Here is a 288358-nt window from a genome sequence, read left to right as displayed (position 1 = left end):
ATCGGAGCAGGTGGACAGAGCTGTGACCCTGTGGGAAGCCCATGCTGGAGCAGGCTCCTAACAAGACCTGTGGCCCCATGGAGAGAGAAGCCCACATTGGAGCAAGGAAAGAATGTGAGGGAGGAGTCCTCCCACTGAGGAGGAAGGAGCAGCAGGGGTGTCTGATGAACTGACTGTAACCACTGTTCTCTGTCTACCTGTGCTGCTAGGAGGATAGAGGTGGAGAATTCAGGAGTGAAGCTGAGCCCAGGAAGAAGGGAGAAGTGGGCAAAGGATAGTTTATTTCTCATTACCCTGCTCTGATTTGATTGGTAATAAAATCAAATTTTTTCCCCGAGTTTGTTTTTTCCACGACAGTAATTGGTGAGTGATTTCTCCCTGTTCTTACCTCCATCCATGAGCCTTTTGTTGTATTTTCTCTCCCCTGCCCAGCAGAGGCAGGAAGGAATAGAGCCATTTTGGTAGGCACCTGGTGGTCAGACAGATTCAAACCACCACATACTGCTAGCTCTGTTGGCTGACTTCTGCATCTTGCTTTTCAGTAATTAGCACAATAATTTCATTCCAAAGGTGCCAGGGAGTTTTGATGTTTCTGAGACATATTTGAGACCTCCTGAACCTGTCTCAAATGTCAGATTGGCCTTGATTAGGCAGTTATTAGGTTGCATGGTCACCCCACCCTATTCACACTTCTCAGATCATCTGTCAGTGGGTGTATGCCTAGGAAATCCTCCTCTGACTACAGCCCAGGACTTTAGAGTTTGCCCAATTCCATCTTAATTCCCAATCTTAAGATTATCACTTTGCCAGTTAAAAAACAGAGGTGTCTGTATCTGTCTTCTTACAAACAAACCAATGGTATGAGAAAAATCAGGTATGTCTTGTTACAACATTAGTGATAGCACTTCTTAAATAAATTATACCTTTATGAAATTTATTTCTTATTACTAGCAAAAATTCAGATCTTTTTGCAGTGATGTAGTGGAGAAAAGTGAAAGCACAGATGTCAAGAATCAAGATCCAAGCAAAAAAAATTATATAAAACCTGAACTATTCTCTCACCCTTGTAGAAGATCCCTCTAAGAGAATGGCAAGGTTCATTAATGAGACTGTGGAAGAAATCTGTTATGACAAGTTATTTTGCCCACAGTTAACTTGCACTGGGAGCAGGCTTTGGCTGTGCTAATTCCCACAGAGGTTGTGAATTACCTATGCCTGGAGGTGTTCAAGACCAGGTTGACTGGGGCTCTGAGCAATCTGGTTTAGTGGAAGGTGTCCCTGCCTATAGAGCTAGACAATCTTTAAGGTCCCTTCCAACACTAACCATTCTATGATTCTATGATCCTATGAATTCACAGTTATCAATCTGATGCTCCCACCTAGTGTGCTTCTAGAAGGTCCTTTATTTTCACTACCATAACCACACTGGTGCTTCTGCATCTGTGAGATGTTTAAAAAAAGAGAAACATCTTTCTGGTAGGTACGCACTCTCTAGCTGAACACCTATGTGCCATCTTATGGCTCAAGTTTCCAGTGAAGGTAACAATCTTTCCATTCATCTCAGTGGTAGGCAGACCAGAATTTTAATTATCTTTCTATGGCAAAGAAAACACTTGAGGCTAGTGAGTAACAGGAATATCTCCTACTTCTCTGTGCCCTAGAACTTCCACTATAGTAAATCGCCACAATTTGTTTTGCCCCATGATAAAACTCTGCAGAGCAAAGTAGATTTCTTTGCTTGGTGTCACTGTGTGCCTTCAATGTCTGGACACAAAGCAGAGGTAAGCATATTATTAAAAAAATACTATGGTTAAAAAACAATAGGCCAGCAAATTATCCCATCAGAAGAGTGATGATACATTCTAGAAGCCCAGTTTTTAGTGATAAATGTGCTTATTTTAGTTGAATAACTATTTAGAACCCATCATTTCAGCAACAAGAGGGAATGGTTAATTAGTACAAAAGTTGCACTTCTCAGTCTGGGCAGGAAAAAATGAATAATTCATTTATTTAAAAGCACAATCAAACACAGAGGACAAATCAAACTTGGAGAAATAAATGGGCTGTGACAGTACATAATATTTATCATCTTTAAAAACAAGCATAAATTCTGAAAGTAGTAATACCTTTTTACTAGTATATATTTCTATTGTGCAGCATACATTAAAGACAAGGAGTCCTCAAGAATATATCCTTTCTCAGCAGACACTATATTGTGATAAAAATTTAGCAGTCCTGATGTAGGGAACAGCAGGCAAAGAGTAACTGTTTAATGGGGAATTATGTTCTGCAGACACTACTCGCGAAAGAAAAGCAGGACTTGACCCAACATTTCCTATTATGAACCTGCTGGTAAATCAGTGAGTTTCTAAAATTGACTTTCTTTTCACTGAATTCAGTCCCATAGGTCCAACAGCTTTCAGGGAAAATTCAATCCTAGACATGCAAAGGGCCAAACTTCCTCATGTAGGCTGGGAATAACCCCATGAAGTCAGTGGGCCCAATGAAAGTATACAGACACCATTAAGCCTCTCACATTAGTTCCTTAGACAGTATTATTTACTTTTCATCATATGCCTTGAGTTTTTTGGGCATTAGCCATGTAACTTTATATCAAAAGTAATTTCTGGTTATACACACAGTCACTTTGCTTGCAGTAGTCTTTTATCAGTGTTGTACAACTGTCCTTATAGACTGCTTTAATAAACTAGTATGTTGTCCATTACATTGGGAAAAGACTCATTAAAAGTGTCTGTAAGTATTATATCCAAGTCTGAAAAATAGAACTGAATTTACATTCCCTGTGTGTTGGTTTCTTGCATACCATCTAACAAATAGATCTAGCTCTACTCTTCATTACATCCTATCTTGGTGTAACTGAGCTAATTTAATTAGTTAATTAACATCTGATAGTATTTATATAGTGTTAAACATTAATTTTTCCTCAGACTACCCAGTGAGTCTGAACAAGAGACCAGACTCACTGAAACAGGAAGTCCCTAGGGACATATAGGACAATACCTGCAAAAACATACAGATTTCTAGTTCCTGCTAGGTCACTGAATCCCAATGGTTTCAGTTAAAGCTGGCAGTTCAAACACTGCTATGTTTGGTGCTACATCAGTTGCAAGAACATGCAAACTTTCACTACTGTCAACCAAGCTGGCTCAGCCCACTGCCTGTAAACCTATCCCAGTAATTGTATACATGCATGCTTGCATAACTTCTGTATGTGTATCTATCTATATATATATGTGTATGTGTGCATAAAGACATACACATGCAGAAGTGTTTAAATATGGATCGATGTGCCTGTCTGTTACTTTCATAATCTTGACCTATGATATGATGTATGCATGAGACACAGGACTGACATGGATACACAACAGTAAGGCTTAATTTTTAAAAAGTTCCATCTGTGAGTAATATTGTGCCCAAAATGACAAAAGTTTGCATGGTTAATTTATTTAGTGAAGGTATTGATAGGACCAATCACAGAGTAGTGTATTTTTAGAAAATAGTGCACTGAACTTCCAGTGAGCTGGCTCAAAACTTGTAAAGAAAGCCCTACTCCCAGAAGTCTACCATTCTTTCAGCCAGTTCACCATTTTTCACAGGATGCCTTGAGGTATTGCAGCTGCTTTGAATACATCCTACGTCATCCCCCCCCAAAAAAAAACACAAAAAAAACCCAAACAAACAAACAAACAAAAAAACCAAAACAAAATAAAGCCAAAAAAACCCACAAAAACAAAACGAAAAAAAAACCAAACCACCTGTCATTAACTTATGGTTGATCGAAATTTGAAGCAAAATGTTGAAATCATAAGGTGCTTCTGGATGTCCGTAGTATATGACAGAAGTTTGACAAGGAACCCCTGCAAGTGTCAGGCCCCCAAAGCAATGAAGCAGAAAATAAAAGTGCTCCCAAACATATTTAAAATTATTCATCTCGCTGTTTCACTTTGAAACAAAGAACAAAAATGGAAGCATTCCTATTCCCTATTGAAAGTAATCAGAGTTTTATATCCTGCAGTATTTACATAGAGAGAGTTGTTTATTTAGAATCCTTGGTGATAAGGACACGGCAAGCTCATAACTTATTATATATTCTCTTTTCATTTTGTCTTTTTTGGGGCAAGAATTATGTATATTTTATGATAACCCAAAATGACTTATACATAAAAAATACAGACTTTAAAGATAAAAAGGATTAGTAGCAGGTAATGCATTTTCCATGAGTGGCTATAGGGCTCTCAGTTCCAGAATGTACAGGCTGCATACAAATGAATTGATAAAAGTCTGAGGCTGTGGAGGGGTAGAAAGGCTCATGCTTTGGTGGAGATGATTCTTAAAGTTACAATAAATCAGACAGACAGTGTCGGCCTTTGAGGATAAACCTGTGATGGCTTGTTGTGCCTCTTTGAATCGCCTCAGAGGCCCAGGGACTAAAAAGTGCCTAGATGTCACATTAAATCTACTGGGAGGATGGAGCACTTCAAAGAGGAATGCAATCAGATCTGATAGAAAATACATTTTCTGAAAGCTACTGACAAAAAAGTAATCTTTGATGTGGATGTTGAATAACAATTGATATTGTCTTTCCTGACATTTTTCATTATTGCTGTCTTATACAGCCTACTTCATGTATTAAAGCAATATTAACTGTTTGACAGGGATAAATCCTCGAACTATCACATAAGCAATTGTTTCTGAATTGTCTTAGCCCACTGCCTGTAAAACCTGTCCCAATAACTGCTTTTAAATATGATGGCATACTCTTTTCCTTGACTACCTAGACAGTGTCTGAGCCTTGGCATAATACAATAGAGTCTAGGGGATATTAAAAATGGTTGGGTGGTTATGAGGTGTCATTTGATTATGAGCAAGGTGCAGCAGTGTTTTCTGAAGGTGACTTTTAATGAGAGAGGTTAATAAAAATTAGTCCTTATTACTCCAAAACTATAATACATATTTATACCAGGTATATCTACCCAGAAATTTTGAATCTCCTGCACTCCTGCAGCTTAAAAGAAGGAAAAAGAAATATACAGGAGATATTTGTTATTTATGCAAATAAATAAAGCAATCTGCAGCAGTACAAAATGCTATGAATATAATGCAGACAAATCACCCAGTTTTTACTGGAGAGAAATCCATGCAAATCTAAGAGCTACATGTCATTTCAAAGGGCTGGATCTCTCCCGAGGTTTGATATCTTAACCCCCTAATGTAACAATGTGCTGCTTTACCAAAGATCTTTATAAATCTAGAGCCCCTAATTCCTAGATGACCTTGAGCTACTAAGCAAGTAGGTGGGAAGGCAGCCATAGCTCTAATCGGGCTGGTATTAACAGCACTAGCACCACAGAAAGGCATATGCACAGAAACCCCAAACCTGAGAGTAAATTGCATCAGAGATGTAATCTACGGCTCTCAGGCTCTCCCACGCTACCAGTATTTTTGTTGCACCGTAAAACAGTGAAGCCATGGCTGTCCCATTTTACTTCCAATTTTCTTGACAGTCTTCAGTTTTTCACATACCTGGAAGGTGGTTTAACCAACTTTCTCTCCCTTATCATGACTACCAGTAACAGACCCACCAACAGAAGCCTTCCACAATCACTCAGTTGTTTCAGTGACCCTTTTTAAAGGGTCCCATGCTAAGGTTTTCTGTCGAGTCCCTCCACAGGAAAATGTTTAATGGTGTACACTTAACCTGTTGTACAGCATGAATTGAAAATAGAATAGCTTTTTTAAGAGGTTCCATAGGGAAATTGAAATAGTATCTCTAGCAGGAGAGAGCAAGCAGCATCGCTGTCCAACTGCACAGTGTACAGCTGCAATGCACTAGATATTTTAGTTAAGCAGGAGAGTTTGAAAGAGAGAGTTCAGTTACACCTCTCTCTGCTACACAGAAACATACCTCTGTTACTCTCCAACAGGGAGGAACAGCGGTCATTTTCCAGTCTTCTCCATCACTCTGCCTGGTCAGTGTGTACTCTGGAAGGCAGTCATCCTCAGGAGGATGAGGATAAGTCATGCTGCCACTAGCAGTTCTGCCAAACCCACCTCACATTGGGCTAGTGCCAGGTTGTCCAGTTCCCTATGGGATAAAATAGTCAGACATACTTTGTTTCTGCCCAGAAGACAGTTGCTGTCTTTTCATGAAGCAGAGACAACGAAATCTTCTTCTCTTGGATGGTTTGCAATAAATAGACAAATTACTCTACCAAACAAACAGACCGTCGACGGGTGCACTGTAAACTTAACCTCAATCTTAAATTGAAACCTAAAAGGGGCAGTATCCCAAGGAGGAGACTCCAAGTCAACAATCTCCAATCAGCCACAGTGAGAGACAGATTCCAGGCAAATCTTCAAACTAGGCTCGAAAATCATTCTATAGATTCTATAAATCCCTCTCCTGAAGCACTCTGGTACCACATAAAAACAGCATCCAGCAGTCCTCTGAAGAATTCCTAGGGTACTCCTTCAAGAAGAATAAGGACTGGTTTGATGAAAACAATCAAGAGATCTCCAGGAATTGTTGAGGAAGAAGAGAACTGCTCATCAAGCACACCTTGCACTGCCATCCTGTCATGCAAGAAAAACAGCCTTTTGTCTTGCATGCAGCAAGCTCCAACAGAAACTCCGTGACATCCAGAACAAGTGGTGGATCGATCTAGCTGAAAAAACTCAATTATGTGCAGATATGGGTGATCACAGAGGATTCTATGAGGCCCTGAAAACAGCATATGGGCCTACATACCAGGTCCAAAGCCCTCTACTCAGCGCTGATGGTCAAATGCTTCTCACAGATAAAACCTCCATTCTGAATCAATGGTCTGAACACTTTCAGACTCTTTTCAGTACTAGCCATGTAGTCCAAGACTCAGCAATTCAGTTCATCTCACAATAACCGGTGAAGAATGAATTGGATGTTGCCCCCACTTTGGGAGAAACTCTTAAGGCCATACAGCAGGCGAAAACTGGCAAGGCAGTTGGGGTTGATGGAATTCCACCTGAAATCTGGAAACATGGGGGCCTTGCACTCCAAGCTAAATGTCACAAGTTTGTGGTGCGCTGTTGGGAACTAGGTGAACTACCATTAGACCTTTGTGATGCAGTCATCATCACTTTGTATAAGAAGAAAGGTATTAAATCAGACTGTTCTAATTACCCTGGTATTACTCTGCTCTCCATTGCTGGCAAAATCCTGGCAAGAATACTCTTGAACAGACTAATACCCGCTATAGCAGAAGGAATTCTACCTGAAAGCCGATGTGGTTTCAGAGCCAACAGGAGTACCACAGACATGTATTTGTTCTCAGACAACTGCAAGAGAAGTGTAGGGAATAGAACAAAGGTCTCTACAAAACCTTTGTTGATCTCGCCAAGGCTTTCGATACTGTGAGCAGAAAAGGTCTCTGGCAGATTTTGGAACGTTTAGGATGTCCCCCCAAGTTCCTTAAAATGATCTTCTCACTACATGAGGATCAGCACAGCCAAGTCAGATATGGCAATGCACTTTCTGAGCCCTTTCTAATAATTAATGGGGTGAAACAAGGCTGTGTTCTTGCACCAACCCTATTCACAGTCTTTTTCAGCAGGATGGCTCCAAAGGGCCATGGCAGACCTCGATGATCAGAATGGTATCTACATTCAATATCGTACTGATGGAAGCCTATTCAACCTAAGGTGACTGAAGGCCCACAACAAGACCTTAAACCATATTGTCCGGGAGCTGCTTTATGCTGATGACGCCGCCCTTGTTGCCCACACAGAAGCAGCCCTGTAGCATTTAACATCCTGCTCTGCAGATGCTGCTGAGCTCTTTGGGCTAGAAATCAGCTTAAAGAAGACAGAAGTTCTCCATCAACCAGCACCTCAGGAAGTCTTCCATCATCCCCATAGCACCATTGGCCAATCAGAGCTCAAATCAGTCCAGCAGTTTAATTACCTAGGTAGCCTCATCTCCTCAGATGGTAAGATTGATGGAGAGATAGACAACAAGTTAGCAAAGGCATATATGCTTTTGGAAAACTCCATAAAAGAATATGGTGTAATAAACACTTGAAGAAAAGTACAAAGATCAGTTTTTACAGAGCCATAGTGCTGTCTACTCTCTTATATGGATCCGAATCATGGGTCATCTACCGTCACACCTGCGTCTCCTAGAACGCTTCCATCAACGCTGCCTCTGTACAATCCTAAACATCCACTGGTCAGATTATGTGACCAATATGTCTGTTGTAGAACAAGCAGCAATCACAAGTATTGAGGCCATGTTGATGAGAATACAACTGTGATGGGCAGGGTACGTCTCAAGGATGAAGGACCACCACCTCCCTAAGATCTTGCTTTATGGTGAACTTGTCACCGGCTGCCACAAGAGAGGAGCCCCGAAGAAAAGATACAAGGACTCCCTGAAACAACATCTCAGCCTTGGCCATATTGATCACCATAACTGGTCTACTCTGGCCTCCAGTCGGGAGGCCTGGAGACACACCATCTGTAACGCTGCTGCTTCCTTTGAGAACACACGCAGGATCACTCTTGAGGAGAAAAGGCAACGCAGAAAGAATCGTGCCTTGCAGAATATACCACCTAAGGAGTCTTTCTGCTGTGCCTTTTGCAATCAGACATGTCTATCTCGTATTGGCCTTATTAGCCACCAACGTGCTTGTAACAAATGTGGATAGAGCCTTCCCAAATCTTCATTCGTGAAGCCTAGCCATGATGATGATGATGACTCTACCGCAGCCCTCTAAATAAATAAATAAATAAATTGAGGAAAAAAAAGGAAAAAACACATCAGCAATATTCTCAGCAGCTTCAAAAGTTACTCTTTCTTACCTCCCAAGCCTGAGTGTTCCTTTATTATTTCAGATTTGGCTGAGGCCAAAAACATCCTGTATACACTTCAGTCTGAAGTTCTCATTGGCCCCTTTAGGACTCCAGCTCCTTGACACTTCAACTCCAGTTCCACCAGGAGGGATTTCTTTTCTTTCATGTTCTCCATTGCTCTATCCCTGGTGGAGACTCATCCACTCCCAGGTTTCTTAACACCTTTCTTCTGAGTTATTGAAACGAGGCTGCTTAGCCAGCTGAAACTTCTTTGAAGTCTGGGAATACTTCAGATGTCAAGTCATGAGATTCCCTCTCTCTTTACTTTAGGCGGTTGCCTGTTCTTGTAAAAATCTATTAACTACTAAGCATTAAAACCCCATACACAGTGAACTCCTGGCACTAATTTTGCAATCCTACAGTAAATGGGGGAAAGAAAACCACAGAAATTACTATAATGCATCCTCTGTGGAAATATTAGAAGGATTATTGTTGTTGGAGGATGTGGAAATAAAGATCCATTAGCTGGCAAAAGACGTGTAAAAAGCTTTTAGTTCTGCTTTTACGTTACTGACATCAAACTAACAATCGTCTCTCTGCACAGCTCATGGTTTGACAATAGAGGAGGTCTGGCTAGCGCTGTATCAGAAATATTGCAGCCATATGTTGCAAGGTAGGCACCCAGCACTCACTCATGCCACTGCTTAACATTTGTCCACAGTTTTCTGATGGGTCATTACTGAGCATGCAGGCTTTACAAGAGATACACCTTTGTCTATCTTCCTACAGCCAGCAGACACTTCATCCCATGTGCTTTGATACTGACAGAAGCACTGACACGTGCCCTCACATCACTTGTGCTGCTGCTCAGTCTGGCAGGGATCTGGCAGCACACAGTTCTGACACTAAACACGGGGCAACTGCCACTCCCTTGCTGGTCTGGGGCTTAATTATATAAAGCACAGTGACAGAGTGTGCAACTGCTAAATTCAATAAATGACAGTAAGGAGAAATCAGCAGATCAGTGTGTGAAAGAAATCCAGCCTTGCAGCCAAGTGCTTGTGAGACTGCTGATTTCCACAGCCAGAGTGGTTGTCCAGAGCTCCAGGCTCATGGAGACCCTTTCAAAGCTGAAGTTTGTCTACAGTGAAGGGGCATCACTTGGTACACGGAGAAAGGAGGAAAAGGAGAAGGGTCCAAGTTATGACTCCTTCCCACGGTTCCCACATGTACTGGCTTGCTGCAGAAGCAGAAAAGTTGCTCCTACTGGGTAGCCGAGGTCCAACTCAGCATCAATACAGCAAGTACTGTGATTCAGCCCAGTTCCATCTGGAAAACACAGTCTGCTACTACAGCTGATGATTTTCATACACAGAAATCATGGGAGTGCCATGTCATCTTAGCGGCTTTGAATCACTGCTGCCAGAGAGGAGGAGCCCAAATATAGCATTTCGTTTTGCTCATGACCTTGCACAGCCTCTGCACACACCTCTGCAATATCAAGCTGGGACTACAGATTCACAGCTTTCCCGAGCAGACCTGTGAAAAGATGCAAATTGCTCCATAATTACTTAGATGCCTTATAGAGGCCTATGCACTCAATATCCAATTTATAACCAATCAGCCCTGTACAACAAGTAGCTCCACATACAATAACAGCTGATTCTGCCTGGCTCTTGATTCTTAGAAGTTACAGCCTGCAGGATGTAACAAGACAGTTTCATAACACTGTGAAAGTAAAAAGAATTATCAAGGTCACCATCTTCAAAAGCACCTAGAGCTGAAATGAAATGCTAAGCATGGTGTGTGGCACAGAATTAAACCCCTCCTAACCACGGTCCTTTTTTCCCAGCTCCTCTGATGAAAGCTTGTGTGAGAGCTATCTACATAAAATCAGCTCTGATTTTCAATATTTTGCCTTGAGATCATGAACCAAATATCTATTATACGTTTTACATATGTTTTCAGCAACCACCTGATGAGCATATAAGTCTTTGTTCAACCTTTGAACTGGTAAGAGCTTATCGATAAGTAGATATTTGTATGGCAGGAAGTACTTCAAATCCTAGCATTCAAGATTCTGCATTTCTCATTTCTTTTTTAAATACACTGATTTACAGAGCAGAACTATTACAAGAACTCAGAGTATCTTCATGCTGGTTAGACTAGGATCAGTTCTGTTTCCTATTTCATCACTAACTTATGTTTTGTCATCTCTGTGTTTTTGCTTTTGTGGGTTTCATTCATGTGACAAATAAAAGGACTAGAGCAATTAACAGTTAATTAACTAAGATAATAAATCCTCCTAATTAACTGTGGGGTAATGAATGTTGGTTGACCCCAGCCAGCAGCTAAGCACTCCTCCAGTCACTCTGTCACTCCCCTCTCCTGCCAGCTGGGAACAAAATACAAAGAAGGAGAGAAGATTCATGAATGAAGGAACGGACAGTTTAACAGGTGAAGTGAAAGTTGTGCAGGCAGGTAGGCAAAGCAAAGCAAGGAAGTTTGTCCCCACGTCCCAGGGGCAGACAGATGTCCAGCCACTCCCTGGGAAGCAGGGCCTCAGCACACCTAACACTGACCTGGGAACAAGAATGCCAGAACCCAAACCTTCCCCACCTCCTGCTCCTCGCCTAGAACTGTTCTTGCTGAGCACCATGTCATATGGCATGGGATATCCCCTTGTCCAGTCGTGGTCAGCTGTGCCCTCTGTGTCCCCTCCCAGCCACTTGCCCACCCACAGCCTGCTCACTTGAAAGGCACAGAGAAGATATGCAATGGAGAAAGCCTTGGCACTGCACAAGCACCGTTCACCAGTAGCTGAAGCATTGGTGTGTTATCAGGACTGTTTCGAAATACAGCACTTTCTAGGCTGCTCTGAAGAAAATTAATTCCATCCCAGCCAGAACCAGTACAATGAGAAATGGAAATGAAAATGAACCTGGATTTTCATTGCTCAGGTTGCATGGAGCAGTCATATTCTAGGAGAGCTGCACTAGCCTTCAGGCAAAACTGGAGAACCTCTATGAAATTCTGGCATCCAGAACAGAGTGGCATTTTCTTTTGTACTCTCCCCAGAGACCAAGGCAAACTTTTCTCTGTTACCGATACATTTTGAAGGTTGTTTTACACATCAGATTTTCCTGATGACATTGTCTTCTCCATATGCCCTATCTCCTAACTGATAGCACAGCAGGGAATATTCTTCTTGCTTGAGAAGGTGTCCATGAAACTCCTATTTGAGGCCTCCAGTGCCAATTCAAGTGAGCTACAGAAGATGCTACCTAGCTGTACAAAGAGCTTTTTCTTTTCTCCTTGTGAGGCAGACAGGCTGAGACTTGTGCCCCAATAACATCCCGACATCTGTCAGCTGGGGGAATGTAAGACCCAGCTTTGATTTTTTATTTCAGATTCATGTAAATGGATCTTCTGCTCTGAAATTAATTTGCTGCTAATTACACAATTAGTCTCATTTATAGTATCATTTAAAAATGAATTGATGTTAGGCTAGTCTAATTTGCAAAATAAATTAAGCAAATTATTACTTGATTTTGAATCAAGTAAATCTACCCCTCCATTCAGTTTGCCTGCACGGTGCCATAGCCCGCTCTAATGCTGCCAGACATTGCCAGTGTTCATGTGACTGATGCAATTGTCAGAACCTCAATAATGCAGTAGGGGGGAAATGAGGGGCTGTCGCTGACTCTGATTGTTTTGCTTTTCCTGAACTCCCGTTTAAGCTGACCACTTTGATCTTTCTCATTATGAAGATTTATACCATCATCTAGTGGAACTACCCTTAAACTACAATCCATTAACTCCCCTAGTCTGCACTTTACATGCAGCCTGAGATGGGAAGAGCAAGCAATGAAGTTCTTGTATTCATGTTACTAAATACAGGAGGATTTTTGACATCTCCCAGAGCAGGAAAATTTGCCATAACCGCTGTAATTAAAATCTTGCTCAGTATTTGCCTAATGTCACATTAAAGCCATATATTGCTGCTGTTTGTCTCCTCCATCCCACCCATCCCTCAGCGTTATATTTCAGAATTTAGAGACGTGCCTGTAGTAGCAACAACAGCTGAATTTCATTATACAGGGAGGAAAAAAAATCCTAATTAGGAAAGGACATTATAAACCTAGATGATAAACCATGTCTGAATAAAAAAGGTATTTCATCCTAATTTCTCATCACAGTGGAATAGACAGCATTTCCTCTCGTCCTTTTGCAATCACTTTTGTGTAGTAATACACGTATGCTTTTATCAGGCAGAGAAATGAGTTCTCACAGTTAATATTTCTCAGCTCTGAAAAATAGCATCAAAGATCTTTCCTTGCTTAATTCAGGAGTCCCCCTAGAACTCTTCCAAATGAACTTGTTCTTCCTAATCCAAAAAAAGATAGGTAATCACCTGTAGTCCCACATTACATCAGGGCATCCAGAGGAGCTTCACAAAATTCTCTGAATCAGCAGAAGAAGCACACTAATTTCATATTATGAAACTGACTAAGAGGCTAAATCAGAGGCAGTGTGGCTTTACATGAACTTTACATCAGTTAGGAGGTGTATTTCCTGCTCAGGTCTCAGTCCTCACACACTGGCTCCCGGCTCTCTATCTGCCTCTACAGCTGCTAATGGAATGCAATGGACACCTCTCCCCAAATCTGTGCAAGCTGAGGAGAAAGCCATGTGCCCCACAAGTGTGCTCATGAACGCATGCAGTGAGGGGCACACAGTCTGCTTCCCACAGTACTGCTCATTTCTGATTTAGCTGTGGCTGTTGGACTATAAGGACCCAAGGAGTAATTACAATGCCTATCCCTATGCCAGTGGCCTGTGAGGTCAGGCTCAAGATCGTATCCTGGATGATCTCGGATGTCCTTTGCAACCTGGCTGATTCTCCTGCTGTTCCCATTTTGTGATAGTACCCAGTGTAGAGTTACACCAGTGCTAGTACCACAATCTCAGAGTCAGAACTGCACCTTCTATTTCTTTTTGACACTTACAGTTATTTTCCCACAAAATGTTTTTTCTCCCTTCTACCATTGCAGCAGTAGCCAGCTCATACTGCAGAGAGCATTTCTGAGAAAAAGTGCTGACCATGCATCCATGTTGTGGATTGGTTGGCTTGTACTCTGATTTAACACTAACATAATTTTCTGTGACCAAATGTCTTGCGCCTCCCTCTCCCCTAAGGCACGATTTTACCCCTTCAAATCCCAGCATACAAATTTCACAAGTCAAAAATAACTTAAAGGAGAATAGGAATCCAGTGTAACAGCACTTGTTTTATAATAAAGTGTACTAGAGAGCTACAGTACAGCTGTTTCATCTAATCTGAAGCATGTGCAGTTCATATTAATAGTTAACTTACTCTGCTTCTAAATCACAGCAACAAAAAGGCGTGACCTGTCTTTCCTGCTGGAGCCAAGTCACATTCTCCCTGACTTCTCCATGTAACAGAGCAGTGCTACAATTAAAGCACAATAATGTGCTTGTTATTCAAGTCAAGCATTCGTTCTAGTAATGGGGTGCTTGGTGGCGAGACGGATTTCCTTGTTAGGAGCTAAGCAGAGGATTAGCTGAATTCTCCATGGAGAAATCTTGATTTGTTCAAGGTCTTTCATCTTTTCTACAGAGAAGGGTTTATGTCTACTTAAAGAGGGGGCTTCCTTAAAAAGCTACAAAGTATAAGAAAAGGATTTAGGGCAGTCGGGCCTGTGGTTAAGTAGCTGAGGGGTAGAGGGAGTTTTAGAGTAGAGGATTATTTAAAGCTATAAAGTTCAAAAAATAATTGGTTTAGCACTAGTGGGTCAATGCAGAGTAACATGCTGGAAAGGCAGTTAAGCATAAGCTAATATTCATTTTACTTCAGCTAATTATTGCAATGATTCAGAGTAGAGGGTGAAAGAAGAAATGTTCTAGCTCTTTTCTCTGGGGTCCAACCATGCAGCACAGTTCTGTATTCCTTTCCTTTGCTGTAGGTATATATTGTGACATACATTACCAGCCCAGCACAAGAATTGCACAGGGCTCTTTCTGAAGCTCTAACGTTGTTTGCTTAATGAAGCCATGAAGCAGACCATTAAAAGCCTTTTGGAAGAGTTGCAGAAATCAGTCTTCCTGCAACCTCCTATCACGAAAGCAGCTCCGCTACTTCTCCCCCTCCTTCTTTCAAGCCACTGGCCATATCATTAGTCCACTTTGACTGCAATCACACTCTCATGATCATCAGTGCCTCGTCAGAGGCACTGATGATCATGTCCCCTCCATCCAGTCTGCTTAGGGGAGCTGCACAGCACATTGGGATCATGCCAAAAGCCTGCTGATGCAGGAGGCGTGAGGACTACCACGCTTCAGCACAGAGCATCCTCAGCATTGAGGGAAGAGGTGCAGCCTGCAGTTCACCCTGTACTTTCACCTCCGTCGTGCTGTGGGTTCACAGCAGAGATCTGAGGACAACAGAAGTAAATCCCACCGCAGTTGGAGAGACAGCCTCGTAAACTGAGCCTAGGTTTCTGCTAGACAGATAGTCCAAGCCTGATGGATTAAGAGGCTATGGGTATGTAGATAAGATACTTCCACAGACAAATAGCAGGATGAGTCATTACAATCTGAGCACAGCACACACAAACAAACAAAGTGCTGGATGGATGGTCTGAAGCAGCTGTTAAAAGCTGTTCAGGCTGGACAACAGCTCAGGAACCAGAAGGTGGTGAGAAAGAAGTTGACTTTAGTAATTTGTTGGGAACAGTTCAGTGAGTTTGGTAAACGCTAATGAAGAGAAATAAGCTTTCACTAGGATGGAAGGAAATACACTCTCCAGGCAGAAATGCTCTGAGTTTGTTGTGCAGAAGAGGTAGGAGGTGACAACGCAGAGTTCATACTGCTACAAAGCAGCAAAAAGAAGTAAGTGCTTGGATTTGGGTGTCACATGAGGAAACTGAAATGGATGTGTACTTGCCTTGTACTATTCTCATATAACCAAATTTGGTGTGCTGTATTTAGTCCACAGTCCAAAGTATACTGATAAACAGGTGGAGAGTTTACACTAGAACCCCCTAAAAACTAAGGATCCACAGGTGAATAATGAGGCATGATTATAGGAGCTAATTCTGTATGATAGCTTGGCTAAGGGACAACTCAGTGCATGGTGGGGAGACACAACAGGAGTTATCAAATATTTTGAAACCAGAAAAATATAGGCAATAAGTGGAGTTATTTGGAGCAATGCATCAGGTAGAAAGATATGAGTGGATATAGAGTCAAGAAGATGTGCAGATTGAGTATCAGAAAATTTACTGGAGTAGCAAATATTCTCCCCAGAGGAAACTGTAAACTTGATTATTCTGGAAAAGCAAAATTTGTATAATTGTAAGACTAAGAAATGTACATTAGAGAAATGTCACGGGTGGGAGAAAGGAGTAAATTTTATGTACAATATGAGCCAAGGTACATGGTGACCTGGACAAAGCAAGTAAGATACTCTAGCGAAACACATGCAGTGCTTACTTCTGCAGATTCAACTAAGCACCCAAAATCCATTAACATCCATATAGTCATCCCTGAAAGGGTTCTGTAAGGTAAGAGGACACATTTATTATCATTCTATGGGTCTCAAACTCACACAGAGACTAAGAGCTAAAACTCCAGTGAGACTGGGTATTGCCATACTCATAGTGACAAATCTGACCTAGCTCAAGCCACGAGTAGAGGAGCGTGCCTGCCAACAGAGTTAATATCTCTTTATTTTTATTTTACACTCAATGCAGAAACACCTGCAGTCAGGTGGTGATTTTTCATCCTCTACCATGACCAGTAGACTGGGTTCTTTATAGATTTGTCCTCTGTATGATTTCATTTCCCAAAACCAGTAAACAGGACTTTTGTTTTATGATAGTCCAGGTCCTATTCCTGGCTCTTAATACAGGTTACCTATGTCAAATTCCAAGAAACCATTGCTCCTCGTTTTGTCATGACCTACTCCTCCTTCAAACTGAAATACCAACATTTGCAAACACTGTACCATGAGGTTAAACTAATTTATTCTTTTTTTTTTTCAAAATACTTCGGATGAAAGGCAGGATAAAATTCAAAATATTGGTTTTTTCTTGCAAGATTCATGCTACTGAATAGGTGAAAAGGTTCCTTTGAACAAAAGTTGTTGATTTATCTACCTTTTAATGGCTTCCTTTGTACCTTGAAGCTTATTTAAACTTTACTAGACAGGAATTTATTACAGATACAGGAGGGTGGAGCAGTCGTTTCAAAACTCAGCTGCTCTTCTCAGACCAAAATTTTGGGATGAAGTAAAATTGAATGCTCTGTCTTTCTAGATAATTGCTTTTTCTGTTTCAATATATTTATGGATTTAAAAAATAAAAAATACAAACAAAAAAACCCAAATCCAAGTACAACTACAGTCATAGTTATTAAGACTGAGGTAAGAGTATCTAGTCCCCATTTATTACCTTTTCCCTATTGAGAGTAATTCATGACTATCTGACAGCACTCTGTAAATTCCCACTTCGATAGCCTAACACAAAGATTTGCCAACACTGCCTTCTACCATCACACATGGCATCTCTTCTGCATGAAGCTATACTATAGATGCCAGTGAGTCATCATTACTGGCATGACAAAGAAGCATTTGGCTGAGTCATAACTCCCAGTTCTCAAACCAAGCACAAATTTTTCAATCCTAATTCATCTTCAGAACTAGAAGTGACTCTGTGAGGGACTGCAAGTAGGCAAAAGCATTCATACTGGTAATGGCTGGACTGGTATGGCACAGTAAAGACATCCAGTGGTTTGCTAGATTATTAAACTCATGACTGTCACTGAAGATATAGTACAGAGCTATTTCCATTAGATAATGGTAATTTTAATTTAACTCCAGATGCAGATTTAAGATTTGATATTAATTCACAAACTTACAGTAATTTGGCATCAGATATTTAATTTAATTTGCCATATATAGCTAGTTTCTAGTGATTTATGTGAAATACAAGTTCCATTTATACTAAGGTATAAATCTTCAGTCACAGTAAGTTAGAGTACCATTGTTAAGTCAATGGAGTTTTGTCAAGGTACTGCCAGAGGACATGACCCTATCTGTTTTGGAGAATTGGAAAGGCATGCCTATTAGGAGTTTAAGATTCCTCAGCAGAAAAGACTAGTTTGGCTTGTATTTATCATGGTCTCCATTCGAGAATGCTGGGAGACAGAATGAGAGTATGAGTTCACCCATCTTTAGCAACTCATTAAACAACAGCAAACACATTATGGCACTTGAGGATGGAAAGAAGATTGCTGGGAGCAAAGAAATATCTGGCAGTTGAGAGGAGGAAGGCAGCCCAATAGACAGAGATTTAACTGCTAAGTGATGGGACCAGAGCTCTGGAAACACAGAAATAAGAGTGAAATGAAATTTTGAAAGCAGACCAGGGGAAGAGACAAGCTAGCATGACAGTGAACCTTGGATTGGAAAAAGACAACATCGGAGAATGAGTCAGTTCTGACTTGCAGTCTAAAACTCTACTTATGTTCAGTGGGGCTGTACAGAATATAAGTCAGGGTTCCTTGGGTAGATTAAAATCCTTAAAAAGACAAACAAAACTCTAAAGCTAGCAGGCCATAGAAAACCACAAAGGTATGCAGCCTGTCAAAGAGGTTGTGATTTATTAAAGTGCTACCATTGCTAAGAGGTTGATCTAAAACACATTTAACCCAGTGGGAGTTTTTCCATGGACTTTGTATCAGGCTCAAAACCAGCATTGCTCGACTGGCTAATAAAGTGAATAAGAGCACATATCTTTTTTATTGACAAAAGTCAGAAGGAGATTTTAAATTGCTTTTTTTCAGACAAGTTATTTACAAACAAGAAACAAAGCTGGTGCACACACAGTCCCTTGTTAGGAGGAGATTGAAGGAAGTTAACACTAATCAGTGTTAATTAGTAGTTGGCATGAATGCCACAGAAAAATTTAAATGAAATGCTGAATATATTTACTATTCTCAGTGGGTTTTCACCCTTTTACTAGGTACACATGAGAGAAATATCTCTAATTAAAATTTAGGAGACGGCCAAATAAAGTGAAATGAAGAACTTTATTAACAGCGCGCTGGGTGCACCAAACTTGTGGCCTCATTTGAGCACACCTGACTGGGAGGGGACAAGCCTTTTTAAGGTCTCTTGATTTACATAACCACTCTCTCGCACCTCTCACACCAGGCATCACTCTTTTCTTCCTTAAAACGCAATCTTTGCTTTCTGGTGCAGTCCATTCGTTGTCCTCATCCACCCATCAGGTTGTTTCCCTGACCCCGGCCACAAGGTCCCTTGGCAGCAAACCCAAATTGGTCTTATTGCCTTATATGCTTTCCGATTCACCTAAGATTGATCAGAACAACAAGAACAGCAAGCAAAGCAGTGGCCAGAACAATAAGAACAGTGAGCAAAGCAGTAAGAAGCAGTAAGTAACAGTGATCAGTACAACCAGAACAATAAGAACAGCAAACAAAGCAGTCAGTAACAGTGACCAGAGCAATATACAACCCACCAGGCTCCTGACCACAAAATAGTTCTTCAGTCTCTCCAAACAAAATGACCTCCAGGTATCTCAACATGAGGTAACCATGGAAATCCCTGCTTGTAATAAAACTCTCTTATTAATTTCTCACACACATGCATATAACAGAGAAGTGAACACTGGTTGAAATCAAGGTTCCATCTGGCCCAGTGTCCTGTTCCACGTGATGACTATACAGCTAGGGAGGAGTAAGGAAAGGATATGTCCCCAAGTTCCATTCTACTGCATGTTTCTTGGTCAGTACATACCTTTGCATGAAACAGTTTTCTAATCTGATGGCCAAATACAGTTGGGAATAAGTAGTACAGTTTAGGAAAGCATAAAGCAGTACATTCCCTTGTGCCAGGAGCATTTTCAGTCTGACCCTTTTCTTGCAGTTCATGTAGATCACTCAAGACCGTCTCACCCTGCAGATGAAGCAAAATTACAATATTTTTTATTGCAGATGCTTTGGAAAACTATATATCAAAGGGAAATGCAAAGCATCCCTGCAATGTAAGAATTTGGCTTTACTCTTGATTTGATATTCTACAATAAATTGCAAGAATGTGGTAGTTTGAAAAACCTTTTCTCTGAGGTAGTAATGGTTTGCCCTACTGATAATACTGGACCAATCAATAGTCCATGTGCGCCCTATGGAAATTACATACCCAGAGAAATGGAAGAGAAGGGGGTGAAGATAGTTTAGTAGGTAGCCATGATCTGAGCCAGGAGGAAGCAGGGGGCCAGTGAGTCCCTCTGGGGGCCAAGGGCCCCCAGCCCTCAGCTGAGGCTACGGGAGACCCGGTGTAGTGTCAAAGCTGGACCGGGTCCCGCAATCAAGAGTTGGAAGAGTTTCCTTACTGGCAGCAGTAGCAGAAGACATTGAAAGCAGCAGCAGAGCAGTCCTGAACAGAGACAGCGATGGCTGGAAGCCAAAAAGATAGCCAGTAGCAATGAGATAACGTGAAGCAGCTGAAAGACGCAGAGATGTTCCTGCAGGAGGGAGAGCTGGCAACAAAACAGAGGTAAACTCAACAGGGCTGTTTTGGGGTAAGGCTGTATTACTTTCCCAAAAACCAGAGACTTCCTGAAGAGGAGGGGTGGACTTCCAAACCCTTAGGGAGTCCCAAAATGCAGCAGCAGCTAGAGAGAGAGAGAGAAAGGAGCTGAAAAACCCAGAGATGTCCTGAGAGCTGAACCAGGACGGAATGCGGAGGAGGTGGCCTTGCCCTCTGCTGCTGCTGCTGCTGCTGCTTCTACCATGCTGGCAAGCTGAGACAGAGAAAAAGAGCTTTGGTAAGACTGAACTGAAAGCTGCCTTAAATGTTCTAACCCAAGAGGAGTGAAGATCTACAAGGAAATCCCCCAAAGGCTTGGGCTAGGGGTTGGAATTTCCACAAAGTAAGAACCAAAATCCTGACTGTCATACTTAAATGTGCTGTCTCAGGAAAATGAAGGACACTAACCAGTGCCACAGAAAACTGAAATGAAGGAACTATGGTCTGAGAAGTGACAGAAAGACTTTTCTCTTTTCTTCTTGGATTTTTATTGAAGAAAATGAGAAATTTAATTTAGTGTAAATATATATGTGGGTGTAAATAAACCTTTGTAAATATTTTCCCCTTCCCCCAATAAGGAATGGTTATGTTATGTCTGAAAACTCTCCACATGAGGTGAAAAAGATATCAAGTCCATACCATCACTAAACCCTCTCACAGGGTGGGAAGGGGGGCTTGAACTTAAAAATTAGATTCCTGGGAGTTTCAAACCACCACAAAGACCTTAATTTCTGCACTGGATTCCTTAACCCCAGCACTTTTTATTCAACCTTGCTAGCATAAGCCAAGAATTTTTTCACCCCCTATCAGAAGTGTGTTCACAGTCCTGATTTTGAGAGCAGGTAAATGGTGGGATATTCTCTTCAACTGAACAAAATAGCTCTGCCTGCACTAATGCTTCCTAATGTCTTCAAAGTGAGATCCTAGGCTGAACTTCAATAGTGGACAGAGTGTTGTGTTGACAGAGTTGAGAAGGCAGTGATTTAATTTTTTTATTGAACCATGTCTCAAAAATTCAGTAAGGGCACAAATGATAAGCTAACACTCACAGTGAAAAACAGATCACAAGGTTTCCAGGACAATTAGCACCTAACACATTCTTCTCAGGACACAACTGAAATATTACAGGTGACATTCAACACTAGCTTTTCTTTAGTGTCTAGTACTGCTGGTGAAAATTGGAGGCTTGACATAGGTCAAGAATCTATAGCATTTTTTTAACCTCTGCTCAGGCAAGAAACAAAGCCTTCCCCAGACCGCCTGCCAGCTCTCCTGATGGGGTAATTAGGGTCCCACTTCCCCTCAGCTTGGTAAAGTGAAACTAGCTCTAGGGACAAACTAGTATTCAGTCTCCATCCTTATTCACACATTGCCTGTCCTGTTGATCCCATGATCATGTGGCAAACTATTCTCTTTTCTGACACAGTCATTATTGTGGGGAGCAGAACTGCCTCATGTTTGCTGGCTCATTTCACATAGACATCAAATGAAATAGTATTCAGCTAGGTACTGCTGAAGAAATCATTTGCATCTTTATTAAAAGTTAACAGAAGCTGCCAGCACAGGAATGCACATATGTAGCTAGCTTTGTACATGGTCAGTAACAACACTTATTTGGACCCTTCACAGCTCTCAGAGTTTCATCACAACATGTGTTTGTATAAAGATGAAAGCTCCAAATTTTTTTCTTTTAAGATCTCTTCTCATAGGCTGTTGATCAGAACAGAGAAATCGAGTCACTGCACAGACTGGACCTTTAACCCACGCATGGATTTTCTTGGTTTCCTTTTCCATTCTCTTAGATTTCCACATATGCTACTCAAAAGAAACTCTGAATTCAATAACAAAAATGGGTATTAAATATTGAGTTAAATTTGAATATATTCAATTATTTTGATCTCTTGGGAACTGAAAATCTATTACTCATGACACAGATCAAAAGATTTAAGACAGAATTTTATTTCTGATGGGCTTTAATCCATGAAACTAAAGACAGAGAAACAGTGACTTGACCAGAGCAACTTCCACCTCAGGCTGAGCTGAGCAGCGCTTATCTTTGCCAAGTTTTCACAGCATCCCTTCTGTGTAACATTTCTAAGAGATTTCTGCTAAAATTTCTCAGAAAAAATTATTTTGGACATATTTTCTTTATTTTGATGGCTGAGCAAAAAGACAAACTCTATCACTATTGTTGTACTGCCAGGATTTATAAAGATTTTATTAACTTAGAGCCCTTTTAAAAGTAAAATGTCGTATTACAGAGAGAAGAAAATTTGCCGTAATCTGTGCATTTATCACAAAAACCTTGGAAGGGAAACATAATGCCTTTAAATAGGTGTCCTTTCATTATATGCCCACTGCAGAAGATGCTAACAAAAGAAAAACAACAGTTGAATACATACAAAATACCATTCCCTTCCTTCCCACATTGAGACTGCATGGCAGCCAAAGATACAGCTGAGACAGCAAGAGATTGCAAGTAGCCTCTCTTCTGAACTCATGGATAGCTTTCAAATATCCAGGGCTTTGAACCCAATTGTTCTATCTCTTGAAAGACTATCTTTAGCCACTTTTTTTATTTGTGACTGTCAGTCCCATCACAAAATATGATTCTCCAGATACTTATTTAGATCCTGTAAATTTTGTGTAGCACAGTGGGTGGTAGAGGAAAATTGTATTCCTTACATATTGTACCCCAAAAGTCACAAAGAAGGTTAAAGACTGCCACCATATATCTGACTGACTTTCATTGGCTCAGAAGCTGAGCACTCACTGTCATTGTGGTGCAGGACCCTTAAAGCAAAGAGAAATTCTTCGTCTTTTGCAAATTGAGAAACCTTGAGTAGAAGGGAGCAGTAAATTATTTCCCCAGGTCATGGGGAAGCATGACACTCTGCCAAGAACTCTCTCTAGGTATCCTTGGGTTTGGCTCAGGGCACTGAGGTCATTCCAGCTGTCATCCTAACAGCCACCTCTCTAGGACACATGCAGTTTTTTTGGGTTTTATTTCATATGTAGCTAGTTAAGAAAAAGGCTACGGGATTTTTCAGGGAAGTATATCTGCAACATATCCAGTTCTTTTAAAAAGTCTGCTTTGAATGGATTGGACAGCTACATTAGAAGAGAGATGCTATGATGAATTGAAAAATGCAGGGCTCAGATGAAGCCTTGATTAACTTGTCATCCTAATTGCCCCTGGAAACAGGAACTAAATTTTTATCTAGTAACAACTAGTGCAGCAGAAGAACATTTGCATTGTTTTCCACTACATGTGTGAGTGGGAGAACATGAATGTGAGACTTTTCATGCTTTTTGTGTGACAGAAAAAGACAGAATCAAAAAGTGTTTTTTGATTCTATATGTAGGAGATCAATCAGGATTTATGTTTTGAATTTGATTTAGAAGAGCAAGTGCTGACTGGAGCTTTCCCCTATAACCAAACCTAATTTGAGACTTGCAGGAAACCCATCTACTTCAGAAGGACAGAAAAGAAAGTAGATTTCCTTTTCCTTTCTGCTCCTGAATAGGTCTGTATTAGCAATTACTTTCCATTTTACCAGCTTTCACACAACTCTTAGACCCATGTTTAGGATCAAGAATTTCACATAGTTATGAGATTTATCTGAATTGGCTCAACGCTTAGAAACCAGATATTAGTAGGGGAACTTGATAGGTGTGACTGAGCACTGAAGAAAGAACTCTTAAAAGGAAAGTTTTAAAAATAAAAAGCTGAATACAGGAGATACCTGAAGCAATTAAAGTTATTCACTAAAAATACTCATCCTTACCTTTTCTCCGCCTACATATAACCAAGACCTAAGGGCTATGCTGACTACTTAGCTTGCTACTTATTGTACCATTAGGTAATGTCAAGTAATACAATTCGATTCAAATTCATACAGCATGACCAACAAAGCAATACCACTGACAGAAGAAGCAATTACAAAATAAACAGTTACCTGATGCTGGAATTATGATTTTATTGCTTAGCTAGATTGCTACATTTGTACTCTTCCTCAACAATACTGATTATAAAAAACTGACAGAAATACGTTTATATTGTTCACGAGTTATATCTGATTTTTGTGCCTCAGTGGACCCAAGCATCCCTCTGCCATTGTCTGAGTCCTTTCACAATTCATTTCAGCTCTTTATGCTTCCATATATATCCACTGCCATTTGAACCTTGTGCTTCTCGAAACTGCTGTCTTCAAAATCAATTTAAACCCATCCTGGACACAGAAGATCTATCACTTGAAGGGAGCTTTATGCCCTATTTCCCTGCTCACCAGTGTGAAGATATCTGGCCTCCTCTGACTGTTCTCATTCCCACCAGCTAGCTCCCCCTGCCAGAGAAAACCTGTCCACCTTGGGAACAGAAAGGGAAACCATTCTCCAGACAACTACTCTTTATCATTGTGTTAATAACTATGCCCCCATATGTCCTCCATATCCATCTGCTGTCTTCTGCCTTACATTGGGCTTTAAAGGTCCTTGGTGAATGTATAGCCCTTGGTGACAATACTTCTGTCATACTTTAAAAAAGCTGATTAGATCATGAAAATTAACTTTGATCCATGCATAATAGATAATTTAAGAGAAGAAGGAGGAATATAATTTTACAAAGACATCAGTCAACTGCACACTACAGTACTGTCCAGAAGACTCCACCAAATATCTGCTGCAGTTCTGTTTTGAGAAGTGAGCAGAAAATGGAGGATCTCACCTACCCTTTTCCACCTGAGGGCTGAGCTAAAGACCTGTAGCTGGCTGAAAGGCTGTAAATGAAATGGATTTCAGGGGCCCTGAAGTCAGCCAAGGGGTACAATAAAATAGCCAAAACACGACTGAATACAAAAAGAACCTTTTGAAGGAAAAAAGTATGGGGTCCATGGAGGATTTGCATATTTTCCCAGGGAAAAAAAAAATAGAGGTTGTGACTCATTATTTTTAAGGATTAGTGAATGTGGAAAAAGCAAGGAACTATGTTCCTCCTGTAGCAAACGTCCTTAGCATCAAGTAGCAGCATGCTGGAGTGTTTTGATCCAGGGGTATTTTTTGTGCCCACTTCAAGAATGATGTATAAGTCTTTACGTAAATAAACTTACAACACCATAGTACCACATTTTTAGCAACATTTTGTGTTGCAACTCCTTCAGCATAGTCATAGGACAGAAGGACTTTTGCAAGGCAGTGATTGTGAACCATCAGAAATTCTCCAGATGGCACCCTAATTGCCAAGATTCCAAACTAATTTCTGTAATTCAAAAAACATACACAAGAAAAAAAGGAAATACTTTTTTTCTCTATGAACCTATTCCAATTAAGTCATCCAGTTGTAATATGCTCTTACTATTTCTGAAATCTAAAAATATCTCAAAATACAAAAAGGCAATCACATGAAATACAAAATCCACAAATGTACATTTGTCTTGCTCTATCCATTGTAATCTATCACTAACAAAGGAATCAGAAAAAAAAAGTGGGGGTGGAGAACCCACTGTGTTGGAAGAACAAATGTTCATGCAGACACACAAACCAATAAAAGCAAGGAAGTTCTGAATCCAGGTCACTGTGGAGTCCTACACACAGGCCTATTGTGTTTTGATGCAGCAGCAGCCCATATGGCCTTCCATTAGAGGGTCTCAAAGCAATGAGAATGTTACCATACCATATGTGCTGATTGGAACAACTCTGATGTTATGTTAGCAAGCATAAGGATTTTTTTTCCCCTCTCATTTTTTTCTTATTCTTGTTCTGTTAGCAGAAGCCTAGGAATGGACAACCTTGTAATTATGAGTTTACAGCATTAATACTTAATATGCCTCTGAAAAAAAATGAGCAAAACTATTATAAGGCCAACAGTGCAGGATTACACGCTTAAAAGTGAGGTCTCTAACCTGGAACTACATGTTTCCACCAAATAGAAGATCCCAGTTTCTACTTTGGCTTCACACTGCTTCTAATCAATTTCCTGCTAGGAAGCTACAAAAATGCAATGGCCAAAAATGAACCTTATGGAAATTTACCTCTCAGAAACTGAGCCTCACAACGCACGTTTGTTTCTCAATTTCCTGTTTTAAAACAAAGCAACTGGAAAGAAAATCAAGCAAACATTGGCAAGTAAAAAAATCTTCCTTTCTGGAAGCAAGAAACAGTAATGTGGCTAAACCAAAAAAAGCCAGCATAATCTCTCAATTCCTCAGGAGTATAAACCATGACTTTGCTACTGTGGATCAGTTCTGTGTACAAAAATCACCACACAACACCCAACAAACACTCATCCAGTTCTGGTGAGTATTTCATACTTTGGTGTAAGATCATAAAAAGGACAAAACAATCCAGTAACAGAGGAACAGATTTCTTTTTCCATTTCATGCTATTACAGCTGTAACTACCCCAATGCACCAAAAGTCATTGTCAAGTGTAAGATACAAGTTGTCATCTATGGACTAAACCAGTTGAATAATTAATTCAGCTGATAATTTTTGCTTTTCCATATTTATAAAATGTCGAGAAAAAAATGGCTAAGAAGGAAATTTCAACAGCCAAAGATAGGACCTATTCAATATCTTATAAAATACTGGGCAACTGGCAGCCAGCCATAGCAATTGCTCTCCTTCCACTCAGTGTAATCCTCCGATTCAATTTTCCCTATGCTTTTTTATGAATCTCAGAGGAAAACTAGGTGCTCCAATGTCGTATGGTATTCTAAGCTGTTGATCTAAGAACATGGGGGAAAAAAATTTGAGGTAACTCACCCACTTGTGTGTCCATACCTTCTTGTGTGTACGGAGTGCGTATGGACCATGTGTACAAAAACATTGATGTAAGGTTCTGGTAGTTGTACAGATTCTTTCTCTATCATCAGCACATTTTGTACTTGTCCATACACAATAGAAATTGAATCAGAAATTAAAAAAGCCATTCAGATATTTTATAGAATCGGATAGCTAAAGCAAGACACATTCTGCCAAAAAGCCTGTTACAAGGTGAGTCCACACAGTGAACTGAAGGAAAACCATGCGGGTTAGAACCAGATGAACTGAGCTGGACAAAGCAGAACTGACAGCAATTAAAGAAAGAGCATAAAGCAGAAAATAACTGGTTGCCCAGGAACATATGCAAGAAGAAGTGCTTAGGGGCAAAGTGCTGGCTAGAAAGTCAGCTTGCTTACCACAAGTTAGGAAGTAGACTCAGCTCACCTCATAAATATGAATAATGTCATTCCACTTATTAAGACAAAACCTACAAATTACTTCTCTTAGCAGAATCATTAATCAGTTGTGTTTTGAAGTTGTTTGGATCTTATCTATATGGTCTTCAAAGTGCCAGAACTCAGGAAGCACAGAGGTCTGTTCTGGGAGAGTGAAGGACAGGGTCAGACAAAGGCAATGTACTCAAGAGAAACAGCAGAGCACCACTCCCACAGAGTGAAGTGCCTCCCACTGTAAGTAAAGATCAGGTCCATGACCACCTGAGAAACCTGAATGTGCATAAGTCTACAGGACCTGATGAGCTGCAACCCAGAGTCCTGAGGGAATTGGCTGAGGTAGTTGCCAAGTCACTCCCCATGATATCTGAAAAGTCATGGCAATCAGGGCAAGTCTCAGGCAAGATTGGAAAAAGGAAAACATTGTACCCATCTTCAAAGAAGAGTGGAAAGGAGGACCCAGAGGACTTCTGACCTGTCAGCCTTCCCTCTGTGCCTGGGAAGATCATGGAACAGATCCTCGTAGAAGCTATGCTGAGGTACTTGGGGTACTGGAAAGTGATTTGAGACAGCCAGCACAGCTTCACCAAGGTCCAGTCCTGACCAACTTAGTGACCTTATATGATGGAGTGACTATATCAGTGGACAAGGAAAAGCCCATATATGTGGGTTTCTGTAAAGCTTTTGACACAGTCCCCCACAAGATCCTAATTTAGAGATATGGATTCAATGGCTGGACTGTTAGGTGGATAAGGAATTGGTTGGACAATCACATCCAGAGGGTAGTAGTCAATGGCTCAGAGTCCTGATGGACATCAGTGACAAGTGGTGTCCCTCAGGGACCAGTATTATTTAATACCTTCATTAATGACATAGATGAAGGGATTGAATGCACCATGAGCTAATTTGCAGATGAGATCAAGCTGAGTGGTGCAGCTGACACACCTGAAGGACAGGATGTCATCCAGAGAGACGTGGACAAGCTCAAGAACTGGGCCCATGGGAATCTCATGAGGTTTAACAAGACCGAGTGCAAGGTGCTGCACCTGGTTTGGGGCAACCTCCAGTGTCAATACAGGCTGGGAGATGAACAGATCGAGAGCAGCCCTGCCAAGAAGGACTTGGGGGTGCTGGTGGATGAGAGGCTGGACATGAGCCAACAATTTGTGGTCCCAGCCCAGAAAGCCAGTTGTTGGGAGAAGTGATTCTGCCCCTCCACTCTGTTCTGGTGAGACCCTACCTGCAGTGCTGCATCCAGCTGTGGGGTCCCCAGAGGATATCAAGCTGTTGGAGCAAGTCCAGAGGATGCCACCAAAATAATTAGAGGAATTTGTAGGTCAAGATAAAGGTACTTTAATAAAGCAAAAGCAAAGGTTGTGCACGAAAGCAAAGAAAAAACAAAGATTTATTTTCCACTTCCCATCAGCAGACAATGCCCAGACACTTCCCAGGAAGCAGAGATTCAGGACACATAGTTGTTGCACCAAAAGACAAGTGTTGTGATAAAAAATGCCCATTCCCACTCCTCCCCCTTTCTCTTAGGTTGTATTGCTAAGCACATGCCATATGGTATGGAATATGCCTTTGCTTAGTTTGGGTCAGCTGTCCTGGCTATGTCCCTTCCCAACATCTTGCCCACCCCCACTGATGAGAGGGGGAATGTTGAAGAGACAGCACTGATGCTGTGGGAGCATTGCTCAGCAGCAGCCAAAACACTGCTGTGTTATCAACACCTTGCTAGTTACCAATACACAGCACAGCTCTACAATGGCTGCTGTGGGGAAAATTAGTTTCATCTCAGCCAGAGTCAATACAGTGTATCAGTCCAGCCACAGATTACTTCTTTTATTCATTTTTGTATTACAAGACAATGCCTCATAGGGAGGTCTAAATTACTCAATTTTCTCGGTTCTTCAAGTAGAGTCAAATATCATACAGAAGTTGATGAACTTGGAAAAGAACAATAATCAACCCACAAAAAAATCCTTTTTGGTTTTTTTTGTCCCTTTTTATTTTGCCCTAGTCACTCTGTGGTCAGTAGACACAAGATTGGAAAATAAATAAATGCACCCTGGTACTTGCCTCAGCTGCCACTGCAGTGCTTTCTGACACATAATTAGAAAACAAATAGCAGATTAGCTTAATAATATTCATTAGCATCTAGTGAAACTGAGAGTGTTTCATGTTCAAAGCATGTTGGGCTGTTAGTTGAATTTAAAATATTTCTGTATTTCTACCCTTCAGTTATGAGAAGACTGGGGGATGGGAGAGAGAGAGAAAGAGAGAGGGAGAGAGCTAGCAAACAGTTAACCCCTTTCTCTCTTGGCTATGAATTGATGTTTTTTTCCATAAGTCTTTCTCCTAATCCGCAGGGAAGGAATGGTTAACAGAAAAGCAGGGCCTCCTTTCAGGCATTGTTATTCTTCTGTGCCCCCCTTCTTTCTTCCTTTTTTTTTTTTTTCAAATTATCCTAAGTAAGGATTTTAATGATATTCAGAAATCACGGCTGTCTTGCTGAATCGCTGTAGGACTGACCTCCCTTGACAGTTCTTAAATTATTCAGCTATCAAGGGCCTGCTAAACATTAAATTAAGCATCCTCTCTCCCCTGTCCTAAACCATTAAGTTATGCAAATGCACAGATAATGGGGCATATGACAGCTGGAGGCATTAATCAGGCAGCTCTGTCTCTGGGCTGCTGTTATGTAGAAACCGCATCAGCCAACAGACAGAAGAGACACAATTAGATCTCACTTAATGGAATGAGAAGAAACTACAGAGCTCTCTACACTCCTGTTAGGTTGTAGACCTGGGAGGGAATAAGACACTTGGGAAATCTCACTCACTCTCTGTTTCTCTTGCTCTCCTTTTTTTTTTTTCACCTGTTCTTCCAATTGAAATGAAAAATTACCTATAATTGTTATCATTTGCAAACAAAGCCTGTCAGAAGACCCATCCGCTGTTTACAATGGTTGTTTTTTTCTCTTTCCTTGCTAAGGTTCTTTGGGGGATTTTCCTTCATTTGTTTTTTTTTAACTAATGCTCTGTCTTTTGGTGGGGAGGGTGGAAGGAAGCAAACAAACGGGTCTCCCTTTACACCATTTGAATTACTGACTTGAAAATCAAGTGGCATGCTCAATCACAGTGAAGAAGCATACTGCTGAGGCATGAATCAGTTTGGCATTTGTATATATGTGATGATTTCTTTCTCATTACTTGCTAATTATTGGAGACCAGTGTCTGTACACAGATTTTTCTGGCACTTCTAGCACATTTCTCCCCACATAATTTCTTCTCCCCTTTACTGAAGGGGGTGGGGGGGTTGTGGCCAGAAACTGTGGGGTATCCTAATAATTTCTTAATTTAGAAAATAGTCTGAGTAATTTAATGCAGCTTACTTTAAGAGTGGCTTTAAAAATCCTTTTTCAAAATCTGGGCTGGGAAAATGGAGAAAGAATACTGAGCTGGGCAAGTGCGCAAACATGAGGCACTCTGTTGGAAAGGAACCTTTCTCCTATACAGGCTGACCTCACATCCTCTACTGAAACTTCTGAAAGCCTTCATATTGATAAAGTATCTGTTAGAATTTTCTTATCACAAAGGTCTTCTTTCACTCATGCTAAGATCTCCCTTCCCCCTGAAAGAATACCTACTAAAACAACTTTATTAAACCCTTCAGACAAAATCTTCAATATATTAACTTGTTTAATAAAATCAAAGAATATCAACCTCTACTGATACCAAATTTAATTTTTGGAAAGCAGTGATTTTTTTTTCCTGGGCCTTATGTTAAGACGAAAATATTCTTAAAGTGGTGGAACAGATTAGTGGGCATACATCAGTTTGTATACTGCTACTGGAGTATACAGCCCAATATGGGCTGCAGGTAGTCAGTAATACAGATCTTTTTCAGCCCAGCTGCCCCAATGAGAACTTCTGCCAAAGGTTTTGCAATCCAAACTATTACCTAAATATATTGGTTGAACATTCAAAATTGATCTCTACTCCCACACACAACATAGTCATCACTGCTTTTGCTACTGAAAGCCTAGGGCCTGATGAGCTTAACTGTCACATACAGGTAAGCAAAATTAGAACCCCATCATTAGGTGGAGGGAGAACAAATCTCAGAATCCCAGTCTTCCTCAGCCATCTGCATTGGGAAAAAAGAAAGTACTAGGATAAACATCCTAGATGCTCACAGCTGCCAGATTTCCACATTTAGAAGAAGCAGGAATGATAGAAAATGCAAGCTGCTTCTATTATTTCTGTAACTGTGCCTGTGACAAGCAGCTGGAGATCTAAGACCTTAAGACTGTACATCATAAAGCAGTGTTAAAGTAATGATGTAGGTTTCTAATTACTTCTGTTCATTTTGGTTTTCTCTGTTCATATTATCTCAGGTGTACTGAGAATTTGGCCCCATGGGTGTACTTCATCTCTATCCCCACCTTTCAGAGGCAAAGCACAACTTTTTCTACTGGTCCAACAATCATCAAGGTAAGAAAAATGGAAGCCAGGTAGAACATAACACCACCAAATCTTACTCCTTTCATTTTAATTTTTGACAAACATGGCGTTTCAGATTTGACTTCAACTGCATGGATTTGGCAATGTGTTTGTTCCTCATGATTATATTGTCACAACTATCATTTCCCTTGTCTATAAGGTGCTTGTAGTGATCTGGATTATAAAGCTTTTCATGAAGTTCCCAATACCAAGAATGACAGGCAAGCTAAATACTGCTTACTTCATTATTAAGATATTGGATGGCTTCTGATTTGGGTTGAGAAATCTTCATTGGTATTTTTTAATTTAAAAACAAGTGATAGCCAACTAACACCTTAGCTTTAGCTTTGCTATAAGTCTTGTGGCAAATCAGCAATATGTGTATAAATTATTGTACACAAATTCTATGTGTATAAATGGCATAAATTTCTGAAACCTTCACTGGAGAGGATGGGACAGATGCAGATAATCAAAGCCACTGTTTGTCTCATATTGTATGCTTTGTGACATTTGACTGCTTTCTCATGCCAATTCTGAAATTAAGCTGACTTTGAAGCAGCCATCCATTAACAGTAAATGCAGTTATTTGTGAAATTCCTCCATGCCAATGCATACTATGGTTTTACAATGCTTCATCAGTTTCTCACTTGTAATTTTCAGAAATAGCTAAATAGAGGAATCTGACCTATGTGAGGGCTTGTTCTGGGCTAGAACAAAATAAAGATGGTATTGTAATTAAACACCTCTATAAAAATGCCTAAGTAAGGTGTATGTACAGAGCAGTAACAACTGTTTAGAAATTTGTCTAAAATGGTCTTGAGCTATGGTACTACTTACAGTTTAACATGACACTTAAACCGCAAATGGGGCCCCCTGGTGGTCTAGTGGTTAGGATGCGGCGCTTTCACCGCCGCGGCCCGGGTTCGATTCCCGGTCAGGGCACTCCCCCGGGCAGATGGAGCTCGTCAGCCCTGTAAGGCCATCCATCTAAGAGAAGGTCACTCTAAACAAACCTACGTCCTGAGGACCTCACTGCCACCGTCCAAGCTTGCTCGGCCCCAGCAGATGAACCTTAGGATTAAAGGGTGGGCTCAGCTCAGCGCACACTGTGTCTCACCTAAAAAAAATCCACTGCGCAGGCTCGAAGGGTAAAGACCCTTCCCAAATCTTCGTTCGCGAAGACTGGCCATACATAAACCGCAAATATAATAAAACATTCTCCTTTTCTGGTCACTGGTTATATTTTGACAAATATATGTGGGAATAATTTCCTGGGTGAGCTCCATGTAGAAGACAAACTGCACAAAGACTATGTATATTGAATTCTATTAGAGTATTGAGCAGATCAAGAGATAAAGTATTTCGTGAGGCAAATAATTTTTCATACATGATGGCACCATACAGAACCTAGAACACAGCATACATCTGTGTTTTAAATAAGAAAATGCATGAACATTCTTATTGTTGCTGTTCATATTAGTAATTATCAATTCAATATAATTTAATATAAAATATTAAAAAGGGGTTAAGGTTGCAGTAGCCAAAGACAGACATTCGTGTGATCACCTTGATGTTCATTCGTGCCTAATGGAGTTGCAACCATGCAGTGCTCTCAGGTTGCTTTAGAAAGGAGAGTGACAGTGCTATCTTCACAGTCTCTCTTAGGGAGGAGTGTGTGTTCAAGAAGACTTCCTTGAGTGAGACCAGACAGTGAAGAGAGCAGCACTGCAATTGTTGATTTTTGGAACAGCTACCCCACTTTTGTTCAAGAAAGCTTGCCCTCAAATATTATTTTAAATTGTTTTTTATTGACAAGCACCAGTATAATATTCTGCCAATATATGTGGACATTTGGTATTTTTAGTATTGAATATAAAAAAAAAAGCTGTAGTGCCATCATACATGTTTTATACTGGATATGGAGGCACATTTAGTTTGAGATGAGCTAAAAGCATAAAATACTTAAAATGTGCAAGTGCATATAGTTCTATGCTGAATTTCTAAATTTGAAAACAGAATTTGCAATATGTTCTTCATCTTGAATCTGCAAGTGCTTCTTCATATATGCTGAGTGGTGATATATATCAAGCTAGGATTGAATACGTAGATTACTTGTTGAATGTAACTTCATTACAAAGAATACAATTCATAAAGAACACAATTCCTATTATGCAGTACAGATGCAATCTTTGTGTATCCCTATTACAGTGTAATGACTGGACTGTTATCATATTTGCTTCTCCTTCAGATACAATTTTGTGCTTCTTTATTACCTGGGGCATAGTCCAGGTTGGGGCGGTTCTCTGAGATTTAGTACTTCCTTTCAGAAATTCAAAAGTATCTCTAAATAACCTTCTCTCGCAGCTTTGTCACTGATTTTCATGACAACAGGACTGGACCCAATATAGCAATTTATCATAACATTACATTGGTTTAGCCTACCAAGGCAGTAAACAACAACTTCCACTGCTGTATGGGGAAAAAGTGTCTTTCTAATTTAAGTCATATATAGCAGCAGAATTACTATTTTGATCTTCCACAATAACCTTATTTTAGCTGGTTTTTACTCACTGGCTCCAAAACATAACCTGATACTGCTTGCTCTGATGTTTTCCTTGATCACTTTGACTGCTTACCCTCTTTTCTGTTCAGTACAACTTTTTTTTCTCAAAATGTAAGAACTACCTCTGTGTCCCTACTCATTTCATACGCTTTCACGGAACATGATACCTGTCAAGCTACCCTCATTTTCTGTTGCAGAATATTTGATAAATGTCAACATTTCATGCAGATTCCTATCTCTATTTGCAATCACTCGTATGTTTGTTTTTGATTGTTCAGAAAGGAGATACATGATTTTGCCAGTTTTGCTCACATATCTATCTGTAGATGCTACTGGACCGTATTTAATGTTGTTCAGATATTGTATTTTCTTTCCAGGTCTGCTTTTAGCATGGTCTTACAAAATGTCAGTTGTTGAAATCCTAGTCTCTGATCACTTTTGTCTACATTTTGATGAAAGGTTTTCCCACTGTCACTTACCATTTTACCTGAATTTACCTTGCCACAGCTCCCCTTTGTCCTCACTTTTATACCTTCTGTCAAGGAGTGTATTTCCAAAGCTGTAGGGACTGGCCTTCTTTCTTCATTCTCTCTCCTTTGGTAGTCAGCTCTCACATGAGTACTCATGACCCACCAGCTTCCAAATGCATCCAAAGTCCAAGCATATCCACAGTTCATTGTCCAACAAAAGAAAATACTGGGCAGTCCCCAGTCCAGACAGGAAGAACAAAATTGTCACTTGTGCCCAGGTCTGTACACAGAGTCAAACATTGCCTGTAAGTTTGCCTAAAGACTTTCCACAGTGTGAGTACTTCTTGGACACTCAGTAGCAGAATTCCCACCACATCAACAGCTGCATCTTTCTCAAACCTTGTCAGGCTCTTTCTGACCCTTCTGCTTTCCCCAGTCATCAGTCAACAGAAATTCATGCCAATCCACTGGTCTTCCACAAATTGTCAATCCTCCATTGGTCATTTAGATCAAACTCAATATATCAAGCAAGACCAACCACTTTTTTGTATCTCTAATCAGGGAAGAAATTTGGCCCTGTAATTAAAAAAGCTTTGCCATACCTAATTTCCACAATGACAAGTGACTTCTTTCCATCTTCTACAGAATATCATGGCACTGTGTCTTTTTTACCATTCCTCATGCTGCACTGCAGTGAGAACTCTCACTCTGTACATCCAGGGCTGCAGGGGATTTTTAAAACAATCTGTCTGTGTACTCATTTCTAAGGATAACTTACATAAGTGTCATTTTCTCAGATATGATCTGTGTGTCTTTTTGCAGTTTGCATGTGAATTTACACAGAATCATTTTCAAGGTTTCTAGGTTTTCTATGAAACTTTTACAAATATGTTAAATCATCCAACGGTCATTCATTTTCTATTTTCACCTGTCTGATTGACTATTATAATGCTTCAGGCAACAGCAGATTTCCAGTAAAAGCAAACTGGGTCACATCATTTATTTCACTCACTTCTTCAAGATCGCTTACTGGTTTCTTTCCTCATAATGTTTTATTTCCATTCGTATTAGACATTGAGATTTCCCCCTGTGTTTTTAGCCTGTGTTCTATAATCATTGCAATCTATATATCTATATATTCTGTATATACAGAGAGATATAAGATATTCACATAGTAAGATATATTTGAGGTAAAATATACCTTTTTGTATTTTGTATAAGATGTGTAGGGTATATACTTACGTATATGTACTTATATATCTTATATTATATATAACATACATTTTATATCTTGAAAACCAAGTTCATTATAGATTATTAGCACTTTTTCTATGAAGAGAAGTTGAACTCTGAGCCCTCAGGCTTCCCAAAGTCCTGAGGAATACTGAAAATGATAATAACCCGTGGTTTGTTTTGCCATATTACTTAATTAATCCAGCTGCTCTTGAATTGCATTCTTCTTTCACTGGATATTAAACCAACTTGTCAATTGTAATTGCAGAGCTCCTTTTCCCCTTTCTATCTCATTCAGACCAGTCCTACTGAGTCTGTCTTTTCTTGCATGCTACCTCTTATTTCAGCCATTTTTAGTCTAAAGGAAATACATGATATAAAGAGTTGAAATAAAATAAAATGGCCAGCAAGTTTATGAAATAATAGTTGTAATTCATACAGAAAATTAATATTTCAAAATACTTTAATTATAAATATTGTAAAAGCTATATATGTAGAAGTGTAATAAAATCTTATGGATAGTTCTAATAATTAATAACTTCAAGTTTTTAGTAATTTTCCACTCTTTGTCTTAAAGATGTGTCAGTCTGTTAAAATGGGCTCACACTGCAACTCTACCACTTGTAGAGGAAAATTAGTATTTCTGAGGAATATCAGATAACATTCAGTACTTGCAAAATTGCTTCTTTCTCTGTGCACGAGCACACAAAGCTCCTTTTAAAAAGCAGGTGCAGAGCTTTCTTGTCTTCATTTAATTTTAGCCATGTTTCAAGAGACTTTAATTGTCCAGAATCGTAGTCCTTTATTTTATTTCCGTATCTTTCTTGTCACTATGAATTACTTCCATGTGTGGAAGTAAGACAGCTCTTTGAAGCAGTTTGGAAGTGTTGTTTACCTAGTTACAATTCATAACAACATGAAGAAGGCTGGGTGATTATGGATTTGAGAGAAGGATATAAAATCATACCGAACTGAATTGCTATCCAGAATACAAAGTACTAATACTACTACATTTTACTCAACTCATTGTCCCCTGAACTTAATTGTACCTTAAAGTATTAAATCCTTGGAAGTACTTTTACACATTTTTAGTATACCAAAATATAAGGATTAATGGTGTTTTCATTTTAAAATGTTGTAAGCAGACATAAAATACAAAATCAGTATTACAATGACAGGGTAATCAACTTGGTAAAACCCACATGGCCAACTACTCCTACTACTCAGGAGATTGTCCAATTATCACTTTCTTCCCTTATCATATCCATCTCTAAGTCAGTTGATAGGATTCATTTCTAGACAGTTTTATTTTCTTTACTATATGGTTTCAACACAAAGTCCATCCTCTGACTCTTTGATGGACACTAAGCAGCCTCAGGTCACCTCTCAGCAAGCAGGAAATCATATCAGCAATCAGAAAAACGAGCAGATTTTCAGCCTCAGCAGACGGACCTCAAGTGTATCAGGAAAATAAATTATAGAAAGGCTTCTTTAGAGATATGGTTAGCTTACACTGGCAAGACCAGGTATATTGTTGTACTTCTCCTGCAGAGAAAGAGGGCTTCAGTTTCCCAGTTATCAAACAGCCAGCAAGTTTTCTCAGCTCTGTTTTCACTGCAAACTACAGAAGACTGTAAAGATATTAGCAGTCATAGTTTGCTAATATTTTATGCCAAGAAATTTTGGAAGAAAACAGTTCTAAAAATCTTTCTCTATCTTGTCTGTTTGCTAAGAGTTCTCAAACAAAAGAAAACACTGCAAAACATTATGTGCACATGACAAATGGTGCTATATTTTAAAAACGAGAATTAGGGATAGGAGCATCTTACTTCAAGTATTAGCAGCACAAACTGTAGAGACAATATAACTTTTGTGTGATTGAATGTAATTTTTCCTTTGGCAAAAATACCTCAGTATCAGTTATAGGCAAAGGCAAGGGAAGACTGTCCATGACACCACTTCCAGAAATAGGATAACAAATTATTGCGTTAGCAGCAATTAGTAAAGGAAAAGGAAAAAGGGCCAACTATTTCTCACTGAATAACATTAGGGGGCAATTTAGAAAGCAATATGGCATATGATAAAAATATTATTTTTAATCAAACATAATACTTGCAAAGCACCGGCTGTCTTCATTCTACACATTTCTTTTCTAAAACTTAGTTTTTAAACAGTTCTCTCTGTCTGTCTTGTTAACCAAGTCTTTGCCTCCCTCCTGTGTTCACAGCCTGTAGTTAACATGAATTTGAGAGAAACGCAAATGACAATCTCTTTCAAATATTTACAGGCACTGCTTTAAACTCTTTTTTTTTTTTGAGTCGTATGCAAAGCAACATTAATATTTCTCAGATAAAGTGAATACTTCTAAGATAAAGGGTAGTTCACATCCGATAAAAGCAGGTCACAAAAAATTGCAAAATAGCCTGAACAAAATCAATGCAGTCCCTTTGTGATTTATGATTGATTTTTTTTTCTCCTGCTGAAATACTGCATCTGAGATTTCTTGGTAACCTGCAATATGCGACTTTGCAAAAACTTATCCAAGACCTCTAAACCTTTCTTTTAACTGCCAGACTGCTGAATTTACATGATCTCATCAAGCAATAACTTTCAAAAGCATGAACCTCAGAAGAGGCAGAAATGATTAATGCATAGATGAAACATACCATTAAATCTTAAACTAATCAATTATTAAATTCTGCAATATCTTAGTAAAGTTGCCTGTTTTTATTTCCAAAGGAAATAAGGTGGATATATCATACATTTTTTATGCACATACGCATCTATGCTTCAGTTCATTAAGTAGTGTGAGACTGCTTTGAAAGAAATATACAGTATATGGGAAAGGCCCTCAAACATGTCATATAAAACCTACTCTTTTATTTTTTCTTTATTTCCCTTTTTATTTCCTTTTTCTCTCATTTGCAACAGCCAAGTCAATTTGTGAAATTACTAGTATGTGGTTTGTTGCTATGTTTTTAAGTTTTGTAGTGCTGAATGTGTTCCTCCTTTTAAGGGAATCTGTAGAGCAGAGCCTTTCTCTTTTGCTGTAAGGGAACAAATTGCCAAATTGAGTCACATTCTTTGGAAGGTACAACATCAGACACATAAATATTTGAACCTCCAGGATAATTGAAAAAGTGTTTCCAAATAACAGATACCTTTTTGTATAAACTCTTAGAAATGTTCAAAATATTTCCAACAAAAAAATATGACAGCTACTGTCCATTTATGGGGGGGTAAAAAGATTAAAAAAAAAGCCATCATTTTAATCTAATGGAAGTCTGGAATAAACCCACAACATTTCACCTGCTGAGTTACGTGTCTCTTACCTGCTGTAAGCCTATTCCATCAGCAATGGCTTGTAGTCTTTCATTTCTCTTCGCTACTAGCTGTCTGTTCCTTTCCCAAAGGCGAATGAAAACCTTAGGCACAATCCTTTACTCATATATCCTTTAGCCACAGACACCTTGGAGTCCAGCCTGGTAGATTCCTTTCAATAAACTGAGGTAGATAATCCAATCCTAGCCTTATTTAAAGCATTAAAAAAATACCTCTTTAAAAGAAAATAGTGTCTTTTGCAGCCCCTTCGTAGAGCTTGGATATATTTGCTATCATTTCTTTTCCCAATTCCTGCTTGCCCAAAAGGTCACAAGAATCTTTCAGACAATTCTTGCTTTGGTTTGGTAAAATAAGTAGGAATTGAACAAAAAAATCTTTAGGCAAAGAATCTTTTATTTTAGCCACCAGACTGCAAATAATTTGATATAACATAGCCAGTAATATCTAAAACAATTAACATACTCTTACTATTATAGTGACTGACTTGGAGGACATTAAATAATTACAAAACTTTTCAGAATTTTAATCTAAAATGCTATCTGATGCTTACGTTTTTGGCCCAAAGGAGGGGGAAAAATTTTTCTTCTATTTCTAACTCTCAGTTGCTCTGAAAGAAAATATTAGCAGTTTTCAAACCCTCCCATGTTTTTAGTCAACGGAATTCTATCGTATTTGGCAGTTTTTGATCTGAATTTCCATAAACCTGTACCTGCATTGACTTCAGCAGAATGGCACACAACTCTCTGACTGAAGTTGAAACCCATCACTCTGGTATGTTATCACCATTTCTACTTCAAGGAGAAATGAAATAGTGTTGTTAGTTTTATGGCTTTGAAAATTCCTCCAATAGGGAGAACATTGAACTATTTCTCACTGTATTATTTTCCTACCTAGCTGAAGAGAAAGGCAGTATAGTAGAGCTAGAATAAAGCCTGTTCACATAGCTTTTTCAGCATTTCTCTTCTGTGGCATACCTGCATTTGAGTATTTTATGTCTTCCTAAATCTTTACTTTCCTCCTACTCCTTTTCCCTCTCCATCTTCAGACAGCAAATGGAACCATAACAATGTATAAGTAGGATTTGTAACCCTCCCTGAGCGGTTTGAACTCTACATGGGCCACAAGAAGACAGATACTGATGGGGTGATTTGCCTGTGGGATGAGGAAAAGCTCCACACTTCTGTAGCATACCTTTTCTAATGCAACGTGATAGCCCAAAACGTACAGTTAAGTCAATTTCTTGCTGGCCTTCAGTGAGGATTTTGCTTAAGTGTTGAAGTATTTAACCCATCACTCAGTAATTGTCTCCAGTAGGAACATTACTGAAAATTAGATTTGAAATGGCAGTAATATTGGTGCTTTGTTTGGCAATAGACGTTGCATGAATTCAGCTGCAGTTAGACAAGCCAAGCTTTCAATTACTACAGACACCATGGTGGAAAGAGGATCAGCATGTGGGCAATAATTTTCATCGTTTGCTTTACTCCTGTATCCTTTGGTAGCCAGCTGGTGACGGATGGGAAGCAGTGTAATGATGCAGCCTCTCTCTTCCAAAAGCTGTTTTGCACAGCAATCCAGATACTAATAAAACTCCATGAAATACTACATTTTTATGAACTGCTAAAGTGATATGTTGATAATGATGACGATAAACTGAAGGAGTAATTGGCAACAATTTATTATCCTTTTCCTTGAAAGAAAATTACTCATACAGCTACATGATACCACTATGTTATGAAAATAAAGTTATTCTCTTCCCAGACTATGCCTCTTATAGCTAGAAGCCATGTCTGCTATTTTTGCATATTTCACTGCTGTCCAATTCTGAACTCCATGCAAAAAGGACTGCTCTTTCTCTTCTTTTTGTGGTACACAGAATGCTATGACCCAGACAAGGATCACAGGGTTTAAATCTTCTAACAGAAATAATAGCACCAAAATATTTTTGTAACCTAAGGAGATTGAAAGAAAACATTTCTTTATACTGTGCATAATGATGCAGTCTAATTTCCTGAACAGGTCACTGGTTCAAGATAGTAATGCAATAAATATCCTACTGAGGAAAAAAAAAATCAAAATTAATTAAAGAGGTAGAAAGAGAGAATTATCTGAATAATTATAGCTATGGAAAGTAAGATTAGTATGCAAGAATAACTCTTTAGTCCTCATGTCTGAAAACATATCAAAGATTACCTCCTTCAGATGAGAAAGAAATTCATTACATCATTAGTCATCCAGTAGAATGATTCACCCCAACAAAATTTGTCTTCTGTCAAGTTTGTAATTGCAGAGATGTAATAAATACACAAATAGCATGGAATATCCTTCAAAGAGCCAAAGGAAAGTTTTTTATGGCCATGTTGACAGTGGTATGAGCTCTCCTGAGCATTTTTTTTAATAGGAAATGTTTAATTGCTCTTTATTGAGCAGAACCTTTCCTTCTGCTTGTAAAAGAAGTTATTGCTTTCTCCCTCTGGATAAGTCACAGGAAGTTAATAGTCCAAGTTTCCTCTGGCAACAGAGACAGTTAATGACTGGGAGACTACCATAAATGGGGTTTATTGACCAAATTACAATCCAGTTCCTAACCAGCCTTCTCAGTTCAGATTGTCCTCTTGGCATTTTTGTGGTTTTCTGTCTTATTATCTGGTTCACAAAGACAGTTCTCTGATATTTAAAAATTTAACATGCTGGGCTTTTTATAGTATGCTATAGGTCATAAAATCCAAGAAGGAATTTTTTCTTCCCCCTGCCCCCACTGTAAGAAAGACAGAGTTCAAACAGGAAGGGGGAAAGGGGGGCGATTAGCTTTACAAAGGACCTAGCTGGCTGAGCCGCATTCCTAACGGATGGCCCATCAGAGACTGGACTGAGGGGGGAGGAGTTTTGTGGAGTTGCTGGCCCTCCTCACAAAGGAGAGAACAGATTGCTGGGTTTTCTCTCTGGAACGGAGACGGGGTTTGTTTGCATGCATTTGGAGAAAAAGGCCGGTCTTCCTGGCTTTCGACCTGGTCAGGCCTGACCACTGGCCTCGGCTTGCTTGCATGCTGCCCATGACTCCAGCCTGAACCTGCTGTGTTTTCATCAGAGAGTTTTGTGCTTACTGGGAGAAAGGGAGGAGCCTTGAGATACTGTCAGCTGAGAACAACAGTGAGTCCCATGGGGGTGGACTGCTTTTCCTTTTCCTCTTCTTCCACTGGGGGAAGGGTCCCCATTTTTTTTCTTCGGCTTCTCCCGTGATCTGAGACCACCCCCAGCCCCCCTTCCCGCGCGGTGACCGCCAGAGCCCAACAGCGCCCCCTGTAGGTCAACACAGAGCACTGCAGGCTCTGCACCTCCAGCGATCCAACAGCGCCCCCTGCCGACCGTGATCAGAGCTGTGCTAAAGACAGAGAAGTATTCAGACTTCTTCTTTTGTTTGAAGGGGACTTTTGGGTACAGGACTATTGTCTAGTTGTTTTTGTGTTCTGTTACCGTCCTTGCCAACATACATATATCTTTTAATAAAGGATTGTTATTTCTTCGTTTTTTTCACACTTCCTCGATTAGAGTCCCCCTTAATTTTGAATTTACAATCGCTGAGAGAGAGGAGTTTGGTCTATCTCATAACTCATCCTCTTTAGCAAACATTCCAGTCTCTTCAAACTGAGACACAGTATTCACATGATATTGCTGGAAATTGTCAAGGTCAATGTGATAGCTACATTTATTGACTTCACAACACCAAAGTGCTTCTCAGCAAAGGTGATTCTCTGGCATGCAGCAACACCTACGTTCGCATATAAAAAATCTTTAATGTAAAAAAAATTATTACAGTTAATATTCATTCTTACTATGACATCATAAATGCACATAGAGATTTGCAGTAAAAAGACTAAAATCTCTGCTTTATAGTGCTAACAAAGAAAGCAAAGGTGTAGCATGTATTGTGGCTGGAACACATCATGGAATGAGGAGACTTGAAGTTTAAGACAGATTTTCTCTAATTATTTAGCAATTTAGAAATGAGAAGCGTTATACAAAACAAAACCTAAAAATCTAATTTCTTTGAAGGGGAGATTTCAGAAAGGAAGATTTTGGGAATTTCTTTTTGAGAATTTCTTTGCTATTACACCTCGTAATTAGATACTAGATTTTCTAAATAGATAGACAGAGAGATCTGAGGCAGATACTAACTCAGAGTGATATACAGCAGCAAGAAATGTAAAAGCCAAATTCCTACCACAACAAGGACATCAATACAAACAGCGTGTGAACTCAAGCTTGAAATGTGACCAAGTCTCACTATGAACTCCAAATACTATTATTGCATTTTTGTATCAAACAAGTCTCCAAAATTTTGCATAATTTAAAAAAAAAAAAAAAGAGGGTATGCAAAAAAAAATCTGAAATCCATTGGAAGTGGGAAAAGAACAGTGATTCCTTCTATATATACCACCCCATCCCTAAGCCTCTGAAGCATCTGAAGACTTCCAGCTCTATCAGGGCACATCCCTCATGCTGTTCTCAATAATTCAGACTGGTAGTCTTTTGAATTTAGAAGTGTTGTATTATCATGAGTATTGCAATTCTGAAAACATTTACCATCTCTACATCAGGATTTTTACATCTCATATTGTCATTTTTATACTCTAAATAACTAGGAATATATTATGTCTTTTAACTCTTCATTGAACATAATGAAGCTTCTATAAAGCATTTTGATGTTGATGCGAAAAAAACCCAGCTATTTAGTGTAGAGATAACATCTAGTCTGCTTATGGTTAAGGATTCATACAAGAGTGTATCCATATCTCTATAAGAGGAATCGGAACAGGCACAATAAAGACATTGTAAGTACTTTGAAAAATAAGTATGATTTATTGGAATGTTCAATTAATATTTATAGAGCATTTCAATATCACTGGCTACTACATACATGCTACAGGATTAAATTAGAAATCAGCAATAGCAACTTACAGACAACTGTGTAGCCAGGGGATAAGTGATGAGTCTTCCAAATATTGCTTACCGTTAGCTATAGTATAGTAGAGATGGTAAAAATAAATGTATTATTTCTGAAAAGTATAGACTACTTTGAAATGTAAAATTTCGTTTAAGTCCAGTTTCAGCCTTGCTTTATTCTTTCCTTACTGTGTCAGTATTCTCTTTGGCTCAGAAACTTATTTTGTGCAGAGTGAAATACAGAATAATAATGCAAAAGACTGCAGCTAATGACAAATCCCTTAACACTTTTATTTCATGTTAACTACTGTCATATACAACAGGTGATTTCCTGAGTCTGGTACCACACTCTTTGGGGACCACAGTACATGTACAGATGTTCCAAAATAGCTGCGCCACTCCCCAGTTTCTGCCTGGGAATTGCAAGCTCTTCCACAACCTTAGTAACAGCTGTCCCCCAAACACACTATAAGACTTACATCAATCTCAGAGAAAAAAACACTATAAATTAGCTCTGCTGAGCAGCACCACTTTTGAGGGAGCTCTCTTTCTAATAAAAGTCATCTGACATGAAATTTGTCACTGTGTGTCTTTCAACAATCAAGTGCCATCATTTCACATTGACAGGAGAGAAAGGAATTAGTAGCCTCTTTAAAAAATATCAAACAGACATGCCTTGAAAGTCAAGTTGAAGGCTAGGTTGTTGTCTGCACCAGGTACTTATTTCAACAATTCCAGCAGTGGGAGAGAAAAAGGATATCTGAAACCAGAGCCTCGTAACGGTGACAAAACAGCTGCTTCAGCATTTCTATTGCAGCGTGTCATCTTAAGACCTTCAGTCTATATTTCAGCCTGACTAAATTCTGAATGCCTTCTCCAAGTGCCAAATAGACAATAAGAGGACTTGGAAATCAGAGCCTAACATAGGAAGAAGAATGATACAAGAAGGGCACCTTGCAGAGCATCCCTTAGGACAAAAGTGCACCCCATTTTTTTCAGATTCCACTGTCTGAGCATAACACTCACTCAGCCCTATCTTATAGACATCTCCCCTACTCCCAAAAAAATGTACTGGCACTCCATGCACCTGCAATGCATGTATTTGATAACTGCCACATGGCACAAGTCTGTAAAAAAGAAGGATAACCAGAGGTTTTGGGGCTGGCCTCTGCTTAAGAGGAGATATTCCCTGGAGCAGCCCAGTGCCTTACTACCTCCTCTGGCACTTGAGCTCCCTAGTCTGGTCTGGGACAAAACAGACTGGCATTATAGTAAACTCAGTAGCCTGTAGCTCTGTTCTTAAGTTTCAGAAAGGCAGATCATATGCTATACGTATAAACTATATGTACAATAACACTGTACTGTTGCTTTACATGTACTGTTAATTTTTAAGTGAAACAAGATCAAAACAGACTAATCTGATCTCTCAACCTCATGAGTATCAGATGTTGGATAAGAAGATAACTGGTTTGGGGTTCAAAGAGCCATACCAATTAAATTTATAGCCACTTATTCCCAAACTAAAAGACTATGCACAGTTTAAAAATAAGATATTACAAAGTATGTTTTGTATGTTTGGTAGACAGTCTTTATTTTCTATCACTAAACTCTGTATTAATGACCAATTAAAGAATCCCCCCGAACTAGTCCATTTAGTTCTAGAGGTAGTTTTTAAACCATATTTTAGGAAATGAAGTTCTTAGCGTGCAGCATATTGGAAAATACTGAATAGTGTTTTTGTAATAGGATGATAAACCACCGCATATTTTGTCATAGGCAGCACAGCTGTAATTTATAGTGTGTTTCATACTTATTGTTTCTCAACTAATGGAAATTGTTTTTTCTTCTCCTTTACCCTCACACGAGACACATTGTGTGACCACCAAGTCTTGATTGTGTTGCTCTCCCTTCATTAATCGTTATGTATCCCACTCGATAGACAAAACATTGCCATCAGCAGTGTTAAGAACAGCTGCACGGTTTCTGGAAGCATTGTTATCTCTGTGGTGAACCACAGAGCATCCTACAATATACTGTAACCGATAGCACATCATCTTTAACCAGCTACCCTGGCTGATGGAAGGTTTGAATGGGGAAGGAGATTTAAGTGTCATGTCTCAGAATGTGCCAAAAGTAGTATATTCCAAGGCCCACTGCCAATGAGGTCTCCACTATAACTTTACATCTAAAACTGTTGCTAAAACTGACAATCTGGTATCAGTTCTCCTTAACACCAGTATAAAACAGAAGTAATCCCAACCACTTAAATGAGCATCACTAATGGAATGAGAGTCATAAAATCCTCTTTTAGCCTACACTAAGAGTAATTATATTCTTTTTAGAGAATAATCACTGCTTTCAAGAACTGAGCTTTTAATAGTATTGCAAGAATTTAATACAGAAACTGGAATTTTTGAGACTTCATTTTAGACTACATAATACCTCTTATAGATAAAAAAAAATCATAAGGTAAGCATCACTTCAAGAATAAACTCAAAGCAGCCTCCACACTCAGAAGTCTGGGACATTTCAACCCATGAGCTCTCTCAGATTTCAGGTTTTTGAGATGGGTTGTTAAATGTATATCATCTGTAAAACAGCCTGAAGATACCCTGAACATAGTCAGCTAGACAATCAATTCACTGCCCTTCAAATCCTTAAATGAAACCAATTTCTCTTTCACAGTTCCATGCTGCAGTACCAGGATGTCATGATTTCTCAGAGATACACTGCAACTTGTCCCCAATTACCTGTGGTGACTGGAAACTTCCCCATTTGAGAGACAGAGTGCTTAACTGAGGCAGGAGATTTAGGCCTTGCAAGTCACATCAGAGCTGTGGTGATCTGGTGATCTCTGGTGATGTCCTGATTCAAGTAAAATAGTGTTCTATTATTATTATTATTATTATTGTCCCTGTTTATTATTCTAGGACCTCTGGTCTACACAGAGCTGAATCATGCTAAGCTATGAATAGTCAACAAAATAGATTTCTTCCAGACCTGAACAACAATTTGCTCTGCAAAGTGTAAGTTTGTTAAGTCTTGTAATATGCTAATGTGTTTACTGACCTTTTGTGATCTTTTGCCCGTAGCTGAACTTTCCAGATTCACTCACGCCTAAACACTGATCATTTGCTTTATACTGAGTAGGGCTCCAGCCCGATGTCTTTTGCACACACAAGCACACAGAGTGCTTGCAAGCACTGAGACACTTCGACGGAGAGTGAGGAGAAGCGTGATACTGTGAATCACTGACCCCCTTCTGCCCTTGTGGACCTTTCCCATCAATATCTCCAGTGACAGAGAACTTCCCAGCCTTTCACATTTTCTAAATCATTAGCCTGTTTGTTTGGCTTAATCTGAAATAAAAGACATCAGATGAAATACAAGGTTATTCTTTGTGTGTGAAAGACATTACAAGGAGCCTTTCACATTCTCTGGAGGTTAACACAGAGGATAATGAGTATCAACACTCCAGACTGTTTATGCTGTCTTTCCAGCATCTTCCTCTGTGAATATAGTTTTATTATTCTACAGACATATAGTTCTTGTCTACTTCTGGCTCAGTCTTATTCCTGAAATAAAACTCTTAACAAGGTGCCTTTTTACAAAACGTACTCCCTTTCACAGAGATGGGGAGAGCCACACAAAGTTTGTGCTGCTTCATATTGCAACTGCAGATATCTGATCCTTTAAGTAAATTCCCCAATGCCTTTCACTCTGCATGAGTATCCTTAATATGATAAGCTCTGTATTTTCTACAATAAGGAATGAGAATCTTAAATTAAATGAATTGTCTAAATAAACACAATTTTATGAAAGAACTCAAAGTAAACATGCTGGGCCCAGCAGTCATCCAATGCTGTTCATTTTGCTCCAGCAAGGATTTAGCAATGCTCAGCAACATTTTGGCTCAATATTTGCAGGTGTTATTTCAATATTGCTGAGCCATGGCTATTCTGCTCAGTGAATTGCCCCTATTATTTGTTCATCCCATTCTAAGCATGGACTGTCATGCAAAACTTCTACCATATTTCAAGGTGTCAAACTGATTCACTAGTGGTAAAATCTTGAATTGAGATTTATACTAGCATTACTTCAAAATAAGAGATTTGTTTAATCATAGAGTGGTTTGAGTTGCAAGGGACTTTCAAAGATAAACTAGTCCAACTCCCCTGTTGAGGGCAGGGACACCTTCTTCAACAAACCCTGTTGCTCAAAGCCCCTGGCCTTGAACACTTCCCAGCTTCTCTGGGCTATCTGTTCTAGTGCCTCACCATCTTCACCATAAAAAATTTCTTCCTGATATCCTATCTAAATCTAAGCTTTCAGTTATCCCCTTGTCCTTTTACTACAGACCCTGATAAAAAGTCTTGCTCCATCTTTCTCATAAGATCCCTTTGTATACTGAAAGGCCATAACAAGGTCTCCTCAGAGCAATATCCATGGAAGAACGGTAGAACTATTTCCATACTGGATAAATAAGTCACATTTCAGGGTATATATAAAATCATGGGAATCAACATAATCAGAACACAAATTAAAACTTCATAAAAGCAAGGATATCTAATATTCGTCTATGCATGCTGTCTTTTAAAATTTGAAGGATCTGTGGCTGATTTTTGGGATGCATTTCCTTCATGTGTATCACAGAATTAGCATGGCTGGAAGGGATCACAGTGGGTCATCAGGTCCAATTTCCCTGCTCTAACAGGGTTACCCTAGAGCACATGGCAGAGGATTGTGTCCAGACAGTTCCTGAGTATCTCCAGTGAGGATACACTGCACAGTCACCTGCACAGTAACAAGTTCCTCCTCATATTCACATGGAATTTCCTCTGCATCAGTTTCTGTCCATTGCCTCTTATCCTATCGCTCGGCATCACCAAGAAGAGCATGGCTCCACCCTTCTGACACCTTCCCTTCAGATGCTTATAGACATTGATAAGGTTCCCCTCTCAGTCATCTCTTCTTAGGGCTGAACAGGCCTAACTCTCACAGCCTTTCCTCATAAGAGAGATACTCCAGTTCCTTAATTATGTTTGTTGCTCTCCACTGAACTTGCTCCAGGAGCTCCGTGTCTCTCTTGGACTGAGGAGTCCAGAAATGGACACATCACTCCAGATGTGGCCTCACCAGGGCTGAGTAAACGCGTAGGATCACCTCCATCAGTCTGCTGGCAATGTGCTTTCTAATGCACCCCAGGATACCACTGGTCTTCTTGGCCACAAGGGCAAAAGTTTGGGGTTGTTTCTTTTCCATTCAGTCGTAGTTCGGAGTATCTACCAACCAGCAGTGAGGTATCAAACAACCCAAAACTTAGCAGAGAGCTACTGTCAGAATCCCCGATGTGGTTGCCTACTCAGTGCCAAGTGTCATAGGAATAGAAATAGTATTCTAGCTTCCTTTACACATATAAATTTGTGTATTTTGCATGAAAAAAGAGAAAGATTTTCTGGTAATCTGTGGATTTTTCACTTACGGAAATGTACACTCCACTGTTAGTTAAAATTTCTGAATAGTGCTGTGAAACAAGGAATTTGCTTTCAAACTAATGCTGTAATTAAAACTATAGCTATAGCTAGAGGGCATCTGTAACACAATGGGACCACTTCTCTGATTATAACTGAGATGTAAAGAAGTAATTGAATCAAGAATTTTGTTCATCTGCAGCTATTGTTACAATATGGATCCAGTAAATTACACATTGGGGGTCATTACGTGGCTGTGCATGCAAAATGAGAGTGTAGTTCAACCCTGACATTTAATTGACATACATAGGTGTGTTCTGCCTACCTTTCCAGTCTTTGCTATGGCCCTTATGGTGATATTGGTAGTCATGGAGCAAAACAAGCAGTACCCCTCCTGGATGATAAGGGCAGGGAAGTTAGGCAGAGGACCACCTCTTAAAGTGATTCTAACTCGTACACCAACAGCTAACAAAATAACAACTTTAGGTTGTATTACATTCTTAACGTTTTTCTTCTGTTTCTATTCTTCTCCTTTAATTTTAAACAAAACCTTGCAATATATCCTCCTATTCACCAGCTGTCACCCAGCATTCACCTTGCCCCCACCTCATCACTAACTTGGTCCAATGCCTCTTCCAGAAGTCTCAGAGCACATAGCTCTGCTATCAAGGTCTTTTTCTTGCCACATCATAGGACCCCTCACAGCACCAGAGCAATGTCCTGTCTTATGTCAAATGACTTCACACCATCAGACAGATTTAGGTAATTGAAGACAAGCTTCCATGCCATACCAGGAAGGAGAAGGTACAGTTTAGGTGGCTGAGTCAAATACATCCATAGACAAAATCTTCAGTTTCAGTCCTGGTAGAGGGACCAGACCTGACAGACAACTTGGAGTACCAGGACATCAGGTGAAGCACAGTCACAACCAAGACAAGCATTAATACAGGCCTAACACTAAGGAAAGAGGTGTGTCCTCACAGTAAAAATGTGTCCAAAAGCAGCATGACTGGGGCTGTCCTGGTAGGGAAGAAAAGCCACCAAACAGTGTGACCCTACACCGGCAGGGCATTGCCAGCCCAGAACTAACTTTTCCAGCTTTTATAATTTTTTAGGTCTGGTTTGCCAAGCTACAAAACCTAGCACCAGACTGAAAGTTTCATACAGGTGTTTCAATTACAAAGACCATTGCACAGTATGGAAGAATATTTACTCAGTTTTACAGCAAAGAATGTTTGTTACTATCACCCTTAGTTTTAGCAATATGTCTCTCAAATTTCTTCAGTTTACATCATGGAACTAAAACAGAATCGTACTCAGATGTGTTAATTTTATTATAAATTCTAAGCAGCATAATGGTAATTTCTCTAAAAATAGTTTAGCAAATTTCAACCTCTCTCACATGATTTCTTCATATATCTCTTGCAATTATTCCGTTTATTAAAATATTCAATTTTTGCCTTTTATGCATAGCCTAAATGTAGGAGATAGTATTCAAATTTGCCAGGATTTCAGAATCCATGCAGCTTTAGTTTTCATCACTTCAAATACACATTTATTCTTTAGTTACTTAAGGAAAAAATATCTCCTTGCATCTCTTTGATGACACTCCTCTAACCATTCAGTAATCTGTCGGTAATTATAACTTCTTAGCTTCTTTTGCCTAAAAGAGTTGAATTGCCACAGATTGTCATGAATCCTGGTTTTAAAACTATCAAGAGTCCAATTGCTGACTGGGATGGGGAAACTTCTTTCCAATTAAAGTGACTGCTTGCATGTAAAATCATGTAACATTTCCCTTTTTAATTAGGTATATCCTTATCAAATATAAAGAGGTCCATCCTCATTTTATTTATACACATTTATTTATACAAAGAGAATGAAATACAGTGAAAATTAATCATACACCATAGTGCCAGACCTAATAACACTTTCAGCATACCCTGACTACTAATACATCAGTAAATGATGTCTTCTATTCCTGTTTTATTCCAAACATCTACTTGGAAGTCAAGAATAGGCTTAAACTTTTTACATCCAAACATCCCTAGGTACATCTAAAAATATTAAGCCAGTTACAAGTTAAAAAGAAAAAAATGGGATTAATTTAAACAGAAACAGGAAAATTCATGAAAATATAGAGCATCAGCTGACACCACAGCAGGACTGCCCACACTGCTGTCATATGAGTCATTCATCTCCACTAGAATTACTAGTTAAATAAGGATGTGGTAATCCAGACTTCTAATTCTCACGTAATTCTTGCCTGGCTAACAGATGGCAACTACCAAAGGAAGTCCATATCTCAGACAACTGACAGGACTCTCCCAGGACACAGTACCTTCCTGATGGACACTTCTCACCTGGGCTAAAGCCTCACTGCACAGAGCAGAAACAGAGGCAGCGTGCAACTTTCTCAGCAGTTTTCTCTTTTTAGGCCAGGCCTGGGAAAGACACTGGCTAGGGACTTTTATACTACAAACAAAGGAGAATGCTAGCAACTGGTTTTGTGAAATCAAACACAAGAGCCAGGAGACAGAGACAACTCACTAGAAGACGAACTGAAAGAATTGTTCATTGAAAAGAGCCTGTAGTGGTTTGGACTTTGTTTTCACCCAGAGGATAAGAAAAGTGGTAGACCCCAAGGGGTGGAAACCCCTGGAAGTTTTGAATTTCTGTCCAATGAGCGCTCCTGCAAAAAATGTAAACATATCACAACCAGACCGGAAGAGAAGAGTTGTAGTTTGAGGTTAGAAGAAGGTGGCCATGTTGTGAGCCACGAGGAAGGGGCTCTGAGCCCCACAGGGGGGGGCTTTGGCCCCCCAGCCCCAGCTGGAGCCTGTGGGGACCTGGAACAGCATAATGCTGGGCTAGGTGCCTATAGTTATACTGGGAGATGTTTTCTCCATCGTGGGCAGTGGCCGTGGCAGTGGCCGGAGAAAGCAGCAGCCAGAACTGAACCGAAGAAGCAACAAAGACATGCAGCACCAGAGAAGGGACTCCTGGAAGGAGACCTGAGGGAAGGAGAGTCAGCAGCTGAGTTCTACAGAGTTCTTGGGGGTAAGAACTGATACCAGACCCCCCAAAACTCCTTTGAGACCTCCTGGAAGGAGGAAGTTGATAGACTCTTACTTGAAAGAGCCTTGAAGTGCAACATGCTGAGAAGCTCGGACGTCCTGAGAGCTCAGCCAGGACGGAGTGTGGGAGGTTGGCCTTGAGGGCCCTCCCTTGCTGCAAGCTACAAAGAAGCTCGCAGCCTGAGACAGGGCACAGAGGCCCTGCAAGGAGCTTGAATCTCCTGAAGATACCAGACCGTCACGAAGACCCCCCGTGCTTCGTGATATGACGTGGTGATACGACCTTGTCTGGGGTGACGAAGCCCACGGAAGACCACTCGTTTAGAGAGACGAGTGGCCGAGGGGGATACCCCCCTCGTGTGTGCTGGCAGAGATCCAGCTATCAGCTGCTACAAGAAACAGAAGAGACAGAGAGAACCTGCTGCCTTAGAAGATGCTGCTGCTTAGTGACTGCTACTCTGAAGAAGCTGCTGCCCTGAGAGACTGGAAGGGATCTGTCCTTCTTTCCCTCCTGGACTTTTATTTGGAGGGGAGAAGAGATCTGATCCATTGTAAATACTTATGTCATAGTAGAGATAGTTGTAGTCGTGTGTATAATGTATTGTAGTATTTATTTGTATAGTCATTGTAATATATTCCCTTTCCCCATTCTGAGTCTGGTTGTGTTTTGTCTGGAAAAAACCCATCTCACATTGAGTTGAGATGTGGGAGGGGGGATGGAGCTAGGGAATTGGAATTTGGGCTATCTCAAACCATGACAGAGCCCATCTTAAAATTCCCATTCTACATGGGCAAACTCAGATGAGACCAGTATTATACTTCTTTAATGCCTTTTAATGCCTCAGAATTCATATCACACCAAGAAAAGATCTACCTCCAATTATTGACCCAACTGCAAGTGCTGACATAAAAGGAACAGACCAGGACTCTCAGCAACCTGTTGCTGAAGTTCCACCCATTAATCTGATGAGGGGAATCATGGTCTCAAAACCCCAAATACACCACTCAGAAGAACAGCTTGGAAGGGCCTAGAACTGCTGCATGAACAAGTCTGAAACAAACCTCAAGTAACTAACTCATTCAGCACATGCTCCAGTTCCCAGTATTCCTGTATTCTTCTCACAGTCAATCATTGTCTGCTTAATGTATTCTTCACTCTGTATTTTACTTCTACAAGATTTTTGCCTTATTGTGTTAAAAAAAATTGACAAGATGCTAGACACAATTCAGAAGTAGTAAGAGGTTCCTGTTGGGTTGATGAATCAGCTGCATAAATCAGTGCAAGCTTTTTTGTAAACACACACAAAAGCATGCCTGCTACGAGGAATGCAAGGCTATTATAAAACAGAAAGGTTGACTAGCTTTTGGAAAGAGGTAAGCCAGAGCTACTATTGAAAGCAAGTACACAAAGTTCAGAAGAATAATTTTATAAAGTTAAGAAGCTCAATATGGAATCCAAATTAAATATTAATTATTGGCAAAAAGGACTGACAAAATTATGGACAAAAAGGCTTCCTGAAGCCTTTTCATAATAACTTTTGTTTCCACACTTATTATAGGAAAGACTCTTCTTGAAAAGAAATAAAACATACATGAGGGAAGCTTGCTTTTTAGGGAAAAGGTGGATAACAGAATCCCCTATGAGGTTGCGAGCTATGCTGGTGATGGTACGTGCCGTCGGCAGGGTCTCCCATGCCAGACAGGTCAGAACTGAAGGGTCAGATATAATATGTCCATGGGTAGGATGGGCTCGCTAGCCTTCTGGCAACCACCCTAGGAGAAGGACAACTCTAATTCCAAACCTGGGCAGATGGAGCTCACTTAGCCCTGTAAGGCCATCTAAGAGAAGGTCACTCTAATTAAACCTGCGTCCTGAGGACCTCACTGCCACCGTCCAAGCTCGCTCGGCCCTGGCAGATGAACTTTAGGATTAAAGGGTGGGTTCAGTTCCACACATACTGCATCTCACCTAAAAAATCCATTGCGCAGGCTTGAAGGCTTTACCCACACTCACAAAGCCCTGTAGTGACGGGCGAGGGTCGAAACGGCAGGTGAAAGGTGCACTGGGAGCCGCAGACCCAACCCTGCATGCAGGTGGTTCAGGATATTGGTCATTTGAGACTGACCGGAGATGACAGTCTCTTGGGGCAGCACCCTGAACAACACAACAAGGACAGCACTGCTTGCTCCACTTGGAGAGGGGCCTAGAAAAGGTGGCCTAAACAAAGCTCATCTCCACCTTCACCCGGTTGGTCAACCACAGGCCAATGCGGTCACACAAAGATCAAAAGACAAAGGCTTACATCTGCCTCCAAAGGTGTACCTGAATTAACTCTAGCATGTTGGAACATCAGAACCATGCTCGATTCTGCGGATAGCGGACGTCCTGAGTGTCGTTCTGCCCTAACTGCCCATGAACTGGCACGTCTCAACATCGACATAGCTGCTCTCAGTGAAGTCCGTCTCCACGAGGACAGTCAGTGCCGGTTACACACATGGTGCCGGTTACACAGTCTTTTAGTCAAGTGTCATGGTTTGAGAGCTCCAAAATGCAGTTCCCTAGTCCAAAGGTCCTCCCACATCTCAACCCACTGTGAGATGGTTTTCCAGACAACCACACGAGACTCAAAATGGGGGAAAGGGAATATATATTACAATGACCGTACAAATAAATACTACAATACATTATATACAATCTTATGGTAGCTATCTCTACCATGACATAGAAGTATTTACAATGGATCAAATCTCTTCTCCCCTCCAAATAAAAGCCCAGAAGGGAAGAAGGAAATGATCTTCTTCTACTCTCAGGGCAGTAGTCTCTAAGGCAGCAAGCTTTCTTCCTCTCATGCATGCAGCAGCTGTGGCTGGATCTCTGCCAGTACTCACGAGGGGGTATCCAAGCCCCCTCTGCCACTCATTTCTAAGTGAGGGTCTTCTTCCGTAGGCTGTGTTCACCAGGACAAGGGTCACTTCACTACGTCATATCACGAAGCTCAGGGGTCTTCGTGGTGGTCCTTATCTTCAGGGGATTCAAGTTCCCCTTTGCAGAGCTCTGTGCTCTGTCTCAAGCAGCGGGGGGGGGGCAACGTCACCCTCTCTGCATTCTTTCTCAGAGCTTTCTTAGCTCCTTTCTGCAGTGCTGCTGCAGTTTTAGGACTTCCATTCAGTAGGAGTCCATCCTTTCCACTTAGGAAAGGTCACAAAAGGAGTTTGGGGTTTTAGTTTCAGTTCTTACCCCAACACTCTGTCTCTGTCTGCAGAGCTAGTCTGCTCTCTCTCTCAGCTGCTGGCTCTCATCTCTCAGACAACTCTGTGTCTTCCTTGGCTGCGTGCTGTCTGTTGCTTGGTCTTATCTCTCCTGGCTCTCTGCCACCGTTCCTTCGGTCACTGCAGTTCTACCACCGCTTCTCAGTATCTCTTGCTGCGGCTCACAGTGGAGAAACATTCCCTGGCTTATACCTACAGATACATAGTCCAGTTTAACACTGTTCCAAGTCTCTGCAGCCCCAGTTGGGGGCTGGTGGGCCAGAGCCCCCCCAGGGGGGTGACTCCTGCTCTCACTCCTTGTGGCTCTCACAACATGGCTACTTCTTCTACAACCAACTACAAGTACCTTCTCTTCTGTTCTGGTTGTGATATGTTTATATTTTGCAGAAGCGCTCATTGGGTAAAACTTCAAAACTTCAAGGGTCACCACCCCCTGGGGTTTTACCATTTCATAACTGCAGGGGGAAAACTGTTTCCCCCCACCACATGAGGTAAACCAAGAACCGAAAGGTATCTCTCAGGAGTCAACTTCATGATCAAAAACCCTATTTTCCTAAACTCAAAAATCTGCCAACAGGTCACTCTGACCACATTATCTCCCTACGCCTTCCACTACACAACAAGCTCTTGTTGTCCTCTTTAGTATATATGCCCCAACTCTCCAAGCTGACCCTGCTGAAAAAGATAAATTCTACACTGACCTGCACCGCCTTACCCAAAAAGTGCCTGAAGATGATAAGATCGTTATCCTTGGTGATTTCAACACCAGAGTAGGTAAGAATTTTGAAGCATGGAAAGGAATATTAGGCAAGCATGGTGTTGGAAACTGCAACAATAATGGTTGACTTCTGCTAAAATTCTGTGCGGAGCAACAGCTCATCATCACTAATACAACCTTTCAGCAGAAAAATAGTCTGAAGACAACCTGGATGCACCCCAGATCTAAGCACTGGCACCTCATCGATTATGTCTTGGTGCAATGGAGAGATGTCCGCGATGTCCTCCATACCCGCGTGATGCCTAGTGCAGAATGCCAAACAGACCATCGCTTGTACACTGTAAATTCAACTTCAACCTTAAATTCAAACCTAAAAGGGGCTGTACCCCAAGAAGACTTCAAGTTAACAATCTCCAATCAGCCACAGTGAGAGACAGATTCCAGGTAAACCTTCAAACCAGGTTCAAAAACCATTCCATAGACTCTACAGATGCCTCTCCTGAATCAATTTGGCACCATATTAAAAACAGCATCCTGCAGTCCTCTGAAGAAACCTTAGGGTTCTCCTTCAAGAAGAATAAGGACTGGTTTGATGAAAACAATCAAGAGATCTCCAGGAATTGTTGAGGAAGAAGAGAACTGCTCATCAAGCACACCTTGCACTGCCATCCTGTCACGCAAGAAAAGCAGCCTTTCGTCTCGCATGCAGCAAGCTCCAACAGAAACTCCGTGACATCCAGAACAAGTGGTGGATCGATCTAGCTGGAAAAACTCAATTATGCGCAGATACGGGTGATCACAGAGGATTCTATGAGGCCCTGAAAACAGCATACGGGCCTACATACCAGGTCCAAAGCCCTCTACTCAGCGCAGATGGTCAAACGTTTCTCACAGATAAAACCTCCATTCTGAATCAATGGTCTGAACACTTTCAGACTCTTTTCAGTACCAACCGTGTAGTCCAAGACTCAGCAATTCAATCCATCACACAACAACCAGTAAAGTATGAATTGGATATTGCCCCCACTTTAGGAGAAACCCTCAAGGCCATACAGCAGGCGAAAACTGGCAAGGCAGTTGGGGTTGATGGAATTCCACCTGAAATCTGGAAACATGGGGGCCTTGCACTCCAAGCTAAATGTCACAAGTTTGTGGTGCGCTGTTGGGATCTAGGCGAACTACCTTCAGAGCTTTGTGATGCAGTCATCATCACTTTGTATAAGAAGAAAGGAATTAAATCAGACTGTTCAAATTACCGTGCTATTACTCTGCTCTCCATTGCTGGCAAAATCCTGGCAAGAATACTCTTGAACAGACTAATACCTGCCATAGCAGAAAGAAATTCTGCCTGAAAGTCAGTGTGGTTTCAGAGCCAACAGGAGTACCACAGACATGGTATTTGTTCTCAGACAACTGCAAGAGAAGTGTAGGGAACAGAACAAAGGTCTCTATTAACCTTTGTCGACCTCACCAAGGCTTTCGATACTATGAGCAGAAAAGGTCTATGACAGATTTTGGAACGTTTAGGATGTCCCCCCAAGTTCCTCAAAATGATCATCTCACTCCACGAGAATCAGCACGGCCAAGTCAGATATGGCAATGCACTTTCTGAACCCTTTCTAATAACTAATGGTGTGAAACAAGGCTGCGTTCTTGCACCAACCCTATTCACAGTCTTTTTCAGCATGACGCTCCAAAGGGTCACGGCAGACCTCGATGATCAGGACGGCATCTACATTCGATACCATACTGATGGAAGCCTTTTCAACCTAAGGCGACTGAAGGCCCACACTAAGACCTTAAACCATCTTGTCCAGGAGCTGCTTTATGACACCGCCCTTGTCGCCCACACAGAAGCAGCTCTGCAGCGTTTAACATCCTGCTTTGCAGATGCTGCTGAGCTCTTTGGGCTGGAAGTCAGCTTAAAGAAGACAGAAGTTCTCTGTCAACCTGCACCTCAGGAAGTCTTCCATCATCCCCCTATCAACCATTGGTGAATCAGAGCTCAAATCAGTCCAGCAGTTTAATTACCTAGGTAGCCTCATCTCCTTGGATGGTAAGATTGATGGAGAGATAGACAACAAGTTAGCAAAGGCATATATGCTTTTGGAAAACTCCATAAAAGAATATAGTGTAATAAACACTTGAAGAAAAGTACAAAGATCAGTGTTTACAGAGCCATAGTGCTGTCTACTCTCTTATACAGATCTGAATCATGGGTCATCTACCGTCACCACCTGCAACCCCTAGAACGCTTCCATCAACGCTGCCTCTGTACGATCCTAAACATCCATTGGTCAGATTATGTGACCAATATGTCTGTTCTAGAACAAGCAGCAATCACAAGGATTGAGGCCATGTTGCTGAGAACACAGCTGCGTTGGGCAGGGCACGTCTCAAGGATGAAGGACCACCGCCTCCCTAAGATCTTGTTTTATGGTGAACTTGCCCCTGGCTGCTGCAAGAGAGAAACCCCGAAGAGAAGATACAAGGACTCCCTGAAACAACATCTCAGCCTTGGGTATACTGATCACCATAACTGGTCTACTCTGGCCTCCAATCGGGAGGTCTGGAGACACACTATCGCCGTGGATACTTCTGAGAATGCACGCAGGATCACTCCTGAGGAGAAAAGACAATGCAGAAAGAATCATGTCTTGCAGAATACATCTCCTACTAAGGAGTCTTTCTGCTGCGCCTTTTGCAATCGGACGTGCCTATCTCGTATTGGCCTTATTAGCCACCCAACGTGCTTGTAACAAACGTGGGTAGAGCCCTTCCCAAATCTTTGTTCACGAAGCCCAACCATGATGGATACCAGAATCTAAAATTCTAACACATGTTATTCATGACTTCTCATCCTTCTGAAAGTGATAAAAGCAAAAAGTTTCACACACTGGTACTTCATGTCATGACGTGATTAAGTTTTATTTTCTTCACATAATTTTTTTAATTACTTTGAGTTACACTAAGTTTACAAAAAACTCAAAACGGTAGTCTTAAAATGATGACTTATCAGATAGGAATGTAACTAAAACCCAGTACATTTCACTGACTTGCTGTGAAGTTCCATCAACAAAGGGACAATACATCATCATTATCATTATTAAATTGTTACTACTGTACTGATGTTATATAAAAATCCAAAAAAAAAAAAATCCCCATTCTGTACCAAAGAGTTTACAGTCCAAAACTAGCTGCAGTAATGATAAACACTGTGATAGTACGAGATAGCTTCTATGCAAGTTAAAATAGGAGGTTAATGTCAATATATGGTCATTGGCATAAAGTCACAAGTTGAGAAAGGAAAGTAACTCAAGGGTACTATCTGAAGATCTTTGCATAACCATAGTTCCTTCTCTAGCCCAGAGTATCAAAGTCTGCAATAAGTCAGAAGGATCAAGTGAGACAGTAGGACCAAAAGTGTGACGTAGTGTCAGGAAAAGGCAGAGAAGTCAAGACTTGCATTTACTACAGCTGGACAAAGTTCCACATACAAAAGCCTATAGAACTGAAACAACGAAAAGGCAGAAAAAGTACTGGAGCAATTGGAGAGTGAAGACATTTAAGAAGCACCACACAAGAAGGTCTGCTGCACTTTGGGCTAGGAAGTCAGTGCAGAGGAAGTCACCAGTCCATTGAGTGGAATACAGCAATTCAGTTTGGCACAAAGTTAACAAATTAAGAACAAGTTTTTGGCAGCAGCAAATATGCATACTACAAAATAAGAATATAAAATTAATAATCTAGGATTTTAATATACAAAATGCATCGAGAAGTAAAAAAATCTTATAAATTGATTTAATCAGACTCATGAATCTTAGCTTTAAACTAATAAATGATAATAGGAAAAGAGGCCCAGTCCTACAGACTTTAACTACAGTTAGTTATTTGGAATTGTTATGATAGTACTTCAAGGATGGGAGGAGTAGTCTGAAGGTAGGGTTTTCAAGGTAGGAACACTGACATTAACTCCTAAATACTGCTGGTGGTATACTGTTGGAATATATCCAATAAGGCAACTAGATGTCCTTAGGGACCACATTAGCTTCATTGTACAGTCAGAGAATATTTGTAAAGCATTACAGAAAGGTTATGACAAATTTTGCTTTCTGAAGTTTACTGAAAACAAGACATCGCTGAAGTTATTTGTGACTAGAAGCAAGAAACAGACTCAGATCCATAGCATCTTACAATGCTACTCATGTTTTAACTACACACTGAGAATACTGTTTTTCAAATTTTGGAACTAATCGTGATCAGTCTAGGGATCCTCACCTTCAGCAAAGGCACGATTGACAAGTCATTGCAAGATTGGGCCTCAATCCCACGCAGTTAACTGAAGTAGCTACAGGAACTAAAAGAAAATACAACTTGTGTGCTATAACTGTGCAGTACCACAGCAACTTTCAAACTCTTTAGCTTTTATTTCATAGATGTGCAGCATGGCTCTAACCCACGGGCATTTATGACTGATGCATCTGCATGAAGCTTCTCATGAATGTTGCAAGCTTCTGAACATCTTCTACAGTCACCGCGTTATATAAAGAGGCACGGATTCCTCCCACAGATCTGAATTGAAAAGAAGAGAGGAGGAAAAAACCCAAAAGTTTTGTATATTCTAAAAAAAACCCACATTAATAACATTCACAGACATTTAAACCCATCCCTACCCTAAAAGGATAAAACTCATATTTTATGTGACTGAGAAGCAATATTTAATTCTTCAAGGCAAGCTTGCAATCTAGAGAAGCTTAGTATTTATTAGTTATTTACAGCTCCAAAGCTGTAGCTCTATGACATCAAAAAGCTAATCCCACAAACACTACTGAACATGGGAAAGAACTCTTGCCACTAGGCAGACACCTGAGAGGCTTCATACAATGACACCATCTAACATCGAGTGACACCTTCTTTGGCATTTGCACAGAGACAGATCTGCCAAAGAAAGCAGAATTAAGCAGAAAGCTCTCTGAAGCCCACCACCACACCTAAGCAGTAGCTGAGCTACCAGTAGTTGAGCTACCAGTAGTCTCTGATTACAGTCTCTAGACTCCTCTCAAGTGATGCCAAACCAATATGAGAAAGAGCTTATGATGAGAAAGGCTGGTAACTCAAAGCACAATGCCTGCTGCTGTATCACTACCGTAGTAATAGTTTGTTCTGCATAGGAAAGAGATTCGTCTGACTAATACTTACCGATGTCCTTTCAGAGATATCATGTTAAGTTCCACAGCCTTTTCAAGAAATTTCTTTTCCAGGGTTTCATCACCCTTCACACTGCCAATACGGAAAGGAACATTCATTCTGCTTCGGTTCTTTCTCTCCACTGGACATCTAGAAAGATTGCAGAATGTAATACTTAGCCCATTTTATGCTAAATTTATGTTTTCAGTTATATACAATTTCAGAATGTGAATAATCACATCCGTTTAGAACCAAAGTTGATCCTCTATAATCAAAAAGGTCATTACTTTCTGCGAAAGAAAGCAATCTTCCTTTTTTAACCAAGTATATTAATGGAAATGGTAAAGTGGAAGGCTTATTAACCCTTCCCGACATACTCAAAATTGCCCCAGAGAAATGTGTAAGAGGCTTGTATATAGATGAAATAAAAAACAAAACAAAACAAAACAAACAAAAAAAAAAAAACCACAAAAAAAAACACCATAAGAAAAACCAAAACAGAAAGAAAACAGTTACTTAGGATAAGTGAGTTTAGGTACAGTGAATTTCGAGTAAGTCTCAAGGAGTTTCTTTTCTTTGTTTTCAAAGACTGACACACTTATTTTTACTCAGCTAGTCAAACATGATACTAGAATCAGACTCAGCTAAACAAAGGTAAAGGAAGTATAAAAATACAGCATTACAAAATTTCCACAGACTTCAGTGACTTCTGTTAGTGGTTTCAGTCCACTTTCTAAATCAGTATTACTCCGAATCATCTCTTCAAGGAGAGAAGAGGTATCTCTAGAACAAACGTGGCATTGTGTACATGGCCACAACATATACAAGATGCACCATAGCTCTTTAATACCTTAAAATTCCACCTAATTTAAAGTGGAAAATTCAAAATACATTTCAATTATTTTGTGAAGGTAAGAAAGGATGGGGAAACAGGAGAAGATTTAAATATCTTTCTTCAGTGGTTGTAGTTACAAAGGAGATATGAAGCCTTCAGATTTATTCTTTCCTCAGGCTGTGATGTAGATTCTTGCAGGCATTCATTAGGAATAAGTTCTCATAAACTGCATGTGTATTTCATATCTATTATTATTCTATTTGGCAAAGAAAGGGTATCATTCTTCTTAGTTTCTCTCTTGTTCCTTTGTCCATATGTCTCCAAAATGAAAAAGAAAAATCCATCATAATAATACCTGCCTACTCAAATTTTCTGCTTCAGGCTCAACCACAAAAACACTCTTCAAAAAGGCCTATGCTTAAAAGCATTCCCATGCCTGAATTACTGTAGCCATGCTATAGTTTTTAGAATATCCAGTTGCTATTAGACAATCTGATGTAACTCGGTGCACAGACTTTGGAAAGCAAACTGCTAATGGCACATAGCACTTTGTGGAAGAAAGGCTCCATTTGCTAAATGGCTTGCCACACTGCTTACCCAGGGAAGCATTCCACAGATTAGGTGGCACATTACAGCTGGGAAGGCATCTTCAGATTAAGTCTTCCTTTTAGTCATAGATACAATAAAAAAATTCACAATCTTAACTGTATTGCTTCAGAAGATGCATTACAGCTCAGTCAGTGAAGCTTGTTCTGCTTTCCCAGCTGACTATTTACCATCCCATCTGCATTGCATTTCCCACTCATTGCCTTACAGACCAACTTGCCAGAAACAGATTTCTGTTTGTCACAAAATGTTTTTCTCAAGGCTTTATTTCCTTTCTGAGGTTTATGAAAAGCCCTCCAGATTTTGCTGGAGTAGGATCACAATCGCAATGTACTATATATTATGATGAAACCTTATCCCTGCCAATTAAGACTGCAATCAGCTTTAATCTAAAATCCAAATTTAATTTGCCCTATCCTAACTTGGACTTGAAAATTAGTTAGGTCCCCAAACTGTTGTTTTTATACTGAAAGTGAAGGAAAATATTTTGCATTTTCATTACTAGGTTGCGCTTGCTGAATATTAAAATTATTACAACTTCAGCTTTTAACTATACATAGGTCCTGTGAGCTGAAAAATGCCTTACAACAATACGTAAAAATTGGAGGGTAAATCTGCTTTGGAAAGCCATCAAAATAACTGAAGAAAATAAACAGTACATAAAGCACATAAAGAAAATTTATTCCATTTTGAGGTCTGATCTTCTTTTATTTCAGAAAGCATTTCAGTACTTAGCATGATTAGCAAATAAAAATGCACTGCTTGACGGAGAAAAAGCAGATTTTTTGACTACTGAAAGAAGTGGTAGGGAGAATACAACGCAAAAGTGGTCTCTACAATTTCTTTCTTACAGGCCACTTTCTCTGTTTTGTTCCGTATTTCCCAAGAAATTCAGTAAGCATACAAACCAGAATCTGCCTATCTGTGCTTAGTATACTCTTCTCCTAGGCTCCTGCATTTTATTAAATTTAGAATACATTTTCAGTATGCTTCAATATTGATCTGTACAGGATAATTTGGAGTAACTTCCTACTGGAATGAAAGTCAGCCTTGGACAGTTACCAAGTAAATGGTTTGCACAAATAATTTCTGTGGGAGTCCTCAAAAATGGTGACTTGAAAAATACACTGCAATCAAACTCTTGAAAGTTATGAATATGTTTGGCTCTGTAACAAATATCGAAACCAAAAGGAAAAGCATAGCAACTTACGCATAAAATCCATTAGATTTGTCTATAATATCATAAATCATTCGTGATTTGATTAAACTAAGTTTATCCATAGCTGCAGCTCCACCATTATTCTTTATCCATTCCAGTACCAATCCCATGATATAAATACTGCAAAAGGAAAAGAAAATTCTTCAGTGAGCTATTTAAACAGAAAAGAAAAAAGTCTTGTCTAATAGTTTGCAAAATGTTTCAGCAACAAATCTGCTGGATCAAAGTTAATCTTTTGTAGCACAGAAGGACATGTCCTACAGGTTTCCTGCAGCCGTGCAGCGCTCCCAAGGACATCCCTAAACATGCTGCAAGGACTGCCAATTCATTGACTACATAACTGCCTGTCAGGTCCTAGAAGGAGCCAGATTTAGCATAGAAGTTAATAGCATTCACCCTGTGCAGCTGCTCTAGCAAAAATACAATGGTGAATCTCAAATGCATGTGCATTAATAATGCCAGAAATTTAACCACATTTTCACAAATGTTAAAAATAAAAACTTTAATCCCATTTTTGTCTAAAAAGACCTTTTGCCCACATGAACCGCGAAGTTTGGCAAAACAAATAATGGTGTAATACACTTAATTATTCATTATCATTCAAGTTCTAAGTAGAGATCTGGAAGCCTACTGGCATGACATGGCTTGGGACCAAGTATTTCAAAGCTAGTTACTAAGTGCAACATAAAAAATCCTTGAGGCCTTTTGCCTTTGTGCTTTTCCTACAAAACTCAGCTTGTTCAAGTTCAGGCATTTCCCACGACTACATCATCATCACGGCTGGGCTTCGCGAACGAAGATTACAACAATTTACATAAAAACGTGCTCACAAGTTTTTATGGCCTATTTCCAACAAGTTTGTTCTTATTAATTCCTTCATTATAGATTCCAAGGGACTGCTCAGAGAACATTACCCTATAAGTTTCTCTAACACCTATCTAGCAGAAGGCTGTTTTAATTTTGCTGCTTTTAATTTCTAAGAGGATGACAGTACCAAATCTTTGAACACTGTAGAAAAGCTGCAGACTAATCAAGGTTACAGATTGCCTTTTATAAGCACCTTAGAGCTCTGAGAGCACAATCTTGCCACATTTATAACAGCATGCTGTCAAGTACCCCAGTATAAAGGATTTAAGTGAAGTATAGCCTACACCCTTGCCAAATATACAGGGCCACATTCACCTCTTGTCCTCACTTCCTTGAGCAAAACTTCTTGGACAAGTTAACTGCAAGAAGTCAGTCTTACAGTCATTCACAAAGCCGGGCCAGATGAAATCTTTTATCCTTCTTTTATATCAGTGAAAATAATGTTTCTGGAACAATTTTAAATGCAAAATGCATTCCAGAGCTTGGAAATGAGATTTTTATAGCAAATTCATTGCCAATTTTAGCTAAACAGATCAGGGTCATAGAGTCAACTCTGTAGCACCATGAGTTTAAAGCCATTAGCATCACCTTAATTTATAACATCCTGCTGAAACAGCTTTTGCAAATTCATTTAATATTTCATGCCTGTTTGCCAGCAAATCATTAGCAAGTGAAAGGAAAAGAGTAGAGAAAAAGAGAACTAAGAAGCTTTGCCAGTTCCTTAAACTGGAACAGACAGTTAGAGCCAAGCCAAACAGATGCACACCCTGCCAACATTTCAGTCCATTACATTCTGGATTCTGGAGTGTACTCCTGTGTGGATCTGTAGCATGAAGTGAAATCTGGCAAGACAGTGATCAGAAATGAGAAACACTGTTGGTTTAACTTTATTTTCTGCTCCCTTAACCTCTCACTACCCTGTTAAGGTTACTGACAGATACTGAGTTACACCTAAAGCAGCACTTTCTTTTCATAAGTTCTTTGCAGTGGCTAAAATAAAGCTGCAGAATTTTATTTGTTTTGCTATTCAAACAGAGGAACAACACTGCGTTCAAGTGCTGCAACTAAGCAGAACTTCAGTTTTTCAAATGGAAATAGCTTTGTACTTGGAAAACATGAATGGCCGCATTTAAAAGCTGGCATTTTCAAGTATACAGTGTCCAAAAACAGTATGTGTGACTTGGTAGATAATCGATCATGAAATAGTGGCTTCATAGGTCACTGGGAAAAAAAAAAGACATATATACTGCCTATGTTACAAAGCTACATTTAGAAGACAAAAATCTGGAAACATTGTATAGTTAATTCTTAACAGCAGCTCTAAGAATGCTGGGTGTACCCAGCCAATAGGGCAGACAGGCTGCCAGTAAGAATACATCATTACAGTACTACACATTCTACAGTACACATACGACTGGGGAAAACAAATTCTGCACTGTAAAATTTGCAATAAACAAATGCTCACAAGATATACTGTTCTTCTGATAAGGACAACTGCCCCTATGTCATTGCAATAATACACTCTGCAGTGGCAATCAGCAGATAAAATCAGTATCACCTCAAATTTTACTGAATTTAAGTAAGCAATGGCATTAAGTTATAGGTCTTACATGCAAGAATCACTGAGCTTTATGCCTATACAGTTCGTTTAATATCTGTTGGAAATCATTAGGCAGCCTAACTTTGCAAATTCTGGCATATATGAACAAGATGTTAAAGCTGAGCCTAAACACTGCCTTATCAGATTATGTGAATGAAAAGGAAATCTTACCTTGAAAAGTAGAAATTGCTATTTTCAAAGTTATTTTTAAAAAACAAGGGGAAAAAAGGATACCTGGATTGAATTTTTTTTTCTTTTAATCATTTCAGTGGACTCTGGTATAAAAATTCTTCCGATTAAGAATGGGAAGGTATACTGGTTCAAAATCTAAATATTCCAGTAGCAAAGCATCATTTCACTAGCTATCAATCAGAAGCCAGGAGATAGCGATTTTAAAAAAGCAAGGTGTAGTCTGTTCTGCTTCTTGTATACATGAAATCATTAGGTACATGAAAAATTCATGATCTTGACTGTTAGCAATGATTAGGAAGCTAGATCAATTTTATTTTTGGATACCAAGTCAAACACTGAGACAGTAGTCAAAGAAATACAGAAAATTGTACTAGAGAATAAAGCAAAGCAACAACTAAACTGCCTTCTAAAAAAATTCTTCTACATTTCAAAACCAACAGTTGTGAATACATAGTTTTGTGATACTTTATATTATTTAAAACTTGACTGGAAAATAGTAAATATTGTTATTAAAGAACATCAGTAGGTATCTGGAGTTTCAAATGCTGAGGAGGAAACTGTACTTAGTGTCCAAGGAGAAAGTCTAAGTGCCAAATTACCTATTTGCAATGACCAAAGTATCACCACTGAATTGACTAGAGCTGTGTTCTTGTAAATCAGAACTGCATCCTTAAACTTATACACTGGAGTTATGACATACAATATTTACTTTGAAAAAGACCACGCCCTTTGTGGCTGAGTTGCACTATGCAACCCAAACGCTACTACAGTCACATGGCTGGACACCCCACGTTTTCACAGGAGTCACGTGAAAGACTCCAACATATCAGTGACTTGAGAGCAAATACTCAACTTTGGAAGCTTTTCTAGGTAAGAGCAGCAGATGGCAGTGCAGCAGCTTTCTGAATAAGGGAAAGCACATAGCACGGTGACTTACCTGTAACATGGTGGAGTGTTATACAAAGAGCTATTCACTGCCTGTGTTTTGTAATCCAGTACAATAGGGCATTCCTTCAGTGCAAATCCCAGCAAGTCCTCACGTACTATTACAACAGTAACTCCAGCACAGCCAACATTTTTCTGAGCACCAGCAAAAATCACACCAAACTTTAAAAGGAAGAAGAAAAGAAAGACTTGCTACATGCATTCACTTACAACCGAGTAAAACACCAGTATCATTATACAATAGGCATGCTACTCAGCTAAACATACCACAGAATGTGTTGAAAATGAGCAAGTTGTAGGTCAAAAGAAGAGTCAGGAGAAGTTCTGATTTCAGAGTGCACTTAAGAGCTGTTCAGCTGAGGAAGATAATCACAAGTTTCACAACAATTTGCTAAATGTTTATTTAATAACCACAAATAATTCTCAAGGAAGCCTGCCCAAATTTCACACTACTCTGAGCAAATTCAGACACAGTTCACAGTATTTTCAACCCATCTGGTATTTCAGAACAGGCATCATAAAATCCACCTGCTCAAAGAGGAAGATCAGGAGAGGCCATGATAAATGCACTAAAAATTACTCCTTTTTGCTACAAACAGGTAAGAAATGTCAAACATGCTACTTCACTAGTCAGTAACACTTCTACTCATAACACATTTTATAAACATAGGCAAGTACTATGTTCTGCCTCTGTATTATCTGTGAAGCAGACACCATAATTATGCAGCACAGGAAGCTCTGGGAGCTTAAAAGGGGTTACAGATTTCTCATATAAGAGGCAAGATTAAAAAACCTGATTTGCAGTACCCTGTATAGCCTATATATATACTATCTACAGACTAAATATGATTCAGATGATATTTTTTACAGTTTGAGTTATATTATATATTATAAATATATAATGGATTAGAATTACTATTGTCATAGTAGTTAATAATGTTGGTTATTTACATGAGTGCTTGACCCTCAGTCACAGCCAGAACTATCAACAGAGGGATTTTAATGAATAATTTGAGCAAGTAATTTTGTGACTGTATGAGCAACACTTGCTCTGCACATGTAATTTAGTGTACCGTTGCACTTTCAAACTGAAGGGTCTCAAAGTGGAATTCTGCTGTGAGCACTTTGGTGTGAAGTCCTTAGCCTGATAGAAAAGCCATGAAGATAGCAATAGACAAAATCAAAAGTCAGCATTAATTCTGACAGAATGTCATTCAAGTTTCTGTGTACTATGATAGTACACAGTGAAGACCTCCAAGTAGACAAATAATCTTGGGCAGCTATTAACATGAAAAATTTTAACACAGTTTAGTAAGTTTTCATGAAAAAATAAGGAAAACAGATAGACATGGAAATCTCAAACTGGAAAATTCAACACTTCTATCCGTAATCAGATATTCAATTAACGAAACATCCTTAATTTCACCACTCAGCATCTCTGGCCATCCAGACATTTCTAAGTGCTTAATTATATGCATTCAAGTTTGAAAATGCTTTTTGTGGCCACTGTGTCCAATACTTTACCTTGGAAACATCCACGGGTCTGGACAGGAAGTTTGATGACATATCACAAACCAAGACTGCTCCTTTGACATCAGGTACAAAGTCAAACTCCACACCATGGACAGTTTCATTAGCACAATAATAGATGTAAGATGCATCTGGATTAAGATTCCAAGTGCTTGGGTCAGGAATGTCTGAGACAGACAAAAAAGAAACCCAGAGATCAGTTGGAGACAAGTAATTTTCTTGGCATGCAATTTTACTTGATCATGGAACCTAAGTGCAAATGCAGAGCAGTTTTGCAGTATAAAGCATTAATTATGTTGTTATCAGGAAGACAGTGTATCTGGTGAGCCATCATTAATCTTGCAAAACCTTTTTATTTTCACCCCTTATTTCTCAAACTGTTTTCATCAAGTTTACAATTCCAGACTATAAACTACTGTCCTAGGGGGTCAAAACAGCGTTTCAGAGGAATTCAGGCAGCGGGTTCAAGAATCCTCTTGCTTCCTTTGGAACCACTGAAGCATCCAAATTCTCACTGTCAAAGTTCTCTAAAGTCGTGTTTCTGTGCAAACCCAGAAGCATTTCAGTCTCACCCAAGCTGAACAAACACAAAGTTATCTACCTTCCTCCCATTTTAAGCTTTGCAACTGATTTACAAAACTGTAAAGATTTCCTGTGTCAACAGGCAATATAAAGGCATGTCCTGACAGCACAGAACAGGTTTTGCATAGAACAAATAATTGCTCTTCCTCTCTTTTCTCCAATTGCTCTTCCTTTCTTTTCTCCTCCTCCTGAGGGGAGACAGAGCTGGGGGAGGGGAAGATTATTTACTGCCTCTCCCCTTATCTACAGCTACCAAATACTGAATATGCTCCCCCAGACTGGAAAGTTGTAGGTTCCATTCCTTCCTGTGCCTCAGAGAATATAAACTTATTTTCCAAGTTAGTGCCCTAATCACCAGTTAATATACTAACTCACATGGGGATATTCTTGGTCTTTCTTGTTGCCAATCTTCCCCATTCAAATGCTATAATTTGGACCAGAGGGAAGAAAAGTGAGCAAAACTAGCAGTAACAGAAACTAGAACTCATGTATTCCTGCTCCAAGAATTATTTCTGTATATTCAGTGATACAGGGCCAGGAAAGAGAAGTATTTAGGAATCCTTACAAGTAGGCAATAGAATTCAGGTCTCCCATATATTGGGTGAAGAGGGTTAAAATCCCAGACATGGTTCTAAATTTTAGAGCAATCTCATTACCGATTGCATATGAAACTGAAATACCTCACAATATCCCTGTGAATAGCTTAAGAATTCAGTCAAATGTTAAAAGAAACTGAGACAACCCAGACCACTTCTCTACTTAGACACTTGCTTCTTGCCACTTATTTTCTGGAATCTGCTCAGCCTCATTTTGCAATTTTTTTTCTGGTGGAGACTGTTAAGTCATTTAACAGATCTCCCAGTGATGAATGCTGAGAGATGTGGCAGACAATCTTTTGAGTGCTGGGCAGTCAACTCTAGTTAACATTTAACAGCCCAATAGCTAAGTTAGATCCATTCTTAGAGCAAGGCTAAAGGCTAAGCATTCACAAAGATGGATGCAATCATCAACTTACTTGTATAGGCTCCCAGTTTCGGATGAATGATATTCACTTTAGCATATTTCTCCGCTTCTTTAGCAGCTTTTGCTGACCAGCCTCCAGTAACCACATAATCTGCCTGTCTTCCCTCCTTTAAACCAATAAGGTTAAGTGGGACTGCACTGAACTGAGCAGATCCACCTCCTTGAAGGAAAAGAATTTTGTAGTTGTCTGGTATATTTCTGCATAAAAGAAATAACCATTTCTATTACTCCCAGAAGACACAGGATGCATATTACTCAATACTATGCATTTAACAGCAACGGAGGAAGAACACTGTAATTTTCAAAGACTCTTTGCCAAGATGTTAGACCCAATCCCATTAACTTACTTCAGCACCGGTCTTGAGTAACAAATATTTAAGAATAATGCTATACATTTCAGTGATATAAATTTTCTGAATAGCTTTCCTTCCCCGCCCCTGGGGACTGCATTAAATGAATTCATTCCCGAGTAGCTGTACTATCATAGTACATAGAAACTCGAATGACATTTCATCAGAATTAATGCTGACTTTTGATTTTGTCTATTGCTATCTTCATGGCTTTTCTGTCAGGCTAAGGACTTCACACCAAAGTGCTCACAGTAGAATTCCACTTTGAGACTCTTCAGTTTGAAAGTGCAACGGTACACTAAATTACATGTGCAGAGCAAGTGTTGCTCATACAGTCACAAAATTACTTGCTCAAATTATTCATTAAAATTCCTCTGTTGATAGTTCTGGCTGTGACTGAGGGTCAAGCACTCATGTAAATAACCAACATTATTAACTACTATGACAATAGTAATTCTAATCCATTATATATTTATAATATATAATATAATTCAAACTGTAAAAAAAAGTGTCATACTACACATAGGAAAAGAGCTCTTGATCAGCGATTCTAACACACATCCATAGAACTTATGTTAATAAAATAAGCAATGCAGACATCACCCCTATACCACTAGAGAACTGATTTCTATTGTTTGCATTTATTCCTTTAAGGTCATGTCCGTCATGAATTCTATAGAGGTGACAAAAATCCAAATTTCAAAATGTAGTCAACTTGTCAGTGTACAGTAGTCATATAAAAAACATCTTAATAGGAGCTCTTTGTCAAATTCAAAAATATAAGTATCAGATGAACAGAAGATCAGTGTCCTCCCCGAGATTATGACTCTATCATACACAGTACCTATGCATGGAAAAACAACCAAACAGGTGCTTTCATGGAAAGGTCTCCGCATTACTGACGTAACTAGAACAACCATAAAATAAAAATAAGCAGAAAGTAATTCACTTACAGCAATTCACGCATGAGATTTTCAGTTGTATTTAAAATTTTTGTGAAATCTGAGGAACGATGGCTCATTTCTTTGATGGAACAGAAAATAAAAATAGCATGAAACAGGATGGTAATACATGAATTTGATTTAAAAATTCTGTTAAGCTTTAAACCTTATACACTACTGACCCAAAATGCCTGAAGGTTGTCATTCCCAGTTCCCACTTCTACTTCTTTTTTTTTTCCAACTCTTTCTAAATTTCCAGAGAAGACTTATATCTGCAGTCTTGTCCAGATACAGGCAAATCCTGTCCATTTGGACACACATGACCCTACTACTCCCAAGAGCAACTATGTTTGCAGGGAAAAAAAAATTATTCCCTCGAAAGGTTTAATTTTTCCTCACTCTAAGAATCTTCTCTGCTAATAATGTTGTAGCAAGCATATAATAAGGTACAGGACTTTGTTTTGTTCTATTATTTTTAGCAAGGCTTCTTCATACAGTAATGGTAATTAAACATTAAGGACACTTAATACTAATCCCTCTTATTGAATCCATAGGCTGCCTTCCATGTGTAGGCATACAATTTAAACATTAATCCAAACTGTGCAGCTGCACATTTTACTTTTAGCAACTAAACAGTTTGATAGGACTAGCAAAGTGCTGATCATCTTGTTGCATAAATCTTTTGTGCAGCTGGGGCTGAAAAGCCAGTCAGCTACCTATATGGCACAGAAGACATCTCCTCCTCATGGCAAGACAATACTACCTTCTTAATGGGAAGGATGCTATACATCAAATGTATGTAAAGCATTCTGCCATCCAGTAAGTAAGATACTATATATGGTATCTATGCACGTATATACAGACACACGTATACAGTACGTATACACACAGTGTACGTATACACACATCTGTATACAGTATGTGTGTATACATACATAGTCTTTCATAGATATGCAAAATCTTTTTTTTATAAACTGCCTATATATATATATATATATATATATACACACATCTATTCCAAAGACCCAAAAGTACTAATGTTTGACATATGATTTGTTATCTTTTGTCTCTAGTCCTTTGTTTTGAACCACTAAACATCAGGCTATGTATCATTTTAGTATCCTCTAATGAATGGTGGAAATAGACCATGAAACAGGGGTCTCTGGACATATATGCTACCAGAATAAGGTATTAGAAAAGGAGCTGAAATACTAAGATCGAAAAGTCTTATTAAACAATTCTGTTAAACACTGAAATTCTGAAAAATGTAGAATTAAATTTTAAGTCTTACCAAGAACACTTATACCAAGCCCTTTGTAGTCCACCAAATCTTTCTGTGCTTCTAATAATACCTAACAAAAGAAAAAAAAATCCAGAAATAAATTAAGGGATTTTTCAGCTATCTGGACTCACTGATGCATCATGCCTATGCCAGCTGCTCTACACTGCAATAACCTGACACTTGTCAAGTGAGATTAAGAGAAGTATAGTCACCATAATTTCATTCTATCTAGCAGCTGAAAGGTTTTCATAAAATAGCCAACTTAAATCATATGCTTGCTGTGGAGACCATGTTTTAAGTTATTACATTTCCAGATTTCAGAATGATTTCAAGAAGTCAAATGGAACTCTTAAACTCTTAAGCTTTACAAAACATCTAATGTTTCCATACAAACTCTTTCTAAGCAAGTATCCTAAATACCCATACCCACCTCTGCATCTGTGATCTTTCACTTGACTTGTGTAAATAGGACAACCAAGGTATTGAAGAAAACATAAAGAAAAAGGTCAGCTTGGGGACTTGAATATCTTAAACTGAGCCAACAGGACAATGACTGGTTTTACAGAATGAAGCTCCACACTTTTTGAGGATGAGCCTTTTCTATGTTATTGAAAGTTAAGAAAGAAATGAAGCAAAATTTTGAGAGAACCAAAAAAACCAGGTCACTCCTATAAGTCCCAGCCAAGTAATCTTCTCCTTCAGCCTTACATTTTTTTCTGTCTTCTCCAATAGCTCTTGAATATTAACAAAGTAGAATGAGATTCTGGCCACTGGATCTGCAGCTTCTGATTTCAGTAAATTCTCGTATGAGAGCCAGAACACTCTTGGCTTTCCTAAAGGAAGTGGGAGAAGAGGGAGCCCCAGCAGAACAGCCAGCAAAACAAATGCTACATGAATGCACCCCAGGATCTAACAAGAAACTGCACATTCTGGACAGGTTCAGGAACAAGAGATCTACCTTGCTGACAGGGTATCTGCACGGTCTGTAAACTGTAACAGCTGGTCAGCAAGAGGTCAACTGAAAACAACTGTGCTGCTTTTTATTTTAGAGATTATGAAGTTTTAAATACCGTGTTCCACAATCAAATTTATTCATGCCAGAAAAGGGGGGAAAAATGAAAGGGAGCACACAGACTACTAGAACTGCTTGATAAAATCCAGTTCTGCTAGTAATATTTATCAGACAATCTGCCCATCAACAAAACGTCTTATAATGGCCACAAATTGCTCCATCCACCTTCATGCTTCAGTGAGTCTGAGTACTTCACGAGAATCGCAATCAAAGAGAAACAAGCGAGATGATAGAGTAGTCCACATACGAACACTGCATTTCAAGAGAAGAAAACAAATTAATAATACAGAGTTCAGCAATGACCTACTCAAACCCTAAATCCAGTTTTCAATAGTCTGTCAGAGACCTGGGTACTACAGCAGTCCCATTGAGAGCCCCTTTTGGAAACTAAGGATTCAAGACAGAACAACAAATTTCTTGGCAACCTCACCTACAAAGGACATTTCCGAGAGAAAAAAGAAGGGGGGGAAAGGAGAGTGGAGGGAGAGGGAACAAACAAACAAAAAAAAAATCAAGAAAGCTGCTCTGCAGCAAATTCATTTGCCTAAAGAAAATTTTTAAAGAAATAACACATATATTCCCTTCCCCTACGAAGGGAACTAAGAAAAGAACCAAGAAAAAAAAATAATTCCACAGTACATAACCCTTAGTTGAAAGTCAGATGCGTGCAATTTGGAAAAAACCACCCTCTCTCCATATCCCACTGGATAATCCACGGCTGCTGATGCAACTTTCCAGAGGGTTGAGTCTACACTACACTCACTATAATTTCTTAAATAAAGACGATTCATGGAATACTCTACACAGCTACCCTTCTGCACTGAGTACCTACTTCCCATCCCAAAACTAATGAAATGCCCTTGATGCCATATGATCTGGTTTGGAAAAAAACAACTCAAAAAAAAAATCCAAAAACCACACTAGGGCTCGCTTCCAAAACTCCGAGCTTACCATGGCAGTTCGTTGGGTGGGGAAGGGAGAAGAAAGGAGGTTTCGGCGCTGTGCGGCTTAACTCTTTTAATGACTATTTACTCAACTTCCCCAGCCCTTGCTTTGCAGCCGGCGCCCGCGGGGAAGCCGTGAGGACGAGGACACCCACCCGCGCCGTGCCCCAGCCTGGCCCTTACTCACGGAGCGCGGCAGCTTCGCCGGCCCGGCCCCGAAGTTCGCCACCTGCCTCCCGCCGTCCATCGTCCTGGGGATAGCGTCGGTACCGACCCCGGCAGTCCCGCGGGTAGGCCGATATAAACCCCCGGCCGCCGGGAGCCCGGCGGGGTCCGCCCCTGTCCCGGCCGCCCATTGGCAGCGCGGCCGCGGCGAGGCGGTGGGACCGGGCGGGGCCGAGCGCAGCCCACGGGCGGGAGCGGGCAGCTCGTGCTGCGATCGCCGTGACGGGGTTGATCTGCCTTTACCTACTTGCCTGGCATTTGGGAAACCTTAGTGAACCTTGGTGAGGTGCCAGTGCACACGCAGCCGTCGGAGGGTAGAGATGCAGGCAGGCGCACGCACATACACACACAATTAACTACTGTAACAGCATGTCCTACTGTAACTTTACTTGTGCTTTTCCCCACGCGGTTGCTGCTGCAGGGTTGGGACACTTCTTCCAAAAGCAATCTGCATGAAGATGTGAGAAATTACAAACAGCGATCCACAGTGATGCCCAAAGCGATCCACAGTGATGTGGAATCTCTCACTGGAGACATTCAGAACTGTATGGATGCAATCCTGTGCCACATGCTGTAGGATGATTCTGCTCAAGCAGGGAGGTTGGACCAGATGACCCACTGTGGTTCCTTCCATACTGACCAATTCTGTGATTCATCTTTAAAGAGGTAGTTTTACAGTATCCAAATGTTCTCATATTTTGGGTGAAATTCTTTCCTCATAGAGGAGGAGGATCCCTGCCTTCTCCAAGCCAAAAAGTACCTGCACCTTGCGCACTGTATTCTTGTAAAGTTTGTTGCAGGCAAATTGCCACTTGAATTCATAGGAAGAGAATAAAATCAAGAGAGCTCTGAAACTTAATTCATTTCACAGATAGCAGAGCACGGACTTGCCTTGAGGTCTGCCAAAGCCTAGGCTAATATTCCTGAATACTAAAACACTCTTTCCACCCATGCCTTGGTTCATTGAAAACATAGAGGTTGTACAGTTAAACTTTTGTAACTGAAGGAAAGATTTTAGCTCACCCAATTTCTTCTGATTGTTTTAGGGAGAGACATGGCGCCTAAGAGTTTTCAGAAGTTACAAACAGTAGCAGTAAATCAATTTTGACAAAACAAGCCATGAAGTATGACTGAAAACAGACGGGCATCACAAAGTCCCATAGTCTTCAAGTATCTTGGACAAGATTCACGATTCTCGTATGTACAAAGCACAGCGCCCGAACACCTTAGACTACCCAGTGTTACCTGTAACACTGGCACTTCTTTAGTCCCTTGCACGTTCACCAAGCTAATCAACATTAATTGTCTGTATACTAAATCTGCATTTTTTTCAGAAATGAAAGTGTCAATGCCTGTTACTTTGCAAATAATGAAATTTATATAAAGTATCATTTTTCATTCCTTTTGCTGTCAAGTCAGGTGATACCTAGAACAGTAAAAGAAATTTACAGATCACAGCCTGATCTGGTATTTATTTAACACGTTACATAAGTTATTTTGTTTAAAAGACTGAAAACAGAGACACTGGTTTGAGAGCAAAGATAACCTTCATTTCATTAATGGCTATAGCTTAAGAAAAACCTACCAAACTTGCTTTCAGACACCAGAAACCTCCTCAGTTCTGAAGAGATAATTGCAAACTTCACAGACATTATCATAGGTTGAATACATTATTTTCAAAACAGCAAGGTATTTTTAAAGTATGTCTCAGGCCACAACCTCCAAAACAACTACACTACTTCTAATTATTAAAATCAGTTCTAATTAAATAGAAGCCTCTACTGAAATGCTAAGTAGCAACATAGATGTGACTACAATTTAATTATTTTTATTAGTGTCTGAAATAAAATTGGCTCCAGAGATACAGGATCCTGATATGGGCTTTTCCCAGTATTATATCCAAACCACTTATGTCTGCCCAGAGAGGCAGCTTCAAAGTCCAATCTGCTAGGGCAATGGCATCCTAGGTAGGAGGGGATAATGGAGGCAGTCAGAAGTAGTGTAGGTTAATGATTCAGGTCAGAAAGTGTTTTGACATCTGAGTAGGATCCGTCTTCAATCCTGTGTGGCACAAACCACAACGTAAATTAAAACTTTGGAGTTAAAAATGTAATTCAATCCTTTGGCAAAGAGCTAGAACACAAAAATAGAAACTAGGAAAGCTGGTGCTGGTTTCAGCTCAGAGCACTGGGAGTAAATACCAGGTATTGTAGTTTTCACCTCACCAAAGTCCCATCCTGACCAGAAGGGTCAAAAATAGCAGCTCCTATGAGATCAGAGGACAACAGTGCTGGAAGCTTTGCCATGCAGAGCTTTAGAAAAGTTCACATAATGCATTGATGGGAAGTATAGAAAATTGATAAGAATGTATAAACCAGAAATTTTTGCTTTGGGCAAGGGATTATTATGCTTTTGCAGTTGGAAAGAATGAAGAGAAACACTACAGGTCACATAAGAGTTTTGTTTCTATTGAATTGAGATTTCTCCTATTTTAATATTTTGCTATCAGCAATTATGATTTAATGTTTTTATTACATCAAAACCCATGAATTCATCATATCAATATTCATAGTCACCTATTATGAAATAGAGGCTTTCAAACCCATGACTTTCAGGAATGCTTCTGGCTTCTATGAGTTGACAGAGAATTTGACCCTTCCTTTGCCACAAATCCCTGGGGATAAACATGAATTTGCATAATTAATACAGAAGCAGAAAGAGCTGTATTTACTATGTTGCATAATTGGAAAAACAAGACTGATTTAAAAAAAACCACAAAAAAACACAGAAAAAGTGTAAATAAAGTTTCAGAGTTTTCAGTGAACTTTTATTAGGCTCATGGTGACTTCACGTTATGCTGGACAGCATTGATTGACTACTGCTGGAAAAGGATCAGCTCACTCAAGGAGAGCAAGTGTACACAAGTTCTCTGTCTGGTACTATACCTGACAAACTGACGTCATTACTAAAGACAAATAATACTGACTACACAGCAACCTGGCAGCTGTTTCTGGAGGCAGCTGCAATGTCTGGTACAGCAAACTAGTAAGACAAGCAAATTTTGCTGAAACCTAAAATACAGGTAGTTCAAACAGGGGTTTGAGGTTAATTTGTTTGCCAGAGATCGCAGTTCTGAATTGTGAAAAGTAGTTCTTCGTAAACCTAAATGAAGAGAGAAAAAAATATTGAGTTTTATGAATAAACAGTAACATGTTCTCTAGCAAATAGCTGGCCCATTGATTTCAGGCTTTTATGTCAGACAAGAACACAAATATGTAAAATATTAGCTAAGAGCAAAAGGATGAAACAGTTTATATGAGAACTCATAATAAACAAAAATACTTTATATTAAAATATTGTTAAATATACATACAAAATAATTACTTATATGTATAAAATATTTTTTGTAAATGCATTTTAAATTGTTAGCATAATCCTTGAAACTTCTGAAATATTCATGATAGCCTTAAAAAAAATACTTCTCCTCTGGGTGACTTCAATCCATTGTCTCTACTGACTTCAGATCCAACACAGAACTATATATAAAGTAGGTACTACAGATTCTTACAAGAAGAGTGCTATACCACAGCACCAGTGATGAGATGAAGAATCCTTCATGTTTCTGATTTTACAGAAAAAAAAAGGTTAAGTGTTAATCCACTGGAAAAAAACATGCCAATATCAATTGCAAACTGCCTGATCAATTTTGTTTTAAATTATTATTTTTTACATAATTCATATTGTCAAAAAGAATATATAAAATTAAGTACTTAGCATAAAAGGTATTTTATATCATCTGCTTTTAGGCCTTCAATACATAAACTGTTCTAAGTTCTTTTTGGTATTTTTAAGGACAAATAACAGATTCCTAATTGCTAACCTCACAAATCCAAACACTTTTGAATTTATAATTTTACCCAGCATTTCTCAGGGATTAGCTTTAGAGTTTTAAATTTTAAAAAAAGGAACAGATAGCATTTTAATGCTGAATACACAGATTGCATGTAATTGTTCAATCAAACCGAAATCGCAAGCAAAGGATGACTGAAGAATTAGAAAAACAGTTGGGAAAGTATGTGAAAAATAACACAGATTAACGTATTACCTTCTAATATTCTGAAGTGACAAAGTCTGTACAAAGAACATACTTTCATTGTGCAATTACTTGTGCAATATTGCAATAGTTAAGGTAAACTATTTGCTCTGTAGAAAACTTCCATTTGAGGATTCATGAGTTTTTTCATAATTATAAAGCAACAGGAGTCAGCAATTTCTACAGATCTTCTGTGTTCCAGAACTCACATGACAGATCTCAGAATAAAAAGAAAGTTATACAATATTTTTCCCCCTAGTTCAGCCTAATTCCTGTATGTGAAAAATATCTTCTAGTTCAGAAGCTGCAAATCACCTGCCTATGCACAGGGACTGAAATAAGAAGCTGGGAGAAAAATCCCAGGAGTTTTAGAACAATGATATTCTTTTAGTTTTATTTTCTCACATTTCTCTAGGTCCTGAGAGCAAGCTAACTGAGCTGGACTAGACATCCTCCAAAGGTCCCTTCCAGTGTGTGTTACTCTGTAATCTGCACCATACTAATAACTGGTATGACTGGTATACAATAAGATGGTTATATTTAAAGATTTCTTGCAGAGATGTTTCTGGGCTCATTTTTGAATCTGAAACTTCCACTACTTTTGGAAATGTCATACCCACACACTGTTGGGCAGGAATTGATGTTTCCCCCAAAACCATTTTTGCCCTACCTTGGAATACACTGAAATAAACACTGGAAAAAAACTGTACTCAAATTAACTTTATTGGCTCAAAACAGTTTACACTCTACACCAAGATCAGTGTAGGTAATGAAATCCATACGCCAGGAGTCCTCTGTATGTAGTACAAACTGACAGGTACCATTTTAAGTGTATCATGTGTTTCCAAAATTCAAAATCTCATGACAAGGAATGCAAACATGAAACAACATGCAATGTTTTAAAAAGTCACAAAGTCTTCATTACCTTACAAAAAATTCACAAACTATACTGAAACATCCAAAATCTATTATTAATATACCAAGTGCAAAGAACAGTCCAAACATTTTAGAACCATTTCAAATGCTGGTAACACTTTGTATACTTTCCTGTATTTCAGAACCAGATCCTAAAGTGTCACTTCCAGAGCTGTTTACTGCTTGTAGTGTACTTTGGTTTCCTCTCGCTCCAGTAGCTGGAGCTGCCGTTTCATTTGCTCTAGGGATGTATTTCTTAGAGGAAGAATTTTTGCTTTTTTCAACAGACATACCACTGGATACTCTGCTGTCATCACTTTTAATATGTACACTGGAATCAGCAAATGAATGCAACTGCCTTGCTGAGTGACCTTTTGCTTGTTCATTTTGTTTGACTCTCCTCTCAGAGAATATTGGTGTACTACTGCGAGGCTTATCCTCTTTATTTTGGTCAATTCTTTGAGCTTCAGTTTCCTTCCATGAGCCTAGCTGGTACTGCTGTCCAGCAGTCTGAAGTTCTTGTATTTCTCTAAGTGCAGAAAAGGCATTATTCATAACCATCTGGGATTGAAACGTACCAGGAAGAGACAGCTGGATGTCCCCTATTCTGTTCTGAAATGAGAGATTCCAGTGAAGATACTGATGCAAATAGAGAGGAAAAAAGCCAGTATTGCAACTGCCATATATACACAGAGAAGACACATTACAGTTTCCTATCTAGCTTTAAATCTGTACTACAAAGATGTGTCAGTTACACTGAAGCAGCCAAAGCCTAATCATGTCTATCATTCCAAAATACCTGCAATTCATTATGTTTGCTTGCAGTTCACAAAGGTAGAGTCCCAAAAGTCTATCCCACAATAACTCACCACTACAAGAATCTAAACTATACTAGGAGATAAGAACAAGAGTCTTCAAACTGGAAATTGTTTTCCACACTTTTAAAACTTTTTAATTTTTTTTTAATCCCAAAATTGTTAACATATTTTAGAGGCTCATGATGTTCTTGAGGAATGCAGAACAGTTAAAGGAACACATTGGAATGCAGAGTGATTGTCAGATATGACAGTTTTATTCAACTTGGACAAGGCTCTAGGCTGCCAGTATCTTCATTTTTAATAGCCTTAAAAACTTAAGCCTGGGCTATTTTTGTTGTTCTTTTCGGTTTGATTTTGTTTGCTTGTTTTGGGTTTAGTTTTTTTTGTTTGTTTTATTACAGGAACTTGAGTATGTCCTTTGAAAAATCCATAGGATTTTCTACTAATTGACAGAGTAGAAATGAAAACCTTATGAACTATCTGCAAATACTAAAAATTTGTAATTGCCTCAAATTCATGTCATGGCCATATAGAAATCCATCAGGACTGGACATATACACTGTAATTACTTAGAAGATAATTTGTGATTTTCAGCAGGCACATCATACTAGTCTCTACTATGAGACTAGGTTTTTAAAACCACTATATATCATTATTAAATGTTTCTAAAAAATGTAGTCATGGTATTTTTTATTTTTAATGAATGTCTACCACTATTGGAACTTCTTATTTCAGAGTAAGAAACAACATGATTACCACCAATACTTTAATACATTACAAAATACTATGTTTTATGTTCCAAATGGCAAACACTTTAAAAGCTTACATTACTCACTGAAATATTACCATCTGTATAAATGCAGCTGCAGTAAAAGGCTGAAGTAATACTTCATGAATCAGAGGGGAATAACAGCTTGAAAGTACATTAAAAAGTATCAATTAAACTTGTCTCTAGCATTCTCTCTGTAGACTTACTTTGCTGTTCTGGTTATGTTCCTGTCTTTCTTCTTCAAAAGACTTCTCCTTTACCATGTTAGCAGGCTTACTGAGAGTAGAATTCATTTGCGGATGGCCCAAAAGGCCAAAATCTGACTGGTCTATCCCAGCTAATACAGCAAGCTGTCCAAGTCTGTAAAATAAAGTTCAATAGAAACTGACACAAACAATTCTTAGCCTTTGAAAGACCTAAACAATCAAAAGCAGAAAAAGAAGTAGAATCTGTTTAAAGCTTTGAAGATAGTTTTCCGCTATTTTATGAGAAGTCAAATATCTTAACCAAGATGAAACCAAGTAGCTAGAGGTATTTTCTTATCTTTGCACAAATTAGCCTGCAAGTTCAAAACTCAAGTGTTATGAGGCTGAAAATTAATTTCTCCTAGTTGGCAGTGCACTCAGAACAGGATGCTGACAGGTAGATTCCATGTCAGACAGAACAAATATCAAAACTGTGTCATTCAAGCAGAAGATTGGTGCACAACTCCAATCTAGCATAATACGTAATGAATGCCATGACATGCTTCACAAATACAGTGATGTGTCACTTGCCAGTTTACAAGTTGGTGTGTTTTAAGCCTCAGTAAGAAGCGAGAAGTTGCAGCCATCAGTTGATAGCACAGGATATGATATACGGAAGCTTATGAGAAGAACACTCTTTGTGATTAGGATTCTATAACTTCCAGAGCAGCTCCCTAGTACTACAAATAGTCATAGGGCCTGTATGGTAAAATATCTGTCATGTAGTGAAAATGCCTTTGTCCCTTCCTCAAAAGTTCTGAATTAATTCTTGAAGTAATGCCAGCTCTGTAAATTGATTGTCACAAAATCAGAACACAGCCTTGGGCTGAACTTTACAGTAAATTAGAATCATAAAATCATGGAATCATTAAGATTGAAAAACACCTCCAATATCATCAAGTCCAGCCGTTAATCTAACACCGCCAGATCCATCACTAAAAAAAGTTTTAGATGTTTACTTTCTAGATATTTTCTGAACACTTCCACAGATGGTGATTCCACTACGTCCCTGGGCAGTCTGTTCCAATGTCTGACCATCCTTTCAGTGAAGAAATTTTTCCTAATATCCAGTCTAAACCTGGGACAACTTGAGGCCATTGTTACTTGTTCTGAGTTACATCACTACAGTTTGGAAGTGGGAGGCAAATAATATCTTTTTTTATCTCCTCTGAATATGCAGAGTAGACTACAATATATATTCATAGCATTCCTTTATTCTTGTGGATGGGATTGCCATGCCTGACTACATAAGCTTTACGCATCAGGTTTAAGCTGAAATTCTTTGACAAATGGGAAGGATGAACCACCCTGAGAAACTGCAGGTACAGTGGTAAGACAAACTTTAATCAATACTCTCTAAAATAATTCAAATAATAATAAATAACCCAGAATTTAAATAGAGACTAGATTCATTCATCTACATTTTCCATACTTCAATTAGAAAATGGAAAGCACAAGGCAATAGGACACTTTCTGAAGCCAATTCAACTGCATTTTGAGCCTTTCATCTCATGAGAATGCTAAGAGCCACATGTGATTCAATAGAGACTTGGAAACATGTTATAATAGAAGCTTTCTGCTCTTTCAGAATGGGCTTCTTGAAAGCCTTTTCCAAGGACAGATACATGAACTGTGCTTGGATCACGTTCTTCCCACTAGGAAAAGACTAAACAGTAGGTACATGGCTAATTTATTTTCCTTTGCTCTTTGGAATTACAGTTCTATAAATCTGGGGGGTAGAAGGCAGCACACTTCATTGTGAAAATAATTTCAGAAAAAGATCTAAGGAGAAACAGGAAGACTTGAGTAAAGTGACAACCTACCCAGCATCTTTAAGGAGGTCTAAAAAAGCATGAAACTTTTGAAAAGAGTTCTCAATGCTGCCTAGAACACCTTCATCTTCCAAAATCGTGCTGGTTACTGACTGTGCATGAAGAACCTCGGATAGGGAGATATTTAGATTCCTTAATCTTGCATTTTCAATTTCCAGCTACGTGGAGTGGGGGGGAAAAAAAGAAATTTTTTTTCATTTTCAGTTAAAAAACCCAAAAATATCAAACCTCACCTTTGCAAGCCTAAAGAGCAGCATCACAAAGTAAAATACCCATAGTAACTGAAGTAACAGATACAGAGTTTGCTGTACCAGACACATTCCAGGCACTGTTATATTGAGCTCTGTGCAGATCTGTTTATCCACAGCTGTAATTCTATGTTACCATAGTGATATTGCTGCAGGCACTCAAAAATGCTGGCTCAGGACTGTCTTCAGTATGTACAGAATGTTACAGAACAAGTATAAGCAGAAAAAAATTAGCTTTCAACATAGTAGTGAGTATATTATATGACACATTAACACCAAAGAATTTATTTTACTAGTAAAAAAAACAAAGGTCAATGTTCTCCTTATATTCACCCCTCTGTATCAGAGGGAATGCATACTACTGTTAAGTCTTCCCTGCACTGTGCATCTGAAAATTGAAAGTTAAGTATGATTCAATTTTTCTCCACACTGAATATTAATCAAATTGATGACAGACTAAAAGTTAAATGATAACTGCAGGATATACAAGGTTTTGTGTTTGAGGGAAGCATTAACTCAGACACTCATTTAAGATTACAGCTATGCAATCAAATGCTACCACAGGCTTTCCTTCTTTCATTTATTATGAGAGGGCAAAAAATTTATACATTCTGTAGTATGCTGCAGATGTTAAATGAGCATCAAAATGAACAATTTTAAAGATTACTCCTAGTTGGTTTATCTGCTCTCCTGAAGCAAGGTGCTACATCCAACCAGTCTAGGATGACAGAGAAAGATTTCTTGCAGGGGGTGTTTAGCCTAAAAAGCATTTAAGTATTCAAACAACAGATACCGAGAAGAGCCCACTGGTGCAAATCACATTACAGGAGGATGTGGATGATTGCACAAGATCTCTACAATGAACCTTGTGGAGTGCAGTCCTTTGTGGATATCTGCTCCCTGTACTGTGGGGTACCATTTGGTGCTCAAATTTCAACAGGTATCATCACTTTCAGTCCCCTCCACTCACATCTAAGAACTAAATCCATTTGTTTACACTATCTTACATGCAATCTATTAGAAGAAATTCTGCTTATTGATGCAAAAGAATATTTTTAGGTCAGCAAAAGCAGATAGGAGAAAGAAGACTTCACAATTTAACTGTGATAAGTTGTTCAGTTTTGTAAAACTAAGCTGCACTTCACAACAACTGGCATGCAGACGAGCATCCAATATGGTTATTGCCTGTGGAAACAAAGCTTAAAAATCAAAGGTACAGAATAAGCCAAAATAAACAATAACTGTGTGGTAGTTTAGTCTAGGCCTTCCTTGGTGACCAGTTTGTAACCAAGGAAGTGCCCAGCTTTACCCAGTATTCCCTATGATTTTTACATAAGCCAAGGGATAAGAAGAAAGGAGGAGAGGCCTTCGCCCTCTCTTTCCTTCCAGCGGCTTTGGAGGTGCAGGTTCCCTGCTGTTGAGTCTGTCGGGTTGGAGAGGGAGGCCTGGTAAGGCCTTGCCAACCTTGGGAGACAGGGGTTGCTGGCGGTCGTTCCAGCGTGACTTTCTGTTGTCCTAAGGAGAGTAGTAAGATAGTCTTTTGCTAATTCTTTTAGTTGCTAGATCTTGGGCTATTGATCGTGTATATTTTATTTTGTTTGTGTTCCTTTTTTCCCTTCCCCCTTCCCTTTTCCTTTTGAAATTGTATATATATTTCAATTGTATATAAATGCAATATAAGTGTAAATATATTTTTATATATATTGCTTTAGCTGCCTCTCTCTCGTTTCGGTTCTCTTGGAGGTTTTTTCCCTCTTCTCCCTTGGTTTGGGGGGGGACTTCTTGTGGTAAGGTTTAGAGACTTGGCAGGGAGCCAGCTTCAAACCATATCAAATTGCAACAAAGAGGTTCTCAGCACAAGTCAATGATAAGTGAGTTGGGAGACAAAGAACCATCCATATGTGCAAACTACAAACAGATTTAATCACTTTCTCAAGAAAAATAAGTATCAGGATGCCCCAGATCATAAACCAGCAAATGAACAAAACCCATTGAAAGAGTAGCTTGATCTGGAGTTCAAGGCTCTGGAACAGGATCAGGAGATTAATAAACAGAGATTTCATCATTGCCCTTAGACTAGTAAATGATCCATGTGATTTTGAACTGAAACTCTGGAAGCCACCACATTAGTGGTCATAGATAATTACTCCTAATTAAGCACATGGATACTTTGATCAGTGCCTCCTTTAAAGATCATTAACAGTTACATATCTTACCTCTGTTACTCGTTCCTCAGCCTTCTCTCTAGCTCTTTGTTCTTCCTTTAGTTTTAACATGCATTCTTCCAGCTCCAACTATCAAACACAGATAAACGATCAAGAAATTTACCTCAAAATGTCAGATTAACATGCAATATACGAAAATTCAACACGTCCAATTAACAACTAGCACATGGCATTCCAAACAAAAACTTATCTGCTACGAAAATACATGACAGATGTCTACCAGTACATAACTCTAGGATGCAAAAAATTAAGAAGAAATTAAGAAGAAATCTGCTCAACAGATTTATAATATTGCAACAGATAACATGAAATTGCAGCACAAGTCTCTAGATTACCAGTCTGTGTTCTTTATCCAGGATTTTATTCCTTCTTACAGCAATAAGAATACAAAATTCTGAGCTGTAAGAACTGTACCCTTTACAACTGATTTCGCTTATTTCTTCAGTAGAAAAGTAAGATTTTCACAATCCCAAGTTTAGTGTTGAATTAACAAGAACACAGCCAAACATCTATAAACATATTCTATTCTTATTCATGGGATACCTACATGTGTATTTTAACTATTAGTTTTAAGTGGTGAATCTCAGTTTCAGTAACAGTAGTCAGAATTTGATAAGCAATAATACATTTTCTTGTATCCCAGCAGAGCATCTGACATGGAAGAACAAATCAGAATTTTTGTTCTTGCACACCTTAACAGAGCCTTCTGGTTTGAAAGGTGAAAACTGTTAAAACTATCAAGCTAATCTATTTTTCAGAGGGTAGACTATATGAAATAACAGCATACAAAACTTCTTCATTTCTCTACACACTTGATACACGAGCACCTATATGTAAAAAGATATAGCTTTTTATACACACTTTATCAACGAGTTCTACAGAGAAGCAGAGATCCAAATAGTACTGAAATCCTTTGTTTCCTATAAAAGTTTATTCAAGAGCATACTACTGTACTTCATATAGGCAATCATCTGAGAAGACTGGTGTGAAACAGAATACATAGTAAAACTAATCCTTCTCCAAGTACAAAGAGGTCCTCACAAGTCTTAAAAGATGCAATGGTCTTTTGCATCTGATTCAAAGATGCAGGTTTTAGAATAATCTAGATGTAGGCCTCGCAGTGGCAACCACTCTTAAGTGATGGTTATGAGTCTGTCACTACTGCCCAGTGAAGCCCACTCCTATGATCCCTAGAGTAGTATCAACCAAGCTAACCCTGGAACTAGAAAGCGAGTCTTATCTTTACATCAGAACTCATGAGCATCACCTGTAGAAGCCAGTATATAACCCGCGGGCATAGAGTTGGGGGCAATTCTCTAAGGAGAACCATCCGAAAGTACTACAGTCTTACTGCAGTCAACATTAGAACATGTGGAAGTAATGTCTCTTACAGACACACAGATAGGAAATTGTGACCATAATTTTCTGCATTCACAACTTGACATGTAACGTGGAATCCCATCCTAGCTTTGAAGACCAGTCATAGCTACCACAGACCTGCAGAATGCTTACATTTCCATTTATAATGTGTGTGCATACATATATGTATGTATTTTAAAGTTTCTGAGATGTAGGGTGTTTTTGGCAAGGAACTCTACTTTAGAAACTTTCATCATGATGGCTAGGCTTCACGAACTAAGATTTGGGAAGGGCTCTACCCACGTTTGTTACAAGCGCTTTGGTGGCTAAAAAGGTCAATACGAGATAGACACGTCCGGTTGCAAAAGGCACAGCAGAAAGACTCCTTAGGTGGTATATTCTGCAAGGCACAATTCTTTCTGCATTGTCTTTTCTCCTCAAGGGTGATCCTGCGTGTGTTCTCAAAAGCATCTGCAGCGTTATAGATGGGTGTGTCTCCAGACCTCCCGATTTGAGGCCAGAGTAGACCAGTTATGATGATCAATATGGCCAAGGCTGAGATGTTGTTTCAGGGAGTCCTTGAATCTTCTCTTCGGGGCTCCTCTCATGCGGCAGCCAGTGGCAAGTTCACCATAGAGCAGGATCTTAGGAAGGCGGTGGTCCTTCATCCTTGAGACGTGCCCTGCCCATCGCAGCTGTGTTCTCATCAACATGGCCTCAATACTTGTGATTGCTGCTTGTTCTAGAACAGACATACTGGTCACATAATCAGTCCAGTGGATGTTTAGGATTGTGCGGAGACAGCGTTGATGGAAGCGTTCTAGGAGACGCAGGTGGTGGCAGTAGATGACCCATGATTCAGATCCATATAAGAGAGTAGACAGCACTATGGCTCTGTAAACACTGATCTTTGTACTTTTCTTCAGGTGTTTTTTAGAGACTTTAGTTCTATAGTATTTTTGTTGTGGACAGATTTTAGATAATTTTAAAGGTGACCTTTTTCCTCAAATTGCTGGTTTGTAATGTCAAAGAGCAATGGCTTAGAAAGTAGTTAAATTACAACAATTTTTTAAACAGAAATGCGGAATTTTTCTTGTTTTGTTTAAACTTCATTTATCACACTTTAAATGTACACAATATTTGATCACAGAATCAGAGAATCACAAAACATGCCGAATTGGAAGGGACCCACAAGGATCATCAAGTCCAACTCCTGGCCCGGCACAGGAACACCCCCAAGAGTCACACCATGTCCCTGAGAGTATCATCCAAATGCTTCTTGAACTCTGTCAGTCTTGTGGCTGTGACCACTTCTGTGGGGAGCCTGTTCCAGTGCCCAACCACTCTCTGGGTGAAGAACCTCTTTCTAATATCCTAAACCTCCCCTGACACAACTTCAGGCCATTCCCTTGGGTCCTGGTCACCACAGAGAAGAGATCAGCGTCTCCCGCTCCTCTTTCCCTCATGAAGAAGTTGTAACTGCAATGAGGTCTCCCCTCAGTCTCCTCTTCTCCAGGCTGAACAGACCAAGTGACCTCAGCCACTCTTCATACGGCTTCCCCTCAAGGCCCTCCACCATCTTCGTTGCCCTCCTTTGGACACTCTCTAAGAGCTTAATATCTTTCTTATATTGCGGTGCCCAAAACTGCACACAATGTTCAAGGTGAGGCCACCCCAGTGCAGAGCAGAGTGGGACAATCCCCTCCCTCAATCGGCTGGCGATGCTTTGCCTGATGCCCCCCCGGACACAGTTGGTCCTCCTGGCTGCCAGGGCACTGCTGACTCATATTCAACTTGCCGTCAACCAGGACCACCAGGTCCATTTCCACAGCACTGCTTTTCAGCATCTCATTCCCCGGTACCTCCAGGGTTGCTCCATCCCAGATGCAGAATCCAGCACTTCCCCTTGTTGAACTTCATCTGCTTGGTGATTGCCCAGTCCTCTAATTTGCTGAGGTCTCTCTGCAGGGCCTCCCTGCTTTCCAGGGAGTCAACAGCTCCTCTGAGTGTTTTGTCATCTGCAGACTTGCTCAGTATCCCTTCCAGTCCTGCATCCAAGTCATTTATGAAGATGTTGAAGAGCACAGGGCCCAAGATGGAGCTGAAATCCAAAAAGATTACATCAACTGGCTTCCCTTAATCAACTTAGGTGGATTACATAAGAAGATATCAGGTTGGATAAGCAGGACTTTCCTCTCATGAAGCTGTGCTGGCTGTGACCAATGACTGACCAATGACTGTGTTCTCCTTCAGGTGTTTCTCAATATTTCCCAGAATAATCTTCTCCATAACTTTACCAGGCACTGAAGTGAGACTGACAGGCCTGTAGTTTCCGTCATCCTACTTGCCCTTTGAAAATTGGGACAACATTTGCCAGCTTCCAGTCAGCTGCGACCCCTCCTGATGGTTATGGACTGACTTCAAAACCAAACTGAACGCTACAGCTGCATGTCCTCATAAGCAGTATCAAAGTTAGCATTTAAAGGAAGATGCCTTACACCTTACAATATGTGTAAACATATTTGTCAACATTAAATTACAAGTATATGCACACTTCATTCGTTCATTTGCTTTTAAGAAATTCACTAGTTGATGCAATGCCCTAGTCTTTTTGCTGAAAAAAATTTTTAAAATGCATCAGAGAGATGCATTTTATCAGAGAGAGCTAAATGTATATCCAAGCTACAAGACTAAGTCTTCAAGAAGTATAGCCCAGAAAGACAGCACTGACAGCCTTTAAGATAAAATCACATACCAAAAATATATATAGCCCTCAGAATTACTGTATGCAGTATGACTATTCAACACTAGACAGAGGTATAAAACTGAAGTTAAAAAATTAAAATATATTTTAAAAAATTTAGGAACTAATTAGCCATGTTTTTCTCCTTGAATACATTGCTGTCCTTATTTTACAAAAAGTTGTAATGCAATCTCTACTTCTTTGCAATGCACAAAGTAGTAATATGTGGAAAGAGCTGACCTGGTAACTAGACTAAGGGTGAAGTTCACCATTTAAATCATTAGTTAAAATTTAAAAATATGGGAGTTACCTCAAGTACATTCTTCATCAGAACCCACTCTGACATTCGATTCCCTCTAGTGGAAGGAATTAGTGTCTATCAGTTCTTATTTTTCATTTAAGCAGAAATAAAGCCTTTCATTACCCAAGACATTTTTTTTTTTTACAGAAAACACAACTAAGTACTACTTGTTTCACTAAGCAGCATGCTTAAAGCCCCCTTCTGAGCAGAAGGATGCAGAGAAGTTCTCATAGACTTGCATACTAAAGTCTGGTCATTTAGTCACATCATAAAATGTTTGGAAAGCTTTCATGGAAAAGTGGGAGTTTAAGGAGTTCCCATCTCTTATTGTTTATTCCAATTCTGCATTCCCATCATTGTTCTAGCACAGCTGTTGTCTCACTTTACTGAGAGGCCTGCTACAATTAAATACACCGGATTACTTTTCAGTTAGGTAAGTTGCTCAAGACAACTCCTCCCTGAAGCTGCTAGGCATTAAAAGCTGTTTAATGACAGTACCTAAGCCAAATTAATACAGATAAAAGAGTCCTCCACTTCCTCTCTCATCTTATGAGCCACGGACTTCTGCCACTTACCATACTCTGGGGTTCTGAAACATCCCCCAATCACATAAACTAATGTGAGTCGTTAAGATAGCTGAACACTATCCAGGAAAAATATCACAGACTGGTTGAGGCTGGAAGGGATCTCTGGAAGTCATCTGGTACAACCTTCTGCTCAAGCAGGGCCACTTACAACAAGATGTTCAGATGTTGTTTAATATCTTTTAAGGGGAGACGCCATCGCTGCCCTGCGCAACCCGTGCCAGTACTCAGTTAATCTTACAGTGAAAGCGTGTTTCCTGATGTTCAGAATGAAACTCCTATGTTTCAGCTTCTGCCCATTGTGTAACTTCCTGTCACTGGGCACCAGAGAAAAGAGATGGTCTCCATCCTATTTGCACCCTCTTCTTTGGGTATTTATCCCTTCCCAAGCCTTCTCTCCTTCAGGCTGAACGGTCCCAGCTCTCTCAGCCTTTCCTCACAGGAGAGGTGCTCCAGTCCCTTGACCATCCTTGTGGCTCTTTGTTGGGCTCTCTCCAGTCTGCCCACATTTCTCTTGTACTGTAGAGTCCAGAGTTGGAAACAGTATTCCAGCAGCAGCTGTGGCCTCACAAGCACAGAGGAAGGATCGCCTCCCTCAGCCTGCTGATAACATTCCTCCTAATGGAGTCTAGCATGCTATTCACTGCCTTTGCTGCAATGGTACACTGGTGGCTCACATTCAACTTTGGTGTCCACCAGAGCCCCCAGGGCCTTTTTTTGCAGCACTGTTTTCCAGATGATCTGCCCTCAGCAGATAGTGGTGCTTGGGGTTGTTCTTCCCTGGTGCAGGACTTTGCACTTCTCCTTGTTCAACTACATGGGTTTTCTCCATATCAGCAAGTTGAATCAACTTAGAAAAACATGAAAAAAGACACAAGAGGAAAAGACTGAAGCAAGAAATGAAAAAGCACTCAGACACAGAGAGGAAATAGACATCCCCATTCAATGGTGACAAGTTGGTAGTTCGGTTCTGCCATAATGTGAAACCTGCTTTGTGTCAATATAATAACAAGGATGGGTGAGGCACAGGAACAGCTGCAGACTGCTTAAACAGTGCATCTGATATGCAACCATGGCATAAAAAAGTATTTTGGTTTTCAAATTCAGAAAGTCAGGAAAATCTGGAGTTTTACAAGCACAGAAAATTTAAAATCAGTTTTGGGATAGGTTGCTAAAATTGGTAGTTTTACCTCCAAGGTAGCCCAAATTAATCACAAATTATCCCTTCCTTACAGTTGCTCTACAGGTAACACTGATGTCATAGATCAGTATGACAACCCTTCCTCAAAGCACAAGTTATGTCTGCCTCTGCCCTGTGTCCTGAAGATAATATCCCTCCCTCTCCAAACACCAAGAATAAATACGTGAAGTGTTTCCTGAAAGCACAGTACTTCGAGCTTGTTCTATGTTCCTACACAGAACATTTTCACATGACATGGAATTCTATGATTCCATACACAATGCTTTTGATAAGTGTTGAAGCCACCAACACAGCACAATGTTGACAAATTACACATGAACAGTAACGAACTCACCCTCAAAAAAAGTCCCTATACAAGTTTAAGTCTCAGCAACATGTGAAAACCTTGAAACCTTACTGAACAAAAGTTCTAGAGAGAAAAAAGGTAGGTCTAAAGAAAAAGTTTACATAGGTTTAAAAAACAAACCAACCAACCAACCAACCAATTAAAAAAATTCCCAAAGAAGTCTAGTAGTATTGCAGTATTTGTACAGTCCTTTTGCTCTAAGCCACCCTAAACTCAATTATAAAATGAAGCTCTAACACTCTTTCAGCTATTTTTGTAATTATTTTTACACAACAATCATTACCATATTTTAGCTCTTTGAAATAACATTAGAATACTTTTATGAAAGAAATACTTGGGAGAAAATACAACAGAAATAACATTAAATTACTTTTATAAAGGAAATACTTGGAAGAAAATACAAGCAATAACACTGATCGAAAGATTTGCAAACTATGGTTCAAGACTGGAACAGAGAAATTACATATATTGCAGTTGTGTGTACTAAGTCAAGTTCTTTCTTATTAAGGCACTGATTTGACAATATGCTTATAGCATACGTATCTGTATTATAATATTAAGAAATCGAACATCCAGTGCATATTTGACATACATCTTCTGAAATGAAACCTTGTGTGACATAATGCAGTATAATTAAGAGCTATTCTGAAATCCTGCTCCATGGCTACTTATTTGCTTAACAACAGTTTTCTGAATAAAACATGGTTTAATTGATATAACTTGCCTTTATGGAGTCTAAGGCACAGAACATGCTTCTTACCTCTAATTGTTGATACTCTGTTACATTAATCTTATCAATTGATTTTGCCAGATCAGGATAGTGGATGACATCATCTAAATCTTCTGGGTCTTCAGTATCAAATGTAGAAGCACTTTCTACTGTCACTTTCACAGGAACACCTGTCTAATTACACCAGAAAACCACACCCACTTACAGCATTACAATGCACAGCAAAAATCAAAGATTAAATTGTATCAAAAGCTTAATTTAAATACAGTTGTCTCCTAGAGCCCCTGACAATGTATATACATTGTCCAGCTATATAATTTTGAAATAAATTTGCATAAAACAATATTAAAAAAAATCAATCCTATGTGTGCATATATTGGGTACATGTGGTGAGGATTTAGCAGCAGGGTCCCTGTGAGGCACAGCCAGGGCTACCCCACGTCAGACACCTGGTACCATCTGACCCACTGCAGGGCAGAGCTGGGCCCAGCAGTGAAGCTGGTTGAGCATCGGGGTAAGATGGTTTAACAAAGGGCAAAAAACGCCAGACAGGAAGAAGAGGTGGGAACAAAGATAGTGAGAAAAAACAGAGGGAACAGCAGACTAGGAGCAGGAAGAGGTGCTCTGTGGTGGAGCCAATACCCTCACTCCAGCCAGGCAAGACCCATGTCAGAGCAGACAGATGGATCAGAGGAGCTGCAGTGCATGGGAATTCTGTGGCAGTGCACGTTTTCCCAAAGGACTGTAGTCCATGGGAAGCCTACGCCAGAAGAGGGTGTAAGTGAGCAGCCATCACACCCTTCTGTGAGCCAGTTTAATTTATTAGTATACAAAAATGCACTTCTCCAGCTATTCTACAGTGGGCAAGGTAGGAGGGAAGATGAAAATGAGATGCAAAGGAGACGGAAGAAAGTGGGGATTTTTCTTCTCCTGATGGTATGTTTACTGGAGCAGTTCACAGACCCGTTCAAACACAAGTACGTAATCCAAGTCCAAGACAGAAAAGATGGCGCAAAAGCCTTCAGATAAAAATGCTGTTAATCCTCCTTATTGCCTCTGAAGGGATTGTGCCCATACTCCAACCCAGCTTGCTCATATGACTAGGAAACCAAAAGATACAGAGACAGAAATGGAAGTAAACTAAGTAGCAAAGAAGTTTCAACCAAATGCTGATGTAAACTATTTTTTTGCACTTCCATGAGAGATTATCTTTAAAAGTATGTTCCAGTCTTAACTTTTAGACAACAAATTCTGTTGAGAAAGAACATTTTCATCTTTTTTCGGCATTCGCCTACTAAAGAAACCACTGTGAGAGAAACCGTACCTGAATCTCCACTGGCAATTCTCCAGTACGATCAAGAGCCCCACCTCTACAGTTAGGAAAAAAAAACCAACAAAACACTTCTGAGAAAGTAAGTTTGTAATGTCACCATTGCTACATTCACTTCCAAATACACGATTCTAGGGCAGGTGAAGCACAAGAGTAAGAACAGCATTAGACACTGCACTGTATCCCTTTAACCCTCATTAGATCCTCACTTTGTTCTATTAGCACCCCCTAACTAATCATGATTTAGAGCAACATTACTGGATGCTAACATTAATATCTTCAGTAGGCATCTTGCTTAGTTAATTATTTTCAACTAAAGTCAAGAGAAGAATTTGGTGCTCAGGATTTTAAAAAATAAGTTTAATAACTACAGTTATGATAGAGCATTAAGGAATTTTTTTTGTTTAAATAGTTATATAGTCTCCATTTTGCAAGGCCAAAGTCTAGGGTATAGATTTAAAAGAAACCCAAACAAACCCAAACAAAAGCTGTTTCAAAAGAGAGTTTCCATACATAACTTTTTTTAGTTTTATTTTAGCTGGACTTAGATGATCACAATAATTAGGCTTGTATTGGGGAAAATGAAGCAGAAAGAAGAGGTGGAAAAAATACCTAGGCATCAAATGCCAAATCAACTATACTACAAGTTTACAACAGTAACTTGCACCTTCAGCTATGATACATCTGATAAATTATTATTAACAAAAGAACAAGCAGGCAAGGTAGGCTTGGTTCTGCTGGGGTTTTTTGCTACATCCGAATATTCCTATGGCCATCATTTATTTTTGTGTATTTCAAATACTTACTAGAACAGAATTTATGTAAAATCCCCAAAATTTATATAAACAGAAAAAATTATGGATGCAATATGAAATTATATGTGTAACTTTCAAATAATATTTTAAAAAGACTAACACTGTTCTCTATTATATTTATCATGCTGGTTTTATGCTTTATTACTATGAAAACCTCACCTGCATCTCTTTGCACGTTCTGCAGTCCGCCAAGGAAGGAAGCCTTTTGTGCCTGGTGGTAGTGGTTTTGGTGAGTAACTCTCTTTGACAGATGTAATTTTTTTCCCAGGACTTACCGATTTTTTAGACAATAGTCCTGTATTGAACAGCAAGATTAGAAGAAAAGAGAATTCGTTATACCTAATTATTTACATACAAATTCACAGCATACTCTTCCTAAGTAACACCTCCTCTGTAATAACAGGGACTATTAATATAATAACTGTTATTAATAATAAGTAGGAAATCTGCCATTCAGTCTAACTACGCTAAAGTGTCCAAACACTTGCAACTTTAAGCCACTGTACTTAACTGCTACATTAGGCTGATGCAGCTAAGACAAGCTGTTATTCAAAAAGGAAGTAAAATTTTGTAGCTGAAGAGGTTTATGAACATTACTAATTTCAGATACCTAATTCCATTGGCTCACATGGGAGACAATCCATGTAGACAATAAAGCTATCTATGTGCTTCAAACTGCCCTCTAGTGGCTTGAGTGTGAAGAACATTGGTTTATTTGTGGGCAAAATGCTTAAAAATAAAGCTGGCACTCGTGGATTGCTTGTACTTAACACTGGCAATCTCTTCACTTAAGAGAACTAGTAATGAAAAAAGTCATGTTCACCAGTCCAGTCTTTTGTTTTTGTTTAAATCATATACTATTGAAGTAGATTCAGAAAAGAAACCTAATGTGGATGATCACTCTTAACTCAGGTTGCTCTAAGTCAGAAACTAACAAGTCCAGAAAACTTAATTTGTTCACCTAATATTTCATACAGTTAAACTAGTGAGAATTAGGGTTATTATTTCTCTGAGATCAATAAAACAACTGATTTTGTAATGGTATGGACATGTGTAATTATGGTAAGGGGATTCAAAATTTCAATTCCATCTCAAAATAGCAAACAAGATAGATTTCACCTCCTGACTCCCACTTTCTCTTAAAAAAACCCCCAAAACACAACAAAAAACAAAAAGAAAGAGGAAGGAAAAAAACCAAATGAAAAACAAAAAACCCCACACCAAAAAACCCCTACCCACACCACCACAACTATATATGTCAAGCATTTTCTTCTTCCACCACCCTGATCACCAGTTTATTTGTACAAAGACTTCAATTTGATTTATGCTTACCTCTCTGTTTCCAGATAACTAGAGCAAAGATGAGAGATAGTCAAATGTATTACACTGAAATTTTTAGTAGCTTACTGAAAAAGTGTATTGCAGCTATCAGTACTAAATTATAAATATTCAAGATACCTATCTTATTTTAAACATAGTATTTATAATAGGTTTACATGAAGTTTAAAAAAATATCTTAGAACATTTTGTACATCAGTAAAAAATGCATGTTTGTTTGTTCTGGCAGAGACAGCTTGCTACAGAAAGGTTACAACAGCAGAAGAACTAGGCAACTTACTACAGCCAAGCTTTGCAGAAGTGAAAGCTTGTGGAGAGGATGCACTCAGAATAAATACGTGCAATTCTTCCACATATTTAACTCAGCATGTCCTACCATTTTTCCACCCACTATCTAGCAGCACTAAAAACAAAAGCAAGTTTCCTATAAATACCAGTAATGATAGAAGATGCACTACTGAATTAATAATAATAGTGTTCTGTAAAACACTAACATTGTATATTTTACAATTAAAGCTCTTAAGTATTAATTTTGTTGACAAAATTTACTGTAGTCAGAGAAAATAAAGACGGTATTACCAATACGAATAGTAGCTTTTCCTTTTCGACCGCTTCCTAGGACAATAGTTCTTTTCTTTGGTCTATTTTTCAAAGCATCTTTGGAAGATGGAGATGTCAGCCACTTATACTGGAATTTTTTTTTAAAGAAAGATAAATCAGTTTAGTAACTGATAGCTAAAGAGGTACTTATTTAAAATAGGAGAGGGTTTTGTCATATATACTTATCTGGTACTTACAGAAAACTTAATAAACTGTAAAATTAGGAAAAAAACCAGAAGTCCCACAAAGCCCAAATTCAAACATAGATTTGATGCAAGTCTGAGTGCTACATTATCAGAAAGCGTTCCCAAAACTATAATATCCCATCTGATATTTTCCTATCTCCTGTGCAAAACACTTCTTTTATAGCAAAAACCCCACAGCATCAACCCTACAAAGAGACAACTCTGGCTTCTGCATTTCATTCTCAGAAAACTGGCTTGATAGGAGTGGCTGGCTGAGGCCAAAGTTCTCCAGAGTAATAAAAGCTTCCCTAGCACGATTTTGCATTACCAATAATATCAGTATTTCAAAAAATACAATGTTGTATTTTCACTGCCTTGTAAAGAAAATTCATCCTTACAAAGCAAAAGCCCCCAAACTAAAATTAAGACACAGTGATGATCAAAGACCACAGCTGTACCAAAATTTCATTTCCTTACAGCAATAGCTCTATTCTTAAAGCTTCCCTTTGCCCTGATAAAACGTTTCACTACTCCTGGTAGAGACTCTTAAGTTACACTGCAATTGTTTTTCAATGTGCATCCCTAATACAAGGTCTACTGCTAAGCAGCTGTTGAAGGAAATATAGATGACATTAACACAAAGTTTTTCTCAGCTTTAAACACCACATCAGAGTAGGAGGAATTGTATGGCAAAGTTATTCCCATCTAAAGCACAGGAAGATTAAAATGCCATTACTGTGTTCTAACCAACCAAATTTAGTCCAAATTTATCATTGGCAAGAAAAACTTTTTTTTTTCACGTGGGACTCAAATAATCCTTGGGTAAGTTCTGCAGGGTCTACAGCTGCATCTAGCTCCTCAAGACAACGAATTGTTCTTTTTAAACTAAAAACAGACAAAGAATAAAATGAAATTGTAAACATCTAAGAGCATCTTAATTCTGTTTTACAAGACACATAAAAGGGCAGCTTTACTAGGTTAACGCTTAAGTTCATCTAGACCAGTAACCTGTCTCTTGTCTAAGTGCCTGCTGCTTTTGTTGCATCCAAGTACAAAGACAGCAAAATATTAAGACTATGTTTCGAAAGCAGCTTGTTTTATAGACACCTTGTAGTGAGTTGACCCTGGCTGGACACCAGGTACCCACTAAAGCCGCTCTCTCACTCTTCAACTGGACAGAGAAGAGAAAATATAACGAAGGATTCATGAACTGAGATAAGAACCAGGAGAGATCACTCACTGACCACCATCACAGGCAAAACACTTGAAAGTGGGGATATTAATTAAATTGATTACTAACGGAATCAGAGGAGGTGAATAAGAAGTAAAATAAATCTTAAAAACACCTTCCCCTCACCCCTCCTTCCTTCTCAAGTTCTGCCTCCTCCCTCTGCAGTGGCACAGGGAGATGGGGAATGAGGGTTATGGTCAGTTCATCATAGGTTGTTTTCTGCTGCCGCTCAGGGAGGGGAGTCCTTCCCCTGCTCTCTGTAGGGCCCCTCCCATGGGAGACAGTCCTTCATGAACTTCTCCAGCCTGAGTCCGTCCCACAGGTAACAATTCTTCACAAACTGCTTCAATGTGGGTCATTTTTCCACAGGGTGCAGTCCTTCAGGCACAGGCTGCTCCAGTGTGGGTCCCCCACAGGGCCACTCACAAGTCCTACCAGGAAAACCTGCTCCAGCATGGGCTCCTCTTCCCATGGGTCAGCAGGTCCCTGCCAGGACCCTGCTCCAATACAGGCCCCCCACAGGGTCACAGGCTCCTTCAGGCATCCACCTGCTCCAGTGTGGGTCTCCTCCACTGGCTGCTTGTGGATCTATGCATCCCTGTTCTTCACATCCATGGGCTGCAGGGGCACAGCTGCTTCACCATGGGCTGCACCACAGGCTGCAGGGGAACCTCAGCTCCGCTGCCTGGAGCACCTCCTCCCACTCCTTCTCCACTGACCTTGGTGTCTGCAGAGTTCTTCACGTGTCCTCACTCTGCTCTTCTCTGGATGCAATTTTCATCCGCCACACAACTTTTTTTCTCTTTCCTAAATATGTTATCACAGAGGCATTACTGTCATTCCTGATTGGCTCGGCCTTGGCCAGTAGCAGGTCCATCATGGAACCTAACTGGCACTGGCTCTACCAGACATGGAGGAAGCTTCTAGCAGCTTCTCACAGAAGCCACCCCTACCAAACCAAAACCTGGCCACTCAAACCTGATACACACTTTCAGTGGCTTTTTCCTTTAACCTATTCAGTCTCTCAGAAACTCCACTGTAGTGGTTTAAACCAAGTTTTCCCCTGCAGTTGAAAGTGGTAACCCCCAGGGGGTGGTAACTTGAAGTTCTGAAGTTTTGTCCAATGAGTGCTTCTGCAAAATACAAACATCACAACCAGACGGAAGAGAAGAGTTGTAGTTTTGGTTGACAGAAGAAGTAGCCATGTTCTGACACCACGAGGAAAGGGGCTCTGAGCCCCTTGGGGCCTTTGGGGCCCCCCAGCCCCAGGCTGGGGGAGCTGCAGGGACCTGGAACAGCATAAAGCTGGGCTAGGTGCCTGTAGTTATGCCGGGAGATGCTTTCTCCACCGTGGGCAGCGGAGACAGAGCAGCAACAGCGGCGGCAAAAGCAACACTGGCCAGAGAAGGTGGCAGAGAGCCAGGACAGATAAGAACTGAACTAAACAGCAAACGGCATGCACTGCAGAGAGGACTCCTAGAAGGAGACAGAGAGCCAAGAGAGAGCCAACAGCAGCAGATGAGAGCAAAACTAACTCTACAGAGAGAGTTGGGGTAAGAACTGAACCAAAAGACCCCAGATTCCTTTGAGATCCCTCTTAAGTCAGAGTGGTGGACTCTTACTGATTAGAAGTCCTAGATGGAGTATAGGAGCTAAGAAGCTCAGTTGTCCTGAGAGCTCAGCCAGGACGGTGTGTGGAGGTTGACCTTGCTGCAAGCTACAAAGAAGCTCGCAGCCATCTTGAAGCAGGGCACAGAGGCTCTGCAAGGAATCTGAATTCCCCAGAGATACCAGACCGTCATGAAGACCCCCTGGGCTCGTGATATGACCATGGTAGAACGAACTTTGTCTGGGGTGATGTAGCCCACGGAAGACCCCTTCGCCTGCGTCAAGGGGCCGAGGGGGATACCCCCTCATGAGTGCTGGCACAGATCCAGCTATCAGCTGCTGCAAGAAAAGAAGAGAGAGAGCCTGCTGCCTTAGAGACATTGCTGCTCTGAAGAAGGGATCTGTCCTTCTTCCCTCCTGGACTTTTATTTGGAGGGGAGAAGAGATCTGATCCATTGTAAATACTTATGTCATGGTAGAGATAGTTAAGGTTGTATATAATGAATTGTAATATTTATTTGTACAGTCATTGTAATATATTTCACTTTCCCCACTTTTTGAGTCCGTGTGATTGTCTGGAAAACACATCTTTCACCAGGTTGAGATGTAGGAGGGGGTTTAGACTAGGGAATAGGATTTTGGGGTATCTCAAACCATGACACTCCATAAACTTTCACCACCTATTACACTCAGTCATATCCACAATTACAGTTCATTGTACTGCTACACAGTGCTGCTAAAATAATACAACTTTCTTTTGTTTTAGCTGCCCATCAAATTTAAAGGCATAAATTAGCAGCAGGGAACTAACTCTTCTTGCAAACCTGAAAATCCAACCCAAAAGGCAATCACCTGCATGCTACTGAAAAACAAAGAGAAACAACCAGGTTTTACACCAAAGAGGATGGAAGGACTGCTGGGACTGGTGGAATAATAAGCTGCTTATCAAGTACTGACTGCTGGTCAGTACTTCTTCATTCACGTTGTTAATGAAGTATGAAGAATTGCCAGTAAAACTTTAGATACTGCACTAAGTGGCAAAATATAAAACTAATGTCTTGAGTCAAGTTATCTCTTAGTATAAGGGAGATTCCCCAGAGTTGCTTCTTTTCATGGTTTGACTTTCCACAGAGATGCTATTTCCATGTGATCCCTGCAACATTTTGCAAGTATTCATTGCATCTGCCAAGAAGATAGAGTTTCACAACCAAGGTCAATTTCTCAAAAGAAGTCTTCTAGAGATTGAAGTGGGGAACTGTACTAATCCTCAAGGAATTTTACACACAAATTCTCAGATCATTAGATACTCCCTACAGATCCACAGCCCTGACTTTTAAGTCTTTTCAAACTGAAAAGAGTAATAAGTTCCAGAACAAGAACTGGGATAGCTGCAGTTCTGTGAAATAAAGAACACTCATTTCTTTCCTGTCTCCTTTGGGAGCTGAATCAGGTTTCTTTGTATTTGAACAGTGTATCTAATAATAAATGCTCCAGATATTCAGTTTATGCACATTACTGTGAACTCTCTGTGGACTGCTAGATAAAGATGAAAGGGCATACTGCACTTTAACTGAACTCTTGTTTTCTTAGATGGTTTGCATTGGAAAGGACAGTCTTGAGTAACTTAAAAAAAACCCTTAATTTTATAAATTAGTGACATGAAGTAAGTTTCAAAATAAATTAAGTTTTGAATTTTAAATTGCAGTTTTCTTTACTTTTAATGAAAATTTATTATTACCATGTTAATAAGAACACATGTAGTAGAAAGCCCTCCAACAGCAATATTTATTTAACGTTCTACAGTAATGCCCATGTACACACACATTCCCACTTTTCTTTTCATTAAATGTATATTCTGGGTTTTTTACATGTTACACCTTAAATTCCATGAGAAACCATGGAAAGCCCAATACAATATCATGTTGCTGATAGTGTTTTTATGTTTTTCCCAACATAGTGGGGTTTGTTGGTTTTTAAACTGCCTAAAAGTCAAACTTCTGTTTATAACTAGAATAGCTGCTTTAGATTCATTTTGAACAAAGTTGTCCTTAAAAAAAAAAAATGCAATGGCAGCTGCAAAGAAAACCCCAAACTCATTCCAAAATCTGTAAAACATACCTCTGAATTAGCAATATTTCCGTTCTTAAGAACTCTTTCAATAATGTTTTTCATCAGAACATGACCTAGAACGAATTAAAATACATGACTAAGAATTCTTTGTATGAGACAACTCTTTATGTGAACAAAGACATCATTGAATAAGCAGTATACATTACCTACCCTTCTTGTTTCCCTAATTTTAAAAATGTTTAGCAAATTACTGTGGCATGGTTTTATTTCTTAAAAGCAGTTTACCTTTCCACATATACTTACTGAAGAAGAAAAAAAAGAAACACCACCACACAAACAAGACAAAGGCAGACACAGATACATACCTATTAATGGATTTTTTCTTATGTCAAGTACCACTAATGTTGTATTAGTTTGAAGAGCATCTAATAATGATCTTGCTCCCTCATTGGATATTCCACACTGCTGCAAATCAAGTGCTGAAATGTTTAAGGAGGTAAAAAAAAAAAAATTCATTGCGCTAGTGATATTTAGTTAATAATTTAATTTAATAGTCAATATCTAAAAAAATTAACCCACACCTGCTGAAAATCTCCATTTCATAGAACATGAAGCATAAGAAACAGGGACATGATAACAGCCATGTGTAAAACAGGAGTATTACTTTAAAAGAAGAAAACTAAAAATTTAAATTGGTATTTTAGATCAACTTCAATAACTGTTAACAACTGCAAAGGAAGTAATATAAACCACTCTACAACCACTCCGGGCAACCTGTGCCAGTGTTCGGACATCCTCGCAGTGAGAAAGTTTCCTGACGTTCAGGAGAAACCTCCTGTGTTTTAATCTGTACCCACTTCCTCTTGCCTTGTCACCAAGTACCACCAGAAAGAGCGTTTCCAACTCCTCTACAGCCTCCCTTCAAATATTTGTATGCCTTGTAAGACCCTACTCTGAGCCATCTTTTCTCCAAGCCACACAGTCCCAGCTTCCTCAGTCTGTTCTGCAATGAGAGTTGCTCTAGTCCCTTCATCATCTTAGTGGCCCTTCACTGGACTCTCTTCAGTAGCTCCAGTTCTCTCCTGTACTGGGCAATCCACGTGTGGCCTCACTTTTGTTAAAAGGAAGAATCACCTCCCTCAACCTGCTCACAAGTCTTTCCCTGTTGTACTCTGGGATACCATTGGTCTTCTTTGCCATGAAGGCACTTTGCTGGTTCATGGACAGCCTGTTGTCCACCAGGATCTGCAGGACCCTTTCTACAAAGCTGCTTTTCAGCCATACAGACTCCAGCATGTTCTGGTGCATGGGATTACTCTAGCCTAGGTACAGGACTTGGCACTTTCTTTTCTTAAACTCTTGTGAGTTTCCCATCAGCATCTTTTCCAGCCTGCTGAGGTCCTTCTAGATGGCATCCCAACCTTGCCTTCCCAGGGATCCAAGTAAGGCTGGCTGGCCTTTAGTTTCCTGCGTCCTTCTTCCCAGACTTCTCAAAGATAAGGGTGACATTAGCTATCCTCCAGTGCTTATGCACCTGTCCTCCCAATCACCATGCTCTTCCAAGGATTACTGAGAGTGGCCTCAAAATGACATCAGCCAGCTCCCTCAGCACTTGTGGATGCATCCCATTAGGACTTATGGAGAACTGTTTGTCCAGTTTGTTTAAGTATTCTCTAACCTGATCCTCTTCCATCAGTATGCATCTTATCTTAAACCTGCCTCAAACTATAAAACAGTTTCAACAGGTATTTGATTCCATGTACAGAATGCTATGATTTACACCACCACCTTTAGTAATTTTGTACAGATATAATGTAGAACAAATTAATTCTCCAAAATACTAGAGAACAATACTAGATGACACAAAAGTATTTGGATACTTTGGCAATTCAAAAGAGAACGAGAAATTTCTTTTGAAAAAAAGAGTATTCTTCCCCAACTGCATAGTGACTTACTTTTCTGGCGGCAATTGTTATAACTGACAATTTTAAGTTTTCTGCCTGTCACTACCATATCTTAAGAGTCTGTTTTGCAATACCTTTCAGCCAAAGGTCCTCTCCTAGACAGTCTGCAAAGGCACTTGCTCCTCTATCTCCAACAAGCATGTTGCAGTTCAAAGTAACCCGTCTCAAGCCTGTCATATATTCGAGATCAGGTCGCCTGTAACGCAGGCTTTCAGCCCAAGCTTCACCATGTCTTCTCATTGCCTGGTGCTTTGCAAACAAAGAAACTGTTAACAAATGCAAAGCCAAGGCCATTATTGATGAAAAGATCACAAGTTATCATTCTTTGTAATTCATGCTCAATGGCTTGAGTGCTGATATAAAGAAAAACAGTTATACTGTTTTGGAGTTCAAGAAATGCAAGTAATTTTTAAACCTTACAGTTAACTCGTGTTTGTTCAGATTACCCAGTTTGCAATACAAATCATTAAACTTTGCAACAAAATATCTTTTTACCTTCTTTTGGCAGACAGATACTTTCAACACATTGAACAGGAAATGCATACATACTACAAAATTCTGTGTTTTCACAAAAATGACTGTTAACATTAATTAGAATATTGCACTAGTCACATACTTACTGTTAGTTAATCAGTAGCTTCTAAACTGTAAAATCAATTATTTTTACCCAGTGCTTAAGAATACTTGAAATATTTAAATCCCACATTAGTAAACTAAGCTACTTTTGGCATATAAAGTCACAGCTTTCAGAAGGACTATACACTTCAGTACTCACATATGCTCCTCGCAAAGTGCTTTAATGGATTTAGAGCTTGAAAGTAAAAGAAAAAAATCAAATATATTAAGTTCTTGTGAACATTTTGTTCTAAGAAAGTTATTAAATTACCTTTAGTACATTTGCTATATGTTCAGCCCCTCGCCATGTGAGGCTACATGCCGTGAAGTTTACAGATCTGATAGTAGCTGCATTCTTTATACTCTGACAGACTGCTGAAGAACAAAAAAGAATGCAGGTTATCTACATACACGACTTCCAGATTATCAAAACACAGTTTTTCACTGCCCTATTAAGAGGCTAAATCAGCTTTAACAGGCAAAAGCTTTGACAAAGAAATAGTGTTACGTAAGAAGTATATTTTAAATAAAGTCTTCTAGGTTTATACATTTCTAATGCAAATGTTTAGAAAAGAGTATTTGAACAACCTAGAACATATTTTATTTCAGTTTACTTACGTAAACTCAGGAATGAGTTAAGAAATATAAATACTGTTTTAAATACAAGTATAAACATCATTATAAAGTAGTATGGCTATTTACTAGCATCAAGAGAAGAAATTCAAGTCTTTAGAAGTTGTTGAATCATGTAGAATAAAGGAAGGATTGTTATTTTAATCATTATAGACAAATTTAAAACAGGAATGGAAATACTGAAAAACTTGCTGACCTATTTGGAAACTAAAAAAAAAAAGAGAAAAGTATATTTACACATTTTTGATTCTGAACTTACTTTCCAATCCTCCATCTCCAATTGGACAGTGGGCTAAAGAGACACTTTCCAGAGATGAAGCTGTGGCCAAGCCCTTAAGAATAAAACAATATTGTCAACTGGCTTTAAAGGCAAAAAAAGAGAAAAGACCAAGTCACCTAAACCGCACAAACTCTGTGCTCCCTACAAGAAACTCTAGGGGTTCAGAGGAAGGTCAAAACACACAAACCTTTAAGTTCAGTTAAAGCTGGTTAATTTCTTTAGAACAAGAGGAACTTCCTTCCTAGAAGCCACTCACTAGCAAGTTCAAGAGTTCCACTAATACATCTTGAAGATCAGTTTTTATCTCCTTGGTGTCCCACAACTTTCCTTCTATCATATACATGCACAGTAATTTCAGTCAAAAGCATACATTATATGCCTCAAACACATACCAGAGATGTTACTAAGATCTTTCCAGTAAGGCTTGATGAATGTGATTTTGAAACATTTGGAAAAACTAGGTTATAGTAAATATCTCAACAGAATCATTTGTATTATGCATGACACATATATAACTTAGACGAAAACCATCCCTGTGACAAATACTTAGAAAATTTAGTTGCTACTATTCTTTATTCTGGGCATATTTGCCATCTATTTGTATACTAATATATTCTCACCTTTGTTAAAAGTGTTAGATCTCTTTCCCTCAGAAGCAAACCCTGCAGTTCTAAATTTTTTAGTACATCTGATATACTAAGACAGCCTTTCACAGCTTTGCATAGTTGGCCAGTTAAGTCTTTTGACAGAGTCACTGGAGTTCTTCTTCTAAAGTAAGTTTTATATCTTTCAACACCTAGTAAACAACAGAAATTACATATCAGTAAAATCAAGTCTCTGCTGGTTTAAAAGCAATCACAATCACACCTTGCTTTTCTTTGCATATTTTCTTAAATAGAAATAATTCCTTAGGCAATACAATTCTTCCCCCCATGTATTCAATCATACAGAAGTTTTATGCAACAAATTGCAACAGGCATACATCAAAATATTTAACTTTTATAGCCATCACTACAGACCTGATTCTTCAAGACCATGTTGATGTAAACTTCTTATTCCAATAGAAGTCAGAGTCTTATTATGCCTGATAGCATTCAGAAGTGGTGCCCAGTCAGTAGCTTTGATGTGATCTACAATTAGATCAATAGCATTCTGAGTCAAGTTAGCCTTCACAGCTTTCAGTGGGACAGAGCCTTGAAGTTCACAAAGATGTTCATAATGTGAGTAGAAATCCAGCATGCACTGCCTTCTTAATTTGACTGACTCAATCATTTCTTTTATGTGATAAATTTCTCTGTAAAATAAAAAAGGGGAAAAAGATATAAAATTTTTTCAATGTATAACTGATTTTGCAACACTGTGTCAATTCAATATGCATATGCAAAACATGGAAATGTTCCTATACATTGTATAGCATTTACACATCCTTAATGTGGCAGCTAAAAAACTGACGTCTTGTGATGCTCACTACTTGCTTAAGTACAGCTGAATTAATAAGGGGCTGAAAAAAAACCCAAACCAACAACCCCACAGTTTTATTCTCCCCACACAAACAGGTATATCCAGAACACAAAAGGCCTGATCTTCAAGCACTAACTGTTGTAAAGATCTTGTTTTCCTCTTAAAATTTAATTTTGTAGTGTCAGGGTCTGCAGACTCACAAAAGCCTTGGATACTCCCTGGCCCACCATAAAGGGAAACATACAGAATTAGTTGGGAAACAGAACTTCTCTGCTACTTCAGCCAAAAGTCTAAATTCCCCTCAGAATACAAAATAAAAATGTGTTTTCCTAAATATTTTTGCTATTGCATATCTTATATATGTATCCCAGTAAATTTCAGAAAGCACTTTGAAGGCATAAGTTTTTGTTATACATTAGTAACCATGTAGCAAAACAGTACTAACTTCCAAGTAGAATCTCTAAATACTGCTATTAAGGGTTAAGTAATTCCACTGTCTCAATAGCAATATTTGTCAGTATACATAGAAGATACATTTGTTTAAGATCAAGATAGAATTAAGTATTCCATACAGGATATCAAACATTTTTCATATTGCAAACATTTTTTCTTACTGCTACAGACTAGAAAGCTTCAAGCAATCTTCTGAAAAATTCTGTATGTCAAATTGGGACAAGAATTACTGGACAGATACAAGCATGTAAGGACAGCCATTTCTAAGATTATAATTAGAAAAAAAATTGTATTTTTTTTAGTATTCAAATGACTAAAAATGTCATAAGATACAAACTCTAATAATAAATAATAGTTATATATAATACAGTTAATATTACTATAATAATACAGTTCCTCCACACCCTTTTATTTATTTTATTTTAGCTATGATTTACCAGCATGCAATGATTAAACTGTGGCCACAGGAACAGAAATTATTAAATTATAGTCCAACACTTCAGCTTCAGAAAGTGGTCATCAGCTTTAAGGCACCAATGGCTTCTGGTCGATACACAAAATATTAGCCTTTTATCTCGAGCTTAAGCAATACTCTTTCACAGTGGCTTCATTGCAACACCTGAACACAACACCTCTAACTGAAGTAAAGAAACAAGATACAGGCCCTAGAACTCGGAGCTAAACCCACTTGCAGGTAGGGAGGAAAAGGGCCAAACTAATCATACCCACAACACCTTCCAAATGAAAAACAGCTATGAAAGCTAGAACTCTTCTGCAGTGAAGTCAGTGCATCTGACACAACCTTAGAGTATCTTGACGGGCTCTGACAGTGTACAGAAAAAACAATTATTTACTTATCTTTCAATATAGATGCCAGAAAACATCAGATGATACTAGCTGGTTACAAATAAAAAGAAACACAAATAAGACTGAAAAATCCAATTCCATGCTAAGAGTCTCCAGGAGACTATGACTTTGGAGTGATTAAAATAATGAGCTGGGCGAATGTACAGAGGAGCAAACAAACAGCACATCAGGTGTTCACTGCCTGCAGAAGCCATGGCCACGTCCCACATCCCGAACTGCAGGACACAGGCGGGAAGCTTAACTGGGCGCTGATCGTATGCTTACTTGCCTTGCTAACCATGGCCTAGTGGTCTGCTGGGACTGCGCTCATTGTATTTGACCTGCTGCCCCACCGTGTCTAAGTATGTAATGAAGCATCCAGCTAACACACGCAAATAGACAACCGTGGTTTTAACTGCATCAAAGAGGAGCTTTTCAGTGTTTCACCCACTCACTATCGGCACGGCTTCTGAGAACTCCTTCAGACCGTCCATCACTGAACCGGCAACAACCAGGGGCTGCGCTGTCCGCCGCCACCCCCAGGGGCACGCGAGAGGTGGCCGGCAGCAGCGACACCCGGTCTCTCCCGCACCCGCAACCCCGCGCCCCCCGCCCCGACGGTCCCCCCTTCCCGGAACCGACTTCAGCCACCTCCGCGGGCTCCGCGCTCGCCCCCCGGGCCCCTGCCCGCTTCTTCCGCTGCCCCTCCGCGGGCTCCGCGCTCGGCCTCCCCTGCGCCGCTGTTACCGCCCCGTTACGGCCTCCGCCCGCGCCGTTACCGCGGCCGCGCGCCCGCTCCAACCGCCGCCGCGCGCCGCCACGTGGCACGAGAAGCTGACACTCCATTGGCCATTGCTCCTCTGCCCGACCGCCCGCGAGCAAAATGGCCGCAGCCGGCTATGGCAACGGCGGGCGAGTTGGGTGGAAACTCTACGGCTGAACGCGAACTACCTGTGGTAACAAAGGATAAAAAAGCTTTAAGTGCAGTGCTGGAAGAAAGCAGACAGGCTGTCCTTCAGTATGTTTTATACATGATGCTTAGCTTTACTGTGAGCAAGGCATGCGATGTATCGGTAGGGAAACAGCTGTACTTATGTACAGCAGCAGCCGCACTCAACTGGCCCGAGCTGTCCGAGGGGGTGAACAAATTCCTCTTTCACAGTTACGTTCCTCATTAGTTTCTTAGGTTAGTTTACATAGAGGAGACTTCACCTCAGAGAACCATTAACATTCAGTGCAGTGCATTACACAGTGCAACATTTAAGGCAGAATAACTGAAAATGCTCAAAATGGAGTCCAAGTGCTGATCCTAGAATTTGCAGCTCTTTCATGGGTAGGGACACCAGCTAATTAAAAAAAAAATTATTACTGTAGATTGATGACTAAGAGTGACTTGGTTATTTAAAAAGTTATGTCTCTAGTCTGCTTGTAGGCACCAGGATTTAAACTCTAAAGTTGAACAAACTCCAGAGAGTTTTCCAGAGAAATTAGATGGGCCCCTAGAACATTGTGAGGACACTGTGTTTACGCAGATGCAGTGTTACACGCTGTCTTTGACTGGCATCATAAGCAACTGAAGCACCTTAAGTGCTATCGAGTGTACTGGAACAAGACTTATTTCAGTAAGTCTCAGATCACCATCTGTGCAAATTATTTCACTCTGACATTTTGTGAATTGAATGTAAAAGACGAGACACGTGTCCACAATCAGCCAAATGGCAAAACCAGTGTTTTTGTGACTGTATTAAACAATATTTCTGGTGCTTGTCATACCTCTCAGTGCCACAGACTAAACTCAAGCAAAATAAAACTCATATATTCTCAAGAACCTTTACTTCTAAAGATTTGCTGTTCAGGCTACTTAATTAAAAAGACATCTCCAGAACTGAAGTTCATAATATTGCATAGAAACTGCTCCAAGTTGCTCCCTACCAAACTTGATTTTCTTTGAAAAATAATGCTGAGTGTCCTTTTCCTTGGCATTTAATTCAGTGAATTTGCTTGGCATTCTGTTTACTTCTCTAAAGTGTTTTCCTCTTTCTTTTATTTTTAATTGAATTTTGGTGGACTTGACGCAGATCTGCCAAAACAGTTGGGTACTGAGGGCATGTCAAGACTGCTCTGCATATATCAATCATTGTATATGCTCTAGACGCAGGCTTTATGTAGTATCTGCAATGATGTCTTATCCTGCATCTCAGGATCTGTCATGTGCAGACCTTTCACAGCCCACAAATTTGTTGCAGAACACACCCAGATTGGTGTACAAACTGCAGGTTGTGCCCTGGCTGGTGGAAAAAGGCTGGAGCCCTTGGCAATGAGCTGGAAAGGGGCACTGCCCTTCTGCCTACCAAAGGGTGGCAGTCCTGCAGCATTGGCTGGCCGGGGGTGGCCAATCACCCAGAGACTCTGCAGGACCCAATGAGAAGCAAGAACACCCCAGACACAACATAATTTTTGCTGTAGTTTTGTTTTCTCTTTGGCTAGAGATCTCATTTCTTTTGTAATATATCGTATATATTGTTTTTGCAACTATAATCACTACTTCCTTCTACAGTGAGAGGCATTTCCCTTTGTTTTAGAGCTGTAAAAACATAAAGTGATTTGGTGAGATATCAGATGTATCTGATGTAGAGAACAGTCCTAAAACAGACCTAATTCTGTCACTTAGCAAATTATGTCATCTTCACCATCTATTAGTCTGCTGAATTTGTTAAACCAGTTTTTGTTCTCACTGTTTCCTTCCTGTATCTTTCTAGACCATATGCTCTTTGGATTTTGTTTGCGTTTTTGTTTAATGTATACTAATTTTTTTTCATCTGATTTAACATGACAGTCTCACACCATAGCCAACATTAGAGAGGCATCAGGGAGATAAAAAAAAGGGCTGTGCACTTTACCCTTGTGCCCAGTGGGTGGGCAGCAGATATTTTCTCTTTGCTTTATGGGGATTTCTAGAAGGCATCCTACTTGATTAATATTCTTCCATATCATCCCTTACTGCCTAGTAAGGATGTGTTAAAGGAGCAACTTCACATTTTGTCCTTTTTTTTTTTAACTTCCCTTTCTAGCCTTTTAAAGTCTACTTCCAAGACTAAATAGCTGTCTGATTCCAAGACTAAATAGGTAACAATTTTCCTCTGTTCTGCAGAATGCCAGTGGGGTGGAGTGCTAAGTGCAAAAAGGACAAACCCTAAATTTCTACAACTATTTGTCAGGTTTTAAGAGCTGCTGGTAGGACAGTTTTGTGTACCTTTTGTCCAGAAGCCTGAGGGGGGGCCCCTTTGTTGCTAGGGGGCAAGGTTCATCAAGCAAAGATGTATTGGTAGAGCCCATTAATCTTCTGCTTAAGGCATGGAGGAAATAGTTATTGCATTCTGTCATCAGTAGACAGCTTTATCATATTTTTATTGGAAGCTCATGATTGCATAAGACAAGTTCCCAGTGTTATTATTTGCATTATACTGTAACAGGACTGACCATTCAACACACACAAAATGTGTGAAACAAACTTCAGAATCTGAATGACTGCCTCAGGGCAACCCAAAGGCACACCAGGTTGAAAAGAGAAGTGTCATTGTTTTCACAGCAACAAACCCAAAGAGGTATGAAATATGACACTTGGTCTGAAAATAGGAGTTTTTCTGATAATAATCGATTGTACAAAACCTCTTGAAACATGGAACTGGCACCAAAAACTGAAGCAGTGGTAAGGAGATATGCTTTGAAAAACCTGAAAGGAAAAAGGAAAGTTGTCCAAGAGGTAAGTACAAAATACTTTTTACTTGGACATAAGCCAATAGATTTAGTTCTTTTCTCCTTGCAATAGCGAGCCATGCCCTCCATTCCATGGATTAGCATTCCTTTTAGTAGACTTAGGAGCTCCAAGTCCATGTAATGAAGCCTGAATGCAAAGCAGAATTTGTTCACTGGAAGTAGGACTTTTTTCCCTCATTTCTCTACCACTGGCTTGCTTTTTGTTCTCAAAAGTTTACTGTTTTTATCTATTTCACTGTCAGATATATACAGAATACTTTTCCTTTTTATCTCTTCTTCTCATTCACTGTCTTCTTTATTTATTTTCTGTTTTTCAAAATTGCTGTTTATCAAATCAACCATTTAGCAGCAAAAGTCTTTGGAAATAAATCATTATTCCCACAAAAGTTGTACTGAAAGCTATCTAGATCAATTCTGAAAGTTATAACTGTAACAAGAAACAACACTGAAAAAAACACTCAGAAAATTGAATGCCCCAAAGTTAGGAAATGAGTAAATACTGAGTGGGGAAGATATAGAACAATAGTATAAACAAAAATAACAACATTATGCATTGTGTGTTTATGTATATATGATATCTTAAATAAGACGTTATATATACAATATATACCAATGTATATAGGATAAAATATATAGCAATGTATATAGGATAAAATATGTAGGATATGTAATTCTATACAGTTGTATATATAAGAATGTAAATTAAATATGTAAAATAACATATGTGAAATAATATATTTTTTCCTGCTGAAATTAAGTAGGAAAATTTTATGTCCAGGAAAATAATGCACTTCTATCTAACTGTTCAAGATCCTAATTTTTCTTCTAGCTTGGGAACCATTTCATAGGTGTCATTGCACAGAGTTACTCATGCTGTTCTGATTCACTATGCCAACCTGCACAGCTTCAGCTGCCAGAGTAAGTTACAGTAACAGTAGTAATTACTATATAGTAATTTTGACATATATACTAATTTTGAAAAACAATGCTGAAGAACAATAGAAAATGTGTTTTCAGTAGAGTAACTTTCAGATATCACAGAATCATAGAATAGCCTGTGTTGGAAGGGATCTTAAAGATTGTCTAGTTCCAAATGCCCTGACATGAGCAGGGACAGCTTCCACTAGACCAGGTTGCTCAGAGTGCCATCCAACCTGGCCTTGAATGCTGCCAGGGATGGGGTATCCCACTTCTCTTGGCAACCTGTTCCAGTGCTTCACCACCCTCACACCAAAGTTCTTCCTAATATAATACAAAGTAGAAATTATTCTACTCTAAACCTACCCTCCTTTAGTTTGAAGCCATTCCCCCTTGTCCTGTCACTATATGCCCTTGTAAATAGTTCCTCTCCAGCTCTCTTGTGGGCTCTCTTCAGGAACTGGAAGGCCACAATTAGGTCACCCCTAAGCCTTCTCTATTCTAGACTGAACTATTCAAATTCTCTCAGCTTTTCCCCATAGGAGAGGTAGTCCCTCCTTCTTGGTGGCATCCTCTGGACTCACTCCAACAAGTCAATGTCCTTCCTGTGCTGGGGACGCTGGGGGTGGATGCAGCACTGCAGGTGGGGTAGAGGGGCAGAATCCACTCCCTTGAGATCTGCTGGCCACACTGCTTTTGATGCAGCCCAGAATACGATTGGCTTTCTGGGCTGCAAATACACGTTGCCAGCTCATGTCCAGCCTTTCATCCACCAGCATCCCAAGTCCTTCTCAGCAGATCTGCTCTAGATCTGTTCATCCCCCAGCCTGTATTGATACAAGGGGTTGCCCAGACCCAGGCACAGCACCTTGCACTTGATCTTTTTAAACTCGAGGTTCCCATGGGCCCACTTCTTGAGCTCGTCCAGGTCCTCTGGATGGTATCCCATCCTTCACGTGTGTCAACTGCACCACACAGCTTGGTGTCACCAGCAAATTTGCTGAGGTTGCACTTGACTTCTTTGTTTATATCATTAATTAAGATATTAAATAATACTGGTCCCAATACAGACTCATGAGAAACACTGTTTGTCACTGATGTCGACTGGGACTCTAAGCCATTGACCACTACTCTCTCGATGTGACTGTCCAACCCTAGAAGACTGCCCCCAGGGACAAGAGACTGGAACAGAGCTGACAGATCTTTAGGGAAGTCTGTCATAGAGCACAAGAGCTAGCGATCCTCAGGAGCAAGAAGTTGGGTAAGGAAGACAAGAGATAGCAGTGGAAACAAGGACAGGTGACCTGGGAAATTCATAGAGATGAAATTCAGTTGTGTAGGGATGGGTTGAGGAAGACAAAAGCAAAGCTAAGAAATGAAGCTGTCAAGGGATGCAAAGAATAACAAGAAGGGCTTCTACAGGCATGTTAACCAGAAGAGAAAGGTCAGAAGAGGTGTGTACCCCTTCGATAAACGGCACTGGAAAACTGGATGAGGAGAAGGCTGAGATACTCAACACCTTTTTTGCCTCAGTCTTCAATGGCAACCTCTCTTCCCACACTTCTTGAGTGGATAGACAGCAGGTGGGGGACTGGGGGAGCAAAGTTTCTCCCACTGTAAGTAAAAATCAGGTTTGTGAGCACCTGAGGAACCTGAATGTACGTAAGCCAATGGGATCCAATGGGATGCATCCCAGAGTCCTGAGGCAATTGGCTGATGCAGTTGCCAAGCCACTCTCCATGACACTTTGAAAACTCACAGAATCACAAAATCCCAGAATATGCTGAGTTGGAAGGGACCCACAAGGATCATCAAGTCCAACTCTTAGCCCTGCACAGGAACATCCCCAAGAGTCACACCATGTCCCTGAGAGTATCATCCAAATGCTTCTTGAACTCTTATCAGGCTTGGTCCTGTGATCACATCCCTGGTGAGCCTGTTCCAGTGCCCAACCACTCTCTGGGTGAAGAACCTCTTTCTAATATCCTAAACCTCCCCTGACACAACTTCAGGCCATTCCCTTGAGTCCTGGTCACCACAGAGAAGAGATCAGTGCCTCCCGCTCCTCTTTCCCTCACAAGGAAGTTGTGACTGCAATGAGGTCTCCCCTCAGTCTCCTCTTCTCCAGGCTGAACACACTAGGTGACCTCAACCACTCCTCATACGGCTTCCCCTCAAGGCCCTCCACCATCTTCGTTGCCCTCCTTTGGACACTCTCTAAGAGCTTAATATCTTTCCTATATTGCGGTGCCCCAAACTGCACACAATGTTCAAGGTGAGGCCACCCCAGTGCAGAGCAGAGTGGGACAATCCCCTCCCTCAATCGGCTGGCGATGCTTTGCCTGATGCCCCCCCGGACACGATTGACCCTCCTGGCTGCCAGGGCACTGCTGACTCATATTCAACTTGCCGTCAACCAGGACCACCAGGTCCCTTTCCACAGCACTGCTTTTCAGCATCTCATTCCCCGGTCTATACAGATGTCCAGAGTTGCCCCAACCCAGGTGCAGAATCCATCATGTGCCCTTGTTGAACTTCATCTGCTTGGTGATTGCCCAGTCCTCTAATTTGTTGAGGTCTCTCTGCAGGGCCTCCCTGCTTTCCAGGGAGTCAACAGCTCCTCTGAGTGTTTTGTCATCTGCAAACTTGCTCAGTATCCCTTCCAGTCCTGCGTCCAAGTCATTTATGAAGATGTTGAAGAGGACAGGGCCCAAGATGGAGCCCTGTGGAACCCAACTAGTGACAGGTCACCAGTCTGATGTCACCTCGTTCACTATTACTCTCTGTGCTCAACTCACAAGCCAACTGCTCATGATGTGTTTATCCAGCTGTGTGCTGGAGAGTTTGTCCAGAAGGATCCTGTGAGAGACCATATTGAAAGCTTTACTGAAATCCAAAAAATTACATCAACTGGCTTCTCTTGATCAACTAGGTGAGTTACATAAAAGGAAATCAGGTTGGATAAGCAGGACTTTCCTGTTATGAAGCTGTGCTGGCTGTGACCAGTGACTGTGTTGTCTTTCAGATGTTTTTCAGTACTTCCCGGAATAATCTTCTCCATAATTTTACCAGGCACTGAAGTGAGACTGACAGGCCTGTAGTTTCCAGGGTCCTCCTTCTTGCTCTTCTTGAAAATTGCACAACATTTGCCAGCTTCCAGTCACCTGGGACCTCTCTGGATTCCTAAGACTGCTCAAAAATCATTGTAAGAGCTTTTGTGATGACGTCAGCCAGATCTTTGAGGATTCTGAGATGAAACCCATCAGGCCCCATAAATTTGTAGAGGTCCAGCTGGAATAGCAGATCCTGCACAATTTCAGGTTCAACTGGGAGTTGATCATTCTTGCAGTCATGGTCCTCCAGCTCGGGGCACTGAGACCTCCTTTGTCCATCATCCGTGTTGAAGTAATAGCATTTGGGTGAATTCCTGGGTGACTAGAAAAAGGGAAACATTGTATCTATCTTTAAAAGCATAGAAAGGAGGATCCTGGGAACATCCAACCTGTCAGCCTCCCCTCTGCGCCTGGGAAAATACTCCCAGGAGTTACGCAAAGGCACATGGGGGACAGGGAAGTGATTTGAGACAGCCCAGCACAGTTTCATCAAAGGCAAGTCTTGCCTGACCAACCTAGTGACCTTCTATGGTAGAGTGATTACATCAGTGGACAAGGGAAGGGCTGCAGACGTCACTTACCTGAACTTCTGTAAAGCATTTGTGATGGTCCTCCACAACATCCTTCTCACTAAATTGGAGAGAGATGGATTTGATGAGTGGACTGTTAGATGAATAAGAAAGTGGTTGGATGGTCACATCCAGAGGGTAGTGGTCAATGGCTCTTTCAAGAGAGAGAGATATCGATGGCTCATATCAAGAGATGTGCTTTTTATCTGCTGGTTAAATATATGGATTACAACACACTCATTCACGTAGAATAACATACATATATATAAAAATGTATACTTTCAAATAGAATTTGAAAGGAGGAATATTGTCTATTCTCATTCCACATTAGTAATATTAATGTATAAGATGGTATTTCAAGGAGATACTAATGCCTGAAGAGCATAGAATTTTCTGGAAAAAACATCTCCCAGGCACTGTCACGAACCAAGACACCGAGAGAGCTAGCGTAGTTGGCACTGCTGCTGAACAGCCAGGTATCCCCTCTGAATGCCCATGCACTGCGACTTGAAGAAGATCAAGCAAAGGCAACTAGCAGCACAGGCAGAAAATGTTCTGATATGACTTTCATTGCCAGACCTGTACTTTGCTATAGAGGGTAAGATTGGATTAAGTCAATGAAATTGGTTTATCAATTATTTAGCACATGATTATAATAATATTTGGATTCCTCCTGTTCAGCTTTGCATCATTACTGGTTTAATCATTTCTGACATTTTACTCAATATATCTTTGTCATGGTTTAGAAATGGTATTCCCCAGTTTAGTGTTCCCACTCCAAACCACATGCCACTCACTCACCCCTTCCCTCCCCCTTCAGCAGGATAGAGAGAAGAATTAGAGACACAAAAGGTAAAGATCACAGGTTGAGACAGGAACAATTTACTGGAAGCAGCAAATGAAATAAGAAAATGAATGGTAACAGCAACAGTATTAATAACAAGTGTACCAGAGAAGAATAATTCAAATGCAATTGCTCACCACACAGAGACCTCCTGACAATACCCCACTACTGCCATACTACCTGACCTGGAAGGGACCCCATCCCCTCATCCCCAGAAAATGAGGTGAGATGGTATACAATAACCCCTAGGTCCTAGCCACACCCCCTGTTTACTGCAAAAATTAACCCTGTCCTGGCCAGAACCAGGACAATATTGAATTCTTGTTCTGCTAATAGCAAGTGCCCATGTGACATTAAAGGAAGCTTGCTCTGACTCGGGATTTTTTGTATACTTTTGAGCTTTTCTATCATGGTAATCCGGAGACCATTTTAGACTTCTAGATACAAGTTTCTTTCAAAAAGAGAGAACTAAAAGTTCAATAAATTAACTTGTCTTCTAATTTTTTCTTGCAGAGCAGCTGCTCCACTATGTGACTGTTTCAGTTATCCATTCTCTGAGCTTTCTCTAACTCCTCTACATACTTCCTGCAATGGAGAAAACTAAGCTGGACATAGTACCCACAAAACACAGACTCATTGATATTTAAACTCAAGCAGATGCCTCTGATCTGTTTTCAGCACCCTTTTGGTGATTTGCCAACATCCTGTTACGTTTTCATCTGCTAATGCATACTTGGCTGATGATTTCAAAGAGGTATCAATGATGACTCCTAGGACTGCCTCCTGAGGTGCAAGTTTGAGTTAAGCATTATAAAAGCATCTAATTGTGTCATGGAGTATTTCTTATTCTGAGTAGAATCATGATTTTGGTGCTGAATTTTCCTCTGCTTCCTCAGTCAAAAATAATAAACCCCCATGAAGACTGTTTAATGCAAGAAATACCTCTTCTGTTGTAGTGATACCTAAAGAAAATTCAGGGAGAAAAAAACTCTGAGGCAAATTAGTTTCAAAGGTGAGATAAAGAAAGGGTTTTAATTTGTGCCTAGGCATAAGATTACAAGATGCGCCCGCCCGTCCCTCTGTACACGTTACAATTTATAATACTGCTTGTCCAATCTGAGGTTTTATCCTCCCTCTGGCTTTTGCCCTGGACCACCCTCAGTCACACCCATTGGGAACTGGGGCTGGGGTCCCTGAGACCCTCTCTTCATCAATCTGCATCTTCTTCAAGGGGCAGGGGGCACACAGTTACCCAGAGTTTGACTGTACTCTGCAGTTTAGGCCAAGGTACAAGCATTCTCCAAACAGAACAGGCCTATCTTAGAGTGAGACTAAACATGACTACTGGAATTCAGGGGGTAGAATTGATATGGGGAGCATGGAATGGCGTAATAGGTTTGGAGAGTTTCTGTGCTAGTGGTAAGGGAATGAAATGCTGCTGCTTCTAAATCTACTTCTACTGTATAACTACTTATAAAACTTAAAAAAATTAGAAAAATCAAAAAACCAGATGGACCTTAAGGCATCAGTAGTCTTTATCTTTGCCTTACACTTCGTGGAAAGCCATTTATGTGAGTTCAGTGGTACTGTTTTGCAGAAGGAAAAAAGATAAAATGACAGCAAAAAAGTTCTTTACTAGAGTATCAGTTTTCTTCATATAATAACTAATGTTCTGGTTATTACCTCTGCTACAGGGAAGATTTACCTTCTTTTTATTTACCGCAAATCTTTGATGCTCCTCCAGAGGTCAGATGACATCCATTTAATATGTGTTAACTATTTAAAAGAGCCTGGAAAAACCATGTTGGATTCACTTGACTTGATGAGGCAGTTGAGATGAAGTAAAAATATTATAGTAACATTTTAATATTATTGTTCAAGAGTCTCAGAGGAGTGAAGTTTTTCAGAAGCAAATGCTGGCATTATTCTATATAATCCATATTAAAAACTGAATAAAAATCAGATAAGGAAACTTCATCACTGACAGTAAGAAAATTCTCAACTCACTAAAGATTCTGCAATGCTGCTTGAACTTTCTCAAGATGATAGTCCTATAGGAAATTTAGCAATTAACTGAAATGTATATATAGTTGATAGCATTTAGAAAACACCAAAAGAAACATCCCATTTTCCCCCCAAAATAGTGCTTTTCACAACTGTAGGCAAGGACAAACACTGTCACAACAGTGACATATAAAGTCACAGAAACACTAGGCTGACTCAGAAAGAGAAGCAGTCTGACAGCCAGCCGATCTTAGGTTCATTGTTTGAAAAATGTTAAAGGGCAAAATCCAGCATCACATTCAGTGCATGTAGAGGTAGGAAGGGACACGGAATGAAGCAGTGGGAGTATAGAAATATGAGATTAAGAGTAGAGAAGTATAGGAGTAGGAGTACAGAATAAAATGTCCTTGTTCTAAGATGGTATTTATTTGATGGTACCTAAGAATTGCCTATACAGATATTTTTGATCAACATGTAATTTTTTTCCCCTGGAATTCACTGCCAGTAATGTCTCAATCTGGAAGTAGATAGTTCTTTTCTCACACATTTTTCCACTGTTCTCCTCAGCATAATTTTATTCCATTTTCTCCTGCTTTCAGCTCCAACACCCAATTTTAATTTTTTCTAGAGAAGTCATAAATAAATCTTTATACTGGCAGAGAAGACTATCAAACAGGAAACCAATTCAATGCAATCCCAAGCACAGCTACAGGCTGAGAAGAGAATGGATTGAGACCAGCCCTGAGGAGAAGTATTTGGAGGTGCTGGTGGATGCGAAGCTGGACATGACATGGTAATGTGCACTTGCAGCCTGGAGCAAGCAACCATGTCCATGGCTTCCAACTCAAAGTATTCTATGATTCTGTAATTATAGGGATGGTGTTTCTGTGTGTTCTCCAACATGTGTTAACTACTGAATATACATTCACTGCATGAAAAACATTTTAGTATTTTTTGTATTTTACATATGTAAAATACGTACATATTTTATTCTATGTGACTTTATTAATAGATAACTTTGTTTACATTACTGAGCACCAACTGATAGTCTGCAAATTCAGATGTCCAACCCACAAGGTTAGAGATACAAACCATGCTGACACTCTGTCTGATGCAGTTTGAAGGTATAATGACATGGTGATGCTGGAATTTTTAGCCATTATTTTAATTATTTAGTTGTTGCATATAGTGCCTGCTCATTTTACATTACCACCTGAAAAGTATAATTAAGGCGCAAGTTCTGCTGTGGCATATGGCCTAACATGGCACATGCTGTATCTGGTGTGTTGACTTTGGCTGGCTACCAGACGTGTATCCAACCCAGTTGCTCTTTCACCACTCTTCCACGGGACAAGCAAAAAGAAAACAAGATAGAAATGCCCATAGGCTGAGATAAAGACAGAGCAACAGCTTGCTAATTACTATCATAAGCAAAACAGACTTGACTTGAGGAAGATTAATTTGCTGCCAGTTAAAAAGTGTTTGATGATGAGAATCAAAGACACTTACCTACCCGCTCCCTTTTCTTCCCACCTCAACTTCACTCCTTCATTCCCAACTCCCTTATCTCTTTCCGCCCCAAGTTGCGCAGGCACTGCCAGTGCCTGTATGATTATTGGGATAGTGTAAGACACGTATGATTCTCAATCTTGAAAACTAAACAAAAATTCAAAATATTGTTTTTATTGGCCATTGTCCTGGTTCCAGCCAAGACAGGGTTAATTTTTTGCAGTAGCCAGAAGGGGGCATGGCTAGGACACACAGGTTCTTTTTACCACCTCCTGTCATTGACAGGGTGAGAAGAAGGGACTCTCTTCCAGCAAGAAGGGGTCCCATCTGGTAGAGAAAATATGGCAGGAAGACCCATGCAGTGTTGTTTATTGTCACAAAGTCTGTGGTGAGCTTTTTTTTATGTGAATGACTCTCCCTTTTGTACACTTTTTTTTAATTAATATTATTGCTGTTACTGCTCATTTTCTTATCTCATTGCTTTTTCCAGTAAATTGTTCTTATCTCAACTTGTGATCTTTGTCTTTGTGTGTCCAGTTGGAGGTAGGGGAGAAGTGGTGTGTGTTTTGGTTTTTTTAGTGGGAGGACTAAAATACAGAATACCATCTCTAAGCCACAACTGCCATATATCTTTAAAAAAAAATCCTTAAACATGTAATTTGTTATCTGGATATCAGAGGCAAATGGATATCCGCTGGAACAGAGCAATTAGTAATGAAAGTGTAATTATTTCTGAAAAGAAAATGCTAATTGAGAAAGTAGCTACTGCCCACTGTATTTTTATCCAGGTCTGTTATAGGTTATAAATCCAATAGGGGAATTTTTCTTCCCCTGCTTCACTGTAAGAAAACGGAGTGAGTAGGGGGAAGGGGGTCAATTAGCCTTACAAAAGAATCTAGCTGGCCAGACCGCATTCCTAACGAATGGACCCATCAGAGGCTGGGGGGAGAGGGGAGCAGTTTTGGGAGGGGGTGGCTGGCTCTTCTCTGAGGGGAGAGATCAGACTGCGGAGTTCTCTCTCTGGGATGGAGACAGGGTCTGTGTCCAGGTATTTTTTGGAAAAAAGGCCTGGAAGCTGGTCTTTCTGGCCTTTCGTCCTGGTGAGGCCTGACCACCGACCTCAGTCGGCTCGCACGCTGCCTCATGACTCCAGCTGGGACCTACTGAGTTTTTCATCAGAGAGTTGTGTGCTCACTGGGAGAGGAGGAGCCTTGAAACACCGTCATCTGAGAACAACGGTGAGTCCCGTGGGGATGGACTGTTCTTTCCTTCTGCCCTTCTCCCATTGGGGGAAGGGTCTCCATTTTCTTTTTGGCTTCTCCCACAATCCGAGACCGCCCCCAGACCCCCTTCCCGCGCAGTGACCACCAGAGCCCAACAGCGCCCCCTGCAGGTCAACACAGAGCACTGCAGGCTCTGCACCTCCAGCGATCCAACAGCGCCCCCTGCCGACCGTGATCAGAGCTGTGCTAAAGACAGAGAAGTATTTCTTTTGTTTGAAGGGGACTTCTGGGTACAGGACTATTGTCTAGTTATTTTTTTGTGCTCTGTTACTGTTCTTGCCAACATACATATATCTTTTAATAAAGGGTTGTTATTTCTTCTGGTGTGGTTTTTTTTCACACTTCCTCGATTAAAGCCCTCTTAATTTTGAATTCACAATTGCTGAGAGAGAGGAGTTTGGATGGTCACATAACTCATCCTCTTTAGCAAACATTCCAGTCTGTTCAAACTGAGACAAGGTCAGAAGAACAAAGCAAACCTAGAAATACAATTTACAAAACATATATAAAGTAAACAGCAGTAACAGCCTGATTTTTTATGAAAAAAGTTTTTTGACAATGAGGTGCATACTGTTGCCCTTACAGTTAAGAGCTTATCCTGCTAATGACTCAGCACATATTCCAAAGAGTATAATATGAGAACATCCTGCAATGAGTACTAAACAGGAGCTAGATGTTTCTCAAGTGATGGTGTCATTTAGAAAAGGAAAAAAAAAAAGAAAATAAAAAAGAAAGAGAGAAAGCAAAGCTAGAGCTGTGAAGACGGATGTAGAGGTGTGCAATGACGCGATCTTGAGAAGAGTGGGAATGAGCAGTAAGGCAGGAATGAATCAAAGTACTTGAAAAGTGCTTTGAATGAAATGGCTCTTGTCCTGAAGCCCTCTTTTGCTGTCCCAACATGACATCATTGTGAATATTACAGTGATGCTCATTGATCCAAGATCAATTGTTCCCTGAGACCTTTCAAAAACTCCTGAGGAAACACGAGAGAAGGCATGCCATATTTGCTTAACAGTCTTCCATCATATTTCAGTCTTTCTTTACTGCTAGATTTTCTTTGTAACTTTAGGTTTTACTAATCAAGGTAACTGACAGATTATCACTTAATTTTTTTGAAAAACAAGAGCTATAACATTGAGAATGATGCTTATTTTTCAGGTAGGTAATAATAACTGTTCAACTTTTTTTTTCCTCATGTCTGGTAATAAGAGATATTCCTTTTTTGACTCAAATTGATAAAAGTTATTATTCATGTTGATGCTGCTACTGTGATTTACTACAAAACAAAAAAATGCCTTCCTGTACTACGAAAAAGGGAATGCAAGCACTAATGAAATCAATGTGCTCAACTGTGTTCATGCATTTTCTTGAACAGGAAAAAGCTCCTGAATTGGAGATTTAGACAATATTTGGCTAATATCGGACAGCTAACTCTATTGATCCAAGTAAATAATCTAGGTTCAAAGAAAACAAATACCAATTAAAAGTTCTGATAAAATACCTTAGAAATGGATTCAAAAGAATATACTAGACAGGGACCTGGAGCAGAGAGTCCTGATGAAGTCCTATGTCCCCCATGTGGTGAATAAATAGCCCATGAACAAACACAGGCTGGAACAGCAAAAGAAGCCCCTCAGCCATTCAAGCAGCCAGATACTGAAATCTGTTTCCAGCAGCAGGAGTAAAAATAATTTGTTAGGAATTGGAGCTCCATGTGTTTATGAAAGGGGTTACACTGATCCCCAACAGCAATAGGAGACTACACTGTGATGCAGAGAGTCATGATCCTGTGAAATAACCTCAATCTACATAGTGTGACGAATGCACTCCTCCTGTTTAAGCTAACCAAACTTTGGTTTGGGCAGATTCTCAGCAGGTAGGTCTAAACAGATTTAATCCTATTGTGTAATGTTATCAGTGAAAATTCAGCACCAAACACCCTCCAAAAATGGTTTGGCTGGAGACTGGGCTGATAAGCAGCCAAAACTGCATGAACGTAGTAGAAAATCTGACTGTGAATCAGCCACTTTACACTACAAATATATGCAACCATCAGGGCCTGTTGAGCTCTCCCTTCACAGCAGCTGGCTGTGCAGTGGCCATCCCCACTTGGGCAAGGATGCCTCTGAAGGTTACCCCTCAAAGCTGGGAGACCCCTTACCTGACACCCGAGGCAGTGGGTTGGCAAGTGACATTTTTTGCATGCATATAACATTTACGATATGTACAGCAGGTTTATGAAATAATCTTTCTTTCTATGTAGTAAGTAGTATTGACTGCCAATCCATCTGTAATTATCTGATATTTTATAATTTACTGACCACGGTTCTTTATATCTAGAATTATCCTAAGGAAAAAAAAGGTATTTTCAGATTGACAATGACTGTCTGCTTTTTCAACTCTCCCACTGGCATTTCTATATGTAGACTCCTTTTTGTTTTTCTACAATACATCTGCCTTTAAGATCAGCAGTCAGGTATTGCAATTGTCCAATATCTAGACATGAGATAAACTGTTAGAAAGACAAGGCCTTTTCCACTGGCTTTTGGCTTTGCAGCCTGTACTTACTTAGCAAAACATCTAAAAAGATAATTTCACTTCTATTCATGTACGTAAATCTGTTTGTGTTAAGTGGAGTCTACAGCCAAGTGCTTTGCAATTACCACTCTGTAGCTGTGTTCTTATTTTTATGAAGATACACAAAAAAATTGAGTGAGATTAAGAATAGCAGCCTGTTGATGTATAACAGGCAGTAAAATACAATTTTAAAAAATATTTAATTCATCAAACATATTTACATTTAATATTTAGAACCAACTTTGTACTGCTATTTATTGTTTATTGCTACCTTAGGAGCTAGATAGTCAGGATTGCTAGACAAATATTGATTAGACTTTGCTCTTAGTGGAAGAAAAAAAACACATTGACTCTATTAGTGTAGTTTATCAATTAAAGGCTGCATTTTTTTGGCTAGACAACATGTTATGAACGTTTTTTTAAAATCTGAAATATTAAACTGTTCATGCTAGTACAGGTAACAGTCTATAAGAAAAACTATGTTTTTATAGCAAAGGTAAACCTTGATTTCAAATGTTGTCTCTATGAATAGCTCTGAGGCTTTAATCAGAAAGTAATTCAGCACACTTCAATGCCTTTGTAATTCTGCTGAATTTTAACTCTAAATATCACAATGACTAATCAAAGCTCATAAAAATTCATCTGGTGGCACGTGGCCACAAAATCTATGTGTAAATGTAAACTAATCTTTACTGTAATTCTTCAATAACAGACTCAGATTGTTTCTAGAAGTGTTCCTATAAAATAGTAATCGTGGAGAATATTACACAGAACATGTCTGTTGGGTATGCTCCTACAAAAGAGAAAGCTTGTTAGAGGTTGTGAGGATGATAGGTGCTAAAAGGTAACCCAAAAGCCAGAAGCAAAACAGATCCCAAATGTTGACTGAGGAAACAACATCCTGAATCAAAATAGTTATATTTGCTTAGTAACAAGGGAGCTATTAACTAATGGTGACCTTTTACTAATAGCGATGCATGTAAATCTGCTAAATCTGTAGTTTTTAGCTTGTAGCTAAATTTAGCCTGTAGTATTTAGTGTAGCATGGCTGATGTTTTCTCTGAACTGAGTTCTGATGCTGAGGGGGTCTACATGAGTGAAGAGAAGGCTTTGCCATGGCAAAGAGAAGGAAACATACCTGCTGAAAGAACTCCTATTGTTGAAATACCTATGTTAACACATAGGGCATTGCATATGTATTTCTCTTACAACTACTATCAATTAGGACTGGAATCTCAATGTTCTAGACACTAAACAGAGAAAAAAGGAAATGCTCTTCTAAACAGTTCAATGCTGTCTATCCACATGTCTTAGAAAGCAGATCTGGTACTAAAGCATGAAAATATGCAACATGAACAAAGCAGTCAAATGGGATAATGGAGTCAAAAAGGGAATGTAAAAGAGATCAAGCAAACAGTAGTAAATAGGGTCTACATTTTATAACATAGAATTCCAGTAACAAACAGTACTCTCAGCTCACTGCCAGAACTAGCTGTTCTCACTATGGTCAGCTGTTTCTAGTATTATATATGATGAAGCCTCAACTTAGGACTTGATAAATCTTTTGCTATAACCTCCTTTCATGTAGTTATAGGGAGTGATAAGGTCTCCCCCAAGCCTCTTTTTCTCCAGGCTAAACAATCCCAGATCCCTCAGCTGCTCCTCATATGACTTGCCCTTCACCAGCTTCATTGGCCTTCTCTGGACAACATAGGGGAGAGAAAAATTGTGAATGATCTGAGGTTAAAAACAAATGAATCTTGGAGCACTATGTCTCTAATGAGGTCAAAAAGTGAGACCAAAAATCAACCATTTTGGTTTAGTTGGTTCATTTTATCATGAACTACCACAAATACCTAAAGGAGCAACATGACCACTTTGAAAAGAGTGCAAGAAGATGCTGTATTGGAGCCTTGTGGAAGATATTAATCTTGAGCATTTGGTGAACCTGAACCGGCCATGTTTGCTCTATTGGAAGTTGCACTTGAGAAGCATTTATGTTATTAATATAATCTGTAAATTATATATTATAATTTATATATTATAATTTACAGATTATATTAATGTAATCTGTAAACCATAATGTATACAGGGGAAACTGTATGTGGCTCAAGGGGTGAAATGCATCCATCCTGGCTGGGAGACACTGCAACTACCATGGGCAGGTGTTACATGGGCGGCATGGCCTTCAGGCTGTGCTGCACCGCGCTGCGCTGCACACCTCCCTCAGCCCCAGGACAGGCCCAGCCCACCCTGGTGCTGGAAGAGCCTGTGGGCAGCTTCTGCTCAGCACTGCCATGACACCTTCTCTGTGGCCTTGCCCTTAAACAGAATTGTTTTCTTGTAAGGAAGTTATATGTGACCTCAAATGACTGAAAGGGTGAGTTTTTCCCCCAAGATAGGATCTGCTCTGTGCACTGAGACAAGGAAAAATCCATTGGTGCTCTGACCAATGCAGCATGAACATGGGGTGCCAGCACCTGGAATGTAAGATGTAAGATGTATATTCCTCGTCTTAATCTGTCTTTTTGAAACAGTTGTCTTATTAAGCCATTTGTTGCTGGGCCTTTTTTATTGAAACCAAGACCCTTGCACCAGCTCGCTATTACTCACCTCACCCCTCAGTGAAGAGCACACAGTATTTGGTGTTATGAGGCCAAAAAATAGGGGTTTGCTGAACTACATTTTGGAAATCAGAATGGTAAAAAATATTTCATTAGAAGAATTTTGAACTCCACAGAGAAACTTATGCCTAAGTACCAATATATATATGACATACTAAAGAATATTACCTTTTTTCTTTTTTGATACAACACTACCACCTTAAGGTCACCCGTGAAGAGTCCAGCAGAGACTCTTTATGAGAATGGGTATAACAATGAGATAACCAGCACATTAGTATTTTGCAGCTGTTAAAATAATGAAAGCACAGAACTACATATAAAGCTCAGTCACAAAGACAGGATTTTTTTTCCTGGAAAAAAATAAGACTTATTTAACGAAGAACATAAACAGACAAAAGTGCTTTGATCATGATGATCTTGAACTCAGAAATTATATTATAAACCAATCTGGCCATTGTGAGATTAAACAGTTAGATTCAGTGAAAAGTATTTGTAATGTGAATGAGTATATGGACCAGACTATAAAATTCTTACAAGTACTCTTTGTTACTTGCCATGACAATAGTGTAAAAGAACTCAAAAGTAGATTTGCAAATATTAATTATTAGAAATTGCAGTATGTGGGAGATCCCAAATCACTTGTCTGAAAAAATAATAACTTATTAAAAGCTACTTGGAAAAGTAAATTATATTCATCTGTTGTATGAATGCACTAATATTTAACAAGTCCCATGATCCACCAATTTCATCTAAATGGAACAAAATTAACTGTAAGCATACACAAACAATAAATAATATCATTGCACAGGGGACTTGAAAAACTGTTACATGTCGAAGTATATATGCTTGTGCACATTATGCTATAAATGCCAAAAAACTTGAGACTACTAAAAACTTAGAAAACACCTTAAACACTCTGGTTCCACTGTTAATAGCACATTACCAGAAACTGAAAATGGAACTTCTTTATTGTTAAATTTTTCTTTTACCTGACTGATATTTACCCATCAGAACAAAATTCAGGTTTTCCATCTTTAAATCCAGGTTTTCCATCTTTCTGTGTGCAGTGGAATATACAGTAGGGGGAGCTAAACACCTTTTATTTTTTTTCCTGATAAATCTCACATAATTGTGACTAGTTTCTTAGCATAAGAAGGTATTAATGGCAAAAGTTTTCCCTTATAAATACAAGAGGTTTGAATATGCGGCATAATTCAAAATACAGCTACAATTTTTCTCAGTATCCAACCTAAAATTTCGACACTGATTCTTCTGAAAATTTTCCAGTCTCTTCAAAGTTGTCGATGCATGAAACATTCTTTATTTTGGAGTGAAAAAGTAACTTCTTGCAATCTCTTTAAACACATAACCACGAAAACAAAAACGAAATTTCAGAGTTATTTTTATTTAGATTCTATGTAAGGTAATTAGAAATTAAAAATTGTGGGTAAAACCCACAATTCAAAATACAGCCACATTAGGAAGTAGGAAGCACATTGTCAGCACCCTGACAAGCCTGATTCTCTATTATACCCATACCAGAGTAATACCTGATTTTTATTCATATTTGTATTTAAATCATCTTAGCACTCTATACAACTCTCTATATATGTCCAAAGCAGCATTTTGTAAGTGTTGAAAAATCTCTTTTTTCTGTCTCTTAGAACAAATGAAACCAGTCGTGTTATCCTTTTCCCTACTGATAAATTTCCATAATTCCCTCAAATATTATTATAGATTCACGAATCTTCTGTAAGACTATAGTGAAGAACCCTACCTAAATTCAGTGTTAACTGCAGGGGAAATTGACTAATATACAGCAATCACTGTACTGCTAGTATTAGCTGTGCATGTCAGGCAAGAGAATTTTTTCCATTTCTGCCTAAGTTCAAGTTCACAAATCACCCCATACTGGCTCAGGAAACATACTGTGTGGCTGTCCTGTTGTATACTGAGGTTATAGTTATAATTAGAGTTATATAACTAAAGCTGTAACGTAGTTATAAATTAAGGTTTACGATACAACCCACATTTTTACTTTAGTATGTAACTGAGAGCCTCAATTCCTGCTGAAGTATCAAACAGAAGCCAATTATTTTGCTATCTTCTAATTCAGTTTTCTCTATTGTTTGAAATACTTCTGCAGGAATACTACTTTTGTCAAGTATTTGTGATGTCTTTTATATAAGACTTAGAGAGGACTATTTTCTCTTAGTACCACAAGTTTTCTAGCAGATTTTCATACAGAGAAAGATACCTCCGTTATTACTGTACTTCCACTTAAAGGAAAACATTGATCACCTTCTGTCTTGAGATCCTTCTCTGCCTTCACTTTAAAACAATAAATACTGGAAACAGTCTCCTGATGGACTTCTGTTACCATTTAATAAAATTATATATATCAATAAAAATAATTTAATTGTTCATCTGAAAATACAATTGACTAGGTCATAACTTTTATCCCTATGTCGCTTATCACTGAGATATTTCCTTTTGTTTTTCATTACGAGATTTGGTAGTAATGTGCCAAAGGTATTGATGCTCCTATTAATGTAAGATATAAGGCATATACAAAGTACAGAATTCATTACTAAATCTTCCAAATTCTTGCAGTGAATTTGTGTTTGAATTACCTATTGAAAAGGCAATTTTAGGAAGCACTATTCAATGAAAGTGGACATTTATTTTCTGTTCATATTCACTGGAAAAATAACTTTTCACTTTACGTGCTAAACTTTGTTGTGAGGTTGTCAGAAGTGTTGAAGCATGCTTTGATTTTAGGTAAGTCTTTCATTATAAAATTATGGCCAATGAGTTTGTTATCCATGATCATTTGAGCGACGTACTTTGGATTGCAAGAAAATAACTTCAGCTGATGCACTCTTTGGATGATGGAAGGAATTATAAATTATACTTTCCAAAGAAATACTAAAAGAACTACCTCTGTTTACTGTGTAACTCTTGTCTCCCTGTCTTGTGATGCAGTGAGAACTAAGGTGGGAATGAGGGCCTACCAGTTTATTCTTTCTAATGGTTAGACTGTTTCTGAGGATGTGTGATGAAATAGTCACCAAACAAACTGGAGAAGTAATCCATTATGGTGTGTATGTTAAACATCTTAAAGGGAGTTCAGGGTCTGATATTTCTGCATTTGATGATGAAAAACAGTGTAATTTCATTGAAAATAACGGAATTACTATGCTATGAAACTTGAATGAAATCAGAATTAGGAAGCATATATCCAAGAGCAGACTGTAGGGGAAGAGTAAAAGTTAGAACAGAAAAAGAAAGTTTGAGGTCTTAGATAAATAATACAAACATCTAATGCTGTTAACACTTATAATCCAGAAAAGCATGAGATGTCCTACTGACTGCAAGTGAACTAGACATTATACAAAGTCTCTGTAGGGTAATAAATAAGTGTGATTATATATATGAATAACTTACTTTGGAGTTGCACAAAAAAAAAAATCCCATAAAGAAAAAAGTTGCCTTGTAAAAAAATTCAAGAAGCTTAAAGAATAATGTAGTTGAATGTGATGAACATAATAAGTAGAGGTAAAAGGTATCTGGACAGAAACAGTAGTATTCCTATGATGCCAAAATATGACTTTATAATTTAGGTCACAGAAGTAGAAGGCTGGTATCCCCACATACTAGATTCTAGGTGGAACATTTAATCACAGGCTTTGCTGAAACTTTTGGGAGGAGATTTTAATTTCTATAATTGCCAAATAATAAAAATACAAATAAGATAGCCTGGATCCATAATTGGCATCCATTTCAAGATAAAAACAGTAGATAAACAATAGGACTAAAGTAACAAGAGAGATAGCAGGGGCCAATACTAAACATTTAGGGATCTCTTTTCAGTGAGCTGTCATATTACAGTGCTATCAGCTCATACCCCACCAATCTGTTAATATAATTTGTGTCATGTGGCTAGGTCAAGCACATTTTGGTTTGAGGGGGAGTGGAAAGTAGTTTGGGTTGAAATTTATGAATCTGTTCCACCAGACCTGTGCAGAACAATACGGGAACAATTGGCCCATGCAGGTGATCTGGCAGCTTAATGCCATAGAAACAGTGGTCTGGATCTCACTGTGCCTACAGGACATTGTCCTTGAGAAGTCTTGAAGGGTCAGCTGAGCCTTTGGGGAAGCCAATGCAAATCCTTAAACTAACAGCAAAGTCAGGAAGACAAATGGGGAAAACAAACTCAAAAATCCCCCCACAGCAACGAACCCAATACAATACACCAGGATCAGTTCTGTGGACAGTTAAGGAGCTCAGTCAGCTGTCTTCCAGCTTTTTCCGCCAGAGCAGGCGCGGCGCCCGCGCGCTCCAGCGGGGAACGCTGTGTCGGGGATGGACGCTCCCGGAGCGGGGCGCTGTGCCACGGGCTGCGCGCACCCCCGCGTCTGGCAGCGCGCTGTGCCGCGCTCTGGGGAGTGTGGGGGGCACGGCGGGGGCGCCACACGCGCTTCCCTACACAACACTCCTCCTCTGGCTCTAGTGGAAATATCTGGAGAGGCCTCTGAACAACAAAAACGTACTGAAAAATACTTGTGCTTTTTCAGAAATAGGTCGTCCATAAGAACCTCGACATGCAAAGAGGTAGAAGGAAGCAAGTTTCTAAAATTTTACATAAGGTAGGTGAAAAAATAGGGAGTTTTAACCCTTCCCTTGTCTTTAGCCTGTACCTTAGCACCTTGGCAGACAAGCTTTTACTTTGAAATAAGTAACACTTTGTCGAAACAACACACACTGCAACAAACTGATCATATCAATTGAAGGATTGCAAATACTGGATGTTACTCATTTAACAGCAGAGAAACAAGAAATATATTTTATTTGGGTTGGGTTGTTTTTTGTTGGTTTTGTTGTTGTTGTAGTTGGTTTGGTTTGGTTTGGGTTTTTTACACCTAAAAAAACCCCCGAACAAAACCAACAAACAAAAACCTGAATAAGATGGCATACTGGAAGGATAATTTGCTAGCCTCAGACATACTGATGGCCTTTAAATTTACTGTATGTATTCACAAACAAGACTGAGAAGTACTTGTGTATAGCATTATGAAAACATCTTAACACACAATGGCAACCAAAAAGCACTTGCAAGATATCAAATTGCTTAAGAAGGGATACTGACTAACTATGAAAATCCTGTGATGTTGCTATACACAATCTTCTGTTTTACTGTCATGTGAATACCAAGTTCAGATACTGCTTGGAATCTATCAAAACATCACAGAAAACCTACCTTAGGCAGAAGAGACAGAGGAGATTGGCAATAAATATCTTCAGGCATATGGAAGGAAGAAATTGTAAACTGGAATAGATTAGTGCAAAGAACGTTATGGAGATGATAAAACAGAGTGGTACTTTCCCAATCTTTGCTGTCTTATAAGCAAGAATATAAAAGACACAGGGTGTTTAATACCACCTTTTCTCCTTCTGTCAGTCTCACTTCTAATTTCCTGTGGCAGTAAGCAACATTAAAATGTCTCACAGGCAGATTGCTATGAACCATGCACTAGAGACTACTTGGATAGAGGAATATGAGATTATTAGTGCTACAGAGGAGGTTTATCAGGAAATATCTGTCCGGGATTAGGTAACAGTGTGGATAGTATCTGTGGAAAATAATTACCTGTATGGGCAATAATGATGTCTGTCATTTACTGATAGTTCTTATTAGGATAAAATATTTATAAAGGTCGTTTCACATTTCAAAACAAAAGCCAACTATTGTGGAATTGAGGTCTGGAAAGAAACTTCCTCATAGGTTTATTATCATGTAATTGTCCATAATGGGGTTCTTCTGACTTCAACTAAGTCATGAAGCAAATGGGTAAAATAATATGTCATGGCTATCTGCTGATGCTGGATTCAGGACTAGATGGCTCATCCATTAAAAATCAAGATATTTATTCAGTAAAAATTTGAAATCACATTATATCAATGAGAGCGGTACATACAGATTAAATTTACGATCCATGGGGTGTCTTTTCTCATTAAAAATGCAACATTAAATGACAGTTCTACATTTGAGGTACACACTGTGTTCATGCCTTCTACACTGAGCATATAAAAGGATTAAGAACATTTAGTCAAGACTTGATCTACTGCAGAATGTTACAGCTTTTAATAGAACGGTGTGCCCTCAATTTGGGGGTGGATTTGATTCAGTTTACCTAAAGGCTGGAAACTCATTGTCCTGTTCCTACCCTTTTTATAAGATGTGATTCCTGAAGATGGTTGCTGTGGATTTGAACACTGTGTACAAAACATCCATCAAGTATTTCTTGTGATTTTTACCATATATTCACCTTCAGTCTTTTGGACCTGGCATTTAGAAGAAAACTTTGCTATCTTGAGAATTATTTTCTTGAAGAACCATGCACACACACCCCCTTTTGTTGCTTTTTATTGTCTCTGTAATTCAATCTTTAGAAATCTTTATTGCATTTAATATTAATGCATTCATCTAGAACCAGAACATAAAACAGATGTATATAGAGATACACCTATATACATACAGGTTTTAAAATAGAAAATAAGCTTTGAATGAAATATAATCTATTATTAATAGCTGGAACTACACAGTTTTGACTAAAAGTCATGTATTAATTGATTGGAATAAAAAAAATATTCCAAGTCATATTATACATTATACATAAATAGTAGTACGATATAGATCTATGTGGAAAGTCATGCATTTTTTAAAGTAATGAATTTTTTCATGATCTAAAAACTGATTGAATGTATTATTTTCTTGGGGTTTTTTTTGTGGGGTTTTTTGTTTGTTTGTTTTGTTTTGTTTTGTTTTTTATTCCTTCGTAGTCTTACTTTTTAAGACAGATAAATTCTTATCCCTTTACTGAATTCATATTATCAGTACTTAGGTAAAGTTTTAGGAAAGTGCATGCAAATTTTAAAACAGATGTCAGCGGGTGCTGGAAAGGAACCAGAGGATGGAGAGTGATGTACCCTTCTACCCACTGTAAGCTAGTACGTGTTTCCCAGCAGATTTGGCAACATTCCTAGATACAAGTAGGTTAATATGGAGGTGGCCAGAGGAAGTGCAGGTGTGGGAATTTCACAAAAACTGAAGTCGTGTCAGTGCATTCTGCCCGATTGTGTGCCATCACCCCGGCGGCTACCGGAGGCTACGTGGGGACAGCTTTCAGAGACTGGGCCTGAGGCAGGGGCTGAGGCGAGGGGCGAGTGGAGCTCCACGCAGCTGAGCATCGGCCGCGGCGGTGCCGTTCCCTGAGGCGTGCCAGCGCGTCCCTGCTGAACGCGAGGCTTTGCCTTCCCCTGCAGGGCCGAGTATTAGGGCGCTAAAGCTGCCCGATGCCTGGCGGTCTGCCGTGTGTCCCGCTCTGCTTTCCTGCTTTCCCACTCCAGCCAAAGGTGGAGAAGGCGTTCTCCCTTCCCTTCCTCCTTGCCTCCTCTCCGCCAGTGCCTGACAACCCGAGTCATCTCTCCTAGGATTGGAACTAAATAAAAATGTGTGCCCGCGACTGAAAACAAAGGAAGCGAAAGCAAACACGGCGGTAGGGAAGGCGCTGCTTGGCATGAAAAACTACAGCAGGCAGAGCTCCTCGCGGCCATTTGGTGTGAGAATCCGCCCAGTCTCTCCCCGCGCCTCCCCTCCCCTGCCCTCCGCCGCTGTGGGGAGCGGCACAGCGCGGGCGGGGGTTCCGCTCCCCCGGCTGCTCTTCCCTGGCGTTCGGTGGCGCGGAGGGAGAGTGGGAGCGGCGGCGGGAGACGGGCCGCCATATTCCTGCACCACGCCTGCGGAGCCAATCCCTTTAAAAGCCAGTCAAGCGCGGCCCCTGCCAGTCCCCGGCAGGCCCCAGCACTGGCAGGTCCCCGGCAGCGGCCCCCCCACTCCCGCCGGAGGGGCGAGTGGCCGCGGCGAAGGGACGGTCACAGCGAACGTCTTCCCGCAGGGCAGCGGCGGTCTCGCCCACCCCGCAGGAGCCGGGCTCCCGCTCCGGGGGCGGGGAGATGTGTGCGTGTGCGGGGCGGGGGAGGGATTAGCGGGCATTAGCACTTCTACGGGAGGTGGAGTGGTCTCATCGGAGGGCGGCGGGGGTGTCGGCGGCCGCCAGGGACACTCGGGGACCGCGCAGGCTGCGGGCGGCGGCGAGGGAAGGGGGGCAGCGGGGCGAGGGGCGGCTGGGCTAGGTAGCGCTGCTGCTGCCGCCGCGGTGGATGTTTCCATGTTGTTTGGTGCATGATTTAGAGGAGAGGAGGAGTTGTCAGCTGCAGGGAGCAGGGATCCGCGCCGCCAGCGGCCCTGCCTTTCTTCTCGCCCCTGTGTGGCATCGAGGCGGCTCCGCCTGCGCGCCTGCCCTGCGGCGGCCCCCGGGCTCTCGAAGAGTGCCTGTGCCCCCCGGGGCCGGAGCGGCGGCGGGGTGCGTGTGTGCGAGTGTGCGTGCGGGTTTAGGGGGGGTGGGGGCTGTGTCTGAACCAGCTAGGAAGAATGACTCTGGAGTCCATCATGGCGTGCTGCCTGAGCGAGGAAGCTAAGGAAGCCCGGCGGATCAACGACGAGATCGAGCGGCAGCTGCGCCGGGACAAGCGGGACGCCCGCCGGGAGCTGAAGCTGCTGCTGCTGGGTGAGTGCGGGGCTGCCGCCGCCCGGCTCTGCCCGCTCGCCTCGGGCCGTCGCCGGCGCGCACCCCTCAGGTACCGCCGGGGCTGCAGCCTGGGCATCGCCATCGCCCCGGGCGCCCTCCGGCCGGCGCGGGGCGGGGCGGGGCGCAGGCAGTCGACAGCGGGCCGGGCCGGTGGCGATGCCCGCGGTGCCCCCGGGGGCTCGCCGCCCCCACCGCGGGGAGCCACAGGCCGAGTTCTCGCCGCGGGGAGCGGGGCGTTTGTGCCCGCCCGCGGGCTTCGCCGGCGGGGTGGGCTCGGTGTGGGAGGGGAAGCGGCGTTCCAAAATGGAGAGGGGACGGATCGCGGGTGAGTGACGAGGTGCGGGGCTCGGGGCAAATGTCGGGGTGTGTGAGAGAGCGATGGGAGCGAAGCAGTTTAAGGAAGGGACTCGCAGAGGGAGTCGCTGTGCAGATCGATGGTGGCGGGTGTAATATCTGCATTGTTCCGTGAGCTTCGGGAAGGTTGTTAGCTCACCGGTTGCATTTTCTTATTGTGATTTTTATTTCATGAGGTAAAGTGGGTGCTCGGCGTGTGCACCAACTTGTATAAAGAAAAGGGAGCCGCAAAGGCACAGATGCACATGCCAAGCTGAGAGGGAACCTGTAGTGTGCAGGATGATCACAGGATCTTTAATACCGTTGGAATCCACCCACTGTTAAGGAAATACAATCTACTTTATCATTTCTCCTTAATTAAAACAGAGGTTTGTTTTTTTTAGAGCTGCAATTATGCAGAGATAGCTTTTATCTAATAGACGTACGTTAAAATAAGCCTTTTGAATTAAAATACGTCTGCCCATGTCCAGTGTGATGTACTGTGTCGTGTAATATGGTTTCTGCCTGGGACTCACAGGCCTTGAAATACATTTTCACTGCTATCTGGTGTGTGGATGAGAGGGGATGTTCCAAATGGATGCGGGATGTTTACGGTGAAGATATTTGTCTTGGATCATGTAATGATTTATACTGGGAGAGTAAACTGCCTTTTCAATGAGGTAAGGCAAGTTGAAGCCCGAATATGTTTTAGTGCTTCCATACGAATATGCTATTTCCTGTAGCTTGTCTTCTGGATATGGAGAAGAGCATCGGGATCATTTAACTGTGTGGGAGGGGTGTGGTGAACATCGATGCAGCACTCGCAGTAATAACATTTTGTCTCATTTTGGCCTGATTTTGGTTTATGTCAGTGCATGTTGTGACTTCAAGGATTCACAAAGAAGATTGCAAAGTAGCTTGCTTAATACTGTTATGGATGTTTAAGTATGATTAATGACATACACTTGATTCAGGAGAGGCAGTTCTTAGATTTGACTTGTTACTTAGGTCCAAATTGTCTCTGTATTTTCCTGATTTTTCTTGCAGTAGTGCTAGAGACTTCTCCCAGATTTTCAGAGATGTATGAAATTTACTAAACAAGACTAGTATATGTTCCCTAGAGAAAAGATTCAGAGATCCACTTCTACAGTCGGGAATGCAGAGCTTGTGCTGCCTCATGAGGTCCTCCCACTGCTAAACAGTTGTGGCATTGCTTTGGACCAGATGGTACTTGGTGACTTGAGGGACAATAGAGAAGAAGCCAACCCATAAAAAAGGTTAGGGAAAACTCTTTTGTGTTTTGCATTCATTGTCAATGCCAGCTTCCAACAGGCTTGTGAAGGCATAAGCATAAGAGGGGTGAACTTCCGGCTGCTCATATTTAATAGTGTATCTGTATACTTGGGTAATAAAACTAGTACAGAAATTGTTACTGTGCACACATTTTTTGCCTTTTGTTTTGTCAGCCTCTGTCATATGTTAGACTGAAACTGCTTGTCCACGGTTGGATTTTAACACTTAATGATTTAACAGTTAATTGTCTTGTAAAACACGGTGTGGTGGTGAACCACTCTTGGAGTCTTTGTATTGAGTAGGGATTCAGGATTCAATTTCTAAACAAATTTTAGGGAAACTTCTTTAATTAGTGTGGTTTCTTGCACATTAGCATTTTTTTTTGAGTCACTTTCATTGCTTCCCCAGCATAGGAAATTGCTCAGTTGTTAAGTTTGTGTTGTTTGTGTGGGTCATTCATCTAGTTATAAGACAGACAAAACCATTTTAAAATGAAAAAGTATTCATTAAAAATGCTGAGGCTGGTAGCGTCAAAACCATCTGAAGCTGCTTAATGTCACTTGGGTTTTTTTATATTCAGTAGACCTTTACTGTCCCATTACATCTCTTACACCCTTACTTTTAAGGGGAAAAATCACTAGTGTAAACATAAGCAAACACATTTGCTTTGGTTTTTCTTTTTTTTCCTTTTCATTTTTTTTGTCAGAAGTGCGAACTTCCCAGTCTCACTGTGTAAAGTATTGTGGGTCTGAAAAGTGGGTTAAGGGCTTTTAAATATTGGACTGAAGGATATTCTTTGGCTCATAAAAAGAGCACTAGCACAATTTAAGCTGAGCCTTGTTAAGTGACTGTACATGTTTTTCACACTTGTTGCAAGTGCAAAGTAAAAGATATTATTAACTCAAAAGGTTCTAAGGCACAAACAAGTGTATCTGTGCCAGGTTGTTTTCTTACACTTGTTTAAAAATTAGATGTGCACGCGTAAAAATGTATATATGTAGCAAACATTAAAAAAAATTAACATTTTTGGATCAGGAGAAAAGTTTTTTTTCCTCCTTAACTTGTGAAAGAGATAGTGCTTTCTTGGAAAATTAGTTTCCTCCTGATTGTTACTGTCTGACGCACACAGTGTGCTTGATACACCATTTTTAGGTGTTAATGATATCTTTTTACTTCTCATGGAATCACAGAGTTCAAAATCTGAAGTCATTTGCAGAAAACTTTTACTGTGTTCTGCAGTAAAAGTTTTTTATTTTAGATATTTTATTTTAGGTATTATTTTTTTTATTTTTAGGTATTCATTTAAAAATAAACATTCTATGTGATTAAACATTAAAATAGCACTTTTAGGTATTTTATTGTACATCATTGCTTGCTTTTTTGAAGAGATTAGAACAAGATAAAGTATTTTTTTTGCTGTTGTGATTCTGGAAAGCCAGAATCAATAAATGTTCACTGAAGCATATTACATGGTAGTAGTTCAGCTAACACAAGTTGGCTGTAGTATTTCAAGGCACTTTGGAACAAATTCAGTCTTCCACCGAATTTGGTTTTAATCTCTTGTATTTTCCAAACTCTTCTGGATTTCATTACTTCTGAACACTTCGCAAAACCTTGTGAGTGTTCTCCAAAGCTTACAGTTTTTAATATCCATCCACTGTTTGCTGTTAGCTGTAAAAACACATTGTTTTCATAATTAGGGGGAAAAAAGAGGTGTTTTAATGTTTTGTATTAGCATATGCGAATGTATGCTTCATGCTTGTACTTTAGGTGTATATATATATATACGTACATATTTATTTTTAAGTAGGAAAAGCTATATGCTGTAGTTCTATGTATATCATTTTTCTTTGTCATCCATGGAACTTTTGCATGGTCTCAGAAAGCAGCATTTGAGCCTGCGTGACAGATTTTTGCCATAAACCATCAATTCGAGACATCCTTTGCCTGTAGACTCTATATATTAATATTATACACTATTTTCTCAGTAGGAAATACCTTGTGTATCTGAGAAAATAATCTGCCAGTATTGTGCTAGCTATACCTATGTAGCTGCAAACCCTGGCCAAATGAAGCACTGGAGGTGTGTTTGACAGTGCTGTTTTGCAGCATTTTGGTTGGTGTGTGTCATAGGCAAAGCATGTTTTTTAAGGGAGAGGTGTTTCTTATGTTGAAGGTAGTAGATATGTCAGTGAAGAGACTTGCCTGATGTGAGTGTCCTTCTGTTCTGTGTGTTAGCAAAGGAAATGGGTGGACGATAAGCCATTTGAATTGGCATGAGCAGCAGTCTTATGTGAAAAGATGCTTTTGAACATAAGGTGAAACAAGCAAGCTTCCTTATTTTTCCTGTAGTGTGTATTTGTATCAGTCTGCCCTACTCACACTGACCTCTTTCACATAATTTAGGTAATTGACACAGTACATATTTACAACTGTTAAATGAACAAATAGTTAACCTACATCGTTAGGTGTTGTAACTAGATTGTTAAATATCTCTTGTTTAGCAGAAGCTGTTTCTGAGGAAATATAATTTCATTCTGGATGTAAAACACCTTGATATATTCTTATATAGACATATATGTCCATATATAAAAATATCTTTTTTTTTTTTCTGTTAGGAAAGCACAAATCATCATTTGGATATCTGTGTGATAATGTGAAGAACATATATTTAGAAAATAATTAGGAATATATTTATTTTTAATGCATCACAAGTGGATATTTTGTTTGCAGCCATTGAAAAGGGTTTGTTGCTTTTTTTTTTTTTTACTGCTTGAGAAGTAATCTACACCCACTGAAGTTAATAGGAACTACCTGAGGGTCTGAAGAGTCAAAGAATTCAGACTGATTTAATTTTATTTAAATGTCAAAAGAGCCAAGTGACCCCAAGTTTGTGTGTTACACTGACAAACAATAATAAGTGTAGGATGAAAAAATACATACTGAGCAGAAAAATCCTTTGAGAATGGGCATTTGACTGTGTGCTGCAAGTTAGAAAATAATAATTCTGCTCCTTTAGTTGCTTCAAATTGTTTTTTCTTGTATATAGTGGTATATATACAGCAATTACATAGGGAAGAGCACTTCCTTGCAATCTCTGCAAAATTAATCCTGGGGAGGTGTGAAATAAAGTAAGGTAAATATGTGATTAATGGTGATCAGCTTTGTGGCAGTAATAGAATGCTATAGACACTGAGCATTTTTTCCTTTCCCAGCTGAATGATGTAAGACTCAGGAAAAATCTGTTTCTTGTGCTTGAATGCTACTGTGTATGAACAGCTGTTAGTGAAAAAGTATCAAAATTGTTCAGCATTCACGTTTTATTTACTGTAATTACCAAACCTGGCAAGAACGAAGAGCAGGGAAACAGTAGAAAACAAGGGAAGAATTAGCATGTAGGAGACACTAGGAAGCCCTATACGTGGTATTAGCCGTAAAGAAGGAAGCATGCGGCAGGCTTTGAATATTAATAACTCTATGCAAAGAAATTAGATGTATTAACACTGGATGGCAGAAGTCTAAGATACCATAATTTGAGAAGTTAAACTTTTTCAAAGTTGCTGGAGGAGTTCCAGGAACAGCACAAACGTTTTTTTTCAGGCTAAACTATAGTTTAAATCTTAAATATTCTGAAAGCACATTGTTTCCTCAGTAAGTAAAGCTGATCCAGAGACTAAACTGAAGGGTGCTTGTCTACAAATTTTTGTCCTTTGTAGGTTTTCAAAGGACAAATGGCATGGAATAGTCAAACTACTTAATTTGCACACTACGCTTAGTGTTTAACAGTACTGTAGAGTTTTATCCCAGTACCCAAAGCAGATGCTGTTGCCAACGGGAAAGTGCTGTTGGTTTCATTTCGCATTTGAGAAAGTGGTGTGGCTATTCCAGAAACAAAAATAAAATGCACCAGGAAGAGTCCTTCTTTGTCCATCCATTAAGACAGAATCATCTGGAAAACTGCTGGTATGAACTGTATGGTTTAGGTGAGCTGCACTCTGGTGGTTCAGCTCACCTTTCTGTGATAAACAGGTGGTGTGCAATATGTGCATTGCTTGAATAAAGGAACAGAACATCAGGAAGTTTATGAAAGCGAAAACACCTTGTGATTCAATAATTTGAAAAGATAGAGGCTGTGTCACTATTGCTTCAGCACAGCTGAGCTGTGTGTTGACGCCTTCATCTGTGAGCTCTGCTGTTTGTAATTTAGATTGACCTGCTTTGTGTATGGAAGATGCATCTATTAGGAATGAATGAGACCAGGCAGTTTTGATTAGTGCCTGAGTCTGGGCCTGTTTTTGTCTCAGAGCAGATATGTGGATAAAATGTTTACCCAAGGTCCTGTCCTCACTGATTATCTGTGTCTTTTGTTTTGTATCTAGGAGAATGTCATGGTGGTCTTTCTTGAAGTATTTTGCGACTCAGTCCCAGGTGTCAAAAGTCTGTTGAAGGAGGATTTGTTTTTCCCAAGGGAAACTGTGGAAAGGGCAGTTAAATTTTGAAATACGTTATATTCCCCCTCCCATACCTGGTCTTCTCTTCTCTGAAGAGATGAGTGCAGTAAGATCCTTAACTCCTTTGATGTTTACTGTACAATACACCTCTAATCTTAGTATTGCCAAATGTGGATCAGAAGGGTGTTTTCCCAAATGGGGTTAACCACTTTCAAGTTAGCACCAAGATGGAAGCTCAGGTTTTTGTTCTGTAGGAACTTGGTGTATCTGGATGTGATAGAAACTCAACCTGCTAGAGATTCTTTCAGTAAATGGGAATCAAGTTAAAAATTATTAGTTTAGTTATGATACAGGCACGAAATCCCATTCTTGATCATGGTTTTACAGACTGAGGTACTATGTAGTGAATATGTCTTAGGTACATTTTTAAATTCTTCATTAGGGAGAAAATATTGTAGATTTAATAGTATTGGTTCTTGCAGCACAGACTATACGTAACTGCTTAGTCTTGCTAATCTGTCTGTCACGGTATGTGAGCTATATGCTCTTAGACCACTATCATACTGCTTCTTGGTTGTTGGCTAGTTCATTCCTCCACCAGCTGCAAACTCAAAAGGAACAAGATAATCTTTGTCAGGAATCTTTGTACTGAATGAGAACATTTCTGTGAATTAAAGAAAGTTGCTTTTATCTCCTTGTTCTGTAAACCCACCACAGGAGTTTTTAACTCTTAAAGTCTTAAGTGTTAATGGTAATTATCTTGCTTGTATTAGAGAATATTGAAAAAGAATGCCGAAAGCTATTCCAGCCCACATTTCAGAGTCATCCAGAAAGCCAGATGGAAGGCTTCTGTAGCATCAACTGCTAACTTAGAAGGTCTGAAAGACTCAAATGCATAGAAGTCGGAAAAGATGCTGTCAGTCTTTGCTTTTTGGGAATTGATCATGCTTGGAAAACTGAGGATCAAGCATGGAATATATATTTTGCTGATACTGAGTTTACAAAGCACTGTGTCAGTTGGTCTCATAGACCAGAACAATAAAAACAATGGAAATTAAATGCAGAAAAAAAAAAGCATTGTTCATGTGTCTTGCACAGATTCTTCTATAGACATCCAGGTACTTGCAGCATCTGATGTTTGCCTTTTTGGAGTCTGCTGTCTAGATGGTGTTGAAATGAAACATTTCTGTTGGTAGTGAAAACCTTTCAAAGATGGTTTGCAAAAAGGAACAATAGAAACAAACAAAACCTGCAAACAACCCCAGAATTACTCCTTTCTAAAGTTTGCTTTAACTCACTTGATCTTTTAGGAGAGAAAATAATGATGCTTACAGTACTTCTCACTTGTATTTCTTTTTGTTTGTTTGTTTTTAAAAAGGAAATAATAGTAGCCTGGAAACAGAGTCAGAGTGTGGTTTTGCTGGGGAAAAAAGCCCAAAGACTAAAACACATGTTCTTACACCAATATTTGCATAGCTCTGGTTAAAGTCTCATTTGCTTCTTTTAATTTCTTGTTTGTGTGTTAATGGAACATGACACTTTGTCACTGTTTTTGAAAATACTTCATGTCAGTTTAGTCTCTCCTGTCCCGAGACTGCCATTTTTTATTAGAGGTTTTTATGATGTATGCACCTGGTCATCATTAACAATGACGAGATTGGTAGCTTATCTCAAAGTGCAGGCCACCAAGCAGCTGTCTGACTGACTTTTGAAGACTGCTGACCTTGCCCGTTATTGAAAGAGAGACTTAGAGATCCAAGTCCATTTATTTCATTACCATTCTCCTAATCCATCCAAACTCCTTTTAAGTGAATTTTTTGGGGAGGTTTCATCTGGGAAGTTACAGGCATTGCACATCATGGTGAAAGGATTTAGTGTAAATTCCCCATGAGAAACATTTGAGAAACTTTTTTCAGTCTCCCAAGACGGGGAAACCTCTTTCGCAGTGCTAAAACTCAATCCAAAACTCCGTCTATAACTTAGCTTTAGTCTTTAAAGAGTATCTGTTCCATGCTCTAAAGATCCGTTAAAACATATGAAAGACAGGGATATGACTATAGAGTCAGCCAACAGGCTTCACAAAGGACTAACTGTGCCCAACTAATCTTATGGCCTTCTATGATGGAGTAACTGTATCAGTGGACAAAGGAGAGCTAGAGATGTCATCTCTCTAGGCCTCTGTAAGACCTTTGATATGGTGTTCCCCACATCATTCTTACTATTAAAGTGGTGTGAAACAAGTTTGTTTCACTTGTCACAAGATGGACTCTTCAACGAATAAAGAATTGGCTTGGTGGCTGCATCTAAAGAGTTATGGTCAGTGGCTTAATGTCCAAGTGGAAACAAGAATCAGGGGTGTCCCTCAAGGAATCATACTGTTTAATATCTTCATTATGACATAGGCAGTGGGATTGAGTTGTACCCTCAAGAGATTTTCACGTGCCACCAAGCTCAGAGGTGCAGTTGGTACACTTGAGGGAAGGAAAGTGGGCCCATAGGAACCTCCCAAGGTTCAACAAGGGCAAGTGCAAGGTCCTGGGTGCATTGCCTCTGGGTTGGGGCAACCCCTGACATCAGTACAGAGTGGAGGATGAATGGATTGAGAGTACCCCTGTGCAGAAGGACTTGGGGGTACTGGTGAATGAAAAACTGGACATGAGTGGGCAGTGTGCACTTGCAGCCCAGAAAGCTGGGGTATCCTGTACTGCATCAGAAGTCTGGCTGTTAGGTCAAGGGAATTGATTCTTCTCTGGTGAGACCCTACCTAGAGTCCTGTGTGTAGCTCTGGAGTCCTCAGCACAAGAACAATATGGACCTTTTAGAGTGAGTTCAGAGTAGGGCCATAAAAATGGTCAGAGGGATGAAGCACCTCTCCTATGAAGAGAGGCTGAGATAGTGTGGGTTGTTCAGCCTGGGGAAGAGAAGGTGCTGGGGAGACCTTGCAGCAGCCTTTCAATCTACAAAAAGAGTGTATAAGAAAGATGGAGAAAGACCTTTTGCCAGGGTCTGTAAGTGACAGGACAAGGCAGAACAGCTTTAAATGGGAGGAGGGTAGGTTTAGATTAGATATTAGGAAAAACTTCTTTGCTGTGCACTGGAACAGCACTTCTTTCTCTGGGCACTGGAACAGGATGCCCAGAGAAGCTGTGGATGCCCCATCCGTGGAAATAGCATGAGATTTTTTGTGCTGTGTTCCATTTCCTCTTGGTCTCTCTTTATCTCATCATTGAAATGGTAAATAAATTAAAGGAGATTATAAATATTTACTCTGATCAATGAAAAGATGGATTTCATTTAAGTGAATGTCCTGGTTTAGCACCTGATTTCATAGAAAGGCAGAATGGACAATTTAGGAGTAAATTTGCATTCGTCTAAATGTAAAATTGAGTATTATCAACAAACTGAACAAAGATTCACTGTAATTACTGATTTTCAGTAAATTGACTGGCAGGCAGCATGTTTCATGGAATCACAGACTGGTTTGGGTGGGAAAGGATCTTAAAGATCATGTCATTCCAACCCACTAGCGTGGACAGGTACACCTTTCACTAGAGAGCAGGTTGCTCAAAGCTCCATCCAGCCTGGCCTTGAATGCTTCCAGAGATGAAGCATCCACAGCTTCTCTGGGCAACCAGTTCCAGTGTCTCACTACCCTCACAGTTAGCATCAGTAATATTTGACTTCTAAAGATGGCTTGTCTTGTAGTCCGTTAAGCTTGACTTTTAATAATGTTGGTGTTGATAGGAATCTGGAAACATTGTCTGTCTAGAACAGTTTTTGTTCTCTTGGGCTTTCTTTACTTAATCTCATTAATTCTTGCCACTTACCTGCAAGACAAGAAAATAGTGAATTTAGATTCGCTGTGTTTTTGTTCTGTGTTTGGCTGCACAACAGAATAATACACTACTATTAATTATTAAATCTAGTTAGGGTTAAGAACTAGACTCACGGTAATCTCTAAAGATTTTAGCCTTTGAACCAAAATCAGATGAACAATGTGAACAGATTTTGCTAATAGCTTAATTGTGGCTGTATTCTCTATGACAAATGCAAACCTCTGCGGCTGAACAGTGCCTCATATGTATGCCTCTAAGTTGTTTTCTTGGAGAAATTTATAACAGAACCACTGTCTGGGTAGTGACATTCTTGTGCCTGTATTTTTTTTTGCTAAATTTACCACCATGTTTTATTGGTGCAGTTTTCATTTAGTTATTCTCAGAAACTGCTTTGTCTGATGTTTTGATTTACAGATTTTTTTGGTCTACAGTTTCATGTAGTAAAGTGAGAAGCATAGTATTTAAATATTTAGATTGTATCTTTTGTCTGTGGAGTTTCCAATAAATAATATAAAACTAGTAAAGCAAGAAGCTTTTGTTGTCAAAAAAGATGAAATATGGTGGGATTTTTTATATGGTAATTAGCAAAATTACTCCGACGGGGGGACGCAGAAAGAATCGTGTCTTGCAGGGTATACTACGTAAGGAGTCTTTCTGCTGCACCTTTTGCAGTCGGATATGTCTGTCTCGTATTGGCCTTATTAGCCACCAGCGTGCTTGTAACAAATGTGGATAGAGCCTTTCCCAAATCTTCGTTCACGAAGCCCAGCCATGATGGGCAAAATTACTTTATATGACTTATCAAGCCATTAGGACACATTCTTTTGTTAGAACAACTTAAAAAAGGGGAAAAAAACTATCATGACAGTACTTTGTAATGCCTTTGCTTTTTATTTTAGTTGGTTTTGTCTCCAATAAATGACACTATTTTCTGGAATACTCTGTAGCTGGAGTTCTGTGTCTGTTTGTTTTGTCGTGTTTACATGATACCAAGCTACTTCTGCATAGTGAAGTACACAGTTTTCTAATACCTTCTCATTTCTGTGCAGCTTTTTTTTAATGTGCACAGAGAGTCAGAACTCTGGGGAAGTAGTCAAAACAGAGCCATGAGCAAGACATATGTTTATTTCATGATTGAGTATATCTGTCTTATTTAAAACAATATTTTAGCCTACCAATCTAGACTGTAGTTCAGGTATAGTGATATTAATTGTATATATCACTGTGCTCAATAGCTCTCAGGCTTGTTTGTGTGTTTTGGAGGGTTTCTTTCTGTGGGGTTGTTTTTTGCTTTAGGGTTTTATTTTTGTTTGGTTTGGGGTTTTTTTGGTGTCATTTTTGAACAGCTAGTGTGGGTTTTTTGAACCAAAGTACATGGTTATTGCACAAAATGCCAGCAACCTGTCTGATAACCTGTTTGTTTTATTTATTGTGGAATTTGTTTTCTGACTTTAGATGAAGCATAAGAGATAAAGTAATTGTACTACTCATGTTTTAAGTTCATCATCTTCATGAACATTACATTTTTTTATCAACTTTGAGAACAGAAAGAAAAGACTCCAGTATCCTGTTTCTGGCTCAGTCTGAGTGGTTCTGCAGTTCAATTCTAACTCTGTAACTGTAGAGTAGTTTTCTGATCCTTTAATCATTTTCGTTGCTGTTTTTTGACTCCTTTCCAACTCAGTGTCATTACTGAAGTACAGATCATGAGAATTGAGCACTGATATGTGTATGCTTTTTAGTACAAGTACAGGAGTACTGCTAGTTGAAATACCACTGTTAACATGTGTTCAAGGAATGCAACAGCCTACTGAGCCATGACATTAAAGTATTCGTGTTTAGATGGCTGACTGCTGTAACTTAAATGCTCTTCTAAATAATTACTTTTTAAGGCGGGTTCATTAATTGCTTGACAAGCTAATATTTAACAGTATTTGGAGCACAATAATTGCCTGTTTCTGTTTTATAAGTTATTCTAATATACTTTTCAGCATAATATCTTCTTCATTATTTACGAGTTAACAGCTTTTGTGTCACCTACAAGTACTGTCAATAATAATGTTATGGTTTTATTCTCTCTAGTGGGTGAATATTTTTAAGTTTCTTACCCCAGTCTTAGTATTGTTGGGATCTTGTTTAGAAGACAGCTGCCTGTTGAGGACTTCTACTTATGTAGTTTACTACTTAATTGTTTAAACAACTGTTTCTTGGTGCATGCTGTGTTGGTTTGTTGTATGATCAGTTGCTTAGCAGATGCCTAGTTCCTCAAAACCACTGACTTTGTACAGCAAACCATTTGAATGCAAAAACTGCGTAGGTCTTGGTATGCAATCTCTTCCCCTCAGCTCTTTTCCACCCTTTGGGATTTTTTGGGTGATATTTCAAGAGTCAGCATGACTTCCTAACACATATGTTCCTTCTAAACATTTGGTAAGGTGTGTCTGGACCCTCATGAGTGAAAGTGTTTTAACTTTAGTAAATCTTGTGTAATGTTTGTCTTCAGTGAGTGCTCTTTCATTGTCATTGCAGATGTGGTTTGTGCTTTCCTAACAAAGAAACAGAAATATTTGCAAATTTTATATATTTTTAAATTTTTTAATAAATATGAAGTGTTCTATCACAGCAGTTCATTGAGGGACCGCTGTGGTTTTAAGTGGTCTTGGCATTACAAAAAAAAAGAAAGGGAGGTCTTATGTGGAGCCTCACTGTTCATAATTTGACTCTATTAAAAATGCACCAGATTTCCCAAGTTTTTGTCTTACCTATTTCAGTTTTCTCCTTTTACCTCTCCTTCTATTCAGGCTAGTTTTACTATTTTTCACTTTTCTTTTTTCTTTGTTTTGTATAATTGTGGCTGTCTAGGCTACTTTATAAAATGTTTTGAAATTACTCTCAGTTGTTCCCGTTTTAAATCTAAATCCAGTTATTTACACTTCTAATTCTGTCACCTTTTGCTAAAATAGCTCTCACGAACACAACATACTTATAACATACCTCTACTACTTGTGTTGAACTTCTTTTGTTTACACATATCAAATGGTGTACAGTCGTAATCATATGCTCCTGCAGTTACTTTTGACTGTGGTTCTGACACATGCCATTTTTCTTAAGAAATATTTCTGTGTGGTGCTTTTCTTGTTTAGAAATCACAATTTTTAAACTTTAGGAGACCTTTAGGATGAGTTACATGGCCCTAGGAAATGATACTTTTCCCTTTTCATGGAAGTGTTTGAGGAACCCCACTTGCTTGTCAGTCACATTAGCTGTGACTTTGTCATCTGCTACAGCAGCAGCTTTTTTGTCAATTTTTCTCAACTAGAATTTAAACCAAAAATATGAAGATCACCAGCTACAAGCCAATTTTGAAGTACAAAGTAAAGCTAATCATTGAACTTTGATTTGTGTAAATGTTTTCTTCAGTTATAACTCCTTTTTCAAATCTACATCTGTTTTATCAGCAGTTCTGTGGGTTTATCACCTAGATGTCTAAAATGTTTGTACAAATAGTTCAATCTCTCCATTTAATTTGGTTATTCCTTTAATTTTAATCCTATTTCAATTTTTCTGCTAAATAAAGGCAGTCCCCTCCATGTCCTCTGCTTTACTTACAACACTGCAAGGATACTCTGACCTCTGCCAGCCTGCCTTTCAGAATGCTTTTCCTACTTTTCTAACAATGAAAGCTGTACAAATTCTGTAATTCCATCTTCTGCAGAAATCCCCAGCACAGAACACTGTCATGTATTCTTTGCCTGTCTGCGAGTTCACCTCCAGGTTGTTCTGTTTTCTTCTGGTTAGGAACAGAAATTTTGTTGGAACTGGGTGTCAGAATGATAAATGTGGGGTGTTTAGGTATTTATAATTCACAAGATTTAGAGTAATTAGTCTCGAGTCTGCCTGCGACACATGTACCATTTATTGTTGTTATTTCTATTAAATACAGTTGAGCAAGCCCCTTGAGCTATTCACAGGAACTTGGTTGCATCCAAATAGAGTGCACTCTAATGGCATAACTATCCCAGCTGTCTGGGCCTGCACCTGAGGGTACCTGCAGGCTTCTCCAGTGTACTGCATGCACTATGGTCATGGCTCATCCACCTTCGGAGCACTGTATGACTGTACAGACTATACACCAGTGCTTTTGTGTAAGGGTTGGTGCTTGGAGAGTGCTGGCAGCAGCTGCTTAGCTTTCCTAAGAATTACGAAAACAGCTTCAGGTTGTGCCTTGAGACACACTGTCTCTAGAGGCCTGCTGTAAGGAGTTCTGCATCTTCTGCAGAGGAATCGGATCTATCCTTAAAAACTGAGTGCTCCTTGTTATGAAGGACAACTAGGATGTTCCAGGACTTAACTGCAGTTTGGAAGAGTCTGGGATTCTTACAGGGTACTATCTCCCACTTACCATTATCTAGCTGTCAGACTTTCATGGACAAGCTTAATCTTACAAAAATCTGGATTTGAGGCCCATGAAACTGCTGCTTGCCTGTTGGACTGTGTTTTCTTGTTTAACTGTGGGGATCAGCAAGTTTTTACGTGATTTTCAGATGTGCTCTAACACAGTTTACTGAAGCACAATCAGGACTTGACTCTATTGACGTAGATGCAGCCTAAACACTCTGGTAAAAAAGTTTCTTTGTCTACTAGAGTACTTAGCCTTTTTAATTCTGCCTGGTGGGCAGTGAGTTTGAGGTTAGATTCCCCAGTACAAGAGAGGGAGGCATGGAGTTTCTGGAGGGATTCCAGCAAAAGGTGCCTAAGGTAATGAAGAGACTTCAGTAACTCTACTGAGAGGAAAGGCTGAGAGAGCTAAGACTGTTCAACCTGGAAAAGACTCAGAGAGAGATCTTACCAATTTATATAAATATCCAGAAGGAAGGTGCAAAGAGGACAGAGCTAGGCACTTTCCGGTGGTACCCAGTGATAGGGCAAGAGGCAATGGGCAGAAGCTGAAACACAGCAGGTTCATTCTGAACATCAGGAAACACTTTTTCACTGTAGGGATGACTGAGCACTGGCACAGGTTGCCCAGGGGGCAACCTATCTCTGTCCTTAAGAGATATTAAAAAACATGTGGACATGGTCCTGGGCAGCTTGTTATAGGTAGGCCTGCTTGAGATCCCTTCCAACCTCACCCAGTTTGTGATCCTGTGAAATACAGTGATTGTGCTGCAGCATCATATTGCAGATACAGATCAACTGAGTCACCACTTTACCCTGACCTGTAATCAGTGTGGGGAAAATCCTATGAAATTCACATTTCATTACTCTGAACTCACTTATCAGTGCTTATGGGTGTACAAATAATCATTTTATAGGCAGTCCTAGGCCATTGTGACCAGGTACCCGGGGCGGGGGGATATCAGTTAAAAACTTTGTTTCACAGTTCAGAGGTCTTCCAGCAGGCTTCTCTGGGAGTAGCCACCTTTGCTGCTTAAGTCTGTCTGGGAAGACAGCAGGGTTGTGGCCTGGTATAGGGCTGTCTTTCAGCTGATCCCTGAACATCTACGGGACTGAGACAGGCTGTGCCTTGAAGTAGTTGATTATAGGCTGAGGGCCTGATTCAATGTCAGTGTTCCCAGTGATGTCACTTCATTCTACATCATTATGTAGGGCAGTTGTGGTCCTACAGGTTTGACAAAAAAGTGAGTAGACACAGCAGGATTGAAACCATCCAACTTGGATGCACACACTCTGGCAGTGTCTTAACACCATGTGTAGTGCACGGTGCTATGTATGTAAGCCCAGATCGGTACCAAAGCATCCTGTGAAGTGGCACTTGGATGTGGTCACAAACTCAGTTGTTTTGCCAGTAGTCAAAGGTGCTGTCTAGTGTCAGAAACTCCTTTTGCACAAGACAAATTATTTCTAGATAAAAAAAGTAACAAGGAAAAATAGTCTCTTCTCCTGCCCTCTCAATACTAATTACTAACGGAAGTGTGCTGCAAAGTCAGGAGATTATTTGCAAAGATGAGGATTAATCCTCACTGTGTACATTCATGAAAGAAAGAGATGAAAAAGACTTGTGATCCTCTACAAGGAATGGTGCCCCAAACATATTTCTTCTAAAACACATACGAATAACTTTAAAATAGCCGGTCTGTCCAGTTTAGTTGAAAAGATTGGGAGTAAGGAAGAAGGGCACGTACTGCATTCTGTAGCCCTGCCACACTCAGGCCAGGTACTGGAGTGGCAGAGCAGCTCGCTCTTGATAGAACTTTACTGCCCAAGCTGACAGGACTTTACTGTGGAGTATGTAGATGCCTGCTAGAGGGCCTGGTGGCTTCTCTCAAAGAATTTGTGGGGGCGGTGCGGAGGAGGGACACAGGCTTGCATGTGGAGAGGCATTCACTTTCAAAGCAACAGATAGGTCTACTCCCACTGCTTTATAGCGTTCTTAAGGAACCCCCTTCCTAGCTGGTGTTTGAAGATAAGCCTGTACCCTACAACTGACTGATGTGGTGCACCGCACCTCCAGTGTCCCATCTCCAGTACCTTAAAGCATCTGATGTCTTGATGTCCACTGATGACTATGATGTCCGAGAGAGTGATGCATGAGGGAGGCTGCAAAGCACGCCTTCTTTGTTGGCTCTGCTACAGGGAAGAATGAAGATATTGGTATGGTCTTATGATAAAACATCTCATGCAGTTCAGTTTGGGAGACATGGGACATTTGTCAGGCTGCACTGCAGTGAGTGACCTAACCTCAACCCATGAGTAGGTCTCTCTTTTAATATAAAAATGCTGCTCAGTGGTTCTGTGGAAACTAGGCAGTGACATCCTTGAGGAGGGCTGGACCTCAGAGAGCTATAGCTGAGATTGGCTCTTTGGTGTTATTTCTAAAAACGGACTCATTGGGGTTTTCCCATTTCTGTAATGCTATATAATGCTGGGGTTTTGGTTGGTTGGTTTTTTTTTTTTAAGTAGTCTTCAGAGCCCTCAACCTATATAATCTCTTTGCATCTTAACCTATAAAATCAAATGATGGCAAGTTGTTTCTTAGGCTCTCCTGAGATTATTCCAGTAATGGCCATTAGTTGAGTCAGCTGTTTGGGGATATGCTGTTTTCTTTCCTTTCTTTGTGAAAACCAATAAATAAAAGGAAGGCAAAAGGCATTTGAATGCTGGATTATCTTTTTACCTGTCCTTTCTTAATAGCTTGCTTTAAATGTACCGACGCCCTTGCTTTCTGCAAAGGTTTGTCTTTTGGTCTTACTTGTACCCCTTCTGAATAAGGTATATTTAAAAAAAAGAAAAGAAAAAGAGAACACAACCTCAAAAACCCAAATTAATTCTATAAAACAAAACAAACAAACCCCCTTCCATGTTTTGGAATAGAAATGGAGAAAACCTTAGAGCTTTTGGCGTTCACTCTTCCTGCAGCAGACCATAGTGAACTTGCTTGTTTTCTGGTGTATCTCACTGTGATACACAGAGACCTTTGTTCTGTTCCCTGCACTTCTCTTGCAGTTGTCTGAGAACAAATACCATGTCTGTGGTGCTCCTGTTGGCTCTGGAACCACACTGACTTTCAGGTAGAATTCCTTCTGCTATAGTGGGTATTAGTCTGTTCAAGAGTATTCTTGCCAGGATTTTGCCAGCAATGGAGAGCAGAGTAATAGCACGGTAATTGGAACAGTCTGATTTAATTCCCTCACCAAGGCTTTCGATATTGTGAGCAGAAAAGGTCTATGGCAGATTTTGGAATGCTTAGGTTGTCCCTCTAAGTTCCTTAAAATGATCATCTCACTTCAGGAGGATCAGCACGGCCAAGTCAGATATGGCAATGCACTTTCTGAGCCCTTTCTAATAACCAATGATGTGAAACAAGACTGCATTCTTGCACCAATCCTATTCACAGTCTTTTTCAGTAGGATGCTCCAAAGGGCCATGGCAGACCTCGATGATCAGGACAGTATCTACATTCGATACCATACTGATGGAAGCCTGTTCAATCTAAGGCGACTGAAGGCCCACAACAAGACCTTAAACCATCTTGTCCGGGAGCTGCTTTATGCTGATGACGCTGCCCTTGTTGCCCACACAGAAGCAGCTCTGCAGCATTTAACATCCTGCTTTGCAGATGCTGCTGAGCTCTTTGGGCTGGAAGTCAGCTTAAAGAAGACAGAAGTTCTCTATCAACCTGCACCTCAGGAAGTCTTCCATCATCCCCATATCACCACTGGCAAATCAGAGCTCAAATCAGACCAGCAGTTTAATTACCCAGGTAGCCTCATCTCCTCGAACAGGAAGATTGACGGAGAGATAGACAACAGGTTAGCAAAGGCATATAGTGCCTTCGGAAAGCTTCATAAAAGAGTTTGGCGAAATAAACACTTGAAGAAAAGTACAAAGATCAGTGTTTACAGAGCCATAGTGCTGTCTACTCTCCTTTATGGATCTGAATCATGGGTCATCTACGTCACCACCTGCAACTCCTAGAACGCTTCCATCAATGCTGTCTCCGTACAATCCTTAACATCCGCTGGTCAGATTATGTGACTAATATGTCTGTTGTAGAACAAGCAGCAATCACAAGTATTGAGGCCATGTTGCTGAGAACACAGCTGCGATGGGCAGGGCACGTCTCCAGGATGAAGGACCACCGCCTCCCTAAGATCCTGCTCTATGGTGAACTTGCCACTGGCTGCCGCATGAGAGGAGCCCCAAAGAGAAGATACAAGGACTCTCTGAAACAACATCTCAGCCTTGGCCATATTGATCATCATAACTGGTCTACTCTGGCCTCCAATCGGGAGGTCTGGAGACACGCCATCTATAACACTGCGGATGCCTTTGAGAACACACGCAGGATCACCCTTGAGGAGAAAAGACAACGCAGAAATATTCTGCCTTGCAGAATATACCACCTAAGGAGTCTTTCTGCTGTGCCTTTTGCAACCGGACATGCCTATCTCGTATTGGCCTTTTTAGCCACCAGCGCGCCTGCGACAAACATGGGTAGAGCCCTCCCCAAATCTTCGTTTGCGAAGCCCAGCCATGACTGACTGACTGACTCACTGTGATGAAGTACCTCGTAATATCTCAGATTTGCAATTGTAAATGAAAACTTTACCCTCCTGCCATTTGCCCTTCAGACTCAGTTGCCTTTCCACATAGAGGGGGGAAAATGATTCTCTATTGAAGTCTTTTTGAAGCAGAAGACCTCCCTGAGCAATCAGTAATGCAAATTCTGAAGTTCAAAGCTTTCACAGTAATCTTGTTATCAATTTCAGGCAGCTCTTTAAGTCCATCAGCAGTCAAGGTAGATTATTTTTGTGATTCTGTGTTATGACAGAAATGTCACCTAGTAGTATTTCCTCTTTTTCTTAAGTTTATGGTAGCTCTTTAACAATAAGTATGTTAAACTGCTTTCTCTTCTCAGTAATCTCCTTGTAATTACGGTGTTATGAATTGCATTTTAGAATGATGCTGGAAATGACACAAAGCTTTATTCCTGGATCAGTTAATGAATCCACACTCACCATCATTTATCAGACAAAATGATGATTCAAACTGGTCTATGGTTGGTTTTGGTTGGGTTTATTTCTTCCCCCCTCCATTTTCTTTGTGGTGCTTTTGATGCTGTAAGTTAACAGGGAATGACAGCACCTTGCCAACTTTGCTATTTTTTTGTGATCCACTTAAAATAATCATTACAGTTTGTATCGTGCTGCATGATTCTTTTTCTAAATGATAAGGAGTTTGTCTTCAACTCAGGCCTTCATGGATCGTTATCTTACCTTCACACAATAGCTTTTCTATTTGGAAGAGTGTGATACTAAAACCAAATTTTCAAGTAGGGGAAGGAGAAAGGCAGGAGTTGTTACTTTCGTAGGTGATGCTATTCCCCTCTCTAGTGCATCACATGGTTTATCGACTGAGATAGAAAAAAGATCGAGGTACCAATGCTACCAAAGAGGCAGAGTTTACTTTACATTGGACTTGAAATTCTTGCCTAGGAGTATGAAGACTTTCATGTCTAAACCAATACTCCACTAAACATTTGAACTAAACTTCGCATTTAAATAGTTGGGAACATCTTCTTGTTACAATTCCATAAAGAGTGACTATTTATAGAAGTTCCTTTTCATTATTGCTATCACATACAGTCAGGTGCTGATGATTTCTGTGGTAGCAGTAGTGCATTTTTTTTCTGAAAAACCTTACTCTGAGATATATTTTAAGATGCTCTTATATTTGGTCTAAACTATGTAGTCATACCAGTATTGGGAAGTAATTTTGACTAATATTTTTAAACATGCACATGTAAGATCCTGTCATTCCTCTAGAGGTCTTTTTAAGGGCACCGAAATTCAGTAATTTATTTCCGATATGTCTAGCTTCTTTAGTTACTGGTTTCTTACACTGCAACTTTCTGCATGCTTGCACACCAGACTGCATATGTTTGTCTTCATCATGCCATACTGGGTCGGTGAAGAGTCTGTTCAGAGAGTTGCAGGGCTCCTGGAGAGAACTGTGTCCTCTACCAGCAAGCACTTCAATCCTTACTTGCCCTTGGACCTGATTTAGAAGCCCAGATAGAATAGGGTGAGTGAGTAAGCATGTGTGTAAATAGATAGAACTGATAGGATCAGAAGCTGAGACTACCTTTTGATCAAGGGTGAGAACATGACCACTTTAGTTCCTTTATCTGATGATGCTTCCTGCTTTTCCACACGTGGATGGGGCAATACAGGGCAGTGTAGGCTGACAGCGAATTATCTTGAGAGGTTGAATTTGGGAGTTTGATTTAGCCAAACAAGAGAAGGTAATTAAAGTTTTTCCATGTTCCATATGACTTTGCTAAACAGTAAGCTGTTTAAAGTAGAAAGGGTTATTTCCTCCTCTACTTGTATTTTGAAGCAGAGAAAACGTCCTCCCATTTACACCAGGCTTGCTCTGGTAGACTGACTTGTCAGATGAGCCTCTCTGAGGGGCTGTTGGCTGTACTGCAAAGCCTGACAGACTAGGAACTCTGAAAGCTTAAATACAGTATCAAAATGAAATATTAAAGATAGTGAAGTCTTAAAAGTGATGATTAATAAATTCCTTACATTATCTTGTTTCTATTAAGCAAGAATAAATGAGTAGGAGATAGACAAAAACAGTAGAAAGTATTTGTGTATAGCACAAATACTTCTCTTGTGTATAGCAATGGTATTGAGGATTCAGTTAATTGCTCATGGGTATTTTTTGGATCATGATTGAGAAATACTGATGAAACTTTAAAGGCATAGAAAAGCTTTTACTATATAGTCAGACCTGCATACCATAGGCAGACTTCTATTTAACAGAACAGCATCCTGACTAAAATCAATCCATGTACTTTGAGTGGGCATGTCAGATCCCTGTTAGGTTTTATGAAATAAACTTGCTGTGATCAGAGGGGCTTAATGAATTGGAGCAAAGTTGCATTGTAGAGGAACCAAGAATGTTCCAGACTGATTCTTGTTTTCACCCTGCTGTCTTTTTGGGTGGTAGGAGCATTAGAGTATTTGTAGTAAGACAGAATAGCTACATAGCACTGCACATTTTCAGAATGCTGCACGCCCACTAGCTAATCAGTCACTCTGTCACCTCCACAAGGGAGGAAGTAGTTAATTATTATCATCCTTGTGATTGTAGGTGGGGGAGTGCAGACAAAGGCTATTTCTAGGTTACCAATAGTGTGAACAACAGTGGGTCTGTAGGGCAAAACAATAGATGCTGAGAAACCCATGTCTGTGATCAAGGGATGTTTTTAGCTTTAACAAAGTCTAGTCTGATCCCAGGGAGTAAATGCCAGTTTGTGGTTGGAATGCATTAGTTGTGGTCCTTCCATTTTTTAATGGTTTCATTCTAAAGAAATCCATGTTCTCACTTGGAGATACTTTGATAACAATGGAGGAGAACACAGTGATAAGAAGAGTTGAGCAAGTTTAAACTAGGTTTAGGAGAACACTTTCAAAATAAACACCTAGTGTATGTCTACCCACAGGGACACTCTGGCAAATGATTTTAGGTGGGAGCTTCCCCATGCCTATAAGTTAGTTGTTTAGCATGGAGAAAGGGAGACTCAGGGGCAACCTTATTGCTCCTTATAACTACCCAAAGGGAGGATGTAGTGAGGTGGGAGTTGACAAGTAACAAGGCAAAAGGAAACAGCCACAAGTTGTGCCAGGGGAGGTTTAGATTGGATGTTGGGAAAAAATGGTCCATGGAAAGGGTTGTCAAGCATTGGAAGGGGCTACTCAGGGAAACGGTTGAGTCTCCATTCCTAGAGTGCACTTAGGAACATGGTTTAGTGGTGGACCTGGCAGCGTTAGGTTAGTGGTTAGACTTGATGATCTTAAAGGCCTTTTCCAACCTAAGCGATTCTGTGATTCTTTGATTTGCAGAGCTGGTAAGGACAGTTAAACTGGAAAAAAAGCTTTATGCTTGCAACCATCTCCAAATAGCATTTTATATGCATGAAACAAAAAAACCCTGGTCCTAGTGGTTGGCTGCTGCTTTGTACAGAAGTGGTGGAACTCACATTTCACCTCAGGAATTTTCCTTTCCTGTTAGTGCTGAGAGATAATGAAATACTGTTTTTGAAATAGGTTGATTTAGGTTTAGAAACATCTTCTAATTAAGTCTGATTTTCATGAAGAATATGAGCTATTTTATTTTTCTGTGTATCAGTCCATTATGTGAAAAATTTGGAATATGTTGTCCTCTATGGTCTTTTTATTTTAAATTGTCTAAACCTTTTCACTCCTCCTTTGCTTTGCTCTCCATCTTGGACCCTGCAGTAAGTTTATATTGCAGCATAACTAGCTGATTAGAGAGGTGTTCATTCTTCAATTAGGCAGCAAGAATGCTTTGGTTATTATTTGTCTTTTTTAACATCCAAATCAACAGTATTTTTTGTTTGATTTGGCTTTTTTTCAGTTAATGGTGATAGCTACTGTCAGTTCATACCAGCGTTCTTCAACAGAAGCATCAGAAAAATAGATATTAATGTTTCTGATCTTAAAAATAAAGAATTGAGCAAGGAAAAATACAATCATTCAGGCTATATTTTTGTCAGGAAGAAATAAAAGATAGTTCTCCTTCTGCCTCTCTTTGCATGTGCAAGTGCACGTATTCGTACAACTTTTAAAATAATTTTGACCTTCATAGTTTGTGTAGCTGCACAGCGGTGTCATTAGAATGACAGGTTTGATGCTGGTTTTCCCATGTTTCAGTCTTATGCCTACAAATTACTGTGTATTGAACTTTTTCCATGCTTCAAAGTGAGCCAGATGCCTTTAACTTGATGTACAACTATGTTTTACACATTCCTCAAGAGACTTTTGGCCACCAATAAAAGTGGAAGAGAAAATTTTTATTTAATAAAGAGATAGGAAGCTTTTGATCAGGTGGTTGATAGAGGATGTTTAAAGTGTTGGAGAAGTATGACTCAGAAATTATCCTGCACTAAATAGGAAAAAATAAATCTTAGTCCATCAGTTGCGTTTATGGGGGAGCACCCTGTAATGTTACAGGAATGAAATACTGCCTTGTGATCTTACGTGGTACTGAATGCAAGAAGTTCCTGACCTTATTTAGACTTCAGTTTACTACCATGGATTCTCTATTATTCTTGGTAAGAAAAATAGTTGTTTCTTAAGTAAAATAAAAATGAGAAAGCAAAACATGTGAAAACTCACGAGGCACGATTGGACCTAGAGCTACATAGTCTGCTAGCTGAATTCATAGGACATGGAAATACAAAATATTAATGTCTAGCTTCACAAATAAAAGAGAATGACAGACTGTCTGTCACAGCTTCGCAGAATATTAATAAATGTATTATAAATTTTAATAGAAAAGTGACCAGTTCAAGCAAACAAATAATAGTGTAATTATATGATGCATTAGGTTCTAACTAAGATTGCTGGTAAAATACATAAACCCACACATTTATTCATGTAGTATTATGCTAGTAATCCTTCCTTGCAAAAACCAAGACAGTATTTTTGTTTAATAACAGTCCATTTTGTGATTCTACACTCACAAGTCAAATCGTATGTACAGTATTGCATACGAATCAACAGCCATACACCAGTAGCTGACATAAAGGAACTATCTCTTTGTCCTGGGAGGTTACGTTCATGATGTAGTAGCTGTCAGTAGTTGCAGTGTGAAACCCAGTGCTATAGGTGCCTTCCAATATAAAGTTTTTATACTGTTCTACAGAAGTAGGAATGGTTGCATTTCAGTCTTGGTAATTCAGAAGATACCTGTGCAAGGGGAGAGAAGAACTTATGATACTTAATTTAGGCTGTAGGCCTATAAAAATGTAGAGTTTTTTTCCAAATTTCACATGCCTTCCAGAGTTAACCAAATACTAGATTGCCTGCAGTCATCTATATTGTTTGAGAGAAAAAGCATTTGTGTTGTTGGAAGGTGATTTACAGTGTAATGTGTCACTGCATCTGTACTTATTTTGTCCCAGGTTGTTGTCACAGCATCTGTGTTTTACCAAAGACAGCCTAATGCACCTTCTAGTGAAGGGCATGTGGTCAAAAAAGGAGTGTGTGTCGTCATGAAGTACCTCTAAGCAGAGATTTGAATAAATCCAAATGACACTGTGTGGAGATGTAGTTTGAACAGAGCAGCTTCTCTGCACTGAGATTATTCTTGATACTGGCTGCTGTTTTTAAAAAAATCATAAGTATGCAAAGTAACAATATAGGTAACATTTTAATAACTGATTTGAATTGGATAGCTCATGTAGAAAAATCGTATGTGAGTGGTTTTTTTTCTAAATCTCAGTAAAATTTAGCATGCAGATGAGATTTATAGGAAAAAAAAAAGTTAGAAAAGTAGCCTTGAAATTGGTACTTATTGGTTAGGTACCAATAGTCTTGAAAAGTAGTGCAGAAAAATGTTATTGATAACTGTTCTTTTTGATTGTTTAGAATAAGTAAATAGTTTTCTGTATTAAAAATTAACACCAGTAGCATAAACACATTAGTGACAAACTGTTCAGAGGACTGGTAGATCACATACAACAGGTGTAACCACACTGTGCTCAAATGTGTTCTTGCTCAGGTAAATGTATGTTTCACCTCTGCATTGAGAAGGAATGGGATCATGACTTGTACACCTACTTCTGTGATGTAATGAAATAACTTCCAAAGAATTGTTTCTCAGATAGAAGTTAAAAAGAATCAGAACAGATCAATAATAAAGTTGTAACAGCAGAGCTAACTACAGTAAATAAAGAGACTCAGCAGAAAATTGAGTATTCTGCTGCTTTCATATGGTAGTGTAGTTTAAAAACTAGAGTGGTTACTATAAAATTATAGAGTTTACTCTTTAAATAAATTCTTCTTTTACTTTGTTAATATGCTATAACATACATGAAGTCACTTTTTAGGATAGTGTTTTAAGATGTTTATTCTTCTTAGCTATCTAGTGCAGCAGGATTTACTGAAATAAAAAGAGGAGTGACAAATTAGTTTGATAAAACTTGACATTTGCACTTAACAAAACCACTGTGGAGCAGCTGATGTGTGGTAACTGGGCACACCGTAGTAACTGTTCTCAGACTCTTCTCTCCCATGTTCAGAAATTTTTTAGATACTTGGACTATTAAGTGATGGACAGAGAATTTTGGAAAGCATTTGATGCTCCTTATTCCTATTCCTTGTTTTTCAAGAATACCTCTAAAATTATTAAAATGGACGTTGCAGTATACTCTCTTTAGATCTACTCAGTTTTTTACCCATATGCATATTAATAAGGCCATAGTTTGCAGTAATCAGTTGAGACTACTTAAAAAGTAAGGATGGCAGAAAAAAATCCATAATAAGGATCACAAAAAAGGGGTTTATGATTAACCTTTCCTGAGGTCATTATCAGTTTCTGTAATTTCTTTTTCCAACCTATTCAGTAACTTAATTTCTTTGAAGTGTGACTGTCTTTTCTTTACACTGACGTCAGTTGAATCAGTATAGAAGGAGATAGCAGTTGCAAAGTTGGGGAGGGGTGGTGGGTTGCTTTTTGGGGTTTTTCCCATGCAAGTAGCCTGAACATACCTTTGGTCCTCTTAGTTACAATGAGGTTTCTAATTTGTTGTAAGTTCTGGTATGAAAATTTAGTTTATTGACCGTAAGATGCATAGTGTAAAAATCCATATTTTTATGCAACTAGTGTGCATTTTCTTTTGTCTTCTGTTGCAAATTAGATTGCAGAAACAATTTTGCACTCACAACTCAGAAATTTCTCTTTTTGTGATTGTCAAAATTTGGAAGTTTCTTATTAAAGTGTAGGAAATCCTCTCTTAAATTTTGACTTGCCAGGTCTTTTTTGTTGGGGAAGAAAGTACTTGGCAGATGGAAATGAAGCTGTGTGATACCTGACAGAAGTTCTAGCCTCTGAAAACTTATGCAGAACCCTTCAAAATATATTTTTTCTTCATCTTTAGAAATACAGAACTCTGAAGATGGCATGAGAAAACTTGAATTTAAATCTGATCTCAGATTGCAATCAAAAAGAATTCATATTTATCTAAGTAGAAATATTCATTTTAAATTTTGTATCTGGGAATAACACAGGGCATCTGGGATTCACTGATCTGTTGTCCTAACACATTTCTACCATTTTACTTTTTGTCTGCCACAGTGAGAAAGTAGTCTTTAGCTGCATATTTTAGTCAACTAAATTGCTTTATCAAAGTTAACAAACCTGGAGTTTAGTACCTAACATTTTTCCAGAATTGCTACAAATTGAAAACCATCCCCAGAATACTTCAGTTGGCTTTTATGGGACTTGTTCCCATGTGCCAGGGATGAGAGGACCAGTATCTGTCCTCTGGCCATAAATGTCAGAATGCTTACATGTTATTATAGATCATGTGGCTTTTTTATGGCAAACATTTTGAAGAGGTAATTGGTAATTAGTGTGAGGTGTTGATTATACTGATTGTGCATGCATGATTGTGATGGTTTTCACCCTAGGCCTTCTTGGAGACCAGCTTGTAACCAGGAAGGAACTAGAAAAGCGACAAAGGAAGTATTCCGTATCATTCCTTTCCATAACGCAACATATAAAAAGGCATAGATAAGAGAGCTCGCTCTCTTCCTTTCCAGCGAGGTTCGAGAGCGGTGGGTCCCTGTCTCGGTCTTGCTTATCTGGAGCTGAGGCCTGCAGTGACTGCTGTTCTCTGCCGCACGTGAGGGGAGAGTGCTGGGCCGTGTTCAGCCATCCTGCTTCTCTCAAGAGAAGTGGTGAGATTTTGCCAGTTTTTTATTTTGTTGGTTACCGAATTTTTAGATTGTGCATACCTGTTTTACTTCTGTCCCTTTTCATCCTTTTTTTGTCCTTTTTTTTCCTTCTCCCCTCCCCTTTTCCCTTTAGGAAGCTATTGGGGGTTTCTGGGGTTATAGGTATATAGTATTCTCACTATATATATCTGTTTTATATATAAAATATATTTTTTTGCTATAGCTTTCACTGTTTATTTTTTTTTTTTCTTCCCTCTTTAAAAAACAAACTCTGTTGTTGAGTTTCAAAGACTTGGTGAGAAGCCAGCTCGAAACTTGCACAATGATTCAACAACCTCTGATGAAGGATGCAGTGGTTACTAATGCTCAAGGGCTTCCAGTGGTGTTTGGGTCTGTAGGGCAATAGTATTGGAGTTGCTCGGCTTTTTCTTTAATTTCTTCTGTGAAAAATGAGACAGTTGGAGTCAGCAAAATATCCCAAAAACGGACAAGTGACCAGAGGAAAAAAGGAGCATAGTTCAGAACTATCTGGCTGACACACATTGTTTTCCGCTTTCCTTTGGTTTGAAAACAAAAATGTTGCAAAGCATGGACTAGGATTGGCTACCACTGAGAGCATCATTCTAATCCTTTTTCAGTCACCTCTTACTCACCAGTGTGACAGCGGCCAAATGGCTCCATGTTGCTTATACTTGAAGGCTCAGGAAACAGCTTAAAATGCTCCAGAAATAAATTCTGCACCACGGGCTCTGTGGGGAGCTGCCTTGTCAGCTTCCACTCGGTGGATGGAGGACAAGCTCTTTCCTCGTACTCCCTCGCCAAGTGTCGTGCCGTGCCTGTGGCAGGGAGAGCTGGCTGGCAGCTCCCACCATCAGGGTGCTCCCCGGCAGAGGTTGTTTCTACCATGTGCAGCTCTCCTCTCCTGGCTTGCATAGTGCAGAGATCTGCGGGGATAGCAAGACTGGACAGCTGCTGGAGGATTCAAGAGAAGACGCACAGAGTCCCAGGCAGTGGCACTTCTGTGCTTGGTGGTGATATCACAAATTCTGCAGAATGTGACGTTAGTATAGAAACAGTGCTTGTCTCAGTACTTTCCTTGCTTTGAAAAACATTAGCATTTTCATCATTTGTACTCTCCATAAAATGAATTACACAAGATTGAAGGCCTTTAGGGCAATAGTGGTATTATGTGGTGGTTTTTATATATCTAAGAGCTCTACGCTGTTTTTTAGTCACTGTAAATTATTATCTGTTTCTTCCTGCTTTACTCCATTCCTCCCTGCTTTTCTCCCTTCCTCCCCTCAAAACGTTTTTAATAACTTCTGTTGCATTTCCCACAGTTTTTCATGGTACATTTTCAGGCAGGCCAGCCCTATATAAAAGGGAATTAGAGACTACATTTTACCAAAAAAAAGTATTTTAAAAAGATTGAAAAATTGATGGATTTTCAGAACAGATATTTTCTCTGCACATTCACACACAGGGACCTCCTTACATTTGCAGACCTCTCTAACTCTAAATAAGCTATCTTTTCATTTGTGGTTTTTTTTTTTTTTACTACAAGGTATAAAAAGAGCAGTGTAAAAGTAGAAGTAAATACAGAGGTGCCAAATATATAATCACCTTTCAGCATTGTGCCATTGTGGCTGTTGGAAGTAAACCCTCGTTTAGCTTTGGATGGTTAACTCTGTGGTTTGTGCTAACGGCTGGATGTGCACTTGGTTGTTTGCTTGTGGCCTTTTTTAGCTGAACTGAAATTATAAAAAAAAAAAAAATTATAAAGAATATTGACTTGTGTGGATAACATTTTAATAGCCTAAAACATAAACTAAAAATTTGGGCTGGAACGCTTCTCATTTATCTATTGTGCAGAGGAATGACATGTTAAATAAATGTTTACTTCCTGGAAATAAAAGTTACCTGTAGAAAGAAAAATAATGGCTAACAGAAACTAGTCCTTTCCCCTGCCACCTTGTGCCTGTGGGAACTACAGTTGTGTTACGGTTCTTTGCCCTCACAGTTAAATTTGTTTCTATTTTGGTGTACTAAATCAGAATAGGAACAGATTCTCAGTGTTACCATGTTCTTGAGTATCCTGCTCCATAGCACTGAAAGTGGCTAGAAGTATATTCAATTCAATCTCTGTGAAACTAGATGCAAATATAGCTAGTGAAAAGCAGAATTACATCAATGTTCATAAAGCAGAAACCCAGTACCACAGAAGGCATAATTATCCAGCGTCTTAAGTGAATTTAGGACTTTCTCTCAGATGAACTAGAATTTATAATGCGAATAACTTACTTAAATGCCAGTGAACAGCATGTGGACTTTAATTCAGCAGAAAGCCATATGCTATTTCAGAAGAGATCAGAGCTATGAGGACACTACAGGAGAGAAAGGAGGTGACATTTCCTAAGTTACATAGCCACATCTGGATGGTAAATGCTATTGGCTAGAGTTGATGTTGTGAGTGAAACAGTAGTTGGAACTCAAACTTTATGCATTTCTGGAGATTTCTTCTAATATTGTAAGAGTATGCAGCAAAAGGATACTTTTCTGAGATACAGCAAAGCATGTTGTTTATCCACAATTTTCACTGGGTTCTGATTGGTATTATCTTATGGGTTTTATTACCTTTATAAGTAGAAAGCAGTTATTTATTAATCTATGCATTCTTTGTTGACAGTGTGTGTTTAAAGTAAATAAAAGAAATCTAAAAACTTTCAGAGGAGGTAATAATACAGTATATACAAGGTTATATAATAAGGTCTAAATAAATATAATAAATAAATAAATAAAATTATTGACAGGAAGCTGAACATGAGCCAGCAGTGTGCCCAGGTGGCCAAGAAGGCCAATGGCATCCTGGCCTGCATCAGGAACAGCGTGACTAGCAGGACCAGGGAAGTGATTCTTCCCCTGTACTCAGCGCTGGTGAGGCCACACCTGTAGAACTGTGTCCAATTCTGGGCCCCTCAGTTCAGGAAGGATATTGAGGGGCTGGAGCAGGTGCAGAGAAGGGCAACGAGGCTGGTGAAGGGACTGGAACACAAGTCCTATGAGGAGAGGCTGAGGGAGCTGGGGTTGTTTAGTCTGGAGAAGAGGAGGCTCAGGGGAGACCTCACCACTCTCTACAACTCCCTGAAAGGAGTTTGTAGCCAGGTGGGGGTTGGTCTCTTCTCCCAGGCAGCTATCAGTAAGATAAGAGGGCACAGTTTTAAGCTCTGTCAGGGGAGGTTTAGGTTAGATAATAGGAAGAAATTCTTTACAGAGAGGGTAATCAGGTGTTGGAATGGACTGCCCAGGGAAGTGGTGAATTCCCCATCCCTGGAGGTTTTTAAGATGAGACTGGATGTGGCACTTAGTGCCATGGTCTAGTAACCACAGTGGTATTGGATCAAGAGTTGGACTTGATGGTCTCAGAGGTCCTTTCCAACCCAGCTGATTTTATGATTATATGTACCTTCAGCAGCAAAGGTAGTTATAAAGAAGATTGGCAGTGTCTCATGGAGAGAAGAACACAGGACTACACTCCTGTAGCTGTCCATTTTGGCTCATTTGAGATGTGACTGGAAGCTTTTCCTCTGAGCTACTGAAGTAGCTCGGCTGAGCAGGTCAGCAGCATGGAAGCTGAGCTCAGCCTGGTCAGCCTGAAGGCGCATGAGCCGTGCATGCTGTTTGTGGAACAGTGTGGTGCTCCAGAGTGCTACCTCCTGACTTCTTTTCTGCTGGAGAAGCAGCACATTAAAATGTTATTCTGTTCAGCCATACAGAAGTGATGCTTTAAGTGGCAGTACACCTTGCTGTTCAAAATGCTGTTCAAAATTCAAAATGATGGGACCAGATGCTTTGACCAGTAAAATCTGCCCACTTGTCCCTGATATCTTTACATACTATTTTCTTAGTGACCCAGTAGCAGTTTTCATCCCTCACTTCCCCCAAGCTTAAAGTTTTTCAATTTTTCAGTTATTTTCATGAGCAAATGCAGCACCTGAAAAGAATGTTGCATTCCTGTTATCATGTACTTAGCATGGAATACCTCTATGGTGTAGTGTATAGAGCTAGCAAGGATGTCCTCTCAGAACCTAGCTATTCAATTTACTTTCTTTTTTTCCTTAATAACAAGCAGGGATTTTTTTGGTGTAGAATCTAATTATAATTTTTTTAATTATAAAATTGTTCTTTGGTGATATTACCCTTGACCTGGTTTCTTAAATTTGGAGAGTGCCAGTGGTATATTTATGTCTACAATCTTCATCACTGTGTGCATGTGTCTGTATGCACATGAAAGTATGCACATAGGTAGTGTTTACATTAAACTAAGCAAGGAACATAACTAAAACATGAATTTGTTCAGTCTTTCCTTTATCAATATTATTCAGCTCTTCCTGGATTTGAAGTGATTGAAATTAGATGTGGACTGTCTTTCCTGATATGATAATACAACAGTTGTGTTGCTCCCATTGAGCTAACAAGCTGACCAGCCCAGGTCCCCTCTTCTTGCCAGGAGGAAAAAGTGTGCAGGGGGTCTACCTTCATTTTGGAGGAGCTGCATAATTAGTGTACAGCTCCTTGCAATGGCTGAGAGCACATACAATGCAAGAGGACAGCAAAAAATAAAAAGCTAGTGACTCTCCCCAGGGGAAGTAGCAGTTAAAAAGCACTCCCAAGTTAAGGATGATCTACCATGAGCTGCAGGAAATATGCCACAATATCTGGAACTGTGCTTCCCTCTTGGTGGATTTGTAACGCAGTAGGCTTGAAGCCTGCTTGGGTGCACACACCCCTGCCCATGTGTGCTGAGAAACACGTAAAATTGTGAGCAGCAAGGAAATGTAGGAACAGGGGGAACACAAATGCAATACTTGAGCCTCTCACAGTATTTGAGGGATGAAAATAAAAATGGAGTCATGTGTTTTTATTGTATTGCTGCCATGACAGAGCTCCTTATCATGGTCTGTCAGCTTCACTGGGCTCTCTGTGTCTTGGGAGAGAAGAGATGAAGGAACACTGAACACTGCCTGTAGTAAGGGACAGGTCTTTTAGAGACAGTCTCTCTCATCTTAGCTTAATAGCCTCTGAGAAGCTTATATGTGAAAGGAGGATGGTAAGAGTAACAGCCCTAGGCTATTCGCAGCCCTGCATGTCTGTGGGGTGAAGGCCAGCCACGGGGGGGGGGGGGGGGGGGGGGGGGGGCAAAAGCGCGTCCCAGGGCCACTCATGGCCGCTAATTTGAAAGTGGTGTCTACACTGGACTTGTCCTTGCGCCCCGCAGCTCACCGTCTTTGTTGTTCTCCCAGCAGCAGTTACATCTGCTGAAGCTCCTTGCACTCTTCTGTTTTCTGTTAGGAAGTTTGTTCCTTATAAAAGGAACAAAGCTTTCCCCACCCCACGCTCCTTCAAGTTTAATGCTGGGATCAGCTGTAATGACATTGAGGCCAGCTCCAGATGAAATAACTGCATTGGTGCAGCATGGAGGTGAAATAGATGCTCATTCAATGGGTATGAGCAGGCCTGAAACCAGTTGGGTATGGGTTTCAATTGCCACCATCTCTTCAGTCTCCCTGGAAAAGGAGAAGTGGCATGAGGGAAAGGGCTTAAATATAGGAGAAAAATATTTACTGTAAGACTTCTTATTTAGCTTACACATCTTTAAGACAGTATTGCCTTTATGATGCTCTCAAGATGTGTTTCCTTGGGAAACCAGGGAAGGTATACAATATGTAATACAGGTTGTAAGGTGTATTATTAAAAAAATTATTCATTACTCTGGCAGATTCCTTGCTGCAGTCAGCGCAGGGCTCTGCTTGCAAGACCCAGCACTTTGTTTGTGCTTGTTTGCACGTAGGTGGACTGAAGTGAAAATTACTTTATCATTTTAGTGCTCAGGGTATATTTGAAAGAAAGAAACTTTCTATCTCAGCTCTACTGCTGGTTGTGAATGGACCAGGGAAGCTGTAGTATATATCTGCATACCAACATTGGATATATAGTTGCTTTGTGTTTCTAGTGCAAGTTTGATAATGATAGTGGAAAGTTGGCTCTTGTCTAATTATGTGTTCAGAAACAGCTGTCAAGTTAGTTTATTGGTACAGAGGTCATAGAGAGCTCTGAAGCATGAACAGCAAAAAAGCACAAGCAGAAGAGACCAAGGGAACAGCTTGAGCATCTTCCTTAGGAGTGCATAAGCTAACACAGAAGGACCTCAAATAGCTTTGTGGGGAAAATATTATTCTCTTTATTGGTAAGAAGAATCAGCATGATTTGCTTTTCTTCTTACTTCTAAATTATCTAATCCATATGAAAATTTTCTTTCTTTGTCATGAATGAAAGATATATAGGAAGGTTGAAAACCAAAGGGGTTTTTTTCGTTCATTTGGATTTTTCTCCTGAAAGGGCTGCTCCATGATATCTAAACTAAAGCTCAGAATTTGAGTGAATGTCATACCTGAAAGCAGTGCCCAGTCATTTTTGAGGAGAAAATGTCCCAAAACACTGCAAAGCATTTGGTTGTTCCTAATCTTTAATGTGAGATAATAATATTTAGTAATATCAGAGATGCTGCTTGACATAAATATTTGATCATAACAAATGCACTATTATTCATATGACTTGTTTTCAGTAAAGACGTGTACTAATTTTGGTATAGCAAAGCACTTATCTTTGAAGTATTTTCACATTCGAAAAAAGAAAATGCTCTACTGTATACTTTCCGCTTCTGGACAGAGCCTTTTTGTATGAGTGATAGGTCTAAAGTTCATATTAGGCTCTCAAAATAGAGCTCACAAACATAGAATAGGATATATACTATTAAAAAACCCCCAAACATTTGGAAAGTGTGTCTTCATACTTTTGTACTTGGTTGGTGCTAACATATTGTTAAAAATGAACAAATTACATAACACACTGATTTTTATCAGCATTTCAGATGGATACAAGTGCACATCTGGTATACTCTGAGTACTACAGTCCTTCTTTAAAGCACAAATTAGAAAATAGGTCACAAAATTTCTACCTATACCTTATGTATGCAGGGTAAATACAGCTATTGTTTTGTTGATATGTTCTTGTACATGATAATTTTGTTTGATAATAGAGCATGTCAAGAGATAAAGATTCTCCTTTTGCAGTTTCAGCGTTGGTAATTTCATTTGGGTAGGAGAATCTTAGCCCATGGTGTGGGGGGGACACAGATGACACAACGAACTCTGTTGCTGCATTTTAGACATGAAGATCATTTTTGAAGACATAGGTATTAAAGTAGTAAAGATGTCTTATTCCCTCCCATGATAAAAGTAAACTATTACAATTTTGAATACTAACAGTATTTGTCCTTGCTTTTCATTAATCAAAGTAGTTTATGCTGTCCCTGAAATGGTGTCTCTCAGAGTTGCTAGGAACAGGAATTATGTCTGTCTGTTCATAATCCCTCTAAGTGAAAGAAATTCAAAAGACCTACCATTAAGTAAGTACTCCTACATTTTATATATCTTCCTTAATAAAAGTTTACAGCTAACTCAAGCCTTATCTGACAGTGCAGGGAAACTGAGGTCTCATACTGAAATTCAGGTCCTGGAGACATGCAGGACGTGCAGGGTTATGTGGTCTGTTGCAGCCCCCTTCATTTTCAGTCCAACTTATGTGCACCTGTGAATGACCATAGGTGGAATATAAAGAAAGGAAGAAAGATTTAAACCCCAAACACAGTCTTTATCCAATTAGTAATTAAGTTAGTTTTCACAGAAAATCAGGTGGGGGTCAGCATGTTTACTACTATTTTCTTTTAATAAATAGCTTACAGAAAACATACATGTTGATTTATAGGCAGTTGTATATTGTATTGATCTCAAAGAATATAATGAAATAAAAGGTAAAATAATAAAAAGTAAAAGTTTGGTAGGCCTGGGGGCAAATAAGGGATGCTTACTCAGGGTTCGTTTTAGGTCTGTAGGTTGATGAGCAAGGAAGTAAGCTCTTTATTAACATGGCTTCCCCTTTATATAGGGGAGTAAAGGAACATTCTGGAACTGGGGGTGTGAACATGACATATAGGGAAAGAGAAGGAAGGAACTCGCCTTAATAGGGAGAACAAGGAGGGGTTACATCTCTATAAGGGATTAAGGGGAGAGGCATAACCTTGTATGGAACATCTACACTCTGGCAGCTAACCAATCAGAACATGGGAGTAAAAGGAGTAAACAACTTTAGGGGATTTTTCATAAAAATGTAGGAGTACAAAGTAGGAAAATACAACAAGCACCAAAACCCACACATTCATGCAACAGTCCATTGTATTTGCTGAAAGTCCATTATGTTCAAACTTCATCTTCCTCTTCTATGGATTCTTGTGATGCTTTCTTCCATCTCTGATACTGTTCTTTTTTGTGGTCCTCAACTCCCACAGGTACGGAGGATATTGTTTTATTTACCTAGATTTTTGTATCGGGCTTGTCAGTTGGGTGAACAACATGCCTCTGGGAACACTGATCAATTCAGACACACTTCTGTCTTGAAATCTACTTGGATCTGCTTTCCAACGCTATAGTCTGCCCTCATATGTGGGTATAAAAACCCCATTTGAAATTAATTACACAGAAGTTTCTAAAGACAGATTTGACCTTTCCTCTGTGCAGTAATGCTGGTGTTTGCTTCTGGTTTTGTTTATATGTTTTCCATGGAGGAACAGCAGACAACAGACTGATTTTAAACAGTTTTCTGTTGGGTTGTGAGTAGCATTGGGAAAATGTTTTTGAGGATGAAACTTGATTTGTGGCATTTTTGCTGCACAGATGACCACTTTAGGCAGAATTTATTGAAGTTGGTCCAAACCATATAAAATTGAAAATTTGGCACAGACTGTGAGGAGTTGGTTCTCTTCAGGGGGTCCCTGGTTTTTCAGAGGGATCTTTTCAAGAGAAGGGAGGAGAAGGTCACACAAGGTGGGATCTTGTCCTCCTCTGGACACATTTACAAACCTGTGAAATCTCAAGGAATTACTTGTCCTCTGTGAAGGCAGCCAGTTTATCTCTTTTCTGACTTTCTTGCCTCTGAATTACACCTAAACAATAGGATAGCTCTGGTGAAAATGGTGAAAATTATCTGTTTATAGAAGATAAGGAGGTGGTTTTGTTTTGTTGTGTGGGGACTTTGGGAGTGGTGATATTTTTTGCTGTTGTTGATTTGTTTGGTTGTTTTGGTTTGTGGAGGTTTTTTTGGGTTTGTTTTTTTGTTTAGGTTTGGGTTTTTTTCTGAATTGAAGATAGAGAAAGGAGGATGCTGACTTTCAGTACAGTGTGGTTTTAATTATCTGGCACAAAGCTGTATTTGATTAACTGTATTTCTTGTAAAGGAGTTTGGGAGGTTCTATTTCATTAAAAAGCTTGAATTAATATTAATTTAAGAAGCTACAGAACATAGCTGAATTTTATGTTCTAATTCTGTCTTCCAAATCATCAGTAATTCAGTGTCTCAGGCTTTATTGTAGTAGTCACTTGGAATGTTTTAATTGTGTTATACAATGAGGATGTCATACATCCTGTTTTAGTTGTGTCATACAATGAGGATGAGTATTACTTTTATTTCTGTGAGTTTTGTGGCTGCACTTTAGTGACAAGCGAAGTTTATTATCTGCTCAAACACAACTGGATTAATTTTGTAAGAGGATTTCTCTGTTGCAGAAAGCGTTCAGACTAGCTGGCTACATAGTGGCAGGTGTTCTTTCCTTTTTTTAAGAAAGGTGGTTAATTCAATTTTTATAGTGTAGGGAAAAGGTGCAGCTTCAGTAATATTTTGTAATGGATAAACGTTGCTTGGTTTTTCATAAATATTTAAGACATTCAAGATTATTCTTGAAATGACTTGCTCTAGATGAATGTAGTTGTGTCATGTTACTTATTTGAGGTAATTATCTACTTTGTAAGTTACTTCATAAAATTCTACCCGTGCTTTCTTGGAAAAAATCTTTTCTTATCTTGAATGGCTCTTTTTTGTCGTTACATTACTAATTTATTAAATGATATTGTGAAGAATATTGATAGTCATCTTAAATAAATGGTTATAAATTACTAAAATGATACTGAGGAAATAATTTAGTGAATGACAAAGTGATGATTTGATTCCTTTTATGAAAGCAAGTGGAATATGCAGATGTGGATTGTGAACAAAACAATTAAGAAGATGATTAGTGATTTAAATTAAAGATATTCTGTCATTGGAGCAAACAGAATAGTATGTACACTTTTCCAACGGTTTTTTTGTAGTTATTTCCATTCAGTTTTTAATATAGATACAAATCACTGTGCTATTGGTGTAGGAACAGACTTCAGGACACCTTAGCTCCCTTTCTGGCTTGTTTTGTGGACTTGCTTAAAACTCAAGATGCTTTCCTGTTCCATAGGCTTTTCCATGACTGTAAATGAAATGGTGTTGAAATGTGTCCTAACATCAAGCAACTTTTGTGAGGTTTAATCTATTAATATTAATTAAGGAGCTAGATAATTACACCAGGAAGATATGACAGTAGTCATATTCATTATCAGGGCTTATAATATTTCCTTACAGAAATTATATTCATGTCTCCGGATGAGTTGTCATGTTAATTCATAGATGTTTTTATGACCAAGATGAAAATGGTCAGTTCCAGTTATTAATTTATAGTAGTATAAAATAGTTGGAGGTATAGGTTAGTATTAAAGTATCTTTCAAGAGTATGATACAGTGATACAGTATGTGGTGGAGATAATACTTTTTGAGCAATGGAGAAAAAGTTGCAAGGAGCTTTAGAGTCTTTAGTTAGAAAGGTACACTGGGTAATAGCTGTACCAGCTTGAAGCTGATGGACAGCTCAGTTGTGGCAACTGTTGATAGAGGTGATGGTCAAGGCTTTAGAGGTAACGATCTAATCCTAAAGTGTCGGGATGAGAAAACACTCTGGATGGGTGCTCAACCACACTAGACAGATAGAGGTCTTGGTTGTGAGAGCCTCTTTTTTCATTGGCCTTGCCACCTTCTTTTGATGGAAAAGAGACACTAGTTCACTCCAAGGTGAGCTGGGGAGCTTCACCTCCACCTCAGGGGGTTTTGCTGCACAACGTTACCAGCCCAGTGTCCCTCCCAAGAGTGGCCTTCAACAGTCAGCCTGGAAGCTGCCGTTCTAAGTGGCAGGACAGACTGGCTTCTTTGCTTTGGCTCCCAGGATGATCTCATGCATTCCATAATGTTTCAACTCATTTGTCACCTGCAAAGCCAAGCCCAGTCCAAGGCCTGAATTCTGCAGTTTTATGTTTTCATAGAGGCCATGCTTGGTTTCAGTGGAAATGCACTCCTGCTGTATTCCACTGCTGGAACAGCAACAAACTTATATATTTTTTTTGTTTTCTCTGTTGCAGGACTGTTAGTAACAGCGAGGACATAAAACTCCCTTCCAACTGAAATACAACTTTATAGTTGAAATCAAGTATTTTTCTTCTCATGTGTTACCTCTGTTTTACTGTTTTAGCATTTACTCCTCATAGGAGTTACTCTGCTACTTAATATTTGACGAGGTTGATTTTTTGTACTTTTCTGTAAATCTGTGAGGCAGTGTAAAACTGAGTGCTTTATCTGAGTAAAATGTTTGATGAAACAGTGTGGTTATGGTAGTACTACAGTTAGAAAGATGGTCAGGAGAGTGTCAGGTTTTGCCCAGCCTGTGCAGGATATTGACTCCGCTCTCACCCATGAATCTTCACTTTCCAGGTACTTCCGGGCTTTTTTTCTGCCTCCAAATCCCAAGCTGAAAGTCAGTTTTCTGCAAATGTATACATTGTCGATTTAACAGTGTGTAGTAAATGCGTATAGTGACTAACAGGGATTAGTGGATTTCAGTGGCTTTTTCTTCCCTTACATGTTAAGAATGTCCTTTTCTATCTAATTTAAATACAAAATTTCAAACAATAGAATAGTGGGTTTTTTTCCTTCCCTTTTCTTAGGTCAGACATGGGAATAAACACAAAGTCGGGTTTAGTTTAGCAGCATTTCTTTTTTTAATAGTTGCCAGAGTGAATTTTGCTTAGAGAATGGTGTGTTTGTTGTTTTAGTTAAGAAATAGCCTTGTATTTGATCACTGGAGGTACTCACTTGAGATTTTTTAAAGTGACAATGCAGAGAAATACAAAAACAAGTAAAGGGATGCTTTGGACATTCATATGAAAGTAAAGTTTGTCATTCTAGGCTTCTAGACTTGTCATAATTTGTCTCTATCTCTTCTTTGTCAGTCACCACAAGTTTTGAAACCACTCTACCAGTAGCTTATTTAAAATTAACCATTTATTCACTTATTTAAAATTAACCATGTTTTAAGTTTTTCTGTAAGTTTCACAGGGCAAAAAGTGTTGTGTTTCAGTATTTTATAGTTTCATTTTTGTGGAATGTACACCAGGAGGAATAGCAACAATGCAATAAACTGTACATGATATGTGTATCTATGTGGGCAAACACATGTGTAAGGAACTACTCTGTATTTAAGCAACCCAACTTCCTTCTTGGTTCTGCTTTTGGGTATAATATTGCTGGGGAGACTTTAGATCTCTGGTTGTAAAATTCTTGATGATGCAGTAATACTTATTGCTATTACAATTTGAAGAAGAAAAATACGTTGTCAAAAATTTTCTGGTTGTAGGATGTTAGTCTCTTACAAGTTTTGATAATCCCCTATGTCACAATTTATTGGGAATTTATCAGTAATTGAGACATCGCTTTGCTGTTTTTAGGAGATGGTTATTTTTTTTTTCATTCATTAGTTAGGTTGATTTTTATCTGGAAGGAAGTTTTAAAAGTCAGATGACCAACCGTGCTGTGTGCTTGAATCTTCTTTTTTTTTTTCAGTCACACTTAAGTTCTCTCCGAAGTACCAGACAAGGAGTTATATTAGGATTGTGGGGGGTTTTTTTGGAAAAACACAGTTTTTAAAAGATAAGGAGGGAGCGTGGTGGTGGTATTATGATTATGATTGAGATTCAGGTACAGTGTGTGGCCTTCAGCAGTCTTCTGTCACATGAGAAGATACTACTCATCTGTTTTCAGAGAACTGATCCAAGGCTTGACTGATTTAAATGTGCAACGGAAGCCAAAAGAAAATTGATCTTAGTGTAGTTTTATCCCCCATTGGTCCATTCTGCTTGTCTGCTGCATTGCCATTTCACTTTGCTCTCTTCTTGTAGCAGGTAGAGGTATTCCTGGGATGATGGTTGGGGAAGCAGTGGTTAGCAGAGACCGTAAGCCACTCACATCCATTTAGGACATGTATTTTTTTTTCTTATTCACTTGTAAGTTTTCTTCTTTTCACCTTTTCACGAGATGAAACAGGCCCACTGAAAAGTCTCGTTCAGGGTGTTATCCAGTGTTGGTTTTGTTTATTATGGTGAACAGATAAAATTTTAGGCATGTATTGCCAAGATGTACTTCTTAACTTGCTCTGTAATGAATGGCTGAGGCTGTGTAGAAGGCAAAAGTTGGTGGCGTGTCAGTCAATGTCTTGATCTTCTTATCATGCCAGTCATGGGGTTTTAAAGCTGAAAAATATATAAAACTGATGAAATCTAGATTTGGTTCAGCGCTGTAACAGTGACAGTTTAAAATCACACTCTACACAGGGAATGATGTTGTAATGATTGCAGCTTTGCTTAGGTCACCCTGGTAGTTGATGATGCCATATTTTCTCCTATTTCTCTAGTAAATAGCATTGCTTCTTTTCTTTTCAATTTTTTTTGTTTGGAGAGAATTATGTGAGCAAATCTCTAGTGACATGCTAGTAAATGGTGTTCTCTCACTATTAAGCAATGTCCACCTAAATGGGACATTTTTTAATGAAAATATTTGATGCCATTCTTAAAAAAAAAGTCATAGTTGAAATATCTTTGCTTTTCTTGTGAGCAACAATATAAAATGTTTACTTTCTGTCCTTGATCACAACAATGTAAAAATAAATATCAGTGTGAGGTTTTTATGAGCATATTGTGCTGAAAATTAATATTTTCACTTCTCAGTAATTCTTGGGCAGTCTTACAAATTTTATTATTATCTGGTAATCATATTCTCTTCTCTGTTTTTCATACATTCTCTGTTGGAAATTTTCCTGTGCATGTGACACTCTGTGCAGCTGAGGAGGACTAGAAATGTTCTCATTGTTGCCACTAGTTTAGCTAGAAAATTAGTCTGTGGGCAGACACAAGTAGTTTTAAGCATTGACCTGGTGAGGGACAGACTTGAGGAGGTTTTGATGTGGCCTTCAAAAAGAAAGATAGATACAATTTTCATATATGTATGGATAGTTAAATGTATTTTATATGTATATACATTATATAGTTTTATATACATATGTATGGCTACACAAATGTATATAAAATATATGTATATATATATATAATTTGTGTGTATCTGTGTCTTAGATCTCCAAGTATAATTTGTTACTATTTTTTGTCTGACACAGTCTGACTGCAGTGACATCCATTACAGAACCACAGAGATGAATGAGATGCAGACTTAAATTTTAGATTCTTCTTTGGATTTTAATTTTGTTTTCCTACATTTTATGATAATTGTAGACTCACTTTCAAGGTGTAACTAATCTGAAATACTGTCTTCTCTAATAAAGAATTAAAAAAATTGTAAGCTTCAAGGGATAATAAAAGCATGTTCTTTCTACCTCTATGATAAATTTTCATTTGGAGATTTTGAAGGAACACAAATTCCCATGTGAAAAAGTGTCAGAACTAAAACCAGAAGTCACTTGGTATTCTACTGATTCAGAGGTGTTTGGTGGAAATGATTTTCTTATGAATTAGTTAAAGCAGAACTTCTGGTAGAAGAGTTAATCATGTCCAAAAGGCATCTGATATACTGTTCTATGCTTTATAGGCTCATGTTGAATAGATTTTTTTTTTACTAAATGACATATTTTGCAGAAAAGCTGGACAGTATTACACAATTGATAAAAAATATAAGGTAAAGCACTTTATTTCACTTCTCATATAAGGACATGACTGTTTCATAGATTTCAGAAAAAGAGAACAACTGTGGTGGTCTTAAGAGTGGTCTAAAGTATTTTTTTACAATGTAATAGTTCTGTATTGTGTGGGTTTGTAATTTTGTGCAATCTTAAGGAAAGTAAAGTTTTCTCCCCACTGCGGTCTATCAATTGCAGAAGTGTAAAGATTTCCCCTCTGATTCTGATGAACTGGAAGACAGGCAATTATCATTGACCCAGGATGGCCCATGCTACATCACCCATTCTGAAGAGACTTGTGCCTGGTTAACATGAGTCGCTTGGGTTTTGTGGGGCGAGTTGTACCTGGTGGCTGGGCAGTTCCCTGAAGAGGTGGCATGGGCACCTAGTACTGCACTGTACCCTGTGAAGGCTGAGGATGGAAGCAGGCTTGGTCTCACTTTTCAGCCTCAGAGCATGTTCTTCTTCATTAAATTAATAGCAACCACTTTCTCCCTAGAGAAAGTAAAATCGGACAGTATTGGTTTATTCAGTGTGGAGATGAGAAGGCTCCAGAGAGATCTTCTAGCAGCCTTTCAGTACCTCAAGGGGGCCTATGAGAAAGCTGCAGAAGGACTTTTGACAAGGGCATGTAAGGATAGGACAAAGAGGAATGGCTTTAAACTGAAAGAGGACAGGTTTAGATGAGATTAGGGAGAAATTAGGGAGATGAGGGAGATTAGGGAGAAATTCTTTACATATGAAGGTGGTGAGACACCGGCACAGGTTGCCCAGGGAAGTTGTGGCTGCCCTCATCCCTGGAAGTGTTCAAGGCCATGTCGGATGGAACTCTGAGCAACCTGGTCTATGGGAGGTGTCACTACCGATGGCAGGGCAGTTGGAACTAAATGATCTTTAAGGTCCATTCTAACCCAAACCATTCTATGATTTTGTAATGTGTAACATCATGCTTGATTTTCTGGGAATGTGCGTGTAAGGAAAACTTACTTTAGTAGTTTGTTTTATGTGTGCAGGAACTGGGAGTGAAAGTTTCAAAATTATGCTCATGGTAAAGGCTCAGATTTTTGCAGTGTATACTATCTCAGAAATAGTTAAGGGTTGTTCCTTTAACCTTGCAGTTGCACTGCTGTGAAACACTTTTCTGAGAAGGCACCTGAAACATAATCTAAGGGGCATATAAGGCTGCCTTTGTCCTGGGATATGACTATTATGATATGAGGCATGAAAGCGTTACAGAAATTATTAAAATAAAGGTCCAGCTGAAAGTCTGTGAAAAACACAGCACTGAACAATGTGTTTTGTCTTCTGCAGGCTGAGTAGCTTGGGTGAACGCAGGGTTTATGTGGCTGTGCAATTCAACTCCTCCTCTTAAGCAAACACATGAATAATATAGATAAGCTCTTGTAGTCACAGATGAGCTTGCTGAATTGGAGCAAAGGAAAAATGTGTTTTGTAACCTTTGTGAAGTTTCCAATAAGCAGATCTTAACTTCTAAGTTGACAAATAGTCATATTTCATTAATAAAGTACTTTTAGTACAAAGTACAAAGACATGAAAAAAAATTAATGAAAGGAACGACTGCCTGTTAATGAATATGAGCCAAATTTTAATTTGACAGTGATTTCACACAGTTCTGAGATTGAAGTTTACAGGGCTTTGATTGTTACAATACTTGCTTAAAAAAAACCCACAAAAAACAAAACAACCCCAACCCAACTACAGCCCCCCAAACAAAACAAGTAAAAACCCAACAAAGCAAAGAAAACAAAAAACCCCAAACAAATAAATAAAAAAAAAAACCAAAACCAAAATACAGATGTATCTGTTGGTTGTAATACCAATAGATTATGGTAGTGTCCTGAAAGTTGGCCTAGGAAGATTTTTTTTCCCTTAGTCCTTGAATTTTTGTGATAGAATGTCTGATAGTAGTTACATGAGTTTAGAGGTTTTGAATAATTACGTCTTTAAGAATGGAAGATTTTTAAATATGCAGTCGTATATAATATGTATATTTTGGAATTTTGTTTTACTCGTGAGTTTAGCTGTTAAATCAAAATGCAAATTTTAATTCAGTTGTTCTTCAGTTGTTACTGATGCTGCTGTTTGACACTAAAGTGGTCCTTGTAGTTACCTTGCAAGTACCCCTTGACACTGTTCAGCCCTGCACTAAGCTGTCAGCATTGTGCAAAAAAGTCATGTATGCGTCCAGTGGGTAAAGCATATCCTTTTTATTTGTCTTTCAGGCACAGGAGAGAGTGGCAAAAGCACATTTATCAAGCAGATGAGAATCATTCATGGATCAGGTTACTCTGATGAAGACAAAAAGGGCTTTACAAAACTGGTGTACCAGAATATATTTACAGCAATGCAGGCCATGATCAAGGCCATGGATACCCTCAAAATCCCATACAAGTGTGAAAATAACAAGGTGAGATTTTTGTTTATTTCTGTAGCTGAAGTTTTCCTCTTTTTATTTTAGGAAATATACTGAAGGTCTCAAAAAAAATGACACATCACGGAAGTGATACTCAAAGCTCAGAAGAAAAGGACGTCTTCCTGTCCTGCATTTAGTTCTCTGCCCTTCTTTCTACTTTTACAACATAAATGTGCTGCTTTTAACGAGAGACGTCTCTTAAGATGCCTGAGGAGGCTTGTCACAGAACAGAGGTTTAATGACAGGCTGCAGTTAAACTTTAGTTACTCTTGTCTTTTCCTCCCAGGTCATGCTCTGGTTAGAGCGCATTTTAACTATTTTTGTGATCTGTAGCAGAACTTTACTGCTTAAGGGTTGCCATTAGCCTTACAAGTGGAAAAAAGTCAAATTATCAGAAAAATATAAGGGGATATCTGTGTGTGAACAGATTGTGAAATTAAATTTTCTGCATGAGACCTTAAACCAGTCAGATTCTTCTGAGACTGATCCTGTTACTGTAATGTGAAAGGACAAAGTACATTTGAAATGTTAGGGAGGTTCATCTCTGACTGGCCTTTTTCCATTTTTTTTTTATATTTATGTTTTAATAGTAAGATAACTAAAATAGTTTAAACATTCTCTGATAGAGTGAAATGCTTTATATATACTTGGCTACGTGATTACATGGCTGTATCTCCCAATATCACAGAATCACAGCATTGGTTACATTGGAAGGGATCACAGTGGGTCATCTGCTCCAACCCTCCCTGCTCAACCAGGGACTATTTGATAGCAGTTCCTGGGAACTTGTTCTCATTTTTACTATTGATCTGTTATCAGTAACTTTGTCAAATGAAGAATTTAAACTCTCCCACAAGTGGAGGACTCAGATACCTTTCAGTCTTGTGAAAGAGTATTTAATGATTATTTTGTAATCCGGGATGAAAGTAGTACTTTCTGAAAGGTTCTTTTATTCTAATACTTTTTTTTAAATATGACAAACCAGCAAGAAGCAGTGACATTTACAATAAGGAGATAAGTTTCCGTTAACTGGGAGAGAATGAAATAAACTTAGGTTAAGATTAAAGTCTTCTTGTGTTTGTACATATGAAGTTTAATTATTAAAATTGAACTGCTGTATGTGTTTTAAGACAACTAGTTTAGAAGTAGGAAAGATAAAGATTATTACCAGGTTAAAGACACGTTGTTTTTCATTTGCATTTGCTGAAGTCATTGCAGATGGTCATCACTTTGTTGGTGATGAAATGTTGCAGTAACCAGAGTCTTACCGGAGCCTGGGTTTATGCAGTGAGAAGTCAGGAGGATCCTGTCTGTCAAAATCTGTGTTGTTAACCTTTGTTAATGGTGGGTGGGTTTTTTTGTGCATATGAAACAGATTGAAAAACTTTTCTAAGTGATAAGACTCTTGGCTGTTGAACTTCATCATCTAACTGTATTTAATTGGAGCTGTCTGTTTTCCCCTCATCCTTCACAAATCAAAATCAAATATGTAATTAGTATTAAAAAGAAAAGTGCATTTCCATGTGTATTTCAACCTGTTGGCTTCATGTTTGTGCTGTATGCAATGCAAAAAGTATGCTGACCTGAAAAGTTAGTTGATCCTAAAGGACATTTTTTTCTTCAAAACTGGTATTGATTGTCACTTTGCCTTAATATCTGGAAGTCTTAATTGTAGATTATGAATTTTTTTCCCTTGTATTCTATTACAGAGTATATGTTGTGTGTTTATTTTTAAGAAGTGCTGAGTTTATATAGTGTTTTTATATAGCTGAGTGAGTCAGGTACGTTTGGCATAGCTGTATACACGTGGCCAGAACTGTTCACTTTCTCTACATAAAAATTGCTTTCCTGAAAGTAGGAGTCTTATTTTTGTGTTCAGCTCCTTCCCATCCCTCAAAGCAAACCCTGTACAAATTCCTTCTGAAACACAGGAAAACCCAAACTTGCTACAGCCTTGTGCCTGAATAGAGACAGTTGTGGTCAACTACACTTTGGTTTTGTATACAAGGTCACTTCACTTTAAAGCGTGAACACCAATCAACTGGTAAATCTGCTTGTTCTTTTTTTAAAAGCTGTTGAAAACAAACCCATTAGTCCTAGAGTCCAGAAAACACAGGAAGGGCACTTCCTATTAATTTGAATCTCCTATTAGGAAGTTCTGTCTCTGGAGAGAATATCTCAAAGTTTGAGTAATAGCGTATTTTTAGCACAGTAGCTGTTGTGCACAGTAGTTTAGAAGTTTGCAGGTCAAGCTAGTATTGATTTGGTTGGGCCGAAAGAAAAATGACCCTTTATTAATCAAATTCCTTATGTTCCTCAATAGACTTCGGGGCTATAGTAGAAATGCTTTTCTCTTACTGTACCAATTTTTATACCTTTAACCATGAATTAATAAAATTGAAGTGTTTTGAATCTCTGAATGCTTCTGGAATTTGAAGTGCCCTTGTATCAAGACGTTAGTTAACTCTAGGCAGCCGTGGTTTTTGTGTGTTGTACAACATCACAGGATTTAGGCTGGATTATTTTAATATAATCAACATAGCAAGAGACAAATTGTAAGTTTAGCAAGTTCTTGTGGAATTGTGTTTGGCTTCATAGTCACCAGTGTAACTAAAGAGGCAGAGACTGAAATGTATTGTCCTATATTATAATAATCTAGACTGTTTTGAAAGATTTATTATCAGAGTAGTGAAAGTCAATTGAGAAATTTAACTGTCAATGTTTAGAAGTTCTAATATCTCAGAACTGATGGTAGAGTATTATAATGAGAGACATTTCTTTTTTTGTGTTTAAACTTCAGAATGTTAGCTCTTCTGAGGTTTAAGATAATGGGTACGGGTGATCTGTTCTCTTAGGAATTTGTCTTTCATAGGAAATGCTTGCTTATAGACTGGCTTTTTAATTTTGTTTTGGGTAAATTTTACTGTGCTTCCATTACTTATTTTTTAACTAGAAGTTGTGAAGTTTCCATATGGCTTTTGAATTTGAGAGTAACAAATATTTTATGAAACAGGAAAACACTAGTTTTTATAGAAATGTTTACTAGCAATTCTGAAAATTGCCTGTCTTTGCAAAATTTTGTGCATATACCAAACTAACTCATTACATACTCACATGCACATTTTTTAAAAAATAAAACACAGGTTTATGCTTTTTGCAGTTTGTTTTTTTAGACAAATGAACCTACCACTATACTAAACACCAGCTACCACTGTTGTCATGTACTACGCCTTTTCATGTAACTTCCAAAAGAGAAGTTGCCTCTCTGTTCCGACAGACAGTATCAGGAAGGTGTCACTTTATGGTGATTAACAGGCAGGAAACCTTACTTGAATCCCATTCCTTTTACTTCATGTGAGGCAACTTAAATATTGATACGCAATATAACTAATGTGAATAACAGTAGCAGAACAGGCTATGGGAAAGTTTTTTAAAGACACTGGAAAGATAAAAGCAAGTTTTATTGTAGACCTAGACATTGTTAAGTTTCTAAGACTGTGTTTTTGCAGAAATTGGTTTTACATTTATGCCTGTTCCCTTTGGAAAATGTGTTGCAGTAAAAATAAACAGATACGGGAAATGCTTTCAAAGTCCAAAATTTTACTGGCATTATCTCCAAGTCTGCATTTACTTTGTTACCTTGTTTCTTCTGTGTCAGACAGATCTCCTGGAGCAAACTAATAAAATTACAGACAGAAATGGAACAAGAGGAGAGGGTATGGAATCAGATTGCATAAGTTTTTGTCTCAGGTAAACAGCTTAGGGGTGTTAAGTGTTTTAGATCTCTTGGTGAAATTTGATGTTGAACAAACATAGGTTGGAGGAAAGGGACAGGTCACCTGATACACAGAGTGCATGAACAACTCAATCCAGAGCAGTAGTATGCAAATGCTGGGAGGGTATGTTTTTCAGTTTTGGGGGGGATGGTGTTCTGTAAAAAACAGAAAGAATGATGTTCTTGGGATGGTGAAATGAAATGCTTATTGGTTTGGAATATGGATAATCAAGTGGTTCTTTAAGCAGATGGAGAAACCTGAATGGTACTTGGTTAGTATTTTAAGTTCTCTCAGATGTTCTTCTCCAAACACTCAAAACCAAAGTAAAATTACTTAATAAATAGGAGTCTTGCAGAAGAGTTAAAGTCTTCTAAGAAAGGGAGCTCTTTGTGCATTCTTTTCACAAGACATCGGTTGCTGCAGTCAGATAACATGGAAGAACCTATAGGAGATTTAAAGTATCATGGTCCTTTAACCTCACATAGGATAAAGGAACTGAAGATAGCTTTTTTTTTTTTTCCACCAGCAGCCATAATATGAGGGAAAGCCCATCTCACTGATAGCTATGTTTCCTCCTTGGGGACATTAATCAGTGAGCTTTAGGGATTCCAATAAAGCCATGAGCAGTTTCCTCCTGAGTGCTTCGTAAAAAGTCCTTCATGAGGACTTTGACAATCCTACCTAGATAGCAGCCTGTCCTCAGCTGTCTTCTTCATCTTTTTATCAGTCTCCTTCTGTCAGTGATTTGCTCTTCTCATTCCCTGCTCTTCTGGCACCTTATATACATTTGACCTCAGCACATCTTTATCTACTTACCTGTGGCCTACTATTTTGTCTTATTTTCTTCTGGTTTTCTCCTCCTTCTTTATATTTGAATAAACTTTTAAAGCAAATAAAAAGCCCCCATACAAGTAGTAATTTACATTCCTGTTCTCTTTCTCATTTGCTTGCTCCTTCCTTAGAACAGAGGTCTCTTGCTTTTATCTGTATTGGTCTAATGGATTAGTAAATTGGTTGTTTCCTGTGTTGTGTCCTGCTTAACTGTTTCATCCCAAAAGAAGCATGAGTTCTAGCTATTTTTCCAAGCATGTAGGAAAAATGATTATGTCTCAAAAGTAAGCTAGACAAGCAGAATTGAATGTTCCCATGAAGAGCTGAGAATATTTTTATTTAAAGTAAACACATGGGTAAATGAACCCTTCCTTTCTCCACTTTAATAGCAGGTAGTTTCACTGATATGAAATGAGGAAACTGTCAGCTTGCTGTTCAACTTAAATCTGAAAACTAAGTTCTAGCTACTCTTTTTGCAGTGCAAAAAGATTTCTTCCTTCCTTTTTTAATATTTCAGTTTAGGCGAAGCTCTTAGTATTTTTAAATATGACATTTTAAATTATTAACTGCCCTTTGCTAATGAGAAGTGGTAAGACATTTACAAAAACACTCATGTAAGGCATGATGGCCATGTTTTATCTTTACAGTTCCATTCTTTTACTGTTTCTGCTAATGTGAAGAACGAATGAGTGGTCATAACGCTGGCAGATTATTGTAGATTTTGTGATCACTCACACACTGGATAAAGGACCATAAATGTAGGAAAGCAGGCTTCTACCATTTTTTTATTCATTTCTTTCTGAGTATTTTACTCAGAAAGTTATCTTATTATTTTGCTTGCACAGCATATTGTATGTTTGAAAGGAAATGTTCATGTGTGTTCTCTGACATGAAAATGTGAGATATGCTTGGCAGCTTTTATTATATGTAATAGGAATGTGGCATATATTTTAAGGTAATGAAATTGCGTACTGTGGAAATGGTTCCAACTTTCTCCATAGTTAACAGCCATTATATAAATATGGGTATTTATGCAATATAGTTTTATAGAGAAAATATATAAATATAATCATATGTAAGTATTTCCTAGAGGAAAGTATTTAATAGCTTCCTAATTATTTAATTCATTTCTAGAGAAGATAGGCTAAGGTTATCTAGCATTTATTTCTAAAATAATTTCAGATTGAAATATTTTTGTCATATTTTCATCTGAAACTTTCTGGAAATATTTTTTTCCCACAGTAAGCTTCTTTGAAGAATTCAGGTCCAATTGTGTTGTGGTTATATTATATTGGATGAGTAGAAGTTATTATAATTTCTAGTAACACACAAGTTGTCCAACATAAGGTTTATTGCAATGGACTATATTTTTTTCCAGGTTTTGTCCGTATCTTGTTCAGTTTGTGCTTCCTATATGGTAAAAACTGTAACGTCTGAGATGCAAGTAGGTTTTGTCTTATAATAAAATTCAACTTTGATTTGACAAAACAGTTGTTTAAAAAAAAAGCAATCAAAACACAACCCACCCTGCCCTTCCTGTCCCCGCTCCCCCTTTTTGTTTGTTTGGTTGGTTTTGTTTCTCAAGTGAAATTTGGTTTGTATTGTGGGATGTATTGCCCAATAGAGGTATTCACATCATTCCTTTGATCTCTGCATTTTCCAAAGATTATTTTGCTCCTTTTTTCTGCCTGGTTAAAGTAGGCTTAAAGTCTGCACATGAAGAGGTGATTACATATTCACACTTCAGTCTGATGATATGCCTGCCTGTTTTCAGGATATGGGCCTGTGTAGCTCCACTGTTAGACTTTGTATTTGCTTTGGGTGATTGCATAAAGGTGAGTAATGAGGCAAGAATCCAGTGTTTTGCTTCTGGAAGAGTAAGCTGGGAAAGGAAAATCTAAGCATGACATTAGTCATGTTGCATTTTAATTTTTTTTTTTAACAGCTTTATAACAAAAAACCACAAGGTTTTGTTTGCACGGTTCATCCTTGGCAAGAAAGTGTACAGATCTTGACTGCAAATTGTTTAATATTATGGCAGACCTAAGATAGCGGGTAGGTAAGAAAATCATTTATTATGAGCAAGTCACTTCTGTGAACTGTCTCAAGCATGACTAGGAGAGCTGAATATTGAGTTGGAGGGGTAGTAACTACCAAGATTTGCTTCATAACATGTCTTTACTGTCACATATCTCTCCTTTTCATTAGTCCTGTCATATATAAAAGTTTGTGAAACTTGGCTGGGGCAAGTGATACTGTGGAAAAGGTTTTTTTCTAGTTAAGGTTGTTTCTGATGATGATTTTCCACTTTTCTTAAAGTGGCCAGAGTTAAAATTTGGCTTATTGTTTAATTGTTAATCTTCTAAGCCAATTTGTAGATATAGTTTACTAATAGGTTTTACCCTGACTCACTCATAATCCCATGGAATCAGGTAAAACTGATTTCTGGGACAGAATATTTTTGAGAAACTTTTAATGTATATTTTTATATTATTCCTTTGACCCTGTGCATTTTTTAAACCTTTCATTCAAAGTCTGGATTAAAAAAATACTTCTTGAAAGCTGAAATATTTTATACTAAAGCTTTAACTACTTTTTCTTACAACCTTAGAACTCCATGGGTTTTCTTTAGTTATTTTTCTTCCTTTTCTTCTTTTACTTTCTCTGTCACTCTAACTTTTAAATACTGCCTTGACTTCTCAAAAGAGTAATGATGAAGGATTGAAAATAAAGCTATTCAAAACAGTGTAAAAACATACCAGATATTATAGGTTCTGTTGCAGGCAGTAGTCTGCAAATGAAAGAAGGGCACAGGATAAAATGAAATGTGATGACATTTTTCAAGCATATTTTATGGATATTTTAATTTAGCTGTGAAGTAAGAATTTGGGGAAGAAATTAACTTCAATACTTATTCTTGATTTTGAAAAAACTGGAGTTATTCCAACCACTTGCCACTTCGTAAGCAGCTTTTGAAAGCTCTTCTGCAGTAAAAGAAATTAAGTGACTCTTTGATAATGAGCCCATGAAGGAGCCACTTCTCTTGGACTGAGACATTTTTATTGGACTAAAAAGACATGGAGAATGTTTGACTAGGGTGTGTATCTACTGTTATGTATGCAGTATAAAATGGACTTTTATTAAAGAAAGTTGGAGTTGTCTTATTCAAACTTGCTTATAAAGGAAGGTGTTGAAGAATATGTATGAAAAAATTGAGGAATGCATGAATAGACACATCCTCTCAGAGGGTTGCAAAGAAGCCTGCACGCTGAGATAAATGAAGCATTTCTGAGAGAACACAGACTGTGCAGGTGGTATTTAAAGTATGGTCAGGAAGGTTCTGAGGGCCCTTTTGCGATTTAGAGGGCGTTTATCTATTTTTTTTAGGCTTCTTAGTTTTTAGAACCATTTCTTCTAGAATTTGTGTGATGATACTGTGTCATGAATAGTTCATTTACTGCTTGCAAAAGGAGTCTTCCTGTTCTTTTAAAACCGTCTAAACACCTGTCAGCATTTTTTTAGTTTTACCTGTGGGTAGTTCTAGTGCTACTGATCAGGAAAACAAATTGTGTGACCTCATGATTAGATTCATCATGGAAGGCCCTGTTTTAAACAAAAACTTCTTTTGTGGTGCAATATTTATAAATAAAACCATCCTAATCAGAGAGGGGCATGACAGTACAGCCTTGTAGCTCATGTCCTTCTTGTGTGATAAACAATGACTTGCCCTGGGTGCCCTGGCTGAAGCAGTGTACTCATTCACAGCATTGCAAAATGTTTTAAACAGCAACTACCTGCTGTGTTTTAGAATTTACTTAATTTTTCCTCATATCTGCTTCAGAAAAGAAATGTACATTTTCTAGAAGTAGATTTTTGAAGACCTAATATTAATGATATTAGGGAGAAGCTATAGCTTGCTCACTCACTAGCTCCATTGTTTCCTGATTCCAGTGGGGTGTGTATGCTCTTACTGGTATGTTTCTGTCTATCTGTCTGTTTTTGGATACTCTGTAGCTTTTGTGGTCTTCCTGTAGAGCTTCCTGTGCACTGCTGTCTGATGATACCATATGAATCAGCAATGTGGGTGGTGCTTTGCCTTTCTGACAAATAAAAAAACTACAACAGCAGTGTTTTTAATTTTTCTTCATCGAAGTCAGTACTATTCAGAGTTACATTTTAAAATCACGTTGGGATGCATTTCTGTGATCCAGTAGGTCTTTTTCAATTTATCATCTGCTGGCTAGGATATGCAGTAGAAAACAACCTGTTATGAACGCGTCCAAGGCAGATGATGTAGCTGTCTGGGTGTAGTGAAACATAAAATGGAATCAAATTCTGACATTTCAACATTTTAATGCAATTTTTCATTTTGTCCTTCATTACTGGTCCAAAGTACACAAGAATTAGATTTTACAGATGTTTTCCTCTTGGGAAAGGGATGAAAATTAGATTTCTCATGTGAAGCTATTACAATGAGAGGAAATTTAAATAAATATGTTAGGGGGCTCATGGTAGAGGGAGTGTTAGAAACATGGGTGAAGGGAGGGATATAGTTGATATATAGGCTGAGTAGTCAAGCACCTTACTTCTTAAAGTAGAGGTTAGTCCCTGGAGAGAACTTTGTTTGGTAATGCTTCTCCAGTGTTCACATGGTCTCATTATTCTTTGAACATGACATAGTTATTTCTCAGTGTATTATTAAATAATTTTTTTTCTCTGGACAACCTTTTTTTTTCATTTTATATTGGGCAGTTAGATCTATTTCCTTGTGTTAAGGTTCGTGTTTCTTTTTTTTTCTTTCACCTTGGGTATTCGGCCTCTCAAATTTTGTGCAATTGTAATCTGCTGAAGAGTGTAAGAGGAGGATGATAAATGAGACTTGTTACAGTGCTGTGTTTTATACCTGGTTCCCATATTCCTTTTGAAATTCTTGACTTTCTGGAAGCTGATGCGTTTCTCAGAGACTCCTTGTTTTCTTCAGCAACAAGGGTCCTGGAAGGAATCAAATGGATCAGTATTTGACACAGCTTCATACAGCTGGACAAAATGTGGTTAAGATGGCTGTGGAATATAGACTTGTTGATACAGTTGTGTTTTGCAGAACCTACTTTGCAGGCACAGGTTTATACCACCTGCAGAGTTCTAGGGAATTTTACTACAGTGCTTGTTAAAAATAAGTATTTCCAAGGGGCTGAGGAACTAAATGGAAAACAATGCCATAACTTTGGGTCTGTAGTTGACAGCACTGCACACAATACAGAACACCTCTGCTGCATGATACATGAAAAGAAGAGAGAGTAACTATCTCATCCTTACAATGAGCAGAAATGTAATGCATGCTTTGACTGTGAAGTAATTTTGTCTTAGAAACTGGATTTGAAAGGGTGAGTAAAAATGTGCTTTACCATAACCCTACCATGCCCAAAATTCAGACATCTGTATTCCTCCCTACACCAGCAGATGAGTCTAAAGAAAGAAACAATGATAAATCTCCACTGTTACAATATGTTACATGTACCAGCACTGTTGTCATTTATAGGTAAAATCAGTAATTGAACTAAGTATTTTCCTCTGCACTTCATAGAATTTTTTTTCCTCAGCACAACCAGTTATTAGAATAAGGGAAAGGCTCATGCCTGTTAAAATAATTCTTTTGTTTCGAGGGAATTTTACCATTCTGACTGTTAGTGTGTACTGTCTTGCATCTTACGATATCATGCTATGTGGAGACCTGTACTCTTAGAGACCAGCAGTTAGGCTTGAGATATTAATAACTACACCTTAAAATGAACCAAAGCAGCACTATTCTTCACCATGAGCTACACAGTTTCTTTGAGCTAGGTTCTCTCACACGTCTGGTGAGCTGCAGTAGGCTGTAGGGACGTGTCTTTGATCCTTGTCACTTTCACTGGCTCATATGGCCCTGAAAATGTCAGTTTTACCACAAGCACTAAACCTAAGAGCCTAAATATGGATCTTGGATAGTATCCCACAGCATTTAAATTAACATTAATGTTACTTATGTCAAAGATAGAAGACTTTAGACAAATGAATCTGAGTATGGCGACTGCCTGTTTTTTCTTCCCCTTTTTGACCTGTGAATGAAACAAAACTTTCCTGCCTTTATAACATCATTGTACCAAAGTGTTAATCATTGCTAGTTTGGTGAAATTCTGTATTGTGGATATGAAACAGCAGTGATTTAACTACAATTAAACTTGTAATTAAGGCAATTTATAAAGCATTTACCTTCAAAAATACTTCTGTTTTAGTATTTGCTATGTTAAAAGTGGGAAAAGAAATGCTAGCTTCATCAAATGGAGTTTAAGACAAGCAGCAGTAAATTTCTTTCAATGTGACAAAACTAATGCTGTCTCTTCTGACATCAGTTCTTTCAAATAGTTAAACTCTCTACTCTTTGCTAAAATATGTCTGACATCATTTTGAAGCAGTTTTTAATAGGTTGCTAATTGTACTAGCAGTTTCTAGACACAGGGAAGGGCTTTTGATGTCTAAGCTGCTAATTCTGCTTTAGGCAGTTCCCTTTTTCTTACTTTGTTTTTGATTAACAAATCTGTTTTTTGTGAGAAATTGTAACAAGTTAATCCTAATTTTGGAAATTGCAGGATTATGCATAGTCCATTTGTAGTACATAAATGCTAATGGTTTTTTGTCATCACCCTGTTTTTTTTAATGCATTACCACCTCTGGTCTTTTTAATGCACACACTTGCTTTTTGACCTTCCACTATCACTGTCTAAATCATATGAAAACAGAAAGATAGGTATTTGCAAATGATTGTAAGTCAGGCATAGCAATTAAGAAGGCTAATAATGACTGTAAGAAAACAAAAACAAAACCCCACAAAAAAACCAGATCAACCAAGCAAACACAAATCCACAATGGGCAGTACTTTTGTTTTTAAAGTCTTGGCAACTCGCAGTGAATATCTGCTGAAGAAGGAAAGGTGATATTCTTTTATTTATTTGTTATATATCCTAAAGGTGCTAGATGGAATTTCTGGGACTCCCCTTTGTAGGGTGATGGCATTGTCAGTCCTGCTCAAGGTGGAAGAGGGGCCGTTATTTCTGAAAGCTTTCGTGTGTATGTTTCCCTTGATGGCTGTGTGAGGCTTTGTTTTATGTTCTGCTCCTCCTTAAGAACTCAAGAAGAACAATAGTTCTGCTTTTCATAACTTCCTTTAAGCACTAGCAACAAAAAAAATAATAGTGAGGCTGATAGTAAACTTGTTAATACCTTTTGTTGGTATTGAAGCTATGAACAACAGCACAAGCAACTTAGCTTTCTGGCCATTAACTCAGGAAGACAATATGTTTCAATATGAATGAGTCACTCTTGTTATCTCTGTAAATAAAAAAGGAGGAGACAAGCAAAGCAGTAATACTTCACTTAGACCTTAAGTTATTAATGAAATAGCCTTGAAAACTGAACCAAACAAGCATCTTGAGGGAATTAGGGAAGTGGTTGATAGTTGTTACAAAGCAAGCAGGTTTTCACCTTGATACATGAACATTCATATAAATTGTGAGGGACAGTCATTCAGGGGTTGGGGGCAGGGGGCTGTTTCATTGTTCCTCTGATGCTTTCGCTTTTACAACAGAACAAGTCAGTGCAGCTGTGTCTGCCTAATATGTTGCTAGTGTCAATGAAACTGCATCTCTTCTTGACTACTTTCCACACAGTGTAAACACAGTACGCAGATGCTTTATCAAAAAGGATGCTTCATCAGTTACCTACTTAGTTCTGCCTTTCTATGAGCTCTGTGTGTGCTCTGTTTTAGATTCACAAAAGCCTTTAGGCACCAGGTTCTTCTCATTTCAGTGAGAAGTGGGGAGCCCTAAAATCAGAAGCAGTGTTTTCAGTCTGGACTCTGGTGTTTGTGATAATGATGTAAGAGGCCCTGATGAGGAGAGAAAGGCAGTGAGCTGTGTGAGCATCAGGTGTGACACAGCACTGAGGGGCTTCACTTCATTGAAGGGCAGCAGTCTATTTTTTTACTTCTTAGCTTGCCAACAATATCAGTCATGGCAAAAACAGGCAGAGAACAAATATACCTCATACCAAGCAGTCATTAGGCTCTAATAACACCTGTTAAGGTAAGGTTTGTCTCAGTGGGTTTGGAGAACTGTTTATTATCCTGTTTTGCTAACACTCATTAATAGTGCTCTTAGTTTTGGCTTTATTAGTGCAGACACTCATGGATTTTTAAAAGAGAATGTGATGCTGATGTTCTTTCATAAAAAATTGCAAGTTATTTTGAAAAATTGATTTTAAAATCTGTCAATGATTGTGTATCTTCTGCTAAACATTTTTGTGAGAATATTTTTTTTTCCACATTGCTTTACATAATTTTGTTTAAAGTAATTTTGGAACAGGCTGGATAAAACCATGCCAATCCTAAGTTATCTGTGCTAAAATAGCTTTATATTAACTTGTTTCACTATTAAATAAAAAAAACCTTAACGTCTTAGATAAATCAGTAAAAAGCATAGAGAAAGCTTTCAGCACAGTATGTTGTATTAGAAAGACAATAATAAAAATAAAGTTAGAACCAAATTCCAGTTGATGTAAAAAACAATGTTGGGCTACACAGGAAAATTCATACGCTTCACATACCATACTTCATGTATTGGAACATGCATGACTTGTAGTAATGCTTAGGAACTTATTGGTAAATGTTCAGGAAATAAGAGAAAAAAATCATTAGTTCATATTAATAAATGCATAAAATTTGGGAGAAAAATTAAAAATTTTTTAACTTCTGCACAATTCAGTAGTTGCATGCACTAAGCTTCAGTTCAGAGCCTCATGAAAGTAAGTGTAGTGTGTATTACTTTGTTTTGAAAAGAGAAAAAGAGAATGAAGAGTATAATTAGAAGTCTCATAGGAGTTTTTGGCCTTGTACTGTACAGTACAACTTCATACAGTTGTGTCACTAGAAGTTGTTCCCTGTGTCCTGTCCCCAGGACACAATTTTGGAAGCCAGGTTGTTTATAGATAATATAGGAACCAAGACAAACCATTTGGGCAGCACCTTGTAAGATCTTTGAAGGCTACAGCGGAAGACAGTGAAAAGGCAAGAAAGTACTTGGAGTAATGGAAAATATGTAAAACAATGTAAGGGAATAATAGAGGGGAAAAGTATAACAATTTTATCGTAGCAATGTACAACAGCATATGATCCAGTATGTAATTCTAACTTGTTTTTTGTCTTCACTGATAAAAAAAAACCCTTTTGTATTAAAAATGTTTCTTTTAGAAGATCTAAAAAATTATCACACTGGCTTCATCAATAGTTATGTAGAGTCCATTTATGTCAGGTGTAGATGTCAGTCTTCTCAAAAGGATAATAAAAAATAAAGTTAATACAAGATATGGAATATAATTCTCAGCTTTGGTTCAGTTTTTTTTCTTTGGTTGCTTTGATTTTGGTTTATTTTTGAGGGTGTTGGTTGGCTAGTTTGGGGTGGTGTTTTTGTTTGTGTTTTTTTCCCTTTTGCTTGGGGTTTGGTGGGTATTTTGGTTCTGTTATGTTTGGATTGGGGGGTTTGTGTTTGTTTGTTTTTTGTTTCAGCATTCACGGTCTCTTAGTTCTTCTGAAAGACTTTTAATGTTCTACTTTCCACTTGTGAAGGTGTTGCTATTGCATATTTCTTTTTTGTTGATAGCAGACTTCATGCATCTCCAGAGATGTGCTTAAAGCAAGAACTGTACAAAGTCTGTATATAGTTTCAGAACCAGGACATTTCTCTCATTTTTCTGTTGCTGCCAGAAGATACATTTCCACAGTAAGGAAGGATTCTGTAAAGAAAATAATTCTGCACCTGCCTCAAGAATTAGATGATTCCAAACTGCGTTGTTCTAACAGATTCCTTTGTCTCATTTCATAGGCTGAATTACCAAAATCAATCAATTGCTTTAGGTTTTTTCTCTGCCCCCAGCCCCTTTCTCCCCATCAGAACCATGATTCAGTTTCATCCTTCTGCCCTTCCATCAGGGATTTCTGTCTAATGATTCTTTTATACTGGGTTTTATTATTCCACTGCTTTTTCAGAAAATTAAACAGCAGGAAAAAAAATACATGACAATTTATTTTAAGATTGTAAAACTTTAAGTATTGTTTTCAGAAATTGTTTCGATCATACCTAATATGCTATATAAGCTTTTTTTGTGCTATTATATTTAACTGTGCAAGTTTAATGTCTGCCTACAGCAGAAATAATAAGTAGCAAATAACTGGAACTGTAAAAAAAATTTCTTCGTAGTTATTTGTCCATCCTGGAAGTTTGTATAAATGTTTACTTGAACAGAAAGACTAATTTGCTATTGACACTTAGCAAGTGTGCTAAGCATTAAGTTGCATAGCACTTTTTCCCTGTTTCTGAAATTGCAGTACAATGCAACAAACACAAAAGGTGTGGTATTCTGTTGTGTGTTCTCTGTTTTTTCACTTACTTTGAATTTAACTTAATTTCATTTACTGAAAATAACTAAAATGTCTGCATATTTCCAAGTGCCAAACTGTGCAGTTTTCATCATGAATGTGAAAACAGGGTAATATTTGAATCAAATTTTATGAAGAGAATTAGAAATAAAACACTGCTTTAAATGGTCATTGTTTAGAGAAGGAAAAAAAAAACCCTTTTATCTCTTCTGGAGAATCTAAGTTCAATAGTGAAGAAACAGTAAGCACTTCCAGTTTCAACAGCAGAACATGTTCAGCCAAGAAATGTAATGCAGGAAACCAAAAGTAGCAATATTTGTGCCAGCGAATCCTGTCCCGTTGTCCTGTTTATGCAGCTTTGGTACATAAGCGCACACCCCCCCCCTTTTGGATGAGCTGCAGTTAACTTTTGTATACTTAAAGAAAAGCCATAAATAGGGAGCCTGTGCTGGGTTTTTTGTTGCTTTCTCAGTAAACAGAACTATTGGTGAAGATATTGCATGATGGATGCTTTTTCTCCTTCCATTTGAAGAAGTTAACATCACTAGCACAATTTAAAATTTACACATTTTTTACTGCAGGTGACCTAATTCTGTAGCACCACTTACAAAATGGTGACATCGTGCCGACCGTATTTTTATAACTGTGCTATACATGTGCCTGAGTACTATTACTTCTGGTTACTTCTGGTTTTGAAGACTCGCAGTGGATGAAAATACTTCTTTCTGTAACTTCATAGACTTGGGGAAATGGGTGTGTTGGCTGCTTTGTGACAACATTTAGATACCTTTCTTTTTCCTGTTTGGATGGTCTGTTTAGAATAATGTGTTGTAGTATCAGATTACTTTGATGCAATGTTACTGTGTTACAGACCATTACCAAACTTACTTTTTCTCAGACCATTTGTCTAATTTCAGCATCTTGATGGGATAAAGATAGCTTTGTGTTTGCTGCCCTTACTTGGGGCAGCAGTTCCATTGTATCGTATTTCATCATCACTCTATTTCTGGAACATATTTTTAATACATCTTTTAAAATGCATATTTTACAGAAGATACAGAAGAAGAGATTTGAATTCCCAAGTTCTCTGTTGTTCAGGAAATATATCTTATCCCTCATATTTTTAAAAGACTCTATGCCTTTGCATGCTGCAAAACCCCTTTCTCCTAATTTATTAAGAAATTTTCTTTAACAACCCTCATGGATCACGAGACCAATTTGAGACTTAACTGGTAACTCCCAGAAACCCCCATTTACTCTTCTGCCCCAGATGTCTTCCTAGTTGCCTACTTTCCTCAAGGTCCCTAATGCTTCACAGTTATACTTTCCTTTGGTTTACTTTTCATTTTTTGCAGTTCCTATGTGATTGCAGCTTGTCCTTCAGAGCCTTCCTGCTGGGCCTATGTGGGATTCCATGGGACTGATCAGTCAATATAGTATCAGCCATAGGACTCCTACCCCCCGAGAACTCTGGGAGTTGTAATTTACATGGAAACTTTATCTTGGGAAAAGTCTTCCCTTCACAATCTTACAGAATGCACTTATGTTTTATGCCTGAAAGTTCTTGGAGGGATGCATTCCTGAATGGATTGGCCTTACTCTTTTGGACAGGAGGAACTGGACGAGTAGAAACGGGTTTGTTTTTCTCACGGAGTAGTAGCAAGAAGGCAACCCATGGGAATCCTAGGAAATTTTAGTTATTTCTTTTCCTGTTTTTTACATGGAGTTTTGTATTCTGGTTTCATAAACTAGCTGAGTATTTTTTTAACAAAAGAGAGCAAAAGACTCTTAAGTTTTAACTCTTAAGTTGTTACAACAGATCACTGAATGTTTACAAGAAAACAAATGTTGATATAATTAGGTAATTTCTTCTAAAACCTTCACTAGCTCCCAAAGAATCACCTGTCAGATTACAATGGGTAAAAAAACTTAAAAGGAAACTTTAATTTGTGTTGATGAAGTTAGTGGAAAGTTTGTTTCAGCCTTTATTATAATGTAATTACTCTCTTTGATTCTTTGTTTAGTTCCATTCTGAACCTTTTCTTGTTGTCTTGATTGGGGTTTGTGGTTTAAGTTTTATTGTGCTTCCTGTCTAGGCTAGCAAATTTTTTTTGTGTTATTCACAAATAAATTTGGAGGGAACACCTGAGGGGTTGGGAGTTGGAGTGAGGATGGGGACATGGGAGGGATGGACCATCAGACTGAACTGGACCTTTGTCAATCACAGATTAATCAAAGAGGAATTCAAAGGTACCGAATTATGTATAATGCTAGCTAGAACTGGTGCTTCTTTGTGCTCAAAATTCTCAAACAGCTCTTTACGAGCTCTCTCTTTCATGCTTCTCCCCTACCCCTATCCAGCCCGTGTTTTCTCTTTAAGCCATAAACCTTATGTCAGACTTCTTGCATCCTTTAAGTCTAGGCTTCATATGCTTGTAAGGACATGCAGACTCAGAAGATGAAATAGAACCTTATCCCTCAAAATTATTTCTTTTTTCTGATACTCTTGCTGATTATCTAGCTCACAACAAAAAAACAGTTAATTGGGAACACTTTTCTTACTGGCTTTGCAGGAAAGTAGGTAAGTGTTTTGCTCCTGGAATGGGAGTTTTTGGTGGAGCTTCTCCTTAATGTATGTAAGTCTGGAGTAGCAAAACTGCTTTGGTTTGTTTACATTTTTCATTTTAATTGCATCTCCTATGTAAGAAGTCTTCAGAGGGATTAGATGAGTTATGCAGGAGCACAAAGCCACTGATGGAATAAACTGAGAAGTGTGCAGGGAGTTATGTACGGAAGTCCAAATTGATGTTATTTCCTTTAGCTTTCCACTGAGAATATTTGTCTTTGCTTACTATGTATGAAGTAGTTGTGGCTGTTTTGAAAACTTGGTTCTATGAATTTTTCTTTATCCACATGCAGTTTTTGTCTTTTCAGGTAGTGAAGTGCCTTCCTGTTTTGTTCTGTCTGTATTTAATGTTTTTTCCAAATGCATTGGATAAGCTGTATTATTGCAAAACCTTATTGTGCTAATGACTGTACAATAATTTTAAGTTATTTCATTTTTGCTTTCCATTAAAACAGAAAATTATGTGGAACTCTGGGAGTTCTTAGCATTTGGACATCTGCCTTCTTTTGAGAGAAGAAATGTAACTGAAAAGACCAGAATTAAGAAAACTCCCTGTGCCTGTTGTTTCTTATTGTTTTTAGTGAAATAATTTAAAATACATGGTAAATGGATTAGATAATTAATTATTCTAATTTAAATTCAACTTTTAATGGTACTGAAAACCGAAGCTTAAATATCATTATTTCAGAGCATTGTATATGGCTTCTTCCAGTGATTTTAAACTGCATATGACTAAATATGCGAAGTTATAGAAAAAACTCTTGTCTTCAAGCTTGCAACAAATAATGTTTAAAAGAATTCTATATGGGAGACCTTGCAATATGTGAAAAACTTTGAATTCAGTATTCTCTTAAGCTGATACCATCCATGCATCCATTCTTTTAAGTGAGTTGAAATACATATTGCAGCCTGGAAAACATAACTGCTGTGTAGTTTGAGTATTTTGTTTTGAAATAATGTTCAGCATTTACAGTTCCAATAAGCTGGAGGCTAAATTTACCACTGGTTGTTATAGCTGTACTAAGCACATTGCAATCAACATATACAGACATAGGATGTTCATTTCCCAGATTTTTTTCTAGGAATATGATTTTCTCCTTATTTGCATATAACATTTAATCTCTTAATTTGCTATTTCTGAGCCTGCTGGCTGTTGTTCTTTTAATTTATGGATCCAACAGTAGTGATGATCTCTTTTGTGAACATTTTTTACTTTCTCTTGCTACAGATACATGCTGAGAAGCAAAACCCACACTGTACTTATTTTCTAGCTTTAAAATAAGTATCATATTTGATAACAAAGCAGGTATATTTTTATCTGTTTAGAATTTCAGTTATACTTAACACTTTTCTTACACTTTAAGAAGTTAATGCAACTGTGTTAACAAGAACTAGTTTCATGCATTTTACTCTTTTGTGCATATGTCATGTTTTCCCAAGGGAAAAAAATATCTTTTTTACCATCTTTAAAATGTTTTGTCTCTGTAATGCAATATTCTGTTGAAGTCATGTTACTCTTTTCTTGTAATTTCTTCGTGTTTTGCTTAGTATTCTGTCCAAGAGGAACCAAAAAATTTAGGAGTGGCTATATTTTTACATCTCATCCCAATGTAATTATTTTATTGCATTATATGCTTTTTCTTGACCTAATATGAAGTCAGTCATAAATATTAAATGGGTTGAAGACCAGTTTCTTATTTGGCCTTTATTTCATACCTAGTAGAAATTAGGTAGATCAGTAGCAGAGTAGATCCTGTTAATTGAAAAAATTTGCATTATATTTAATGATATCTCTTTAACTTGTAGCTTCAGATACATGGTAGATACTTCATACCTCCAGAATGACAGTGAACACTTAAAATCCATTTGACAGAAGAGATTCTGGATTCATACTTATCATGTCTGCTATTTACTGCTGTTTACTGACGTGAAGTAATATTCATCAAAAGGTGATGCTTATTTGATGATATAATACAAGCTTTTGAGTAAGAGGCTGGTAAATCTTGGAAAATCCTGACAAAGTAATGATTTCAGTGAATCTACACAGATTCACATCAGTTATACTCTACATTCCACAATTGTAGGTAACTGTTAATAAGGTAACCTAATACTTTAGCTAGTTTTGGAAGGAATGTATTTTTGTTTCCTGAAATACTGTACTTCAGCACAAATGACAGTATTTTTCTTTGATTACCCAAAAGAAATTTAAATAGAATTGCAATTTCCCAATGAAAAGAAATATTTTCATTTTAAACTGTTTTTCTACTTAGCATTTTACTTTAATTCTTAGAATATATGTAGTGCTAGCGATGCTTCCAACATAACAGATGTTGTAATACATATAAACAGTATAGTACTATTTATTCCATCCAAACCATACAAGAGTGACTTAAGCGTCTCAGGTAATTGGTAATGTGATGAAAGAAATCACAGTTGCCACCAAAGGCTTGCTTTCTAGGAAAGTAATTCCAGAATTAATTGACCTTCCATCTTGCAGTTTTATTATAGGGCTAGCACATCCTGTCTTCAAAATATTTTTAATATATTCAGAACTCACAAAATTGGGCTATCTAATAAGGAAAGAAGCAGTGTTGAAAAAATGAGACAAACGTGGAAAGAAACTTCAACTCATCTGGCAGTGGACGTTTTTCGGTTGTATTTTAGTAAGATACACATATGTGGTCAAATCTAAATACTGCTGAATGGTTACAGAAAGCCACAAATCACTTTATTACCTTCCTTTTTTATTGTATAATGTCCCATGAAAGGTGTATATGGCATATGTAGGGGCAGGAACTGTTTCAGTTGCAGAATGTTTTAAGAGCTCCTAATGACTGCTGTGAACATCTCTACCTAATTTTCTTCCATAAATAACATATGTAAGAAAGAATGAAAATTCTTAAGGTTCTCATATGAATAAAAAAAGGAAAAAATTGTCTTTGATCAGTATATTTTACTTCTAACCAAAACAATGCTATTGAACTATAACTTAAGATGTAATCTTCTAATATGGATATAACAGTGGCTCTCACTTAAAAAGTTACAAGCACAATAACTGAGATTTACTTATATAGAGAGAAGGTCTTTAGCCTTTCTCTTTAGAAAGAGTTTATATAATGCATTCAAGAAAGGATGTGTGATAAGTATCTTCATTCAGATATTACTGTAGTATAGGTGTTGGAAACCAGAACACTTGGGAGATTTGGCAAATTTTGAATACATTTCAGTTTGAATACATTTTGGGTTGTACTAAAATACTGTAAAATATTTTCCATCAGCAGCCCAAATACATTTCTAGAAGAAATCTGTACATTTTATCTATTGCCCTCTAAAGGCAGCATTTCTAGTGGAAATCTCTTGAGGAAAACACCACAGAAGTATCTTGGTGCTTGCCTCATTAATGTTCCATACAGTAATTTTTGCATCTTTCCTTCTCTGTTGTCATTGAGTGGGCAAAGATTGCTGTATTGAAGATGGCTGCGGGGGCTCTCAGTACACCAGATATTTCTGGTTACTCACTCCTCCCATAATTTTCCACAGTGAAACAGAATTTGGAGTGCTTTTTGCAGTTTGCCACCTTTGTTTGCAAACCACCTGTGTGGTTGCTCCTCTCTAGTGGATTCTCTGTGCAGAGAATTTTCACTCAGTAGTGTATATAGTCCCAGGAATAATAAATCTAAATGACCTAATTTGTTACAATTTCATGAACATGTCTTGTAATGTGGTTCTCTGGAGAAATAAATCTAGCACCTTGAAAATGGCAGTAGCTCACCTTATTCTCAAGACACCAAAAAACACCCAGAAGTCTTTTCCAGTCTCTCATTCCTGGGCCACGTAATTGAGAAAATAATAATTAACAATCTCCATTAACACATGCCATCTGTGAGCATATCAAATGCTCCACACTCAGGGTTCAAACTAGGGCAGAGCTCACTGATGGGCACGAGGTCCAGGTATAAGCCAAGTCTTAGTTCTAATACAGCTTCTCTTTTTTTTTTCCCTACTTAATCAGACTGATCTGAATTGAGGACTGTTTACTGAGTGAGTCTGTCTACACTTCAGTTTATTCTCCTGAGTGTCGATGTGTTTACATATGCAGAAGACCTTGGGTTTGGTACTGAGTAGCACCTAAAATGTGCTGTAACACTGGAAGAGGTTTTTTAAGAGGAAGAAAAATATAGGAACCTCTAATTTATTCTTAAAATAGATTTATTAAAAATCAGGGTCCAGTATTGTATTTCTCACTGTTCAGAAAAATGTGGAAATAAATTAAAAATAATAATTAAAAAAACTACCAAATAAAATATGTTCCATAAACAATAACCTAAATTAATATTAAAATTAATCAGTGAGTATAGCTGCAACAAGCATAGCACTTAACTGTGATATAATAGAGCCTGTATAAGGTATCGAAGAGGAAACCCAAAGCAATTCTTTCAAACTCAGTTCCTCAAGAACTGCATCATAAATGTATGCAGCTTTGGAATCCAGTGAAACTTGTGATTCTTTAAAAGCTCTCATACTGCCAAAGAATGAGCTCAGTTTAAATATCCATTTCTTACGTCTTGAAAAGAAAGGGGCTGTTCCCATCTAAGTATCTCTTTTTCTTGTTTGGTTGGTTTTAATCTTCTCTTCTTGATACAGTAAATATATGTTCAGAACCATAAAAGCAAGCTGACTTCCAGGCTTTCTGAAAGAACCCAGAACAGTTTAACATCTTGAAAGGAAGTTGAGGCCTAAATGTCTCGCTCTTAAACTGTGCTCCAGCAGAAAGTGAAAAAATTTTACAGTGCAGTAACAAGTGAGGTATTTATTGTTGGTGATATTTTTTTCTCAAAGGAGGGCTAGTTTTACAACTTATCTGCAAGGCCTCCATCAAACAAAACAGTTTAAAATTTCAGAGTCCTTATCAGAGCTGGCCATATACCATTATTCATATATATCTGGTTAAGTTTTAAGAGCTTTGTGTGGGATAAAAATAATGGCTAGTGGAAGGCTGTCCTGAGGCAAAAAAGTAAGAGGAGCATGATGTGTGTTAAAAACTTGAACAATACAGGTAAGGATTCAGTGGTGAAAAGCACAAGTGAGTTCATGATTTGTTAGGTTGGATTCTTTCCCCCTACAGCTTTTCATATTGGTGGTTGGTCTGCTTAATAGTTCTGACTTAGAAGGTTTCCAAAGTAGCCAGAAGGGTATCTTCCTCCAGCAGCCTACCACTGCATTAACACGGTTAGGTGTGTTTTCTTGATAATTTTTAATGGCTAAGTCTTCTTTTTGCCATCTGAGCAATATTAATAATAGCTGAGACATTAATCTTCAGGGTAACTGTGATACAGGCCAGGTGATCTATTTAATTAAATATATGATTTTTTTTTCTATACAGGTCAGAATAGTGAAATCATAAATTTTAGTTATAAGATGGAGAAAGCCCTTTCACTCATTGTACCTGATGCCAAGGAAAGGAATTTTTAATGTCACAGGTTTTGCTTCACTCTTTTTTCTCGTTTTTTACTAATCGTCCTCTTCAGTCTATAAATACGCATGTTTCAGGTAAGTCGATAGATACAGTTCACTTTAAGGTCCTAATTCAAGGCACCAGAGCTGCTTTCTCTTTACCTTTTGGAGATACTCTAGTGCACATGTTGAGAAGTGGTGTACTTTGTAAGTAGTCTCAGGTCCTCTTTCACACCATTTCTTCTCTTTGCGGTCTGCTAGCATAGCTAGTGCATGTTTTCATTTGTACTAAAGAGTTTTGAACTATTTCCAGCCACACTAGTTTACAGTAGTGGAGCACGTGTGCTGTATCTGGCATTTATTCACAATGTTAAGTCTTCCTCTTCTCCTTATGTCCGTTCTGTTCCTCTATGTGCAGCACTTCCCAAAAGCCTTGTTTTCTCTTCCAGAGTCACTGGTGCAGTACTGGCTTTACTGATGATACAGATCGTAGTAAAAAACCTAGCAAGCCTCATTCAGATAAATGGTGTCCAGAGTAAGTGCTTCTAATGGTGTGTGACTTCTGAAAATTAAAAAATAAGAACGATCAGTCTGTTCTAAATTTGGAGAACAGACTGCGTACCCAGCTTGTAAGTCAACAGCCTGTCATCTTTTGGGAGATAAAGTCAAAAGTCTTACCAAAGTCCAGGTAGACAATATCTGCTGCTCTCCCCTCGTCTACCAGGCCCACCATTTCATCATAGAAGTTTACCAAGTTGGTCAAGCATGACTTTCCTCAGTGAAAACCATGGTGGTTACTCCTGATGATTTTCTTATCCTCAATATGCCTGCAAATGGTCTCCACCATGAGCTGCTTTGTCACTTTCCCATGGATGGAGGTCAGGCTGACCAACCTCTAGTTGCCTGGGTTCTCTTCCTTGCCCTTCTTGAAGATGCAGGTGATATTTGCTTTCGTCCAGTCTTTGGGCCCTTCTCCCTGTTACTGTGGTTGGTCAAAAATTATCTACCAGCTCACTCAGCACTGGTGGGTGCATCCTGTCAGGTGCTGTGGTCCAGTTTCCTTCCACCAAGAGTACACCTTCCTTGCTCCCACCTTACCCCCGGTCTCTGGAACCTGGAATTCCTGAAGGCTGGTCTTACTAGAAAGGTCTAGAGCAAAGACAACGTTTAGTACTTCCACGTTTTGTTGCACTGTAAAGTTAAGATTTGTTTCCATGTGTCATGTGATGTATCCCCATTTTAATGTCTAACATATCTTAGCATTTCAGCACTTACCATGACAAGCTAGAATACTGCTGCTCAGTATTACACTTACTTATTCTTCCTACATAATTCTTATTTCAGGTTTCAGACAAGCTACTTCTCTCTTGGCTGTTGTTTACTTGATTGGTATGGAATTTCTTTGGTCTTCAGGTCTTTCCTTTTTCTCTTTTGTACAATTTTCAAAAGGGACTGTGGTGGGTTGACCTTGGCTGGACACCAGGTGCCCACCCAGCCGCTGTATCACTCCCCTTCCCAGCAGGAAGTAATGTAAAATAGTAATGAAGGAGGATTAGTCCAGGAACTCAGATCTGAGAAGAGGCAGACTAATGGGAAAAGACAACTATGAGAGAGTGATGAATGAAGAGAGGTATTGCGCTGATCCTAAAGAACTGGTTGGGGGAAAAGGTGTATTGTAGCTTGTATTTGTTACCTGTGGCATAACTAATGCAATGACTTGTTAGAATTGATGTAGATCTGAATTACCTTTTGTAAAATACATTCCTATAGTAATTTTGTTTAAAAGGTTTCTGCAATTACTTTTAGGTTGTACTGAGTTACTGGTTTCTCACATAGTCAGATTTCTGTGTGTGGTGTTAGCATGTGAATGTGTAACCAAATGGATGATTCTTATGTCTTAAGGATCAGCTGAATGGATTATTTATCATTTCTTTGGCAAGCAGCTTTGTGGTTTTTGTTTAGAACTAAGTAAACCTGTTTGTTTAGTATGAAAAGTAAAGATTTGGGGTGTGCAGTATTGTTGTCAAAGTTTTAAGTGTTGAGATGGGAATTGTAATGGTGATGTTGCTTTTGTTTTAGGGTTGGCTTCAGCCTTCTTAGAAACAAGATCTAAAAGCAATGAAAGCAAGAAAAGGACAAGAGATTTCTTCTCATTCATAAATTATCTTTTCTTCTATCAACCTGCTTCCTGGTTTATCTGCGGTTATTAACCTCACCAGATTCTTCGGTTTCAGCTTTTCTTTTGCAGCCTGACTCAGACAACATGCTTTAGGGATTACCAAATATAGTCCACAGTCAAATTCAGTCCCCAGTATTCTGCAAATTCAATTGACAATTTAATTATGAAAGTGTAGAATCACTAGGCATGCACAGTTTCTTCTGTTCTCTAAGAATCGTTAAGCATCTTCTTCATAATTACACAGTTTAGGAGAGGCAGCTGTCTCCTGTATTGTTTGATGCCCTTTGTATATGTATGGCTCACAAGCTCATGGCAAGCTGCCACTATGACACTTCGACGAGTAATTTGATTTCTTCCAGAGTACGTGTTCTGCTTGTTGCTTCTTCTAACATCTTTATTTACTCATGTTGGGAGGAAAGACCAACATTAATCTGGACAAGGCCTCCTGATGAATAGGGCTACTTATGCCATTTGTGTCAGGGTGTTTGGGAGTATGTCTTTAAGGTGCAACAGTCACGTTTTTGTGTTGGTGTGAGTACTGTTGATACATCACTTGAACATTTAATACTGAACTGGACCTGTAATGAGGTGCTTGAAAGGGTTGAACATGAAACAAGTCAATATCGTGGTGCCTTTACCATGAAAATAATAGTTAAAGATCTATAGCCATATGGCTAGAACTGTATTTTTCTGGAATTTTTATTAAATTATAAATTCATTACCTCACCCACTGTATCTCTGTATGGAAGTGGGGAGACCAGTGTAGCAGCATCAGTTTAAATATGCTTATAAAATAATACTCTAGGAGTGTTTTTTAATATTTCCTGTGGCTTCAGTGCATACAGCCTTCCTTTTATGATTATAATCCTAGGGTCTTAGGACAGTAGGAATTGGCACTGCCGATAGGATACAATCTTTAAAGATGTCATTTCTTTTCCCATATCTTCTTTCTTGTTGCCATGACTTTTGGTTGATTGGTTGGGGCATTTTTTATTATTATTTTTGAGGAGGTTTTAAGTGTGGCACGTGCAACAGAAAAATGCAGTCAGGAGCTGTACTTTGTATGAACAGAAGTAAGATTTGTTGTACATTAAGGCCAGTGAGTTCACAGTAATCCTCACAGAAGGATTACAGGGCATTCTGACATATGAGCCTTGTAATTAACCAACACAACCTTTCAAACCACTTATTGTCATTCATCAAATATTTATGGTTGATAGATTTCCATAGATAGATGGTCTGATACAAGGACAAGGCAAGGAGAACAACACCACTTTCAGATCTTTGTAAGACCCTGATGGAGTTCACCTAATTTATCTGGTTTGTGTAGAGATAGTGATTTCTGCAATGATCATTCACTACTGACTACAGGAGTTATTTGCCTTTAGACTTCAGTAGATAGAAGATGAGGCTGCTAAACAATTGCTAAGTTCAAGCAGTTTTGTTGTTTATTCCCTCTCTTTTTCTTTCCTCTTCTCATTTTTTTTCTTGACCAAAGGCATTGCCATTGATCCTGACAGTCGTAGAGGTGAAGAAGGTTTTGTACATTTTGAGGTTGATACCGAGCACTTTATTTATTTTTATTGATCAAAGGCTTTACTTACAGTTACAGCAGTGGAGTTGCAGGGAGGCATGGTATGTATGATGTGTACTTTCAGACAGAATTCGTGATTCCTATTAGGCAATAAATTATGTGGGAGTAGAACAAACAGTGACATCTCTGAAAGCATTGAGACGCCAACCACAAATGTGTACTTCCCTTAATTTGATGACACTGTTTGTCAAACCTCTGGTCGTCATTGGGTCAGAGTGTGATTTCTAATTAAACTTCTGTTTCCTTCTCAAGAGGCTTTAACAAATCTAGGTAACTTTTTTCCTCAATAAGGTGTTTTCCAGATCGTGTGCACCTAGCCTGCTTGTCAGAGCAGAGGCAATATTTGGGACGCTCTCAGCACTGTGCAATACCTGTGATACTGTGGTACAGGAGGCTGAGACAGTTTCTGCAGACCGGTAGCCACAGAAGTGCGCACAGGCAAAGCCTCTTGTTCTTGTCCAAACTGTTTTGTTCTTTATATGTTTTTTTCCCTCCATTATACTTGAGTCACATGCTGACCCTCAGGAGGAAATCCTGCAAACACTGCTAGCTTTTTGCTGCTTAATTTGAAAAGAGTATGACCTACAAAGTGCAAAAGACTTGCTGATGTCAAACTAGTGGCTTACTTCTTTCCCTTATAGAATGGAATGATTTTACTGCTCTATGATTAGTGTTTTATGACAGGTAAATGTGATTCCTGATCCCAGTTTGCATTTAGATAAATACTTCTCTTGGTGATTAATTACTGGGACCTTTGTATGTACTGGTAACTTTCTCTGCCATAGATCCCTAACTAAAGAAGACTTTTCTGTACTGTGAAAAGCTGAATTTTGAAAAATAAGAAGAAAGACTGTTTATGATCACAGAACATGAGGACTGATTACTACATGGAAAAATCTTACAGCAGATTTTATTTTCTAAGGGGTCCTAAGGGGTTTTATTGGTTGTGGTTTATTTACTAAAGCTGTATTCTAACATTTTGAACAGTTTAAATACACCAGTTTAGCAGTTATAGCAACTTGTGTGCTGTAAAAGGAAGTTACTGATAGGAAGAAGATGCAGGGGAAACAGCACTGAAATCTTCTGGAAAACATACATTTTGTGGTTCCGTTGTCCCATGACACAAATAAGAGTTTAGTATTTTCTTAGAACTGTACTATGAATTTTCTGGCTTTCCATTAATTGGTTTTTATTATTTTATTATGCAGTTAAAAATAATGCACCAGTGTGACACCAGTGGAGTCAATTAGTCAGCTGCTGTAAGTCTGTTATAATCCATGGCCAGTGGATTTTGGTTAAAACGACTTTGATGGCATGACAGAAATTGCAGCTGAGAGTACTGTTATAGAATAGGAGGTGCTCTGACATTGTTATGTTGATGTCTGAACCAATGTATAATTGTATTGAGATCATAAAATTCAGACTTTATTACAAGGAGCATTCCATGCTACGTTCCGTAATTACTTAGTTAACATGCATTGTTAAGGGTTCACTCTGTCTGCTCGGTGTTGACCTTTCTATCTAAATCTGTAATTTAAATCAACTATTTGAATATATATTAGTTATAGCATCAAAATTATAGCTTGCACAAGCATACAAAGGAGCTGCCAGAGCCACGCCCTTACCATGTATTCTCCAATTTTCCAGCCTTTAAAAATTTTACCCTTCTCTGGTAGCATTCAGGTGGCCAGGATTTGTGACCATGACAATTAAGGAAGAGTGTTTCATCATGCACAAGTCTGCTGGTACTTTGTGTGTTAGATTGCAGAGACACTGAAGGCCAGCAGTGATGCACAGACTGCCAGGTGCTGACTGTGGTACTGTTAGGTCACTAACCATTGTCACAATTTAGAGTGACTGTGGGGCTGTGGTGCCTTTGCAGATTTAGTGATCAGCACTTCTAAAGAAAGTGTTGGGTGGCTGCAAAGCCAGCATAAAGCTCTTCTGATTACTCCCATCCAGCAGCACTCTCTTTTATTTGGTTAATAATGTCCTAACCCACCTGCAAACATTCAGAAAGGTTCCTGGTCTGAGATGTGTTCTGCGGGGGAGGTGATTCCATGAAATCAAAGTACTATAATTATCCAGTGAACCTAAATATTATTCATGTTTAATCCAATTTGTGATTCATTTTAGGTCAGCAGTCTGAATTAAAATACTTATCTACCCTGTCCAAAAACTAATTAGGGTCATTTTCATATTGAGAGAAAGTTTAAAGCCCACTGAAGAAAACAGAAATCTTAATGATGGCATCAGTTGGTACTTGGTCAGGGCAAGAGTGCCTTGCTAGCTTTTTTTAACAACATCTTTTTTTTCTTAAGGTGAATTAATGATGTATTCCATTCTAAAGACTAATTAGAGATTACTTTTGTTAATCATCTGATTCAGTCTTACAACCAGCATTCATGTTAATACTGTAATTCCAATTCAAAATATTTGTTTGTGTGCATGTCATAGTTGCATGCTGATTTCCGAAGTAGCTGCCTGTCTCTGATAATACTTGTGAACAGGATAGATAATGCCTATTAATAAGCATTCTTTCTGAATAGCAAGATATAACTCTAACAGCTTGTCTTTTCTACATCAACAACTTCCCTAAATTAACTTGATCAATTTGTCTGGAAGATCGTCTGGGAAGCTGCCTTGGGCATATCCGAAGCAAACAAACAACAAACAAAAGAAAGAATTACAGGGGTAGATTTGTGGCTAAGTAGAACCTGTTGACTCCAGGATACTCGATGTGATTGTTAATATGTGACCTTGACTTTGTCTCTAGATCTTCATCTGCTTGCTGAGTCCTGGATAATCTGCAAGAGTGTATTGCAGAGCAGGCTTAGGTGATTGAGTACAGAAACCTTGGTATACTAATAATGAGGAGACAGTTTTTCTCAATAGACTGTTGTGACTTTTCTACCTGTTTTATTCCATTCCCACAAGCTTCTTCCAGATACCATTTAATCAAAATTAATTCAAAAAAGCTCTCAGTTTTGTTTACGTTCGGATAGATTACACTCTTATTGAAAACACAGGCTTTTATAAATTATTTAGATTATTAAAACCATCCTGTAAGCAAGCAAACATAACGCTCCAAAAACCTATTTCCTCTAGTATGATAACTGACGGTACATTTATAAAGACCATGCCTTAATTCTCTTGGGAGGATAATCCAGTTTTGCTTTGGGAGGGAAATAAGCCTTGCAGAATGGTTGTTAAAAAGTCTACTATGACGTCTCACTGTAAATACTAAACAGTTAGTATGCAAAGTTAATAATTTAAAAATACATATGAATCAATTTTACACACAGCAGGAGCGAAGAAAATAGCTTTTCAAGTTCTTATTTGTAGAAAACTTGATCTTAAAATTTATGTATTGGGAAGATGTGTTTTATTGTTCATTCTTCCTCCTTCCTGATGATATAAGTTGGCAGCATGTTCCAGGAGACTGGTGTTTTGCCTGAAGCCTTGAAAGAGGAGTCAGCAGTGTTTTCCCATCCTCCTTTAAATAAACTCTTCTTGGCATCTAATATGAGCCAGTATAGATTTAGTCTGTTTCTAGGAATGAGAAGATAGTACCTAATTTATAAAGAAGCTATCACTTTTTTAGGTCACAAATGGCATAAAACTTTTTTTAATTCTCCCTCAAGACATGTTTCAAATGGTTACTCATCACCATGGTACAGTATGTCTGTGGTTTCTCTAGAGAAAATAATGTTGGGTTGCTATCTTTGCCATCTTGAGGCTAAATTCATTCTTATGTGACCCTGTTCTAAACAACAGCTTTTCATATGAAATTACATTTTACCCCCTTACTTTGGTCTTGCCAGTTCGTTGCTCTAAACATCAAGGGATTAACGAACACACTCCAAAGAAGTAGGTGATAGGGTGTTGTGTAGCTTTGCATGCCTACAGCAGGTCCGAAGCTCATTTTCAGATTTTACTTCCAAGAAATGAGGTAATTGTTTAGAAAGACAATCTTCATGGTTGGACAGCACACAAATGCAATCATTTAAGTTAGTTGCAATTTTTACAAAGGAAAATTCCTGCTGGAATCATTCATTATTTTGAAAGGGACCCTCCCAGTCTTCTGATATTTTTAGAAACACAAAAAATACCATTTTGAAATAACTGCCTCTGCAGTTATGTATTAGTCAGCAGAGGGCACTCTGCTCCTTTAAAAATAAAACAGTGTGGCTTAAAAATATGGAGGCTAAATGCTTTTCTTTTCAGTGCCCCCTTTTTTTTTTTTTGACTTATCACATTTGACAATTATAATTACTATGAATTGTGTAGACGATTATTTTTCATGTAATACTTCCACTTCTGTATTGAAACACATACATGATGGCACAATTCCTTGTCTGGTTTAACTCCACCTGGCAGCTAAGTACCACACAGCTGCTTGATCATGCCACCAATGGGGGGGGATGAGAATCAGGGAAAAAAATAGTAAACCTCATGGGCTGACATAAAAACAGTTCAGTAATTGAAACAAAATAAAATACAGTGACAATAATAACAAAAATAAAGTAATAGGAATGAAAAGGAGAGCAAGAGAGGACTAAAACCCTAGAGAAACAAGAGAGACCCAGTCCGGTTGCTCAGCACCTGCTGAGCAATGCCCATCCCATCCCCCAGCAGTGAGCCCAGATCACCTGTCCTGGACATCCTCCCTTCTCAGCATCTTCTCAGCACCTGCTGGCTGGCAGAGCATGGGAAACTGAGAAGTCCTTAACTTGGGGTAAAGCACTACTTAGCAGCAGCTAAAATATCAGTGTGTTATCAACATTATTCTCATACTAAATCCACAACTGTACCACTTCCTAAGAAGAAAACTAACTTTATCCCAGCCAAAATCTAGACATTCCCTTAAAAAGAACCTGCTGTTTATTTCCCTGTGTCATCGGACAATCTCACAGGTTCTTCTCTAAATCTTAAATGCAGTGCAATTTTTGCAGGTTCTTTCTGTAAGTGGGATGGCTGAATTTCTAAACTGTCTCAATTAACTTCTCCAGTCAGTGAAAAGGTGTATAGTCTTTTCAGTTCTAGCTATTTGAATCCGCAAAGCCAAGCAAAGCTGTTATTCCTCTGATTATTAGGAAGTCTGTTGTGTGGGACTCAGGTTTTGTTCAGGAGTGAGGCTCAGCAGGAGTTCTGTTCATTGGTACACTTCTTAACTGAGAATTGACATACTGAAGCATTGTCCTTCTATTTAAGTTTTTTTAATGCACTTAGTGTTGTACTGCAATTGACTGTTGACTGAGATACTGTATTCTCAGAGGATTGTGAAGTACAGCCAGTTCTTTTGCTTGAAAATGGAATTCCATAAATTCAACTGAAGCACTATACAAAAAATTGGTGGAAAAATTTGCCATTTGCAAGACTTCTGTTGAGCACTGTTCTTCAAAAACAGTGAAACCTGTTATAAAGGTCTAAAAACCTGTGATGCTGTAATATAAAGTAGAAGAAGGACTCGTTAAAACTGCCAGTGATTTCTCCTAGCTTCTTGGAAAGTTATCCCCTCTGGTTTATAGATTATTTTTTTTTTAAATAATTATTTCTCTCTGGGCAAAGCAGGTTGAAAATGCTTTTCAGGAAAGGTTATGAGGGGGCACTTTCAGTTTGTTACCGTGTGGTCTGATACTTTGAAAACTGTTTTCTGATTATGAGCTTGTCAGGCACACGCGATTGAATCACATGCATGGTGAGGAACTGTCATCATGGCTGGGCTTCGCAAACGAAGATTAGGGAAAGGTCTCTACCCACATTTGACACAAGCACACTGGTGGCTAAAAAGGCCAATATGACATGCTAAGTTTCATGAGTTCTTACTACGCTGTTGGGAACTAGGTGAACTACCATCAGACTTCTGCGATTCAGTCATCATCACTTTGTATAAGAAGAAAGGAATTAAATCAGACTGTTCAAATTACTGTGGTATTACTCTGCTCTCCATTGCTGGCAAAATCCTGGCAAGAATACTCTTGAACAGACTATTACCCGCTATAGCAGAAGGAATTCTACCTGAAAGCCAATGTGGTTTCAGAGCCAACAGGAGTACCACAGACGTGGTGTTTTTTCTCAGACAACTGCAAGAGAAGTGTAGGGAACAGAACAAAGGTCTCTCTGTAACCTTTGTTGACCTCACCAAGGCTTTTGATACTGTGAGCAGGAAAGGTCTGTGGCAGATTTTGGAACACTTAGGTTGTCCCCCCAGGTTCCTCAAAATGATCATCTCACTCCATGAAGATCAACACGGCCAAGTCAGTTATGGCAATGCACTTTCAGAGCCCTTTCTAATAACTAATGGTGTGAGGAACTGTGGTGAAATGGAAAATGCATCCCTTAGGAAAATGCATCTGGGCTTGGCATTTTTCTCTGCTCACTGCTGTTAAAAACAGCTTTAAGTCTTCTCCAGTTTTTAATAACAGCTGAATATAGACAGTTCTTTGAGTTTACCAGATATAATTGGACCCCCTCCCATCTCTGTATTTACTGCATGAAAGTTTGATGCGGTACCTCAAGTGACATTTACGTGGCGTTTCAGTTGGAGTAACACTGAGAAACAGTCCAAGAGTTCTCATTTTTGCTCTGTGTTTATGAACTGGTTTAGCTAGCTCTAGAAACAATGGTATATTTTCTTATATGTATGTGTAAACTCTGTAACAAATGTGGATAGAGCCTTCCCAAATCTTCGTTAGCGAAGCCCAGCCATGATGTGTAAGCTAACTATTTATAGGATTACTGCACAATAATTGTTTGAAGATGGCAACTTAAAACTGGTCCTCAGGAGAAAAAAAAAAAACCACCAAAAACAAACCCCAAAAAAACGACACATACACACAAAGAAGCTTAGGACATGGATATTTTTCTGAAAATCTGATTATATATGCATGGAATCATAGAATGGCCTGGGTTGGAAGGGACCTGAAGGATCATCTAGTTCCATCTTCCCTGCCGTGGACCGAGACACCTTTCATTAGACCAGATTGCTGAGAGCTCCATGCTTGAATGTGTTTTTGTAAACATTTGGTGATACACTATCTTTTTATAGATAGGGAGTAATCTGGGTAATTCATGTTAGCTATAAAAACTGTTGTGAGGGAAGATCTTGTCACCAATTCTTGTTTACACTGTTTCAAATCTGAAATGTTTGTGTTAGTTTCTGTCATTGCAGATTTGAATTAAATTTGTAAATAGATTTTATTACTAAAAAATGATTTTACCTACTTGGCCTTGTCAGTTACGAATTGTGAAGACTTCATGAGGATGTAATTTGTTGCTAATGACTATGTCCAAGAGAAAAAGATTTTTTAGTTCTATATTCCTGTTAGCAGTGTTAGAACTCAAATGCTACAGTTCATTTAGAACTATTTCAAGACTTTAGTAGATAATTTCCACTGTATCTTTGGGAATCTTAAGGATTTATATGAACTGAAGTGTTAATCCCAGAATTTTGTCAGCTGTTGAAAACCTTTGAAATTTTGTCAGTAAAAATAGCATTTGGAAAACAAGTCAAAACATGACATTCTGAGAGTGTTTAGTTTTTAAATCCGGTAGTAACTTTGCAAAATAACTTTGCAATCCAGTGCTCTCTCTTTACTTAGATGGATTGTATTTTACTTGTTGCTCTGTTTCCTTTAAAACAGAATTAGGCAAAGCTTGGAAAACAAGCTATAATAATCCTAATCAAGCAGTTAAATGTATAAAAATGACTCCTGTAATTGAAGTGGAAGCTGTTGTTTGCAATTAGAATATAATTGTACATGTGGGGGTTTTTTTAAAGTATTTTAGGAGAAGTGAATGTAAACAAGCAGATGTTTAGGCAGGTTATCTTGAGCAATTTCAGGGCAGAATACCTTGTCTCCCAGCAAAACAAAACCAATTCTTTGGAGGTGAGTTGCTAAAGCAGTTGGAAAGGATGTGGCAACTGGCTGATTCCTAAAGATGTTTCTGAAAGTCAGCAGTAGAATTTCCCCACATGTGCAAAGGAGAAGTGTTTTCCAGAAAATAAAGCTGTCTCTGTTTCCAGGATCCTCAGAACCAAAAATGACACATTTTTACAGCACTCATCAGGAAAGTGTTCACTACCTATACAATTTCAGGACCAGTGTGTGAAAATTTCAGCTATGGTGCTACATTTATTACCAGCAGGAGATGTGAAAGTGCCTAACTTATAATTCATTGCAAATGTAGCATGCCGTGCACACAAAAGTAAATATTAATTATGATTTTTTGTAGTGGGTGATTGCCATCTGCTGTTCAGTTTTTCTGAACATGCCATTTTTTTTAGCCATGCCAGTGTTTGAAGAGTGTAACAACCTATGCAGTCAACAACAAGTAAAGTTGTGATGTTTAACAGTTGTAATGCTTAAAATGATCTCCCATCTTAAGAAAGACAGTAGCTGAAAGTTTTGAGATTCTGTCTGGAGAGTTAGTGGTATGAAACTTTTAAAATAGAGAGGCTATAATTTTTGTTTAACAAATCTGCATATTCTCTTTTATAACTAAAAATGAAACAACGAGATCTAGTGAGAAATATAAGGGGAGAATGAGTAACTAAAATCTGAAGGTGAAATTTCTGTTTCTCTCTTTCACCTCTTTCATCACTGCAATTGAGGAGACTATAATGTTATCTCCTGTAGAACTTAGATCTTGTGTAGTGAAGAGAGAGTGTGAGATGCTCCCCCCATCCCTTCCAATGACAGTTATTTTTCATATTAGCTGTTTTTTCTTCACATGCCAGGAGCCCAGAGAATAGAAGATGATTAGAAATTACTGTGATGTTACTAATTATAAGTAGTTAAATAATTTGAGAGATCAGAATACATTTAAATTTCAGTTTATTTTTGAAAAACAAACTTATACCTGTAATTTTCATCAAGCCTGAAGTCTGTGAAATACCATTATATCTGAAATGGTACTGTATGCGTGGTAAATTGCCTTATATACTAGACACAGACAAAACACTGGAGATACTTTGGTAATTAGGACTTCATGAGAGTGAACGAATGCTCCATCATACTACAATTATGGTAGATAACCTGGAAATATAAGGTTTTTTGAGCAGTTCCTGAGAACTTATTTCTCTCTTTGTGCCTTCATAGTTGTGTATATCTTCATGTTGCAGGTGGAGCCACGGTGAGGAAGATGCTGCTCTAAGAGCAGGGATTGGCTGCCTTATATATAAATAGCACATACTGACTGACAGCTGCAGCTGCAGTGTTTAAGTGTTAAAATATACATCCTTAGTTTATACATTTCAATTCAACCTACCAGAAAGCATTGGGATTATCCAAAGTTGCTGTGGTATTGTCTTTCCATAGCTGAAATTTTGGAATATGGTGATTGTCCTGCCCTATTCTGCCCTGATGCAGCCTCACCTTGAATATTGTGTGCAGTTTTGAGTGTCAGAATACAAGCAAGATCAAAGCTATTGGAGAGCCTCCTAAGGAGTGCAGTGAAGATGGTGGAGGGCCTTGAGGGGAAGCCGTTATGAGGAGCAGCTGAGGTCACTTGGTGTGTTCAGCCTGGAGGAGACTGAGGGGAGGCCTCATTGCAGTTACAACTTCCTTGTGAGAGGCAGAGGAGGGGCAGGCACTGATCTCTTCTCTGTGGTGACCAGTGACAGGACTTGAGGTAATGTCCTAAAGTTGTGTTGGATATTAGAAAAAGATTGGGCTGGGTACTGGACCAGTCTTCTCAGGGAAGTGGTCACAGCACCAAGCCTGCCAGAGTTCAAGAAGCATTTGGACAACACTTTTAGGCACATGGTGTGATTCTTGGGGCTGTCCTGTGCAGAGATAGGAGTTGAATTCATGATCTTTTTGGGTCCCTTCTGACTCAGGATATTCTGTAATTCTATGATTCCATGTCTTAGTATGTTTACCAAACTGTAAAACATAGAGATATTTAGTGAAAATTGTGGTATGATTTTTAGGCAGGAACATATAAGGCTTGTGTTTATGAACGCTTACAGTCACATCAGCATTTTAGTATAATAATATAAAGACAAGACAAGCATTTTGGATCAGAAGCTGTTTCAGATCTCTGTTCTGAGATTTTCCTTAAATTATTGGATGTTTGCACATGTAATTTTTGGAAATGAACTTATTAAATGTGCTGTCTGGGTAGATCCCAGCTGTTTAAAAATAACTACCATAGAAAATTTGAGCTTGCTTCATGCATGAGATTGAAAATTTAGCTTTCATTCATATTTTTCATATCATATAGTATGATCCATTGCTTAAGGAAAGTGATGCTATTATATTTATTTTACTATCTTTTCCATTCCAACTGTGTCAGTAAGGTTCTCTTTTTCCTACTTTATCTTGTGACTTGATCTCAAACAAAGCTAGGTAGCAAATGGTTTTTAGCAACAAAAATAAATAACAGTATAAGGAAACGAGGAATTAGTTCTTCACTGTACTTTGCTTTCATTGTCCATCAATCCATTAGAATTAATTCAGTCTATTGGGGGCTTCACAAAAAAGCCACCATTGGCAGACATTTGGCAGCAGACAGATGATTTTTGTCTTAGTTTCTGCTGTTGAATCTGTTTTTTTCTTTATCTGACTGTCAGCTATGTCTGAAGTCCTGGTATGGAGTTTTTTCTGAGAGAAATTTTAGATTTGATAGCAGTTTCTGATTCATAATTCAGTTCAGTCACAGGACAACAGTAGCCTGTAGCAATATTATATTTCTGGGGTGGTTGTCCCCTCAAGTTCCTAGGTGGTACCTGCTCTTCAAAGCAGAGGGAGATATAAAATAACTAACAAAGGAAATGAAAAGAAGGTATGTGTCTTTTCTTGTAGTATCTTTATGTATCCATGGTTTGTGGGAGCTTCCTTGACACTGCACGTTTATCACAAATCAGGCAATTAAAAAACATGTGCTTGTTGGTTGCTTTACCCTTCCATTTTTAATGGGGTCATGAATTGTCCAGGAAAAGATGATGTACCAGTCTTCTGCCTTCGTTTAGGATGCTCTCTGGGCATTTTTGCTCCATACAAAGTCAACAGAAGAAAGAAGCTTTTTGATTGATGAAGCTTTCCCTCAGAGATTTGGCTAGTGTTTCGTTCTGAAGATTTACGCTGTTTTACAGGAAAAAAAAGATGACTGACCCATTACTGGAAAGATGAAAGAGCTATTTGGCATTAAATGTTTTTATTTCCTCAGCTTATTCAGCTAACTTTTGTTGTTATCATAGTTAACCACTGTGGTAGGTCAGGAAAATATTAGAATAACTTAGTAAAACCCAGCTTAATTTAAATGCACACAAATAGCTGAAGAACGCAAATGCTTCATGGTAGTGAAATGTCAATCCATTGATGGAAAGGAGGTCTTGTGCAAATCTAATCACCATTAATGTAGTCCTGCAGTGCCAAAGAACAGAGAAAGTGTGAACGTTTTTCTTAATAATAGTGCTAAGTTACTAGAACTTTTTCAGCAAGTGTGTTGCGCTCTTGAAGTAGGTTGTGTAGGATCAGATATCTCCAAGTACCCTTGGCTGTCCCATGATTTTCCTGTTACTGCAAAAATAAATTCAACAAATCCTTTTCCTAAAGTCTTAAATCAGTTCCTTCCTTACCCTCATAATATCAGGATGCTAAAGTGATATGGTTTGAAGCTGACTCCCTGCCAAGTCTCCAAACCTCACCAGAAGAAGTGCCTCCCCCCGCAAACCTCAGGGAGAAGAGGGAGAAAAAGCAACCAAGAAAACCCGAAACGAGAGAGAGACAGCTAAAGTGATATATAGAGATATATTTACATTTATATTACAATTATATACAATTAAAATATGTACAATTTCACAAGGGAAAGGGAAGGGGGAAGGGAAAGGGAACAAAACCAAAATAAAATATATATATATCCCAATCAGTAGCCTGAGATCTAGTAACTAAAGAGTTAGCAAAGAAAATATCCCACCACTCTCCTTGGGACAACCGAGAGTCGCTCCAGGACGATCGCCGGCAACCTCCGCCTCCCAAGGTCGACAAGGCCTTACCAGGCCTCGCTCCCCAACACGGCAGACTCAACAGCAGGGAACCTGCACCTCCAAGCCGCTGGAAGGAAAGAGAACGAAGGCCTTCCCTCCTTTCTTCTTATAGTCGGGCTTACGTAAAAATCGTAGGGAATACTGGGTAAATCTGGACCCTTCCTTGGTTACAAACTGGTCACCAAGGAAGGCCTAGCCCAAACCACCACAGAAAGTCATGTGGCTTCCTTGGGTATTCTTGTGTGACTAGTGTAGATTTTACAAATGCACAGCAATCCATGCTTTCCGTATATTGTGTGTTTAGGCAGAATGAACATCATATCTGCTTGAAATGTATAATTCTGCTGTGTTTTGATTAAAGGAAGTAGTAAAACTATATAATTCTTCTTCATAATTACCCTCTTTCCCATTCTGAAGGCATATTGTTCTAAAACAATTCTCTTGAAATTAAATAGTACATTTAAATAGCACATTATAACAAAAACAAAAAAAACCCTTCCTTGAAACAGAGAAGAAACACAACTGGGAAAAAAATTTGATAAATACTAGTAGCAAGATAAAAAGACAGTGTCTTTACTTTTATTGGGGAAGCTTCCTGGGTCTTACAACAAAAGACATTCTTATTTTTCCTTCAAACTTTTTTAAGGTAGGGGTTTAATTTGTACATTTGGGAATTGGACCTAAATTAGCTGGGTGTGGAAAGCTATGCTAAATCTGTGAAACCTGTTACTTGAAGGAAAATTCCCTTCAGGAAGTCACAGAGGCACTTCTCTAAACTGAAGTGATAGTTTAGATCTGGGATGTGTGAAGAAGTGTGAGTGGGTGTTTGTGTATGGGCATCAGAGTGGCATGGTATGATACAACATTTAACATGCCTGTGGCTTGTTGTAGACACATCAGGTTTTGTACTCTGTCAGTAACCTCATAAGAAATAATTATAAAAGAGTTGTTAAAATTTGGAGGTAACAATTACTTTCTCTTACAGGGCTAAATCTTAGTCTCAAATGTAGTAATAACTTAGCAGTAATTGCTGTTAATTGACCACTAATATGATTACACTTTCTCTGTTGGAATGTTGACAGTGTTGTGGGAGTTTTATGTAACTGCACTTAGTGGTACTTGTGTAGTGTTTTGAGATCTTTAGGTTAAAATACAGTGCTATATAATAAAAAACTAAGTCAGTACTTGCAATTTAGATATATGCAATTTAGATATATGATTTTTGTCATGTTAAATTTTGAGTTGTCAGTTCTTCTACCAGAGTTTTCTGGTAAATTGCTCTGCCTAGAATTACTATGAACAAAACTAGAATAAATACCCAAAACCTAACCTTCTTCATAAAGGAAGAAACAACAAAGACTTTAAAAGTAGAAGTTACCTAAGATCACTGTAAGTGATTCAGTTTATTTCATCTGCCTCTTTGTCCTTTTGAAAGAGAAGGAATAGCTAATAGATGCTTCATTTCTCTTTTCCCCCATGTTTTTCCTACTTTCTCCTTTGTTTGGAAAATTTGGCTTTTTCTGTAGAGTTTGATTGCCGGAAGTGTTTGCTGAAGAAGTTGTTTCAGGTGATGAAAGCATTGCAGTAGGTATGGGGTTTTGAGAGGAAAGGGGTGAATAGTGGTAAAAGCTCTTGCCTCATGCTCTGCTTTGCCACAGGAGAACAAGTATGTTTTAGCTTTGGGCTCTTTAGATCTGTTTATTTCTAAACAGTATCTAGACTGCGCTACTGTAATCACACCATCCCATAGCTTTCCTTTCCGTAAATAACCAACACATGCGTTCCATCTCATAGTAGGGCATCTCTTGTTTGATGATAGGAAACCATATTTTTACATACTTAATTTTCTAACTTAGCTAGCTTTCTAACCTAACAGTTATTCACTATGAGTGAATTAGGTATCAGAGAGGAAGATAACTTTTTACTCTTCAACCTGCCATCAAAAAAACCACTTTTAATTGTTATTAAAATCCTTTGTTTGTAAAAAGTGGATTGGAAACTTTAGGATAGCGTGGTAGGATAAATGAAACTTAAGTACATTTATGGAGATCTAAATTGTGTATTTAAATTGTACACCCACCTCCCATGGCTTCCTTTGGGTGAGATGATTGGCTACAGTCATCTGTCAGTCTCCATGTAGGTCAGTAATTACTGGAATTTTCCTCAAAAGTAACAACAGTATTTTTTTCACTTGGGCTGTGATTCAGGCAAAAGGCAAATAATGTTCCAGGTTCGTAAGGCAAAACTAAGTAAGTTCCTGGGAATGGACAGTGTTTCTGATAAGCTCAGTAAGAGCATTCCTGAGACAGAGGTGTGGAGTTGAGGGTTGGGGGGTGGTTAATGCACTACCACAGTGTTACATCTGCTTCAAATATCTGCAGTCTCTAAAGCAGCATAGCTTGCTGTGCAGCCTTGTAAGGCAAAGTATTTGTATGGACCACACTTAGAGATTACAAGTCAAATCTGTGGATTTTTGAATCTCATATTTTTGAAATGGCATAAATAATCATTTCTGCTTTCAAGCTACATTATCAAGATTCCCCACCCTCACCCTCCACAAAAGAGACAAATGTATGGTCATGATGGTGTCTTTGTGATGACTTCCATTCAGTTCCTGGACTACTTGGACCTGGTCACACGCCATTGCTCTCAATTTTGCAGTATAGTGTAAACTATACTATCCAGGCTTAACAGATATCACTGTGCTTGATCCTCTCCTTACTGACAGCCAAGCACAGCAACCACAGGCCTTTTCTGGCTGGGTTGGGAAATTTTTCTACAAAACGGAAGATGTTTCCTCTCATGTCAGAGAGTTCTTTAAATGGGCACCTTAAATTCAGCTAGTCAAGAGATCATTTCTGTGATGCAACCTTGCCTGCTGGGTCTCAAGCATGTTGTCTTCTCCTGTGGATTTAAGATCCCAGAAGAGTTTCTTTTGAAATAGACTGCATTTCTGCCTGATCTCCCTCATTCTGGTAGGTTGGAGTGCTATTTTGGGAAAATTACATAGGTTCTATCAGAAGGAATATAAAAATATGCACCTTTTTTGTTGGTTGATACACTGATTATATCCACTGTTGTAAGTCTCCAGATGGTTGATTCATATAAAGAGGGCAATACAAGATCAGATCCTTTGGCTAGCCCAGTTAGACCCTAAGAAACATTAGACCTTTCAAAAAATTATGAAGGTAATAAGAAAAAGACTGAGATGATTAGGCCTAGAGATAAAAAAATACACTTTCATAAGTGTACAAAGGATGATGGGCAAGAGTATTTTCAGAGAGACCAGTGTAAAACTATAACACTGTTGAAGCTCAGAATCAGTTTTTAACACTATTTTAACAGCAATTTTCTGAAGGGAATGAGGAAGGAGACATGATAGCTATTTTGGTGTCTCCTCAGGCTCAGATTTCATGGTTTCAGAATCAAATGCCATTCCCAAAAATTCCAGTTTTCTTATTCTGGAATATTTTTTTTAATACTTGCAGAAATGAATGAAAAAGATCCTAGAGGAAGGAGATATGGTTTGCTAAAAAGAATTGACTAAGCGTTTGTAAGATTTCTGGCAAATAATGTGGAAATTGTTACAAGTGGTCTTATATTCCCAGAAGGCCATGGAAAATGTCAGCTGCTGCTGTCAAAAGTGTATCGGACTGAAAAGTCACCTACACCATCTGAATTTTGCTTGTGGAATGTTAGAGCTGAACTAACAGTCATTAGAGCTTAATGACCACTTTGAATTTGGTGGTACTTACGGAATCCTTCAGTTTTGTCTGTCATTTTGATTTTTTTCTTTGTTTCAATATTTTGGTAACAATTATTGGTGTCCCAAAAGAAAGAAGTCTAAGAAGATACAATTTGCTTGGGAGCAACTTCAACTCTCTGTTATGGTTATCTCCTTTTTTCATCTTCACAACCGTCTTCGTGGTACTTCATTTTTCAAATTGCACGTACATATTGGTGATATGACCAGTGTGAAGAATTATTCCTATTAATCTTGTTCACTCTATATGAGCTTTCTGCAAACATAGAAAATGAAGTAAATTTTACTGTCTTGTTTGTTTTGAATTAGGTTCATGCACTATTAGTTCGAGAAGTCGATGTAGAGAAGGTGTCAAGTTTTGAGAACCCGTATGTAGATGCAATAAGAAGTTTATGGAATGACCCTGGAATTCAGGAATGTTATGATAGACGACGGGAGTATCAGTTATCAGATTCAACTAAATAGTAAGTACATGGTGGCTACAAACAACTATTTATAATTTTTTGTTTCTAACAAAGTAATTTTTACTTTTTAGCTTCTTATACTGTGTACTGCCTGTGTACATATTTGTATGTACATATTTGTATGCAGCAGAAGCATACCTGAGTATACACTTACTACATTGAATTAAGAAGAGGAGTACCTCTAGTTTAGGATTATATCTGCACTTGTTTCACAGAGTAAGAGTCTGTGATGGTTTGAAGTCTTAAACTAAGATTCTAACTAGGGATAGTTAATGTTTTTGGGGGGTTTTGTTAAACCTCTTCAAGCTCTTACTCTCCTCTGACATACAATGACAAATGCAATGTGGACACATGCTTTCATGTAGTATGATAGTAGTGAATACTGTGCAGTCAAAGGCATGCTCCATAAAATTAATAAAATCGTAATACCCTAGAACTCCTATTTTCCCGGGTTTCCCCTTTCCCTCCCAGATTGCATTTGCACTCCTGATGGTAAGGTAAACAGTACTAAGCAAGTACTTGGGAGCTTGTATTATATTGAACTACCTTTCTGTTGTGGAAAGAAAGTCTAAAGTTTAAAGAGCATGGCTGCAAGAAAGCACTTGAGGTTAAGCTGTGTTTGTTCTAGATCAACAATAATAAAAGTGCATATGAGTTCTTGTATTAGCTATGAAAAAAAATTGTTCTGATGATATAATTCCAGTTGCCATTTGGCATGTGTACAGGAATGGAAGCCTCTTATTGAGGAAAGTGCAGAGGAATACAAAGGCACCAGGAGCCTCCCATTAAGCTCGTTGAAGCAGGGCTACCAACATGACAAGTCTGGGATGACATTTGTCTGCACAGTAGTTTGATGATCCTTATCTAGCACAGCACTTTTTAAGTGAGTTAGTCAAGATAAACTTACTAGGGTCCTGCTGATACAGTTTAGGCAGCTGAAAACCAATGGATGCATGACATAGGTCTTCTCAGATTTGCTGCAATGTTACCACCACACCGTATTTTTCTTCTTGCCCAGTTCGTAGGGTTTCTGTTGTCCTGTGCAGTTCTCTGTCATGGTTACCTTTCCAATCCAAGATTTGTGTATGTGTATTTTGGTGTAGAGGGGTGCAAAGCACTCTTATGTGGCATCTCCCTTGTATTATTTGGATTCTCACTGTCCCTAAAGATACCTGTAATGGTTTTAAGTATTAGGCCTTCCAGGAAGGAAGAAAGGAAGTATTCCCTCCTATTCCTTTATGCAATCTAAACATATAAATAGGCAGAGAGAGAAGCCTCTTCCTCTCTTCCCCTCTGGCGAGGTTTGGAGACAGCAGATCCCCGCAGCTGGTCCCACTTCTGTGGGGGAGCTGGGGCTTGGCTCGGCCTACAAGGCCTGTTGTTTTCTGCTGATCCCGAGTCCGATAGCATGGTGGCGGCGTTTGGTACAATTGTGCTATCTCGAGGAAAATATTACGGTTTTATTTGGCTAGTTCTTTATTGAATGTGTATACCTGGTTTGGTTTTGTTTTTTTTTTGTTTTATCCCTTTTCCCTTCCCTTTTCTGTTTTTGGGTGTTGGATTTTGGGGGTTTTTTAATGTGTATATAGTTTTTGTAATTCTATATAAATGTAATATAAGTGTAAATATTTTTTTATATATTGCTCTAGCTCTCTCTCTCTTTTTTTGGTTCTCTTGGGTTTTTTTTTCTTTTCTCTTGGTTTTTTTTGGGGGGGAGCTCTTGTGGTGGGGTTAGGAGACTTGGCAGAGAGCCAGCTCAAAACCACCACAATACCATGCTGTGTTTTGGTTTTATGTGGTAAGAAAACAAGTAGAATGTTACATAAAGTGAAGAACTTCAGGATGCATAACTGGGGGAAAAAAATTTTAGGGAAAAGTTGCTGATAATATATTTTCACATTGTTTCTGTACTGAAACAAACAGCAAGTTAAGTAGAAGCTGAAGCAGAGCTTGTCTTATATTTTGAATTTCTTGTGTTTGTAGGTCCTAACTTTGTTTCCACAACTGGTGATACTTGTTTTAAAGTTGAAGTAAATGTATGTATTTTGTGTGCTTACCTTAGAGGTTAAAAATAGAATTACTTACTTTCCAAAGTAGGAAATAATGATCTGATGCTAACTCAGATCGGATTGTGCTGAATACCATAGTTTTGACCTACTTCTAATTAAATTGTTACCATAGTGGATCTTTTAAGTAGCATAAAAATAGTAGGGAATAATTATTAAGTAGCTATAAAAGCAAATTCCTAGTACCTTGTTTTGCAAAAGATACATGTACTAGTTGATTGGTTATTTTTCAAGCTCAGTATGTTTAGCAATTTACCATGAGTTTTTGCAGGTTTGGTGAATTTATTATAGTTCATACTATGGATTTCTGCAAAATCTTTTAGTGTTGTGAATCAATGCGTATGAGTCTTTAGAAAAGCCTCTTGTGTATTTATGCTTGCAAGTAGAGTTTTTTCAGGTATGTAAGTCCATTAAAAACAATTAGCAGAAACAAACAGTTTCAAAAATACTCCGTGTATGTTTACCAGTAGAACACCCAAACAAATTTGCTAGGATTAAATCCCTGTCACAAAGCAAAGAAACAAATTGCTTAGAAGTTACTCCTGGGATTCACAAAAGCAGTAAGACAGAAATAAGCTCATTTCCTTCTGATTTGATGTATAAACCAAAACAGTTTGTTGTCCACCAGATCTCTTGTAAGCATATGTGTCTGTATGTCTAGTAAGCGTATGTGTTAGTGTCAGACGTGTTCTTCCTTCGTCACATGCACAAGCCTCTCATCTTCTCAGTAGTTTTCCCCTGTGTTTTTATAGTAGTAGTAATAGTAGTAGTAGTATTTTTGATCTGCTGGCTATATTGCTTTTTTCTCCCATCAGTGTTCAACAAGGTTAAGTGCTGGTTCCTGCTCTTGAGTTACAACAACCCCAGGCAACACTACAGGCTGGGGGCAAAGTGGCTAGAAAGCTGACTGGTGGAAAAGGATCTGGGCGTGCTGGTAGAGAGCAGCTGAACATGAGCCAGCAGTGTGCCCAGGTGGCCAAGAAGGCCGATGACATTGTATCAGCAAATGTGGAGCCAGCAGGACTAGGGAAGGGATTGTCCATCTGTACTCGGCACTGGTGAGACCACACCTCAAATCCTGTGCTCAGTTTTGGGTCCTCCAATACAGGACAAGACAGTAGGTGCTGGAGTGTGTCCAGAGAAGGACAGTGAAACTGGTGAAGGAATTAGAGAATAAGTCCTATGAGAAATGGCTGAGGGAGCTGGAGTTGTATACCCTGGAGTAAAGGAGGCTCGAGGGAGACTTTATTGTTCTCTACAGCTACCTGAAAGGAAGTTGCAGCAAGATGGTAGTCAGCCTGTTCTCACAGACAGCGAGCAACAGAACAAGAGGACGTAGTCTCAAGCTCCACCGGGGGATGCTCAGTTTGGACATCAAGAAGAATTTCTTCAGCAGAAAGGTGGTTAAGCATTGAAACAGACTGCCCAGGGAGGTGATGGAGTCACCATCCCTGGAGGTGATCAAGAAAGGATTGGACGTGGCCCTTAATGCTATATCTAGCTTACAATGTTGCGATCGATCAAGGGTTGGACTCAGTGATCTTTGAGGTCTTTTCCAACCTAAATGATTCTGTTATTACACGTTGCCTTCCTCTGTGCGTTCTGTTATTTTATTGTTTCCAAGTTCTATTCTGGGTTTCTAATATGTCCTGTATATCATAGTACTTTCACTTCCTGCCGTCTGTGGACTTGTTTTGTCATTGTTAGCTACACTTGTGATCTTTTTATACCTCCTGGTAGTACCAGGAAGGAGGATCTGATATGTAGTTTACCACAAGAGGTGGTGATAGTGTCTAAGAAAGAAAATTTCCTGCATCATGGGAGTTGATTTGAACTTCTTATAGGCTCAAAAATACATTCCATTCTCTTCCCCGGCCATTGGATGCTCCACACCTTGGACAATCCTGTTGTCTTAAAATCAACTTTTAGACTTTATTTTGGTGAAGAAGGACTTCAGGTACATAGAGTTTATTTGCTTCCCATGTACATTACAGGATGACTTAGCCACTTAACTGCCACTAAACCCCTTCCCTTTAAGATGTTGTTCACAGTGTGAGACTGATGTAAAATAATAACACACTGTGGATTGCCTTAAGCAGTAGCTGTGTGAGATGAGAACATTCAGTATGTGCTGTACAGGGTGTCAAGACCTTAACTCAGATGTGAAGAGGTTACTAATCAACAGTCTGATTGTATCATGGCTTTCCAAAGCCTAAAGAAAGGAGAGACAAGAGTCTTCTGTGTTGACATTAAAAGAAACAGAATTGGGGTTGCAATTGGAATTTGTAAAGATTTGTCACCATTTTTCCCCAAGGTGACACTAAGGGCTTACCCTTCATGAACAAAATGTAGGAAATATTTAGAACTTGAAAGTGTCCCAGAGCCTTGCTTGGCTCAGATTTCAACTTCATTTTTCTCTGGTCCCATGAAATGGAAGTGTATGGCTATTGTGAATCTCGAATCAAGGACTTTCTAGTTGCTACATAAGCACTGAGAATATCTGTTTAGCCTCCCTTCCATGGCTACGTTTTCTAACATTTCAGATAATTAAATGTAATTTTCCCACAAGTTCCTACCCCACTGTGTTAGCTGTTTCAGTAAGTATCTCATAGGCCACTCTGTGATGCACTTCTTTATTACTCATACATGCCATGGCATTCTCTTGGGCTTTTGTTTTTGCATTTGCTATCACCTTTAACAACTCAGTTCCTGCAGTTACACAGCTGTGTGTATACCTTTGAGTTGAGTTAGTTGGACAATTAATACAGAAGTGCAGATTCCAGTATTTCATCATGTAATAACAGCTCAAGGGTGTGAATTCTGAGGGTATCTTCAGCATATCAATGACTGTTAACAGGGAAAAAGAGATGAAACCTAATGATGTCTGCTCTGTAAAGCAGTTTCACCTTGTGTGAAACCATTGCAGTTGCAGGGCTTTGGTCATCTAGTAATTTTTCTATGGCAGTATTCCATTTGAGTTTTAAGTATTTTCGTAAGTTCAGCTGAACATTCATATCTGTCTGCTGAAAGTAACATTTTGCTTCTGCGTTCCACTTCTGACACAGGTGTATTTCAGTGCAGTTACTGCATGTAGCATTTAGGGTACACAAGAGGAAAGATCAGTGTATGAATCTAAGTTCTTAGTAAGGCAATTTACTCCATTTCCTGGTATTACCTTTAGCAGTCATTCTTTTTTTTATTTCCTAAAGCTGTAGGGAATTTTTAAGAGTATAATGTGTCTGTATGAGCCTTTCAGAAGGACTAATACTGTCCTAAATTGGGACCTGCTATGCAACTGACACTGATAGAGCAGATTTTGAACAACTGTCTATGGGCTATCTGTGTAGCATTCACTAGTTTTTGATGAGAAAACCATATACTCATATAAGATGCATATACTCAGATAAGATGCATAAGCACATTGTTTTTTAATAAACATTTTAATACTGTTCATTAATTCTTTCTTACCTTCATCTGTAAAATTGTACCTGAAGGTCCTAAAGCTATACTTGGTGGCAATGTCTGTTGCAGAGTGGTAGATTCTGCTTTATATATTTACAGTTTACAGCCTTACTTATGTAAAGTAAGATAGAAACAGTACCAAGATCAGTGTTTACAGAGCCATAGTGCTGTCTACTCTCTTGTATGCTTCCGAATCATGGGTCCGTCTACTGCCACCACCTGCGTCTCCTAGAACGCTTCCATCAACGCTGCCTCCGTAAAATCCTTAACATCCACTGGTCAGATTATGTGACCAATACACCTGTTCTAGAGCAAGCAGCATGTTGATGAGGCCATGTTGATGAGAACACAGCTGCGCTGGGCAGGGCACATCTTCAGGATGAAGGACCACCACCTCCCTAAGATCCTGCTCTATGATGAACTTGCCACCGGCTGCCACAAGAGAGGAGCCCCGAAGAAAAGATACAAGGACTCCCTGAAACAACATCTCAGCCTTGGCCATATTGATCAACATAACTGGTCTACTCTGGCCTCCAGTCGGGAGGCCTGGAGACACACCATCTATAACGCTGCTGCTTCCTTTGAGAACACACACAGGATCACTCTTGAGGAGAAAAGACAACGCAGAAAGAATCGTACCTTGCAGAATATACCACCTAAGGAGTCTTTCTGCTGTGCCTTTTGCAATCAGATACGTCTGTCTCGTATTGGCCTCATAAGTCACCAGCGTGCTTGTAACAAATGTGGATAGAGCCTTCCCAAATCTTCGTTCGTGAAACCCAGCCGTGAAATTTACAGTTTACAGCCTTATTTATGTAAAGTAAGATAGAAACAGCCAATAAAAATGAAAGTCTGAAATTCAAAGATCAAGTACTAGCAGCAGAACCATGCTTATCCTATCTTATGCCTTAGATATAGTCCTTAAACATAAAAGGAAGGTCTGAAGAAAGATGGGACATGAAATCTACTGCATACCAAAGCACTGCTACCTATAGAAAAACTGCAGATTATGCAGCAGAACTCAGGAAATTCAGAAAGGGAAGTGGGGTTATATAAAGCTGTATAGGGTATGCATTTCTTTCAGGATCCTTTTCTCATGCAGTACCAAACATGTTTTTAATGCTGTATAATTTTTACACCACATTTCCTAAAAAGGAAAGTTTGCACAGGCATTTTTTTAATTGATGGCTTGCCTTTTTTAGCCTTTGCTGAGGTTGGCTTTTAGCCATGCAGGAAGTTGAGTAAGGCAGCTAAATAGGATCTGGGTAGAATAAGGATAAAGAGAACCCTGTGCAGAAGTCTTCCTACCTCACTGCAAAGATCTTAGGTTTACTGTGTTTACTTTATGGTTCTGGAAACTGGTAATGTGCCTCCATTTTTCACCAGTGGTGTAGAGACTCATGTAACAGTTCATTTGGATACATGTCCAAAAAAAAGACAAGTGCCAGATATATTCAAACACACAAAATATCTTTTATTACAGTGAGAATAATAATAATAATAATAAACTTAGCAAAGAGAATCAGAAAACTAAAAAAAGGATACAAAATAACTTCCTTATTGGGTGGCATTAAAACAAATACTAAGAACAGCATTTAATACAGTATTAACTAGTGAAAAGGGGGTTAAAGGGATACCAAAAAAGGATTGTAACACAATATTACGGATAACTATTAACATGATATTGGTTAGTAAAAAGGGAAATTAAAGGGAAATACTGTGAACAACCTATTTATGTCAATAATAAAAGGGGAATTAAAAGGACACTAAAAGGATATTAAAAAAAAAATTGCTTTCTCAGTTGCTTCCTATCAATAAACTGTGCTTACCCACACAGACAGGCCAGGGCTGTCAGGATCTGCAGCAGCTGGTTGGTACCCATGCTTAGCGGGCGTCCCCGCGGAACAACACAGTCTCGGTGGTAGGATGAGTATTGCTCAGCTCAGCAGTACTGGCACCCCATTTTTATCAGTTCCACATTACACTACATAGGGCCAGTACACAGTATAAGGTGATACCTGCATGGCAGCCAAACACTACCTAACCATTACCTAATGGCAACAGTCTGCGCATGCCCTACTTGTGGGGCAAGGGGCGAGCGACCCCTGCCCACATAATCTTCCTCCCATCATCATCTTTCTCACCCCTATGTATGACCTCTACCATTGTGTTTCAAGGGTAGATGTATCTATCTTGCAATATGTAGCAAAACCAAGGAAGAACTCAGCTCTGATAATAGGGGATATCAGGCTACTTGCTAAAAAGCACAATGGACCTTACAATTCGCTTGTGCCATGAAGTTACATTGTACCATACTCTAGCTGGTTTCACATCCTAATATGATTTCTTTCTCACGCCTCTATGCTCCATTGATCATCTAATTCAGAAGTACCCCCCTTACAACTCAGAAGCGCAAACCTCTACAAAAATTCTGAGAACACAGCCGGTACTTGTTTACATTTAGGTTTGTACACTGAAAATTGATTCCTTTTCTTGTGCTCCTGACTGGTAAAAAGAGGACACTTTTGTCAGTTATTCTGGCAGCATTGTGAGGCAGGAAAATTCCTGCTGCAGCAACTGTAGCGTTTTGTATATGTGCAGTTGAAAGACAAGCAAGTTGTATGCATTTTTAAAAATGCAGAAGAAATGTTTTTCAAAACTTGCTTTTCTGCACATGGTCAAAACTAGTGCTGTTTTTTTTAGGGGTAGTCTCATCAACCAGTTCAGAGTTTTGCAGAACAAAAATTCCAACCCTCTACCCACGCCCCCACAAAACCACACCAAAACCCAGCAATAGTATGGAGTGTAGCCCCCACCTGATTCCAGAATAGCCAGGCTCCAAAGGACCGAGATGTATCAAATATTACTGAATATCTTGCCTAATTATCCTTTATAATGGGCTTTGGTTAGGTTTTTATTTTCACTTGCACTGCTGCTGTATGTGTATGAAACAACACATTTTGTAGAGGGTAATAACCATGAACTACTCTAATTTTGCAGAAAATACTTCTTTTTTTCTTTTTTTTTTTAATTAAACCTCAGAGCTTTAGGGTTGAAAATATGTAAATGTTTATGGTTACTATCATACCAAAATCTGTCTTACTTGTGGTTGAATGCAGTGAAAGAATTTGCATATGAAATGTTGCTGGTAAGGCTTGCTTTTATAGCTCTGGTTACAGTGAAATCACCCATCAAACTTTAGGTCAAACAACAGAATTTGTAGAATTTCTTGAGGTTTGTCCTTTCTCTCTTTCTCATACTCTCATTCTTCCCATGTAGTCTAAGAAGCAGTCACATTGTTGGCTGGCTGGGTGATAACTAATAATCTTTACTGGTTTTATACTGACCTTATCAGTGACAATAATTACCTGTATCTCAACATGTTTGGTTTTATTTAGTGATTTCTAATTAAGTGTTTCTGGTGTGGTGCCAGGCAGATCCCTCCTCCTCAACAGTGTGTTTCAGAGGCACTCTGCTCCCCAGAGACTTAGCCTGTGCTCGCAGGGTCTTCCAGGCAGACTTCTTCTAAGCACAGGGTTTGTTAGTATGCTAGTGAATATTAACTCAGCATCTTTCTACATCAGTTTTGCCTGCTGAGTTTAGTAAGACTTATTAGGTAGTAATGGTAAGTAGACTAGTCTCATTTTTAACCTCAGAAAGGGAAACAAGAGTTACAGATGGATGAAGGGTGTAGCTTTTCTACTTTCGTCTTCCCATGCCTTACTGCCTGCACCTGATTATTTCGGCTGTACACTAAACATAATTTAAAGTTACAGAAATTCATCTTATGGAATTATTCCTGAAAAAATGCTACTTTATAACCTGATTACTTGCAAAAATCTGAGTTCAAAGATGCTGGTAAGTAGTACCTTGTGACTGGAGGAGAGTGTTTTGAAATGCCTGTCCCATGTTGAAGGCATTCCAAGACCTCAATCTCTGAAAGTAAATTCAAGTTTTGATGATCTGTCTTCATTAGGTGATGTAGCCCTAGGAAATTAGTTAAGTCTGAATATTGAGCTACATGTTCATGATGATGGGCGTCATATTTAACTTCTTAAAGAGCTTTATTGGTTAAAACAACTCTAGTCTGTTTATTAAGGTTAGGAGTCTCACTTCCTTGCTTGATTTCTATATGAGAAAGACATGTAGAAACATACAGAGCCAGTCAGTCTACTCCCATGATCCTGCTCCTGCTATTTATTTTGAAATGTGGAGAAACAGTACCTTTGAAACCTGCTCTCTTTCAAGGGCATCATTAGCACCTCGATAGACTAGCAGCTTCCCTGAAACTGGCTGCAAGCTTGGATCTTGTCATAGGTGATGCAGAGTGCATTAAAAATAATAAAAAATTAATTCTTTCTTAGTGCTGACTGGGAAACAAAAGGCTTCCTCTGCTTCTGGTCAGTGTGCAGATCACAAGCATGCTGCTAGACGCTGGCGGTTTCTCCTGACGTCAAAGGAGGGCCACAGCCAGCAGCTCATTATATACTCATCACCTTGGTAATGCACCTTCTGCCTGTCACTATAGCAACCCCCTGGAAAATTACCTCAGCAGCCACTAAAATTCATTTTTACAAAAACTAATTTCAGGTATAATTAACTTTTGAAACTTAGTCTGTATTATAAATTTACTCAGAAGAACCACATATTTTCCTATTTTCTTTCCTTTGTATAATGCTTAGCTGAGTAGGTACTGTTTGGGTGAGAGGCAATATAGCTACAGTGTGATTCATCAAAGGAAGATTTCTTAGTAGGTGGTAAAAATAAGCTCGGAGTACCATGTAGCTGAGAACTAAATGTCTTGCATAGTTGCTACTATCAGTTCAACTGAATTCCCCATGGTAATGCTGGTGGTTACCGACTAGCCCTCAGGATGGCTGACAGCGTATTTGCAATACACATATTGTTATTATGGCTTTAAATTTTGAATCTAATAAACTGAGATAATCTGGTTTTGGGCAATTGTTGGCAACTCTCTCTTTGTGGAAGTTTGTGGATATGTCAAGTCTTGTGGTTTGTTTGCAAGAGCGTGTAGCAATTTCTAGTATGCACTGAAGAGTTAGTTGCATGGCAGAGGCTGATTGCAGTATTTGTTCATTCATTTTGAGTTAGGCACTTACCCTAAAATAAGCTGCAAATATCTCTTGTGTGCTTAATTTTTTTTGTGTGTGCATAGGATTTGTTTGCCCAGGTGAGCAGTATAGTTGTCAGTACTTTAGGAGCTGCATTAAGTAAGTGCTTTAAAGCCACAGTGAATCAGCTTATTAATAAGTAGATATACAAAAGAGTCAGTCAGAATCTTCATTTTCTTTAACTGCTCACCCATCTGCATTCAGAAACCTGACACATTTCACATAGCTTTGGCTTCGTAAGTATTCTTCTGGTTCCTTGTAAGACAATGGAGGAAGTAACTTCACCTTGCTTTCCTGCTGGAGTTTATGGATGTCCCACATCCCAGGCCATATCCATCAAATAAACTACATTAATTTGAACAATTTCAGTATTCCAAATAATTTTGAGATAAATGTGTTATCAAGCTGTTGTACAAGTGAAAGAGCTGGCAGCTGGGGATGGGTAGAGGTGCAACTAAGATGGGGCTGGAGCCAACACAGTTGAAGGAAGAAAAGAGTTGGCATCAGCTAGCACTTTTGATATTTTAAGTTGCTGCTTGATAAAGTAATATAAAAATAAATAGTTAGTTTAATAAGTTGTAGGGTACTTAAAGGCTATGCATACAGTGCTGCATTCCCCTGGTGATCAGAGAACTTCTTTAAGCCTCAGCTTTCACGTGGGGGGGAGAAGTTAGATATCCAGCTCTTCTGGCATGAGGAAGGTTTAAAAATATAAGTCTTTCTTGTGACAGCAACTTTTAAACCATGATAAGCCAAATAATAAATTTTCAGTGCTACAGGAACAGTTAGAATATGTGAAAAATGTGTGTGGTGGTAATATGTCTTTAAATATTAATAGTATTCCAGTCGTCTTTTCATGTAGTCACCTGTAATCACTTACATATTCCCTCTCAGCATTTTGAAATAGTGAAGTCAGCCCAACAAACCAGTTGTTCAGAATAATCAGACTGTCACCCCACCCCTTTTAATGCAATGCAAAAATTTATTTTTGTGCTTTGTGAAGAGAAAATGTCTTGGGTTTTGGCTGTGTAGTAGTATGGATTTAGAAGTATAGCATTTTGCAGTTAATACAGAAGTTGTGATAATGTGTTGAACTTAGGTGTGTTGAGTTGCTCCCACTGATCTTTTAGGAAGATTGCACCTGGCTGAATAGAGAAATTAACTTCTGCAATATATCAAAAATCTTCATAACATAAAACAGTGGGTAAAATGGAAAGACTCTGATGTCAATCCCTATGATAGATATTCCTACCCAAAGATAACAGATTTTTTAGAATTAGTTACTTTATTTTAGAAATTACATAATTTTTAAGAGGGACTTGACATTCTTAGTGATTTTAGAATGTCTTGAAGGGAGCTCTGTGTTGTTGCTGCAGGCAAAGCTTTCAGTCTGATTTTCAGAAACATGTTTAATCCCTTTGAAGTTTATAGCAGAACGTGAAGTTATATATCCTCATAGGGTGACAGGAAGTGTAATTGTCTGCAGAACTGTCAGTAGCAGAAAATACCTACCCCTTTGCTTCAGAACAATAATGCAAAACTTCATTAAAAACTGAATTCCAGCACAAGTCATTTTTCAGCAGAAGTATCTCTGTTAAAATAAACTTAAAAAAAAACAAAAACAAAAAAAAAAACCAAAAAAAACACAGAAAAGCCACAAAACAAAACTTAAATAATTTTTTCTACTTAGAAAGAATTTCATTGACTATTTGCTGTATGTTCACACATTAAAATAGCAATAATAAAAGATTTAGAAGTAATATGTGAAGTAACTTAGAAATAATTTGTGTAATTCGGAAGTAATTTGGGATATTTTCATTTAAATAAATTGATACAATAATATGTTTATTAACAAATTTTATGTTGTTTATTAAGTTTTAAGTTAGAAGGAAAAGTAGTAGGGGCTAAATATCATTATTAGAGAACAAAAACATGCAGGATGATTTTCAAATTGCTTTTGTTGGGCCATAGATTCTAATTGCCACAAAGATTTTATTTTTAAAGGATTTAGTGCATGCTTCTAATTTTTTTTTTCTATGAGATATTCTTACTCGTTTTGACGCTGCTTCCTTGATTCTGGATTTGAATGTATAATTCAGGACAGTTCTTAGAGAGCCCAACATCCTTTGATTTGTTAAGTGAAGAAATTCAGGAAAAAAAATAGGATTCCACAAGGATGCATAAGGACTCCTCTGTGGATTGTATAGGCTTTGTAAGGTGCTTTGACTGAAATGAATGAAAAGGTTGTCACCTGAGTTTATTTGTTGAGTGAGCAGAACTAAAGCATAATTGAATGGGGACAAGGAAAAGGTAAGTATTTTTAAGGATAAAGTAATGCTTCTGAAACTTAATGATGTCAGTGATTTGTGTTAGGACAAAACAAAACAAAATGCCTCATTTGCTTGTTTAATGGTTTCTAGAAACACAGATGATATTTAACAATTTAATAGTATCCCTTTGCTTTATCACCTTTCTAAAATCACCCAGATGTGCGTTACCAGATACCTTTGTAACACGTCCACTGTGCAGAGGTGTAGTAACCAGGCTCAACTTTGAGACCACAGCTGAAGCTTGCCAAAGGAATGCAACGAGACAGTTGTGAAAATAGGCCACCACCTGCCAGTTTATTCAGTTAAAATTCTCCTGCTTTTCTGAATACCACTGTAGCAATGCTTCTTTATATCCTTCCAAAATTTAGTCACTAAGCAAAACTAATGCTTTTGGGGATAGGAAGGAATAAGAAGCTAGTTCGGGGTCTCCATCACTTTCTTACTGTGGTGGTTGTGGATCTCATTAGCTTACACTTTTCACTTTTTTTTTCTTTTCCACCAACAAACTGATGATGGGCTTGTTCATGCTGCTTTTTGTGTAAAAAGAGCTGAGGACAGATCATGGGCTCAGACTCTCAAACTTTTTTCTTATTGCCAGAAACTAGTCAGTTCTCAGAAAATATTTTCAGAGTCGTAGCTTCTGATTTACCGAGGTACAGTGTTTAATACATCTTTCTCACATTCAGTGCTTACTATCGGATTGATATTTCATTAATGAAATCATAGTGAGAGAATAAAATTTGGTAACTGAACCAGTAATAATTTGGCTCCTTTCCAGAGCTAACAAAGTAATTCATCTGTATTTTTACTGTAAGGTAGAAATCAAACTGTTTTATTTTTGTCATTGTTCAGGATAGCGTCCTCTCACTATTTCATTAAGAAGTAGTTCATAACATCAGGAATAAGACTGATTATTTCTTTTCTAGGTTTATTTAAAAAAAGCACCTTCACAAATTACTATGAGAAGAAGAACGTATTCAGAGCTTCGTGACACTTCATAATCATTTAATAAATTAAAAGACCATTGCTCTCATCCCCTAGAATGAATGAGGGCATTCCTATATTAATTTATCTTCTCAACAGCTAACTCTAGGTCATTCTTCTGATGTGAACTAGCCAAATGCCAAAGAACTTAATTTCCTGCGGCAGTCTTTATTTCAGATGTCTGTCATGGGGAGAGCATAAGGTGCCTGGTGCACTGACTTCATGAGATGTCCAGCTCCTGGACCCAAAAAGGCTATCACACACACATCGTTACACTTCTTTTTTGCAGGATGTCTTTAATGACAGTTAATTAAAACTTCAGTACACTGGTGCTTTATGGTTGAAACTCAGCATTAACAAATAAGCATAAGAGTTTTGTGTTGTAGTTACTGAACCTTTACAATTAATTTTATAGCAATTTTGGGTTATTTGCTGGCCAGCTGTAGTGTATTTTATGTACTGCAGGCCTATTAACTTAATCAGAGGTTTCAGTGTGAATGCAGGACTTCGGGTGCAGAGATCCCGCTAAATGCTGGTGCTGCCTTCTGATAACAGGATCTGGAGAATTTTTTTAATTTGACAGTGGGTGGGTTTTTCCTTTTTTAATTTAGTCTCAAAACAGTGCCACTTATTCTCCTGTTATTTTATAACTGGTAATGATCTAGTCTGTAGCAGTTAATTTTTCTTTGGAAGGTTCATGTTTGTTTATCTAGGTGTATGTGTAGACACTGTAGCATGAATATCAAGAAACATACGTTACATATTCTAGTAAGACCATGCAATTTTATATTTCTCACATGTTGTATAATGCTATGTCTCTAAATTTCCTAGAATTATGTGATTGAAAACTTTGGTGAATTTAATGTGAAAACCAAGAAAAGTTGCATAAAAAAACCCCATAATAGTTATGCTACCCTACTGTTGAAGCTATGTAAGTGGGGATGGAGTACATTTTTTATGGTTTGTCCCCTCTTTTCTTCCGATAATGTTCTTTTTTTTCTGTTGTACTTCTTTCTACTCCACAGCCCATTTCCGTTCCCAAATTTTCCTTTCTCTTTTCCTCAGTGGGATGATGGTGTCACTGTCTAGCATTCCTGTTGTTTCTCCCTGTCTATAGCTATCTTAATGACTTGGACCGCATAGCAGATTCCACCTATCTGCCAACTCAACAGGATGTGCTCAGAGTTCGAGTCCCAACAACAGGGATCATTGAATATCCGTTCGACTTACAAAGCGTCATTTTCAGGTAGAAAAAAAAGTTTTAACATGTACTTGCTTTGTTTCTTTTGTTTCCTTTTGTGTTAGTAATGGCAAGTATAGGATATTGGTTGAAAGTGCATAAAAAGCAATAATTCTGTATTTTTAAAATTTGAATTACATCAATTTATTTTCATGTAATTGCCCACATTTAATAAGGAACTGACATTAAACATCTCAGAAGGATCAAAGACAATTAGGTCTATCTGTAATTCATCTTTTCAATAATATGCATCAAAGTATGAGTAATCTGAAAATAAAATCATGTGTCTTTGTCATTCATGTAAATTATGGAATAAAAAGTTAGCACATGTGTAGTTGACTTTTAGAGAGAAATTGCTCTCCTTTAGAGAGAAATCACCCTACCTTAGTGCAAGTACAGTTGTTTAAAAAATAATTGCAAATTAGACACCTGTGCTTACACTGAGACATGAGATGAATATATGGGAATATACTGCAGCAAACATGAGTTTTAATTTTGCCTATCGAAAATTTTAGTAGATACATATTGTATTCTATTTGCTTAAAAGGGGGCAGCTTTAACAAATTGAGAATTTTGATTCTGGTAATTTGGGCAGAAAAAGGCAGTCCACCAAGTCTGTTCTGTTCACATCTGTTTCTGCTGAATACACAGGGCATAATTTGCCGAGTCGTAGCTCATGAGACCTTTATATCTCATAATTCTCAGGGGTTTGAGTCCAACAATAATTTAAATACAGAAAACAAATCAGACTTAAAGCAAATATGATAACCTGTCTACTTACAAGAGATTCTATTTAATATCAATGGGAAAAATCATTAAGAAAACCAAACCAAACTGTGGTCTTAACTAAATTCTTGAATTTTGTCATTATGTGTGTGATTGTGTGTTTATCTGTTAAGGTATTCATGGAGTTGATGTGGATGTTAATTTTACAGAATGGTGGATGTAGGAGGTCAGCGATCAGAAAGAAGAAAATGGATACATTGCTTTGAAAACGTCACATCTATCATGTTCCTTGTAGCTCTTAGTGAATATGATCAAGTGCTTGTGGAGTCAGATAATGAGGTAAGCAATCATCAGCAAAAGCCACCAGTTTTAAAGAACAAATATATTCACGTGTCCAATCTCAGGTGTTTTCTAAATGCATCTACGAGCAGTCATGCACAACTTGCACTCGCTGGTGTGAGAAGCGCTATGCGGATCAAAGAGAAGGAAGGGATCAATCTTCAAATATGGCAAAGCTGATCCACTCCATGGAGGATTCAAAGAATTCTGTCTATTTTGTGTTGAAGGGGAGTGCAGCTGAATGTTTGTGCAGTTAGTGTTATGAGCAGAGGCACAATAATAAGTGGTGTAAATGAAGATGAAATTGAGAGATTCCTTGCTGGAACAGACCCTAAGGTAGTAAATGTCATTCCTTTGACTTAAAGCATAGGAAATGTATTGTATTTTTATTTCAGAAGGTAAGAGAATTAAGCAACTGGGTGAGCTGAGGGTGCAAAGCACACTAGTATCCATTATTTTGCAGGCAGTTTTACAGAGTAAGGAGGTTTTTCAATGTTCAGATTATTTTGTCTTTCCTGAGGGCTATTTTAAGTTCAAACATTTATGAATTTTACTCACAGGCACTGTCCTATGCAAGTCTTCTAGCACGTACTTACAAAAGTTAGGTGGAAGAAAGAAAATATTTGAAAATATCTTCTTCATGGCTGCATACATGTTGATTACAGTGTCTAAGAGAATGGTTGACATAACAAAGTAAAACAAGTGTCCCTCGACATTCATGTTTGTATGTTGAACTTTCTTCAGGATTCATTTTTTAAAAAGCCTGGTAGCTCTGAAAGCTTTTACGTTCATAGTCTTTTTCTGAAAGAAAAATTAATTATATAATTAACTGTATCATTCAAAGCTGAATTTAGAGAAATGATGATGTGATCTGCACCGACTTCATCTCTTGGCAGCTAGATACATGGAGATAAAGAGAACTCAGTCAGACTTGGCTCATCTCAAGCCAAACTAGAAATGTCTGGTTCTGTCTTTTTCTGTTTGCATTAGTCTTCTGTAACCACTAAGTCAACACACAAGTATTAAGCATTTTAATTATGCAAGGCAAAGCAAAATATATTAGAAACCACATAAAGAAAAATTAGTTATAATAATTTTCAAGTGCTATTGTAACTATCCAAAAATAAGCTTTCAAACTTTTGGATTGTAGCAGTTTATATCTGTGTTTTCATATAGTCTTTCTCATAGGAAGAATTTCTCAAAGGAACTGTCTCATAGGGAGAGATTTACCAGACTCTGGTTCCTTGTGTCATGGTTTGACCCTGGCCAGATGCCAGGGGCCTATTAAAACCACTCCACTACCCTCCCTCCTCCCCTGTGCAGCTAGACAGAGGAGAGAGGAAGAGAGGAAAAAACCAGCAAAGGAATTTCATGAGGAGAGATGAGGATTGAAAGAAGGCAGTGTTAACAGGCAAAACAAACTCAGAGTGAGGATAAAACTTAAATTTATTACTGACAGAATAAGAGCTAAAGAGTGAGAAATAAAACAGTGTCTTAAAACACCTTCCCCTTCTCTCCACCATCGTTCTTTTCAGGTCTTCCCTCCTTCCCTCCAGTGGTGCAGGGGGAAGAGGAAAGGGGGGTTTGTATTGTTTGAGTCCATCCTTCAGGCAGCAGCTTTTTACTGTTGGCTCTTTGCAGTCTGAAGGTCCTCCATAGTTTACAGGGGGACACCTACGTTGCTATGGTCTTCACAATGGGCTACGGGGGGGGGTGTCTCTGCAACTTCGACTCCTTCCTCTACTTCCGTGGGGTCCCTCCCACAGGAGACAGTCCTCGATGAACCTCTCTAGCGTGAGTCCATCCACCGCTTGGGCAACAGTTCTTTCCAATCTGTCGCCCCATGGATGACTTCCCCAAGGGGGTGCAGTCCTTCATGGGTTGAGCTGTACCGTTGTGGGTCTCCCACGGGGGCCACAAGTCCTACCCAGGGAAAACTGCTCCAGCATGGGCTTCCCTCTCCATGGGCCACAGGTCTCCAACAGGACTTCGATCCATTTGGGCCTCCCACAGGGGGTCACAGCCTCCTTCATGTATCTTCCTGCTCCAGCATGGACTCCTCCATAGGCTGCAGGAGGGTTTCTGCACTCCCGTGGTTCTTTATGGGCTGCAGGGGCTTCAGCTTTAAGTCTTTGCCCTGCTTCTGGGGGAGGGGGGAGGCCCCTCACTCTGTCACCCCCCCGCCTCCAGCTGCACTGAGCTTGGTGACTGCTTGTTCTCCCAGTCTGGAATTTCTTCGGCACCACAACCTTCTCTTCCTCTGTTCTTAAATATGTTATCACAAAAGCGCATCTCATTGGCTCAGCCTTGGCCAGCAGCAGGAAATCCCTCCTGGAACTGGCTACCCTTGGCTTTTCCTAGGATGGTGAAAGCTTCTAGTAGCTTCTAACAGAAGCCACCCTATAGCCCTCTCACTAGTAAAACCCAGCCCCTGGTTAAACCCATGACACCCTATTAGCTGTATTCTGTTCTAGTTAGGTGGCTTGCTCGGCACTTTCTCTAGTTTGTCAGATAACTTCAGTGTGTAGATCATGACTTAGAGCATCCCTGCTGTAGAAGACAGAGCATTATCTTCCTAGGCTGAATCATTTGGCGTATACCAGCTTGCTCTGTGTTCTCATAAGCTTAAAAGAGTTCAAGTGGTGTGATCCGAATAGAACATCTGACTGAAGATTGTGCTTTGGGCTCTTCAACGACTGAAGCAATGCCTAAAATTGTGGTAGCTTATCTATAACTACTTTTCAACTATCATGAAAAAGATGACTTTACTCATAAAGCTGGTTTGATTTTTCAGATTTTTCACTTTCAAAATACTTTATGGAGGTCAAAACCTTCTTGCAGATGGTTCTTTCACCTCGCTGCTAAACTGTTTGAGTTTCTTATTAGCAATAGTGGAAAACTTCAGAACCAATTTTTATTTTCAAGTCATACATACATAGTCTAGTAGACTTTTCTTCACCCTTAGGTCTGTTACTCTAGCTCTGGGAATGATCCAGACAGTGTCAGAGCTAAACACCAATCTGGACAGCTTAAGTTTTGGCTTTCAGCAAACTGTAGCCTATCTGTCTAGATTTTGTTGGTATGCCCGGGCACCGCTTTCTTCCTTTCCTTTTCTCTTCCCTTTATCTCTAACCATTGCAGTGCCAGAATAAATGGAAAAAAGGGGTTTATTTACTCTGCATAAAGCAAAACATAGTTTTTCTGAATGTGAGTGTGGCAGAAATATGGAAAAAGGTTTTAAAGGTGTTAGTTGACGCCTTGAATTAAGAAATTTATCCCAGAAAAATGTTTTTGTTCCTCACTACAGAGTGACAACCTCATAAGGAAGATAGTGATTTAACTTGGAGACTTTGGTAACCAGCCAAGAGATACTTTTTGCACCTAGCTTTAAATCATGAAGCAGAATTGAAATTTTAGCACTAAAGTGAGGGAGTGTCTGTAAATGCCCTACTTTCTTCATATATGTGCCATCATTTTCATACTAGGATGGAATCTAATCCTTCTTTGATCTGTGTGCCTTGTACTGAAATTAAAATATCTGACTTGACAATTTACAGTGTTCTGCTATTTCCTTTGCATTGCTTTCATGACCTGATTAAGCTATGATTTTTGTAAGATGGCCTACTTTCTTTTTCTAATTTGTTCACTGCGCGTTGTTGCCTGAAGTCTCTTCCCTTGTAGTACATTTTTACAAAGAAAACTGTAGTTTTTAATAATTTGTGGTGTTCTTTTTAGTTAATACAGTTTTTCATTAGACTCATTTTCATGACTAAATACGAATCTGTAGCAATTACTATTTACCATTTGGTGCATCTATGATTATATGACCCTTTCTCACTATGAAATCTTTAGACCCCTGAAGATTTGTATTTCAAAATGTAGTGCCTGGTGGATGCTTAGTTGTAAATCTGTTTCTTCCCTTGTTTACCTTATTCAAGAGAAATACATTTGGATTATAAATCAGATGAGTTTCTGCTGAGTTGAGAGGATTTGTTAGTGTCTCTCCAGGGCTTTTACTCACTGGATATGTGTGAGGTGGAGCTGGGAACTGTTTCTGTCTTCGTACCTTTGGAGGAGTTAAGAATTAAAAGTTCTGAGGAATATATTATAACTACTGTGTAAGGGGACATCATACATAAAAAGCAAAACAAGTGTTCAGATTACCTGTTATTCAGAGACCTGTGTAGGATGACTTTTAAATAACACATTAATGAAACTGTACTCCCAAGACAAAGATCTACAACTAAAGAGTTGGGAGCTTCAGTCCTGAAGAATAGCACATATGGCTGTCTGACTGTATTTTAACTAATTTCTCTAAAAGGTGATACTCAGAAACAATGGCATCTCTCTTTAAGTATGTGTCTAGATTGTACATAACTTTGTTTTGGTGCATAAGTACAAAATGTGAAGAATCGATAAGGATGGTATATTTAAACATATCCTGTGAAATTTCAGTTGATGTACAGTCATGAAGTGCTTCTTTCTTCTAACATACATGAAGCTGTTCTGCATTCTGCCCTTAATAAAATAGAAAGTCTTTCTAGGTTCATTGGTGAAAATGAGGACAAAATTTGAGCCAGAGGACATAATATACTAATTACCTTAATAGTACTGTAAATTAAATAAATATTACATCAGTCTGATATGATGTGACAAAGGAGAACATGTTATAAATTAAATTATCAGTTGTTTCATCTTTTCAGTTTTTCAGAAAAATCCAGTGGAATTAGAGGTGAAATAAATTAGGGAGTCACCTGTCTGGTACATTGATTTATGATATATTGTATCCTGTGGGTCATGCTTTAGCTCTGAATTATGACAGCAGATTTGGAGAAATTTATGGTTTTATTAAAAAGCACAGTTTAGAACTTTACCCATGTTGAAAATCGACTTATTTTCTTAAATAAAGGATTCATTGGAGATTAAGTATATTAATAGATATTACAGGACATGCTGCATTTACATGCATATCATGGGTAAGTCCCCTAAACATATAAAATCTCAGGGTCTCAGTGCAATAAATGCAAAAATGAGTTCCAGCTTTGTAAGAGAACCAGTAACCACTTGTAATTATGGAAGAACTAGAGACATAATAGTATACCTGGAAAATAGAGTTTCAGAAAAAAGAAACTCTTTGTGCAGCTTTTTAAGTACTTGAAAATAGCAAAATATTTATTGAAGCTGGAACATATTTTTCTTCCATGTTAGCACACTAAAAGTCTTAAGGTATGTAACATTTCAGATAACTCTTTGGTGATTATGTAGGTGTGGTTTTTTTCACTACTGTTCTCAGAGCAAAACCAGAAAAGACAGGATACAGTTTCCTTAGTTCAGCTAAATTAATGGATTAATAGACCAAGTGAAAATTAGAAATTTTCCAAACTATCAGAAAGCAAATACTATCTTTCCTATTGTGAGAGGTTGCAAAGCAACAGAGGCATTGGACAGCATGAAGTATGCATTGCTAGAAGATAATTTGTAGAAGTAAATCAGTATGAGTATTTTGAACATCCATTGCACATAATATATTGGGGGAAAACGACAGTTTAGATTGTTCTGGTCAGAGCCGATACATTTTGTTTAAAAAAAAATTGTAAAATGGGAAGTTCTAACAGGATTGGAGGGTAAATTATGAGCCTCCTTGGTAAGAGGAGATTGTTGTTGAGTTCTGCACTTTTTAAAAGACAGCTTACGTTTTAAAGCCTTTTTTTAAGCTTGTACTATGTCTTCATAAATTAAATTTGATTTAGCTACAGTCAAAATTGTTAGTTTTAATATAATAATATGTAACGGAATTTCTCTTAAAACGGTATTTCCTTCCATTGCCTATAATCATCAGAACTGTGATCCAGTTCACATCAAAGTTTTACAGAAAGTAAAACCTCGTTATAATTCATGTACTTATAGGTTTGATCACAGATTGTAGTTCTTGCTGAAAAGGTTTGTAGTGTATGAAGCAGGCAAGAATAGCTTAAGAATTCTGAGTTTTTAAAGTAATAGAAAAATTGATTCCTTGGCTTAAGAAATCCTAGTCACGTGATCTTAAAGGACTTTTTCAATCTAAACGATTCTGTCATTCTCTGCCTTCAAACTGTGTCTCATATTGCCATTACTTCCTGTTTCTCCTCCTTTCACACATATTAAGCTGTTTTCTAGGATCTGGTTTTTTCTGTGAGCTTGACAAATGCCATATGGCTCAATGGACATTATAAATAATGATGCCATAAAGATAATTTCCCCATCCTCTTGGTTTTTCTCTGTGTTGATCTGTCAACTGGCTTTCATTTCCTTACGACATAGAACCAAATGGTTTGTCTGCTTTAAGGACCTGCATGACCTAACCTGGTATGATAACCAGATTGAATCTTTTTTGTTCCATTCTTGGTGAGTCACTTTTGAAATATTCCAACAAAAACTTTTGCATGTGGCACCATTCTCTTCATCCTGAACAGAAGGAGTTCCCCAGAAACTTGTCTAAACCTGCTCCATTGCTGCAGTATGACGTACAGTGATGTAGCAACCAGGTTTGTGCAAAGACTGCTGCTTGCATTGTTGAGAATTCTGCTGCTGTAACTTGATGCCCTCTCATTCTGTATTCAGCATCCCATAGTTTTGCAGCTTTTTATCCTGAGTTTACAGACTTCTAAAGCAGTGTCTTACTTAGGAGCAATGTGCAGCTGTGATCCCCATCAAGTCTTCTAAGTTTCTAAAATATAGAATAACACCTTCATTTACCAGTACCAAGTGTTTGCATGGCACTAAAAGTAGGAAAGCATAACATTTGTGATTTGAGATGTGAATAGAACCCATAGATCTGGAAAGGACTCGTGCGACATTTCCAATAGCCATTGCACAAATCTTTCGTTAGTTCAAGGGGGTACTCAGACAAGTGGAACAGGAGAGGTGAAGGGGAAAAGGGACATCTGACTGGTAGAGTCCCTTGGGGAAGCAGTGTGGAGCGTTGTAAGTTGTTCTTAAAAATGCTATGTCCAAAATATTACCAACAGGGGATCATCACGGGAGTCTAGCATCCTAATAGTTTGTAAATACAGTGGCCTGCAGTAAAACTGTGTTTGATTTGGTGTGTTCATAAATATGAGGGCAGAAAGATGATGTGTCTACAAAGGAGTAAGTGAAGGAGGATTGTTGGTTTAGGATGTTAGGATATCCATCCTGGAGAGAGATGTTCAAAGCTTGACTGGATACAGCCATGAGTAACCTAATCTCATGACAAAGATTTTCCTGCTGGGAGCAAGGAGTTACACCAGTTCCGCAGGTCCATTCTAACATAACTTCTTTGATTCTAGAAAAGCTATAGTTTGACATGTGAAAGGAGATTTTGTGTCTTTGTTTCTTCAGGGACCATCTTTGTAGTCATGCCATAAGGTTTTGCCATAGCTTCTTTAATACCCTAAGGAACCCTACTTTATTTGACAGTGGATATGTGCATTAATGTAGTTACCATTGTGGTACTTAATTTACACTGAAGAACTTTATCAGAAGTATTTTATCAGAAGTAACACTTGTATGAAGGCAAAACAGGATATTAAGAAAATTAGGGCTTCAGTATCTCAACCACTGCTGCAAATTGAAACTGAAAGAACTTCGTAGGGTTGTTTTCTGCAATGTTTTTGTGCTTCAAGTAACTGAATAATGGCACTGTTATTTTGATTGATGGAAAATTTTGTTATTCTTAGGTTGTCCCAAGTAGAAAGGATCGATGTTACTTGGTTCATTAAAAAATATTCCAGTTAAAGTCTAATTCATTAAAATTACATTAAAATAATTACATGAAACCCAGGATAGGTATCTTTACTAACTCATTTGTATGTATACAGGTACGTAGATGAAGGCATACATGCTTACATTTTGAATCTGGGCAAAAATACATCTGCAGAATGAGTAGTGTTCATCTGTGAGATCTGCTAATGGATGACAAATTGGTACAATGTTCCAGTCACACTTTTTTTTGATGTGGGACAAAAATAAGAAATGGGATGATGCCACAGAGTTCAGAATACTTTTACTCTTTATAGAGGCAATTATCTAAACAACATATTTCATTTTTTCATCAAAACTATCTTGCTGTTCACCTCTGGGCATGCTCCCACTTGTCTTCCAGCACTTTGTGTTCCTTATTCACATAGTCATACATGGCTTAGCATGAAGTTTGAAAGAAGATAATTCTGAGATCAGAGCACTTCTCTTTTTCTACGTTGTGAATAAATGTAGTACTTCAGTTGGCTGATTTTTCATTGACAAACAGCAATCCAGAACAATTGAGCATAGGGTAGAGTGGTAATATGAACTCCTAGTTAGAATGAAAATCCTCAAATGACCTTCATAATTATTAATATTTTTTCCTACGGGAAATCAAATCTCCAGAATTGATTGCTTATTTGGTAACCAGAGAAAATAACAGCTGTGCCAGACCTTGTTGTTTTATGTATTGTATCTGTTCATACCTGTTCACACAAGTGCATATTTATTTTTGACTTGTGGATAAAGAACTTTTGAATGTGGGAAAGATTTGCATAAGGAAGAATCAGAGCCTCTCTCTTCTCTCTTTTGTTGAAGTGGGTGGTTCATAATGGAAACAGGGGGTTGAATAATCATCATCTGGCTTACAGAGGCTGCCAGAAATGCTGCTGGTAAATGTTGCTATTGGCAGCAATTGCTGGCAAGGATGACTGCCTTTTTTTTTTTTTTTCTGAATAACCAGTGTCAGAACTATTGAGAAAAGAGCTTTATTGAGTGACAATTTAATTTTAAAATATTTTCACTTATTTTTCTTAAATATATTTAGGTTTTAAGGAAAAGCTGATTATTCTGGCATTCATGTTATTTCATGAAAAATGATTTAAGAGCCATTTTTTAATTTAAGAAACACTTAACAGCAATGTGTGGACTATGGGGGTTTTTTACCCCATTATAGACCATTTTGGTATTGGACAGTATTTTTGTGTTTTGGTGGCTGTTGAACATGTTCATTTGATATATTTTATCTGACAGTTCCTTCATCTCTGCCTCTGCTGGGTACATAAAATTGCCATGTATTTATCAGTGCAGTGTTGCAAATTCAAGTTGTTGAAGAGGTGAGAGTTCCTCTCCCAGGTAACTTAAGATACAGTTCACATCTGCAGAGATGTCTTTCCAGTCCTCTACCAGAAGCTTTTTTTTTTTCACACTCGTTTGCAGAAAGATTCAAGACCAGTGAACAAAATAAAGGAATTATCCCTGAGCTTTGTGCTTGAAGTTGCCTCTCACTGCATTTGAGCTACTTACGAAAATATTTATACAACCATTGCAGTTTTTTAGTTTACAGCAGTAGAGCTGCAAGATTATACTTCATACTGGTGGCAAAAATGTGAAGCAGTTTCAGTTTTGATTTACTGTATTTACTTTTTTACATAGTTGAGGACTCTTCACTTACCTCCCATTTCCTAATTTCATCTGTTATTTCCTAACTTTTGCATAGCAACTGTATCAAATTTTTAGCCAGTAAATACACTGTCTTTCTGTGCAGCTAGACATTGCTTCTACTAAATTGCTTGGAGTCTTACTTGGATAATGGAGACATTCCTAGTTAATACAGACTTTCACACAAAAGCATTCACACAAGATTTTGTCAATTAAAATAGTAGAGTCAATTACTGTGACACTAAACAACTTCTGAAATACTAACCTCGAAGCTCTCTTGTGTCAGTACCTCCTTTTCTACAGTTATCATCTCTGAATGTGCTCTCACTCAAATAAGCATTTTTACCACCATGCACAAGTTATGTGTGCAGTACAAGTTTTTCACTGAAAAATCTTACTTACTTCCTCACCACCTTCTCTATCACAGCATTTCAACAAAACTTAGTCCCTCCGAATTTGCAAAATCCTGATTTTGTTAATAGGCACTATCTAAATTGCTAACAATTTTTTAAGAAGCAAGTAATTGCTACATTTTTTGTTCAGTGTGTAAGATACAGTACACCCACTAGATGCCACTCTAGACAATCTTAAAGACAGTAGTGGGTGAAACACCACTACTGCATCTCTGTTGTTTCAGATTAATATTGTACTCAGTCTTTTCTGTCAAAGCACTGTCTGTTAACTGGGAAATGTTGCTTTCCCTTCACTGGGTACCAACTGATACAGCTCTTAAATGCTATTTTGGTACTTTTCAGGTATTTTTCAGGATTTGGCATTTTAGAATCAGGTGCTTATAAATTATACCAATTCTGTTATTTTTCTAATTACAGGAGTAATCGCATATTTTTCCAGAGCAGCAGATAGCAAGGAGAATTTCAATACATAAATCCAAACTAGAAATCCTTCATTTTAACATGAAAACTGAAAGTGTAGGTATTTTAAAAAAAAAAAGGGAAATATATTCCTTTTTAATCTATTAAAAATTAAGGAAGAGTAAGAGTTTTCATTGGAATAAATATGTGAGAAAACTTGATTTATACATTTAGTTGTATTTGTTTTAATGTTTAATGATCATAGAAAAACATTTCAACGTGAAATCTTTTATATAACAAGAGGTACATGGTAGAAAGAAATTTCATTTTATTTTTGTTTAATAAAAGCTTGCTTCTAGTCATAAAATTGGACAGTCCTGTGATTCATTAGTAAGTACAGTGTTTTTTCTTGATGTGTATTAAAAAATTGGAATAATCTTGTCCAAGATTATATCATCTGTTTATAGTTACCAAATTTCTCCTCACTTTTGGAGTTTGTCTGCTGTATTTCTTATTCTGTTGCATAAGGTATTTTTGGACTAGACTGGCAGCTATGTCAGGTTGTGTGAAATATGGGAGAATTTTTTACTGGAATCTGTATATCAGAAAAATCGAGGAATAGCTGGCAATATCAATCTTTTTATGCAGTTTGGGACTGACTGCAGACAAAAGCAGAACAGGGAAGTTACCCAGACCAGCGGATCTTGGGGGATGGTAAACCAGTAATCCTCCTGCTGATTTTCCCTGTGCAAAGCCAGGGAGGCTATGGTGAACTCTTGCTGCTGTTGGACAGGGGTTGCTGTTGAAGCTTGGCTTCACTGCTGAGAATGGCTGTCAGCTACTGAGAAAGCCTTGAGCCAGCTCCAGCTGCACATTTCTGTACAGTAATTATTCACAAGTTTCTATCTGCAGCCTTTTCTATTGAAATTGAAATAAGATTTTTCTGGAAGCAACTTGATGAGGTAGAGCTGGCTCATAAAATTAAATCAGGTACTTGGACAAACTGTTAAATACTGCCTGCTCGCCCCTGTTGCTGTTTCTTTTTTGAAGAGCCACAGTCGTGCTTGATTCAACAAAGCTTCCTTCACATTGCATCTGACAGAAGGTCAGGTCCTCAATGCTGAACTCTTTCTATACTCCCTTGTAATCCTATCCCAACTTCCAGTAAAATTACTGTAACATGAAACTGTTTTTTACATAAGAAAAGTGCATCCTGTAAATGACAAGTGTTTTTCAGAACAGTAGTTCAACCATATCATCATGTCAAACTTTCTGTAATTAAACTGATTAAAAGTATTATGGCAATAATGTTACATATATATTTAAGATAAGGAAAATAGTCAGCATGCAAAGGAGTGAGGTCCTAGTAACAGAAAATCAGTTTAAGAGAAACCTTAGAGGATAATAAGCGGTATTGTTGGAGGAATTAATTTTGAACAAAAATCGTTTTGTCAGCAATGAATGGCTCAAACAAATTGGATAAACAGAGAGATAAAGACTGCAGAAGGTTAAGCAGAGATTGATTAGTCAAAAAATAAATTGCTTCTTATTTTTTGCTTAATCTGTGAGTCATAGTAAAATGAAATAACGAAACCACCTTAGAATGTTTGATCTGTTTTGGTGAACTGAGAACCTGTATTGCTTCATCTGCTCAGGCAGATAAAATCTACTTGAAAATTTCTAGGCCATCTTTCAATTCCTGCAAAACATCTACAGAGTACACATCTGAATGACAAAATATCAAGATATCAGTTCACCATCTTTAACACAATTTTGAAATAATTTGCGGAGGGTTTATATATGCAATTTCGTGGTCACATAATCTGTTGGGGAAAGCATGAAAGGTCCAGAGCCCATGTCCTGTGAAGACAGGGTGAGAGACCTAAGCTTGTTTAGTCTAGTGAGCAAGACACTAATACTTGCCAACAAGTATTTTGGAACTGCAGGAGTGCCATGGAGCTGAACTTTTTGAGGTGGACAGTATAACTAGATTGTGTCTTGGGAAGTTCAGGCTGTATGTTAGGAAACATTTTTCCCTTGCATGTTAGTTTAGCAGGGGGACAGGGAAATTAGAGAGTTACTGAAATCCGTCTGTACAGGCTTTCAAGACTTTCCAAGGCAAAGCCATGACTGACATGCTCCCATGTGTCATTAGACCTACTGAAGTGAAAGACTAACCTAGGTGAACTTTAGAGATGCCTTCCTGCCAACCAAGCCTTCCAAGATATGTGATAGTCACTGTCAGATGGTTATATTTAAACAAATTATAGGAGGGGTTGTTACTTATTCAATGTTGTGTGGTGCTTAATTATATGAGCAGTGCAGCAGCATCCCTTCTAATGTGTAAGTACATAATTATCCCCTCTATGTTCTCTTAGGTTTTAAATAGTAACTGTCATCATCTAATTGTAGTGGGTTTACCTCTAATGGACCTAGCCTTTATTCGGAAACCATCCAGGTAGCCAGGCCCTGAATGTGTACTGGATAGTAGTATTGTTACATGAAGAGTCTGATTTTGGAGCTTAACTGTAAGTTACTGTTTCTGATTTTATAATGAGTGGTTTCTGGGGACATAAAGGCAACATTCTTCTCCAGATAATGGTTAGTCCAAATATCTTCATGCAGAGAATTTAGAAGCTTGGCTCTTGGGAAGAACTGCTTAAAAGTGAATGTTGATACTAATCTGATTCCTTTTAAATTTCTAATACTACAGTCTTATTACATACATCTTTTGTGAAGGCATATTTCTTTGTGGAGCATTGCAATGTGGCATACATTCAGAGAAAATAACCAGTGTTAGCCTAATTCTTTTTTCCATACTTCTGTTGTAAAGGCAGAACATAGTGTGGGCTCTTCCTTGAGAAGGATCACGGAAATTCATAGACCTGTCAATTATGGATCTTAATGAGAATTACCTATTTCTTAAACGATTTAGACAGCTTGTCATCCTTTGTCAGCTCCTTAGAAAATGTGTCTTCAGCCTTCCCAATGTCGTAATGCCTGCAGTTCATGTCATGGAGATGCAGTAAAGGCCATTTTGTAGTGATGTAGGCTTTGAAATAATCCCTATACTGAGATAATTAGTTTGTTTGAACTACCGTTTGGTGTGCAAGACACTTCACTGTCTCGTTACAGAAAAATGGTCAAAAAAGTAAATTCTCTAACATAGGATTTCAGTACTAGAAAGCAGTATTCTTTATTTGGTGCTGGATGCGCGGGGAATACTTCCAAGCATTTTGTGCATACCGAGTATAGAAAAGCTCCTGTTTATATACCATTTTTTACATACATATTCATTGGTTTTCCCAGAAGAAAAATACTGATGATAATAATTTCCTCAAAATCATTAACATATGTTCCCTCCTCTTTGCACATGTCTTGGGAGTCCCTGGTGGTCATAGACTGAGAAGTTACAGCTGATTGCACAGTGAACTGGTCGTACTTCCCAAATATGGAGCTTAGTTAGTGTACCTAGGCTGGTTACTCTCCCATTTCTCTTCTTGGTTAATGTTTAACATGATCCTAAAAAATAAGTATTGTGCCATTCCATAGGCTAGTGATTTTTAAGAATAAGCATTGTATTTTCCCCACCAGCTAAGCAAATAGTTCTTCATCTGGCAACAGTTTTATTTTTCCAGTATCCTAATCTGTTAGAGCTGTATAGGGCATGATTCTTATACCCTAAGAAATAATTCTACTTCAGTGGCCTCTGGCAATGTAATGTACGTTTTTTTATTATTTCTACAGTTCTCTGACTTCCAGTTAATTTTGTTTAGGAGTGGATAATTTAATACAAAATTAGCAAGGGTAACAGTCTACTGCTGCTGAGTCTCTAAAGCCTATTCTCCCAGAATCAGGAGTAGATTCAGATTTAGCCTGGCTCTTCCTGGAAATATAGTTAACTGGATGACAGTTGGAACAATCGGCTTCTGAAAGCAAGTAGCTTCTGTATGAAGTGAAACTTTTACTACATTAAAGAATACAGTGGAGTGAATGAGGGTAGGATAATCTAGTAATGTTTTATTTACTTTAGTTACTGACATCCTCAACTATATATCTTTTCTGAAATAACTGAGCATTTCCTTCAGTTGTATTAGACAACACATGTCAATTACTCCTGTAAATTTCTCAAGGCTGTGATTATTTTCTTGGATGTTACATCATTTTTTTCTACTGCAGCTCTTTTACACTTCCTTCTAAGTAGTATCTTTTTTTTTAACACAGATAGGTTGTGAATTAATTGAACTATTTTTGAAATCATGAAAACCTGCTTTTTCTCTGATCTCTTGTTTGAGTGAAATCTTTACTGCATGTCTTGTCAAGGAGACGTTTAAGTCAAATGCCTCAAACTAAGCATGAAAGGACTTGAGAGACATTTATAAATTGATAATAGGAAAAAAGTGGCTGTGAAATTCAATTCATATTATACAGAATTAATAATTAATATATAAGACATGCTCATCTGAAGACAAAATATTTTTGTCTTGGTTGTGTATGTTTCTTGGTATTTTTGTTATACGTAACAATTACAGAGTTCGTTTTTCAGCTGATTGGGTGCCAGAAATTGTTTTATGCATGAAGTCAATGCAGCTTTAGTCTGCATACATTTTCTGCTTCATCTCGTTTGGCATTACTTTCAAATCGAAAATGAAAATGCGCTGGGGCTAATAACAGTGTTTGCAAAACTCAGGTTTTTTGAGCTTTGCTGGAGGAAGGGTTGTAAGTTTATCCAAATAGATGTATTTATTTTGTCTTTGCAATTCTATGTTGTGTATATGGGAAAAAACCAGCATTGTACATGAAAATGTTGCAGTTCATTTGAAAGGTTGAAAAGTAGGAACATTTTGTCTAGGTGAGTAATTAGTTTGTCTTTTCCTTGCACTTTTCTTATTGAGAAGTTACAAATAGCTTATAAATTTACTGTGAAAGAACACTTCTAATTGAGTCACTATGCTGTTTTACCTTGTGAGTGTCACATTAGAAGATACCAAGAATTAAGAAGTTTAGGTAAATATTTATAATCTAATCAGTAATTTGTAAGTTTACATTGCCTTCTTTTTTTCATCAAGTTATAAAAGTCAAAACTAGGTAGTTCCCATTGCCTTTCTGTAACATCTTGTTTAGAGAAGAGGTCTGCATAGAACTTTGAGAAGAAAATATGGTCTGATTAACCATTAGTCTAAGGACTTAGGTTTTATGTTCAGCTGTGTTGACATTTGAGTTTTTCTCCTTGCAGAATGAAATCCTGGCACCATTGAAATCAATATGAGTCATGAGATCCAAGTGCATGAAAGCAAATGTTTTATTCCTCACATTAGTTTCTTAATATATAAATTCAGCTATGTATTTTCACTCACCACAGCAACATGCAATAAAGTTTAATAAATTACACAAACATTCTGGGGTAATATATGAGTCCAAATCACCAACTTTTACTACAAAATAGAATTGGTTTGCAGTTTGTTTTTTGTTTTGTTTTGTCGTTTTAAGTTTGTGTTTTTAAGTTCCTGTTCATGTTTATGTTTGCCTCTCTAAAATGGAAATTAATGGCAGTAAAGATACAGTTATGGTAAAACTGTCAGAGTTGTCTGACAGATTGTGGTATGGCTCAGCAACAGCAGAATCTGCAGGACTCACCTTGCCATTCTCTGAAGCCCCATTCAGTGGTGAAACAGGCTTTTTCAGGGTGCTGCAGCTTTAAATAATAATAATGAAAAAAGTAAGTTAGTTCCTGTGTTTTGAACCATATTTGTTATGACTCTGTATTAACCGTGTCATGTCAGCTTAACTTCTGCAGAACTAATCAAATTGTAACGTATTTTACAATGACAGAAGAATATTACAGATAGAGTCAGCTTTACTGACATTACAGCTACAGTGAAAAGTGGTTTCAGGAGCAATTAAAGAATTAAAGGCTAATCCAGTGATGTTAGAAACAAATTCTAGCAAATTAGAATTTTTTCAAATTTATGTCATAAGCTTTTGGCATTGACAAAATGTTCTGAGGTTCCAAATTCGCTTGCAGTTATTTTAAGGCTGATCTCTAAGAACTACTCAACTCTACACTCAAAATATTCAAAGGCATGTAAAATAAATAATGTATTAAACCTTGAATTGGTTACTATGTCTTGTGGTGCTGTACTTGTCCATACCATTAATCACTTTTCAATAACCACCAGTGCATACTCAGACTTTACAAATGTACCTGTTACAACGTTCATGTTCATGACTAGTGTTTTAAAGAATACTTATGCTTCAGGAGTTGAATTTGCAGAAGGAAAATGCTTGCATATTTAATGAAATGGATCCTTTTACCAAATAAAGTGAAAATGCATGAAATCATTAAAAAAATTAATTCACGACCACCAAAATTCTGCTCTCCTTTTATTCCAGAATCGAATGGAAGAAAGCAAAGCACTCTTTAGGACAATTATCACATATCCATGGTTCCAGAATTCTTCAGTTATTCTGTTCTTAAATAAAAAAGATCTATTAGAGGAGAAAATTATGTACTCCCATCTAGTTGATTATTTTCCAGAGTATGATGGTAAGTATAACGACATCAGAGTTCATGCTCTGTTTACACTGCAGCAGTGGCAAACTGTAGTAGCTATGTCCAAATGCTAGATAGATAGATCCTTTGATATATTTTACTCCTTCAAGAAAAAAAAAAAGTAAAATGTGATGGAACTGTTGTTGATTTTTAGTCTGCTAGATTTTCATTTTATTCTGTAATTAGTTGTGGGTAGTATAGCAGAACCTTTAGTGGGAAATTATAGTGAAATGCATTCTGTCCTTTTTTGTAAATTGGGGGAGGGTTTAAATTTAAGTGCAAACATTAAAAATAAATAAAATGCATTCCTCAGTTGTACACATAGTCATTCATACTTTTGGTTTTTTGAGGTTTGGTTTTTTGTAAGATTGAATACCTAAGGGGAAGTGTCATAAACTCTCTGTAACACTCATAGAAACAAGCGCCACCCCTTATACCCTTTCATTGTACCTTTTAGTTTATTTTAATTTTACATTAATTATGTAAAGCTTAATGTGCTTGTCCATAAAAAGAATTGTGTGTTGTATAAGTGGTTTTACTAAAGCTGTGCTTTCAGAAAGTTCTTCTGAGAGGAAAACTAAGCATTTTGAGGTAACTTGAGTGAAAGAGGCCTTGGTAACAGAGAAAAATTGAACTCATGTAATAAAAGAGGTTTAGAGAACTAAGTGTTCCTATTTTTCACAAAAGAAAATTGATTTCATCCCACCAGGAAGTGAGTAGCTGATTGGGAAGCTGAGAAAAAGATTAAAACTCTCATGTACAAATATGGAAAGTAATAACAGGAAAAACATGCATTTTGTGTTCTGTTAAAGGGGAAGGGAACAATCAACAGCCTTCAGGATCAGACCATATTATTTGTGAGTCAGTGAAAATTTAGTTTTATGGTACTATACAGAAGAAAACTAGCAGTTGAATAGAAATACACTTGTTCTTTGGAAATTAATTTGTGTGACAAGTTCCCTAGATGGCATCCGGAAGGTGAGAAGACCCTACAATCTGCTCAGCAGTTATCACCACTCAGGTGTTAACAAATGCTTGTCCTGAAAAAAAACTGAGACGGAACTCAGTGGCTCAGCTCATAGAAAATCTGTTTCCCCTGTCCTTTGCCATTAGTGAAGGGGAAAAAAGATTATGGACTGGTACAGGGTTGTTGGAGTCAATACCTGGAAGTCTTCAAGAGTCATTGTCTCTTAATTCTGCAGATCTTTCAGGACTTAACTCCAGAGGCAAGGTTATGGTTTGATTTGATTACTTCCAGTGACAGAGTGAGGTCTGTGGCTTGCAGAGGTCACCATGTGGTCTCGTCTTCTATCCAGCACACTGAGGATGTGGGAAGTGGGAAGATCTGAGGAAGGTATCAGAATTAGGTATTTTTCAGCTGGATCAATTCTCTCATCTGTTTTTCTGCACAAAGGAGAAGGTAGCATAGGGGTGAGAACTGCTGGCCAGGATGCCAAATTGGATGAATTAAATCGAGCTAATCAGTTAGCTCAATTAGCTAATCGAGCACAGTGCATTGTAAGAGCATTGGAAGGAGGACCAATGCATGCTCATGGGTCTGTGGATTGCATGAAGACATCCTTGTATGGCTCTTACTAGAAAACTGACTCAAAGACTGGAATGAAGAGCTGGGAGAGGGAGAGAGGAGAGGCTATAGTTGGGAGGAAAAGAAGAGAAAAATCCTGGTGTAGTACTTCTTACACAGATCTTGAATGTATCATATAGAGAACAGCCTTCAAGAGCTGCTGATTAGAGCAGTGGACAAGAAACCTACTAATTCATATGATAATTCTTTTCCAAGTGTCCATATTATTTAGATCAGAACCACTTTGCAGTCTGAATTTAACACTAACTCATTCTACTTTTTTTTCTAAAGTCCTGAGGTCATAAACATACTTTCTAAGTTTAAATAATATATATATATTATATATGTATATAATATATATATAATATTATATATATATAATCATAGAGGTATGATTAAGTAAGCAAATTTGGGTATAGGCTTTGAATAACCCAATGGATTTTGAGACAGCACTGTGTCTAGCTACCATGAAACTGTTTAACAAAATTCTAGGAAACTGTTTAAAAAATTAGGTGGTTTATTTTGAAGAAAGCATTGTCTTTGAAAGTCGAAAAGTTTTCTTCAAAAATACTGCAGATTTATTTGTGCTATTGTGAGACTTAATATTGCTGCTCTTTATAGTGTGGGCAGCCAAGCGAAAGGCTAGAGAGTGTCGTGTTTTGGAAGCTGTAGAAGTGATGATGTCATCTGTGTTTGTATGTGTATATATGTACATCTGTTCACGGCACATACACCTGTATATTGCAGAATCTTATACCCCCTTCACATGGATTTGCAGCACACAAGAAAGTACATGATTTCTCATCCATACATTCTTTTCCTAAATTTTATAGAATTATCCACATTGGAAATATTAGCAATTATAAGCTTGAAGTATTAAAAATAAGTTCTGTTATCCAGTTGTTGAAAGATATGTGGACATGTGCTGACCCACAAAGTACAGATTTTGTAATTACTGAAGGACAGAGCCACCCATAACAGCTGGCTGCTGGTATTTATATTGCCATGTAACAACAGGACTAATGAAGAGAATAGGAGGAGGCAAGAGTATAGAAAATGTGAGTTCTGTAGAAACTCACGTTCCAGAAACAGGAGAGCAAGGGAACAGTGGCTTCTGTAAGCAGCACTGGAATAATGGAACAGAATTCAGCAGCATGTGGCTTGTGTTCTTGCGTCTGCGCTGCTCTTTTGGCTGTGAACATGAATGAAACCTCACTGTTCTAGGCTGGAAGTCATTGCCTTCTGTGTTCTTTAAGATGAAAATGTAGGTTGGTTACCTTGACTCTCTGTCCTTCTGAGAGTTAAAACCTTAATTTAGATCTGATAGGATCGTTAACATACATAATGTAGAAAACAAGTAATCAGTTAGAACATGAGCCTTTCGCAATCAACAGCTTCAGCTGGAGAGCCACGTATATTTTATTATCCCTTAAAGTAAATTAAGTTCTGTTGGTAACGGTGTCAGACCAGTCCAGCATATAACTTCACTATGCTTCTTATTAAAATCCACATAAAACTAGTGAATCTTGCAGGGCTAGAATAACTGAAGTCTAATTTAAGTATAGTAGGTTTAGAACATTCACCAATTCTAGTAGCATTTTTAAAGATTTAATAATATAGCTAATTTTTTTTGTTTTCATTCTGTTCATTTATAGATCACTTGTTTTAAACAGCTGATTTCTCTTAGTGAAGAATGAGGATAGTTAGCAAGAAAAGATCAGCTCTGATTTGGTGAACTTCTGAAATTTCCTTCTTTATTTTTAATAGTTCCTACCACAAAGAAAGTAGCCAGTATATGATATTATTGATTAGTAAAAGATTCCCCATGTTCTCTTACATGAGGAGCACAGACTGAGCCTTTCTTGTTTTCTTTTAAAGAACTTGAAATATGAAATTGACTTTTAAGAAAATGGAATTTTTTTTCTTACAGGACCACAGCGGGATGCACAGGCGGCACGAGAGTTCATCCTGAAGATGTTCGTAGACCTGAATCCAGATAGTGACAAAATTATCTACTCTCACTTCACATGTGCTACAGACACAGAGAATATCCGCTTCGTCTTCGCTGCTGTCAAGGACACAATCCTACAGTTAAACCTGAAGGAGTACAACCTGGTTTAACTGTGCCTGGGGGGGTCCTCCAAAACCAACTTTCCATGATTGAAGATACACAAGAGGGACTGTATTATAATCTGTGAAAACAATTTGCATAATACTAATTTATTGCTGGCCTGGACTCTGTGAATGTCCACAGAGTTTGTAGTTAATATTATGATTTTATTTAAACTATGTGGAGGAAAAACAAAAGATGCTGAAGTACATTCACAGCACATTTCCTCATTTTTTTAGGCAAAACTTTGTGACTCAATGTGTTTCAAATTCTCGGTCATACATTTACAAAGGATAGCAGTTTTTTGCTATTGAAGCAAAATCAAGCTGGTTTCCTCTTTTCCTAACCCTTTCTCGCCCCCTCCTTTCATTCCCCCCTTATGTTTTATAAGGTACAATGGCCTTTTTTTCCCCAGTTGCATTCCTGGGTGAAATATTTTCTGTTGGATGATTTGGTCAGGAAAATAGTATCATCACAATTTAAGTCATCAGTCGTAATTTTACAGTATGTACTTTCTCTGAAGGATCAAAAAGTATTGATACTGTAATTTTAAATTCTTTACATGGGTGTCTTCATTCTGTCTTCACTTTGAGACTAGAAGATTGGGATTGCAAAGTAGAATTACAGTTGTCTAAGGATATTAAATTTATCCGTAATTTTACAGTTCAGAAAGGTGCACAGAAGACAATAATGAAATAATTAAGACACAGTTTCGGATGTACATGGAATATGTTAGAATCTCTTTTTAATTGCCATGTGCCATTTTTTTCTCTCTCCTTTTATTTACAGATGCCAAATAGAAAAGTGAGACACTACAGTTTCCCCAGTGGCTACAGCCTGAAACAGTGTTGTTTTTCTCGGTTTTGTGGTGTGTTTTTTAAGTTAGAGCTTTTTTAAGTGTTCTTTTTCCACAGTAGAAAAATTATTTTTATTGTACAAAATTCATGTTGCCAAATCTGTCTTTTTAGAAAACCAGTGCTCTTGAAACAAGATACTGATTGAAATGCCAAACAGAGGGGTTGGGAACTGACCTGATTGAGTCAACTGCCAAATGATTAACACCCGCAGTTTTAGCTCATGTGTTCCCTTTTTTAGAAGGTGTTCCATTTTCTAATGCCAAAACCAACAATGTAAGTGAATATGCTATGTGAATATGACATGCATGTGGTCTACTGATTTAAAAACAGTTTAGATCTCTCTCCCTTTGTCAGTTAAGACATGAGGTTGTTTTCCATAATAATTTCAAGGCACCTTTAGTTGTATAACACAAAAGTATTAATGAGAGATCATATTCAGGAACCTTTCTTGATAAGGTTGCTTGTTAACTAATTCACAGGCATTTGATAAGCTTTCATGCAAAATAGCCTCTCTCAACGTTCTTTAGAAGAGATTTGTAAATGTAAATGAAGCAGTGAGAAAATCATTCTTTAAATTTAAACGTGTGATTTTTTAACAACAAAAATGCAGCACACGTAGATGAACCTTTATTCTGCAGGTTGAAAGGTGTTTTTTGATCAGGTGCATGATTGCTAGCAAGCTCTAGGAAACTCGGAGTTCAGACTTGTAATTGGATTTATTATCTGCAATGCCAAGTAGCACTAGAGTGCACTTAACACAGAAATTGCAGCCACATAGCAGCAGATGGGAGGTGGAAAAAAAGAATGGCTTATTAGTTGATTACCAAAGTTAACAATAAATACTAATGAGACGGTTTTCATCCTTAACCCTCTCAATTCCAAAACAACAATAACAAGAACCAGTTGCTATTTTTTGCTCCCTCTTAAAACAACGTGTAATTTAAAACTGGTTGTAGGTATAGTGCAATTATGAATGCTATAATCATTGTACATACATATATATATATATATATGGCAGCATCCATATTGGCTTTGTAATCATTAATTTTTGGCAAATTGAATGTGCTGTATTGATATGTATCTATGTAATTGTATTGTATGTCTTATAGCTAATTCACATTTTAAATAATGTTATTTTATTTACTTTTTTAAGAGAGAAGAATGTAAATTTTGTCAGTTTATTTCTGACTAGGGATTTGTTGTTTTTATTTACAAAACAAAATACTATAGTACAGAGCGGTACTAGCATTGTGCTGTATAAAATCATTTCCACATTCCTGAGAAGGAGTAAATTGGAGACACCCAGACAGAGGTCATTCACATTCAAAACAATGCTTAAATCTTGTCAGGGCTTTATACAGCTGTAGAAAACAAACTTATTAGAGAACTTAGGCCATTATATCTCTAATTGGAGCATAAGCTTTAAATATCAATTAAATTTTTATTTATCAGATTCACATTAGGTTTCTTTTACTTTTCTGGTAGGATTTATTGGAAAAGTAAATTTAGTGATATTTCAAGCCATTGTATATAAGTACTAATGTGTGTATGCTGTTGCCCTAAAAATACCATGATAAAATATAAAACATCAGATCAATTAATCAGTCTTTCAGAAACTTCAGAAACTTTATGAATAACAACAACAGCCAGAAAGTCACTATAATTAACAATTTTAAGGAGTTAAAAGCATTTTATTTAAAAGTAACACTGACATTCTGAATAGGGGATCAGAACTGTGACTCTTTTTTACGTACAGTTTAAGAAAATTGGTCTTGATCTTGCTATAAATTCAACAGAGCTTCTGTTTTCACAGTTCCACTGTTGATAATATCCCTTCTTTCAACCTGGGAATACATTGCCCACACTGGATTCAGTGCTATAAATGGAACTGTAGCAAAAAAGAAAAGAAAAAAAAGAAAAAAAAAGGGGGGGGGGCGGGGAGTTAAAAACCCCAAACAAACAAAAAGCCACACCAGACAGTGGTGTCTAACAAAAGTTTGGGCATTTTTAATTTTTTTTTTTTTCTTATAGGATATTGGGTGGGGGAACAGGAAATGTGGTTTGGAGTTTTGTATAAAAACAAAACAAAAGTTTACTCACGCTTTCTAGTTATATTGTGATTGCAAAAGTTTTCAAGAGTGTGTGCCACTGGGCTATTTTCTGGTATTTTTTAGGTGAGTTGAACCTGTGGCAGTGTTTAGATCATTTGAGCATGTTCTGGAAAAAAAGATATTCAGCATGCCAAGGCAAGCTTTACATGAATCACCTAACACAGCATTGCAGTGTGACAGTTTACAAAAACATTTTCTTTTTAAATGACACAGCTGTTCCCACTTGTAGTATATTCCATTGTGGTGGTGGTGCTGCTGTTGTTTTAATTGGTGGTTTCTGCTATGCCTTATAGTGCTTAAGTCCAGAAGTTTGTGCCTCTAACATGAAGCTGAAGGCAAAAACATCAAGACAGAAACCCTTTTAACTTTGCCAAAATGATGTGTTTTCTTTGAATGGTATAAATGGGGGAGGAGGGAAGGAAAACATCTTGGGAACCTGTGTATTCTAGATGTTCACTAGCACAAGAAAGCTGTAATACATGTTTTACAGAAACCTTGAACTTGCCTTTTTCACTAATTAACTGACACTGTCCTTACAGATGTAGGATGATGCAGCTATAAGGGCAGTTTACTTTTTATAATTCAGTCTCTTTTGATTGTCAAGGTGTATGGACTGTAATTTTTAATCATACTGCCACATGATTGTGAATCCCTTTTTAAAGTTTGAAAGTGGAGAAGAGACTTTTAATGCTGGAAAACAGTCAGAATTGACTGCATGATCTGCAAAAACTCTATATGGGGGAAAAGGGCTGCGTATAAAGATACTGCTAGACTCCCGTAAGGTGCAGAAGACTTTCAGATTACTCATCCTCATCTCCCTTTCCTTGTTAAACATTCTTCACGAAAGAATAAAATATTAGGAGAAAACATGGACGTGTTAACCCACATGAAAAAAAAATAAATTTAGACAATAATTTACTATTATGTGCTGCTATTTTTGGAGCTCTGTGCATGGTTTTCCTGCAGACTACTACATTAGTGAACTAATAAAGTGTTCACAGCATATTAACAAGGCCTACACATGACCTACCTCTAGTTAAGTGATCAGTAGAGTAAATATGTTTTGGAGAGACCGACATAAGTTAGGAAATTTAAATGTCCTAGTATAAGTGATTAACCATGGTATTTTACAAATTGAGATTTTGCAAAGGCAGTCCAGTCCCTCTTTTGATATAAACCATAAATTCTAAAATTTAACAGGCTTTAAACAACTGAAGTCATCTGACTCTGTCCGGTTTGTTAGTTTAGTAGAGATCTTGCAAAACAATACTTTTAGTTTGAGAAGTGGAGCTGCTGATACCTCCTCTGTTTTGACTTCTGATTACCTATAACATTTTGAGTTCTGTCAATCAACCAAGAAACTTTCCTATGTAGTCAATGCATTGAGGTCAAGATTTAGCTGATTAAAGGGATTTTGCCATCCGTTTCACTTGAGCTTTTTCACAGTAGCCATGCTGCAGGGAAAAAAGAAATTTTGAAAATATTGTCAAAAATATAAAGCCAGCCATATCAAGGTAAATGTAAATCTGTTGATTCGGGGTTTTTTTCTCTCAAAATACAGTTTAAGATTAAGTCTGTTGCTGGATTTCTCATTCACCATGCTGCAGGAAATCCTTATTTGACCAGTTTTTTGTTTTTTTTTTTTTTAGGGAGGAGTGTCAGATGCATTTTAAAACTTTTGAGTATTTAAAAATAAATATCATATTTGCTGTTCTTAAAGTGTCATTTAAATGCATGTATTGTGTGTCACTTGAGGGACAGAAATAGTTTTTTTGAAAAACTAATATTGTACAGTTACTGCCCCTCAAAAATGTTGCTGGTTAAAAATACAGTATTTTTGGCCAATACCTTCGTACTATAGTATCTTCATTCCTGAAATTTAGTTTTTCTGAAATACTGTTTGGACTTTTTGTTCTCCCAAAGTGCTTCTTGTTATAGTAAATGCTGGATAGATGTGTTACTCCACAATTAATTTTTAATTATGTGTGCTCCATCATCATTGTCAAAATATTAAAATTTCCAGAATATCTTTATTACAGCCAGACATTCAAAACCTTTGAGGTCTGTTACAGTGATGGTAATTTGACAGTATTATTAAAGTTTGGAGTTTTTTTGGTTTGTGTACAATGGAAACTCAGAAATGGGGGGTGAGAAGAAATAAACTAGAAATTTTCTTACTACTAGAAAATTCAGACTGTGTAGACAGGTGAATTTCTTAAAGATTTTGGATGATTGCTGTAGTACTGCAAGAGCAAGGTATTCCTTGGGTCATCTTGTTCACCTGTGCCATGGCAGGAATAAGGGAAAGATGCCTATGAGCTACTTCTCAGGAGTTTGGCTCATACTTGATCAACAATCAGTGGATCTCCTATCTTCATTACTGAAGAAATAGAAGTTCAGGCCAGTTGCAAAAATTAGTTTGTTTTCTATTACATGATCACAATGGTTTAAGTAAGATTCCCAGAGTGCAAACAGTTTACCTAAGCAAGGACTTGAGTGAATGATTCCTCATTTTAATTTCCAGTTACAGAATGTAAGGGAGAGGAATCAGTAGGGAAGGATTTATTTTATCTTTATGTCTCAGTGAAGATAATGCCAACAAAATACAGTGTCAGTGGTGACTGTTGGATATGTGAAATAAAAGTAGAAACTATCTGTGTGATAAATTGTGCATAGTTGTGATTAAAACCTGCTGAGCACTTGTAGGATACTGTTCCAAACACCTAGGAGTTCAAGAGTATTTGTAGACTGCCACAAAATACACAGTTGCCGGCTCCTCAGTAGCACATGTGGTATCACTATCTGACTTCAAGGCACCTGCCCCACTCTCATAGCTCATTGCTACAAAAAAGAGCTACCCTCTGAGACCTCTTCTCTTCCCAGTTTTCAACTGCTGGGAATTTTTCCTCTCCCTTATTTCAGCCTTCCTGCTTTGCCAATGAGCTGGGTGAAAAAAACCCCAAACCCTCTTCTTGTTTGGCTGCTTTACTAATCTAATTTTCAGGGGTGTCAGCTGATTTGGCTGACTAATATTTCCAACAAGTGCTAAGCTGACTAAGTGGAAGAGGTAGAATTGTGTGGCCAAAAGGCTTAGAAATGAAGAAAAAAAGAAGTAACACTCTTCCCCTTTTTAAACTTAGTCCTGTAGTATCTAAAACCTTCATTTTATGCACTCTGGGGGCTATTAGCTATTCTGGCTTGGAAGGGTTGCACTTTTCACTTTGAGAGGTCTTGACTGCATTTTTATCTGGGAAAAAAATGAAATTGTAGAAAAAGGAGAACTCTTTCCTACTCTGCTTTAAAGTTTCACACCAATTTCTATGTATACGGACTAAATGCAACTGTAGTCAGACTGATGCCAACAAGTCACCCTTAGTGTTAAGGGTGGAGAAATACAAGAATTGGGCTTTCATTCATCTCACAGGGTGAAAAAAAAAAAAGGGGAGAAAAAACAGTTCATTTCCAGTAAGATCTTAAAAAAATGAAAGTTTTCTATCTTATTTAAAATGCTGTGCTGCTGTGCATGACATTCAAGGTTTGCTATGTCCTTGTCCAGTGCACTCCTTCCTTCTCCATTCACACTCATCTATCACACTGATTAATTGCTTCCTGCCATCAAAAGAAAATACTTCTACAGTATGGCTTTATGTATGTACACTCTGGAATACTTTCTGATCCTGGAATACTTTCTGATCCTTGTGAATTAAATGTAAATTGATCTGATAAATTCAACAGATGAGGATGCGTAATACAGCTGAAGAGGAACACAATTTCTGCTTAATCTTGTTTAATGTTCCTTCTGCCATTTTGTTCTGATTATTTTTCTGTATTTTTCTTTTATCCTGCTTGCCATAAAGAGAAGGTTGCTTGACCTACCAGATTCATTTCTGGTAGTCATTACAGAATTGATTATACTGGCTGCATTGAAGACGAATTGTGAGTAAGAACAGCTTCAGAAGGCTCCTGTAATCAGGGGCAGATCCAATTAGCCTTTTGGACAGGCATTTCAGAAAACAAAACTGTAACACTGTAGTTGGAATATAGTCAGCTGAAGGATGTAGTAGGCAAACGTGAGCCTAATTAAGCCATTTTAGTATGTCATTTTGCATTGTCAATAGAGAACTGTTCACCAGGATGTTACGGAAAGTTTGCTTTTTTTCCTACAGTCCTATATGAGGTGGTTAATGCAACGATTAGGCTGGCACTCAACTGAAGAGATGCTTTAATTCGACTCTTAAGTTCAAATGTATTCTTGTGGAGATTATTGCATAAGATTACTTTATATGATGCTAAAAACAACAAGAGAAGATTACTTGCATGCAGTAAATATTTAAGATATTGCACTTTTATACATTTATTATAAAGAAGAATCACTCCCTAGAAATAAAATTCCATTTATCTCACAATGAAGTATCTGGAGTCTCTTAACAACTGCCAGTTATTGTGCACTCAAGTGTGATTATTGTATACTAGAGATTAGTTCATTTGTTACCATATACTGCAAAATACTTGGTTTATTATAAATGCTGATTTTGGAAAGGCAGAATAATGTTTTTGTGACTGTCTTGATGTCTACTTTTCTCAGCATGTCTTAGGAGAACCCGATCTATTTTAGTTGGAGAAACTGACTGATGTAATATCCGCTGTAAGGGTTTTTCTTCAAGTGCTTTAGAGCACCACTTATCTCACTTTACCAAAGTTAAGCAACCTGGTTGTAATTGAGGCAGAAGATATAAACATGGTCAAATTTGATACTTCCCTTGCATGACAATCTTTAAACACATTAATCAGTAATATGATTATAATTCAGTTGATGGAGCTATTTGTTTAAATTGCAACAGGCTGTGTTGGTACTAAGAAGACATCAGTTTTCTTTTACAAGATGTTGGAAGTGTTCAGATAATGTTATAAATAATATCTGTAAAAACAGCTTAATGGATATTTAATATGGTCTAGAAGTTCTTTGAATCTCTTGTAAGAAATTATAGAAATGGTGCTACAAGTGGAAGACTTCTGTGGTTATGGATTAAACAGTTCTCTTTTGATATATATTCACATTCATACATGCTGATTTCATTTCTGCTAATATGAAACAAAAGCAACTCCACTGTAGATAGCAAAATGTAATCCTCAGTTTAAAACCAGAAGAGCAAAGCATTATACAGCTAGAAGGTAAATATAGGGCTCATCCTAGAGATGAGCCCTACACTCATGGTGTAGAGTGTAAATGAGCACAACAAATTTCCTAAGCAGAGAAAAGCTTATGTAAACTGAGAAACCATTTGTGAGTTGCTGAGTGTCTGTTTACTTTTTCAAGATTAATAGGAAAAAAAAGCAAACCTGGGTTTGAGATACTTTGTTAGCATAACTGAGACTTCTTTAAACATTTTGCATTACAGAGTAATGCAGGTTAAAAGTTCTTTCTCCTCTACTCTGATGTTCAAGAGTTGAGTAATACATATTATTGCAGAGTGCTCAAAATGGACACCTCCAAATTGCAACAGAGGGGAATAGTGTAATGCTGCAAGGCGTGGAAGGCAAACCTTACATCCTCAGTCATGCAAGTGAAGCTAATTTTGCTAGTTTACCTGTAAAATATGCATAATTTAGTTATTTGGTTTGTCTTCTCAGTAGAAAATAATATTATGGCTTCCGTGTCTTAGCAAATAGTCTTTTTACTTCTTCACTCTTCAGTTGTTCTACTGGAAATAGGAAAGAATAGTTGTGTTACCCTAGGCTACAAAACCAGAAAATTGAATCCTTTTCCCAAATCTCCATCACTAAATGTCCTGATTTGCTCTCTTAGAGAGCCACAGGCGTGACCTTTATTTAGTCTTCTATTGCACAACAAGCAAAGAGACAGGTCTTTGCCACCAGAAATTAATGAAAAGGCATACAAGTTTAGCTGCTACAGACTTCATTTTCTGCAATCTATTCATCCTGGTTTAGTCTTTGCTTTCAGTAATTCTGTGACCAGCACATTTTAGGAGAAGGAAAATAGATGGAGAAGGAAAATTTTCTACCTGAAGGTCTTTTGAGTAAAAATTCGACTCCAGTGACATCTCTGAAAAAGAAATCTACTTCTCAGAAGAGGCTTCTTTTGGAGCTGATCATCTGAAATTTCCAAACACAACTTGCTAGTTGAAGTTCTGTAAGTGACAGAAGTTGAAGCATTAGTTTAAATAAAGTGTTTGTTTCCATCACTGACAGCAGTCTATCTTGAGCAGGTTGGCTTAGGCCAATGTGGCATTATTTAAAATGCTTATGGGTACGTGGAAATTCCTATTTGGTGTACATCTGTCACTGTGGAATGCTGTGTCACCTGTGAACCAAGGGTCCTAAAGAGTGGAAATTTTAACAGAAAGTCTTGGTGTCTGATGTTTCTGCAATCAAAGCAAGAGCAGGTCTGTTGTTGCTTTAGTGCAAAAGAATTTAATTTCTCTGCTACAGAGCTACCGTTTTCACTTTCTGGTTTTTTTTCCTCCTCCCACTCATTTTTATTGGAAAAATAAAAAACAAAACACCCTCCCAAAGGAACTGGGAATACTGATGACATTGTGCACTTACATTCCAGACAATAGTTTTTAGTCATATTGTTAGAGCCTACAGATGCCCAATAGGTTTATGAATATGACCATTGGCTCTTGACTGTGGGCCTTTAATTACGTCAAGCCTGTAACATCAAGGGGGATTTGATATGTAGATGCTATGTTCTTTAGGAAGATACCTTCCTAAACACCTTTTACACTGTATAAGTTGCTTCCAAATTTAAGATTTCTCAAGTGGTGAGAAAAGAAATAGGTGATGATAGGATGACCATTAGCCATATACTGAGGTCTACAGTGAGAACAAGCAGGACACTGGACTGTGAAGCACACACTGAAGTTACTGTTGCTGGAGGAGGAGACTTTGTAGAAAACTATTTGACTTAGGCCAAAAGTACGCTGGGAAAACAACAATGCGGAATACATCACACCACTTACTAAAAATTCCTTTGACAATAAAAAAGGTGAAGTCTGAGGCATTTTGCCAAGACTTCAGGGTTGTCATTAATGAGAACACAATTTGAGAATGTATCTGTGCATATACTACCTAGATATGAATTCAGGAGCTGTGACACTTAGAAAATGGTATATAAAGATAGTGACATAAAGAATTTAACACAAAGCAAGTGCCAGGCCACACAATTTTACATCTTTCATCAGAGAGAGGTGCAAACACTTTTAAGTATATTTTTCTATAGGTACATGCACATTTCTATTGGCATAGCAAGCATATCAAGCATTTTGTGATATCTGAGGAGGCCATAGTCTTACAGAAAATGCTTACCTATTTAAAGAATTTTCAGAAAGATGTTGTAAAACAATTGTAATTTCATAGATGTTAATGAAAACTACAAGTTGTATTTTGATCTTTTTGTGTGTGTGTGTGCAATTTCAATTAAACAAGTTTATTTTAAAGGTGTTTTCTACAAGAGCCTGACTTTTTTGATACCTTACAGCTAAGTACAGCTATAGCTTTCTACTGTCTGAAGGGTATTAGGTTTCACAGGCTATAAGGATTATGAGAAAATCAAATCCTGTGGTTAAGAGACCCGAAGCAACTTGGGAATGCTGTGGGAACGGGAGGCAAGAGAAAGTGGGCCCAAAGCCTCTCGGCTCCGGCTCCTGACAGGCTGATGGGGAAAGCCAGAGCTGCCCGTGGGGGCGAGGGATTGGCCAGAGACACGGGCAGGTGGGCGAGGTCCCCGGGTGACAGTGGGGATCGAACCCGGACTTTTCGGTCCAGCTCAACCTCCCACGCCTCGCCGGACCCGACTCCTGCCTTACACTGGCTCTGCTCTGCCGCCACACACTCGCCAGCCCACCTTCGTTGCGCGCACCAGCGGCAGCCCCACCAGCCCCCTGCCTCAGCTGCAGCCACGCGCGACCTCCACAACCCCTCACCTACCTCCGCGCTTCTCTGCCCGCTTCTTCCCCTCCAGCAAACTCTTTCTCCTCCTGCTGCTGCCAGGTACCTGCTCCGCATCTCACAGTGTCATCAACATTTCACACTCTGCTCATGCCCGCACAGGAGAGAGGCTGAGATGTGAATGAGAGCGTGGCAAGAGTAAGTCTCTTCTCGTGGGCATTGAGTGGCCCATTCCAGTTGGGGAACCCCAAATGCATTGCTACTCTTTGTTTCAATACCCTTCGACTGCTCAAGTAGAACAGGACGTCTCCCCTCACTGCGAAGCCCCCACACGGGCAGCTGCGTGCAGACACACACACACACACACACACACACAGAGACACACACACACAGAGACACACAGACACACACATACAGATACACACACAAACACACACACACACATACACACACAGTGGCACACATAGACATACAGATGCACAAAAACACACACACATACAGACACACATACACACGTACAGACACACACACGAACACACAGAGAGAGACACACACAGACACACACAGACACACGTACACAGACATATACACAGACACATACACAGACACACACACACTGCTGCTCTGCAAAATACCTTCTGCGTCTATGGTGCTGTTACTGTCCATCAGCTGCTGTCTTGAGCAAAACATCCCCAGCGTCGTCTGGCTGCAGGTACTGCACTGTGTCGCAAGGTAACAGCAGGGTTTGGCAGAATTGTTTTAAGGGCTGGGGTGCCGGCCTTCTCTAATCAGTTCAGGGGTGTCCTTTGTTTCTCCTGCTGGGATCTGTCCTTGCAATGAGCTGGGCCCTTTAGTCACGCTTACTTAACCATGACTACCCAGTAAACATCAGCTGTCAACTAGGCACGTATGCGCTTATGTATGTATCTCTTCAGAAAGTTCATACCATTTAGAATCATAATCATTTAGATTGGAAAAGACCCTTAATATCATCAAACCCAACCATCGAATCCAACTGCCAGGTCCACCACTAATCTGCATCCATCAGTGCCACATCTACACAGCTTTTAAATTTCTCTGGGGATGGTGACTCAACCACCTCACTGAGCAGTCTGTTCCAGTGAAGACATTTTCCCTAATATCCACTCTTTACCTTGCTTGGCACAACTGGAAGTAATTTCCTCTTGTCCTAATGTCTGTTACCTTGGAGAAGAGACTCACACCCAATGCGTTACAACCTCCTTTCAATTAGTTGTGAAGGGTGGTAAGGTTTCCCCTGAGCCTCCTTTTCTCCATATTGAACAATCTCAGTACCTGGTATTCATTACTGGCAAGAGAGGAGAGTTCCTGGAACTAATCTGTGTACTTGGTACTTTGAAAGTGCCAATTTATAAAAGCTTGGGAAAATTTTAAGTGAGATGTGGAAAAAAGCAAGCATAGAGTTCTGCAAAGAAAGGCCACAACTTTTAAGACATTTATTAGATCAATAATGAAGATTCAGTAACAAGATAGGTATTGCTGTAAGTTCATCTTTACCAGTAGCAAAGAGAAGAGAAAGGAAATACAACATATGGGAAAAAATCTAGTCATAAATCATCAGAATTCAAAGGTAGGCAGTACAAAAACTGCTAAAAGGAAGTTTAAATACCAACAGCTCTTACGGATAATGTAGCACTAAAAAGACAGATATTTTCAAGTACATTAACAATGTTATAGGTCCTACATGGTTTTACCCAAATGATAAAAGGTAAGTATGAAAAAATTGGGAAGCAGGCATAGCAGATAGCATACCACATCTGGTATATGTCTGAAGGGAACGTAGCAAGGTGCTGTCAAATGAGTGTGATTAAATACTTGCTAATCCACTAGTCACTAGGGATAATGGTGAATAATATTGAGTAGAAATTAAAACAAACACAGATAACCTGCAGCCAAAAATTCCAAAGAGATCTTGTTCTGTTTGATGTGAAATTTTAATAAACCATAAACTCTGAGAGAAACACCAGAAGACTGGAACAGTGCTGCTGTTGTGCTACTATCAGCTTTAGTTTAATTAATTAAACACGGCCATCAGTCAGCACAAGTAAACACCCAGATAAATTTTCAAAAACATTTGCCTGAATGTTACTGAGTGCTTTATGATAAGCTGAAGAACAGTGATTATACTCAGGCTTCCTGTTCCAGTTCTGCCATACTTGTGATGTGATCCTGTAGAATCAGTCTCCTACCTTCTAAAGAATCAGTGGAGCTCAGGGAGTAAAAACAGTCCACCCAAATGGTCTTTTGTGGGAGGTAATGCATTATTTTTAGTGAAGTTTAGACTACCCAATAAAGGATAAATGTGTAAAACTTCATTGTATTTGCCAGCAGAAATGTGTATTTTTCCCCAAGCAACATTTAATCCGATATGTTTCGGATTAAATGAACCTGCCATTATTTAATGTGTCTTTACCAGCGCCACAAAATATGCAAAAAATCTGACAAAAGACTGCTTAAACAGGAGATGGTGGTTTTAATTTATCTGTAGATACTGAAATATTTGTGTAACATTAATCCTAATTAGGGAGTTTAAAAGTAAAAAGATGGGAATTCTTTCCCATCAGGATTGTGGATTTATTGTTAATGTGCATTTGCTCCTTTATTCAAGTCATCATGGCTGGGCTTCGCGAACGAAGATTTGGGAAGGCTTTATCCACATTTGTTACAGGCACGTTGGTGACTTATGAGGCCAATACGTGACAGACATATCCGATTGCAAAAGGCACAACAGAAAGACTCCTTAGATGGTGTATTCTGCACGACACGGTTCTTCCTGCGTTACCTTTTCTCCTCGAGAGCGATCCTGCGTGTGTTCTCAAAGGCATCCGCAGCGTTATGGATGCTGTGTCTCCAGGCCTCCCGATTTGAGGCCAGAGTAGACCAATTATGGTGATCAATATGGCCAAGGCTGAGATGTTGTTTCAGGGAGTCCTTGAATCTTTTCTTTGGGGCTCCTCTCTTGCGGCAGCCAGTGGCAAGTTCACCATAGAGCAAGATCTTAGGGAGGCGGTGGTCCTTCATCCTTGAGACGTGCCCTGCCCATCGCAGCTGTGTTCTCATCAGCATGGCCTCTACACTTGTGACTGCTGCTTGCTCAAGAACAGATATATTGGTCACATAATCTGACCAGTGGATGCTGAGGATTGTACAGAGGCAGCGCTGATGGAAGCGTTCTAGGAGACGCAGGTGGTGGCGGTAGATGACCCATGATTCGGAACCATACAAGAGAATAGACAGCACTATGGCTCTGTAAACACTGATCTTGGTGTTTTTCTTCAAGTGTTTATTACGCCATACTCTTTTGTGGAGTTTTCCGAAAGCACTGTATGCCTTTGCCAACCTGTTGTCTATCTCTCCGTCAATCTTACCATCCGAGGAGATGAGGCTGCCTAGGTAATTAAACAGCTGGACTGATTTGAGCTCTGATTCACCAATGGTGATATGGGGATGATGGAAGACTTCCTGAGGTGCTGGTTGATGGAGAACTTCTGTCTTCTTTAAGCTGACTTCCAGCCCAAAGAGCTCAGCGGCATCTGCAAAGCAGGATGTTAAACGTTGCAGAGCTGCTTCTGTGTGGGCAACAAGGGCGGCGTCATCAGCATAAAGCAGCTCCTGGACAAGATGGTTTAAGGTCTTGGTGTGGGCCTTCAGTCGCCTTAGATTGAACAGGCTTCCATCAGTACGATATCGAATGTAGATACCGTCCTGATCATCGAGGTCTGCTGTGGCCCTTTGGAGCATCATGCTAAAAAAGATTGTGAATAAGGTAGGAGCGAGAACGCAGCCTTGTTTCACACCATTCTTAATTAAAAAGGGCTCAGAAAGTGCATTGCCATACCTGACTTGGCCGTGCTGATCCTCATGGAGTGAGATGATCATTTTAAGGAACTTGGGGGGACAACCTAAACGTTCCAAAATCTGCCAGAGACCTTTTCTGCTCACAGTATCAAAAACCTTGGTGAGGTCGACAAAGGTTACATAGAGACCTTTGTTCTGTTCCCTACACTTCTCTTGCAGTTGTCTGAGAACAAATACCATGTCTGTGATGCTTCTGTTGGCTCTGAAACCACACTGACTTTCAGGTAGAATCCCTTCTGCTATAGTGGGTATTAGTCTGTTCAAGAGTATTCTTGCCAGGATTTTGCCAGCAATGGAGAGCAGAGTAATACCACGGTAGTTTGAACAGTCAGATTTAATATCTTTCTTCTTATACATAGTGATGATGACTACATCACGAAGGTCTGATGGTAGTTCACCGAGCTCCCAACAGCGCACCACAAACTCGTGAAATTTGGTGTGGAGTGCAAGGCCCCCATGTTTCCAGACTTCAGGTGGAATTCCATCAACCCCCGCTGCCTTGCCTATTTTTACCTGCTGTATGGCCTTGAGGGTTTCTCCTAAAGTGGGGGCAGTATCCAATTCATACTTTACTGGTTGTTGTGTGATGGACTGAATTGCTGAATCTTGGACTACACGGTTGGTACTGAAAAGAGTCTGAAAGTGTTCAGACCATCGATTCAGAATGGAGGTTTTATCTGTTAGAAGGGTTTGACCATCAGCACTGAGTAGAGGGCTTTGTACCTGGTATGTAGGCCCGTATGCTGTCTTCAAGGCTTCATAGAACCCTCTGTGATCACCTGTATCTGCGCATAATTGAGTTTTTTCAGCTAGATCGATCCACCACTTGTTCTGGATGTCACGGAGTTTCTGTTGGAGCCTGCTGCATGCGAGATGAAAGGCTGTTTTTCTTGCGTGACAGGATGGCAGTGCAAGGTGTGCTTGGTGGGTGGTTCTCTTCTTCCTCAACAAGTCCTGGATTTCTTGATTGTTTTCGTCAAACCAGTCCTTGTTCTTCTTGAGGGAGAACCCTAAGGATTCTTCGGAGGATTGCAGGATGCTGGTTTTAATATGCTGCCAGGTTGTTTCAGGAGAGGAATCTGCAGAATCTGTGGAACGGTTTTCAAGCCTAGTTTGAAGGTTTGCCTGGAATCTCTCTCTTACTGTGGCTGATTGGAGATTGTTAACTTGGAGTCTTCTCCTTGGGATGTTGCCTATTTTAGGTTTGAATTTAAGATTGAAGCTGAGTTTGCAGCGCACAAGCCGATGGTCTCTCTGGCATTCTGCACTGGGCATCACGCGGGTATGGTGGGCATCGCGGACGTCTCTCTGTCGCACCAGGACATAATCGATGAGATGCCAATGCTTAGATCTGGGGTGCATCCAGGTTGTCTTCAGACTATCTTTCTGCTGAAAGATAGTATTAGTGATGGTGAGCTGTTGCTCTGCACAGAATTCTAGCAGGAGTCGACCATTATCGTTGCAGTTACCAACACCATGCTTGCCTAATATTCCTTTCCAGGCATCAAAATTCTTACCTACTCTGGCGTTGAAATCACCAAGGATAATGATCTTATCATCTGAGGGCACTTTTTGGGTAAGGTGGCGCAGGTCAGCGTAAAATTTGTCCTTTTCGGCAGGGTCAGCTTGGAGAGTTGGGGCATATATACTGTAGAGGACAACGTGTTGGTTGTTGTGGAGTGGAAGGCGTAGGGAGATAATGCGGTCAGAGTGACCTGTTGGCAGGTTTTCGAGTTTGGGAAGAATAGAGTTTTTGATCACCTGAGAGACACCTGAGAGATCTTTTTCGGTTCTGGGCTTACCTGACCAAAAGAGTGTGTAACCAGCACCATGTTCTCTGAGGCTTCCTTCCTCGTGAAGGCGAACTTCACTGAGGGCAGCTATGTCGATGTTGAGACGAGCCAGCTCATAGGCAATTAGGGCAGAACGCCGCTCAGGACGTCCGGTATCCGCAGAATCAAGCATGGTTCTGATGTTCCAACATGCTAGAGTTAATTTAGGTACACCTTTGGAGGCAGGTGCATGCCTTTGTCTTTTGCTCTTTGTGCGACCGCATTAGTAGAAGATGCCCGTTGGTCTGCGGTTAACCAACCGGGTGAAAGTGGAGATGAGCTTTGTTTAGGCCACCTTTTCTAGGCCCCTCTCCGAGTGGAGCAAGCAGTGCCGTCCTTGAAAAGGCTGCTTGGTCGTTCAGGGTGCTGCCCCAAGAGACTGTCATCTCCGGTCAGTCTCAAATGACCAATATCCTGAACCGCCTGCATGCAGGGTTGGGTCTGCAGCTTCCAGTGCACCTTTCACCTGCCATTTCAACCCTCGTCCGTTGCTACAGGGCTTTTTGCATGTGGGTAAAGCCTTCAAGCCTGCGCAATGGATTTTTAGGTGAGATGCAGTATGTGCGGAACTGAACCCACCCTTTAATCCTGAGGTTCATCTGCCAGGGCCGAGCGAGCTTGGACGGTGGCAGCGAGATCCTCAGGACGTAGGTTCGATTAGAGTGACCTTCTCTTAGATGGATGCCCTTACAGGGCTAAGCGAGCTCCATCTGCCCGGGTTTGAGATTAGAGTTGTCCTTCTCCTAGGATGACTGCCAGGAGGCTAACGAGCTCATCCTGCCCATAGATTTATTGTATCTGGCCCTGCTGTTTTGACCTGTCTGGCATGGGCGGCCCTACCGAAGGCATGTACCATCGCCAGCATAGCCCATAACCATACAGGGACACACAAACTACGTTCCTGTTAGAATGGTTTGGGCAAGTCTTTAATTTTCTGCTTTACTATCACCTATTTATATACAGTCATAAGGAGATACCCAGGAACAGCCCTTTGTCCTGCCCACCCTTTACAGGACGTAACAGAGCAGAGCAAACTTATCTGGAACATGCTGAACCTGGGCAGTAGCAGCAGATGAGCCAAAAACAAACAGACAAACAAACTGACCAAGTGTTCTGGCCCTTGTACCCATCCAAGGCTGAGGTGCTTTTCAAGTCCCCAGCTTGGCTGGGACTCCCATCACTCTGAAGGAACCCGCTATTCTCCCTGCCCATGTCCTTCCTCCACCGTGTTACCAGGTATCTGCAGGTGCACTGCACATCTGTGACACTTCATACAGGAGTGCCCTGCTTCCCCCCGTCAATCAGAAGCTCCCCATGGCCTGCTCGATACCCCTCCCCTCTCTTCCCCACTCCCTTCCCCTGAACCCCCCCTCCCCCTTCCCCCCAGACCTGAAACAGCAAACCTCTGTGTGCTCCGAAGCTGCTCTATCCTCCTCCATAGGTGTGTAACAACTGCTGGCAAGGCTCCCCCACTTTCTCTCTCCCCTCTCCTGCTGAGACTGCACCTCGAGACTAAACCGCAAGTACACCTTTACAAAACAGAGCATTAGTACATCTTAACAGCAGCATGCACGTGGGGAGCTACTTGGAAAAATTTTCCTATGTGGTCAAACCTTTAGGATTTAAGAGAGAAGTCCCTGTCTTATCTTTCCACTTACACGAACAATAATATGAAAATTCACTTGCTTCCTCATTTGGTCATCCGTGATGTATTTTCTATTTCCCTCATGAGATAAGGTATACCAGCAGTTTTATTTCACTCTCATAATTTCTTTTTTTGTTTGCAGTGTTAGGATAGGGAGTAACTTCACACTGCCAGATGAGATTAGCTGCCATGCAACTAAATTTGCAAAATTTGGCTATGATAAGTCTCAGACATCTGTTAGAAAGAAACCTGGGCTGCTGCTGGTTGTTTTCAAAACATTCTTACTACAAGAACCAGTTTTGCCTTTTGAGAATTAGACTGGTTTGTGATTTTCATACAATTAATTGTTCACATTCTCAGTGTTACTTCTAATTCATATCCTTTAACCCAAGCCTTTCTGTTGAAGGGTATTTTACATAAAATGTACTTGGAAGGTGGTTGAATCTGAGATATTTTTCACTGCACCAGTATTTGGGGTCATTGAACTTGTCAGAGTAGTTTGGGCCAGTAAGAAAATTTGTCTGAGTCTATTCCTTTTAAGGAGTGCAGCTACAGTGAGTTACTGAGCAATGACGTGCACAAAGTACACAAAGTAGGAAAGAAAATTTGAAAGTCAGCTAAAGTAAAACTTTATCACAGTGTAAAATAGCAAAACAATAGAATAGCAAAACAAATAGAAACTAACCAACCACCCTAAAGAGAAAGCCACACATGGCTGTTAGTGCAAAATTGAGTTTATTTTGATCTCCTAATTTTGCAATATGCATAACATTTGGAGTCTGTTTCTCTTTGAATGTCTGTATCTTACATAGCTGTTTGCTCCTAAGAAAAGTGGATATAAACTACTGCCAAATAAAAATCCTGTGTCCATTTTTCACAGGTTAAAATGACCACACTCTGTGATAGTCCAGAAAAAAATGAGAGATTTCTCATCTCTTAGTACTTCTTGAGTGAATGACAGCAGGATTTCTTATGCTCTTCTACCACCGTTCTCACTCATAGTAGTTAAGAACATATTCTTAGCTAGAAATAGTTAGGAAACTGTCTGTATAATTTGGGAGTGAAACTGCAATATTATTGTTATCAGGTATTCCATCTTGAAGTTATCTCTCCATCAGCCCAAAAACCACTCTAAGCCATCAAAAAAACCCCCAACATTTAAAAATATAAAAACTGAAGTTACTTCCCCATTGAACCTAGGCTGATACATTTTTGCTCATGTTCTTTTCTAAGGCATCATCTACCCCACTCCTATACTCATCATGTTTTTTATTCAACCAACTACTTCCATGTAAAGCACATCATAAAGTACAAGGCTATGAAACATCTGAAAGTTTACTTCCTCTTCCTCCCTCTACTCAAACACAAAATATACACTTTCTTCCTGGTTTCTACAGAGCACAATTTCTTGGTCCTTTTAGTAGGTACCCTGCTGATTTGAAGATTATGTTCATCTTTAGGGAGTCACAACAACAGTGAAAACCTGATCAGAGGAAGAGAGCAGTATATGATTCTGTGTGCCTCTGCTCTTGAACAAGGTGCAAACAGAAGAAAGAAGGAACTACCTGTAATAATTCTATGATTTTTTTTACAAGATATTAAGTGAAAATTACTTTGATAGGTCAAACGTAACTACCACCCAGCTTAACAAAAAGGAGGGATTTAAAACATTTCCCAATTGCATGTAAGCATAGCTTTCTGAGTTAGTTTTCAGCAACATGGGTACATCAGACAATCAGAAGTTTGAGAAGTTGAAGAATTTTCTGTTCCAAGAGGCTGAGATACGTTCTGGTAGATCTGCAGAAATAAATGAGAGGACATTAATCTTGCAGTATCAGTGTCTATTCTTTCAGAAATTTGATCTATTAGTGGGTGGAAAGCTGTGTGGTTTTGACAGAAAGGAGGAAATCTAGTGAACTTGTACCAAATTTTAGAGGTTAGACATACACGTTCTTGTCCTTTTTTCCTACTTTTTTTTTATTTTTCTTTTCTTTCACTCTTCCTCCCCCCCTTTTTTATTTTATTAAAAGTGGTTGAATTAAACTATAGGTTTTGGCATCACAGACAAGTAAACAAATTTTCCTGAATAGAACCTCCTCAAATAGCTGACATCTTCTTGACATAATATCTACTCAAAAACACTGGAAAAAGAGGTAATTGGAATCAGAGAAGAGACAGACTAGGGGTGTCAGAGAAGTTTGCGAGGATAAAGACTATGCAGAAAATTTCTCAAATATTCATGTCCAATATGAAGCAACAGTATTAGTGCATTACCTATACGTGAAAATATGACAGCATTGTATGGTTTATTGTGATCTTTCAATAAAATTTACACTTTTTCTCTTTTCCTCTCCTTGTAAAAGCTGAATCCTCTTGAGAAAGACGATTCATTATCAAATGAATGACATCTCTCAGGTTTTGCACGTGGGATGGGGAAACTCTGGATGTATGGACCAAGGCAAAAGAGGTGCTGGAGAGCAACCCCACAGAAGAGGACCTGGTGGTCCTGGTTGACGGCAAGTTGAATATGAGTCAGCAGTGCCCTGGCAGCCAGGAGGGACAACCATGTCCTGGGGGGCATCAGGCAAAGCATCACCAGCCGGTCAAGGCAGGGCATTGTCCCACTCTGCTCTGCACTGGGGTGGCCTCACCTTGAATACTGTGTACAGTTTAGGACACAACAATGTGGGAAAGATATTAAGCTCTAAGAGAGCATCCAAAGTAGTACAATGAAGATGGTGAAGGGCCTTGAGGAGAAGCTGTATGAGGAGCGACTGAGGTCACTTGGTGTGTTCAGCCTGGAGAAGAGGAGACTGCAGGGAGATCTCATTGCAGTCACAACTTCCTTGTGAGGGGAAGAGGAGGGTCAGACGCTGATCTCTTCTCTGTGGTGACCAGTGACAGGACCCAAGGGAATGGCCTGAAGTTGTGTTGGTGGAGATTTAGGTTGGATGTTAGAAAAATGTTCTTCACCCAGAAGGTGGTTGGGCAGTGGAACAGGTGCCCCAGGGAAGTGGTCACAGCACCAAGCCTGACAGAGTTCAGGAAGTATTTGGATTATACTCTCAGGCACATGGTGTGACTCTCAGTGATGGTCCTGTGCAGGGCCAGGATTTGGACAAGATGATCTTCATGGGTCCTTTCCAACTTGTTACATTCTTTCATTCTATGATTCTATCTTTTGTCCATCGCACTTTCAGATAATCTGTTGACTTCTTTACTTCTGATCAGTTCCGTATCAAAGAGGGAATAATTTATTAAAAATATGATAATTTAGCAATGTTGAAATATAATTAACTGATATGTAGTCAGATTTACACTTGATATCTCCACATTTTCACTATTGCAGCAACACAGCTGCAGGGTAAAACTAACCTGACTCAAGCAGAATGTCTTGTGAGAATGTTGGTGTTTGCCATTAGTGAATGATAGGAAACAACCTTTTTGTGCTGTTTCAGTACTATTGGAAGTAGTGCTGATTAGACCAGAAAATTATAGAAACCCAGCAGAACTGAGATTTATTAAAGGTAGGCTGAGGAATTGCATAGAGTCAAGTGTTATTTCTGAAGCAATAAAACCCTCCAGATTCTCCATAAAGAAGCAAAATGAGCAGTCCCATGAGTCCACATAATGAATTAGAGAGACTAGCTGACTAAAAGAAAGGAAAAATGGGCTGGTTTGCCATATAGGTCATATCAAAGCCTGAACAAATGGTTCAGAAATCTATTTGATATGTCAGTGCTCAGATTTCTGGGGTTATAAATAATGACATATTGAATGATATGACATATTTTATAAAATAGGCTCATTTAAACAATTTTGGTGTTACTTCAATAAATATGATAGGCTGTATTTAGCAAAAAAAATGTTGTTTTCACAATACTTCAAAAAAAAAGGATTAGTAATAAGAGTAGATACTGTTGACTATGATTAAACAGATGAATATGATTTACTGTAACAGAGACACCTCATATTTGTATCTACAATGAGGGGAAACACAAATAACAGAGAGAAGATATTACCTAATTAAATGGTCGTTTGAACTGTCATGCTGCCACAGAAAATTTTCTTGAGATTTCTGCTACTAATACAGGAATTAAAAAAAGTTCTGAAGGATTGATCTAATTATATAATGCATACCTTATATGTATGGTGGTTGTTATATACTGATTGAGGAAATTTTCCTACTGGAAGAACAAAGCTGAACTGCTTTGACCTCACTGATGTATTCTCCATCACTTTAGGTATTCACTAAAAGATACAGTAACTCATATATAGAAGCAACATATCAAGCTGAAATTATGTGCATCAGTAGTAAATAATGGCTGTTGTTACCTGTGACAAGAAGTCAGGCCTAGGTAAGCATGTATGCTTTCAGCAGAAATAACTGACACATAAGCAAAGAATTCTACTAGGAAAAAAGCTAAACAAAACAAACAAAACAAAACTCCTCCTCAGTATATTTTCATTTTTGTGATTTATTGTACTAATTTCTATGTTAGTTACAATGTGATGACCTCTTTATTCAGAACATAAACATCCCCCATTAGTCCTTATTTAATGTTTCTGAGAAATTTTCTCCGTGCACACCTACATCCCTGAAAACATGGGAATAGAATTTGCCAAATGCATTTCTTACACGATACAGAATCACTTAGGTTGGAAAAGACCTTAAGATCCTGAAGTCCAAACTTTAAACCCAATACTGTCAAGTCCACCACTAAACAATATGGGAACAAGCTGAGTTACTTTACACCTGCATTTAGTTAATCAGAATCAAAAGGGAGGATTGGCCTTGGCTAAGTGCTTTGAGAGAGAGAATGTTATTTCTCAAAGTGGAAAACCACTTTAAACAGCCTGCATGATAAGCGTATGTTTTTCTCTCATGGCTGAACACAGCCACCACATGATGCTAGTGCAAATGTGTGAGATCAGGGCATTGGTTTGGGACGATCCTGGGAATTCTGGTTGATTAAAAGAAAAACACTGAGTGCTGTTCACAGGAGAATATGAATAAAAGCAGAATGCCAAAAAGTGTCAGTGGACAAGTCCCAAAATCAAACTCTTTGTGTGCAGCCTCATTTTTTGCTTTAGCACCCATTAACAAAGTCCCTAAGTGCTGTGTCTACACACCTTTTAAATACCTCCAGGGATGGTGAGTCAACCATTTTCCTGGGCAGCCTGCTCCCTGACCACCCTCTCTGGGAAGAAATTTTTCCTAATACCCAATCTAAACCTCCCCTGGTGCAACTTAAGGCCATTTTGTCTTATCCTGTCATTTGTTACTTGGGAGAAGAGACCAACCCCTGTCTTGCCACAACCTTCTTTCAAGTCATTGTACAGAGCAATAAGGTCTCCTCTAAGCCTCCTTTTCTCCAGGCTAAACAACCCAGCTCCCTCAGCTACTTCTCATAGGACTTGTGCTCCAGAGGCTTCATCAGCTCCATTGTCCTGCTCTGGACAAGCTCCAGAACTTCAATGTCCTTCTTGTTGTGAGGGGCCCAAAACAGATCACAGGATTTGAGGTGTGGCCTCACCAATCAAATCACATACAATTTTTTTTCCAAGCGTGGAAATTCAGACCCTCCAAAAGAGAAGCTTTACCGAAATAATAGCATTATAGGTAACAGCTGGAGATAAAATTTATTCATATATCTAAAAAAAAAGGTGTTTTTTCACTTGTGTTATCCATTTGTTGCCTGGCAAAGACTTGTTCTTACTACAAGTAGTATTTGATACTATACTCATTCACCTGGAATTTCTTCATGTTTCTTGGCACTTCACAAAAGATGAGAAAGCTGCTTTTACCTAGGGGGTTTATTGTGTGAAGTGAAAAAAAAAATACTCAAGATGGTTTTGCTTCTTTTTCATATAATTTTTGATGGAAACAGATTAACAATTGAACCTTGAAATGTTGCCCTCTAATTGCAGAATTAAATTTGAATTCCAGAGGAGAATAATGTAACAGGTTTTTAAGAGAATAATAGATTTTTATTATTATATAGAAGATAGGGGTTTCGAATTTATTTGCCAAATGATTTTTCTATTGTCTTTGTTATGCGTGGTCAGCTCTCTTTCCCAACTGTAAGTTTTAGTTTTTTGGGTTTGTTTTTTGATGGTTCTTTTATTTTTAATGGAACAAGTATATTCTCCTACTTCCGTGGTATTCAAAACTACTCACTCTTATTTTATCATCTGTAATCTTTTCTCTACCTGCACCACGTCATGGAGGAGTAGAAGTCAACTTACATAAAAAAATCAGCCTGAAGTAAAGCAATTTTGACATAGAGATTTTGAATATAAAAATTTTATATATATATATATATATTATATATATATATATATATATATATATATATATACTTTAAATGTACTTTTTCTGTTCCTACTTATATTGTGTTTAGAGAGATCATGATGTGCTATACTTACTTTAATTGAGAATGATTTCTGAAAACTTGTTTGTTGCTTGTATTTCATTAACAAAAGTTTCTGCCAATAAATAACATTAACTTGTGCTTGTACTGTTTTGCATTTTCCCCTCTTTGTTCCTTTGTTGGGTCTCTAATGATTATAGGTTTGTTTAGAACTCTTTCTGTTCATTCTGTAGAGCAGCTGCTGCTCATGTATTTACAATTCTACATATTTCCATAATGCCTCTTGGGCCAATATCTGGTGGTGAGACTTACATAAAACTCTAATCTTGCTATAAATTTTCATGATATTTAAACTCCTTTCATGATAAGCCATTGGAAATGCCAAAAGATGTTTGTTGAAATGCAAACTTATTACCAAGTGTTGACAGGATTTAATAACCCTTTTCTAGACTTCTTAGTGCTGGGATACTACAGCAAAATACAAGCCTTCTGAGCCTTGTAGGGCATCTTATGTCATTCAGTTATCCTTTAAAGTGTTTAACCAGAGGTGGAAAAAAAGGACATTTAAGCATTTTATCAGATGTCAAAACTAACTAAAGAACTAAAGCTATAGACAGAGCAATAGCTAGTGCTATAGATTCAAAGTCCACTTATTTGCAATAATCCCCAAAAATCCTTCAAGTTAGATTCAACAATGTAAAAAAAAAACAAACCAAAGTCCTAGTTAGTAGAACTGTTTCTTAAGTATTGGAGGAGCTGTGAATAGAGCTTGGGCACTTACTTAATTTTCCCATAGCTTGCAGATTTTCAGTTCAGTTGCAATAAATATTTATGTTGACCATGAATGCAACACAGCT

General features: G+C 38.7%; 3 protein-coding genes, 2 long non-coding RNA genes and 1 other non-coding gene across 11 annotated transcripts in view; 4 read left to right on the top strand and 2 right to left on the bottom strand.

Annotated features, from left to right (window-relative positions):
• The window catches only part of LOC116781250, a 10148-nt gene extending 10056 nt beyond the window's left edge, over positions 1 to 92 (top strand). The window contains exon 3 of the long non-coding RNA XR_004354830.1: positions 1 to 92. This exon is cut by the window's left edge and continues 17 nt beyond it. This is a non-coding gene — a long non-coding RNA (uncharacterized LOC116781250).
• A 32981-nt stretch (positions 93 to 33073) lies between these two features.
• TRNAE-UUC lies at positions 33074 to 33145 on the top strand. The gene has a single exon. It is a non-coding gene; the product is annotated as a tRNA-Glu (tRNA).
• A 27049-nt stretch (positions 33146 to 60194) lies between these two features.
• On the bottom strand, positions 60195 to 76783 carry PSAT1 (phosphoserine aminotransferase 1). Of its 2 annotated transcripts, none has more exons than XM_032676951.1 (9): positions 76654 to 76783; positions 74460 to 74520; positions 73181 to 73250; positions 71870 to 72075; positions 70267 to 70439; positions 68735 to 68904; positions 65130 to 65258; positions 62491 to 62628; positions 60195 to 61863 (listed from the first exon to the last, which is right to left on the bottom strand). In XM_032676951.1, exons 1-9 carry the CDS (start codon positions 76711 to 76713, stop codon positions 61758 to 61760), a joined length of 1113 nt encoding a protein of 370 aa, XP_032532842.1. In that variant the 5' UTR covers positions 76714 to 76783; the 3' UTR covers positions 60195 to 61757. The 2 variants fall into 2 exon arrangements, with proteins under 2 accessions (XP_032532842.1, XP_032532843.1); XM_032676952.1 differs by having other exon boundaries at positions 76650 to 76731.
• A 4702-nt stretch (positions 76784 to 81485) lies between these two features.
• On the bottom strand, positions 81486 to 111307 carry CEP78 (centrosomal protein 78). Of its 4 annotated transcripts, none has more exons than XM_032676949.1 (16): positions 111181 to 111307; positions 108789 to 109063; positions 108390 to 108565; positions 107749 to 107821; positions 107128 to 107231; positions 106316 to 106490; positions 104643 to 104756; positions 104326 to 104390; positions 99163 to 99271; positions 97405 to 97540; positions 96425 to 96470; positions 95131 to 95274; positions 87828 to 87905; positions 85355 to 85521; positions 83493 to 83646; positions 81486 to 82338 (listed from the first exon to the last, which is right to left on the bottom strand). In XM_032676949.1, the coding sequence occupies exons 2-16, from the start codon at positions 109039 to 109041 to the stop codon at positions 81802 to 81804; spliced, it is 2331 nt and encodes a 776-aa protein (XP_032532840.1). In that variant the 5' UTR covers positions 109042 to 109063; positions 111181 to 111307; the 3' UTR covers positions 81486 to 81801. The 4 variants fall into 4 exon arrangements, with proteins under 4 accessions (XP_032532840.1, XP_032532838.1, XP_032532841.1 ...); XM_032676947.1 differs by having other exon boundaries at positions 111172 to 111304; XM_032676950.1 differs by having other exon boundaries at positions 81486 to 82311; positions 111172 to 111304.
• Positions 111308 to 114125: 2818 nt separating this feature from the next.
• On the top strand, positions 114126 to 121100 carry LOC116781251. The gene is made up of 3 exons (XR_004354831.1): positions 114126 to 114292; positions 115136 to 115224; positions 119727 to 121100. It is a non-coding gene; the product is annotated as an uncharacterized LOC116781251 (long non-coding RNA).
• Positions 121101 to 137886: 16786 nt separating this feature from the next.
• On the top strand, positions 137887 to 268504 carry LOC116781248 (guanine nucleotide-binding protein G(q) subunit alpha-like). 2 transcript variants are annotated; one of them, XM_032676953.1, is made up of 7 exons: positions 137887 to 138380; positions 182778 to 182962; positions 225961 to 226115; positions 241207 to 241335; positions 242265 to 242394; positions 259020 to 259173; positions 262695 to 268504. In XM_032676953.1, exons 1-7 carry the CDS (start codon positions 138245 to 138247, stop codon positions 262883 to 262885), a joined length of 1080 nt encoding a protein of 359 aa, XP_032532844.1. In that variant the 5' UTR covers positions 137887 to 138244; the 3' UTR covers positions 262886 to 268504. The 2 variants fall into 2 exon arrangements, with proteins under 2 accessions (XP_032532844.1, XP_032532845.1); XM_032676954.1 differs by lacking the exon at positions 137887 to 138380 and adding an exon at positions 138675 to 138726.
• Positions 268505 to 288358: the final 19854 nt, after the last annotated feature.

Source organism: Chiroxiphia lanceolata, chromosome Z (genome assembly GCF_009829145.1).
Source record: "Chiroxiphia lanceolata isolate bChiLan1 chromosome Z, bChiLan1.pri, whole genome shotgun sequence".
Taxonomy (NCBI): domain Eukaryota; kingdom Metazoa; phylum Chordata; class Aves; order Passeriformes; family Pipridae; genus Chiroxiphia; species Chiroxiphia lanceolata.
Note: the sequence above shows the minus strand (reverse complement) of the source record. Positions and strands in the feature narration are given on the sequence as shown.

Coding starts and splice junctions, on each gene's coding strand:
- LOC116781248 (XM_032676953.1), top strand. CDS start 138,245: ATGACTCTGGAGTCCATCATGGCGTGCTGCCTGAGCGAGGAAGCTAAG. Junction 182,963..225,960: donor ACAAGTGTGAAAATAACAAG/GTGAGATTTTTG, acceptor GTTTTGAATTAG/GTTCATGCACTATTAGTTCG. Junction 242,395..259,019: donor TTGTGGAGTCAGATAATGAG/GTAAGCAATCAT, acceptor CTTTTATTCCAG/AATCGAATGGAAGAAAGCAA.
- PSAT1 (XM_032676951.1), bottom strand. CDS start 76,713: ATGGACGGCGGGAGGCAGGTGGCGAACTTCGGGGCCGGGCCGGCGAAG. Junction 68,905..70,266: donor GACCCGTGGATGTTTCCAAG/GTAAAGTATTGG, acceptor TTCCTTTTAAAG/TTTGGTGTGATTTTTGCTGG. Junction 61,864..62,490: donor ATATCTCTGAAAGGACATCG/GTAAGTATTAGT, acceptor TTTTCAATTCAG/ATCTGTGGGAGGAATCCGTG.
- CEP78 (XM_032676949.1), bottom strand. CDS start 109,041: ATGATTGAGTCAGTCAAATTAAGAAGGCAGTGCATGCTGGATTTCTAC. Junction 106,491..107,127: donor ATATAGCAAATGTACTAAAG/GTAATTTAATAA, acceptor TTGTTTGCAAAG/CACCAGGCAATGAGAAGACA. Junction 87,906..95,130: donor CAGAGTATCAACAATTAGAG/GTAAGAAGCATG, acceptor TGTGTTTGATAG/TTGGAGCTGGAAGAATGCAT.